The 288,358-nt window shown below is 37.3% G+C and overlaps 3 protein-coding genes across 3 annotated transcripts; 2 read left to right on the top strand and 1 right to left on the bottom strand.

The window, feature by feature from the left end:
* The first annotated feature begins 54,700 nt into the window (after positions 1-54,700).
* On the top strand, positions 54,701-59,164 carry LOC128871763 (uncharacterized). Its single transcript, XM_054113815.1, has 3 exons — positions 54,701-54,835; positions 56,099-56,281; positions 58,860-59,164. Exons 1-3 carry the CDS (start codon positions 54,718-54,720, stop codon positions 58,916-58,918), a joined length of 360 nt encoding a protein of 119 aa, XP_053969790.1. The 5' UTR covers positions 54,701-54,717; the 3' UTR covers positions 58,919-59,164.
* An 18,523-nt stretch (positions 59,165-77,687) lies between these two features.
* Positions 77,688-258,518, bottom strand: LOC128871765 (uncharacterized). Its single transcript, XM_054113817.1, is given in 5 exon segments — positions 77,688-77,754; positions 77,921-78,006; positions 78,009-79,084; positions 159,918-160,037; positions 258,010-258,518. Coding segments are annotated over 3 exon segments (243 nt in total). The 5' UTR covers positions 78,099-79,084; positions 159,918-160,037; positions 258,010-258,518.
* Positions 206,239-207,009, top strand: LOC128865629 (uncharacterized). Its single transcript, XM_054105897.1, has one exon. The coding sequence runs from the start codon at positions 206,239-206,241 to the stop codon at positions 207,007-207,009; it is 771 nt and encodes a 256-aa protein (XP_053961872.1).
* Positions 258,519-288,358: the final 29,840 nt, after the last annotated feature.

Raw genomic sequence — 288,358 nt, 5'->3', positions numbered from 1 at the left:
CACTACACTGCTGATACTCAGCTGTTATATTGCTGTAATGTTGCAGGTATCAATTTGAGAAAAAGTTTTGATTTCAGATCGCAGTAGAAATGGAAATTAATTTAATAATAGATGAGATTGAGAAAAGTGCTGATAGTTTTTTAATAAATTTTGAAAAAAGAAGGAGGCACGCAAACAAAAAAAAGAGTTTTCTTTTTGAAGAAACTCTTAAGAAAAGACGTATCGTAAAGGTCCAACATTTTTTTATCACGATTGAACTATACGACGCTGACGTATTCCTTTCCCACTTTCGTATGACTCGTGATACACTGCATGTAAGTATTAAATTTGAGAAGTTATGGCTTTATTTATAATTTAATTTTAATAATGTGTTTAGAAACTCATAACTGCCTTGCACCCTTTCTGGCCAATGCTGGGTACAAGATATTCATTGAAACAGGCAATGTACCTGACTCTATGGAAGCTAAGTAACAGCCGAATTACATTTCGTCAGCTCTCTGACCGATTCAATGTGGGGAAGGGTACAGCTCATAAACTCTTTTACAAGACCATTAAAGCAATATGCTGCCTTAAAAAGGAAATTTGTTGGCCTACTGTCGCAGAGCAACAGAATGTGATGGAAAAGTTCCAGGAAAAACGACCCAATTCGTTTCCCTATGTTGTAGGATGTATGGATGGAATCCACTTTAAAATAAATACTCCAAAACAAGATGCAGTGAGCTATTACGACCGCAAGGGGCATTTTTCCATAATAATGCAGGTAAACAATGTATATGTACATATAATGTATATAAGGGACACGTGACTAAATTTTTTCAATCTTCTTAGGCTATTTGTGATAGCAGTCTTCGATTTCGAAACGTTTTTATTGGTTATCCTGGAAGTTGTCATGATGCTAACGTATGGAAGAATAGCCCAATTTACCAAAAGATCACGTCGGGAGAAGTTCAGCTCGCTAATGGGGCAATAATTTTAGCAGACTCAGCTTATCCCATAGCAAAATATTTAATGGTCCCATTTAGGGACAATGGGCATCTTTCTACCGAAGAAAGAAGATTCAACTACTACCTCAGTTCAACGCGTGTATTAATAGAACAGTCCTTCGGCGTTTTTCGAAAAAAATTTAAAATACTAAATCACATTGATGCATCAACTATAAAGAAAGCTTCTAAAATTATAATGGCCTGCTCTATATTACACAATTTTATCATAACCCACGATGGCGATTCAAGTTCAGCGGATATTTTGAGCAGCATTAACTTAGATCAAAGCATAAATGCTGCTCATGTTCAAACCTTAGAAGCTGTCGAAAATATTACTGAAAGCAGTGAAGGAGTCATAAAAAGAAACGATTTAAAAATGTTATTTATGTCTTAAATTTGTAGTTTATTAAAAGAAATAAAAATCAACAAAAGAAAGGTACAATTTAATTCATATCACCACATATGTGTTTTTGTACTGCGTTTACAAAACATTGCAAAATTAGCTTCAAAAATTAATTGCATATCAAAATTTTTTTAAGCATTTACGTCCTCTTAGCTAAAATGTCGCGCAAAGAGTTTAGCACTCGAATTTTCTCCTTTTCAATCTCAAGCTTTTCCCTCTCTAACCGTAGTACATCCTCATGACGTTTTTGTTCCTTGCTAGCTTCTTCCTTAAAAAATTATATCGCCTCATTTGCCGTTTTCTTGGAACGTTTCCTTGCGCTGCCAACCTGCTCTTCCAAATCGCACTCGCTTTCATCACCCGATGGGCTTGCCAAGGAAGACTGCAAATTTTCCTCTGGCGGCTCAACTGAATGCCGACAACCGTACATGGCATCAAACTCGTCGAAGTACTCCCAGGTGGTTGCGTCCCGACCTGATTCTGGATTTACTGCCTTCATGGAATCTAGGACTTTACCCCAGAGAACAGATCTTTTCTTTTTGCCGGCAGCGAATTCGGCCTCCATGTCCAGCCGGCATCTAATTAATAGCTTGCTCATGGCAGTATTCAGTCTTTCGCTGCAAATAAAGTAAAAATATATTAAATTAATCGGTATTATAATTATTAAAGTGCATAACACATTAAATACATAACAATTACGCTTACCTTTCTTTTTCCATTATTTAACACAAATGCAAGCTTGCACACAAAAATTTTGTGTTGCCGGTTATTCAGGTTATTTGCGCGCGTGATGAGTAAATAGAACGTTTGACTTTTGCAAGTGTTGCCACAGATTCAAGAAGAACGTGATACTTTGCAAAATTTGCAACACTGCTGTTCTGATTGCCATCGCGAACGTACCCTTGTTCTTAAAGATTGACTATTTTCGTTTCGTATTTAAGTTTCAACATAGTCCCCTTTTAGAAAGATACACTTTTCCCAACGCTTCGACCATTTTTTAACTCCTCCAAAAAATAGGATTTGTTGAACTCTTCAAAATACGCTTCTGTCTTGGCGATGACTTCCTCTTTTGAACTAAATTTTTTTCCCGTGAGCCATTTCTTCATTTAGGGAACGAGAAAAAGTCACAGTGAGTCAGATCGGGGGAATGCAGGAGGTGCGGCAGCAGTTCATAACGCAATTCATGCAGTTTGGCGGCGACAACTCCAGATTAATGTGCTGATGCGTTATCGTGGTGAAACAGCCTTCTTTTTCGCCAAATGCGGCCGTGTCTTCTTAAATTTTTTGTAAAAGCGGGCCAATATCTCAATGTAGTATTGTCGAGTGATCGCCGTTCGCATCCCAAAAAATTGTCGCCATGACCTATCCGGCCGATGGGATTATCTTCGCCTTCTTTGGAGCAGATTCACAGGAAGAAATCTATTGTTTTGATTGTTGCCTAGCTTCCGCTATGTAATGGTGAATCCAGGTTTCATCAACAACTCGACCCAAAAATTCCTTCGAATCTCATTTAAATTGCTCCAAACACTGCTTCGTCGTTACCAGCCGCATCCCATTGTTGTTGCTTGTTAGTAATCGCGGCATCCATCGGGTCGACAATTTTTTCATCGCCAACTTATCATATAAAATATTAATTGCCGTTCCGGTTGAAGTACCTATGGCTTCTGTTACTTTGTGCACTTTCGTTCGTCCATTAGTGATAATCATGTCGTGGACTTTTGAATGATTTGCTTTTATTTCCTCGCATTTTTCTCATCCAAAAATAAAAAGCGAACGATGTTGCACTATTTCCATCCATAGCGAAAATCACGAAACACTTCTAACTCGAATATCTGCCAAATCCAAACTAACCTATCAATCAGTTTAGAATTTGTTTTGCAGTCGTGTGATAGATGGCAGCACACGATACTAATACCAACTTCCCTCAGGAACGCCCTCTGTTACCAAGCAAGGGTACTTATTGAACCACCCTCGTATGTCTGGAAATATTCTTTCTCATGCTATTGGGTTGTTGTTTTGGTTGTTGCCTTTGTTGTTCCGATATTTTCTTTTAGTTTAGTGTTTGTGTTTATTTATTGGCTTTCCTCATACTGTGAGCATACATTCCATTGCAGCTGTCGCTTTTGTTCACTTATCGCTACATCTTCAAAATGATTGCGTCCTTGCGCCGTTTATGTTGTTCCACTTTTTTCTGATGGCTGTAGAAAAGTTTCCAAAAATGTAACAATATTGGAAAAAGCATATTTTCTTATGTACTTAAAACATTTAAAGTAAAAGTCTCGCCAATGCGGCGCACTTCAATGTGAAGTTGTGCTAGTTGTTAGTTTTCTAAGTGTGCACACTGCTTTATTTTGTTACTTTTATTGGTCTTGTTCATGTTGTGCCTCAACTTTGCCTCCATAGGCTTTCCACTTTTTGCTGCGCCAACGGTAATTGATGTCTTTTTGCTTGCTGCTATTGATTTTTGCCGACTATTCCAGTGTTTTTGGTTCTCGTTAGAACACAAAAACATACATTTTATATATGTATGTTTGTATGTAAGTTGCACATTACTTCCATTTTCTTTGCCTTATCTCGTTTTAAACTATTATAGCATTTGGCCTATTTTTTTTTTTTTTTTATATTTATTTTACTGTATATGTAATTGCGATTTTTATTAATGGATATTCAATGAATCAACAATACTGTGTGCAATAACCAAAACAGGGCTAACATAGATGTTCAAATTCTTTTGTGAATTTCAATAATATTAATGCGACCTCAAGTTGGTCTGTGAGTAAGAATGTTATGTCCGTTACTTACTACTTTTAAACCTGCATTCATTTGGTTGGTAAGCAATATGCATTTATTAAATAGATAATCTACAATTCAACACTTCTTAGTCTTAAAATAAATAGTAAAGGGTGTGTTTTTAGAGGTTAGGTTTTCAAGATGAAATAAAACGTATATAATTTAATGTTATGGCCAAGAATTTAGCTTTATTATAAAGATAAGGGTTTGCCATTATGTTTTAAAAATGATTTCGGGCAAGTGGCCGCCGCGGCTGGCTCGAATAAATTCCAGCCGAGAGGCCCAATTTTCGACCACTTTTTGCAGCAATTGGGGCCGTATGTCAGCAATAACGCGCCGAATATTCTCTTCCAAGACGTCAATCGTCTCGGGCTTATCTGCGTAGACAAGCGACTTCACATAGCCCCACAAGAAATAGTCCAGCGGTGTTATATCGCACGATCTTGGAGGCCACGCCACAGGTCCACGGCGCGAGATAATGCGCTCACCAAAAGTTTCCTTCAATAAATCGATTGTTGCGTTGGCTGTATGGCATGTAGCGCCGTCTTGTTGGAACCAAAGGTCGTCCACATCAACATCGTCCAATTCAGGCACGAAAAAGTCATTAATCATGGCTCTATAGCGCTCTCCATTGACTGTAACATTATGGCCGGCTTCATTTTTAAAGAAATATGGACCAATGATTCCCTCTGCCCATAGAGCACAAAAAACAGTGACTTTTTGAGGATGTAACGGCGTCTCAGCAATGGCTTGTGGATTATGTTCACTCCAAATGCGACAATTTTGCTTATTGACATACCCATTCAACCAAAAGTGAGCTTCATCGCTGAACAAAATTTTCTTGTGAAAATCGGGATCGGTGGCCATCTCGTTTTAGACCCATTCACCGAACGTGCGACGCGCTTGATGGTCGTTCGGCTTCAATTCTTGCACGAGTTGGATTTTGTAAGCCCGCAAACCAAGATCCTTCCGCAAAATCTTCCATAAAGTGGATGGGCACATCTCCAATTGCTGCGCCCGATGGCGCATGGACTCATTCGGGTCTTCTTCGATACTCTGCTCCACAGCAGCAATAGCGTCTTTGGTGCGCACTGTACGACGTCTCTGATAATGCGTATTATCCACTAGAGCAAAAGGGGTGCGAAACCGATCCATGGTTAATCGAATTAGTGACTCTGATGGACGATTATGTCGACCGAATATTGGACGCAGCGCGCGATGCGTCGCGCGAACCGAACCATTATTTTCGTAATAAATGTGCACGATTTGCAAACGTTGTTCAGGTATAAGTCTATTCATTATGAAATGGCAAACCAAACTGAGCATAAATCAAGTGACAGTTGTCAAAAAGACCATCTACGAAAAAAGTAGTGCCAACTTGAAAACCTAACCTCTAAAAAAAACACCCTTTAACTACTTACAAACTAATTAATCGAAACATTTAATAGCATATAAACACTTGGAAGCTGTAATTCGGAGCAGCAAAATCAAAAGCTGTAAGATTTGGAAGCGAAATAAGTTCTTTGAAGGTTCGAGAAATTAGGGTTAGTTAGAAGTGTAGTTAGTTCTAACTGTGTCCCACCAAACAGTATCATAATTCCGTTAACTTCTTTGTGGAATTATTAAAATTATTGCTTATTAAAATTAACTCTTTGAAGAGGAAATGGGGAGGCAATTGATCCTCGTATTACATAAATGAAAAAAGAAAATGATAGGAGGAATTGGCCACCTACTATGTAATAATTTAAGGCTAATGGGCATGCACCAGAAGAATCAGAAAAGTCAGAACTGAATCTTCGAATGAAAGCAAGAATGGAATAAGACTTAGATATAGCGTAATTTAAATGGTTTTGAAATGGGAACCGAGGGTCGAATACCACACCGAGATAAGTTGTTTTACTAAGATATGATAGCCGCGAACCGCGTGAAAAGGGGAACGATTTGTGGAGTAAAATACAAAAATTCATTTCTATATATTCAAGTTTATCAAAATCGTGCTGAAGGTTTTCAGAGTCTAAAGGACCCGCAATTGTCAAATAGCTCTGTAGATCATCGCCACACATAATTCAATGAGAGAAGTAAAAGCAGCTGGGTATGTCAATAAATATTGTGAAGAGAAGAGCAGTCAAAATATATACTTCTCTGGGGAACAACGGAAGACGCCCGCAGTGAGAAATAAGAAACAGTATGGAAAAAAACAAAACTTTTTCGAAAGGAGAGATATTATTTAATCCATTATGGAAAGATCGAGTGGAATACTAGGGACCAAAATAATGAAATTAAATTGAATGGGAGAAAATGTAAACAGTGCCGACTTGACTTGACGAACTATTGAGAAAAGCAGACACACAGCATTCTCAGAATACAGCAAGATTTGAGACCGTTGATCTGCCTTTCTTGAACCTATGGGGGATAACGGAAATTAGTTCGAATAATTTTGAAACAATGCCGAAAAAGAAAACTGAGTGGGGTAAACTCAGAAGAATTTTTAATGAGGTACGATGATGGACTATCTAAGCAGCAGCAGCAAATGCATGAATGCCTCGGAATTTTTAGTGGGATGGGTAATACATAGATGCAGCACAGATGTGGAAATGGTTTTATATGTAGAATGGGCGAAATGAATGATAACACCGCGTTAAACACGTTCTGTCGAACCAAATATACAATACTTTTTCGGAAAGGGGATAAAAATAAAAATAACGTGTATCGGCGATTTTCATGTACACGTCACAATTTTTTTTTTGTGTATTTTATAACTTTAAACGAGCAATTCTTGTATGCATATCTGTATAGCCACACGATCTCAGGATTAGCTTAACGGATTTGAATGAAATTGGGCACATAGATAGTGTATCACATTTCTAGACTTTTCACCTAGGTGTTGCCACTGACAATGTTTCACAGGGTTGCCACCTGTTCGAATTAAAAAAAAAAAATTTGCAGGAGATATGCCGATGTGGGTATCAAAAGAAAGGTATTTCACTCCGCATTACAGTAGAGATATAAAACCCCGATTTTTTTTATTATTTTACATTTTTTAAATTTTTACTTGGTGCGAATAAGCCACAAACGTAAAAATGGTTATTTCGAGTAGGGCACTGCATTTTTCGTAAGATGAAATATCCAGAAAGACGTTTTCGCGCAACAGAACTTAAAACAATTGTCAAAGTATACGTCTTCTAGTAGCGCAACTGTCAGATGATCGGAACTTCCGGAACTGGAACAAACACACAAACGGCGCAGAGTGTGTTGTATGAAACAATAAATTAAAGGTTAATAAGTTATTTAAAAATTTGGAGTCCATTCAAGTTATGCCGAAAATTTAGTTCATAATACATCAACGCAATACAGAGTATAACCTTGGCATATAGTGGTTAGGATCACAGATGATCAAGTTGCTTGGTGGTCTATGGTGCTTAACTATTCGTTCTTTACTTAAACAAATGCATTTAACTAATTATTTCCTCAGGCTTTTTTATGACCCCCCGTCAGTCCCACTTAAAGTGAGACACTATATAAAAATACCTTACGAAGGGAATAACAATTTCGAATTTTCTCTCACTGGATATGCATTAGGATTACTTTTGTTTTTGCGCTATACCGAAACTAGTTGAATATTTTTTGTACTACTTCTAAAGATATTACCCCAAATTAGTAAACTATCCGTAAGATAATATTTGGATAATATCTCAACCGCGGCGTCAATAAGCCGTTCGATTATCTGCAAGGATATATTTTTGTTCACTTTTAGTTTAGGGAGAGTGGGGCAGACGAGGATTGAGGGGATGCTACCCGAGCTTCAGGGTACAGGACCTTGTTTACAGGTTTGTTTATTTGAGTTTGAGAGCTTACAAAATATTTTGGTTTGATAAATTTACTGAGCCGAGTGGCTCCAGGGACTCTTGAAATAAGTCGATCTTATGAATAGCTTTGATGGTGAATACTTTAAATTTACTATTTCATAAACCTTTTAGTAACTTTGCAGTTACAGGCGGGAAAGAAATTAAGCAAGTCGCTTAAACCATGCCATGCCACCCAGCAGGCCCATTTTTCCGAAATCATTTATATTGAGGCAGTTAAAATATATTTAAAGTATGAGCTAAATTAAGATATAAATCACATTTTTCAAATATATCGATTCCAGCGGTACCTTTGAGGACTTTTTTTGCATCATTACCTTACCACCATCAATAATGTTTCTAATGTCCTGAGTGACAATTAAATTATTTCAGTGAATTAAATTCATGGCAAGTACCATCAAATACCACGCGACATTGTCGACATGAGTCGAAAGATAGGGCGAAAGGCAGATTCCCTGGAATCTATCTTGTCAGTTGACAGAATCACGAGGGTAATAAATAGTTTTTCTCCTTTTAAATCTCCTGGTTCTGACGATATTTTGCCTGTGATGCTTCAGAAAACAAGTACCTCGGTGATTCCTCTCCTGCAAGAAATCTACTTGGCGCGTATCGCTCTTAATCACGTCCCGCCAACTGGAAGAAAACCAGGGTTGTTTTCATACACAAGGCAGGGAGGAGGGGTCACGACTCAGCCAAGGACTTGATGCCTATAAGTCTTACCTCATTTATCCTAAAAGTGTTTGAAAGATTGATTGATTATAATATCCGAGAGCACATCGAATCCAAATTATCTCCAGCGCAACACGCTTACCTGAAAGGGAAATCCACGGAATCAGCCTTACACGAGGTCGTAAGGACTGTGGAAAAATATCTGGAAGGCAAACAGGTCACTTTCACGGCCTTCATAGATATAGAAGATGCTTTTAATAACATCAGGGCGGAGTCAATTATCATTGCGTTAGATAGAATAGAGGTGGAAAGACCTATATGTCTCTGGATCTCGTCCTTGCTTGGCTGTAGGAAAGTTAATGCGGTCGCAAGAGGGGCTAAAGTCACAAGATTCGTTTACAGGGGGACGTCGCAGGGTATTGACGAAGGCAGGTGCTATTGACGAAGTTCGGATAATCCTAAATAAGCGTGGGGTTAAGGTAGTAGCATACGCCGATGACTTGGTCCTGATGGTATCGGGACCGGCATGGCTGAGATTTTTGAAAGGTCACTGGCTGTACTCAGTCGCTGGGCTGCCACTTGCGGCCTCCGAGTCAACTCTGATAAAACGGAGCTGGTGCTATTTACCATTTTTGCTATTTACCTATTTATAAAATATAAACCTGCACCCTTTCGACTTACCAAATTAAACAATCACGTTCTCCCGTTCTGATCGGAAGTTAGGTATCTTGGAGGGATACTTGACTCCAAACACCATTGGAAGCTACACATGGAAAATCGGGTAAAAAAGGCCAGTATAGCCTTCTTCACCTGCAAATCTATGTTCGGTAAAAAATGGGGACTCAAGCCACATGTCGTGCTGTGGATGTACAACCCAGAGCTTTTACCAATTTTTATGTATGGATGCCTGGTGTGGTGGGAAGCTCTTCGGAAAGGCTATAATATCACTTAAATGGGGAGGGTGCAAAGGAATGTTTGCATTGGTATCACCGGAGCGTGTAAAACTTGCCCTAGTGCTGCCCCGAATATCCTTTTGCACTTATTTCCCTTCTACTTTTTCGTTATTCGCAGCTCAAATTGCAATCAGGTAAAAGGACGTTGGCCTCTGGAGACAATATCTCAAGGGACATGGTAGCAACTGATCTCTCGATCCGCAAACTCTTGCCAGTTCGTCAGCTTTTCCGTTTGGGTAACGTAATGGGTTTAGCTCAAGGTAGTAAGACTATTTCTGCTTTGTTCCACCAGTTTAGAGGTGGAGTTTAGGTTGTTGGAGCCAAATCCAGGGGCTGAATTGCCTTTGAAAGAGGGCCCTGCGACTAGTAGAGTGGTGTAGGTTGGTGGAAAGTTGATCCAAATTATTTGAAAAATGGAAATCGTGTAAAACAACATTTACCACCAATATTGTCTATAAGAGCCAACAATAAAGTTTAATGACTTGACCCGTGTATGTCATTGTGACCCTTATTTTTGTAAAGCTTTAAAATACGTCGTTTGTAGGATCCATGGAGGGTTCAAAAGTTCCCTAAAGAATTTCAATAGCAATTTTTTCAAACAAAAACGGTCAAAAGTAATTTGAGGATCTTCAAACGGTTTTAAACAAGATATGAAATTAGAAAAAAGCTTTTATTATATGTTAAAGTGCTAAGTTATTGAAAATATTCGGTTGGCTCTAAATAGTAGTAACGGAATGATTAATTACCGAATAGGTTAAAAAGTTCCCACTGCCATATTTTACTAGTTCTAAATACATACACATTTGTATAAATATATTGATGTATGTGGAAAAAAGTTATTTTATTGCGTGGCTCAATTGGCTTGCGGATAACTGAGCCCATTCAGTTGAGCGGAAGAATATACGTACGTGCATTTGGTCGTAAAATTTGATATTGAGCTTTAAACTCCTTGAAAGCAATAAATTTTCCCCAACACCATCCAAATAAATTTCCAAAAAACAATAACAAATTGCAAAGCAAAATACACTAAGCGACGCTGGGGATTATGTATAAATGGATAAGTTGTGAGGAATGAAAGTGCTGAGCTATGTGGTGCATAAATTACGTAGAATTAAAATCAAATAACTTGATGGCCCACTGAATTCAGTGCAATATTTTTGTTACATGCATACATAGGTATAATAAGTATATATATATATACATATGTACGATTATAAAATCTGCAAATTTGCCAAAACAAACTCGATGCCTGGCCTACTTTTAAAACAAATATAAATTACAATTGAATGCAAAGTGTATATATGTACGAATGTATGCACATAAACACGATAAACCGCCATAGGCAGCAACACATAAACACCATCACTAATAACCCCAACAGAATCATTGCTACCACGAACAGCAGACCTGTACACCAAATTAAGGTATCCTTCGGGGTAAATTATGATTATTAAAATAATATCGTCGTAGCAGGACTAAGTAAACCAAAACACCAGCACGCTTAGCTATTGACGTCGGTGCAAAGCAGAGTTGCAATTACCGTTTAATAGTTCGTGAGATGAGAGAGGCAGCGAACTGAGCAGGAAATTGTAACAGCTGGACTAATATTAAAATATACGACTCTCGATGGATGAACGTAAATATGTACGCGAACGTGCGTATCGGCTGCCACGAATTCTTAGCACCAAGGCTGTAAAAATGGTCTGAAGACTGTTGGGTGCCTAGCTGTGGGCAGAAATAAGTGTTAACATTTGTTTGCTGCAATTCGCCGTAGATTTGAGCCTATGCGGGTTGGCGGGGCGTATAAGTAACATTAATTCACTTTGCGTATTTGTTTGAGACTTTCTAAATTGATGTAGGTGATAGGGTCGTAAATGAGTAGGCATACCAGCAAATCAGCATACAATATGTGAACGAAAATTAACATATAACATTTAGCATACATGCGGTAAGCTTTCGCCAGGCCTGGTATGGGAGAGTGGCAGTAAACATTTCACGCCAAAATAATTTTAAGATAAATCTAACTGGTGCCTGTGATACTTTAACTGCGAGATTTACAACATTGTGTATATTTTTAATTTACATATTTCAGAAGGGAAATATTCAAGTACCAAAATATCTATGAAGTAATAGAGCAGGGACATGAAAAATATTGCGGCAGGAGGCCACATAAATCCTATAGTTTTTAAAACTATTTAAAGTCCCAGTCAGCAAAAATGCGATGCAAGCGATGGTCATTTGGCATCAGCTCTTGCACGAGCTGTACTTTATAGACCCGTAAGCCTTACGTAAAAATTTACACTACCCGAACAGTTTTAGTTTTTTAAGTAAATTTCTACAATTTGATTTAGGATGACTTGCCAAACCTCACTGAACAGGAATATACACAGTTTACCATTTTCGGCTGTCAAAAAATAGTTATCGATATCGATAGTTCTCTTGCAGCTAAAGAAACTAAAAAATATGAATTACACAAAAAAAGTAACCTTAAGTACTACCGTTATAAAATATGGCAGTTTTAATTTATTTATTTTTAATTTTTTTTTTGGGAAATCGATTTTCAAATTACCTCGAAAAATAGAGTTTTTTATAATATAACTAAATATAAGTTTTAGAAATATATATTACAGAAAATTGTGATGGAAGAGGTTAGGCTTAAAGTGTAAATATTTTATCCAGGGAATCAAATGAATGAAATTTTTAGAGGTACTCTGAAGTCTATCCAGTTACCAGAAGAATTGATTTTTACATTTTAATTTATTTTTATGGAGAGGGATGTACCTTAATATATATATAAAATTGGCGCGTACACCCTTTTTGGGTGTTTGGCCGAGTTCCTCCTCCTATTTGTGGTGTGCGTCTTGATGTTGTTCCACAAATGGAGGGACCTACAGTTTCAAGCCGACTCCGAACGGCAGATATTTTATGAGGAGTTTTTTCATGGCAGAAATACACTCGGAGGTTTGCCATTGCCTGCCGAGGGGCGACCGCTATTCGAAAAATGTTTTTCTTAATTATGGTGTTTCACCGAGATTCGAACTAATGTTTTCTCAGTGAATTCCAAATGGTAATCACGCACCAACCCATTCGGCTACGGCGGCCGGCGATGCACCTTAATACACACACATATATATTATACAATATCATTCACTTAATCCGGATTTTACCATTTTCCATAATTCCATAATAAAATTGCCATGCTTAAATTGAATATCACTATTTGAAAATTGAATATCCTTCACGGAGTGTGCTCAGTGCTAGTAAGTAGTTTATTGCCATACCCATATCGATTTTTATGCTGCTTGGAGTTCATCGAATTTAATGCAATTTTCAATAAAAGTTTGAAGATACAGTGGGACGTACATACCGTCGCAAAAAGTAATTGCAAAAGAGGCGTAAAAAATATTAAAACTGGAAAAATTATACAAGCAAAACGACAGCGCCGCGCACTCTCTGGGAAATGCAATATCAATAAAGTGATAACTTATTCATGCGATACTATTAATGGGAGTGGCTTGGCCACATAACCAGGAGACGGTGAACAGACAACTGCCATCTGTTTGGGATTGTAGTATTTTAACTGCCACGACAGTCACTATAGCTGGGCACAGATGCAAATATTGCAGCTTCAGCTCACTTTGTTCGTCTTAGGTAAGCATTTCCATTTACTTATTTGCCATTGCAACTCTTAAAACTTACCTTTTATTTATGTGTTTAAAGTAGCTTTGCTCACCTGGGGTGGAACGTCGAGTACCATCAGCTCGCGTATGCAAGTGTCGCATACCAGACAGCTTTTGTAGATCTTTTTGCGTGTGGTTGTCTCATGGGTCTTTGGGAAGTCATGATAGAAAAATTGCTGCAAAGAAAAATTAATAGTCTTGTTGTGAATGCAGACTAGGTTTTTAAATACTTTACTTTACATTACTTTACATATTAAAGTAATGCCACATGTTGCTCATTCGACGTGAACCATGCGTTTTTCTTTTACTTCATTTTGTATGCCAGAGGCTGCGTGTATGAAGAAGTTATAATCTCTACATCTTAAATCTAAGTTATAATCTCTGAAGTCCCAAAATATGTATGCACGTTAAAAACTATGTACAGAATGGTCCGGTTTGAACAAAGTTTCTTGTATTTTGAAGCTAATTTGTCTTGAAAGCTTTTTCGACATAAGTTGCAAAAACTTACAAGCCGATTATTTACTAAAATTATCTGCACATATTGGAGAAATAGAGGAATCGTAAGCAATACGAGATTTATTGGTGTTAATTCATTACTTTGAAGTTTTCAAATTTGCGATCAATAGTAATAATTATTTCCAAATTCTGCCAATTTCATCGTACGGATTCCTGGTTTGGTGGGAAGCTCTTCGAAAGAGCTATAATATCAATAAACTGGGGAGGACGCAAAGGACTGCTTGTATTGGCATCACCGGAGCACGTAGAACTTGCCCCAGTGCTGTCTCTAATGCCTTTTTGCACTTACTTCTCATCGACTTTTACGCCATTTCTATCGCTGCTCGAAGTGCAATCAGGTTAAAGGAGGTTGGCCTCTGGAGGCAATCTCTCAAGGACATGTTAGCATAATATAATATATTTAGGCAGTTATTTATTTTATTTATTCGTCTACAGAGTTCCTTACTACTAGCTTAGTTAAGCGTTTTAAATAAATTCAACTTAAGGTTCAATACGTTTAAATTCAGATTTATAACTCCGGAATAAGTGTTGCATAGTCGGATGCATCTTGATATCGGCTCATTATATGAATAATTAAAAATTATAAAATAATTATTAAAATAATTACATTTATGTACAGGGACCGTAAAATTTCTAACCTTCTTTAATTCACCCTTAGGATACGGTTTAGCAAAGCGTAAATTCCACTACAGTGTACTAAATCAATAAATACATTTTATATAAAAAACTATTGAAAAGGAACTTCTTCTATCAGATAAGCTTTGTAAGTCTTACGGTTTACGCCTACATTCTCAACAAATTAAACGCGGTTCTTTTGGTAAATTTTTTATGTGTACCAATATAGATAACAATATGGTAAAATATTAAAAATTGTGTATTCATTGACTTTCCCAGAAAAATATCTAAGAAAAGCAATAAAAATCAGTCTTCATGCGGAAAGATCCCCTAAAAAAATAGTTATCAAAATACGGGAGTTTGATGTGGAGTGTTGTGAGGAAAAAGAAAAAAATATATATTTTTCGAGTAGTGGAGCTGTGTGTAACATTTAATAGCTCATAAAACATAGAATACTATCATCCACATTTGACTAAAATTGGTTATTTAATGCTTCTTTATTGCTTTAGAAATCTATGCCTTCATAGCTTCTATTCATCTTCTCGGTTTTCAATTTCCTGACATCAACACAATAAAGCTATTTCTGATGCATATGTATGCGTGTATGTAGTAACTTGTATTATATTTCCTTTTGGTTGTTACACAGACTCGTATTATTGCGCATTTCCAACGCTTAACGATACATTTATAGAATGCTCATTTAATGCCATTCAGCCAAGTTATTGACCGACTAAACGCAAATGACAAATATTTATGTGATTTTTACGCATATGAAATTAAGCACATACAAAATGTTAGCAAGAAAATAGCGCAATAGAAAAGTAGAAGCAGTAAAAAAGGAAAAGGAAAGCAAAACAATAAGCTGTGAAGGCAAACGCTTTGGTGAAGATTACTAATTCAATAGGATGGTATAAAAATCTGTATGATGCATAAAAACGTTTAAATGTAATTGTATACGTGCATGCGAGTTGATTCGACTATAAATAGACACACACACACACACGCACATATCTTAATACCAACACACATCCCTAAACGTACCCATACACCTAAGAAAACAGCAGCGCGCGCGAAATTACTTCGAATGACGGCAGTGCGTGTTGCTGCATCTGTTGTGGTATGCGAGCAGCAAGAAATATGGGCAACTAGCGGAGCTCAGAGAGATTGCGTTAGGCAGTCAAACATGCCTAAATGACAGATATGCAGTTCATATAAAAAAAAATATGAAAAAAGCTACATGCGCGCAGATTTTTCGGGAGACGGGCCTTGCAGGATTCTTGCAGTTAGGGCTGGGAAAAGCGACCATGGGACTTTACTGAGAAATCAAATAGGCCTACACCCGAGTACGCAACACATCAATACATATATGTAACTTCGCACCCTATAGGGAAACCTATTGGTTACGAACTGGTGTTTTTTCTGCATCTCATTTCCAAATTTATTGTAGAATCAATCGCATTTTTGGAGCTCTCGAATTAATTTCGAGCTCCTCCTCCTATTTGTAGTGTTCGTTGTTGTTCTTCCACAAATGAAGGGATCTACAGTTTCAAGCCGACTCCGAACGGGAGATATTTTATGAGGAGCTTTTTCATGGCAGAAATACACTCGGAGGTTTGCCATTGCCTGCCGAGGGGTGACTGCTATTAGAAAAATGTTTTTCTTAATTTTGGTGTTTCACCGAGATTCGAACCAACGTTCTCTCTGTGAACTCCGAATGGTAATCACGCACCAACCCATCCTGCTACGGTGGTCGCCATAAATTAGACAAAACAAAAAGTACTGACCCTTGTTTCTTTCCTGTATGCCTTTAGTGAGTCATATCTCGCGATGAAATTTTCGTCAAGGTTTCTAGGTTGAAAAGGCAGACTTCGGCGTGAAATTTTATTAGTTTGAAACCACTTGAAAACCTAGATGAAGTTAAATGTACGCGTATTTACGGATATTAACCACTCTGAAAATAGAATTAAAGACTGCTCTATTTGACAAAAAATGATTAATTTTTCAACAAAGCCACCTTTTACTTAGTTCGATAGATTTCATTCTCCAAAGAATGCAATTTTTTAAAATCCCTAAAGTAGTATTTTGTTTCATTTATGACTGCTTCCCGATGTGCCATTTTTTTTGTGCGTTGCCTTACTGCAAGATGACAATTTCCTCGCAAAATACAACCATTTTTGCATCAAATGGACGTCGAGATTACCACAAGCGGTAATTATGACCTAAGGCTCTCACAAAGATTTGAACAAAACTACGAGTCCGATGAGCTGGTGAAGCAGTGCACTTTGATCTGCAGGGCCTTTTGGTTACATGCTGATTGGACGCTTTCACTCAGCTGGGGCTAACAAAACTGCACATTTCGTGATTGGTGTGCCTCTTATCCAAACACCATAAGTTCCCATCAGTTGTGTAAAGGCAGTATAAAGTATGAAGATGTGTGCTCAACTCAGTATTTAATCCGTAAATATAACTTTTTTGCAATACTTAGTTTAAGGCATTTTGACTATCACTCTTTAACTAAATCCAAGTAGCTCTGGAGTTTGGGTATCAGTTAAGTGCTTGTAGCCATGTAACTCAAGTTTAAGTGGATACAATTGGTAAGTAGACGATACATCTTTCCACATAATTTTATTCTTTAAATTTGCATAAGATAATAATCAAACGTCCCAAAACTGGCACTTAGTTTTCTGAATGAAGTTCGTCATCAACGTGGAAGGTGGCTCAATTTGTTTTCAAACCCGTAGCGTCCGTAGTAATTATTGTAAGTAAGAATGACGGCAGCGTCAGGCCTGCATATCGCTCTCAATATTATGTTAAGGCCAAGTAAGTTTGGTTCGACTGCATCTTTACACCCAATGTCATTTTTAATCTGTTTCCCTCAAATTGTGTCTATTAATTCAGGGCTATTAATTAGGGCAGAGTTTCAAACCTCACTTGAGTTCATCAAGCAACTTCTTCTCTTGGGTCAATGGCAATCTCGCTTCCGGGGCTGCTACAATGACCAGGATGTCAAGTTAAGCCTATCAAAAGTTGAGTGCAGATGTCATCCAAAAGAGGTCTGCATTACTCTGATTCGATTTGGTTGTGCAAGATGTCAAAGCCAAAATCCAAGCTTGATTATCTGAAAGAAGGTAATGTGTTCATTGGAAATATCATAAGTACATTTGTTCGTGCTAAAACTAAGGAGATGGAAGAATTGTCTTATTTCCACGATCATACTTCCTACGATCCCTCCATAAGTTCAGATTTGTAGTCTCAAACGAGACACTGTTGTGGTGCACATTATACACAAATTAACAGCCTTCGTAGTTTGATTTGATTATTAATATGGGATGTTGGAGCCAGTATATGCTTAGGATTAGACAAACTGAAGTGCTGTGTATTCTCGTCTTTTCAAAACGCCGCTTGCTGGAACAATTTAGAGTATTTAAGGTTTTCTATATTAATATTTCCACCAAAAATATCATCTTAACTTCTTTACTTGTCTTTTCAAATAAAAAAAAAATATTATTTGACTGATGACCTTGTAGAATTTCTCAGCAGGAATGCATACATGGAGGCGTGTATTTTTCTAGGCTCACACTGGTAGTAAAAGGTGTTGCAACTAAGTTTCGAGAATTAATCAATAAAACGTAAGCAAATAAAGTAAAGTGCTATCTTCGACTTTTCACACAGGTCCCATCTAACTCTATGCAATTATTCCTCAGTTGCTACCATGATTGGTATGATCCCTGTTAATCCTTACAGTTAAGCTACAGTTTTCTTTATCCCCCATACGCCGATATGATAAGTTCCCTTGAAGTGCGACTCCTGCTCGGCGGATGAAAAAAGGTAGCAGATGATTATAGAGTAGGCGCGTAAACGTTGGGCTGCCATGTTGTTCCAAAAAACTCTTACTCAGTGAACACGAAATGGGGCGGCCATTCTCGACGAGTTGGGGGGAGTCACTCATTTCAATGGCATCACTTAAAACTATAAACTTCAAACTTCCACTGTAATTCAAGGAAGACCTCCACGGGCCATTCAGTTTTTGAAACATAACTTAATTTCCGAAACTTAACTGCTACACCTCGTATACGCTCATTTACTTTCTTGTATTGTACACACTTAAACTTTAAATGACTCTATGGAGCAATTTTGCCTTCTCATTTTACTTTCTTCTTCATTTTCATTGTCCTGCCTTCATAGCACATGTTTTAAATTGCGATTTAAGTGAGTTAAAGTAATAGCGACACTTGTAATTCCACACACACCCACACAGTCACATGTTCACTTATAAATAGGCTTTTGCCCCCCGACATGTCATTTGGCTGCAATCCAAAAGCGTCCGAAAATAGCTTGACATGCGTTTTCTTGTACTTCGAATGGATATCGTTTTGGGTTTCCCCTATACTTTACATGCTTCTACTTCTACATACATGAAACATACTTGACTCTACTTGTATAAATGTGACACTGCTGCCCTCCACTTATTAACATCTGTTGTATTACTGTCGCATTTCTATGCTTCCACTTTTCAATTTGCATTCGTCTGCATTTTATGGGTAAACCCATCGTACTATGCTTTATCGCGCATTTTAGACTTCGAATCAGGAGTCGTTATACAAGCCTGCGTTATGTAATACAAACTTTTTTGTTAGGATGTAAAGGGTGTTTTGAAGGTAAGCTTCTTAGCCAGGGTAGTGGAAAAAATCGTACCAGATTATGTTACACTTTTGATTTAACGGAGATGCTTATCCCTTTCTCTTCTCCCTGCCTACCATTTTTTTGATATTGAGAATTCAAACGCGTGATACTCAGACAAATATTTCCTTATGTACCTAGGGGAAAGCTATATGGGAGGATTTATATCTTTAGGGTGTCTATAGTTTCGAGGCCTTTACTTTGAACAAAATTTAATTAAACTTTGCGAATTTTTTCGGTGTTATGTGATAATGGAAATTTTCAGCCATCCAATCTTGTGTCGCCAACATTTTGTGTGGAGGAGCAGAGTCTTGCTGTAGGATGTATGTACATGCTATCATCGCGTACATCGTCAATAAAGGGTTTGACTATTGCCTCTAGAACGTCGATATATGCAGCAGAGTTCACTCGAAATGACCTTTGTTGCTCACAACACTTAAAACCATAGCAGTGGCTGGAAACATCATGTGCATAAGAACAGAAACCTTTGTAGGATTGGAACATAACTAAAGGGGTTTCCAATAAGAGGTGTTATTTTGATATTCAAAGAAAAATTCAATTTTTTAATATAAATTTTATTTCATTCCGCTAATAGTGGAAAATAACATAAGGCAAATGGCCACCACGACCACGCTTACAGGACAATATCCTTTTCATGAAATTTTCTATAACCGAATTTCAAAGTGGCTGCCCTAGCCCTCGATAGCCTCACGAATTCCATCTTTGAGGTCTTGAATCGACCCAGGGCTGTTGGCGTAGACCTTTTCTTTCACGTCACCCCAAAGAAAAAAAGTCACAAGGTGTTAAGTCACAAGACCTCGGTGGCCAATTGTGATCATCTCTTCGAGAGATAACACAGTCCGGAAACTTCTCCCGTAAAATATCAATGGTTTCGTTGCTTGTGTGTCACGTAGGGCCGTCTTGTTGAAATTAAAAGTTGTCCAGATCAATACCTTCCAATTCTGGCCGTAAAAATCGTCATCATCTCTCGATAGCGCAATCAAATTCAAAATAACACCTGATATTGGAAAACCCTTTATCTGCCATTTCTGTGGTTGGACTTTTGGCATTGGTTAAAATTGTTTTCTTTACAAAACACCATAATATCGCAGGTATCGGTAACGAGCTTCAGGGTCATTAATTTTATTTATTTAGAAGAAGAAAAAAATATTTATAACTGAAAATGGTTTTACTGGTTTTCAAAATATTGTCCGTGAAGATTAATACTCTTGTTCTTATTCGAGCGTTAGAATACATTTTCATTCCCTTTGAGGTAACTCCCAAATATGTGATTTGAATGCATCAACCGTTTTTTCTAGGGTTTAAAAAAATTTCGCTTCGCATTTTATTAGATCTGCGATAAGAAGAGGAAATTATTGGGTGCCAAATCAGGAGCAGAAACGAGAGACCGAAATACGTGAGTGCGAAGAGCTTGAGATGCTGGCCAACAGGAACAACGCCCGAAAATTCTACCAGAAAGTTCGGCGGCTTACAGAAGGTTTTAAGACCGGGGCGTTTTCCTGTAAGAACAAAGACGGCGAACTGGTGACTGACGTACAGAGCAATCTTAAATTATGGAGGGAACACTTCTCGAACTTATTAAACAGTGACAGCTGCGCATGTCACCGAGAAAGTGAAGATCCCGATACCCCAATCGTTGACGACGGAATTGTTGTTCCGCTACCCGATCATGACGAGGTGAGAAAAGCGATAACGCGGCTAAAGAACAACAAAGCCGCGGGCGCCGACGGACTGCCGGGTGAGCTATTCAAACATGGCGGCGAGGAGCTGGTAAGGTGCATGTATCAGCTTCTATGCAAAATATGGTCGGATGAAAGCATGCCTGCCGATTGGAATTTAAGTGTGCTCTGCCCAATCCATAAGAAGGGCGATCCTGCAATTTGTGCCAATTACCGCGGGATTAGTCTTCTAAATGTCGCCTATAAGGTTCTAGCGAGCGTATTGTGTGAAAGGCTGAAGCCCACCGTCAACCAACTGATTGGACCTTATCAGTGTGGCTTCAGACCTGGAAAGTCTACCATCGACCAAATATTCTCAATACGCCAAATCATGGAAAAGACCCATGAAAGGAGAATCGACACACACCATCTTTTCGTCGACTTCAAAGCTGCATTCGACAGTACGAAAAGGAGTTATCTTTATGCCGCGATGTCTGAATTTGGTATCCCCGCAAAACTAATACGGCTATGTAAGATGACGTTGCTCAACACCAGCAGCGCCGTCAGAATTGGGAAGGACCTCTCCGAGCCGTTTGATACCAAACGAGGTTTCAGACAGGGTGACTCACTGTCGTTTGACTTCTTTAACCTGATGTTGGAGAGCATCGTACGAGCCGCAGAACTTAATCGCTCAGGCACAATTTTTTATAAGAGCGTACAATTCGATGAAGCGACGCTTGGAGTGTTCGAGAGAAAGATTCTGCGTAAGATTTTTGGACCTTTGCACGTTGGCAATGGCGAATATCGCAGACGATGGAACGATGAGCTGTATGAGCTTTACGACGACATAGACATAGCGTAGCGAATAAAGATCCAGCGGCTACGTTGGCTGGGTCATGTCGTCCGAATGGATACAAACGCTCCGGCTTTGAAAGTATTCGATACGGTACCAGCTGGTGGTAGCAGAGGAAGAGGGCGGCCTCCTCTGCGTTGGAAAGATCAGGTGGAGAAGGACTTGGCTTCACTTTGAGTGTCCAACTGGCGCCGGTTAGCACGAGAAAGAAACGACTGGCGCGCTTTGCTAAACTCGGCCAAAATCGCGTAAGCGGGTATAGCGCCAAATAAGAAGAAGAAGAAATCAGGAGTGTACGGTAGGTGATCTATCAAATCAATCTTTCGAATTCTCAAAATTTCTATAGTTTGAGCTGATGTATGCGAGCTTTGTTGGATTTGCTACATCTTGAAAGACCCAAAGAGCAAGTGCTTTGATTAGTTTCGGATTCAGATGCATAGATCTTTGAAGAAAGAAAACACACTGTACTTTCCATAGATTTGTTAATACCTTTTGAAAGTTTTCCTTATATTGTTCAACTTAATCTTATTCCAGAACTTTGAAGAATATTTTTTAATCATTCTAAAGCTAATAGAAAATAAAATCTGATGAGCGACTGCGAAAAGATGAATAAAGATTCAGCCTGGCAATTAGTAAGCCATGTTACCTTAAATAAGTCGCTCCGCTCTAGGCTTTTTTAAGGCTTCTATTTTTATTATTTTGTGAAACCCTTACGAATACAGCAATATTTCATATATGAGGAGTTGTCATCTGTGAAGTTTTTTCACCAGCACACATACTTGCACACTTTAAAGTCGATATCACAAATGCAATTTGACTGCCAACAAGAGCTTCCGGCATCATGTGTTGAAACGAAGCGTTGCTTGGCATAAAAACTGGATTAGACAAACAGTCTGACACTCTCATGCGAGGAAACGTTTATTGGGTTAGTATGTGTGAGTATAAGTATATGTATAAGTATGATGTGAATATGCTATGTGTATGTGTGTGTGCACGTGGCTTTGAGTGGGTCTGGTAGTGACTGTGAAAGTCAGGCACGAGAAAGCGCTTTATCAAAGCAGCAAACCTTATCGGTTGTCGTCTGACGTTCGTCGACATGCCGCTATTGACAGTCGGTGTCGCTGTTGATTTGATTTGCCGTAGCTCGTAAATATTTCAATTTATTATAATTTCAATTACATTTGCGTACAGACGTAAACAACCACACACATGCAGGGTGAAACATAACAGAGCGCTCTGGTTTCTGTAGACGTGTGGAGTCATGTGAGCTTACAGGGTGTACGAGTATATTGAGTATCTTTCTGGTATGCATGATAAGATCTCGCTTCTTCAAAACTCACTTTCTTTGGAGTCAAGTTGAAGTTAAGGCTTTTGAGTCGGTAACGAGCCAGTAATGTAAGTGAGTTGTACGAAGCAGCGCGGGAAACCGGAGGCGACTTCATTTCATTGACCGTAACAATATATTTGCCACAGATGTTAATAAAACTTTGGACCTGAACGATTTTTTCATTGTAAAAACTGTCAACGGAGTGACCACGAAGAATTAATTAGAAAAAGTAGCTCAAAGGTTTTTTAAGAAATTCACAAAGCTGCTTGGATGAGCACACTCAATTTCAAAAGGAAAAACAACTGGAGTAACAATTCATCTTCACTACGGCCCAAGCTTGTGCAAAAATGTAATGATTCTAAAACCGGGAAAATATCTACATCTACGCCAACCAATCTCGTTGCTGCCTCAAATTGTAAGCTGTTTGAAAAGTTCATCCTCACGGTTGACGCCTGTTATCTTCCCATTAATTTGGCTTTCGCTGTAATTACTCAGGTGCGCAGAATCACAGCTGAAATAGAAAACTCTTTTGAACAGAATAACGTGTGTTTAGCAGTATTATTGGACGTCGCACAAGCTTTCGACGGTTTAAATAACAAACTAACAAAACTAATGATTTTTGCGCCCTCCCAAAGTCATATCTGACCGAACGCTACCGAATAGCTTGCCATTTTCCCCGACGACACAATGTTATAAACAGATCTCAATAATAACACAAAAAGCAAAACAGACATGTTTTTTATCAAAACAAATTAAATCCAAATCACAATGGAACAAAGAAAGACATTAAGTCTAACGAAATAAAAAAACTATAATTTGATATCAAATCGTCGCTTTTTTTCAACATATTTTTCTAAAACTCTTTCCACCGTGAGAATTTGATTCTTTATAGATACATATATATCAGGATATCGCTGGGGACATAACTGTTCATCTGCTATGGGGAAAGTTACTGAGAATATGCGACCACTTTTTGACAAAGGGAACCCTGCGGATACGTTTTGTCACAGAATTCTTCTCAAAAAGCTTGACATAGATTTTGGACTCAGTAATGATGATGAGTATATGAAAAATAGACGACAAAATGTTATATCTGGGGACTACCATTCCAGCTTAATGCCGTGTACCGCAAGGCTCTATTTTCGGTCCGATTTAATTAAGTTTGTATATCAATGACTTAGAAAAATTCTGCATGTATCATATGTATGTTTGTAATGTATCTATTCATCTCTAGACCTAGCGGAGGATTTGGTTGATCTAATCCAAAGGACTTGAAATATATTCCCTTGTGGTCAAAACATGTTAAGCGTAATCTTAATGCGTCCATATCACGTTTTCCTTCTATCCCAGTTGATTTACCTTCAATTGTATCGAGAAAGCCAAGCTGCAATGTAGGCACTGGATTCAGCTACGACAATCTCTAAACTGCAGGATATCCTTTCCACCTTGAGTGAAAACCATAAAGTTACCTTAATCTGGGTCCCTGGACATCGGAACATTTAAGAAAACGAAAAAGCTGATGAACTGCCAAGAGGGGGATCTGTCATGGGTAACATTAACAAAATATCTAAGAATCGCGGATTGTAAATGGAGGGACCAGACGACATTCAAAGTCAGCAGAACATTATGGCCCACCTATAACCACAAACAAGCGTCAACATTGACAGATATGATACGAAGAGACGCCTCTAGAATCACGGCAGTGATAACTGGTTTTCAGCCCTATGAAAGACAAGGATGTTAACCCTTAGCACACTGCTTTTTAAAAATCTCGAAGAGCTGGTCGCACTTTCACCAACCAAACCCCAACGCATGTAGACCATACGAAGAAATTTGTTAGTCAAATATATTTTGCAATGAGACAGCTTAAAAAATTCCTTCTTCCGTCGGTAAACGTTTGCACGCGATGCGAATGGTCTAGAAAGCAGATAACTGGAGGCCACATCAATTGAATTAGAGGGATATCGAGAGACGTTTGATGACGTGTGAGATGCTTCTTGAACGGCTGAAAAAAAATATTCATGCTTCAAAGGTTATGTTGTGCATCTGGTGGGATCAGAAGGGTGTCATCTAAATATTATGAACTCCTTTAATCATCTGAAATCTTCACTGGGGATCGTTACCGACTGCAGCTAATGTGTTTGCATGGAGCTCTCAAAGAAAAGCGGCCGGAATGGCACTGTATACATGACAAACTGATTTTGCTGCATGACAACGCCCGGCCACACGTTGCTAATTTAAGTTGAATTCTGAGGTTTGGTGTTTTAAGAGACTTATAGTAGAATTTAACGGCAAATATTTTTGTAGCACATTTTAAGCCGATATATCCCTCTGTTATGAGTATTTTTTGCTTTTGCTCCGAAAAGCGACAAAAAGACTCATCTATTTTATTCAAATGAAATATGTATATGTATACCGGTCGTTCAATAATGTGTGTGACTAATTAATTAAAACACATTTTTTTGCCAAAATTCGTTTTTATTCATCAACATAGTCCCCTTTTAGGGAGATACAATCATTCCAACGCTTTTCCAATCTTTCGATACCGGCTTTGTAAAACGATTTTTCTTTGCCTTCAAAATAGGTCTCAGTTTCGGCGATTACTTCATCATTTGAGCCAAATCTCTTACCACGGAGCATCTTTTTGAGGTCTGCGAAGAGCCAGTAGTCGCTGGGGGCCAAATCTGGAGAATACGGTGGATGGGGAAGCAATTCGAAGCCGGTGCATTGTCTTGGTGGAACAACACTTTTTTCTTCGCCATATGAGGCCGTTTCTTTGCGATTTCGTCTTTCAAACGCTCCAATAACGCTGTATAATAGTCGCTGTTGATGGTCTGCCCCTTCTGGAGATAGTCGATGAATATTATTCCATGCGCATCCCAAAACACAGACTCCATAATCTTGCCAGCCGACTGCTGCGTCTTTGGTCGCATTAGGCGGCTTTCACCGGCTGTATGCCACTCAGCAGATTTGACTCTGGAGTGAAATGGGGGATCCATGTTTCATCTATTGTTATGTACCGACGCAAAAGCTCCGACTTATTGCGCGTAAACATGTCCAAACAGCTCTTTGAATCATCGATTCGTTGTTGTTTTTGCTCCGGTGTGAGCAAACGCGGCACCCATTTGGAAAACACCTTTTTCATACCCAAATGTTCGTGTATTATGGTGTGTACACTGCCTGCTAATATCTTTAGAATGTCAGCAATCTCCCTCACTTTCACTTTACGGTCGGACATAATGATTTTCAGTGTTTTTTCAACGTTTTTCGGAATAACAGTGTCATTTGGCCTTCCAGTAGATGGAATGTCATCGGTGTCTATACGATCACGTTTGAATTCGGCATACCAATAACAAATGCTTCTTTTTGATGGAGCAGAGTCCGAATAATGTTTTTCAAGCCATTCCTGGCATTGAACAAAATTTTTTTTCATTAAAAAACAATGATAAATCAGCACACGGAATTGCTTTGAATAAATTTTTTTTAAAACTCAAAAGTAGCGTCACTTGAAGCACTTGTAACTTGTAAACAAATGGTCGGATTAACATATGATTTTCACAGTAAGTCTAAAAAGGTTGCCAAATTTCGAAAAAAAAATTGATTTAGTACTAGTGCCGCCATCTATGTGTCAGTCACACACATTATTGAACTGTTATATACATGTATGACTAAATCGGATGTGAATGTGATGGAAATGATTGAACGGAGGGAGCCTGAAAGCACGGGTCTCCAGTATTCGGTTCTTCATAGCTGTGTTACATTTTAGATCTCTTAAAAGGAATTTAGATAAAAACTTTCAAATTGCATATATGCGCTTATTTTGTTTTTGTCCTCTTTTATTTGTGACTCCATTATTGAAATCTTGTTTGTTTTTGTATTGTTCAGTGGGTTTTATAAATCATTAACCGTTTTTTATAGGGTATTCCGAGGCCATAGCAACTATTCGGAAGTGCACAGAAGTGCGCGAAACACCAATTGATAGACAATCTTTTTCTTTTAATGGCGGTCTCTCCTCGGCAGAAAATCGCAAGTCTCCGAGTGTATTTCTTCCATGAAAAAGCTTCTCTTAAAATACCATCTGCCCTACACACGCGCCATAAAATAAACTGTAGGTCCTTCCATTTGCTTAAAACATCAGGATGCACATTACAAATAGGAGGAGCAGCGCGGCTAAAACCTCAAAAAGGCTGTAAACGAAGCCAATTATATAAATATCGTTTATATGTATATATATTTTAGTATACATTCTGAAAGATTGATGGATTTTCGGCCTATGTGAAAATGATTTAGGTCATACAAGTATTTGAGCCACCTTGTATGCACGAATGCTTACGTGTGTGTTAGGTTGACAACCTTCTGACTAGCTCCATCTGGTTGCTTGGCTGTGGCCGCAAATTTCTCACTCTCCTTTCATTCCCTCTCCGTTCCTTTGCCTCAATACTTTTAATTGAATTATGCATGCGAATTTAACACAGCATTCACTCCACCTTTAACCGCATTTAATTAAATATTATTTTAAAATTGCTTCTTCTGCATTTTCTTGCGGTTGTATGCGATTTTCTTTGCATTTAAATAAAGTTACGTTGTGGCTGCTGCATCCTGCCGCATTCACAAGTATCCTGTCGTTATTAGCCTACTGGCCATCGACTACCCAATACAGACTCTGTTCTCTGCACTTAACGGTAATTTACTTTTGCATTTCCCGCGCTACATTAAGTGGATTGAAAGAAAGGTAAGCAGTGTTGAATGTGCTTGACTTTCTACCTCTCCGCCATTCCATGATTACACATACTAGTAGAGAGGTCAACTGGGACTATGCGTGCGTTCCAGTTGATTGTTGCTTATTGTTGTGGCCTGCCCTGTGAACATTTGCATATAAATTAAATTTAAAATGAAATTCTTTCGAGATAAGCAAAAATGAACGAAAGCGAGTGGAAAAATTGCCAGCAGTGAAGTTTAAGTTAAAAGTAGTAAAGCTGTGTATGGCAAAAAAAAAAGTTCCAAGCTGCTGCAAGCTACATACATAAATACATACTTATATGCGTAAGTTGTCTCAGGATACCTGATTATGATACCCACATGTACACATTTTATACAAGTTCACTGCGTCTGTCTGACTGCCCTTACTTGTATTATGTTTGTAGCCGCCTATATGTGCTTCTTAATTTATGCGTTCTGCCCTATCTATAAATATGCATCTCATTTTGCTGCCCTCAAGTAAAGCACTTTGCCCTTTTTGTCACGCAACCATGCATACTACCAGCTCCATTGCATGCCCGCATTTATCTGAGTGTGTTCGTGTGTATGCGTGAGTGTGTCTATGTACCTTTGCGTGCGTTGACAATCTGTTGGCTTATCATGTCGTTTAAACAATATCCAACCTACCCAACTCCACTATATTTTTGCTCTTTTTTTGTACTTCGGCTCCCTTCGCTTGCTATTCCTTTGCAATATCCAATATGCCTTGGCATGAAGCAACCTTGTGTGTCGTTCCGTCTGAGCAGTTCAATACAATAGCATAGAAAATCACTTGAAAACGCAGTGAATTGTAAAAGATGCCCTAAGTCAATGTTCGCTCAGTCGCTGACATACTCCCACACACACACGCGCCCACACAATTGCATATGCCCGTGCCATTCTGCAATACTCATTGGTGTGCACACGCACTGGTATCGTTGACAGTTTGGCTTTTATTTACAGTTTGTCTTTACAAAAGTTCCAAGTATTTTCTAATATCGTTTGCGGAACATTTTGAAAAGGTTGACGTTAATTTAATGGCTTTACAGACACATTGAGTCATCGACACTACTTGAATTTTGCGTAATTGTCAATAAGTGATATGAATTGAAAAGTAGTATGTTTTGAAATAAAACAATCAACTTATTGTTCATGTGATATTATTTTTTTATTAAAAAAAGTAAAAGATATGAGTTTATTAATACGACTCGATTCAATACTCTACGCCTCCGCTACCTGTATGCCTCCAATGCAATCGTAAGTTTTAATTCACAGTAAATTCTACGGACTGTCTCTAACAAGCCTAAAAATAATTTTTTAAATGTCAACATGTGTTTAGCAGGTGAAGAGTTGTATCATGTGTTACAACAATAATAAAAAAATACATTTAAAATATTTTTGAGAATATTTCATAACCTCAACCGTATTTTTTTTACTTTTGATTTCTCGAAAACGCAATGTGCTGGGGTTATTCTGAGTTTAGTTTCGTATTTAGCACGTCGAAATTTTATGGAAAAGTATAATCTGGTTTTTGGCTTAAAATTTGTGCCGGCATGAGTTATTTTTTATTCAGGCGTAAAGAATATTTCCTTGTGAACAGAAACGCTTGTTAAGAGGTGTTTATGCTCATATATATATAATTTTGAATATTTATTATAGAAATGGTAGGTAGGTGGATTGATTGAAGTACCAGTCTGGCACTCCTAAAGTAGCTATAAAGTGCCGTTTTGATACTATTATGAGACCTCCAACAGGCATATATCTACAGCCAGCCACAGTTGTTGATATAATGGAGAAAATTGATGGTATTTAGTAATCAACTGACACATTTTCGAAAAGGTCCTACAGCTTCTGCAATGGGGATGAAATGGTAAAACTAGCTTTTCTGCGTGTGTTCTGATCGCCCAATGACCGGTTAGAATAGCGACGAGTTTGGAAATGAAATGGTATGTAGTCCCCAATACTTTCTGCGTCCCACGTCTTTTGTACCTGGGTACACAAAGAAATGGAGCTCTATCTTTCCTGAGAAATAAGTAGTACAATTCGCCTTTAACAACAGTCAAACGGATGCCGATGGCCACATAGAAAACATCTGAGATCAATTGAGTCGGCGCTTCCTGGCATGCTCATCAGCAATTTCACATCCTCTATGTTCCTATGTTCTGGAACCCAGTTCAGAGAAATGTGACCTGCACACCCTAAATATTGTGTCTCCTCTTTACAGAGGTTGACCTGTTTGAATCTGCACCATGGCATCGTCAGAACCTGGAGCGCGGCTTGACTATCAGAAAAAATGTTGATATCTCCCTCGCGCCCACGTTCCGTAAACATTCTGCATACTCGCAAAGACTTCTCCCGGAAAAACACTAGCAGTATTTGGTAGATCTACTTTCTACTTTCTATGATTTAGAGAAAATCTCTGCCCCGACTCCCGATTTCATCTTGAAGCTGTTAGTGAAGTGAGAAGTACCAGATTCGGTGCATATTTATAAATTTTAAATATACTGAAACTTTATATTATACAGGGTCCGCCATCTATCGTTACGGATTTGAACTAGGTATTATTTGAAGAATGGTAACACTTAGCTGTCATCTGATTTGACAGAAAATTAGTTTTATTCTTCCGCTGAACGAAAATGGTTGTGTATACGCTCAAAGAACGCTGGGAAATATTGCGACATTACTTTGAAAATCACATTACATGGAATGTGTACGAAAATTACGTAAGGCAATGGGAAGAAGAAAAGCACCGAATGAAGTGTATGTGTGTTACTTTGCGAAAAAAGTAAGAGAATCTGGGTTGCTTATTGACAAACCAACGCGTGACCGACCAAAAACCGTGCGTACACCCAAAAATATTGCTGCTGTGGCCGAGAGTGTTCGTGAATCACCAGGAACATCAGTTCACCGTCGTTCTCAACAATTGGACATTTCGGAGACATCATTCAGACGAATTTTGCGTAAAGACCTTGGTATGACGCCGTACAAAGTCCAATTGGAATGAAGTTGTGTTACATCATTAACCGGAAGGATTGTACTTCAAAATAAAAAAAACAGTTTGGAAAAATATTGAGTACTTTATTTTTTATAGCATTTTTAATTCCGTAAAGTTATATGGCGGACCCTTTATTTCAAGACTTTCATCCTTAGTAATGTACACGGCGAATACCATCAGCGTTTTCTTCTTACATCAATTTTGCATCGCATTTGTGTTATGGCTAGCTTTCATAGAGCTCCAGTACGTATCTCTGAGCATTTAGTTTGGTATATTTCCGGCAATGGCTGTGATGGAATTCCACTCCAAAGAGAGGGACTGATTCTGGCTAAAGGTTGCAGAACTTGACCAATTTTTGCATTTTCATATGGCCTTTAGTTTAACTTAAAGATGACAACTAAGCGCCGTTTTGATGCCAGAATGATTATGCTAAAACCGAACAGCTCGATTAGTAAAGTTGAGACCGTCGTAGAGTCTGTGGCTCAACAAATCATGCGCAGAAAAACTGAATATCTACGATTTTCTTTTAATTCTGTTTCATTAATCTACGGAAATAAGTTTAAGCAATCCCAGCCTTCTAGCGTGGAGACTAATATATTTCGGCTCAGTAAAAGAGGCGATAATACCCGCAACGATAAGCCTGATTTTCCATATATGTAGATTTGATAATGTCTTAAAGTCATTTTCAGGTCATATAAGCTTGATGATTCTGCATCCGGACGCTTTACGACCATTGTGGTGGTAAATTATATATAAATGATTTTTGTTTATTTGGAGAAATGTCGAGACCTGATGAAGAAGCTCATGCTAAATCCGTTGACATTTTTTTTTTTCGTGTTTCTTGAATTGTTTGATCTCTCAGCTGTCCAATTAGCTCCTGGTGAAAATTCTCACCACCATTATCAAGAGCTGTGATTTGATAAGCCTGAAAAGTACATTCCTGAAGAAAATAGAAGTTAGACATTCTCTGCCCCTAATTGTGTACTCGGAGTTCGCCACCTTTTAAGGTTTGCCTGAAGCTGTGGTTGCAAGCGATTGTTTGCCTTGGAGGAAGCAATTGGCTATATAAATCCGATCCTAATGAAAAATGCATTGTTGAGCTAGGCACATAAGAAACCCACCGCCAATGACTCATACGATCACCTTCTGAAAGTTTAATTATTTGCGCAAACGTAAAAAGGATCTAGATTTGCAGATATGCCCATGGAAATTTCCCCAATCCAAAGGGAAGGTTCCTCTATCTCATTACCTTAATAATATGAGTTTGACAGGCGATTGAGGGAAATAACTTGAATAAAAGCGACGATTATCTACAGCTGCTATCAGATTGCGCTAACCTGCATGGGAAGTTTAGTAGTTGGAAAGAAAAGTAGTTGGCCGCATATCTTCTATCAGGCCATTTGCCATAATCCACATAAGAGCTGGCCAACACTCAATAAGCGGAGAACACGCACGGTAATACTAAAGATACATTCGATCATCGCCAAATTACCATCAGGTTCAGAGCTGCCCAAAAATATCTGTACAGATAGATGAAAAAAGAGGTAGAGCCTATTTAGCTCTTCCCAGAAGAAATCCCTCCCTTTGAGGAAAGCTTTTCAGATTTCTAAGAATTCATCCCTTCAATAGTTTTATCATAGAGCCAAGGTTAGCCCAAAATAACCTAACCATTTAAAATGAAATCTCCCGGACCTGTACGCGAGAGCTATGGAAGAACCTGTCCTGAATGATTGTTTTAATCTCCCAAATGAGAATGCAATAAGTGGTGAAGTTCGTTGGCCGAGGCGCAATTTCAATATAATTTAAACAAGTTTCCCGTTACAATATTTAATTGAAAGTGATTTTAAAATATTGTGTATGTAAGTACAGTAGTGTATTATATACCAGCAAAAGCCGACGAAGAATGCGAAACATGAAATCCTGTCTTCCCCAAAATTAATAACTCATTAACCCAGCAGAGATAGTGAGGTTTAGTTGTTATTGTGGTGGGTTGTGTGGTTAATTCGAAAAAACAAAGCGGGCATAACAATAAGAAGGTTGCGAGTACAATGGCATGGCGGAAGCAAAGTGCAGCCGGATGTTTGCGAGCTGTGAGGAGCAGGCAGAAAGTGAAAGCGAGGGCAAAAAAGTTCTTGGAAGCAAGTATTTATTTATATAGGGGGTTTAAATTAGTAGTCATTGATGATAGCACTATTTCGGGATATTTTTATTGTTATAGCGGCATCTTGTTATTCGTTTCGGGACATATTTTTTTGAAATTCAGTAAAATAAATTAAAAATTGTGTAATCCAGATTTTTGTAGAAGAACTAGTAGCATTTTTAATTAGCTGGAAACTAAAAACAAATCAGTTTTGTATACGCAAAAACATCAGTTTTGTATTACGCAGGCAAACTATTCTTAGGACAGGAACCGTTCAGAAATTAAAACATTTTGGAAATCGTTTTTTTAAGCTTAAAGTTATATTTTTAAGGTTATATTGATATTTTGCTTGCTAAAGAAAAATAACCCTTTATATCGGGATACCGAAATTTCGAGAGTGACGTCCGCAGTACAGCAAATATGCATACATTGAAATGAAAATGAAAACAAAGGTTGTAAGCAATCCAAAAACAAGTGCAAATGCATACGGAAGCGCTTAAAAATAAACACATTCAAAAAGTAATTCAACTAAAGCTAAACAAAAACATTCACGCAATTTTCTCCTGCCACTAACTTACAAACAAACAACAACTCTTATCCATACACGCTTACGAGGACCGTTTGGAAAGTCCATGCAAAGTCACAGAGATGACACTACTGGCGGGCATCGGGGTTCTGTTTAGTTAGTAGTATCTCTGGGAAGAACACACACCAAGTTTAAGCCAGATCGGTCTATTTCTTTGTGTTTGGCATTCGTTCGAATCGGGGAAGTAGAGCCATTTTCTTTTTCCATCTCGACAACACACCAGGGTGTCAATTCTCGTTCCGTGTAAACGTGAAATCAAAAGTTTTTTCCCGTTTTCATTACACTTTTGATTCACGATCCATGGAAAAAATGAAAAGAACCGTCAAAATATTTTCATATGTAAATTCTCTTTTCACTGACAATTTGTGTGTGAAAAAATGGGGCCCGTGGCAAGCGTGCAAGTGCGAGTATAGTTGAGATTTAATACGCGATTAGACCTCCACCTACATACTATAGGTATGCCCATACGAGTATATCTACTCAATTATGTTTACAATCTGCAAATATACATACATACATATGCACTCTACTCAATGTGAGTAACTAGCCGCAGTGTGTGGATAATGATATAGTGAAGAAATTTAATACGCCAACATTGGTACGAGGGGTGCCTTGTATATGTCGGGATTTGGCAACTCTGGTGTGGCAATCTGGCAACTGACAGTTGTATCGCAAAGTTTGACATTTTTTGGCTTTTACGTACTCAGAACGTTTTGTGTGTTTACAGTAACTTAAAAGATTCATCTCGGTCCAAAAATGGAATTAAATCGTGAACATTTTCGTGCGATTATTTTTTACAACTTTCGACGTGGATTAACTCTGCAACATTGCATGGATGAACTTCATTCATTTTTTGGCGATGAAGCCCCATCAAGGACCAGTGTTTATCGATGGTATGGTGAATTCAATCGTGGTCGTAGTTCACTCCAACACGAATTTCGCGAAGGTCGTCCAAAATCAGTTGTTGTTCCGAAATCCATTGATGCTGTGCGCGAACTGATATTGCAAGATCGTCATGTGACCTATCGTGAGGTTGAGACAATCTTAGGCATTAGTGGGACCAGCATACATTTTATATTGCATAAACATTTGACTGTCAAAAAAATTTGTTCGCGTTGGATCCCACACAATTTGTCAATCGCTCAAAAAAAGGCTCGTGTCGATTGGTCGAAGGAAATGCTCAAAAAATACGATCGCGGGGCTTCGAAACACGTCTATGACATCGTGACAGGTGATGAATTATGGATTTACGCATATAAACCCGAAAGTAAACGCAGTCGACTGTATGGGGGTTTCAAGATGAGCCAAATCCAACAGAAGTTGTTCGCGCACGAAGCACTTCCAAGCAAATGGTCGCCTGTTTTTTCGGAAAAACTGGACATGTCGCAACCGTACCACTAGAACAACGCAGAACAGTAAATTCTGAGTGGTACACAACCATTTGTTTGCCAGTTGTCTTCCAAGAAATTAGGAAAACCAATCGCCAAAGACGGATAACTCTTCACCAGGACAATGCGAACTCTCACACATCGGCTCAAACAACTGCATTTTTGAGCACCCAAAACATCGAATTAATGGGTCATCCGCCGTATAGTCCTGACTTGGCACCGACTGACTTCTTTTTATTCCCGTACGTAAAAAACAAACAGAAAGGTCAACGTTTTTCGTCACCTGAAGAAGCGGTTGCGGCATTCAGAATGCATGTTTTGGAGGTACCTCATTCAGAGTGGCAAAAGTGCTTCGACAATTGGTTCAAACGCATGCAAAAGTGTATAGATCTTCATGGAGAATATTTTGAAAAACAATAAAGTGATTTTCGATAATTAAAATTTGTTTTTGTTCTCTAATCCCCACATATAAAAGGCACCCCTCGTATTCATCTAATGAAACTAATTAATCAAGTTAATGAAACATAAACTAGAGAATTAAGAGTTGAATAAACACAGAAAATGCTTCCATTAAAAACAATGCATCTGTAGTGTTTGTCGAGTTTTTAGTAACGGCAAGCTATTTATACTTATATACGTATGTGAATTTGCTTGTGGGTGCTTTTGCCAGTTTTTATTTACTTTTTTATATGTAGTGTAGAGTGACTAGAATGACATTTTACTGTAATGCCCTTCGGCTTGTCACGCGCATAGCGCAGTGTGCTTGTGCGCGGTATAACGGCATCTAGTCTGAAACACGTTCGACTTCAGAGCATTTATTGAGCACTGAAATATCATGTAGAAACAGTTGTACTATTAGTGACCACTTTTCAACAGACCAATGACACTCAGCTGCGAAAACGCTAGAGTGAAAATTTACCAAATTAATTTAAACTAATTTTATGTATTCGTACGTAATTTTTTGCCTTGCATTGAATGACTCTTCGGATAGGGGAATCTTCACATAGATATTTGAGGTACCCGGAATTTTTACTGAGATCATGGGGCTGGAGGAAAGACTGCCGAATGAGTTCTCTCGTATAATAATTGACGCACTCGATTATAGTGATCCTGGGTGAAATGTATTAGGCTCGGCCTTCGACCCTTATAGAGAGCACGAGCTCTCTCGTAGAATTTTGGACTCATATTACCGTTGTGGACTTGAACGAAACGTATAAGACTTTGACTAGTTGATCAAGATGAGGCGGCACATCGATAGGCGCATCCCCAACGGGAGTCTGCTTGTGATCAGTATAAGATAGCGGAACATCTTACCCATGTTTGTGAAATTCGTTTATAGAAAATTTACAATAATATTGGGTATATCACTTTTATTAAAACGCTCAAAAAGTTTGCAATTTTCCATTTTAATTGTGTTTTTTTTTAATTGACGTTTGTAGGTAAAGTGGAGAGAAACCTAAAAACACTGTTAACGTTTAATCAAACACATTTAGCTTCATTAAAAAATTAAATAAATAATTCAAACGTGTCAAAAATTTATTTCGGCATGCATTTTTGAGAAGACAGCAGCCAAAATTGTGTACTGTGAATCTAAAAATCTAAATCTTATCGCCATTTAAAATGATATCAGATTCCTAGGTACATCTATCGGTTCATGGGGACTTGAAATCTTGATCGAATATGGCCAATAGTCCAATCAATAAAACTACACAACCGTGTGGACGTATGCCCTTGCTCTCTGGTATTGCTGTATACATATGTATATTGATACATAAAACACATAACTTTTAATCAAGAGTAATTTCATTAAGCTTTTAGCATAAATATTTAAAGGCAAGCAAATACGAGAATGCGTAGCTGCTCAAAAATGGAATTTGAGTTAATACTTAACAGCTGATACACTAAAAGCTAATAAACTACGCATACGCACATGCACACTCACACACGATTGAGAGGAGACAACGACCGGACGGAGATTATTAGACTCATTAACAAGACGCACGATGCACTTAAGTAAAGACTTTGGTTGCATGCTGCAGCAGCAGCTGTTGATAGTCTGTTTGGTCAGGCATCTTCCCTCCTCTTCCATTAGTAGCTTTAATAGGTTCGGTGCAAGGATATGTCGTATGCGTCAAGAGTGTGGTGCAATTAAGTTTGTTGCTTTTAAGGATGAATGCCTGTGTGCTTTTAATTGGATTTTAGTAGCTACGCGGGCATGTGCTTGTGGCTTGGAGTTATTGGGTTTATACAAATCTTCTCAAATGTGAAACGGCTTGGTGAATAGTGAGGACTAAGATTTTTCTTTCAGCTGTGGCATTATATGTAGTATAAAAATATGAGCCGCTGCAGCTGATTGGGTTGGTGCTGCCATCTGCCGTTCGGAGGCCGCATAAACTGCACGTCCCTTCATTTGTGGAAAACATCAAGACGCACACCATAAACAGGAGGAGGAGCCCTCATACAGAAAAGAAGAATTTGGAGAAGAAGAAAAAAGCGAAGGATAATAAAAATGAGCGAGAAAGAAGACGAATCAGAAGAAAGAGAAGGAGAATGATAATGATAATGAGAAAGAAAAGGAAAGGAAGAAGAAAAATAAAAAAATATGGTGATGAAGAGAAGAAAATGAACCATTAGCCATGAGGCCTTATACATCATCAGCCACACCCCATGAATAGATAAAGCTGGAAAAATAAAGCAAATAAAACGCGTCAAACCTAAAAAGACCTCTATGCGGAACCTGAAACAATTCAATATATATTTTGTGTGCTGTCTGCATCTTAAAGAAATATTTCTTCATAATTATTTTTTTACAAAGTTGCTACTTAAGTATTGAGACACGTTCTAAAAATATTTACTCCTAATCGAAAAAATATTTTATTGCTTTTCCAAATACTGCTCATGATGATCAATCTAATTTTTCAAGGGGTGAAATAATTTTTTAAAATAATTTTTCCACTTCAAATGAGGTAACACCTTTAGGAAAATGAGATTAGGAATTTCGAATTTAGGAAATTAAAAGTTGAGACGTGTTGATCGGCACACTGTTGTTGCTGTAATCATAGAAAATCGGACAAAAATTTTCACGATTTTAGTTCATTTGATCAAGATGAATATTTCTGGTAGCTGTAAGCATGACAATTCCAAATTTTATATTAGTTTGGGAAAAAATAAATCCATTATTTTCTCGGTAGATGGCTGTTATTGATATCTCATAAAGTATCGATCAAACAATTTAAAGTTTATGCCCGTTGCCGAGGTGACATTTCCAACTAAAATAAATCTTTTGCTGTTTTTGTTTGTTCCATTCAGTTGTGAGCTACAGGGTGTTAAGAATGAAAGTCAACAAAGAGAAAATCGGGTACATTTTACAGTTTTTCTTTGATAAAGTCAAAAATGCAAGTCAGACCGCGAAAATTGTTAATGGTGTTTATGGTGCCGGTACTGTAGCAGCTAATTTCACGCAATTTTGTGAAAAGTGTTCATCGCGCGCTCAGCCCAGTGTTATCACATCCAAAAGCGGTGCTGACGAAGAAGTAGATACAAGGGTTAATAAGCAAATTCTGTTTTTGGCGTGCTGCGGGACATATGGAAATCGGGCCAGATCTCACGCAAAACAAAGCTGTGTGTCTTTGAGTCCAATGTTCAACATTGCTATTCGATCCGAAACGTGGAACGGCTCCTCTCGAATTGAATCGAAAATTCAGACATTTATTAACAAATGGGCGCTTACACCCTTTTTGGGAAGTGTTTTGGTAAGTGAATTGAAATGATATCGAAAGGACGTATGTAGTTTCACTCTGATTTTACTCGACCCAGAATCAAAGCTTTCACAGCGAATAATCATAAACAGTGCGATATCACACCCCTAAAAGTATCATCATCTGCCGATCATAGACTAAACGTTAGCGTTTTCGGCACTCGCGAGTGTAAAACTTTCATGCTTCTTTCTTGGGCTATTTAGAGCGCTCAAGCGAGCTACTGTGCAAATAACAATAATTCAAAACAAACAGTAAATTTTAGCACAGAGAGTGAAAAAGTGAGAGAGAAGTGGAATAACAGCAAATTCCAACAAAGTTCACAATCCAGGTTAACTGGCTGCGTTAGTGAGAAATAGTGTTGAGTACAGACAACAACTATAAAAAATAAAAAATAAAAAATAATTGGCGCGTACACTTCCGTTAGGTGTTTGGCCGAGCTCCTCCTCCTATTTGTGGTGTGCGTCTTGATGTTGTTCCACAAATGGAGGGACCTACAGTTTCAAGCCGACTCCGAACGGCAGATATTTTTATGAGGAGCTTTTTCATGGCAGAAATACACTCGGAGGTTTGCCATTGCCTGTCGAGGGGCGACCGCTATTAGAAAAATGTTTTTATTAATTTTGCCTTCACCGAGATTCGAACTAACGACCTCTCGGTGAATTCCGAATGGTAATCACGCACCAACCCATTCGGCTACGGCGGCCGCCTGCAACTATAGTGGCAGTTTTTTTCTTTTTAGTTCCTAAAACGATCGCAGAACCAATAAGAAAACGTTCTCGAATTTTTCCCCTCCGCACCAAATCAATTTTGAGGGATAACTTGCTATTGGCTTGGCTGTTATTTTGTAAGAAGAGCTTTAGCTTTTTCATGGTAGGAATCGGATGTTTGCCATTGCCTGCCTGGGGACAACCGGTATTAGAAACAACCTTTTCTATCATTTAATGTTTCATGCACGGAGATTGGAATCTACGTACTTCCAAGTGGTGTTTACGCATCAACCCATTCTGCTACTGTGGGCGCTCCATCTCATTTAGTTTCTATATAAATATTTTTGAGTTCGGATCAAAATCACGGCCAATTTTATATGATACGACTAAGTTTCCGTTCGTCCCTTCAGATGTCTATGAGTTTGTTTGATTTCAAAACGAATTTAGCTAACTTAACTTACATTTTAAAGTGGCTTCACCCAATGTACCAATATACATCACCAAAGTTTAAGTATACCTATTCAAAAACCATTTATTTGTTCGCGAGCGATTGAAATGCTTTAGAAAATTTGACAAATTGAATTGAGCGAAAGTTGCCTGAGAATAACACTGTTCTGCTTAAAAATGCTGTAGATTTTAAGTCTTTTGGCGAAAAGTTGGTAATAATATTCGTTTATGTTTATTCTTTAGAAATTTAAATTTTAAGAGAATCGTAAATAAGTATCATGAATAAATAAATATTTTAGCTTTGTGAGAGAGATTTGCACCTCAAAACCATAGTCTTAAATATTTAATTTCTTCTGTGTTTGGCAAAACAGGTAGAAGTGTGGGTGGTCCACTACTTAGCAGCTTAGCCAAGAAAACACAAACAATATCTTAAGATAAGTTTTGTTTCGACATCTCTTCCATTGATAGCCTTAGCAAACTTTAGTTCACTCACGCCAATATCTGCATAAACATTTCAAGGATGAGCAAATGTGATTTATTTGCTAGAAAGTAGGTCATCATAAGTATGAATATACAAGCATATACACTCGAATGGATGCTTTGTACGTATTGATCACAACCTACAACCTGCGCTTTGCTATTTATAGACATACATATATACACATGTATCTACCCACGCATAAATGGAACAAAGTGCGGCGTGTGTAGCGAGTCGATGACTGAGTGTGCCGTCAACTCGAAATCTCAGAGTGTAATTAATTACACAGAATAGGAAAAGGCAAAAGGATAGGAGATATGTTTAGAAAGGAAGTGCATAAAAATAAAAAATAGAAATTACAACAACAAAAATTAGCGTTAAAACGTTGCCGTGGCAAAGCCTCAAATTAATTTGTTTATTGTGGACATTGCGTTTTGGATACGCAGGCATTCCGAATGAAAGGGGCGAGCAGCATCCAGAGGCGTTACGTTCGTATGCAGTGTTGTACATATTTACATATGTACATGTGTACTCTTTCGATTTTCTCTTATTGCTAGTATATCAAAGGTCTCACAGATAGAGTTGCTGTGCTGTGACTTGCGTCTCGGGTAACCATGGAGTAATTAATTAAAAAATTTCTAAATTTCTAAACAATAAAATTTTGTGGGTTTACACATATTTGTGGTTACAAGCAGGGCACAGTACAGTATGAAAATAAATACAATGAATTAACCTAAATATGCACAGCATGAAGAGCAGCGTGATTCAACCGCGTAGTACAACTACTAATGGAGAACTTCTATTTGGTTGAAATTAATTGTTTAAGCAGAAATGTTCTATTTTTTTCTTCTGAATAGTTTTACGTGTGAGGCACTGCATGAAGGAAATTTCGCGGCTAATTCTGCTTTGGTTTCGTCTAATGAAACCAACGCTTTATTTGACAAGTTTATTAAACTGTTACTGCCTGTGGCCACAGCAGGGTCTGTACAATATATTTGACACTCTCTTACAAAAGGTTACATTTAAAAAGGATGAACAAAGTGAAAAAATTGAATCTCTTTTGTTGGAAGTTGTAGCAAAAAGGGTTTCCTTATTTAAATGTAAACATATATTGGCTTGGGGTGAAAGTAAATACATTGCTTTCTAGGTAGATGGTCGATATGTGGTAAATTGTCGATCAAGCAATTTCAGGTTTATGCTCGTTGTCAAGGTGACATTTCACACTAAAAAATTCGTTTGCTAGTTTTTCTTTGTTCCATTTAGTTGTGAGCTACCTAAAGGGTGTTAACAATGGAAGTCAACAGAGAGCAATTTCGGTACGTTTTACAGTTTTCCTTTGATAAAGTCAAAAATGGAAGCCAGACCGCTGAAATTGTGAATGGGGTTAATGGTGTAACAGCTAATTACGTGCAATTTTAGTGGCGTCGCTTCCGTTCAGGCATTTTTGATGTTGAAGAAAATCTCAAAAATGTCGATAAAATCACAGAATTGAATGAAATTGACCGGCAAGTTAGTAGTTGTAGCAACGCCCAGGAGTTAGAGATCGACCATAAAACAGTTTTAAGCCATTTACGTAAAAAAAGTTAAGCAAAAATAATGGATTTCTTTTTCCGCAAACTAATATGCACCCGTACAGATGTATGTGAATAAATAAATATAAGGTGCCAATAGAAGTTCTTAGCAGAAATTGCCCGGTGTGCTATTGAAACAAAAAATTATTTAACTTATGCCAAAAACCATATTTTATAGATAAATTTTTAAGTTTAAAACCGATCCAAAGCAAAAAATTTATTCTTACTAAAAACAAACCGTGAACATACGAAGGGGGTTCCATAAGTAACCGTGTTAGAAATGAAGACACCAGTTTTTCAAAATTTAGTTTTTTATTGTATTTTTCTACATAGTTCCCTTTTAGAAAGATACATTTCTCCCAATGCTCCGGCCATTTTTTTAACCCCTCCAAAAAATAGGATTTGTCGAACTCTCCAAAATACGCCTCTATCTCGGCAATGACTTCCTCGATTAAGATAAATTATTTTCCCGTGAGCCATTTTTTCATGTTAAGGGTGAATTCGTGAGGCTCCTATAAAAGGTTTCCTTAGTTTTAGTACTGGCAATGTTCGTTGGCGCGTAACACTGTCATTTTTCTTGATTTCGTACGTAGTCTTATTGAGATTATTCTATTGGAGTGTGCTTTCCATTCTAACAGAGCTGCGGAAGCAGACTTAGTGATGAGAAAGCCAACGCCGTGCTCCCTACGCTGGTTAGGAGAATTTTACGAAAAAAGAAACTTCTGGCCAGTTGTTGTGGTGACTTCGCCCGAATCGGGCCATCTTATCTCAGCAAGACCAAGTACCAGAAGGTAGTAGCGTTGGAACTCTTTACAAGAAAGCCTAAAAATCAGAATTTTTGTTAGCCATTTAAAGCACGTAAATTACTCTATCTTTCTCCTATGGACAATAAAGAAAACTAAATCTGTATCTCTTATCATTTCCGAGTCAACGTTTTGCGCAAATATTGCTACAATGTCCCAATGCCAATTCTTCTAAAAATTGGTTTAAGCTTACGTAATAATAAGAGCAATAAATAAGTTAAATATAATAGGAAGGAAACAGTAAAATTTTTTAAAACATTTTGTTATATACCATACACCATAGTACATATAATTGGCGCGTACACCCTTTTTGGGTATTTGACCGAGCTCCTCCTGCTATTTGTGTTCTTTAAAGTGAAATATTCTCAAATTTATAATATTTTTTTTTTGTTTTTTAATTTAAAAAACTTTTCTTGAGAAAAAATTTAATTTACTTTTTTGATTGTTTGGTGGATAGAAGAAAACACCCTCCCTCAGATTAAACAGTGTTTGTTTAATAGTTGAGATTATACTAAGCAATTTCTGCAAGTTTTGTGAATGGATGCTTATAACTTTTCGGGTTATATTCAAACACGTACAGTTCAAAACAGAAAAAAGCTTTTCAATTCATATTCGTCCTTAAAAGATAAAATAAATATAAAAATGTGAATAAGAACCGAAGATATTTCGCATTAAAAAACTCTAACAAAATTTTTAACATTGAATAAATCTAAAAATTATAAGTTTTTTTCCAGTTTCCTTTTCATGACAAACAAATAAATACTTAGCTGAATTGACCACAATGTCTAAAATGTTTGGATTACTTTACATGGAATAGCGGAATACAAGTAAATATTTAAATATTATACTGAATTTTTGTTCAAAGGTAGTTGGACCCGAAAAAAAGTTCCAAAGTTTAAAAAAAATATCCGAAGATGGTTTATAAAAAGTTTCTGGCATAGCGAATGTGAAAGTAATTGTGAATGTATGATTGAAATTACCAGTCAATCGGTAGAGATTTGTTCGAGCTATGAGTTCAACCGGCTAAATAATTTAGTTCCGAAAAAAATGTCTAGATTTTTTGGTACGGTAGGAATTGGTAATACTCTTAAATATGAGTTTGTATGTATGTCTAAATCAGCTTACCTACTGGTAGCAACTATCTTGGTAGTTAACATTTCGGTATCAGGTGGTACTATTTTGTAAATTCTCTTTGAATGAATATAGTCAGAACTTTATTCGAATTTAAGTACCAAATTGGAGCAAATTCCGATCACTTCTCTAATTCTGTCAAAAAATGTTATAGAGAAGGTGCGCCTAGGCGAATCTCACTTAATAATACAGAGTTGTTGCTGCATTGCTGCGCTTCGTTTAGTGGAATATCAAACATCATTTCATGAAAATTTGCTATTTTTAAAACTTCCACTAAATATGCTGTTGTTGCCACCATTTGTTGCCCAGTGAAAGATGAGTGTTACGCGTTGATTTTGTAGTGCTGCGGTCTATTGCACTTTTGCATAAAAGCTTCAGCATAGCATACATATGTAGCTCATATTTAACTTACATATACATACACGCTATTGCAAATTAAGTCATATTTCAAGGCTTTGTGCTGAAACGTGGCAAAAGGAATTTACTATATGTTAATTTATCATGGCCATTACAGGTGCCACAGCAGGTGCAGACAACTCGTCCACCACAGGTGGGAGTGCTTTTGTGGCTACGTACATAGCGACTTTTAAGTGCACCGAGTACGTACGTATGTATGTATGCTCATAAATAGGTACTCTGTATAAAAACCTCGCAGAGAAGAGTAACAACAAGTGTTGTGTATTATATCTGAGGCCCCAAGTAATAACCGCCTAAGTCGATTAAAGAAAGTATTGACAAAATGTATATGCTACTCTACTACAGTAACAAAATAATAAATTTATTTATTTATTGTCTTTGAATGGATACATTCTTACAGACTATATTAAGCTAATGTACAATAGTTTAGTAGTTACTAAGAAAATATCGATTTAAGATGATTGACAAAGATGCCATACGGCCATGTAAAATCAGCACCAATACTTTGTCAAACGCTTTAGAGAAGTCTGTGTAAATTGTGTCAACTTGAGATCTGTTTTGGAAGGCTGAAATGCAGTAATCCTTGAAAATAGACAAATTAGTGACAGTGGAGCGACTTGCAACGAAACCATGCTGGTTGGTAGATATTAGGCCTTTGACAGCAAAATATAACTTATCATTCACTGTTATCTCAAAAAGTTTTGAGACAGACGAAAGCTTCGAAATCGGTCTATAATTGGTAACATCATTTTTGTTTCCACTCTTAAATATAGGCGTAACGGAAGTAAATTTCCAGTCGTCAACAAAGATACCGGAGGACAAGGATTTATTAAATATAATTGTAAGAGGCTCAGCGAGACACAAGCAGTTCTACAGCAAAAGGCCATCCGAGTCAGTTTTCGTTGAAGGCTTGAGCTTCATAATACCCTTGACGACATCAGTAATAGATAGGCACAAAGCCCCAAAATTAAGAGGTGAAAAACTATTAGAGGGCAAACTAGAATCGAAGTCTAAGTCGGGTTCAAAATTAGAGCAAAAAGATCGGCAAATAAATTGGCAGATTCTAAGGAAGAATTTACATATTCACCATTATAAAAAACATTGTTTGGCACCATTGAGCAAGACTTTTTTGATTTGATGAATTGCCAAAAGGCCTTCGAATCCGAAATAATATTGTTTTCGAAATTTAAGATGTAATTTCAATATAAGAACTTGTTCAAACAGTTAAATTCTTTTAAATGACATTGAAATTTTGAGTAGTGCATTGGGTCTCCAGACCTTTTATACAGTTTAGAAAATTTATTTTTTAGATTCTTTAGATGCCTAAGCCGTTTGGTATGCCAAGATGTCTTATATACTTTCTTATGATAAATAGGAATGTGCTTCAAGCACAGCTCAGAAATCTTAGTCTTAAAAAAATGAAAACAAGAGGTAACATCATTTACGTGGCCGGTCTACTATCCAATGCTTATTGATAAATTAGAAATTGTAGAAAATTTATGTACTTCTGATAAAACAATTTTTGAATTAGTTCAATAAATTCAAATGTTTCGTAGAAAAATTGAATTTGATTAAAAAAGTCCTAATGCAAAAACTGTAATTGATTTAATTTAATGACTCATGGGTAGAAAGTAGCAAATCGATTTAGTCTGGTTTTTGAAAAATTAATAAAAGTGAAATAGAATGTAGTCAAAGAATTAAATTGTGATCTAGTGAACTGATGTTTTTAATAATTTTGTTAACTTCATACATATTATTAACAATTTTATTCAACTATCCCTATTAAGATTTTATTATGATTTTCTATTGTGCAACAACGAACGTTTTGCCTGAGAACACCTTACTAGACGTAAAAAAAAGTAATTGTCACAAAAAGTTTAATTTCATTCCAAATTTGTTTTGTGAAATTTTTTAGAAAGTAAGGGTCAAAACGACCCTTTTAGGTAATTTACGGAAATATTTTTCGTGCAATTTTACTGTATACGAGTATGTCTTCACCGTTATTTCGCTCGGACAGTTATTTTAGCAATTTTTTCACTTTTTTGAAAGCAACTTAGGCTGGGACATGAAAACTTAAAAAAAAAAAAAAATCGAGCTAACTTTTACAATCCATCAGTGGTAGGAAAAGTTTGGTAGGTAGGTAGAAGAGATTGCAAGTGTACCACGGGTACCATAATGTAGACCACTAAGTGCGAAAGATTACAAAACTTAAAGGAAGAAAAACCGCTAACAGCCACCCAGTTCTGTTGATGTAGTGGTAGAGAGAAGAAGGATCTAGACTGGAGAACTGCCACTGGCTATCCCCAAAAGGTGCTCATGAATCCCTAGCCGTCAAACCCGCACATTTGCAAAGAAAGAGTTCAACAGTCTATTTCTATGCAGGATTCCCACATCTTCTGCAATAGCAGCTGTACGGAAGTCTAAGATTCGCCGCATGCGTTCCAATCACCCAGTGGCTGGTGACCACCGCTACTAGTTTGGAAATTGGAGGACTCTTAGCACTTTAAGCATGATTTTTCTGTCGTACTGAGGCCAAAGTGTTTTTGAGATAGCACACGATAAAACAGAACTCCATCTGTTTTGCGTTGTTTTAAGAAAGATATTATGCAGTTTCCTTTTAACAACGGTTAAGGGGACACCGCTGTCTGAGATGGGGACAACAGAAACTGTTGCCGACGACCTCTTACTGGCAAGCTCATCAGCCACTTCATTTCTCTCTATGTTCTTATGCTGTGGAACTCAAATAAGATAAATGTTTCCTACACCTTCGAGACGTTTGATCCCTTCTTTACAGGAGTTGGCCAGAAGAGTGTTGCAACATAGCGTCGATAGGGCCTTGATCGCAGCTTGAATATCAGAAAAGATATTTATGTTTCCCTCCCAACAGCCACCCCTAAGCATTTTTCATGCTTACAGGAGCGCGAAGACCTCTGCTTGAAAAGCTCTAGCAGTTTTCGGCAGTTAACAGGAGATTGAAATATTGGCTGATTTAGAGAAAACCCTCGTTCTAACTTCAGATTCCATTTTGGTGAAAACAGACAGAGCACGACATGTGGCTTGATACACTATTTTTTGCCGAACATAGATTTACAGGAAGCTTCCAATGGAAATTGGGGTCAAGTATTACACCAAGAAACTGGTTGCTTAATATATAATATGTGGGTAGATATACTTTCAGAAAATATTAACAAAGTCCGGGTTGGACTTGCACGATTGTGTTGTGACCTACCATGAGATTAAGGCATGCTTGGGAATTAGTCCCACTCGTATATTTTGTATGTACCTTCCGTATTGCGTTGGATACTGCATAATCTGACAACCGCTCAAACAAAGCTCAGGTCGGCATCAAAAGACGGTTATAGGATCGTGTGAGGTAGCATCACTAATCTATGCATATGGACCCCAAACTAAGAAAAAATAATTCCCATTGGCGTTTCAAAAGACTACACATTGGTTTAAGCAAATGCATTTTTTTAATTATAAAGATCGATTTGATAGGTCATTCGCCGTACAATCAGATTTGGCATTATTGTCGCAGATCAAAAATTAATTGCGATGTCTGAAAAAGTGGCTGATACATGACATAATTAAATGTTTTGAAGTTAACTTACTCGGAGTTGAGAAAGTGCTTCGAAAATTGGTTGAAATGCATGCAAAGGTAAACTGGACTTTAACATTTTTATATTCGTATTTTTGCTTATAAATACTTCCTATTACTTGCCCACCTCAAAACTTAAATTTCAGCCCTGGCAATGGTCAGGAGTGTGTTATGCATAATCCGCAAAGTGAGAGAGGTTATCACTGGCAGCCAAGAGTTTTTGGGTCAACTTGCGATCCATCCAATTTCCTGCAGCCCGAAAAAAATTAAAGATGCATTTGCAAACTAATACTATTGTACAAACTTTGATTATAAATTTAATGGTGTATGTTATTATATATTTTTACCTACGAAGAATCTTTTGAAGACACGTTTGGTGTTATGTCTCAAAAATTTTCAGCTAAAGAAGCGGTACGAATAAAAAATAAATGAGTGGAAGTTGATTCAATTTCTTAAAATTTTTGGACCCATGTCTCGATAAACTGGGGCTTCTATACTATATTAGTAGAAGCTGTCAAAAGCAGTATTAAAATCAATAAGGCGTGCATTGGATTCTCGCTTCGTTTTCATTATCTAGCATCTGATTGTTGATAGTTTGGCCACGCGAACCATTTATGTCTGCGCATTTATTGAAAAGTTACCCATTTGTATGTTTGTATGTTGTTTGTATGTCGTATCCGTAAAATCTTCATTGTTTTGTGGCATTGAATGCTAAGGGCTGCCGCATATTTGTTATAACTTTTTAATGTATAGTTGAGTAACGTTGAATGATTTAATGCCCTCGCTGAATGGCTTATTGTTCTTGACACGGTAAAAGAACAACAGTTGTAGAGAGATTAAGCGATAGTTGATTCAAATAGCTAGAAAAAGTTAGTAGATGTGCGATACTAAATTTAATAAAAAAAAAAATTAATCTCAGATTTTGCCTTAAATATTAGATGTAGAAATCTGGTGATTTAATATACCATTTGATCCGAAGAAGACGTAAATTTAAAAGTTCCAATTTAGCCAGACCGAGTTGTTGCTTGCAAAACTGGTGTTTCTACATCCGCAATTCACTCAATTATTTAAAATATTGTTTTTGAATTAATCGATTGTCGGTCGTGTTCATCAGTATTCATCTTCTTATTTAACTTTGCACTTTTTTCCAATAGATTTTGTATTGTTCACATTCCCTGAGAACCAAACATGTGGAAAAAGAAAGAAGGGGCTTTGGGTTAAAGGATGTCGATCAACACCGGCTTATTACGTTTGTATTAACCACTTCAAGAAACTGATGAAATTCATCAGGTGTGTGATAGTTAAGCCTACAATAGCAAAAAAGTGAGAGCCCAGATGTCTAAATCTGTGCCCGACGAGAGCAGGGCAGTTGAGATGATTCCACCTCATTCTCCAAGTCTCGCCGCATGCACTCTTAACACACAGGCTCCGGTAAGGATACCTGCCAAATTCGAAGCTGTGACTTTGTTAGCCTTAGAAGTTCCCTCGATCGCCCCCGCTCGTTGCACGTTTGCGCATAAGTCCATCTTTCCAGGAGTAGATCACAGGTTCTCTCGTTTTGCAATCAAACTGTATCCAGGATCACCTGTCTAGCCAGCTCATCAGCCCAGGAGTTTATCTCTATGTCCAGATGAGTTTAATATCGGTAGTAAAATATACAGCGCCATGTATAAATATAGCAAAAATATTGTAGAGTGCATCTAGAAGATGTTTATAAGATTTACATTACTGTATGATTTTTACCTCGATACCCTTTTTATCAAGCCTTTGCCAAATCCCTATGTTTACTCTGACGATTAGGATCACTTCAGAATAGAAGAAAATATCTCACTTGTTTATCTATGCCAAAAGTCCTAACTAGAGCTGGGAGCTTACACCACCCTGACTTATTCCACTTATTCATAGCTCAATCAACTTAAAATTATTAAGCTGCCAGAGAATTACTCTCCCTCTCATTTGTCTTTGGCTCTATTAATGATAACTTATAATTGTGAAGTGATGTACAATGTACATATATTCAATCTCGATTTTGAACTTCAGTTTTAAATAAAGATACAAGAAGTCAGGATATTCGACTCTGTAATATATACTTTTAGAACAGTTAAAAAAAGATGAAATGAATTTTCAAAATTCTCAGTCACAGTGCTACGATAATGCTGCTGTAATGGCTGGGCACAAAAATGGCGTGAATGAAAAACTGACAGAAATAAATAGATGTGCATTGTTTGTAAACTGTGACAATTAATCACTCAACTTAGTTGGTCTACATGCAGCAAAACAAAATGTAGCAATGGTCACTTTTTTGGAACGATCGCAAGTCTGTATGCATTTTTTTCTCGTTCAACACAACTTTGGGAAAAACTTATGAAAGCCATACCAGTTATCATGAAATCCAAATCTGAAAGCAGATGGAGTGCAAACGTAGAAGCAATAAAGCCAGTTAACAACCATTTGGTTCAAATTCTGGAAGTTCTTGAAGAAATGACCGAAGACAAGAAGCAAACAAGTGAAATAAGAAGTGATGCCCAGCAACTAAGCAACCGAATGTTGAAGTATGATTTCTTGATTTTGCTGGGATTTTGGAATAAAGTACTAATCCGCATTGACTGCGTTCAAAAGAGGCTGCAATATCCTACGATGAATTTTCACGATGCTGCCGAGGATTTAAAGGCTCTTCAAAATTATTTCGAAAATGAAAGAGAGGCCATCGTTGATAGTTCACTCGAGGAAGATATAGTTTTATGTAAAAAATGGGACGCTGCAACTGAAAGACGCCGAAGAAGAATAAAAAATGTTGATGGTGAGATTTCGATTGATGCGGGCTTTAGTGTCACCGAAGAAATGAAAAGGGTCTTGAAAGAAACAGTTGATCGACTATTTAAGAAATGAACGAAAGATTCGTACGGTTGAATGAAATCGATGACAAATTTGGATTCCTTCTCGATATCAAAGGTCTTATTTATCAGGAAAAAAATACGATCTCAAAAAAAGTGCAACGAGTTAGGTGAATTCTTCGTGAGTTATATTGATGGAAATGAACTTTGCGAAAAAATTCTTGACTGCACTCTTTTTTCGCTGCCATGGGCGCTACGTCCTCCAGGTACGCCTCTGTCCACTGATGATAAATTAATAAATAAGTATGTCAGCAAATTTATAAAATGAAATGTACTTCTGCATTAAATCAAATCGTCAGCATAATGCAACTCTACGCTGCAATAATTTGATATTTTTGAGTTTGTGCATTAAATTTTTTAATGTATTTCATAAATTTTGTTCAATTAAGTTTAAGTTTGCTTTAAAACCTTGTACAGAAGATTTCTTTTCCTTTTTAATATTTTGTCCAGAAAGTAAATAGATGTTTTTAATTTATTAACTTTTCTGAACGAAATAATAATAAATAATAGAAATAATATATTTATATATTTTTGAAAATGACTTCGATGGTAAATTATTAGAAGAAATATTAACGGTTTTTTTCTTTTGTAAACTTTTCGGCAAATCTTTAATAGCTGGTCCTCACAACATTTCGATTCTGGCTCATAGACAAGGCCATATGCGGTGGCCGTAAATTTATATCGCTACAGGAAATTAATAAAGTGGTACTATTTTTAGACAAATTGGACGGTATAAATCAATCCTTTGCAAGGGGCTCATCGGACCTCAACATGCCTCTTTGCCTTGAATGAGGAGAGTGGCCGTTACCATGACCCACATTTCCAGCACGTATACGTATGCCACTTTTAATACCTTGAAAATAATTCCTCGTTTTGTTAATAGCTGCAAGGCTAAATAAACTGCTGCAGGCGATATTAACTTTGTCCAGTTATGTTATATCGCTTTATTTTTAAATTTTTAAATGAATCTCCCTGCCACATCAAATTCAATATCATTATTGCAACAACTGCATCCGAGTATTACTTAATTTCAATTAATTACCATACAAACTGTCTTTATGAACTCAACAACGCACAGATGTCAATTTAAAAATTATTTAACTTTCTTAATTTGCGCGAACGTGAATGGAGATTAAAATCGGAGATAAATTGCAATCTGACGTAGTTATGGTATTACAGTAATAAAGGCAACCACGATTAACGCATTATTGCAAGGGTAGACCAGCAAAGACATCCATTCCTGCGTACAAATATATGTACATCCATAAAAATTACTGAGCAAGGACATCCTCTCGCATTGGATACTGACTTCTTTTTCACATGTATCACAGTTCAATTATTTTTATACAGGGTTTTTGAAGCAACTTTGCTTGCTGAGTATGTACCCGAGTCCAAAAACTTTCGATTAAATGGATTGAAATAAAAAAACTGGCGTTTTTGGCAATTAAAAAATTTAAGTTTAAAAGCTGAACCTTGACGAGGTACTGAAGATTGTTTCTTGCTAGTTCGCATGAATCTAAAATTGATCAGCAGTTTTGTCTCTCTTTACGGCCTCCACTGCGTATACGCAATTAAACGGCTTGCTGCAATTGCATTGAAACGAAAATGTGGAAAGAGGTGATCTGAACTAAAACTCCTGAATTCAAATTTGAACTTTAACGTTGTTTTTGTGGTTCGAAATGCTGCTGAAATGGCAGTCCTTGTCCGGATATAAATTTGTAATTCTTTAATATAGTATTTTCTGTTGGGCGAACAGAGCTGGGTTAAATGCGCGATAAAAGAAAATTTACGAGCTTTAAAAATTCAAAATAATAATAATAGCAAGCAATACAAATGGTATGTTTGAGTGAAATTAGGCTTAAGCTGCAGGTATGGCTCGTATGTTATGCTCATCACCGAGTTTTTCTTGTTGAAGTTTGGATAATTTTTCATGATAATGCCGCATGAAAGATTTTACATTCCCCACTGACATCCTTGGCAGTATCAATTGTCGCTAGTTGCATCCATTTTGCGAAAGCCTTACAGTTGTAGTAAATAAGGTGATAAGGTATAGACGAGTTGAAGTATTTGCATATTTTTTGATAATGGGTTTTTAAATGAATTTTTCTTTGTACATTTAAGTAGATACCGGAATTAGGTGATGATGTGCAAAATTTGATAAAAAAATATTTATTCATTAATACGAGTTAGTGATGAATATGCATGGCAATACTGCAAATACGTTCGAGCTACAAGCGCGATAAAAAAGTGCGTATTTGTATTTTGGATGCAGCTATCCAAATGTAGTGAGTTTACCACAAAATAGGAACCAAGAAGAGCGTTTGAAGGCTCCACCAAGGAAAACCAGAAGAGAGACTACTGCTGGAGCTGGCAGCGATATCCACGGTATGCGCCTCAAAAATCGATTTCAATCAGTAGCTTTCTCTCAAATTATGTAGATTTTTCTAATAAATTTATATTATATTTCAAAAATCAATTAGATAAACCAAACTAAAACAATTGGAAAAATTTGAAAAACAAGCTGAGCCTTTTTTCAATAGTTCGAAATTAATTTTAGAATGAACACAATTAAAATCTATGGAAAATATAACTGTGTTCTAGTTCAGACCGCTGCTGTTATTACAATAGTCGCAAAAGTATCATAGTTCCTTGACGTATCATTCAGAAGGTCTTAAGGCCGATTGATAGAAGACAAAAAAATACTTTTTCTTAAGAGATTGCATCTCTAATTGTAACAATTAGATCAGGAAATTCGTGAAAAAGTGCGTGCTGTGAATACTGAGTGTCTAAAGGATTACTGTAATTATATAGAAAGGCTGCAAGCTGCGGAAGATGATTTAAACTTCACCAAATGCTCAAAAAAACTTGCTGAGTATACCCTAAAGACAAAACACCTCTGCTACTTAATGAAAATAATATGGTCTTAACAGACACAAATGAGAAGAAAGTTCTAGGGGATGGCATGCCAATAATCTATTCAGTAACAATCGATTATTTTTTACCATTCAAATTACGTCACTGTTTACAGCTTAACGTTAAACGAAATAGAAAAAGCTGTACATTACTCAAAGGATAACAAAGGATTCTAAATAAAGTTGCTCTACACAGCGAGAATTACGATCTTAAAATTAACATCAATAAAACGAAATTCTTGCATGTCAGTAGGAGTCACGCAGGCGCAGCCGCTAATCATACACTGATTGTTCACAATGTACAGATAGAAAAAGTGTAAATTTTAAATACCTTGCATGCTGGCTTAAGGAAAATTGGGATACATCAGCGGAAATAAAAACTTGAATAGAAAAAAAAACAATTTTATTGATTAATCTTGACTATCAAACAAAAGAAATATTCTTTCAAATTATTTTTTATAGATAATTTCTTTCAAATGTTGGCCGGAACGAGGGCTAATTTTTGATGACGTGTTCGAACGTATTTTGCCATTAACTCGAGTACTGTTGGTCTCCAACTCCTCAATCCGGCTTAAGCTGTAAACTTGGGAATACACGCGGCCCCGAAGGAACAAGTCAACAGGGTGATGTCACATGATCACATTTTCCCCGAATCATTTTCGCAGTAAATTCATGAATTTTTGAAATAGTACAGTTGACGCAACGCATGCCTAATCTGCCATTCAATTCCCACCAAAAAGAGCATCTCTTCAATGAATCATCCAACAGTTTCCCGGTTGATAAATCTGTGTAGTTCTGAACCGGAAATTTTGATTCACTATGAGTACTTCAGGTTTTTGACGTGATAACGTCTTATAATTCGATTTAGCCGGCTGCACCCACCAAAAAATGCGTCGTTATCTTGCTTATGCGTCGTTACCTTGCTTGAACTGCAAGCGAGAGCGCGGAACGAACGACAAAGAGCACAATCGGCCCCCGCGTTCGGCAACGTTCGACATCTGGCTCTCTCCTACTTGAGTGAGCATATATATGTATGTATATGTATGTATATGCGCATTTGTATATAAATTCACATATTTGTATTTGCATATGCCTTCTTCCTGTGTGCGTGGTACAGAGAACGTTAATGAATAGAGAAGTCTTAATGACTGGAAAGTGTTCATTTTCGAGGGGTACTCGTCTCGCGAAGACAATTTCACCACTGACAGATTTTTCAACAAAAATTAACAGGAAGGGGCTGAATTATGTAAATTTAGCAGCAAGTGAGTATTATTAACAGCAATTAGCAATGTAAGATATTATTAGAAAAGTTTGTGTGAGGGGCGTAATGTATTTGACATTACAGGTGCTTTTTTTTTTGTGATTTATTTCGCCCTTTGGAATTTGGACAATTGCGCCAGAATAATAAATGTCAATCGCAAAAAGGTAACGGGATTCAAGTTTTGCGAAATTGCAAAGGCGACTTGCAAATTCCAACGGGCGAACTTTAATTCGGGCGTTAAAATCGGTTTTGAAGTGTTAAAGTGCGTTAAAAATTTAGCGTTTTTTTCAAAGCGCCGTGCGTGTATTCGAGTGATTAAAGTGCGGTAGAAATTTAGCGTTTTTTTCAAAGCGCCGTGCGTAACATCAAAAAATTTAAAACTAAAAAAAAATGAGTGATAGATTGTGTCGCGTACGCGGTTGTTCGCGGGACGAAAAACGCCTTTTTTCGTTCCCAAAAAATCCTGAGGAAGTGGCAAAATGGAGGGACAACTTAAAAATCCCGACGGCGGTGCATCTTCCACCCCACAACTCATATGTGTGCGTTAAGCATTTTGAGCCATATGTTGTGGGTGGAAAATGTTTAAGAAAGGGTGCCATCCCCACCCTTCGTTTAGGTAAGTTTTTGTGCAATACATAAGTAGGTATGTGTGTTTTTATATTTCGCTGAAGCGAACCTACAAGAATAGCAAACACACATACCTGCATATGTATTGCATACATTTCATACAATATTAGGGTGGATAGGTTTTATTGAGGGTGAGGCTTGCTAACTGGTAACATTAGAGTTTTGAGGGAGGAAAGTAGAGTAAGTTAAGAAATTGAAATTAATTTTTGAATGTAAATGATGTTACATATACATATTTATGTGCATATATTATGCTAATTCATTTGATATATGTATGTGCATATATAAATATATATATAATATATGTATATATAAATAAATATAAATGGGAATTACCAAGTGTGATAAAATTACCGAGCGAGTAGTTTTGAGGGATTTAGGATATGTATATAATTTCATAGAAAATCATTTTTTATTAATAACCATAATATTACAATACACGGCATCCGTTGCTATGCCTCGTTGAATAAAATCAAAACAACCAATCGGAAAATTTTTACGTCATTTCGTGTAGTCGTTTCGTAGTGATGCGTTATATGTAGTTTGATGAATTATTATATGTTTATGAATTATTATATGTTTTTAAATTATTGAATGTTTATAAATTATTATATTATAAAATACATTTTTTTAATAGGGCATGACGATGACCCTACGTACAGCTGTACAATGCCGAAGAAGCAACGAAGCTGTTGCGTTGTAGGATGCGTAGTGGAAAAGGGTCATGCGTTATACGCCTTTCCTCGACGCGGAGAGGCTAGAAATAGTTGGGCCCTGGCTTGCAACGTGCAACCAGCCGATACTGACAGGCTATATGTTTGTAAGCGTCACTTTAGTCCAGAGCAAGTAACTCGTTATAAAGTTTTAGATGGGGCTGTTCCATCTTTAAGATTAGAGCCAGTTACTAGAAGTCGCTCACCTAGTACTGGCTCTGATTGGGTTTGCCCGCCCGTTACTAAAGTGTACGTAAATCGTACAGTAGGTGTAGGAAACGATCTTACGTTAGAAGAATTCGCAAAATATTCCATGCTAGAGGAAACAAGGCAGGCACCCAAAAACAAAAACATCTGTGAGGACTTAGAAATCACAAGCAGTAGCGAACGATTTGCTCAGGCTGCTCGTTATTATCGGAGCAATGAAATAAAATTAAAAAAAAGAATTCAAGAGTTAGAAGCAGAGAATGAGAAGCTACTGCAAAAATATAAATATTTGTGTAGTCGTGCAGTTCTTGCGGAAGAAACTTCAAGCAGTGATGCTGTAACTTTCGCAAGAATGATCGTCAGTGGCCAAAAAAATCGTTATAGCGAGGAGGAAAAGACATTGGCCCAAAACATTAATTATATGTCCTCCAAAGCATATACGTTTATGCGTGACGATCTAGGTTTTGCTTTGCCCCATAAATCATCCCTTTCGCGTTGGCGCCCCATCAAATATGTTGTTCCGGGGTTCGATGCCAATGTCTGCAATAATTTAGAAAAAATTGTTTCAAATATGTCCGACACCGAACGCATAAGCGTTCTATTATTCGATGAAATTATCATCAGGTCGGACTTGAGCTATAATAAAGCTAGAGATGTTATCGATGGGTTTGTAGACCATGGGGAAGGTCAACGCGAGAACAAAATTGGGAATAGATGTTTATTTTTTATGGTTAAGGGATTATGCTCCAAATGGAAATACGTGTTTTCGTATTATATCTCCAGTGGGGGTATACCTACGGGGACATTGATGTCCATTTTGAAAAAAAATATCGCACAACTGAAAAAAATGGGGTTAAATTTGAAAGGTATAGTTTGCGATCAAGGGCCCACCAACATTGCTATTTTTAACACTTTAGGGATTTCTGAGAATCGCCCCTTTCTCCTGCACGAAGACACAAAAATTTTTTGCATGTTCGATTACTGTCACTTGATAAAGTCCGTCCGAAATACGTTAATGAAATATGACATCTTAACACCAGATGGAGTGACAAGCTTCAAGGTGATCAAAAAATTGTTTGATATAGATCAAATGAATCCCCATTTTAAAATTTGTCCGAAACTAACGGAGGCCCATATATATCCCAGTTTTATGGAAAAAATGAGCGTTTCACGCGCGACTCAGGTCCTGAGCAATTCGGTAGCCTCTGGTATCGACATGGCCTTGGCCCAAAATTTATTAGGCAGTGACGACTATGTGATTAAATGCGCTAAGCCCACACAGATGTTCGTTAAAAAAATGAATGATCTCTTTGATGAATTGGATGCAAAAAGATTCCAGTCGAAAAATCCTTCAAAATGTCCGATTAGGCGTGGTGACACCAAAAAAATTCATAGATTAAATAAACATCTAGATTTTTTGCGGTCATTAAAGTTGCCGGGAAACGCACGCGTTAAGTGCATCGAAGGTTTCCGCATAACGATTTTAGCGATTCAAAAGTTATGCGAGGAACTTTTCATTGAGCACAGCTCCCTCAAATTTATTTTCACCGGGAAAATGAATCAAGATGCGTTGGAAAACTTTTTCTATCGCATACGGGCTAGTCAGGGTATGAATACCCATCCATCAGCTCACGAAATTCAATACATAGTTGCGCGACTGATCTCAATGAAAATTTTACGCCAGAAATTTGAGAATAAAGGTTCTAATTGTACAGATGATGACGATATGAATTTAGATTGGTATATAGGCCCCGAGGATCGTCATCTTGAGGCAGAAGTAGGAGACCAGCGAAATGAAGATCTCATTTTAGAAGAGATTGATGTGGAAGATTTAAATTTTGCTGAAGAAAGTCATGAAGCTGAGGTACAAGTGCAGCGTTACTTCACTGGCTATGGTATTTACCAGAAAGTGCTGTGCAAGTTACAATGTGAAAAGTGCACCCACGCCATGACGAAAACAAAAGGGGAGCTGAAGTTGCATTCAGAAGCCCTGATAAGGTCAAAAAACTTCACGGATGACAGCGATTTAAGGCTTGCCAATCCTGAAGACAGGGTTTTCGAAGTGTGTCGACTCCAAATGGTGTGGTACCGTAAGCTCTTCGCAAAATATGCCCACATTGCAGGTCTTAGGTGTTCAATGTTGTCCGCTCTAAAAGAAAAAACACAAAAAGAGTTTCCCGACTGGTTTATAGTATCTGGCGAATGTAGAGATCATCGCGTGAAGCTATTAGATTTTCTCTTAACTGTCCTTTTATTCAAGAATGCAAAGTGGCTCTTGCGAAATGAGGCCAATAATGCCAAAGTCAGAAAAATTCAAAATAAATTAAAAAAGCTGTAGGTTGTAAGTAGGTTGTAAGCCAGGGCCCAACGAAAAGAGATTCACCGCTCACCCAGGTAATAAATAATCTATTAGCTATCCTTTGCATATAATGATACCTATTATTTTATTTCAGGGTTTTCCTCTTTTCTATATTTCAGGTTTTTTTATTTATATATTTTACAGGTATTTTCCGTTTCAGGTTTTTTCTATTTTTTAGTCTATTTTACAGGTTTCTTTTTTATTTTTTCTTCTCTTTCAGCTAGCACCCGAGCCTAGATTTTTAAAGCACTACAATTTTTTCTTAATCATGATGGATTGAGAGTAGTGTTTTAAAAATCAGGTAAATCGCAATGACTTAATCGATGTCAATATCGAAGTCGTGTGAGAAATTGTTATAGTGTGAGAACAATTTCGTAATTCGTGCTTTCAAAATTTTATATTTTTTTTTTTTTCATTTCAGGAAATGTAATTACCTATTATTTATAGCATTGTAAAATATATACATATACATATAAGAATACTTAAATTACTTGTGAATAAAAATAATTATATTTTTTTTTTCATTTCAGGAAATGTAATTACCTATTATTTACAGCATTGTAAAATATATACATATACATAAATTTCTGTGAATAAAAATAAAAAATTAAAATTAAAAAAACTAGTATTTCATTTTCTTAAGGATAATAATATTTATTTGGTAAGAGGATCTTAAAGAAACATATACCAATAATACAATTCGACAGGATTTCATTAGAATATCAATACACATATTCGTTCAGCTCAATAAAATAAATATCTTCATATGAAAAATTGTTCCTATGGACGTGCAAAAGCAAAACACGCATATATAGTACATAAATACATGCATACAAACTGCCATAGCCATACATACATATGAGGCTGCGAGCACTTGCGACAGAAAAAATATTTCGATTTGCTATCGCTGTCGAGAATTTAGAACACATATTTACATACATATATTGATGCATACATATGTACGGAGCCGCGGCCACTCGATTTGACAAAAATTGAAGATTTACCAAATATTGGCAAATAATTCAACGCGAAATATTACAATATTTACTATTTTCAAATTGACGAGAAAATTGTCATATGGGCATACATATGAGCAGATGAGCTCGAACTTAGTGTTATAGAATAGTTTGGATTTTTCAGCGCCGTTGCGACTAAAAAAATCATGACCGCTGCGACTGCGCGCATGAATGTATTTTGTTCTTGCAGTCGCCAGGCTTATAATTTTAGCTGTTGTATGTATATACATATGTGTATACTAATAAGCATAGTTTTGCTGGGAGTCGAGAATGTATGTATATGTATGTACGGACATACATATAATAGGGCACACTTGCGCAATATACCAATACGTGAGGTAGGTCATGGTTGCTCCAGTACATTGACCTTTGGCTTAATTGTTTCTTACATATGTATGTATATATGTACATACATATGTATGTAATAAGAAACAGTTTAAACAGATTTTGTTACTGATATACTTACGGTAACATATGAATATGCTTTTTTATCCTATAAAATATGTAAATATGGAGTATATCTTGGGTTTGTTAAAATTATTCTTTTATTTATTTTGAATATCAAAACTTTTTTGTTCTTGTAGTCGCTAGGCATAGAATTTTAGCTTTGAACGACATTCGGAATTAAAGGAATAACGTGAGTGCCCTGCGTGTGCGGTTGTATGCACATGCATATGTGTATATTAATACCTAAGCATTGTTTTGCTTGAATTCAATTCACATATTTATATTTGCATATATATATAGATAGGTATAGTTAGGGATCAAGTGTGCATATACGCACATGCACATACGTCGATGCATATGCAGAAGAAGTTGTTTTAGCATTTGCAGGAATTCGATCATTCGAATATTTACACCCTAATTATTGCATGAAATATAAGGCGATGCTCGTGAGGTAGGTCATGTTGCTTCAGTGCATACATATGCGTGCAACACTATATTTATTAAAGATGCAATAGAACTTAGTTGTCCCATATACATATGTATGCAAATACGTTTCTTTCACGTTTTCTTTTATTTATTTTAAATTTCAAAGTTTTATACTATCTATAAAATGTTTTATACTATCTATAAAATGCATACATAATATATATTATTCCATGTAATAAATCTAAATTGAAAAAAATTTCGTTTGCAAAGGAACAAATGAATGCATATTCAAATGTATATATGATAAGGTGGTGCGTCAAGAGATAGGCCATTATTGCTCCAGTGCGTGTGCACGTATGTATCAAAATCTATAAGAATTGAAGATGCAATTGATCTTTTGCACAAACATAACTAACATATATTGATTTACATACATACACATCAATATACCATACACTTGTATGCTCTATGAATTCTTGTCTAAAATTAATTTAGACTCGAAAAATTATTAAAAATTTTCATCAAATTTTTATGAAGTTTTCATTTTACTAAAATTTTTGTTTGAATCTTATTTTTAGATTAAATCAACAAACAAAAAGTGATGAATGTTGGCGCATAATTCAAGGGAACATAGAAGTGCACAAGCAAATTCTTTGCAAAGTGCCGTCGGCATTCGTCAGTTTGATTTCATACAGAAACCAAAGAGTGAGCGGAGCCAATGTACTTCTACATAATTCACTGTAATCAGCTCTGTTAAAAACTTCCCCGCCTTCGAGTTGAGCGAGGTGAAACAGTGTTCGCCGTTTCACTTCATTTTTGACAGCTCGCACCATTCGTAGCTCGTGAGAATTCTCTATATTTAACGTTCTCTGCGTGGTAATGAACCATTTCTCTGTTGAGAATAGGACGATGATAGGAAAAGTAGGAAATGAAAGGGAGTATTTCGAGTGTAATGTGTCTTGAAAAAGTCAAATCTATGATGGTGTCTCTTAGTGTTGTTGACTTATTTATGTCTGATGCACAATCGAAATTGAACACATCTTTCATAAATTTGATAAATGTTTCGTAATTTGTCACGTTTGTGTAAATGTAACTTGATCAATTCCATTGTGATTCCATTTACCTCCTTCTCTATATCCATACAAAATATCTATCAAACAAATAAAATTAAAATTTTCTTTTGAAAAATGCAACCATTAAATCAGTATTTTCTTATGACGTTGTCACGTTAAACTATCGTCAGTAAACCGACTTTACAGACAACCTCTTTCTTTCTGCAGAAATTGTGCTTGACTGCATGAGCGTGAAGCTACTAATAGATTTATGCGGTTCATCATAAATATGAACCCGTAAAAATTCCAAACAATACTTTATATAATGATGGGCCAACTATAGTAGTAACAATAACTCCAGTGAAAGCACATCACAACTATATGGGTAACAGCAGTTGAGAAACTGGTGCAACTTTTGCATGAATTAAGTTAAGGGAAAATTGGTACTCAAAATAGTTTTCATTGCACTGCAACAACAAAGTGCACAATATTCTACTATCTGCGTATAATATGCAAATTAATGAAAGTATGCACGCGTATGCTTATGTGTACTTATATGTAGATATGTACATAAATTCACATTCATATGCCGCTATACATTTATGCGATGGTATGCGTTAGCGGACTGTCAACCGCGCACAAACAAAACTTAATAAAGCACGATGAAACTGTACTGTTTCAAGTATTCAAATATGAAGGCGCACACAAACACCTATACATATCCATATGTACTCAGTCTTTTAACATTTTCATCTGTACGTATAAACTCATAAAAGCGCAATTGTATACAAATTTTCTGGCTACCATCACGCAGTGAATGCATAAAAAACGTAGAAGTTACCAGAATTGAGATAAAAATGGTGGAGACGAGTATGTACATATCCACATACATACATTTGGGTTAAAGCGCTTATGCAGTGGTCATTATTACAAAAACATCGACATGAGAAATACAAAGCAGAACAAAGAGGTTTGGTGAATGTGCTGTAAAAACTGTGCGAAAAATAAATATTTATGGCTTGACTCGCAGATATGTCACACATGGCGATGTGAATTGAAACATCCGAAGATTTATTTTTATATTACTAAGTGAAATACCCGAAAAACTACTCATTTATAGTTTACTAGCAGTGACGGGAAAGAGACGTCGCGCCGGTTGGGCTAAGCATATAAAAACTTCAAGCCAATAGTGAAAATCCTCTGTTTAACTCAAACTAATGGATTTCTAAACTATTTAAAACTGTGATACATTTTATTTTTTATACAATGTATGGTAATTGTGACTGGCGTGAATTGCTACGTTGGACATTTTTTGGTGAGCCACTTCAAATTGCTTTTTTAATGTAAAAAATGTAAATGTGAAAAATTTCATTTTTCCGTGATATTTTTAAAAAGTCTGTGAAAATATCAAAGTTTCATATTTTATGATACTGTTTCTTATATGCTAACGCAGATCATTTATAAAAATCATTGAAGTTAAAAGTTTAGAATATTTAATATAATTCCAGTAGCAAGCACCAGTCTAGACTGGGTCCGAGTTGAAACTCAAATTAGTTCTTCAGTTCTCAGGGTCACCCACATATGACGAGAGTTTACAAAAATTGTATATTTTCTATCGTAATCGGCGCAGACCTACGTCCACCTGCCATGAAGCGTTCAAATTAAAAAAAAAAACAAAAACCTGGTATCATTGTTATAAATGAAGTGAAATGAACCGAAGAAAGAAATATGAAGCGAGTTACAATTTGTAAAATTATATTTTGGGTAAATGCGTGTATCTGTAACAACTTAACAAAACTCGCTTACGCATAAAATTGTATCAACCTCATTTTTTATAATATTTGCCGTCGCTCTTACCAATTACAAGAAATAATTAAGAAAATCCAGGCGTGCATCTAGCAGGATGTCGAAGCTTCGACGGGTGCTAGACTTCACAAGCCTTATGCACAGAACACACAAATGTTGTTGCTACTTTAAGAGAACTAGAGGGAATACACAAAAAGCTGGAAGGCCACTGCAGAATACTTGCTTCAGGTACACTTTCTGGGTTCATTAAATGGATTGGTAACAGATGACTGGGCTCAATACGACAAAAGGTCTGTGTTGAATTAAACAATTTCGAGGTTACCCGGAGTCATTTTTGCTCCCGGTTAGCTGGGCCATTAGGTCCTCTTAGCATTTTAAGGCACCAGGCGATATTTTGTTAAAGTAATGTGTACTTTTTGGACTCGAGTTATTCCCGCCGGTACTCAGAGTTTTTTAAAACCAATGCTATAGCTACAACTTTGGGCCCTAGATTCAAACTTATTCACTTTACCGTTACCTCGTTGCTTATTCAAAGCAGTATAGAAGATTAAAGGGTTTGTTACAGCATTAAGACAAAAAAGACAAAAGAAAATTTTCAAGAATTTTCAATATTTATAGCGCACTTAAAGAGCAATCCGCCAAAGACATGGAACGATTTGAAATGCACATTTTCACCTCGTTATGAAATGGCAAAGAGGGTTCTCTATATGAATTTCACAATCAATTCAATACCAGTAAGTATCGATACTTTTAACGAGTGCAGGTATCGACTACATAGCGGTACTGGTACAACACTTCGTACAGCTCTTATTTCACCTGTATAATTCTGTCATGTGTCAGAAACATACTTGACATGCCTTGTATATTTTGGATATAATTTGAGAAATTGATTGTTTAGGTTGGGGACAGTGGGGTAGCCAAGGAGTGAGGAGAATTATCGGAGTTCGTTTACTTATTGGAGCTTGATAGCTCATAAGTTTTGTTAGCGCACAACAGTGCGATGCGGCTAAACACCTCTTGATAAATTTATTGAGCCTTATAGGTCGGAACACTCCTGTGATGAATCGTTTCTGTGCGCACCGCTGATGCTGGGGCGAGGTGTAATGTATACTACATCATAGGCCTTTAGAGAGCTGCGGCGATCAGCTCGGCAAATGAAATGTTATACGTAAGTGCAACTTACTGCGGGACAAAAATAAAGCCGAAGTTTGTGAAGCACACGATTTGCTATGCGCGAGGGTGATTTACAATGAAGTGAAAATGTTATTTCCAAATTATGGTGGCAAATACATATATTTTGCTGATGTGTTGCCATGCTAATTTGCAAATGCCATGATGTCAGGCTATCTCGATTTTCTGGTTCTACATCCATCTACCTCGATTGCGCTGGACTCAGTGCACATAGATACAAATATCGGATTATACAAAGCATCTTGTATAAATATTCACGTAAAAAGAAGGAGATACAAATAAAAAAATGGGGAAAAATGAAAAATTGATGTCGATATTGTAAAAGTTCTGCTACAACTCATTTGTGTGCACTGTGCAAAGAGACGATGTGCATATGTGAATGGTGGCGGTAGCTGAGGTGGCAACAAGGATGACAACTCATGCTTTGAATAACACTTTTAGCAAAGTTTACTTTAAAAGTAGTTACACAACTGTTTCCCATTTTTAATTTTTTGTGTTCACTTTGCTATAATATTACTTATATATATGTACGTTGCCTACTTGAGAGGGTGTGTGTGTAGAGGGCTCGAGTGTAGCGCAAACTGAAACAATAGTAAAAATATTTGATGACTGAATCATAGTGGCATTTTACCTGTGAAACCCCTTTCAGCTATTTTTTTAGAAGGATTTATTAAAGAATATTACCATTTCGAAAGCTCTCCTTTTTATTCCGAAAAAATCGTTGTATGCGAAAAGATGCATTTTTATACCTGCGCGCACATATCCCACACATATTTTCCTGAAAGTCATATCTTAGCGCATTGCGTATGCACGTTTTAACCACAAGTCTTAGTTTTGATTAAAAAAGTTTTTTCTTTGTAACTGGTATTTTGATTTGTCCTCCCTCGCTTATGATACAAGCGACATCTACTGTTAGAAATTCCATCCTTTTGGTAGTATTTTGCAAGTCTCAGAGAGTGTTGATTCAAAAGCTGGAAAGCTGGATTCAAGTGCTGGAAATTGAAAAATATATTGTATAAAAAAGTAGGTGCAAAAATAAAACTTGCACGGAATAACTTAAAAATGTTGGCACTGAGACCTCCAATAAAAAATAAAGTAAATACTGGTATTGTGGTAAATTTATTGGTGGTATTATTGAAGTGGCAGTCGGTCTTTAAACCCATGACAACACAGTAGCAGTTACCTACTACTCCTAACCCTAAGGCTATCAGCATCATTCAAGAACAATGAGTCAAACTATCTAACATAGTAACATGCCACGTTGGACGTTGACAGGAAAGCTGTCTGACAGACTCTTCCTCCTCCTTATTCTTGTAGCTTCTGCAAGAGTCGATATGTGGTACCTTCAATCTTTGCGCATACCGACCTGGGAGATAATAGCCTGTGATCATAGCAACTGACATAGAGAGGTTTTTTCTTGACCCATTAAGTGGCGTCTTTGAGCGTTTGGCTACTCATTTTAGCAAAGTGCTTTTTGTAGCGTTAAATGTCAAACTATCATCCAATGGCTGAGGTGACTATGCTACTTGCACCACGCAGTTTTAGGTTGAGAGGGAGGTGAGTGGTAGTGCCCTCTCTAGGAGTGGAGCTCCAGAAATCCCAAGTCGCTATTCTCGAGGAGTTGTGTGTTGATTTTTGAGCTTCTGAAAATCATCCGTTCTTTGTTCGTTGAATATTGAGTAAAATGAGCGAATTACTCTGCAGCCGTGTAGATTTGGCAACTTGTTATTTGCAGTTCGAACTTTTACCTCGGCTTATGAATACAGAAAACTCAAAGAGACGTGAGGAATGATACTGAATTCCCCCACTCATGTTTAAGACGCTTTTGACGCATACACATGGGGTTTCTAGTTACACAGCATATCTCTGTTTTTGGAACCCAGTAGAGTTTTTGCTATATTATCGATTAGACGTCAAGGTTCAAGTATTTTTATCTAGAAGAAGGTGAAGGACTTTTCTGTGTCATTTGTAGCTTATTAAAGATCCTAATTATTAGGATGCTCTTAGTCGCTGAGAAATTCAAAAACTCATACTAGGGGTATGGCTTGAATATTCAGATGAGTTTCAGCTACTCCTGAGGCATAGAGCGGACTGCTCCCATTGCAACATAAAACATAGGTATTCTGTAGTTGGTATTTTGACCACTTCCTTGCAGTCCAACGTATTTTAGTGCAATTTTGCCGTTTTACTATTCTTGTTGTTGTAGCCCATTGGAAACCCTTCAAAACTTTTTAATAAGCACATGTGCATTCCCTTTATGCAAAAATAAGGTGGCCTCCCACAGCATTGAGTCAAAATTGGAAGAAATTCTTGCAGCACAAATGCGTGTGAGCTTAGAAGTACTTGCTCAACTTTAAGTGCATGTTTCTCAAATTTTGTTAATAATAATCCAAAATATAAAATGGAAATTACACCAACTTACAAGAAAAACCAAAGTAAGGTTCGCCTTTTTACATTTTCCTTCATATCTTAGACATTTACAGGCGGATCTTAAATTATGATATATCGATGTTTTTATGTCAAGGAGAAAGTTTTTGTGTTCCAAAGATTACACAGGCCGACAAAATCTAACCAACATTCAGACCCAGAAACCAGACTATATATTTCCGAAGGTTTATGATGCGCTGAACCCAAATCGGGCCTCAGAATTGCTCTATCGGCTCTGGTTTTCGAGATATCATAACCCAAAAGTGCAAAAAACACCGTTTTTGCCCATATTTGAGGTTATGTAGCCTTGCAGATGTTTTCTTTCACCAAAATTAAAGGATGGTATCTTTAAATATAAGCCTCCTTCGCATTTTGAAATTTTCATGTTTCTAAATTTTTCTACACCTGAAAATCGATTGAGATAACATAGACATGATATAGTCGATTACTAATTTTCTTGAATTGAGTCTTATTTTTCTTAAAATTTTGTCTCACACCATAAGTGTGCTGACTCACCACACCCCTACACTATCTAACCTTTGGATACCGAGTCACACACAGCCCTAACCCCTAGAAACCACCCCTATCATACCGCAAGCAGGCTAACCCACTTAACCCTGGGGACAGCGTTTACTCGCATATTTTTTTTTAAATACGTCTTATTTATCTAGATATCTCACAATACAAGTGGGCTAACCAACTTAACTGTTAACCCATCAACTCCCGTATCCCCTAACCCCTAGAAACGACCCCTACCACACCACAACATGAAACATGAAAATTTCAAAATGCGATATCTCTGCGAAAAAAAATGATATTTGAGCAAACAAAAAGCCATTTGAAAGAAGAAGACTTGTACTTAAAGATGCCAGCCTATTTTTTTGGTGAAAGAAAACATCTGCCAGGCTATATAACCTCAAATATGGGCAAAAACGGTGTTTTTTGCACTTTTAGGTTAGGATATATCGAAAACCAGAGCTGATAGAGCAATTTTGAGGCCAGATTTCGATTCATCGCATCAAAATCCTTCGAAAACATATAGTCCGGTTTCTGCGTCTGAGACGCTGTCGGCCTGTGTTATTGACCTGGATTATCCTGTTCTAGTACTTACCCACCATATCTCAGCTCCATCAGCAATTGGCTCTGCTTTATTGTTGTTGTCACAACTAGAATAACTCTTTTGTTAGAATTCAATGTTTTTGCCATTCTCCTGCCTACTGGAAACCTCGCCCTCGCCAATTAGTCAGCCTATTGCTTAGTTTTTGCCTTCTCTCTTTTTAATTTATGATTTGGTAGTTTGAGCGTTTTCGACATGCTATTACGTTTTGTTAAGGCTTAGCAATGCATCTGGCAGTTTGGTGAGATTCGTGAACAAAAGTGAATATGACAAATGGTTGTTTGTGGCAGCTTAATGAAATAGAGATAATAAATTACTCCAGAGAATCAATATAGCTATGGCTGTATGAGATATCTCGTCGAATTGTAGTACTTTATTTGTTCCTTGGTAGCTTTTATTGGACAGATATATATTTATCGATCAGTATTATTGAAATTCTGGGAATTAAAAAGTTTTTCTTCAATACCCCAGCGTAACAAAATTTCAGACTCAAGCAAATGCGTTCTAACTGCCTTCCTCAGTAGCCTAGATGGGTAGGTGAAATGGTTCAAGTACCAGTCGGGCACTCACCAAGTAGCACTAAAGAGCCGGTTTGATACCATTATATCTACAGCAAGCCAATCGTCTAGCTGCCAAACCCGGAAAATTACAGAGAAAGTGCAACAGTTTCATTCTCTGAAAGCTAGCCGCAACTTCTGCAATGGGGATTAAATAGTAAACTTAGCTTCTCTCCTCGGTAGCCTACTTCCATCACACAATGTTGGCGGAGTTAGATTACGTAGTAGTATTACCGGAGCTCTTAATTTAATAATTAGTTCAGGTGACTGTATTTCCGGAGGGTTGAGAGAGTTTATAAATTATATTGATTGTTTTCGATAATTTCTCAAATCGGGACAAAGATTTTGAAATAGTTACTTGCAATGGCTGCTGGGGTCAATTAAAATAGCTTTCTGAAACAAGCGTTTCCATGTCAAGTGATTCGAGTATTACAGATTTAGTTGTCGATTTTTATAAAAACTGGTTTATTAGCAGATTTGATTATAATAAGAAGTAGTCTGAAACAAGAGTTAAACAAAAAATTAAAAATTGTGTCACCGTTCAACCGATTGTCATAAAAATTAGAATGACCATGCATTTTTACACAGAGGCAACGAGAAACACATTATGATTTTGACGAACTGGGGACATTCGTTAGAACAAATCTTCCGCAGTTGATTCTAGAACAACGCATTGCGTTTGACAGAATTATGCGTGCAATCACAGAACAAACTGGCTATTGCATTATCTGGAATTGCGGCAACTCTTTCGGATGGTGGCCAAACAGCGCATTCAGCATTGAAACTGCCGTTGAATTTGCAAAACACTGAGGCACCAGCATGCAACATCAGCAAAAACTCTGGAATGGGAAAAGTACTCCAAACGTGTCAAATTATCATATAGGACGAATGTACAATGTCTCACAAGAAAGCATTGAAAGCGCTTGATTGTACACTGCGAGATTTGAGAGGAAACATACGGATCTTCGGTGGCGCACTCATTTTATTGTCTGGTGTTTTTCGACAAATACTGCCCATTTTACCACGTTCAACACCCGCTGATGAACTTAATGCATGTCTAAACTCATCAGTTCTATGGCGTCATTTACAGAAATTGACTTTGAAAACTAACATGCGAGTACAACTCAAGAAAATGATGAACAATGTTGTCGCGGCAACAATTTTGACTGGAAAATTCAAAAGTAAAGACGTACTGTTGCCACGTATCCCAATGATCCCGACAGATATGCCATTCGAATTCAAACGTTTACAGTTCCCGGGGCGACTCGCTCTCGCAAAGATTATGAACAAAGCACAAGGACAATCGTTACAAAATTGTGGATTAAATTTGAAGAATCCATGCTTCTCACATGGACAGCTCTATGTGGCTTGCTCACGTGTCGAAACACCTTCTGATTTATTCGTCTACGCACCAGATGGAAAAACAAGAAATATTGTGTATCCCACAGCACTTCAATAAACATCGAATTGAAACTAAGCTTTGTAATGTCACAATTTTTTCGAAATAAACAAAATCAATAAAATGATTTAGAATGAATTGAATATTTGTGCACTGATTTTTCTTTAAAGTTATTTTTCTTAAATTTATTTTAGTTGTTGACGTAGCAATGCGCGCCGGGTACAGCTGGTATATAGGTATATATACATATAATATATAATTGGTGCTTACATCCTTTTTGGGTATTTGGTCGAGCTCCTCGTCTTTTTGGTGGCGTGCGTTGATGTTGTTCCACAAATTATTCCACAAATCAATTCTCTATCTGTTACATCATCTAATTCGCTAATATAATCGTATTCTTTTTAATTAAGTTTATTTTAGTTTTAGATTGTCTTATTTGTTATTCTATTAATATATTGTTTATATTAGCATTAAGGCAATAGTCAGTAAGAACATTTGTGTTTTTCCACTAAAACTAACAACTAACAAATAAATAAATGTGACTTAGACTTCTAAGCCGACTCTGAAAGGCGGATATTTCTATGAGGAACGTTTTCTTGGCGGAAATACACTCGGAGGTTTGGCATTGCCTGCTGAGAGGCGACCGCTATTAGAAAAAAACTTTTTCTTGATTTTGGTATTTCACCGAGATTTGAACCTACGTACACCGCATGATAGCAATGCGCTAATCCTTTTGGCTAAGGTAGCTTGTTAGCGTTGACTATGCTTAATAATCTCTGGAAGTTTCATACTAGAATTTCCAACACTTTTCAAGTTCCATTCAAATGCGCGCAGCGATCAGTGAAAATATCTATTACTCTAGCGATGTGCTGGCAAACGCTCACGGTTGCAAATCGATCGAATCGTCGCTATGTGCTGAACCAACATAGTTTTCGTAAGCTGTAGCTGTCAAATGCCAAATGGGAAAAATCGAAAAATTCACAAAAGTTCTTCAAAGTAAAATTAATCTAAACTAACCCCAATCAATTTGTGAAGTTAAATTTTAAATATAATAATATAAAAATTTTGATTGCGATATTCTTTTATATAGGGGGAACTAGATGGATGACCAAAATAACATTGAATACCGAAAGTCGAATAATCAGCCGTAAGGATGATGACAATTGGTCGCCTTGTAGCTACGATTTGATACCATTAGATTATTATTTGTGTGACAACGAATACAATATTGAAATATGGAAGCGAATGAATTATTCTGTTTGAATACTTAACTTTTATAAAAAAAAAAAAATCAATAAAATATATTTATGCGTCCTTATATTATAGCCAAATTATATCAAATTGCTAGATGACCTACCCTGTAATTCCGCATTGCATACATATTGGCGCCACTTCCATTTTCCTTTGTAATATTATATTATTATAATAACCACTCTTGCCATATTACTTGCCTTCATTGCCTTTCCTCTGCTTAATTCCTTATAATAATAAGTTTTTTTTTGCAATTACACGCTTCACAAGCAATTTAGATTTTCTCATTTTTTGAGTATTGGTTTTTTTCTTCAAATCACTTGCCTTTCCTTTGTCAAAAGCAGAAACCTTTCATGCCCTTGTCAAATTTGTTGGTTTTTTGTTTGCCAGCGCGACCATTTATTACCCAACACTCTAGGCAGTCGAAATTAAAGTAATTTATTGACTTTTCTTTACCTTTCTAGTTTCTAATTCCTTTTCTATTGTCACTCCGTTTTCCTCAGAAACAGAAAGTTGCCATTAACTTTTTTTCCGGAAAGGGCAGCACTAATTTAACTTATTTTGAAGCCCTGCCATTCTCGGGGCTTCTGTAGATACCAAGCAAAGCTGGGTATGGAGGGTAATGGACATAGCAGCCTTAGCAATCGCAGTCATATATTTAATTCAATATTTTAAAGTAAGTTGACAATTTTGTACATTTACCGGCATAATTTTTGTCGTAGAAGTGGGCATTTCCATCTTTCATGATTGTCATATGTTCGCCATTCGCTCCATACATAATTTATGCCTAATACAATCTTTTTACTTTGCTCTCTCATTTTGTTCTCATTTACACAGCTTGGCAGAGTCGACAACTTCCGACACCTGCGTGGGGCGTGGATAATTTGAAAAAGTTTTATATTTCTAATTGGGTTTTGTTAATGTTTGCGTTACCCAGTAGCTGAAATAAGAATGTATAGGGTTGGTGGGTTTCGTCTACCAGGTCTATTCTTTAAAATATTAGATGTTTTTTTGATATGGGTGCTGGGCGTATGAGTAACATTTTAGGGAAACATTTTTAGTACATTTTAGTGATGCGTGGTAGTTATATAAAGATCATTACACTGAACAACACTGAAAAAATAATGATTTGTGGCCAACATTTATCATAGATTATTTCTAAGGTTGAAATCCTCATTTTTTTAGGTGGGCTGAAGTTTACCCAATGTTAGAAGAAAACGGCAAACGAAATCAGAAAATTCTTGCAACGGAGGTATACAAAATGTTGGGAATATTTCGCTAAAACATATAAACTCTCAACCACACTCACATATGGGTTCTTTCTTTTCTTCAGAAATAGTATTTAACAGTATAAATCGCGTTTAGGAAACCACCCCATAGCACCGCCACCATGACCCTAGATTGCAATTCTCAGGGAAGCAGAGGCCGCGGCCAGCCAAAGAACACTGAAAAGATCTATCCTGCATAACTTATCTTCCGTAAACACAAGCAGGGACAGTGCTATGCCAATAGCATCTTATTGCGTACGTCGGAGAAGTCTTGTAGAGGCCCTATGCTCTTTAAAGGAGTAATCGGGAGAAAAAAATATATAACAGGTGTATGAGAGCTTAAAAATTAATCATAATAAATTAATTAATTTTTGCAAATGGCATTGTAAGTCAATCATATTTGAGGCTTGTAAACTAGACAGCTGTTGTTATTGCGAACCTCATAGAAGCACGGGGTCGCAACGAAGTGATAGAAAGTCTAACAAAGTTAAAAAATAATAAAAGCAGCGGAAGTGACCAAATAAATGCAGAACTTTTAAAATACGGTGGTGAAACGCTCAATAATATGGTAACAGAATTGATAAGAAAAATTTGGGAAACTGAACAGCTACCACTTAGCATTTACTGAGGTATATCTATCCTCAACAGATCCACAACAGACTAAAGTTTTACACTAATGCAAATATCAGGGAAGCACCAGAGTTTGAACTGAATTTGCATTGTCTGTTCATTGATTTTAAGTAAGCAATACTGTCGAAAGCATTAGTAGAAACCGTCTGAACGATATGTCTAAACAAGGTATATCGCTAAAAATTATAAAACTAGTCCAGATGACGCTATTAAACACCAAAGCGAGGGTTATGATTTATCGATTTATCACTGCAGCTCACAAGGGTTAGCTTATGCCGATGACATTGTCGTGAGTAAAATGAACAAGAGCTTAAGAAAATATATAAACAACTGAAAAATTCAACTTTAGAAGTATAAACAGAGAGAAAACGAAATATATGCATTTCGCAAAGAAACCGAGTGATGCCCACATTGAAATCAATGGTGAATGCATTCAGCGGGTTGACAAATTTAAGTACTCAGGTCTCTTCATCAGCAGCAATTCTGACACTTCCGTGGCAATAAATGACCGAGTTAGCGCGGCAAATAAAACGTTCTTTGCACACATAAAATTACACTGTGTGACAGTGATATTATACTTTTATGGAGACCTAGCACAACTTGTGGGTATAGAAAAACTAAAAAAAATGGTATAGGAGAAATTTCCCCCAAAATCTCATTTTATGGCCAGTAGGTTGATGTGAACACTCATAACTTCGCCAATTTCCATCCGATTTCTAATTTCTAACAAAAACAAACCTTTTTGACAGTGTGTTGACAATTTTTCTTAAATGACAACTGACGAGACTGTAGACGGAAGTATTAGGAATTTTTTTATTTTTTCTCTATTTTTTCAACTTTGACATAATTTTTACGATATTATCCGATAATAAGGATTTTCTTTAGTACACTACTGTTATAGTAAATTAAATTTTGCGTCGAATGAGCTATATTTGACTGTAATTGAATTAAAATTAATGAAGTTGTGTGAGTTTTAAGATTTTATTTTTTTTTTTACTAATTTGGTATGTAGGTATAACTTACGCTAAATGGGAATAAGGACGTGTTTTGATGCGTTATTATAGATACGTAATATTTATTGTAGTATACATGTATACATAAGAGTACACTGTACTGCAGAACTGGTTAGAACTTACGAAAATATCTGGAAAATAAGGGATCGCAAACTAGAAAGGCGTAGCAGAAGATCAATCAGAGGGGAGAACCGTGGTTGAGGAAGCAATGGTCTGCACAGACTAATTTTTTTTTCATTACAAAAAGTTTATTAAAAAGCAAAATTAGATGGTTAATTGATTCCTTTTCCGCCATATTTCTATAGACTTGTCGAGAACGAAAGGGATAATTTCGTAGTTGTTTTGAGTATTGCTAAAATTTTTCAAAATGCATTTTTTTATCATGTGACTTTTTTCTTTGGGGTGTCGTGAAAGAGAAGGTCTACACGAAGGTCTACAAAAGCTCAAGGATGGAATTCGTGAGGCTATCGAGGACAAAGGGCAGCCACTTTGCATTCCGGTTATGAAAAATTTCATGAAAAGGATATTGGGCTTGGCTTCCATTTCTACTACGATAAAGTAGTTTATAATGTCTAAGTGCGTAGATCGAAGTAAAACTTATAACACGCAAATCTAGTCACCATATCAGCCTTTTGATTTATAGTACTTTTTATAAATTACAATTAAGAATTAATAGCAATATTTAGCGTTAAAAATACGTCTTTTTTGCATAAGCTTGAAAAATGCCCTTTTACAGACGCTTATTTCACTTAAATGTAGATACGATTTAAAGCTATTTTTACAAAATAATACTCCAAATTGTATTAAAATTCTTTTATTACAAATGTTCTTCTAATCGTTTGTAATACCGTGCAGAATAAATGTGAGGAGCGAACTGTCAAACGAACGATGAGAGAGAGAAGAACAAAGCGAAATAAGAAAAACCCAGTCAACCAAAAGGGAGGAATTCGTTTATTATTATTTTTATTATTTATAGGGACGCTTTCTTGATTTTCAATATACATACATATAACAAAAAAAAATATATATTTTTACAAATTTGCGCGATTTTTATTCCAAATTTTGGCCCGCGGCGCGTTCTTGTTTTCAAATATACATGTTACAAAAATTGATATTGATAGAATGCTTTGCTTTAGCAAAATTAGAATGTTAATGTTAATGATATCAATTGAATTTAAATGTTTAGATGAAAATACAAAGTTTAATATAACTAATTTGATTAAAGAATTTCACAGATCACTTTGTTTGCGTCTTTCTCGTTCGCCGGCAAAAATACAACTCAACTCCCTCGCTTCTTGTTCGTCTCTCTTCTCTTCGCTGTTGCCACTTATTTCCGCGTTTGCTGTTGACTAACAGAGATGCCAGACCCCTTCCCACACATATACCCATATTTTCTGATATTCTTTATGAACAACAAAAAATTTAAAAAGGCAAACTCTAAAACAGATCTCGGTAAGGCAAACACATCTGCTCGTCACTTAACCCGAATGTTCTGCCCCCACGAAATCGAACACTCTCCAAGCCCTGCTCAAACAAATACCCTAGAAGCCATATACCAGATGGACGCACCCATAAAAAAATTGTCGAAAAATGAAGTTGAAGAAGTGATATAAAAAAAATTAAAAAAAGAAGGCCCCTGGATATGACCTCATAACAGCAGAAGTACTGAAACAATTCCCAGAAGAAGGACTCACTTTCCTTACTTACATATATATATATAGTTCTATTATATTATCTGGTTATATTCTTCCCCAACAGAAAGTAGCTCAAGTAAAACTGATCCTCTAACCAGTAAAAAGCGCTGAACAAGTCGGATCATATTGGCTCATCAGCCTATTGCCTCAAAAGTAATGGAATCCCTTTCCGTCGAAAGAATGATGCCTATAAGTGCAGACCGAAATATAGTCCCGAATCAGCAATTTGGTTTCACGAAAAAATACGGTACGATCGAACAAGTCCATTGACTTATAAAAAAATTGCACAGCGGCTTTTCTCGATATATCTCAAACCTTTGACATGCATGCGGGTTAGTCTATAAAACATTATAAAAGGCTAGCGCTCTAAGTCAAATGAGATAAAATCTTCTCAAGTTACTTTTACAGTAAATGGAAAAACTGGCCCACACGTTAAACTCAAAAATGTCTCGGGATGCATCTTGATAACAAACTTACATAGAAAACTCATATTTTCACCAAACGGTGAACGGTATAAAACTCACTAGCCTATATTGGTTACTACATCGAAATGCTCATGTTTCTCTTGAAAGTCAGCTCTCACTTTACTCAGCTATCTGGAAACCGATATGGACATATGACTTTCAACTATGGGGCTACTGCTAACTCCAACATTGAAATGCTTCAAAGATTCCAATCGGAAACCTTCAGAATGATCTGAAACGCCCCTTATTATATCACAAATGCACAAAGACTTCGTTATCTCAAAGCACCCACAATAATTGAAGAAATAATATATCACACAACACTCGACTCCAATTGCACTCAGACCTTTCGTCACAGAAATAATTGCAAATCCCATAACATTCACTAGACTTAAGAGAAAGTCTACAAAATACCTCATATGATAATAAATTAGTCTAAATTATTATTTATCAAAAAATTGGTAAATGGGGGCACCTCTGGGTGTATTCAAGTGATCATTATTTTTGATAAAAAAGAAAAAACTAAAAACAAAAGGATTATTTTTGATAAAAAATAACTATTCACAAAATAATCATTAGCTCAGAGCGAAAAAAGAAAAATCTGAAAACTAATTTTATGTTTGATCTTAATATGATTATATTTTCTGAATATTAAAAACTTATTGAACGCGAAATTTTCAAGACTGATTAATTAGATAAATCTCATAGTAATTACGGTCCTTGGCTATTTCTCTATTTTCTCTGAAAAGCTCAAAAAATACCCATATATTCAGGCGGAGGTAGAGGGTTAGTAGGTTCCAAAAAAGTATCTTCAACGTATTCCACAGAAAATTAAAGAATTATTTTATGTCCTAGATGATAGGATACTGTGATTTTGCAAGTTGTTGCGAGTTTTCTATGAGTAAAGACGAAGAAACTGTAAGCAATTAATTTTTATCCAACACTTTTTTTTACTTATACAGATACTTCACTACCTCGAATGCACGTCACGGCGTATGAGCAACATTTATTTTTGTGTATAAATTCAGCTTAGTGTAATCTCCAAAGAGTACAACTTCCGTATCCCCTCGCCCACTCACTCACTCACCTGTAATATGCTGGTTTTACCGACGCCTGAGGCCCCCAAAAATGCCGCTTTAAGGGGGCCCTGCAGCCATGGGGGCTCCGCACCACCCTCCAGAGTGATGCGCTATGCTGAGATGCACTTATTTTGTATGTGAATTTCCATTGCGATTGAGATTTTGGTCGATTGCGTTTTATTAGTCGTGGTTGTGGTTGCTGTTGTTGCTGTCGCTGTTCTTTTCGGTGTAATGGCTGTTGTGACTGTGGCTGTGATTGTTTGCGCTGGCGTTTTACCTGTTTCAATTGTTGTTGTTGCTGTTGCCTTCGATGCGTTATGTATTTGCGGTTGTTTCTTCTGTTGTTGCTGTTGCTTTTGTTGGTGCTCCTTTTGCTGTTGATGATGCTGGTGATGATGCTGTTGTAGTTGCTGTTGCTGCTGATGGTGATTGTTTCCGACATAGTCGACGCTTCGGGTCCTGTCAATCAGTAGTTTCTTGGAATTTGTCGGCGATATTGTACTCCACATTATACTTGGCATACGGATAGGGAATTGTTTGAGTGGTGACTTTCGACAAATAAGATTTCCCAATAATCTATTTGCTTAGCCTCAATATAATTCTACTATTTTCAGTTATGCAATTGGAATGACGAAGCTTTTCAAAAGGCGAATAATTGCTACAATCCGAAATCAAATCACTCTTGCATCGCTTTTCGGTTTTGCTTTGCTTTGCTTTGCTTTTATAGCCTGCAGCTTTTCAGTTTAGTATAATTGCGTATTTGCTTATGAAATCTGTATCTGAAATGTAAATCTCAAAATCTTAATTCAGAGCTCTGTTGTTGACGTTGGAAAATCAAAAATTTGCTTTTTATTCCCCTGCATCCTTGATTTCTTTCCTGATTGATTCAATTACTTAGTGCTGTGAAGTTTGCATTTATGTTGGGATGTATGTATGTATGTATGTGTATAAACATTAAGCTGTTGTGGCTTATATGTTGTTATTGTTGGCCTTCGCTCTTTTTACCGTTACCGATGCCGTTGCTGTTACCTTAAATATTTACATTTGTTTAAGATTATTATTGCTTTTCGTTTTGATTGTTGCTGGTTATTGAACTCTGTTACTGCTGATTTGGTGTTATCGTTGTTGTTGTTTTTTCTTGTTGTTCTTATTATTCCATTTTTCTCCACTCAGCTGCTGGATTTATTCGTTTTCGTTTAAATTTGTGTGTATGTGTGTGTGTGTGCATGCGCGTGTGTGCTGAACGTCGAGAGGTTTATAAGCGATTTATGCAAAGTGACCTGCACGTTCTGCGTCTTCCCCTTCTTCTCTCCCACAGTATTCTTCACTTTTTTGCTTTCTTGAGTACTAGAAAGTTTGCCACAATAATTCTCTGGTTGCTGTCAGGAGTTGTCGAGTTTTGTGAATGCTTTTTTGTTCTTTTTCCTTGTTGTTCTTATTGCTTTTGCTGCTGATTTTAGAGTTTATGCTTTGTGTGATTTTTCTCTGGTTAGTATTTCATTTATTGCTGCAACGAAAAATAAAAATTTAAATGGAAATCAGTTGGAGGACATATCCTTTCACATTTTAATATACAGTTTGCGAAACTGTTTCTGACATCACCAGATTTGTTGTTGTAAATGTAATTTCATGGTAGAACAAAAGCGCACTAGAGATATGAGAAAATATTTTTTTTTACCTTCGATTAAAGTAATACCTATTGTTAACCCATGTATTGCATTATATGTTTTATACGAGGGTGGGTCAATAAATGCCTGCCATTTGAAATAAAAAACATTTATTTGACAAAAAAAGTTTCGCTTTTCAATATAGTTTACCTTCCGTTGGCTAAGTATTAACCCATCCTTATTTAATTTGATATTCTCTAATTGAGCGACTTATCGATACCCTTCAAATAAGTACTTCGATGAGCGAACTCTTACCGGCGATACAAGCAGTTAATAGTCTGCAAGTCTGCAAACAATGCTGTATTAGGAGAATTGGTCTCTTTCGGGCTTTCAGCCAACAACCAGATAGGGATTGGTGCGAAGTGATGAAAATATAGCCAACTTAGCGGCCAGTATCGAAGTAGAAAAAGTCGATTCCGCGCTAATCAGTTAAATTAAGCGGCGCCAGAGAGTTAGCTCGGCTTATCTTATTTGTATAAGATAAGGCGATCTAAGTTCCTAGTGAATTCGCCAACATTAATAATCAGGCTTTGAGACAGTGACTCTTTTTTGGAAAAAGCTGAAATCATACCTGTGAAATAGAATCTCATTGGTTCAAATTGGGAATCCTAAATCCGATATATTTGTGTCAACTTCTGGAGTACCAGAAGGTAGCATTCTTGGTCCTATCATGTTGATACCCTTCATTAATGACGGTGGCCTGTGTTTCAAGTAATCGAAATATATACTCTATGCTGATGACTTGAAATTTTTTCTCAGAATCTTCTCTCTATCGGATACATTGTTATTGCAGGACGATTTTATATATCTTAATACCAGTAAGTGTTATCGCTTGACGTTTTCCAAGTCCATGAATACCCTTTTCTCATCAGTCAATGACATTTGTGATCTTGGTGTTATTTTTTTGTGATTTTAAAGATCCATACATTAGAAAAATCATACATAATGCTTTAGTCCGTTTGAAATTGGAGTATGCCTCTGACATCTGGAATCCGATGTATTCCTCACATGCTCTTAGTATTGAAAGAGTTCAACGCATGTATGTACGCTTTGCTCTTCCACCTTTACACTTTGAAACCCCCTTGCCATCCTACAGCGCTAGGCGCATGCTTATCAATGTTTTATCATTTGAGATCCGATGACTTGTTCAAAGCTTAATGTTTGCTTATGATATATTGTAATATCCGGCACAATTGACTGTTTAGATCTACTCGGCCAAATAAACTTCCACGTTCCTAATAGAGTACTTCGCTCTTATAATCTGTTTTATATTGACGTCCTCAGATCTAATTACGATAATTTCGCCCCTCTTAGAAGAGGACTTGAAGAATTTAATCGGCTTCCTAAAAGTCTTGATTTTGATTTTGAGAAGCCAAGTCCTCTACTTAAGTCACTAATTGAGTCTTATTATTTGTCAAACAAACTATCTATTTTAATTCTATTTAATTTAATTCTTAAGTTTTTTTATTTTACCCTGTAAATCTAGTCAGTCTATTGACTTAAATAAATAAGTAAATAAAAGATTATGCTGACGTAAGAGTTGTACCCAGATGCCTAAACAAAACGCCAGCGTTCGATGACATCAGCATATCTGAGCTGCAGCTCTAATAATATAATACACGAGCGGCGCAACACTCGAAGTCGTGAAGTAGAAATGTCACATCAAGCGATCATCAATTATCCGCCGCGATTATGCACCTTTAGACTAAATGATTATTTCTTCTTAAGTTATGCCCAGTTGCAAGTTAGTCTATGTTAATAAGCCAATCAATTTGAACCAGCTCGGGGTCAACATTCCAGACTCTATTGCCGAATTAATGCCGCCAAGTCATAAAAAAAAATGGATCGCCCGCTTGATGCACTGCCAGCAAAGCCTAAGCGACCGTGTTAGTGATGTGGTACTCATGCAAATTGGCATGAAAACAACTTCAAAATAACAACGGACTAAATTCGATACCCGCACCGTTACTTTTTGCACAACTTTATTTTCCCCCATCATTCATTAGTGTGGGCGAGAATGGGGGAAAAATATTGCTCTGCTCGTATCGAATATATTTCCACTGATTTTAAGAAATAAAATTAAAATGAAGTCATTAACATACCGTTACATAAGCACTGATTTTTTTTTAATTCTTCGCCTACTAAGCGCAATAAATTCTGCTGATGATGTGGAACAGAGATAATTCTTCACTCGAAATAGCTGTCCGATTGACCGACACGCATTAAAACGAAATGTGTACAAGTACAGCTCATAAAAGTGCGACCCTTTGTACTCGTAAATGTGACTGACGGTCTGTCATACTGACTTTTAATTTGTCTGCAGTTGATCATTAATTTCACGAGTGTGCTGGCACACTTCAGGGACATAAAGCATAGAGCAGGAGCAAGAGCAGACAAGCGGAAGCAACCAATAGATGAAATGCTGTACAACGGAGAGGTGGGGCGAACAATAACGATAATAGCTGATGTGGTAGTTTGTGTTGCGAAACTTACCAAAGGGACTGTAGCGGTTATGCTCTAGAGACTGGAGTTGAGGTATTCAGGATGACTGACAAGGCACTGTGGGCTGCAATGTTCGTGCGCGAGGATATGTGAAGGACTTGTCGCGACTTAAAGTTGTTTTGTCAATTAAAAACCACAATGACTAAAAGTTTTATTTTACGGCAGCAAAAACAACACAAAAAACTTACACGGCATAGAGACATGGCCGCAAAAAAGCGCACGCATTAAAAATCCAGCTGGGAAGGAGGAGCTTGGAGCTATTAAATGAGGATTTCTGTTGGGTGCACCCAGCAGGTAGCTAATGCGTGCTGCTGTGAGCGAATTAAATGCATTGCTGAATTAAAGTGGAAGGTTCAGAGTGAGCGTTGCTGGCGATGAAGTGGGGGACATGCAGTGTAAAGGTATTCTGTATAGTAGACAGGGGATATAAATAATAAAACGAAAACAATTTGCTAACTGGCGTGACATACAAAATATAGAAATAAGTCGAGCAAAGTAGTGGAATTACTTAACCAACTAAAGCGGAAGATGCCGCCGTTCAACCGCCAACCGAACAGGAAGTGTAGGGTTGGAGAAAAATACTAAAGTGGAACAAATCTTAGGAAAAAATAAAAAAATCGTGGAAACAAAAGTCTAGAAAACTGCAGACGGAAGCAAAATTGTGTCAAACGAACAATTCAAAACCCTTCCTACAAAACCGCACTGACAGCCGACGGTGGAAGTGGGTGGTTGCAAACGGATTGTGTCTGAGTGGTTTGGCGGGGATAGCGAGCGACTGTGGTTACAACTATTCGCGCACAACATTTATGCAGCTATTGGCGTTTAGGCTTGGTAAGGGTGTTCAAAGTACGAGTTTAGTTTTTGAAAATGAAATAAGAAATGATAAGTTGTTTTATGCTACAAGTTTAGTCTAAGCTACATGCTCTACAGAAGTTTTAGAAACTTAAACTTTATTCCAGGTGGAACTGACTTCTTTATTGCTACGTATGATCCAGACGGACGCTGTTGTGCTCACGTACTCTTAAAAAGTCTTTGGCCACGTGAAACACTTGGAACGATGAATCACTTCACGAATGGCTCGAAGATCAAAATATAGATAAACAAGTAAGTGGATGAATTTCTTCAGGAATTTCATTAATCATAAATTCCATCTGCCTGGTCGCTGCAAAGTTTCAAATTCGGAGGTAGTCGTTAGTAAAGTGGAAGTCAATTGCATGCTGTCTGCTGTACTATTCTTTAAGGAGACAGTTAATTATTCTCAAAGTGAAGTTGCTATTAAAGCTCAACGTACGCGAATTTCGAGATCTAAATTAGTCGGATAGTACCTGGCTTACATTTCGGTCGAATATGAATATTGCAGCAACCCAGAAACGTCACCCTTATTTTTGGTACACTAATGCCATCTTCTGACTTCTTCGACGATTTATTTCATATCCATAATAAAAAGATCCGATACATCAATAATGTCCATGTTGGATTTTATTTCTATTTCTAGTTTATTTTTAAATAAAATTAAAAGAAAAATATACCATTTTATAACTTTCATAATATAAAAGTTAGAGCAAAATAAACGATGAAAACATGGGTAAATCGGAAAACAAACGTGCCGTCGTTTAGACGAATACCTATAACCATATGCGGCATGCTCATCAGGTGGTCATCAATTCAGTGAGCGCGGGTGAGAATTTTGAATTACAGAATTGTAAAGGCCTTTTGGCTTAAGTAGTTAAGGAAGTTTCTGGGAATAACAAAGCCGCACATCTTGTTAATAATGGCTGTCATAAGCAAACACTTAGAAACATTTAGAGTTCTTAGGGCGAGACTCATTATAAATTTTTGTTATATATAATACTTTCCGTAACAGCTGCATGGAAGATGGGGACGAGGAATCATCTAATTATCCATTCCTCATTTGACACGCATTCGTGTGGCTGCATATTGGCCATTGTGACTCTTACTGCTTGCATGCATATCCCATCCATAAGTTAGGTTAGGTTTAAGCGATTGTCTACTGTCGGACGGCTCATAGCAAATTGTGATGCCGCATGGGGAGCTTGCCTTACCTCTCCCAAAACCAGTGTGTACTTTACTCAGGAATTTCAGAACCACGCTTTTCCGATATTATAATTCAAACGCTCACACTTTGTCAAACAAGATGGAACTCTCAACAGTACGGTTGATGGATAACGAGACTATTACCCGATTCAAAAAAGTGGGTAAAAAGAAAGAACGTGTAAGTTAACAATTACTTCACACAGTTTTTGTCCGGATACGGGTCCTTTCGCAAGTATTTGTGGCGAATGGGAAAGGTTAATCTACCAAATTGGATTTATGGAGATACTGGTGGAGAGAATAGCTCTGCAACGAGCTATTGGTGTATGTACACTGAAGAAATAATCGAGGAAATGATGATTGGTGAAGAAAAATGGAATGCCGTCGCAAATTTCGTTGAGGATATTATTCGATAAAAGAAGCGTGAAATGGAAACTTATGCTGAGGAGCATTAAGCATATGTTTCTTAAAACAGGCGACGCAGGGTTAATATGTAATATGCCCTTCTTAGGACGCCGTCTTGGACCTCAACCTCAAACTAATATAGTCCCGGGGTTGAGGGGAAAATCCGAGAGAATAGGATCAATGTTTTAGTAGAATAACCATAATAACGTAGTAACGATGGATCCTATATGGTGCGAAGAGATTTATAACCTAACCTTACCGCCAGAAAAAAAAGTGTGTACTTTCCAAAAATTTTAGGAGATCCATAATTTCTGAGAGTACTGAGATCGGTAAATAATTGCATACCTAAAATGGTAAATCCACATATATCCAGGGCAATGGTACAATAGGTGTGAGATCATATCATTTTTATCTATACGAGTACAGCTTCTATGCTTATTTTGGCTTGACAAAGATTCTGTGCATTTAGCATTGAGAGTCCGTCACAATTGTCGGGCGATGTTGCAGGTCGTTTCGTTACGCCATCCATAATTATTAGTAGTATTATAGTACTACTGAAACATATTCTTTTACTTCAATGAACGATTTCTTTTCTTAGCTCTCTAAGTGTGCCAGTTTGAGGCAGCCATTTAGCTTAACCTAAACTGTGTTAAATTAAGGCGCTTTTAGAGTTATCCCTATTAAAGGGTAGGGCCCGAGAATGTTGCGCACTAGCAAGCAAGTTCAGCCTTTTGAATAAACCTACATTCGGCATGCGCGTTGGTATCTCACGTCGCCTCATATAAGTAAACGCAGCACTCGCTTTGGAAAAAGGTTTTTGAAGCGTAAATCCATCTTAGCATGAAATTCACTGACTGATACTTTCGTTCGGGGAAAAGCCGACAGTGCCAAAACAGTCTGTGAAGTATGTGATTGAACCACCCTGTATGTTAATTTAAAAAACATATACATATATGTGTGAGTGAAGCTGTGGATGTAATTGTATGCCACGCAAAAATTTCCTCCTGATTGCGATCATTTATCAAAATCAGTTAAAGTGGAGTTTTGTAACAGTGGCATGTACAAGTGTTTCCCCTAGAAAAAAGGGCACACCAAGGATCCAGTGTAATTAGCTAGGTCGTTGATTGTAGATACACATATTTATAAGTATATATGAGCCACTGCAACCGCCGACCACAAATACGCACAGCTCTACTTATAAAATATGCAAATTAATGGATCAGCCGATATATATACAATATATACAAATAAATATATATGTTTGTGTGTATGTATTAAGAGCACCTTTAACTCTTTATGTGCCTGTGCAGAATATTGGCATAAAATATCACTCACATCCGTTTAGGTTATTGAATCCCGGCACTTCAGAACTTTTGCGCGCCTCGAAAGCACGCACTTGCACTTCAGGACCACCAAATTCGTACAAAATTTATTTTCCTTTCTTAAGTGCTTATTAAGTATTTAAATTTTTGAAGTTCACAATACACATATATATTTTTATTTTTTTTTATGCCAATCATCGCCATAGTCGAGAATTGTTATGCTTGACTGCCATTCGGTTAAGCCGAATTCGAAGCGGAATTGAATTATCAAATTTGAAAGAGGTTTTTACTAGAAAAATTCTTGTCATGAAAGTCATCTTTGTAGATACCTACCTACATGGGAGGTGAAATGGTTGAAGTACCACTTTGGCACTTCCCATGTAGCACCGTTTTGATACTGATAGGCAGATATCTACAGCGTATAAAATGGTCATGCAAAAGGTGAAAGGCCCTAGAGCACCGCAGCCCACATGTTCACAATTGCTGCAACAAATAATAGTGGCGCTCTTTCCTCCACAGGGGGAAACAAGCGACGAGGAATACAGCATAGATGCAATTCCAAACCTGCAACCGGTGACACCGAAAGAAGTGCTAAACACACTAAAACGTGTAAAAGACTGTAAGGCGCCTGGCCCAGATGGGGTTCCTAATATTGCACTCAAAACCGCGATACGGGCTAAACCCCAGATGTTCGCAAGCCTTTACAGTGCTTCCCTACCCGAAGGAACCTTCCCGAAGCGATGGAAATTGCAACGATTGGTGCTGCTACTTTAACCAGGCAAGCAACCTGACCAACCATCCGCATACAGACCTCTTTGTATGTTGGACACAGTTGGGAAAATTTTTGAGCATATCATATGTGATCGCCTGCAGGAGAGCTTAGAAAGCCCCAGCGGACTCTCTGATAAACAGTTTGGCTTCCGACGAGCAAGGTCAACCGTGGGTTCTATCTGAATAGTCACAGACATAGCTCGGGAGGCTATCAGCTAGGGGAAGCTCCTCCATGAAATATTGCGCAGTCATCACATTGGATGTAAAGCATGATTTCAATTCGGCAAAATGGTCTAACATACTGGTAGCCCAAAAACTTTTGAAAGTGCCATGTTATCTCTTGCGCATTATCAGAAGCTATTTCAGCAACCGCATTCTACAGTACGATACTGATAATGGGCCAAAAAAATTCGAAGTTACTGGTGGGGTCCCTCAGGGATCGGTACTGGGGCCAACACTCTGGAACGTTATGTACGACGGGGTCTTAAAACTGAAACTTCCCGATAAGGTGGAGATCATAGGATATGTTGATGATATTGCGCTGGTAGCAGTAGACAAGCGGTTAGATCAGCTGGAAGCAAAATGTAACGATGCAGCAGCGAGAGTACAGCGATGGCTTGGTAATGCGGGATTGGAGCTGGCAGCCCAGAAAACAGAAGCCGTGCCTATAAGCGCGCGGAAGCAAAAAAAGATTATGAGAATCACGGTGGGCGGACACGAAATATTCTCACAGGAGGCGATTAAGTATCTCGGAGTCATGCTCGACACGAGGCTAAGCTTCAAGCATCATCTGGCAGCAAGTAATTGTAAAGCAGCGGCTGTCAATGACGCACTAGCGAGAATTCTGCCTAACATAGGTGGCCCGCAAGGAGAGAGGAGACGACTCATATAGACTGTGACGGACTCTATCGTATTATATGCGGCGCCCACATGAGCTGAGGCTAAACATAGCCATATGCGCGAGGTACTTCGCACCCACAGACGCGGCGCACTACGTACTACATGCGCTTATAGAACGGTATTAGACGTCGCAATATGTGTTATTGCTATTGAGTCAACCAAAGGCCGGTGGACTTACAAACTCGTACCGAACCTTGAAGGGTGGATGAATAGGAAGCACGGCGATATTGACTACTACCTAACTCAGATACTCACCGGACACGGCTGCTTCCTTGAATATCTACACCGTTTCCAGCTGACCGACAGCCCTTTTTGCCCGAGTTGCGCGAATACAGTCGATAGCGCAGAACATATGGCCTTTCATTGCAGACGTTTCAAAGAAGAACGAGCAATACTGGCGAAGGCATTCGAACACCCGCAATCTCACGCAAGATTCGTCCAGGATATGTGCTCGACCATCACTAAATGGGACGCCGCAAACACGTTCCCGGCTACAGTTGTGACGAGGCTCAACCACAGTGACTGGGAAAGGAAAGCCCAGAAACGACAGCAACAGTTGCTACTGCAGCAACAACAGCGGCAGCAGCAGTAGACGCAGAAAGATAGCCTAAGTATTCAATACTATTAAGATACTAAATTAATTAGGTAGCAAGACCAGCTAGATTATTTTTTATGCAATGTGCTTAATCCAGCCAAGCCATAACTCGACACTTCTCAGGAGAAAAGGAAGGGCAGATGGACAGTGGAGATGAACTGTTTTAGACAAACCGCCGACAGACACTGGCGCTTGAGCTAAACACTCACAACAGTACCGAACTGAAGACAAGACAATAGTTTGTAAGTATCGGACTATTGCATTTTGTCAGATGTTTAACTCCCCCCACAACCGCTTTCGAAGCCAGTGGGAGAAGTGAATACTATCGATGGCGTAAAATCTCCATATTCCCAGAGGAGCGGAACCTGTTGTGTCAATAGACATAAACGCGGCTCCACCTTGAAGAAATGCTATGAGAAATGGTATGACGACACCTTTGATGATGTTTCAGACATTTTGATTTACACCTCCTGACTACAAAAAAAAAAAAAAAAAAAAACAAATATATCTACAGCCAGCCAGAGCTGTTGATGTAATGGAGAAGATTGAAGAAAGAAGTACCCACTGATTTTAATGGTCTAGCTGCCGAACCCGGACATTTAGAGAGAAAGTGCTCAACAGTTTCCTTCTCTGAAAGGTCCAAACAGCTTCTGAAATGGGGGTTAAATGGTAACCCTATCTTTTCTCTTTGTGTGCCGATCATCCAATTACCGATAAAAATAGCTACGGGTTTGGATATTGAATAGCGTGGAGTCCAGAGGACTTTCTAAGCCCTCCGTCTGTTGTACTGATGATCGGACTGGAGATCTCTGAGACTAACTATGTCGACCTTGTCTGGTAAGCTCATCAGCAATTTCATTTCCCAGTATCTTCCTATGCCCTGGAACCCAGATCAGAGAAATGTTAGCTGCACACCCAAGAGATTTGATCTCCTACTTATAGGAGTTTACTAGTTTGGATCTGCACTATGGTGTCTTCAGAACTTTGATCGCGGCTTGCCAACCTACCTGGGGAGATTGCGCTGATACGACCCTCAAACTCCAGTTTGCGGATAGAGAGATTTGTCTGAAGTTCAGAGAAATACTCTGATAATAGCTTAAAAATAATAACATGTCCCTTGAGAGATTGCCTCCAGAGACCAATCTCCTTAAACCTGATTGAGCTTCCCACCAAACCAGGCATCCATTTGTTAAAATTGGCAGAACCTCTACGTTATACATCCAAAACCCGACCTGTGGCTTGAGTAGCATCTTGGAGTAAATTACAAAAAAAAAAAAAAAAATTTTTTAATTTAGCAAACTATATTTAATAAACAATGTACTAAAATAAACTAAGAACCAATTTTGCGAATAATTAAGTTTCACGGCTGTCTCACAGCTTTCTACTTTATTTTTTAAACAATACTGAGCTGAAATAGAAACGACAGGAGCTGTGTTCGAGTTTATTTATTCAAAATAGTTCCCTCTGGCCTCGATACACTGTTTTGCGCGATCTAAAAGCTTTTCGAAAGAGTGTTTCAGGTCATTGACGGGAATGCCCTTCGGTTTGTCGATACAAGCCTTTTGAATGGCTTCTACGGACGCAAAACGTTTTCCTTTTATGGCCAAATGCAATTTTCCGAATAGGTAGAAGTTACCGGAAGCCATATCAGGGGAATATGGTGAGTGATTGGTGATTAAAATGCGATTTCTAGTCAAAAAATCAGTCACACGAGTGGATCGATGAGATGGTGCATTATCATGCAATAAGCGCCAGCTTCCTCCTTCGCGGTATTCAGGGCGAATTCGACGAATGCGATGCAACGAACGCTTCAAAACGCCAAGATAGAAAATTGCATTGACGGTTTGGCCCATTGGCACGAACTCCTTGAGGGCAATTCCCTTGGAATCGTAAAACCAAACGAGCATCGACTTGATTTTTCTCTTCTCTAAACGCGTTTTTTTGGGTGGTGACTCGTCTGGGCCTTTCATTCGGCACTTTGGCGCTTAATTTTAGGTTCATGTTGGAAACACCACGTTCCATCACCAGTTACAACGTTGTAAAGGAAGTTCTCGTTTTTTCTCGCCTATTTAATGAGGTCTTTCGAATGTTGAATTCTGAGCAATTTTTGATCCTCAGTTAACTTGTGCGGAATGAAACGTGCACCGGTTCAGGCGGGCCCTGCATAATGTCAAGCTTCTCTCTTTTTTTTTTGTATGAGGGCCGAACCGGCTTAATAGCCATTATTATTTTAACAAAATAAAGGCTAAGCAGATTAAATAAGAGTTTTATCTACGAAATTTGACTTCCAAAGAGTACTTGTATTTAGACTAGAATTAGATTTAGATGTTGAGGTGGATAGTATTTTTACATAACCAGAATGGTTTTTTGCGTGGAAACAGCTCTCGAAATCCTTCAAGGATAGCTTAAAAGGAAACAAATAAACTCATATTTTTCATATATTGTTTTTAGCCTCATGCTTGTGGAAATTCTGGTTCTTTGCCTTTTAAACAGCTTAAAAAATGTGGTGAAATTACCTTTTTTACTTATGAGACTACCTGGAGGCATATTTTTAAAAATCCGAAAGCTGCCTATTCAGGGCAATCCGCCAAAAAACCACTATAGGGAACGCGTTTTAACAGCCGAAAGGATGTAATAGAAAAAACGGAGACGGCTCTGATGGCTATACCGAAAATAGGGTTTCAGAAACGTTTCGAGAGCAAACTGCGGTTGGAAACAGTGCGGTGGCAAAGTGCAGTGGTTGCAGTACTTTGAAGGCGATAATATCACTTTTGAGGAATTCATTTGTGTCTTGAATTTTCTGAGTATATTCCGGGAACTTTTTTATCAAAGTGGGGTCACTAAAAATTCGTTTTCTTTGTTTAGGATGCCTGCAGGCGAGGGAAATTAAAAGAACAATTTGCTTAAATTTTTTCTCTAAAACAGTTATTTTGAATTATTTACTATTAATTAAATTATTAAATATTTTGAAACAGCGCCAATTTTGTCGAGAACTACTTTTAAGCCTTTTTAACCTTATTGAACCGAAATCTATGAGTTGAAAATATAAAAATTATTCGGAGGCTTATTATTAAGGTTTAAAGTCTTAAAGTTTGTTTCACTTTTATTGGTTTGACAAGTACTTAGTTTTTAAATTTTCTCCGGCAAACATTGCAAAGTTTAGAATTCATACGAATATTCCAACAACTTTAAACTAATATCTTTTTCTTGTATCTTTATGCCTGCTTTCTACACCATTGTTTTCGAATAAAAAACTTTTCTAGCTTAAGCGTATTTACTCTTCTAAGCACTTTAATGTTAATACTTTCCGTGAGTGCTAAGCCGTTGAAAGGCCCAAGGTAGACCAAGCAACTTCTACAGCCGATGGATTGCCACCAGCTGTGTCATGAACGCAAAATAGGCGCGTCCGACGAACGTGACTTGATTGTCGAATTTGTTTGCAACAGCTTGCCATTTATGAAACACGAAATATGAGGAGAACAGAAGAGTAATGACGTGAGTGGAAATTTGCTTAGACTGCTAAGAAGTAAAAGAAAAATTGTGATGTAATTTATTTTATTTTTGAGCACTCTACTGTGAGAAATATTCATCTTATCCACTCCACTGCACTTTGGCAAATTTATTGCTTTGGTTTAACCGTTATTTTAATTTCACTTATTTTATAATTTATTTGAGTGATGGGTTAGCGGAAATTATTACAAGTGTGTGAGACGTTGGTTTTTTTTTTTTCATTTGATGAATACAAATTTATGACGCTTTGAGAGATTTTCTATTAATATTGAATAATTTTACAGAGTTTTTGTATCTCGAGTGCGACTTAGAACATTTTGGCAAATAATAAACTAAAGAGTGAAATTAGCATGGTTGTTCTTTTTGTTGAGGTATTGGTTTATATATAATTGGCGCATATACCCTTTTTGGGTGTTTGGCCGAGCTCCTCCTCCTATTTGTGGTGTGCGTCTTGATGTTGTTCCACAAATGGAGGGACCTACAGTTTCAAGCCGACTCCAAACGGCAGATATTTTTATGAGGAGCTTTTTCATGGCAGAAATACACTCGGAGGTTTGCCTTTGCCTGCCGAGGGGCGACCACTATTAGAAAAATGTTTTTCTTAATTTTGGCGTTTTCACCGAGATTCGAACCGACGTTCTCTCTGTGAATTCAGAATGGTAGTCATGCACCAACTCATTCGGCTACGGCGGCCGCGAGGTATTGGTTTAGCTACCGCAAAAACGCAGGCACTTTCGTCAGAGTACTTTGGCGAAAAATGTCCTTCTTTTGGCCAGCGATAGTTTATAATCTGCCGTTCGGAGGCGGCATAAAACTGAATGTCCCTCCGTTAGTGGAACAATATCTAGACGCACGAAATAAGCGCTAATTATACATACATATATATACAAGATTCATTGAAGGTTGTCAGAGACTTCGTTTATCTATGAACCAGCATTAACACCAATAATAATGCCACCGTTGAAATCCACCGCAGAATCTCTCTTGCCAACAGGTGCTATTTTGAACTCAGAAGGCAATTGAGTAGTAAAGTCCTCTCTTGAAGAACGAAACTAACACCTGATATGGCTGTCATCTTGATCGTCTTGAATGATGCTAGTATCCCATGAGGGGTCTCTTGTAGTGGTTGAGAGAAAGATTCTGCGGAAGATTTTCAGACCATTGCATGTTGGGAACGGCGAGTATCATAGGCGATGGAACATTGAGCTGCATGAGCCTTACGATGGCATAGCCATAGTGTAGCGAATAAAAATCCATCGACTTCGTTGGCTGGGTCATGTCGTCCGAATTGGTACAAAATTCCTGTTCTGAAAGTATTCTCTGCGGTACCAGCTAGTGGTGACAGAGGAAAAGGAAGGCCTCTTCTGTGTTGGAAAGATCAGTTGGAGAAGGACTTAGCTTCACTTGGTATGTCCAACTGACGCGTTTTGTTAAACTCGTCATCGATATTCACATAAAAGTAAAGGACTGCATTTTCTTCCATCTCCAGGTCAATGTCATATACAGTCTCTAACCTTGATAACCGTGATAATCTCATTTATAATAATGAATTGCGAATTTCAACCGCATTCCACAGTCAGCAGAGGATTAGTGAAATTTGTCGGCTTGTTCCTCCTTGTGCATGAGTCTTTTCGTAGCTTTCGGCATCAATGAGGCTGAGAGACCTATGTGCGTAAGTGTCATAGCAAGGTGTGCCCTTTCTAGGCTTTTCGAACAGCCTTCGCCCTCGGTAGGAAATGACAAACCTGCGAGTGTATTTTTGCCATTCTTCCATCCAGCTTCTCATTCTGGAATATCTCATTCTTTTAATATCCGTACTGGTACTCAAATATAGGTTTCTTCAGTTCTTGTACCAAAAGGATCTAATGAGCTTCTATTTGCACATTATCGTCCTCCATCCGGAACAGTTTCACGTTCATTATTGGAATAATGAATGGCATACGTTATGCAAGCCCTTAGTCCATAACCTACAATGATGCCCCGGAGTTGTAAGCTTCCATTTGTCACAATGGGATTATACAAGGTCACTTGTCTCGCATCAGGTTATATAAAAACTTTGATGTCATATTCTGATGCCTGATACTTATTTTACCTGAAGCTTGACAGAGGCGATTCGGAATTTTCTAATAGCGTTTGAAAAGAACGCTTGCCAAAGCTACTCTACTTTCGCTTGATAAAACGGTGTGCTCTTTGTATGAGCCAAAAGGCAATCAGGATCCAGTTCTTTGAGACCTCGCCCATCTAGGAGATTTATTGTAGAGTATAGTTGAAGTTTGTTTTAGACATAAAGTGCGTTTTTCCCCTGGCCAGTCTCCACTTCTTCAGGAGCCACTTATAGTATTGTACCACTTATAGTATTATAAGATACCAAGGTTTGCGTTCTGTATTTACCCTCTTCGTCCTTTGGATCAGTGTGCTTAATGCAAACTACTTAAATTTGCTTGATCACCAAATCCGAATGTTGCGAAAAATGTACTCATAAACACCATCGGCCGTGTGCTAATGTCAGGTCCCACTATAACACGCCTAGACCCGAGACGGTTTGAAGTTTTCAGCCCAGCTAACCGGTAATTGTACATGTGAAGGACTTGGGTTAAAACGAACGAAGCGTTCCAGTTAAATTGTCCAACTCAACTCCTCTTTTTTAAGCAACCAATACTCTTCAATTTCTAAATGCTGCTCTCGTCTTCTGTAAATTAATGTGATCCAAACATGCTTTGCTGTAAAATAAAACTTTTGTAACGCTATCTAAACTTTAATACGCAATACATGCAAATCTATAAAGACGAAGCGGCCCCCGCCTCTGCTTCAACCGATGCATAGCACTTTGTAAAGATTTATCTGCTGAAATGCTCTTAGTTTCCACAAAAATGCCTGCGATTCTATATATATACGCACATTAGCTGGCCAACAGTCAATAGTTATGTCAGAGGTATTGGATCAGGAGAGATAGGCAGACGAAGTCTACTATTTCCGATAGTCCAAGTGTGTAAGTGAACATTTGTACGAGTACATGCATGCATACTTACATACTACTCACTACTCACCCAGTTCTCAATTCTACATTTATTTGAAAACCAAGTCAATTGAATGAATGCCGTCTTATTTATTTCACTTTCTTCAACTTTCGCAACTATACAGCGAGTACTCTCATAGCACTGGGCATATATCCATCCTCGTGTATGTCAATATGTCAGTTATTTGGTCATTCATTCATTTCGACAGTCAATGGCAACATTTCGCCAATGCGCACGAATGCCTTCGGAAAGTGAGCAGCCCAGGCACGCAAATGGACATAGAATATGAACAGAAAGTGGAGGCGTGTTGTCTGTCAATTGCTGAATGACTAAATGACTAAGAACTGTGAGCATGGAAGGGACTTGAGTTGAGTATGTGTATGTGTGATGTGTGGGTAGTGTCGGTGGCGGATTGAGTGGAACTATTATCTAGGGATTCTGCAAAATTGAGTGCATGGCTGGGCGACGCGTAAGTACATATTTTGGGTGGCACGTGCTTCTGGTATCTGGCGCATTTGATAAGCACGATTAGATCTGGCAGAAATACATCTCCTTTGCCAAGCTGCTTGCCAAGCTGCTTCGCATGAAAGTATGTCTACATCCGTGTATACATACATACACCCTCATCCACATTGCGTACATACATACATATTATATTTGTGCCGGTCTAAATACAAAAGTGTACTTCCTGGGGAGCAACAAATCCTCAAAATACATACACACGTACATACTTACATTCATACAAAGAAATGTACTTGAGCGTGAAGTGAAAATGGAAAATGAATTAATAAAATCAAGTTTCTGAGCCAAATTTGCTTGAATGCATTCATCATCAGATTGTTTGTCCGCTGAAGTGTGCGAGTATATAAAAAGTTTCTTAATATTAAATTGATTTGAGCTTTTAGAGTGGCACAGTTGAAGTCAAGACATGCATGTGGAATTCGAATGATTTAATTTAATAAAGATAATAAATTCTATTGATTTAAAGTGCTTGGTGGCCGCTGTAGTAGAATGGCTTTGTGCGTCACTACTATTTGGTAGGGCCTGGGTTCGAAAACCACTGTGGGTGTCAAATATCAAATGCTGGAAATGGTTTATCCTAATAGCGGCAAACCTTCGAGTGTATTTCTGCCATGAAAATGCCTCTAATAAAAAATTGTCAGCTAGATTACAAATTGGAAGAGGACCTCCGCCAAACATAAACCGGGATTAGTCCTGCAATGGCGAAGGAAGCTCCATCAGAAATTGCACGGCAGCCGCGAATAGTCCACAAATCACCGATGGCTAGATATTAATTTTCTTGAATAGCTGTTTATGTTCAATGCATCACCCCAGACTGGTGCCGCGCATAAAAGACCGAGCTGACAACCCCTCTACACAGTATTCTTTTGCTATGGCTCGGCCCACCGTTGTTTGGCCTGCACGCCTGGAAGCCTTCTTCACCGCATATTTAAGTTTTAATGCTTAAACGACTATCAATCATCACCCCTAGGTATTGAAGAGGGGCTTTGAAGCTTTGAATTAATAGTTACAGTACCAACTTTTATCCTCAAAAATTCTGCTGCCTTCCTTCTACTTATTAAAACGGCATCAGTTTTGTGCTCAGCTGACTCCAGGTTCAGAAACGTCAACTAAATCTTGATCCTTTGTTATTGCGGGCAAACTACCAGCCCCCATTCAGGCAAAGGAATTGAGCCGTCTCTATGGCAGGCGACGGGCTAACCCGTCATTAGAAGAAAAAGTTGAAGAGAGACTGCATTCGATAGAAGAATGGCAAATCAGATGGGATTCGTCAACTAACGGACATTGGACTCATAGGCTTATTTCAAATATTAGCCAATGGGTGACCAGGAAACACGGAGACGTTGACTCCTATCTCACTCAAATACTGAGTGGCCACGGTTGTTTTTTGGAGTACCTCCATCGATTTAATCTGGAGGACACCCCGTTCTGCCCAAACTGCAACAACGCGAAAGAAAGTGCGGAACACGTATTCTTCTACTGCGATCGTTTCAGAGAGGAGCGCCTAACACTTGAAGCAACTCTGGTGGTCAGCTATGCCCGGAAAATCTAATCACCAAGATGATCGCATCAAATATTTGCTGGTATGCAGCAACAAATTTTGAAACAATGATAGGGCTATATCTTCAACGCGCAGAGTGGCAACGCAATGCGCAGCGCAGAATTCAGCAGCAGCTTTTGACTGGACGAACTGATGATAAATCATAGACGCCTGAGCTTAGTGCTCAAGACGGTATCAGACTACGACATGTCAGTAATACTTACGACACCTTTTCCGATGTTCCATTTGCTGCTGAACCACTTATGAAGTGGAAGCAATGGATACTATCGATAGCGTATAACCTCCAATAAGAGGAGGTCGACCAAACATTCAAAAAGGGTGTACGCGCCAATTGTATATATATTTATATCTTTACATATATATGTATATAGGAGGATTGTTGAGTTCTATTAAGTCATTGCCAGGCACTAAGTGCAGCCTAGAGATACCCTAGAAGGTCGAAGATGAGTATTTCCATTGCGTCCGTCTGGTAGTCTAAACCTGACACCAAGCTATTCTCACATGCCATATTTAACAGTGTGCAAAATATTCTAGACCTCAAGGTAGATTTGCCACAATGACCGTTTTTGCCAATACAGACGAGAACTTGTCAATGAGCTGGTAATTAGTAGGCTACTACCACAAACAACGTCAACAATATGGTCCTCTTGAATTGTAAAATTACGAAATTTAACTTAAAATGGGCAGAAGTTATCGTACAAAAAGGCGTCCATTTGGTAAAAATTTGATTATCTGATCAAGTTAATTTCTGCATCGAAGTAAAGCGAGAAAATGCTAAGAACTTTTTACTTCACCTAATAGTTTCAACGGGCCTCGTGGCTGAATGGGTTGGTGCGTTATTACAATTCCGAAGTGCACAGGTTCAAACCACTGGGCATGAATGATTGAAACAGTTTTTCTAATAGCGGTCGCACCTCGGCGTGCAATAATAAATCTTTGAGTGTATTTCTGCCATGAAAAAGCTCCTAAAAAAAACCATCTGCCATTGGGAGGCGGCGTAAAATTGTAAAGCGTTTTTCAGTAAGAGCGCTTCAACTTTCTTTTTTAATAAAACACAAACGGTTTGACTTTTTTAATTATTTTTTTTTTATTATCGAATTTGAACATGTACATTTAAGTATGAAATTCGATTTCTTTTGCATGACCACCGCGTGCACGTTTTACGAAGTCCAATCGTTGAACCCAATTTTCGACCACTCTTTTGCATAAATCGGCCGAAATTCGAGCAATTTCGCGTTCAATATTGGCTCTGAGCTCACAAATCGTCGCCGGCTTGTTACTGTAGACCAATGACTTCACATAACCCCAAAGAAAATAGTCTAGAGGCGTCAAATCACACGAGCGCGGCGGCCATTCGACCGGTCCATTTCTGGAAACAATGCGCTCATCGAACTTACTCTTCAAAAAATCAATTGTAGCGTGTGCTGTGTGGCTTGTGGCCCCGTCCTGTTGAAACCACATGTCGTCTAAGTCCATACCATTCAATTGCGCCCAAAAATAATTGTTTATCATGTCGCGGTATCGATTTCCATTCACAGTAAAGTGGCGATCGTTCTCGTCAACGAAAAAATATGGGCCAATTACGCCGCCGGCATGTAAACCGCACCAAACAGTGATTTTTTCGGGATGCAACGGTGCCTCATGAATCACGTGTGGATTGCTTTCTGCCCAGTAACGCATATTTTGCTTGTTGACAAAGCCATTGAGCCAAAAGTGAGCTTTATCACTGAAGATGATTTTTTGGAAAAAATCTGGATCATTTTCGAGTTGATCTTCAGCCCAATTTACGAATCGACGTCGCTTTAAATGGTCAAACGGCTTCAGTTTTTGTGTCAGCTTTATCTTGTACGGATGTAGGCCAAGATCTTTTCGCAAAATTCGCCACAATGACGACACAGAAAGGCCCAATTGTTGAGAACGTCGTGTAAGCGACACATTTGCGTCTTCTTGAACTGAAGCCCTGGCGGCAGCAATATTTTCAACACTTCGTACACTTCTTGCTCTCACTGGCACCGGAACATTATGTAGCGAAAACGTAGATACAAATTTTTTCACTTGACGGTCGATTGTCGAACGGGATGGTTTGTTAAATGGACCGTAAAATGGCCGTAATGCTCTTAAAGTAGCAGCAACAGAACGATTATTTTCATAAAAAATTTGCACGATTTGCAATCGTTGCTCAAGTGTGTAGCGTTCCATGATGAAATGTATACTAATGAAGTTTACAAATGATAAGCGAAAAAAAAAAACGCCTTAGATCCTTCTACATGTAGAACAACATCAAGTCGCACACCACAAATTGAAGGATAATATGTTTAATATTTATTTATCTCTATATATGCAGATTCAGACAGCAGTCGGCAGGCACTTTAGCGATTAACGACCGCTGGTAATGCCTGAATTCCGACACTGGGCGGTTAAAACGTAACTTGAGAAGAGGAAGACACACGTATATGAGTATTTCTACATAGATTTCGATTGAGCTGATGACTTAACTTTGACCACATGCATCCCTCCGATTATCTGCAAATGAGAAATAATTAAAGCGATCCGTAAGCAAAAGTATCGAATGATGAAAAGGGCGAGAATTTTCTGTATTTAATTAGGAAATTAGAAGGAAGCGAACGAGCAACATTGCACAAGCACATTGACAAAATTTATGAAAATTAACTAACAACAGTAACAAAAACACAGACAATTGCAAACCTCTGCTATTCAAGAGCTGCCTGCTCAAGGTGTGCGAAATCGTAGTAATTGGAACAATATTGCCAAATAACCAAAATCGAGGGGGAGTGTCACTAAAGGGACTCTGCTCCTGGAGTAGTCTTTGTTAGTGAAAAGTCGTAGACAGTAGCAGACTTGAAGTAAACGGTTGATACAAAGACGCCACTCAGTCTGATGCCTGTTGCCCAGAGACTCGGCACACAGCGGCAAGACAGACGAGCTTCGCATTCTACTTCGTTAAATAAATAAAATCTCAAATGGCGTAAAGTGATACAATAAATTGTATGGTAATGTAATTGGGCTGTGCCAAAGATAAGGGAGAACAAATTAAAAGGAGTGCAAATGAAATGAAATGTTGTAGCAAAATCACGCTAAGATATTAAAAGTTAGCGGATGTGTGGGAGAATATTTAATTACAGGAGATGGCAAGAGGTGGTAGTAAATCTACGAGAGCATAGACAATCAGGACAGAAGAGAGTTAGATGCGCGCGATGTTACGTGCTGCGAAAGTTTTGGCTTGTAGACAATTTTATTTGCAAAGCAGCAGGTTGTCGAATGCCAATAGCGATGCTATTTCACTTTCGCAACACAAATGAGATAGCTGTGTAAAAACTGTGCATTGAAGAAATTGTCTATAGAAGAACTCATCGTAGAAAAGTGTTAGTGGGAAGGTGGAATGAGTGAGGGCGAGCAGCTAGATAATAGTGGGGAAAGAAGAGGACGTGAAATACTTGGAGGCGGCGTTTGGTATTCTAAAGGGGATAACTGCAGGTGTAATTGTTAATGGAGTTTTATAAATGAAGGATAAGTGAAAGGGTGTCAACCAATTGAGCTGAGAGAGCTGGGTAAGCAAACGGAAGTGGAAGTATAGGAACAGTTTATTTATCTATTTAATTAAGTAAATTGTGGTAACAAAACAAAAAAACCGGGTTTAAGTCCAGGGAGAGGCTGCCATTAAATTCCTCGAACATATCTCTGTTGACAGCTAATGCGAAACAATATATTTTGACTACTCTTTGTGTTCAAAATTTTGTATAAAAATATAGTTTGGTTAAATTAGGTTAGCCAGCTTGCTTGTCTAAGACAAAACCCTCGGTGACTCTAAGGCCTATTGTAATACGTGCATTTAATTTCTGGTAAAAATATCGCGTTTCGAATTATACGTCAAAATTAAAACAATTCCAAGACGTTCCAACCACATTCGAGTCTGCACTAGCAACTCGACCTGGTTTTATACTTTATTTCAAAATAAAATCATATTAACTGCCAGTATTGTATATGTACTTATAGTATAATATTTCGAGGGGTAATAGAAAAAGTGGACGTCCCTCCAAGTGAAGTTCTGTAGCTCATGTTTGTAAGAAATCGACAATATTGTCGATTATAATGACGTCATATCGATTCGATCTAAATTGCTCGATTGGTAGAGAAAACGAGCATTAATCTACAAATTAGTGAGAGTGGAACAGTGGGAGAAATGGTATGCCAATCGACAAGAAATATATGAAATTGAATGAAGAGCTGGTTGAGGCAACATTGAGAAAAGTAAGTGGGGAGAATCAAAATGTGTATACAGAAATTTTAAAATTTATAAATGACTAGCGTACCCTCGCCCGCTTCGCTAGGCGATAAATTCAATGATTTGCTGAAAGAAAATAAAATTAATACGAAACAAAGCAAATTCGTTGATATAATTTCATTCGAACTTTATTGTAACACTTTTTGGTAGACAACGTTTTTGGTTTTTCCATCTTTCGCGTAAATGAATAATGACGATGGTTTGCCTACTCGTGAGCAAGCTACATACATACAATCGTCCATGAGAAAAAATTGGGTATTCTAAATTAATACCGCACATTTGTAGAGACTGTCCTTGCGCCTTATTATTTGTCATAGCGAAGGCAAGGCGAATAGGGAACTGCAAACGTTTGAAATCGAATGGTAAATCCGTCGGAATCAGTGGAATTCTGGGTATCAAAACGTCTTCTCCTTTGTACTTCCCTTTCAAAATTGTTGCTTCGATAACGTTACCCATTAGCTTCTTCACAGCGAGTCTGGTACCGTTGCAAAGTCGTGGCACATTAATGTTGCGCAGCATAATAATCGGTGCTCCAATTTTTAATCGTAAATTATGAGGTGGTAGGCCTGGCAAATCGAGTGAGTTTAAGAATTCAGTTGGATAATTTACGACATCATCTTGATCAGTAATAGTGTCCTTTGACTTACTTATATGCAACTATGTCACCAGGTATTTGATCCAAAATAGCTACATTTATATCATTGACGTCCTTATTTTCCCCAGCTAAAATTACTCTTTCGCTGAGCCAATCATGGTAATGTTGAACTATGTTTGGAAATACACTCTGTATCAATGCCTCTTTAGACTGTGCAAAAGTGTAGACATTGTTAGGCAATGTAATCATTCCTGTTGGATCGACAGACATTTGGCCATTACCGATTTTCAGTAATTGGTGTCAAAATTCAACTGCTGACGGATCGTTCTGTAGTTGAACACGTACGTTTGTAGCAAGTGTAAGCGTGTTTACATGTCTCCATAAATACGATGATTTTCAACATGCATTGATTTCATCTGCAGCCGTAGATTTTGGGATCACAGGTAAGGTTTACCTGAAATCTCCAGCCAATAAAATCATGGCACCTCCAAAGACTGTTTGGCTTCCTCGTACATCTTTCAAAGTTCTATCAAGTGCTTCCAATGGTTTCTTGTGTGCCATAGTACACTCGTCCTATACGATAAGCTTACATACTTTAAGAACTTTTGTCATTCCAGATGTTTTCGAAATATTACATGTTGGTGTTTCATTTACTTGCATATTCAAAGGCAACTTTAATGCAGAATGTGCTGTGCGACCGCCTTACAGTAATGTACCCGCAATTCGTAAACAAACCGTTTGAACATTTCCTTTGTTCTTACAAAATGTATATCTCGTTTGACGTAAACCCAAAAACAACTTTTGTCAAATTCTCTGAGAGGCGAATAACTGTTTTCTTGTCTGGCAAACCTTGGTAAATCTATCATCCTTGCCTCGTTTGATGTAAGCCCAAAAACAACTTCTGTCAAATTCTCTGAGAGCCGAATAACTGTTTCTTGTCTTGGTAAATCTATTATCCTTGGTCAACACACTTGTTTCTCTCACAAATGAACTGCACACAAAACACAAATCAGTAGTTCGGCGTTCGTGTATGTGTACTAAAGCATTTCTCTTCATAAAGAGCGTACAAACCTCTGTGTTTTGTTTACTCTCCGTCGAAAAAAATTTGTAACTTAGCAACACGACACAAATCGTTTCACAATAACGAAAATTCGTATATTTATTCAAAAAAAGTTGTACCCATAAAATTTCACTAAAAACACAATTTGTACAATATTTTGATTTTTTCTTTTTTTTATATGAAGAAAATATTAAAAAAAAATTTTTTTTTGCTATAAACCTTCCCCTAGTGGATCCCTATAATATGAAAAAAGAACGAATAAAATTGGCCTCGTATCGGCCCAAAAAAATGCGTACAAACGAACATCATTTCATTTTTATATATATAGATTATACTTCTCTAAAAATATAGTGTGCATTTCGCAGCGTGCTTAATACTGTGGAAGTACTCTTGACGTTTGCATTTAGGAAAGCAGCATACTGAAGTCCCAACTGCTAAATGGATTTATGAGGAGATCTTTCATGGCAGTAATGCACTCAGAAATTTGCCATTACCTGCCGAGGAGCGACAGCTATTGGAAAAAACGCACCAATGCATTTGGCTATGAGACCGTAAAACTCGTCGTTTGTCGATCGGAGTCGGCTTAAAACTGTAGGTCTCCCCATTTGTGGAAAAATAGCAAGGCACACAGTGGGAGGAGGAGCTCGGCTAAATACTCAATGTATATATATACTGCTAAATGAATAAAATGCTAGTGGCTCTATAGCACAGTTGTTTGCTAATGACTTCCTTCAGAAATATCAGTTAAAAACCACATCTGTAATTAATTATTGTACATTCTTTCAACATATATTTAAAATTTAAATAAACAATACCTTTACGTAGCATATTGCAGTAAATTGTACAGGGTTGCCCATATTCGACGGACCCATCTGGCAACCCTGTATCTTTTGGCAGAGACGTCAGATCGCTTAATGACATACCGCATTGGAAGCGTCAGGCCAAGCAGATTTTTACCGTGGAACATACACGCCATGCAAGCGCTCCCAAATTGTTGAAATTTACACTCAACAAAAGAAGTCAAAAGAAGAAGAAGAAGATCAAAATCATCATGTCCGATGAGGCTCATTTCTTATTGAATGGGACGGTAAACAAACAAAATTGCCGTATTTACGCCACTGAAAATCCTCACGAAATTCAAGAAATACCTCTTTACGACGAAAAAGTCACTGTTTGGTGCGGCGTTAGTGCGAAAACGATTATTGTGCCGTTTTTCTTTGAAAATGAAGATGGTCAAGCTGTTACCGTCAATCAGGAGCGTTATCGCGATATGATAACCACTTTTGTGATGCCAATTATTCGTCGAAAGCGTATGAGGCAGTTTTGGTTTCAACAAGACGGCGCTCCACCACACACAGCTTGCAAGAAATTGTTTCCTCGTCGTTTGATGTCGAAAAATGGCGATTTTGACTGGCCACCGCGTTTGCCCGATTTAACGCCACCTGACTTCTTCTTGTGGGGATATTTAAAATCAAAGGTTTATATTAATAAGCACAAGACCATAGAAGAGCTCAAGAACAACATCAGTGAGAAAATAGCCGCTATTCCAGCCGAAATGGTAGCCAAAACTATGGAAAATGCTGCAAAACGGGCACAAATCGCCGTACAAAAAGTTATGCCAACAAATCTACTTGAGCCAAATAAAATGATTATTATCATCAACATTAAAAAAATTGTGTTTTTCTTTGATTTAAAAAAACACATTGGTCCATCGTATATGGGCAACCCTGTATATCCATTATGTATCCATTTAAATATGTATATAAGTACAATGTATTTAGATTTAGATTTATTTGAGGTTTGTACTCCGACCTTATGGCCTTTTGTGCCTTCTACTCATCACAGCACCTCATACAGGCTCAGTTCCTTTATTAAACTTAAAACAGAGCTGTGTTCCGATTATGTGCAGATGACTGCGCAGTCTGCAAAGGCCGGTGAGAATACGCGTGAGCATTTTCAGTCCATCCTTGGGGAGAGGTATGAGGTTTTAAGCCTCAATGTAAAATGTAAATTCGCCCATTCTGGAAGTTCCTTCATCTTCGGTATTGCTTATTTGTTTATGAATGTATAGCGAACATACAATATTTCACATATTTTCGTTTCTTAACTACATTACTGAAAACATATTAATTTATTCAATTCCTTTCTCTATTTTTATTATGTGTCTAACATACGCATTTCTAAGGAACCTATCTACCATGTAAAACAGAATTGAGTGTACTTACATTTCGCCTTTACGGCAGAGCATTGCATGTTGGGCATTTGCTAATAAAAATGAAAAATCTCAGTCTTCACTAAGATCTAATTTGTACTTACAATAATATTAAATTACTAAAATGAAAATATTTTTTGTCTAGATTTCGTATGTTTTCCCCTGTGTGGTGAACAGTAATCACTCATCATGTTGGTTTCCTATCGTCCTTCGTATTGCTTCTCCATCTATTTCATGCCCTAATGAAACCATTGCCCTTGCTTTTTCAGGAAAACCGTCAAGGTGGTTGTGTGAGAAGTATACGCTAAGGCTCATCAGACAGCCATGCTTTTTTATTTCGTCCTTTTTATTAGCTACGATAAGCTCATACTTAGGGGCTTTCAAAATGTTCCGAAACTTAGTCACAACTTCTTAAAATTATTTCTCAGCCTCCTTTGCCTTTGTATTCAGCTATACTTCAAATTGAAATTGACCATTAATTTGCGAATAACAAGGGCTTTGATGCTATTCTCTTTCCATTTTTTAAATTTCTGCTAAATAATCAAATTTTATACGTAAAAAATTACACTACCATCCATTGGTAGCGGTGGTAATGACGGAGAGCCTTCTTAAAGCCAACTAATACAAGGTGAACGATGAACGCAGAATGTGGGACGATGAGAACATCCGATAAGTCGTCTCTTGGGGTGTTGGAGAGAAAGATTCTGGGGAAGATTTTTGGACCCTTGTACGTTGGCGATGGCGAGTATCGCAGGCAATGGAACAATGAGCTGCATGAGCTTTGCAGTGACTTAAATATAGTGCAGCGATTAAATATTCATCTACTTCGTTGGCTAAGTCATGTCGTCCGAATGGATGCAAAACTCCGGCTCTGAAAGATTTCGATGCAGTACCAGCTGGTGCTACTCTGAAGGAGGATTTGGCCTCACTTGGTTGTCCAACTGGCTCCGGTTAGCACGAGAACGAAACTATTGGCGATTTGTTAAACTCGGCCAAAATCGCGTAAGCCGTTATCGCGCAATTCAGGACAAAGAATACAAAGTGGGGCAAAAGTAAAAGTTACAACTTTTGTATATGGAGTCTTAGTCAATCAATGTGAACTTGGCACCTGCAGGATATAAACAGGCAAGCAATGGATGGCGCAAAAGTTAAAATAAAGATTTTCATCACTCAAAATCCTTTTTCTTCTATTTAGTATAAAATTTATTCAAAATTCGATTATTAATTTTGCACCATATTTCTATTAGAGTTATTTCAACGGGCTATTGTTTTTTGAACTAATGCAGATCTTTTGTTCTGCTGCCTTGCTCATACATGAAACTAAGAAGCTTTTTAAACTTTTTCTTTGACCCTGGAGCATGGAAGTCACTTCTAAATTTCCAGACAGCATATAATCAAGAGCTGTATATGTATAGTTAATTTTCTGTAAAATTATAATCAGGAATGAATGAGTAATAGTAAGTAATAGTTCACCTTCTAAACTAGTTGAATAGCTTTGGGGTAGTGGGGGGACCATAAAGCAAAGGCAGGCCCAAGAAATGCTCACAAATTCTAAAACAACGAACAAATTCGATTAAAATTCGTTACTGATTTTCATCGGATTTATAAAGAAAACAAAAAAAAAAAAAACTGCACAGAAATTGGCAGTATGCACTCGTATATCTAAGGAAGCACATAAATCAAAAGAGCAACTCTTGAATTTGAAATAAAGAAAGTCGAATTCTGAACAAAAATGAAATTGTCAAATCAACAAAGCATAGCAGAAACCTTATTTGTGGCTGGTTAAAAGCTTTAGAAAATATTGTACTATGTATTAACGAAAATAAATATTGTATCTTTGTATGGGTGCACATACATATATATGTTTGTGTGTGCTTTAAAAATGTTATTTCACAAAGCAGAATGCAACCGAGTTTATTGAATTGGAAGCAAGCATATTTTCCAAATATATACAAAAGAAATATTCACCTCAATGGAGCAGTTAGTGGCAAACTGCCAAATCAATTTTTCGCCCACTGCACAAAACACATGTAAGTGAAATAAACAGATAAATAAAATACCGTATATTTATTGAAAAAATATTATATTTGTGCTATGGCATAAGTCTCATACATACGTGCACACACCCACACACACACTCATGATTATTTCTTTTGTTGGTTATCTTGAACGAAACTCTGAGCAGCGTAATATTTCTTGGTTATTTCCGCTATCTCGCGCAACGCATCATTGCTTAGAATTGACGCTGAGGTTGACAGCTAAGTAGACGATGAGGGTGATGTTGGCGATGATGATGACATTGGCGATGCCTGTCAGATAGACATTACAGATTACGCCACCATAGCCGATATTGGCTCAGTTTTTGTTATTAATGATGTGCCAGAGGCTCAGGTGTTGCTGGAGCTGTTGCTGCTGCTACTGGCATTTCTTGCTTTTTCCACGACGATGGTAGATCTCAACAAAATACAGACTTTTGATTTTTCACTTTCACATGGCAATATATATCATTCATTAATTATATTATATGTATATAAGTATATTATACTAAATATATATGCGTTTATGTGCATGTAGAGTTGTCTGTAGGATCTTCGGCATCAATCTTTTGCCTTTGTCATAAAATTGATGGCCCATAATGATTTACGAATTGAGGTATTTCCTATAATTATTCGATGCTATTGAAGGTGTTGGTGTTTGTGAAGTAGAAAATGGCGGCAATTACTTTTCATACTAGTTTATAGGTTAAAAACACCAATACTAGCATGCGATTTAAAATCTTCAATTGGTTGCTTTGCTGGTGACACTCAGAAAGGAGTCAGGTGTATTAGAGGTGGATATAAATTTGAGGCACTAACTATAACTTGTTTGAGATGTAAATCAGTTAATGATAGCCTCCGATGTGGCATTTGCTGATGAGAGCAACAAGAGAGATATGCCTACTCTGCGGTGTTCGAAAGACAAAGTGGAGGAGAATTGTCGTCATTTAGTGTTTCTAACTTTAAGACCTCCTCGATTCGCGAAGCGTTAATAAGTGGCGAATAGATGAGTCAATTTTGTCATAAATAAACATATGTTGGCAACACTGCTCCTGCTGTCTCAACACTCTTTGTATTCCGATTATTCTCAGTGTTTCCCTTGAGAACACTGCGGGGAGCACCAAAAGAGAATTATCAAAGTTAAAGCAACGAAATTCTCTCTGTATTAAAAACATTTTTCTAATAGCGGTCGCCCCTCGGCAGGCAATGGCAAACCTCCGAGTGTATTTCTGCCATGAAAAAGCTCCTCATAAAAATATCTGCCGTTCGGAGTCGGCTTGAAACTGTAGGTCCCTCCATTTGTGGAACAACATCAAGACGCACACCACAAATAGGAGGAGGAGCTCGGCCAAACACCTAACAGAAGTGTACGCGCCAATTATTTATTTATTTTATTAACGCGGTTTAACGAAACTTGGCAGCATTGAAAATATATCATACCAAACATAGCGAGCAGAGAAGTGACGAATCAAATACGCCTTTAGTTAGATACCAAGAGATGGAAACACGTGAACTCGACCAATATCGTATATGCGATTACTGCATTAATCATGAAGAAGAGTACGAATAAGACGAATAAGGGAAGGGAAAATAAAAAATGTCTACAAACTTCAGTAGTTTTTGACGTGATAACGTCTTATAATTGGATGTAGTCGGCTGCACGTACCAAAAAATGTGTCGTTATCTTGCACATGCGTCGTTACCTTGCTTGAACTGCAAGCGAGAGCGCGGAACGAACGACAAAGAGGCACAATCGGCCCCCGTGTTCGACATCTGGCTCTCTCCTACTTGAGTGAGCATATATACATATGTGTATATGCGCATATGTTTATAAATTCACATATTTGTATTTGCATATGCCTTCTTCCTGTGTGCATGGTAATGAACCATTTCTCTGTTGAGAATATGACGATGGTAGGAAAAGTAGGAAATGAAAGGGGGTGTTTCGATTGTAATGTATCTTGAAAAAGTCAATTCGATGATGGTGCCTCTTAGTGTTGCACAATCGAAATTGAACATATCTTCCATGAATTTGATAAATGTTTCGTAATTTTTCACGTTTGTGTAAATGTAACTTGATCAATTCCATTGTGATTCCATTTACCTCCTTCTCTATATCCATACAAAATATTTATCAAACAAATAAAATTAAAATTTTCTTTTGAAATATGCTTTCATTCCATCAGTATTTTCTTATGACGTTGTCACGTTAAACTATCTTCAGTAAACCGACTTTACAGACAACCTCTTTTTATTATTTTTTAATGATACCGGTGTCCGATGTATTTTTATGAGAGGAACGCGATTCTGCTGTTCTAAAGTACCCGTAATACAAACCAGGCTTCAGTATCATGGTGTTTTTAACGGACTCAATCCAAATAAGAATAGCTCAGATGTGCTGGTATAAAAGCTATGATTTTTGACTATATTCTTGGTTAACAAACATCATAAGATATTTTCAAAAATTAGCGAGTTCAAAGTCAAGTATACTCTTATTCCGAGAAAACCAACAGACTTATTCCGAGAAAACCAACTAGTGCTTGTATTTTGCTTATTTTTTGACGGAGTCTTACCCTTATATTAAAAAAATCCATCTATGCTTCCATCCAGAATATAAGAGTAAATATACGGTTGCAGTTTGAAGTCACTTGGCTTCTAATGTTTGCGGAAGGCTACGTCAATGCTCAATCTTAATTTTCTAAGTATATCATCTTCAATACATATGTATATTAAAAAATTTCCTAAGCAAAAAATGAATAATATGCTCTTACCTTAGTTGTATACCAAGAGACATCGATTTTCTCGGGAAGATAGTAAGAATCAAATGTAAGCAGTACAACTCCGCTGGGAAATGCTTTGCCCTCATTGTATTTCTGGAATTTATAAACACTTACTACTCCATGATCTTTAAAGTTTTCCACTATTTCGCTCTTTGGTATTTCATTAAAGTACGGAGCGTAAAAGGATCCCTTGGAATAATTAAGGGTATTGTGAAGGTCAATATTAACTTTACAAATTCCGTTTAAATTTTTGGTTGCCAGAAATTTCTTAGCAATACTGGAGTTTTTCACCATTAATAAAAGATTTCCATCTTTTAAGTCCGTGATTTTCATGAGTTCTGAGCTTATATTTTGCAGCTCCTTATGCACCCGTAGTTACTGATTTTGCTTTTTTTCTCTTTGGGACTAGGGTATAACAAGAAAACCTGTTATTCCCTAGTGGAGGTCCCTCTAGGGGCTTACACTCCAAAAAAACAATTAATCAGTAGAAGCAAAATCACATGAATTAGTAAGTAAATGAGAAATGGGAAAGTAAAGAAAAGAATAATTGCACTGAGGAGAAAAAACACAACTACGCCTTGGAAAGCGGCCGTATGGTTCAGAAGGCAGTCGATGACTGTTGTATGTGTGAAATGATTGTGCAAATTTCGGCTGGTGATAAGATTGTGTTAGTGATACACGAAAAAAAATATTAACACAGTTCTCGCTCATGTTGCTTCGTTGCTATCAGAACAACGACTGCTTGGACGAGTGTGTGAATACATGTGACATGATTGTGCAGAATTCGGATGCAAGGCGTCACCCTCGTTCAGTTCTGATACTTTTTTTGTTGGGACAGACTAGCAAGTACAGCACTCAGACAAAATTAAATCCAAAACAACGCAGCGAAAGTGGTCCGCCATCTCATCCTCCTCTCCACATGTTGGGCAGAGTGCACTGTCTGAGATGCCCATCTTTTCCATGTGCTTTGCCCATAGAAAGTGTCCCGTCATCAGTTCAACCAGCCTCCTCCAGTCCCATCTGCTTAGTGACAGGATAATGACAGGAACTGCGACAGTCGGTCGGGCATGACAGGTAAGACCAGCTTGGTTCATCTGCAGCCTCTCTCAGCCTGCCAAGCTCGCTTGTGGGTTAGAGTAACCCGTTTACTAACCGTGGCTTTGATGGCTGCAGAAGGGAGTGGTAGAATGGGCTCCGAGCTAAAAAAGTTGATCCCCCTCTCCATCTGTTTTCCACAACAAAGTTCATTGCTTCTTGAACAGCACACATGCTATGTCCTGGAGCCATCCGTGAAAATGCGAAAACAGTGTTTGTCGGGCTCATTTTCTGAGTTTAACCACAGTTGAGCCTCTGGCAGCACCACACTGTATCTCTTGTCAAGCACAACTCTGGGGGCATGGAAAGGATCGTTGGATCGAAGTCCATGACTACTCTGTTGTCCAATGTCGTACAGGGGCCGCACCAATTCCCATTGTGTTTCATCCTGCAGATGACCTTCAAGGCCTCTCCTTGGATGCAAACATCAAGTGGTGGTAGACTAATCAGAGCATCTAATGCCGAGCCTGAAGTAGTCGAAAAAGCTCTGACGCAACAGATGGCCACAGCGCGTTGAAGTCTCGATAAGGTTCTCCTGACTTCCACGAGAGGGAGTCTACTCATCCAGACCACTGATGCATAGGTGATAATAGGTCTTATCATAGTCGTGTATATCCATAGTATCTTGCTAGGAGAAAGGCCCACGTTTTTCCAAAAACACCTGTTCTGATACTTACTGAAAGCTAATTTGCAAATATTTACAGTTATGGGCCTGAGAAGGATCGATTTGTATAGATAACATTGACAGGTTGACGTGAGTGAAATGAAAACAAAGCCAAAGATGACTAAAAAAGAAGAACCAAAGAACTTCTTAAGCCGTGATTATTTTAGATAGTAACAGTTGTTCAGAAAGCGTCAACTATTTTTTCAGAATTCATCAAATTTACTTCAGATTAGTAAACTGTATTTCAGAAACTATAAAATACACTTGAGAAATTGTGATATGTTCTTACCTTGAGAATATTGATATTACCATATATTACGCAATATTGATATTATACGAGTCTATTGTCTTGAATATCTGATTGTAATATCTTCTTCGAGCAAATTTTGTCTGGAAAATGTTTGCCTTTCTCTTCATACTGATCTGATGAATTACGCAATTAACCTGGCCCTCCTTTTCTTTCCTATACTTTATTATTATTTTTATTAATTAAAGGGAAGCATATCGAATAAAGGTAAAGATATTTAAGGTTAAGCGCATTTTTTGGTGAAAATTTATGGGTGCTTTATTGCTTTCTCTCTTTCTTGTAGAATTGGGAGGTTAAAATTTGTGTGGGAGGATTGTCTAATTGTAATTTGTAATGCACTTTCATAATACTTGTTTGAGAAAAGGTTAATACCTAGGTAGAGGGTAGAGTATTGAAATCTATCACAAAACAATTTCTCATTAAATTCTACTATATTTGAAAACGTTTTTTCGATAAACTATCTCGCCTTTCGCCCATAAATTTAAAAGCTTTAGTGTCTTCAGTGTTGTTACGTATATTATAAATTTTGTAATACAATGCCTCCCTGGTTCAGAAATCGCTCTCTGAAATTAATGTAGAAACATTTTTTTATCATCGATTGTCTATGACTTCTTAGCTTCATTTCATTCCATATTGGCGTGCCTGACCGCCATTGCTAACCGCAAATATTCACAATAAAATAAACTTAATTATCCTATTTATAATGAAATTGCCCACTTTTTTGTTTGCTATGCGTACCTATGTACATACAACGACTACAGTAATACAAAACAAGGAGCAAAAATAAGAAGGCAGCAAAAGGGAAAATAACCAGCCAGCCGTAACCTAAATTGCTTTTCAGCTCACCCTGCCTGGTAATGAGAGCAGCCGACGCACACTGGGGATTTTTGTACTGAGATGCGGAAAAAAGTATACATACCAAAAAATATTTACATTTTTACTACTAACGAAGTTGTATATATTTGTGTATGAAAAGAACATGTTTAAAAACATTATTTTTTAAAACTATTTTTTAAAAAAATTTTAAAAAATTATGTTTTTTAAAATTCATAAATTTTATTTTTAAAAATATATGGAAAGAACATGATTTAAAACAATGTTTAAAAACTGTTTTAAAAAAATGTTGAAAATCAATGTTTTTTCCATATAGAAATATATACTACTGCGTTATTTGTAAAAATATGAAAATTTTTATATGGACTGCCGACAAGTGAATAAATAATGAACAAATATTTATTTTTAATGATGTCATACATACACAAATTATACACATTACATATTCATATAAAACATATTTTTTTGTAAATTTTATTCTTGTAAAAGCGCAATTACTTCCTTGCTTAAATCGCTGTGCTTTTTCTTATTGAAAGAAGGTGTCAAATGTGATATTTCTGATGTCACCATCATTCGGTGCATGATGTCTTGATTCGTGGCAATTCTGCTGCATTTTCTGGAGTGTCTGAGTCTATACTTTTTGTAGTCTTTGTTTCGACATTCCTGAGCCTCTTCAGACAATATACCCACAGGGAAAATACAATTTTCCATTATATCCTTACCGTGTATGAGAATTTTATGGAGAGTAGTTGGCATATTGTACCATTCATACAAAGTAACAAACTTTTTTGCTGTCTCCATACAAAAATCTCCAAATTTTGTTGGGTTCACTGGCTCACGTATGGTTATGGCTTCAAGAATAACAGCAAATCTTTTTATTAAATCTTCGTCCAAACCTGTTATTTCAGAAACTAAGGTTGGATTGGCAAAGAATCTTCGTGACGTGTTTCCAGAATTTGTTGTGCCGGATCCTTGCTTGACAGTATCAACCTGTATCCCAATTTTTTCTTTTAGCTCTCGTTTTATCAATTGTTTTCTGGCTTCTTTTATTGGGCGAGTATGTGAGTCGACTCGTCCTCGTTTAAATTCCATATTATAGGCTACATGCAGAAGACACTCCATCAGCTTGATACGAGCATGGAGAGGTGACATGTCGAATTTCAGTGCTTCTTCATTTACGGGCCTGGATTGAACTTCTTCAATTTTATTCATTTTTGAGGTTGTTGCTCCACAAATAAAACAAGAAGATGCTGTTAATGTTTCTGTCACAAACTGCGCTGTTTTACCGTCGATCATCGAAAAATATAATTGATGTTTTACTTTAAATTCACGATTATTTACTGTGACTTCGGTTTCTCTGAGCTTCGATATTTCCTCATCTACTTTTCGTTTCGTATAACTTCAGAAGTCTCTTTAACATATGAAAACTGTAATGTTCTACAATACTGTGTGGAGGAAGCTTTATCATTAATCCACACTGATTGATTTATGTTGTCACTTCGTGATAATTTTAGTGGTACTACAGATGTCATATATAAATGAGAGTCAGACACTTCTTCCGTTGAAAAACTTTGGAGATACTCACTTTGTCCCGAGGCTCCATCAGAACCCCATTTAGAGTATAACGTGAGATTTTCGCTTGTAATTTGGCTTATCTCGTTTATTGATTTAGTCTCTAAAATTCTTTTAGTAGTGTGATCCAAAAGCTTTTGTAAGGGTACACTTGCTGAACTTTCAGTAATAAATATGCCTTCTGGATAACTTTTAGTCTTTTCTTCCGAGAGTGCTTTGTAAGATACAAGTATGTTATATCCTTCACGTTGTAACCAGTGCATAAGATACTCATATTTTTCTTTTGTGAGTTCTAGCTTTGTAAACAAACCAACTGTTTTTTTGGGGCAAATTTTCTAGTCAGCTTTCGAAATATTAGATGTAGAAGCAAAATCAATCACTTTTTGGGGAAACATAGCACGTACTTCATCCCTTTTATATCGCTTAGCACGATCACAACACTCGTCAAAGGATTTTTGTGGACGACCAGTTTTAGAGCTGGTAGAAGGTTCACACTCATCATTACTTAAGTCAATTTTAAAAGTTCCTTCAAGCCAACTTGCGTTCTTACTTTCAAATCGCGATTTTGAGCGCTTAGAATCCAACCACCTTCGTTTGAATTGAGAGTAAAAACGTTTGTACACTGCATCCACAATACGGTCACTTTTATGTTCACTTATGACAATGTATGATTGTTCCAAAAATAATTTTAATGTTCTCCTATCGTTGTCACATTCCAAAAGCTTCGTGCATAAATCCGCGTATGAAATGGTGAAACTTTCCATTATATATTTGTTTACATTGACAAACTCAGTAAACAGTATAATTATTACGATTCACAGATTATTATTAATATAAACCAGCAAATATTTACGCACAGGATACATGATTTAAATTTGTTTGGGTTTTAGCAAACAAGTGTAGAAATGCATTTGAAGCATTTTAGGGAGGGCACTTTAAATTTGTTTAGTAATTTTTAATTTTGCGTTTATCTCAAGAACCAGAGTCAATTCAAAAAACGTAATTTCATACTCAATATATATAATGATGCTAATAGTGCTAATGAAAACCATTAACAAAATTATTGCCGCAGATTTTTTTTTTTTTTTTGTTGCCCTGCGTTATCATTGCCAAAAAATAATCAGTGGCGCCTGGTGGCACCTGCAATTGGTTAAAACTGAAAGAGACGCTATTAAGGAACACGTTGATACTAGTTTCTGACCATAGGTAAATGTAGCTCAACTTGCAGATCCAAGAATATGAAGGAATATGATTTTTTTTTTTTTTTTTTTTGTAAAATTAATTATAAATAGATAATCAAATGCTTCACAGCCTTTGTTCTTCCAGCTAAAATATATAAAAATATCGTACCCTAAATGAAAAATAAAAAATTCGAAGTCAGCTCAAGCAAAAGGAAAAAAAACCACCTTGGGCTTTGAAGTTTTATCTTAGTCAGTTCGATACTATAAAACAATTATACTTTTGACATATCTATAAAAAAAAAACTGTAAGTCGGAATTTAGTAATTCTTTTTGATTTTATTGTTGGTTTTATTCTGGAATTTAGAAATACCATTAAACATTGCGTAGGTGGTATGTTGCAAATTTGGCTTTTTTCCGCAAAATCCCCAGTGTGCGACGTGCTGTTGTGTACCCCCATATTGTTGTTGTAGACTTCTTGCAATTGCCAAAGTTTTATGACCAGAAATCATGAATTGCTTAAATATTATTTATAAATTAAAAATCAACTTGGCGCATACTTCATTTACTTGTATAACCACAACTTGCGGTTGTTCGCTGCGCGGCGTTTGAATCTCCAAAGGCAGCATCTTTCGTGCTCTCCACTGGCAGGACTTTCAACTATGCCGCAAGCATTCTACATTCTTATAATCAGTTTCCACACGATTTGTTATTGGCTTTGTGGCGCTTAGCTGCGTGTGGCGTACAAATAGTGTGTGTGTGTGGCTGCATTTGCCGTATCAGTTTAGCAGCAAAATCAACTTGCAAACTTTTTGAATGCCATTTTTCGCGTCCATTCGTCCGTCAGAGAAAACAAATGGTACCAATGAAACTATGAAAAACACAAGTAACTAACCATCAACTATGCAACGTGAAGACAATGTTTGCGTCACCAACGTACACAAGTAATAAAAAGCAAATTCATTCAACTGCCTTTAGGGGAACTATTAAAGTTTCTTCTGAATTCACCAGTCACTATTTCTTACCGAAACTTAAATACTAAAGGACATACCCCCAGTACATATGTACAAAGGTTTGCTAGGGTGTCTCATAGAAAAGACTGAACTGAGTTTTGTTCTTAGTGAATTTCAGCTACCATCGGAAAAGACATTGATAATATGTAGCCGGCAAAAGAATACCACAGACACTTAGGGACCCTTCTCGGATCGATCTAAAGCAGAGAATTTGGAACATAACCTGAATGCCAAAGTGGGCAGTCATGATGAGTTCAGGCGAGGATTGGATCAAAGCCCATAAAATGCCAAAACACGACTATTTGAGTCTATCATAGTCAGAAACTGGGATAAGTGTAGAGGATATACGGTGCTGGGCTACAAAGCTGAAGTTACCTGTGCCAAATTTGGCAGCAAAGACCATCTAATACCATTACAGATACCAGGCTTGACTTTGTTTTTGGCTTAGTCAAGCCCAATGGCTGAGTGTCGTTAATTATGTATAATTACCGTAAAATCTGTAAAAGAGATTAAATAAGTTCTTACATAGCGATTCGGGGCACGGCTATCCCACTCACAAAAATAGCAAGGGTACTTGGTGTATCCACTTTGCATACCGAACAAAATTGTCAATACTTTTAGGCTTACTATTTGCCATTTATATTCACTGTAATTGATAAGGGGAAGCATTTTTTCCAAATTTTCATATGTTTCGATCATATCAATTGCGTATGCTAATGGAACTGATGGTAATATATTTTCGTTGTGTAATAACACAGCTTTCAAACCTAGAATAATAATAATATCATCCAAATTTTAATTTCAAGTTGCAAGTGAGGAATATTGGGAAAGCACTTACTCATGCATGATCCATCAATGAAAAGTCGCCACTCGTTTGATAATAGTCCAAGAGGTAGAATAATTCGTTTACATTTGAGCAATAAACTAGTTTGTCATTCAATACGTAATTCTGAAGTCGTCATCAACTAAATTCCATTGTTTAAATCGAGAAGCGAGCGTTTTAGATTGTCTTCCCGATAGAAGTAAATCACGAGAAAGATCCAGAAAATCTGAATTTGATACAATGTGTCGTTATGAAGACTTAAAACCAGATGGAAAGTACTCTTCATCATCACGTTCATTGTTATCAGTTTGATCATCATCAGCAATGGGTTGAACTTCCTTCAATTCGTCCAAGACTACGGGTTTCTTAACAATTGCAACATCAGCATACTTTATCTGCTTTCGAGTTTTATAATGATGACCATTTAGGTCCGTTTTACAAAAATAACAGTCATCTGGTTTATGACAAGGCTGATGATGCCATATTATCGGAGAATATAAGGAAATTCGACTTTTCTGGCAATGTTTTGATTTATATCTCTTGAATTTCAATGAACACTCAGTACAAGCAAATTCCGGCTCATACCAGCGATCAGAAATAGTATATGTAAGCTTAAAGAAATCGTTGTAGCGATCAATCAGAGCTTTATTATTCCTTAACTTCAAACGATGCTTTTGATCCACCAACAAACCACATATGAAACAAAACTTATTGCGATTATCACACATTTCTTTTTCACAAATTGAAGCAAAACAATAAACTTTGACGTTTTAGTAAGGTTAAATTGTAATAACAAACTTCAATGTGCAGTGTGAACTTATACTTGGGAGCTTTTTCATATTGCTATTGAAAAAGAAATGCGTGATAAAATGTCAGATATTTTCGAAAGGACTAACCAGTTCTGTTGTATGCAGTACAGTGTACTCTTATGTATACATATATATTGTACTTCAATAAATATTATGTATCTATAATAACGCATTATTCCCATTTAGCGTCAGTTATACCTACATACCAAATTAGTAAAAAAACAAAATCTTAAAACTCACACAACTCTATGAATTGTGATTCCATTACAGTCAAATATAGCTCATTCGACACAAAATTAAATTTACTATAACAGTGGTGTACTAAAGAAAATCCTTATTATCGGATAATATCGTAAAAATGATGTCAAAGTTGAAAAAATAGAGAAAAAATTAAATAATTCCAAATACTTCCATCTACAGCCTCGTCAGTTATCATTTCAGAAAAATTATCAACACTCAGTCAAAAAGGCTTGTTTTTGTTCTTTCGAACTAGAAAGAAATCGGATGGAAATTCACGAAGTTATGAGTGATTGTTCACATCAACCTACTGAAAAACGATTTTTTTTGCCATAAAATGAGATTTTGGGGGTGTTTTGGAAATTTCTCCTATACCATTTTTTTAGTTTTTCTATACCTACAAGTTGTGCTAGGTCTCCATAAAAGTATATTTAGTTTTGTTGTTTTTGTTACACAGTGTTATATATACATATAATTGGCGCGTACACCCTTTTTGGGTGTTTGGCCGAGCTCCTGCTCTTATTTGTAGCGTGCGTCTGTTGTCTGGCCAGGGGCGACCGCTATTAGAAAAATGTTTTTCTTAATTTTGGTGTTTCACCGACATTCGAACCTACGCTCTCTCTGTGAATTCCGAATGGTAGTCACGCACCAACCATTCGGCTACGGTGGCCGCCAAATTTAACACATTATAATCATTTATTATGGCTATTATTTCTTCTTTCCCACAAAATATGCACAAATCTATTGCGAGATGAGGTTATCAAAATGTTCCTCGGAAATATTACTTTTACATCTAACTAATATTTGGTTTACAACTGCGAACTAACTTAAAACACATACATAAATAACACCACATAGTTGTGCGTGCTCTTGTGCTAGAAAAACATCGAAAATATTCTAAATAAATTTTATATATGCTTTAAAAAAAAACAAAAATTTTTTTGTTGCTTTGTTTTAATGTAGATTAAATAACCAATATACTTAGTTTTTCTCTTATTACAGGACTAATTAGCTACTTTATGTACTTTTTTACTACCTTTAGGCAAGAAGGGAAACACATGCTTCCCTCTTTCTCCATCCTTCGTAAATGCTGCCCTAAAATAAGGGAGTGTCAAAGCGCCCTTGTCATTACTTACCTAACCTTCTATAATTGAATCATGGTATACTCGTAGTCATCTACTTTCTTTGAATATCAGCTTTTGGAGTATTTTTCATTTACCTCGATGTGCCTAGTTTGTGCAAATATCAAAAGCATTTGCAATCATTCCACTTTTTTCTTTTTATATGCTGCCATTCGGTTCTTTTTTCTCATGCTACTTTTCCATTAACTCACTCGAACTCCCGACGAACGCTGAGTGTTCGACCTTTTCACTGTTCACCTCGATGGATAATAACAGAAAATGGCGATTCCAATGGCGGGCGGTACATATGTACAGATCTATTTAAAAGGGCGCAAAAAGAGGCGAATGTGGCAAAGCAAATGCAAAGGAATAACAACGGGTTCGACATAAAAAAGAATGACGTACTAAGTACATACTAGTCAATCGATTCTTATGGTTGTAGTTGTATTTAAACAAGGTAAAACGTTTAACAGCAATCTGCAGATAAACCTCAAATTTACACTGCATTGTGTTGGCCTATGAAAGGCGGTGGTTGTGGGCGTATTGTGAAAACGAATCTATTTGTACAGGGGTTTTCAAGTTGAATTCCTCTTTTAAATTCAAGTCAAGCACGTCTTTAAATAAGGAATACTGCAGCCTTCGCAACCCTTCCCTTAAGTGAAGACAAGTAGTAAGACAGCCCGTTAGTTTTTGCTCTCCGAATTTTGCAGTTTTTTCAGGCTGAACTGATTGTAATAATTATGTCAATAACACTGGTAGAGGGTGATCCGAGAGATGATATCTACGTTTTCACTGGCAGTATAGCGGCGGTGAAATCTCTCAAAAAGCAGTCGACAACTTCCAAGATAGTTATAGAATGCTGCACATGTCTTCGCGAGAAGGCTGCGTCTTTTGGCGTAAAAGTAATATGAGTTCCTGGCTATTGCGATATCGAGGGGGATGCAGTAGCGACACTCGGCAACAAATTTCCTAATGAGAATAAAGACACTGACTTAGGTACACACTGAGAAATAGCGAACAAAAGATGAAATAACGAACCCAATTGCAGAATTTTTATTATAACGGGACAGCGCCTAATTAGCAGACATACCCAGAGGATGAGCGCAGACACATGATTTCTGCAGAAGCTATTTAGATTATGAAGAGAAAGAGAATATTTTGTACCTTCTGTGCCATATCCTCGTTCTATCCAGGCGATGATTCATCACTTTAGATAAACAATTTTTTAGCGAAGAGACAGATCTCAGCATTAAGGAAATAAGGCATCTTCTGAAGTTTTTGAACAGTTCTCATTCCTTTTAGGAAGATCAGAACAAATTCCGCATGAGACATCACAATGGGCAGCGTATGAATGATAAATGATAGTATTTCCCAAATATCCGTTGCATGCATGAATACAGTTTTTTTATCCTTTAAGTAAAACTTTCGTTGGCGTTTAGGGAGACTTGGGTGTTGGAACTTTATTTTGGTAATTTCGCATTCAATCTTGTCTTTAAAATCGTGAGTTGGTTCCGCCTTTACATTTGCCTTTGAGATAGTCTCTCAGAAAATATTTTAAAAGCTTCAAATTAGACGATTTTACCGTCCAAATTGCTACAGAATATCGAGAAATTATGCTTAGCGGGAATTTCCTTTGCAATAAAGTGATTGTTTTGTTGGCTATGTGGTATGTTGCACCCGAATGGTAGTCACGCACCATGCCACTAGGCTACGGCGGCCTAATGACATAACATGACAATATAAAGGCATATTGATTGATTTTTGTAAGGGTGAAGAGGCCTAAACTGGTTCGTTTAATTACGTCTGTACTCAAATTTGTAGTCCGCCCTTCCTTGGGAAATTTTGCAAAATTGCGAATCATCACACATTTGTATGGAATTTTAATTTTTTAATGTAATTTTAATTTAATTTTTATGCAGTTTTCAAGTTCTCGATTGACATCAAACTCATTTTAGTACATTTCAGACTCTTTACCTTAGTAATGAACATCGAACAGTGCATCGAACAAAACAAAACACTTTAATGAAACTATAATTTGAAAGACCCATTAGATTCTTTACAGCTTTAAAAGTAAGCCTCCTAATGGGAATTTAATTGCTTTGCGTTCGCTGAAGCATTTTGGGTTTGCATTTTTTTTCAGTTTCTTATACCGATTGCGTTAATCGAAAATTTCCAACTAAAATCAAGAAATTAATTATTGAAGCACGTAACTGTTTTATGCCACTCCATTTAAATTAATTTTCTCAACAATTATTGATAGGTCGATTAATAAATAATCTACTTTAATTGAAATTTTAATTAATTTAGGAAGACTGAAGGAACGTAAAATTTTCTCCGTTGTTTGTTTCACTTATACTATGAGACATTTAAGCGTTTTCGTGACCACCGAATGTAGCGCGGAAGATTGTTATATTGTTGATGGTACAACTGTTGCATTGACTTAATTTTTTGTCTAGTGTCTGCTGTGAAATACTTTGTTGTGGTTGTTGTATGATGACGTTTTGCTCAGTGCGTGCCAAGTGTTTTTTGTACCACACTGTAGGACGCCTACGGCAGGCAAACGTAACGGTAGGGTACAGTCTCAAAAGGTTTAAAAACCTTATAAAAGTAAATAAAATGTATACAGGCGCATGGGTCACTGAAGTCTGCGAAGTTATCTGCCTTGATTAGAGATATAATCAAATGACTCTTGTCGTTTTTGTGATTTGTTTCCAGAGACATCAACGCACCCGCCCCTTTCGAATAAGAGAATACGAGGAATAAATATACATCTGGATAATATTTTCAAAAAACAAAAAAAAAAAAAAAAACGAATACATTCAGTAGAGCGTAATACTCCTAAGAATTTCCTATGAAAGTTGGGTCTGTATAAACAAATTATGTAGGGAGCGGCCCTACTTATAAATTCTGCATTGCAATATTCTTTTCGTTAAAAGTGCTGGCTGGATTCTAAACAATCTAAATTCTTGCGGGTTCGGGTCACAATTCTATATTTTCATAACTACAATGGGAATTCTCGGAAATTATAATGATTAAAATGATGTAGCCTCTTATCGCCCAATCTCGTTACTTCCGTTTTTTGGGAAAACTTTTTGAGTGGCAACGTTTAAAAGAAATTATCGCGCAAAGAAGCCATATCTACTGACCAATTTCGGGTTTATCGTTCTACGATAGTCCAAGTGCATAGACTAGGCGTAGACTAGTCCATACAATAAAAGAAGCTCTGGAGGAAAATTTCGTCTGCTGCGCCATTTTTCTCGGTGTGGCACTGGCATTCGGGAAAGTCTGGCGCGAGGGACTAATCTACAAATATTACACAATACTTCCGATGCAGTTTACGGATCTACTAGAAGCCTATATCCATTATTGGTATTTTAGAATAAAGCAAACGTCCATCAAGACAGCATACTCGGAACTATTTTGTACTTGTTAAACACTTCAGATATTCCCTTCCCTGAATCCAGCAAAATCGCAACATTTGCGATAATACATGCCAACGAAGAGTATTGGTGAAAACGAGGGTGTATCAACTGATAAAACTATAATACAAACATCGATTGATAAAATTATGCAATGGACTAGAATGTGGAAAATAAAACTGAATGAAAAAAAAATCAGTACAACTAAACTTTACAAATAAAAAAATTATCATCAGTCCATATATCCATATATTATATTATAGTTTAAGTAAACGTTCCACATGCTTGCAGCGCAAAGTACTTGTGCATGACGCTAGATGCCGAGCTGGAAGGACCATTTTAAAATTAAAACAGCTGAGTTGAACATCAAATACAATAAACTTAATGGGCTTATCGACAGAAACTCAAAACAAACTTTTAATTTACAATAAGATTCTTAACCCAGTACGGATCTGTGGCGTCTAGATACCGAAAATAGTGTCGGGATGATACAACGCCTTCAAAATAAGATGCCCCGAAATATCGTTAAAGCATCTTGGTTTGTTCGGATCGACGACATACGCAGAGATCTGCAGGTGAACACAGTTAACGATTCAATAAACTATTTCGCTGCTGAAAACATACTGAAAGAATACAACAGCACATCAATGTTGAAGCTTCCACTCTTTGCAACGAAGCAATATACATAAGAAGGTTGAAAAGAGAAAAAAACAAGCCACCACAAGTCACTGGAATTTGTGGTTAACCCATTGTTTTTTGTAACCATGTTTTGTCCATATTTTGAAAAAAAAAATATTACTTGCTAGTTTTCTTAACTCGGGTGTAATAGTATGAAATGTAAATAAATTTTTAATGTTAAAAAAAAAAAAAAAAAAATTAATAAAATACATAAATAAATAATAATAAGATTCATAAAAATTCTGTAAAGGCAAAATAATGAAGAATTATTTAATATTTTGTGTATTAAAAACATATTTGTTTTAAATAACTTAAAAATATGTTAAAACAATTATCAATTCAACATTAATATATCGATGTTATAACATACGTTTATATGTACTTACTCCTGTAAGTGTCCTCATTATTGTATGTTAAAACATTGCTGGTAGTCAAAATATTTTACATGTCAATTACACGTCTGAGACCTTAGCAATTAAGGCAGAAACGAGGTGTCAATTTACAAGAGAAATTAATATACAGTAGGTTCTGTTTTTATGCGGTATATACGTTCCGCAAGAAACAGCATAAAAAAAACAGCATAAAAAAAGCTACTAGTTCTATAGTAAAACTATAGATACGTTTCAAAAGTGCTAAAACCGCATAAATCTGAAATAATCTAATAAAATCGCATGAAAAAGGGCACTAGTCCCATATTATAACTATAGATACGTTCCATAGACCGCATGAATCTGAAATAATTACAATAAATAAAATCGCATAAACAAAATATTGTATTTTTGAAAATTATATCTTTATTTAAGAAACGTCAGAATCGAAAAATAAATTTAAGTCAGAAATAGAATCAGACAATACCCACATGTTGCGCGTTCGTTTAGGATTTGGCGTAAAATCACTTTCGTCACTTGAGGAAATGTACACGTCTGATCTAGATAGTTATGCAGGCGGTTCCATACTTGTAGGGTTAACATTTCTGATGTAATCTGTGATGAGTTTTTGCTTAGCTGGTTTAGAATCTTGTTTATATGTACAATTCCCGATAGGTCGACATGCATTTTGTAATTGAAAAAAAAACCGCACTATTTCAAAACCGCATAAAAAAAAGCCGCATAAAAACAGAACCTACTGTATATTACAATTATTTAAAGGCCTGGATCAGACATACTTCTAGAAAACCAGCGCAAGAAATACCAGCGATGGCCTTGGAGTGGAACCTTCAAGGCTACAAGCTTAGAGGACGAAGGATAATGGAGACCCAGCCTTCAACAGGAATTTTTCCGCAACAATCTTACCTGGACGCAGGGTAAACAAACACCCAAAGATAGAAAAAAGTGGAAATCATAGAATTTGGCACTATGCGCCTCTTAATCGGCGCTCAAGCAAGCAATAATAATAATAATAAAAGTTCTGAGAACCGTGCGGATAATGAGTACGTAATTTCCGGTACTCAGAATTTTTATTACAGAATTTTGCAGCGCTGAATTTTGAAATACATTATTTCACAATAAAGAATTTGTACCAAGTAAAATTTTACTATACATAATCCTAACACCCTTTATAATATTGAACACTTTACAAATTTCGTACACAAAACTATCGCGAAACATTGAGGACATAACCGATCCACAAGAAGATAGTCCGAAGTGCATACCTATATTTCTATATCTGCCTATCTATGAGCTGCAGAACTAACATGTGGGTTAGGACCTCATTTAATATATCCTTTTCCCCTGGAGGGCTCCTTTAACCCTGTCGTAAGATCTCGTTATCATCACTGGTGTCGGTATATTGCTCACTTCTGCCAGTGTAATGGTCTTCTAGATGTGACGAAGATGCAATTGCGCCGTTCATACATTACTTTGATTACTCGACGAGCGTTCGTGATCTTCTCCGCTGTATGGTATGACACAATTGATTTACTGCATAGGAAAGCAGTACTGCATTAACTGGGCTTGGGAAATGATATCAGAATGAAACATGTGGATGTAAATGTGCTTTTACCTGGATATATGTATGTATACATATGTATGAAAGCATCCGCCATAACCGCATCTAGCATAAATAATATACATACATTTATTTAAGTAAAATAAAAAATAAGAAAACAATATTCTTGTAGTTTGGGGGAAGAGAAATACATTATTTTCTGGGTAGATGTCTGTAGTGATCGATATCTTGTAAAACATAGATCAAACAATTTAAAGTTTAGTTGTTGTCAAGGTGAACTTTTATAATAAAAAAATTATTTCGCTGTTTTTTGTTTGTTTCCATCAGTTGTGAGTTACAGGGTGTTAACAATGCAAGTCAACAATGAAAATATTCGGTACGTTTTACAGTTTTTCCTTAATGAGGGCGAAAATGCAAATCAGGCCGCTGAAATTGTGAATGGTGTCAGTGGGGCCGATTATGTGCAATTTAGGTATAGTCGCTAATCAATATTTTTTCAAATTTTTTTTTTATTTTGAAGATTGAACATTGTCATTTATGAATAAAAAATAAAATCGTTCAAATGACTCCCACGACTGGCTTTACAGTAGGCCATTCGATCAATCCAATTTTTAAGCACATTTGGGATTGTTTGGGCTCCAATTTCATGAATGGCAACTTCGATTTCGTGTTTTAAAGCATCAATCGTCTCTGAATGGTTCGCATAGCATTTGTCCTTAACGGCTCCCCACAAAAAATAGTCAAACGGGCTTAAATCACAGCTCCGAGGCGGCCAATTGAAATCGGAATTTCGGCTGATTATTCGGTTTTCAAAAACGGTAGCCAAAAGTTCGAGTGTAACTTTAGCAGTGTGACAAGTTGCACCGTCCTGTTGAAACCAAATGTCGCCCTTGTCATCCTCTTCAATTTTTGGAAATAACTCGTTGAGCATGTCACGGTAACGCTCGCCATTTACTGTAACTTCGGCTCCTCGCTCATTTTCGAAAAAAAATGGCCCGATGATGCCGCCAGACCAAAAACGGCACCAAACAGTGACTCGTTGTGCATGCATTTGCTTGTCTATAGTAACGAGTGGATTTTCTAAGCCCAAAATCCAACAATTTTGCTTATTGACGTAGCCACCGATGTGAAAATGAGCTTCATCAGAAAAGAAGAAGAAGACTCACCACTTTGGAAAAAGGTTTTCAATATTTCCCAACTCTGTTCAAGCGTATAGCGTCCCATTTCGTAAATGTCAAACCTTTAAGTAAATTATAAACACATTTCAATGTCATTTGTGTTACCATTCTCACAAAAATAGGTGGTTCAAAAAGTAAACGCTATATGGCCCATTAGAAGTTTAAGCAGTTGTCAAAATATTTGCACCTCCACAGTTTGATAAATTTTGATAATTTTTGTTTGGTTGTTTAAATTCTTTAATTTGTTTTATAAAAGTAAAGCCATTAAAAATAAACGTCTGTCTCCCATTCACCAATTTGGTTTCAGAAAACAACAATCAACGCTCGATCAAATATAAGGAATCGTAATCAGCATAGATAGCGTTATGGAAAAGATGATGTATCGGAAAATTTCGATGTATCATTTGGGCGAAAAAATTGAAATTCGGAGCTAAATCACACAGTTCCTCATTCAAATTCACAATTCCAAACTGATGCATTACAACGCGTTCAAATAAAGTTATCTAAGGCGTTCCTTATTTCTTCAAAAAAAACAAACTTATATTTATGGTATATCATAATTGGTACTTACAACCATTTTGGGTGTTTGAACGAGTTCTTTCTCCTAATTGCGCGCCTTGACGTTTTTCCACAAATGGAAGGACCTGCTATTTTATGCCTACTCCGAATGCTTTTTTATGAGAAGCTTTTCCATGGCAGGAATACACTCGGAGGCTTGCCATTGCCTGCCGAGGGGCGACTGCTTTCAGAAAAAACTATTCCTACCTGTTGGTGTGTCATGTACAGAGAGAGAAGTTTACCATTTATTTAAGGTAGTAGTCTGGCAACTTATTTTGAAAATTTCGAATTTCGGTTTTTTACATATTTTGAAAGTGCGATATATTGGTAATATACTGTACAAATTTTAGACCGAAATTCGAAATATTGACGAAATTATAGCACATACGTGAGAGCTGCTCATACTTGCGCGCGCTAAGCCGCTAAAACTTTAAACGCGTTTTTCTCAAAACAAAGTTTTTCCAGATGGCCGTCGAGAAAACAAATTTTCTATCTAACGGATTGAGCTGAAATTTAGATATGTTTTTATACACATCAATAGTTCTGGCGGGTAGTAGATTTAATTTATTTCGTCCCTAACTTTCCATTTTTTAGTCCGATTTCCACTTTAAAAAAAGGCAATTTTCTTACGAAGTTCGCCATTTTGTTATTTTTTGTCAAAATCATTTGATCTTACTACCCGCCAGAACGACAAGCACACTGATTAATAAGCAATTTGTTTTTTCTGTTTCAGATGACCACAAGTGACGAAATCACGCCGGCCAGTGTACAAAAATAGTATCAAAACATTAAACAAAAAAAAATTTTTTTGTACACCTTCTGATACCTTTAATAACATATCAGAAAATCAAACCGATTGAATTTTATTTTCCCTTCCAAAAAATGTCCCAAACATGGCCTCAAAAAACATGTAAGTTACCAGACTACTACCTTAATTTTCACATTCTACAATTTGCCCAACAATAGGTTTGATTATCTACAAATAGTTATCCAAGTTTCTGCTAGGTGAGTGACTCATTTCAAATTATGAATTTGGGTTCAATGTAAACGTAATAGAGACGCTAGATGGCACACTCGTTCAAAATTAAAAGTTTTATTTTTCTCCATAATGCTTGTGTAGAATTTTTTTATTGTACCTATTGAAAAAAGTTCCATTTTTAGTGACAAAAAATATGAAATTTATTTTAGAATATTCTGCCACTTAAACCGCGCCTCTACTCAAGCTCAAGCAATAGAAATGGAAATTGTCAGTAAACAAGTCAAACAATTTGAAAACATGCCGAGGGAAATTCATATGTGAATTGCATTATCTAGGTGAGTGTGTTTGCGTATGTGTGTCACGTGTGGGTAAGTGTTTCTGCTTTTAGTTTAAACTGATTGCCATATTTCGCAAGTCTTAAATAGTTATGTTCTACAAATGTATAACTAACTATGAGAAGAAATGTTAGTCTTGTATTATGAATTTGTTGTAGCACAAATTTAATATCATGTAAAATGCTTTCAAATCACTTAGTCGCTGTGAGTCACTGTAGTTATTCTGCCATTCTAATTTCTTTGGCATTTTCCCAACAAAGGGTAAAAAAAGATGTGATGTAACAAATAAAATTAAAAGAGCGAAGAGAAAGAAGGAAGTAACGGCAATCAACTTGAAGGGCGTATAGGCAAATTATACCTATTCTATTTCTGCTATTTTTACGCTTCGCTTTTTATTCTTTTAAAGAGAAAATCTTGTATTTCTTATTTACAGAAAAGTTTACCGTGAGAGTGGAAATATACAAATTGAAATTGCTATAATATTTGTAAAATGAGATCTACTATAAGTTTGGCTTCAACTGAATTTCTATTTTTTATTCATTTACAGCCTCTTTCATTTGGCATACTTCTCCATACGTCTGTCGTTTCAAAGCAATATTAATAGAAACATTCATTTACGACTACATCCTTGGCTTTTTGATGCTACATACATTTGGTTGTACCATTTTATTGAAATATTTTCTGTAAGGTGATGTATACATGGACATGGGTACGTACATACCCTGCAAGAAGAAGCAAAACTAGTGCGAAAATATTCTAATCCAGATACTGGTATTTAATAGAAGAAATCGTACTAGTTCGACATTGATTCGAATAGTACCAGTGGGAAAACTATTAATTTATCTGCACCAATGCATCGGCATTTTCAAAATGTGTAGAATTTGAATGTTAGAACGCGTGGTGTAGAAATGGGCCGTTTGAACATAGAATGTATGGCTAAATATACTTATAATTGTTATATGTTTAGATTTTATATTATTTTTATGTAATATTCTACAGTTTGGATAGCTAGACGCGTCAGAAAATTGTAAAATCTCTATAGCAGTATTATAAGATTATTTAGTATAGAAACCCATACTGGGAAATCTGCATGCGCCTTATCGGCCGCTTAGTGTGCCAAAAAAAATATAGAGAAAGATAAAAAGCAATTAATAACAATACAGGGGAAAAATCATCAAATTCCGAGCGATGTAAAAAATATCGTGAAACTGTAAAAAAGCATATAAACTCTTGTAGCCATTAAAAAATAACATGGACATTTACTTTTCACCGTACGTTTGGCACATAGCAAGAACGCAATGGCTGAGAGAGACAGCAGAGATACATATGTAGTTTTTAAAAAGCCGTCAATAGTTCTTCGGAAAGTGAAGATGGAGAGCCCAGGGAAGTTAGTAACAATAACAAATACGTGATGAAGCTGGAAAGTGAGGATTTTGAATTTGATATTGTAAATGGTTTTCTGGCAGGTGTGAAAAAGAATTATCCAAGTCTTGTAATTGATAAAACGGATTTTGTACAAGACAATAAAATCAAGAAATTCATCAAGAATGTAATCAAGAGATTAAATTTTATTCAATATAATTACAAAAAACAATTAAATTTACAGGCATTGCAAACATGTTCGGTAATTGTGTGAGTGATTCGAAAGACTTTACCGCAAAAACAATTATGCATAATATCAACGCTTTGAAGGGCAAGCATCGGGTCTCCATATTGTTGCCGACTGTGCAATATAATTGGCGCGCGGAAAGTGTTGAGTTTTCTAAGATTATATTCGATGGTTTTATAGATGACTTGCGCAAATTGTCTACAAAATCCCAGGATCAAGAATCAAGAAAAACTTGGCATTCCAAAGTACCTACTAAAATGGATAAAGTTAAGGGTATTTTGGGAAAACTGTGTGCTAAGCACATCACAGGCTCGAGTATTTAGATGAGGAATGCAAAACCAAATGTATTCGGTTTAAAACTTTTCACGACTCAAGTCTCGCCGGTCAAGATTGCGCCAACTGTTTAGAGCTCAAAGGGAAAAATTGGTTGAAAGAAAATGAAAAACTTGCGCAACCATCTTACGTTCACGCGTTGAGTGTATTAAAGTTTACTGACTTCAAAATAACAAAGCATGGCATTTCTTTGGATTTATCTTGATTTCGTATGTTGCGTTCCGCTGAAAACCATTGACTTTGAGAAACCTAAATCTATATATGTGACATCTCAGTATGTTCAACCATCCAATTAAATTTAAAACTTGTAATGATGCTGAAAGCGATAACGAAAACACCGATTATCAATTTAAAAACATTCAAAAATATTGTAACGTCTTTCGAATTTTAAAATAAAACAAGTTAAATTGTTTTTGTCTTTTAAATTTTACAGACTAATACTCGTAGCATGCAAAATAATTTTCACTGATGACGTGGTTTGCGTGCTCGCAAAGATTGGAGATTTTTATCAAACCTCCAAGCAATTTTATACTCTTTTTATTCGCAAAGACATACAGGGTGGGCCATATAGCGTTTGCTTTTTGAACCACCTATTTTTTTGAGAATGGTAACACAAATGACATGTCAAATGTGTTCATAATTTACTTAAAGGTTTGACATTTACGAAATGGGACGCTATACGCTTGAACAGAGTTGGGAAATATTGAAAACCTATTTCCAAAATGGGTGAGTCTTCTTCTTCTTCCGCGGTTACAGTAAATGGCGAGCGTTACCGTGACATGCTCAACGAGTTTTTGTTTCCAAAAATTGAAGAGGATGACATGGCGACATTTGGTTTCAACAGGACGGGGCAACTTGTCACACTGACAAAGTTACACTCGAACTTTTGGCTACCGTTTTTGAAAACCGAATAATCAGCCAAAATTCCGATATGAATTGGCCGCCTCGGAGCTGTGATTTAAGCCCGTTTGACTATTTTTTGTGGGGAACTGTTAAGGACAAATGCTATGCGAACCATCCAGAGACGATTGATGCTTTAAATCGCGAAATCGAAGTTGCCATTCATGAAATTGGAGCCCAAACAATCGCAAATGTGCTTAAAAATTGGGTTGATCGAATGGCCTACTGTAAAGCCAGTCGTGGGAGTCATTTGAACGATTTTATTTTTCATTCATAAATGACAATGTTCAATCTTCAAAATAAAAAAAAAATTTTGAAAAAATAGTGATTAGTTTTTTTTGATAGCCGATTCAAAAAGCAAATTTTACATGGCCCACCCTATACTTGCGGCAACCAGACACATATGATAGAATTTTAACCCTAAATTTAAACAACATTTATTTCTGCTCTTGCAGTGAATATCCTAAAATTTATTTCTCTACTCATTTTTTTAAGCAAATTGTTCTATTTTTTTGAAGAATTTGCTGAGAGTGTAAGTTTGAATCAACGTTTTAATATTTTTAATGTGTATCTGAAAGAAGCTTCACTTAATTTAAAGAAAACTCAAATTCTGTATAGACTTTCAATATGAAATATAATATTTTAAAATGTTCTAATGGAGTGGAATGGATGTATTTTTTATATTTGAACTGGCTTAAACCTGGTTATTTTGACAACATGTTGGATTCGATTTTTTTTTGCTAGCATAAACTGGTATTGTGCTGATGCGTGACTTGGCAATGAACATTTCGTAGGACATCGCCGTGTTAAAAATTTAATTAAGAAGTTTATTTTCTAAAGTAAAACACGAACTGGTTGAGCTGAAAAGTGAACTGGTAGTATTTTAGTGCACAACAAGCATTTTTCCTGCAGGGTTCATACAAACATATGTATGGATGTGTGTTACGTATGGTTTAATTTTAATATTCACTTGCGGTTATAAAGTCCTTGAAATTTATTTTTAATATTTTCTCCTTGCATACAGTTCAAAAGAACCAAAAAAAAAAAACACTTTCAGTCTGAAACCGCAGACGAATTCTATGGCCGCATTTGGCAAAGCTCAGAACTCTATAGATTCGTTAACAAGCACACATATACATATATACACTTTCAAGTGGAAAAGTACGTGTATTTATGATGCAAGTTCTTTTTTTTTCAAATTATAGAGTGCTATAGAAATTTGTATTAAAAATATAAATTTAAAAAATTCTTTGCCCCTACTTTCCAGTTCGCTAGAGTAGGGAATTATAACTTTGTCCGTATATCGGTTGTTTGTAGTAGCGTAACGAAATTGAAGTAGGTTTACATATCTCGTGCATATACATACTAGGATGCAAATTTTTTCGGTTTTTACGATATCGGGTTTTTCGGATTGTCGTTATTGTCGGGATTAGCCTCGGGATTGCAACGCAAAATGCTTTTAATATACTTTTTGCTATAAAAGGGAATTTTTTGCCGGAATTTCAAATAATACTTCATAAGAAACTAGAAATCCCGAAAAATCATTGTCAACAATCCCGTGATTTTTGGGACTTAAAAAAAATATACAATACGTAGAAATACTGAATGGTGAAGGGATCCGATGTTGCAACGTCCGCCTGTTTGACACTCTACCTGTCAGAGCAATGGACAACTCGAGCTTAAGCTAATACATTTCACTATTAGTCTACTAAGCACGATTTGGAAAAATATTAGTTGCAGTGATTATATACAAAGTTTTAAACCAAAAAGTCATCATGAAAAAGCGGTCGCAGACATATGCAGTGGCGGTCACAATAATAGTAACGCGTTGCAAAGTTTTGCCTCTTCATGTACGCCAAAAGATCTTTTGCGCTATGTATTTATTTTTATTAAGTTTTACTTATAAAAAACAGTCCATATTACAAAAACAAAAAACTTGTATGAGCCGAATAATTCTAAAAATATTGCTTCCGGTTATTACATTACTTGTGTATTTTTTTTAACATTAAATTGATTTAAATTTAGAATATAAATATTTTTTTTAATATGATTAACAAAAATTTATACTTTCAATGACTTCAAAAGGACATGCACTTCTTTCAAAGTCAGCAAAAAGTAAAATTCTTATATTTATATACATATAAAAAATTATATATATTGAAATAAATCAGTTGTTTTTTATGCATTTTTTTAAATACTTTAAACAATAACCAAAAAAGGCTTTATTTCACCATTTACTATTCATTCATTATGATCAGTTTTCTAAAATAGTCCTGATTTATTGAAGGTATATAGGTATGGTCTTCCCTGTAAGAGCAATAAATATAATGATTTAAAATAATGATTCTCCCTAAAATAAATTATATAGAACAATGAATATGGTTTGCTTTTCAAAAGCTGCATATCTTCGCCTTCTTAGAATCAAATTTTCTAAGCGTTTTGTAGAAACAAAATCAGCATGTTTCATCTTGAGAGTGTGCGAATTTGACTGCAACACGGTAATGATCCGCGTCAATGTTGGTTCCTCGGGTCGCACGTACATCTATGACACTAGAAGTGTCTCTTCCTTCTATCACAACATGATCGATCTGGTTTTGCGTTTTCCGATCACGAGACAGCCACGTAGCTTGGTGTATCTTCTTAAGCTGGAATCTCGTGGAACAGACTACCATTTTCCGGACAAGGCAAAGTCAATCATCATCTGTATAGGAAGTTCTCTTCCGGGGCTTTGTTCGAATTTTCATTGGGGGGATTTTTACGAGGCGGGTCCCAAACCCAGCGCACAACTAACTATCTGGGAATGCTTCGCCTTTCCACATTAGCTCGTTCTCGAACGGGTGTTCGGAAGCCACCCAGAGGATACTTGGGCGAAGTCCAGAAGTTTTGAGCTGCTTGGAGCATATGTAGAAGAATCGTCATGGTCACTCCCAAGTGAATGGCAATCAGTGACGTTCCCCATTTGCGTGGATTTCTCCTCCTCCATTCCGATGGCATTGCTTTAAGGGCATACAATACATTTTTTTCTTATATAGTATTACTCTCGATACTTCCGAAACCAGTTTCATTTGGTAGGTAAGAGTACCAGAATACAAAAATTTATGATCGGCAATTCCTTCGCCATACTTGTGAGATTGAACAAAGTTAAGCCACATTAAAACCAATTTAGAATTTCTATTTTGTCCAGGGCACATATTACACTAGGCTATTACATGTTGTTGTTGTTAGAAAAGGTAATTTGAAATATTAGTGGAGTTAGTGATTGCCGGGTAAATCTTAGCGTAATCTGCATAAAGGAGGAATCTTGCTAATAAATCGGACAAAAAAAGCCCAGAATGCTACATTGTGGAACCCCAGAGCAAGCAACATAATGAAGAGACTTAACATTTTGAACGACAACTAAGCAATTGAGCAAGTAAGATGAGATCCAACTCAAGAAGGATAAGTGGAAGACAATGCAGGCTAGTTTTTTAATTAATATTGCATGGGAAACTCGATCAAAAGCCTTAAAGAAGTCTGTATAAACGATGTCAACCTGGTACCTTCATTGGAAGGCAGCGCTACAATCAACCGAAAGGTATACCTTTTCATTCAGTTGATGGATTTTTTTCTGTTTTAGACTGTGACCCTTCAATATTATTTCAAACTGTTTATTTCGAGAAAGTGTTAAATATATATAAGAATTACGAAGGTTCAAAAAATTTCAATTTGATCTATGGGCAAAATATGTAATGACAGATGTAATTTTTATGTTTTTGTTTTCTTATTTAATTATGAAAATCGTCATTGAATTCGTGTGAGACAAATGTGCGTCTCCATAAATTTGGTATTAATGTGTATTAATTTGGTATTAATGTGTCTCCATAAAAATGGTACCAAAAATAAGGAAATGAATGAATGGACATTTTTTGTTTTTAAAGGTTTTTAAACTTTGGCGGATTTTTCAGGGTTCAAATAAATCATATAGCATCATTTCTCGGGCGTTTGTAGAGGTAAATGAAAATAGGAAATTAAACTGTAAGCATTTAATAGCCGATTTACAGAAGAGTGCGATTTTACTATTGGAATTCAACAGTAATTTTCAAAGTTGTGGTGGTACGGGAAAATATTGAAAAAAAAATTATAATCAAAAAATAGGTGTTTGATATTTTTGGTCACAGAAAAAATCATGGAAAATGAACAAAAATTTTTTGGCCCATCCTAATATATGTTCATGTATGTAACATCACCATAAATACACGCTTTGTGAAGAAATGTTCAAGGAAACGAATATTTTTCCGCATTTTCATTTCGTGCGCTCCAGCAAGAACAGAAATAACATATTACATACATACATATTGTAAGTCTATGCAAAAGAGACATTATGGCGCCTAAAAGTGTGCTACGAGTATGCTACATTTTCCTTGACGTTCGTCATTCGCGGAAAGCATCATGCGGCTGGTAGAGAAATTTGAACTAATAAATGAAATCTAGAAGTACTTAGCCAAATATAATACAAACTGGTTTGGAAGTGATCATAGCTACATAGGCAAAAATGGGCTCACGTCAACCAACTTTTGGTATGCAAGAACGGGGAAAAAACCAAATCAAATATGAAATCCTAGCGTGTGAAATTTTATCTACCTAATACATATTTACTTAAGAACAAGTTTTGCTCTGTTGATTTTTCTTGATTTTTTAAACAAGTTTCGCCAAAATCTGCATCCAACACCGGCGTGTTGTTTTCCGATTGTCTGCAGTAGTTAGCCACTTGTCACGAAATATGTAGGGCGTAGATTGTTGAGGGGAGCCGGTGATCAGTTGGGTAGTATTTTTCACCATAATCTAAAGACTTCAAAGTAACGCATTTAAAATCTCGAAATCTCGCATTTACAAAAAGTCAAAAATTATTTTGAATGATTGCAATCTACAATTCCTACAATTTTTTCTGTTAAGCGGAAAAGATGATATCCGTGATGAAGTGGCTGCCGCCAATGTTTATACACATTTATTCCCATTTATCGTATTTTTCATGACTTTCCGCAAGATTTTCGTTGGAGGCTATTCGCATCCTCCTTAAGGGGGGGGGGGGGGGGGGGAGGGGGGTTAACGTTTTTAAATTTTTTTTTTTTGCATTTTTTTTTATTTGAGTTTTATTATGAGTTTTTAAATGAAGAACCTTTCAAGAATATTCTCTGAAAATTTTAGATGAATCGGAGCAAAACTTACAAAGATACAGCCATGTAAGTGTTGCTAGCTACTCTGATTTTTTTTTGTATTTAAAACTTTAAAGCGTTTTTCCCACAACTTACGTTTTCAAAGTCGGTGTCCCTCATAACTTTGAAACTACTGCACCGATCCTTTTGAAATTTCGAACACTTTTTCTGTAGATGTTTTACAAGGTAACGCCGAAGAGTTTTTTTCGAATTTGTTGATACTTTTGTTTTTATGGTAACTAATTCACCGATTTTTTACGCGAAAATCGTGTTTTTGACTTTAACGTGTTTTTTGATTTCAGATGATTTAACACCGAATTATGAGGGGCACCGCAAAACTACTTTTTTTTGAGATGCGTCCGAATAATTTCTGCCATTGCCGTATGTTTAAATATTTTTGGATGAAAATTTCACAAAATATACTTAAAATGCTATAGTTTTATGTAGTAAAAGATTTGACTAATAAATTTTAACTGTGTCATCAAAACAAAATCAAACCCTTAAGGGCTGAAATAGTTTGAAGCTTGTTGGCATAAACCTCGGCTTCAAGTATCGTCATAAAAAGAAGTTTAAGATGGCCAGTTAAAATCGCCGAAACGGGGGATTACGCGTCCAGAAAACACTTCCTTCGCAATATCTATTTTGGCCGTGTGTGCGGTTGTACCGTTCTGGTGAAACCACATGTCCCCTAAGCCCCGCTCATTCAATTGCGGTAGTAAGAACTCATTTATCATAGCCCTTTAGCGTTCATCAGTGATGGTTTTTTGTGCACCACACGCGGATTGTAAGTGTCCTAAAAATGAGTATTTTGCTTATTGACGTAGCTGCTTAAGTGGAAATGCGCCTCGTCCCCCGTGATGGTTTTCGGCACAAGCTCGTCGGATTCGTTGTTGAGATTGAGGATGGCTTCACAGTAATTTACACGGGACTGATGGCCAACTGGCTTTAACTGATGCGCTGTCTAGTGATTCCCAATTACGTGTCCCGTTGCCCGGAGGATGTTTCTTCGTTCTCAGCAACATCGGCAGTCACAGCCGCGCTATTCTCGTTCAAATGACCAGTCCGGTAACGGCCACGTCCTGGAAGGTTTCATGTGGTTCCAGCCTGTTCGAGTTAAGTAGCTAAGCGCCCAGTTGGTGCGATACAATTACTCCTCGCTTTTGCGAAATGGAGCGCTCCATTGCTATCTATTTGTATACTGCAGTGATCTAGTTCACAAGTGTCAAAAATGATTGATGAATGGCGTCATTAGCAAAAATTTGATAATAACATCTTCCGATAGGGTGATTAATTTTGTGCCACCTTGTTATTAAGAAATTTTATTAATTTGCTTAAATATTTTCATTAATCTATGAATGATGAATCGGTAAACGTTTTATATGTTGTAATTTGTCCAAATTTTTTCGATGAATTTCTTTAATAAAATTTTTCGCTTCACTTATACCGGGTGTTTTTTAAGAACCTGAGAACTTAAAATGGTAATAATATATAAAACCGAAATATTGTTGAACTGATTTTTTTATTATAGTCTGGTAGATAATTCAAGGGATTTTTTTTAATATAATATCCGTTGTATGTCCACCGAAGCCACGAGTTACACTGTCCATTCCATTAGTCTAATAAATCGATTGTTGAGTGTGTTGTGTGCCCCGTTGCGCCATGTTTTTTGAACCAAATATCGTCGATATTTAGTTGACTAATTTTTGGAAATCAACATTCAGCCCGCATGGCTCGATAGTGCTAGTCATTCATGATTTTGAAAGAAATAAGAACATATAATATTTTTTTTTAATAAATATACACAATTTGTGGTGACTTGCAAAGCCTTACTGAACAGAACAGGTTGATGCCAACATGGTTTGCCATTCTCACCTGTCAAACCAAAATTATTTTCGATATCGATAGGTCTCAAGCAGCTAAAAACCACCAGATAAATTCGAAAGTCATCTTCATAGGTATTAATCATAGTCCTTAAACGTTTGCTATGATCTACAGCAAAAAAAGAATACCTCGTCCGAAGCTTTGGCCTACATTTAATTCGAAGTTATTTTCTCGTGGTGGCACCCAATTCTAATGGCAATCTAGATCCTGGAAGTACTGCTCTAAGCTGACTTTAAGAAATATTGCTGCAACAAACCAGAAATATATCTAAATCTCCGTTTTCGAATAGCTTCAGCTCTAGTTGGCAATAGCTTTCGTTGAAAGCTCCAACCGAAGCTACATCAAACCTGTGCTGGAGTTCGAAATTGTAGGACGTAGCTTACGATCTCCATTTATGTCGAATCTTTTTAAGCGGATTGCGCTGAACGCTTTTTTTGTCTTCTTTTTTAGCAGAAGACAACTCGAAGGTTTACTATTGTCCGCCGAGGGGTGACTGCTGTAGAAGTCCTATCATTTGCTGTTATAGACCACAGTGGATTTCGAACCCGGGATCTGCCGAATGGTAGATGTCATTTATTACAGACATAGGAAAAAGTAAGAATACTCGAAGTCGGAATTACTCAGAAATCGTTAGCAGAACGTTAGCCCACTTCAAGAGCGGTGTTTCCTGCAGGTTTCTATAAGCCAGTTTATTTTTGTGTGTGTAATTGAAATATACGAGTATGTGAGTGTGCTATTGAAGCGCGAAAGGAACACAGCTGTGTTTAATTTACATAATCCTTTGACGTGACAGATTTCTAATGCTCGTGAAATTTTACAAATGGTAAACAAAAAACAAAAAATTCACAAAAAAATTAAAATAAATTGCATAGCTATTTTTTGACGATTCAAGAGCTCTAATGGACTTTTAAACAATGCGAAAAAAGAAAAAGACTTAAAAATGAAAGAGACTTAAAAACTGGAAAAATTCAAAACTAGACTATGAAATGTAGCGGAAAGCAAAGCAGTTGAAAATGGACTACGAAATAGAATTTGTTCACCACCACCAAAGCTTATAATAACACAGAATTGCTACAGCGAGAAAGCATATGCTGGCGAAAATTGGAAAGCAGACACGGAAGCAATAGCCAAAACACAGGCAATGTGTGTGTGTGTAGGATAATATGGAGCTTAGATACGAGTATGGGCTGCAATGAAGACATAAATATTTGGATCGAAAATGATGGCGTCAGGAAGGTGACGTAGGCGCAGTGGCCACAATAGCCATAACGCTACTTAAGCGAGTCAAGGTGCGAGGACGTGGCTTGGTGAAGTAAAAATTCGACCGAAATTCAACGGAAAGTCAGCAACAAATACATGTGCGCTTAAATGAGGTTATATGTATTTGAGTAAAGCTCTACAGAGGTATCTGTTGTATATGCAAATTAAAATTTACTAACAACAATGAATTTTATTTTCTCAATGTGAACTAACTTTATTATATGATATATTTGACATAATTTTTGTACATATGGCAATGCTGAATTATATCTCTCAGAAATAAAGTGTGAGTAGGTTCAGAGCAATCAATGCGTGCATATCTCAACGGCAGCCGAATTGCGTGAGTATACTCATACAGCAAACCTAACAGTATCTGTTATATGCAAGATATCTTTTCTATTCTAAGATATCTTTGTTTGTTTTGTGTTGTAGTGCTGATCCCATAAATCCCTTTACCTCGGCTCTTTGTCGCCTTTTCGAAGTAGAGGATTCATCAAAAGGAATGTTCGAAATTTCTATGGGTAGTAAGGCAATTTGCAAGAGTACTTAAGTAATGTTTAGTTTTCCCAATAGATCAGCTCTGGTCGCAGTGCGTAATGGCCTTCTAATAATAATGTTTAGTGCTCGGTGGAACATTTTCGCGGGTAGTTATAGCATTGGAAAGCCTACGTAAAATATCAAACTTTTTTTTAAAGAAGCAACGCTTAGTTCCAGAAACGTTTCGGGCATTATGTGATTCCCATCATCATCGTTATCATTCCACTCGTCCTCTTCCGGCCAAATGAACCTTTAATGGCCGTTAAACCCTTATAGTCTACCTATTTGCAACATTGTACACACTCAAGCCGAAAAAATTTTCTTTTTATAAAAAAATTGCTTAGACAAAAGCTGCTTTATTTGAGCTTACTTTTCCAGCGTTTTAGAAATCTGCATCGATGGCCTTCATTTACATGCGAATGTCACGGTAACACGTATCGAAAGTAAATTTTTATAAATTGTATATTAATATAAAAAAATGTATGCACAAACGTGTGCCTGTTTTCAAATACAAAAATAAAATGGTTTCCTACTTTATCACACAGTAAACAACACACAGCGGCCGCCGTAGCCGAATGGGTTGGTGCGTGATTACCATTCGGAGTTCACTGAGAGGTCGTTGGTTCGAATCTCGGTGAAAGCAAAAATTATAAAAGATTTTTCTAATAGCGGTCGCCCCTCGGCAGGCAATGGCAAACCTCCGAGTGTACTTCTGCCATGAAAAAAGCTCCTCATAAAAATATCTGCCGTTCGGAGTCTGCTTGAAACTGTAGGTCCCTCCATTTGTGGAACAACATCAAGAGGCACACCACAAATAGGAGGAGGAGCTCGGCCAAACACCTAACAGAAGTGTACGCGCCAATTATTATTATTTTTTTTTTTAAACAACTTAATAAACACTTTTTTCAAAACCTTATTTGTTTTTGGCCTAATTTTACCCCGAAGGATACGTTTTGGAATAGTCAGACTAAGTACTTCGCAAATTGTCAAAGATCACATTTAGGCCATGTCTAACATTTAAGTGTCCTTGGGAAATGATTAGGCATCCGTCAAATCCGAGCTTCAAAGGGGCTAATATTTTTTCCGAACAAAAGTATGTATATTAAATTATAAAGTGTGATCAGATTGGAGGTACTTTTTCCAATAGCGGCTTTTCGACGGATCACGCGTGACTACTCTCAAACTAAATTCACAATTTTTTCCAGTATTCATTGATATGCCATCATGGGAAGACTTATACAGCAACAACGTTTGCAAAAGCAATTGTGTTACGAAAACCGCCGCTCCGTGAAAAGAGTTCAACTTGTGGTATTCAGCAATGAGCCCCTTTTTTGGCTTAATAGCGTCAATATGCAAACATGCCAAGATCGTGTAATATCACACCTTTGCACTTTTATTTATGGGGGTATGTAAAGTCTAAATGCTTTGTGGATAAACCAACTTCGATTGAGGCATTGGAAGCCAACTTTATTAAAGTTATTCACGAGATACCGACCGAAGCCTTCCAGCGAGTCATTCAAAATTGGTGGTTACGAATGGCTGAATTACGGCGCAGTTGCGGCCAACATTTAAAAGGGATTATCTTTAAAAAATAAATGTCCTGAATGGTTCTACATAAAAATAGTAAAGATTGCCCAATAAATTTGTATTTTCGTTGTTTCATTTCCATTTAAAATCCGATACCTCGAAATTGATCACCCTATAGAAGTAGGAAGGAATATGTTTGTGGGTGTGATTCTGACACCATCTCCAAATGAGTATAAAATCATCTCCCAAATTCTTTCTCAACATTTTTATTAAATTTATTTATTTTAAATTATTTTATTACGCACTTTTTTGATTTAAAATATTAACCGTTATATACCTGTTTAATGTACAATAGTTTATTTTAATTTTTCTGAAGATATTAAAAAATACATTTATGAGAAGGAGGGTGTGTTGTAATGTAATTTAAACCATATTCCTTTGACGAATCCCTGTTAAATTATTATGAAAAAAAGTCGCATTTTGTTGCAAAATGTAGCCAGCAAACGTCACTCTTAATCATGAATTACCACACTAGCTATGCATGAGGTAGAGCCAGAAGCTGCGAAAAATATTGTGAAAAATTGGTATAACTGCGTTCGGTAAATGAGAAGTGAACCGAAGCCTAGTGGGGGAATTTCATAAATCTAGCCGGAATCACGTGTGAGATATTTAAACTTGCTATATCCGCAAGTTTAGAAACAAGTGAGAAATGTCTGAATTTTAGCTCAACGAGAGCAGGGTAGCTTGAAAAATGGAGCTAAGTTGCTGAGATCATTTCACTTCATTCTTCTGCAGAAAGAATTTGAAGTAAACCCGGTAAATATACCCTCCAAGTTCCCTCGACCGCCCTCGAGTGTCCTCAATCTACCCGTACCCGGAAAGATCTCGAGACTTTGCGCGTTTGCACATTAACCTAGCATCACCTTTGCAGGTAGGGTAGACCACAGGGAACCCAAATACTGTCATTTGCAGTCAAACTGTATCCAGGGACCCCTGTCTAGCCAGCTCATCCGCTCAGCAATTTCCCTCTATGCCACCGCGACCGGGAGCCCAAATGAGCTTAATTACGAAGTATTCGGAGAGTAGTCAGGCATTGTGCACAGTGCTTCGGGAGCCGAAATTTGAGCTTGATGGAAAGCTCCTCGCAGAATACTCCTTCACCAAACTTTTTATCCTGCTTCAAGCGATCCGTAAACATATTTGCCATGCCCTATCTCTAGATGTTGCCCCACGCACTCCTCCTTTGAGGAAATGCGCCATGAATCAAAACATTTTGAACTGAACTCGGCATGTAGAATCAGCGATACAAATGAAAAAACACTTGGGAATCTGTAATGCTTAGAAGTTTGAATATTTAATTTGTATCCTCATGATAATAAAGATAATAAATTAATAAATAAATCCACTAATAAGCCTTTAGTTACTCTCATAAACTCGCCAAGCTGTATAAATAGATCATCTGTCACTATCAGAAAGATTCAACGAAACATGTGTGATCAAAATTAAGTTGGCACAGGTGGTAGGAAAAATTTCTATATTAATGAAATTTACACAAGCTTATATTTTTTCATTTTAAGGGATATCTAATGCCAATTCTATAACATCAAACCTGTTTGGATTGAGCAGGTACATTAAAAATTAAAACAACTGCTTTACTTCTTGATTGATTTTTTTTGTTTACTGATAAGCAGATCCTTAATATCCTGAGACAAGAATATCTTAAGTTTGAGGTTAACAGCCAAGAGCAATGTGATCGGAAAACAAATTTTAGTTCACCGATACGACAACTTTCAAAATGAGCTATTTCCATCTATATCTACTAAATCTTCACTGACATGAATTAAATCCTTTTTTGCACTCTATTTAATAAAGTTTTAAATATTTTAATAACCCTGTGGATGGTTATTAATATTTACCATTCAGAAAAAAACGAAGTGTATGACTGCTGCATACGTCCTACGAGCTACACGTCACTTGAAATCCCTGGAAATATAAAAAATCTACGAATTTGTACCGAACCCTCAACCTGCGAGCCAACAACCGATATACCACGCACAAGCACACTCGATTACGTTTGTTAGCACCGAATAGTAATGCCATATTTCTAGTGCTGTAAAAGCAACGCTTTTCAGCAGACTACTGCATACATAAATGCACATGCAAGCAAAGTTAGCACCGCTAAGCCGCTAAGCAGTATGAAAGCGATTGTGCGCAAATTATAAATTGCTAGTATGCTCTATCACTTAGTAGCTTCAATAGCAATACGAAAAACAAATAAAATAGAGCAAGTGGCAGCAAGTATCGCTTCGTAGAAGTGGCAACGTTCATGACAATATCAATAGCGTGTGGCAGTTACTAAGCATCATCAGACAACCATTTGGATTCAGCTTACTATCCTTGTGTGCCCGCATATTTGGATGTTTATATGTGTGTATGTTAGGGTACCCCACCAAAAAAAAGTTTGCTACTTTTCCACCGGAAGGTTCGCCAAAATATTTTGAATAACGTTTAAGATTTACCTGAGCTTGGTCGATCAGAAAGTGGCTTCAATAATCAAGTATTTTGGTAAACGAAATTAGTTTTAAAAAATCATTTTAAATGATGCGTAAAAGGTGTATAAAAGTGCTTAAATAATTTATCACAGAAATCCAAATAATGAACTACTCTGAAATATTGCGATACTTTGAAATCGGTCGAGCTTAGTTAAATCTCTTTTTCTGAGATATTTTGACGGAAGTCTTAAAATATAATAGGTTTTATAGCACGGATGGGAAAATTGTACACATTTTTTTTGTAAGGGGAGTGCTGCACCCTAATGGAAACATATTTCTGTCCTCACTGAAATATTCTAGCAAAGTTGTGGCTGTTGCCCAGACTACGCAAGCATTTCACTGCACTCAGTTTGCCGACATCTCACACTTGCAACACCACATTTGCTGGGCAGCTATTTTTGCCCACAATTGTTCTGCTGACTTACTGTACGAGTACTGTTACTTTTGGAAGCATTTACACATGCATGCAAACTAAGTTCACAGAATTCTGATAGTCGTTGCCAAGCTGCCTGCATAGCGGATGATTATAAGCGAGGTTGTGTTAATGCAGCTGGTGGTATGGTTCGCGCTTCGGTTGCAGCAAATGCTCCTTCTTACTTGTGATGTTGTTTTTATGTTCTGAAATATCATATTTTACTGGGGTGGGTATTTGGCCCTACATTTACTCGCTATTGTGAAGGAGTTGCTGATTTCAGCTATTTTAATTATATTAATCCATCAGAAACAAAAATTATGTTTATCTTCATTTGTGTTATTCCAGTACTACCAGCAGGTAAGCAAGTGAGAGTGAATTTTCATTACTTGCTTGAGTTTTTTTTTCAGTTGCATGTACAATTCTGAAGAATAGGGATGGCCGATTTAAAAATCGCTCATTGCTCTGTGAAAATCGTATTCTAGGGATCAAAATAAGAAACTTTGCCGAAGGAACCATACCTCTGAAACGAATTCTGATGTCCCCCAATTTGGGTCGAACGAAAAATACCACTTTGACCCATTTACAGTGCTCCAATCGAGTCCAAATGTATGACCGACCCGCGCTAACTTTGGGCGGCCGATCCACCCATGCCAGTGGCACACCCCCTGGAACTCCCCTGGGGGGTTCCCCATACAATCATTTCAAAATACATATCACCATATTTGGCCTTTACATGAGAGAAGAAACTAAAAAGTTCGACCCAAATTGGGGGCCATCAGAATTCGTTTTAGACGTATGGTTCCTTCGGCAAAGTTTCTTATTTTGATCTCTAGAATATGGTTTTTACAGAGCAATGGGCGATTTTTTTGCCTCCCCACAAATCGACTCGGCCTACTGAACAACTAAGCATACTTGAAACCTGAAGAGAAGAGACTAGCTCACCTCTCTTGGCTTAAACGTTAGAGATCAGAATGTATAAGTATGTATAAATAGTACTCCAGTATTAAGAAATTTAGAGAGCTGTTGACTTGGGATTCTTAATTAACGTAAATTACACAAATTGAGAGCGGAGAGAAAATCAAACTACCACATAAATAATTCAATAGGCTTTCACCAATTTGTATGTGATATTAATTCCTTGAACAAATTTATTTATTGGTCTCATAAAGGGCAAGGGCAGTAGTTTCATTGAGGACAGTAATGTGCAACTTGAATAAAAATTGCTTTGTGTACTTTGTTGGTCGGTGGAAGAACGAATGTTTAAATTTTATTTGTACATATATAACCTTATAAATTCTAGCATTAACTGTTGACAAATCTCAGATGTAGTTGAGTTACAAGTCCTACGCATTAAGAAGAAATCGTTTGTTCGTTGAAAAGCTACGCGCAACGAATTATGAATTTAATCAGCCAGTCACAAGAAACATTCGCATATGCGTTAATTATGATAAAGATCTAAACTTTAGCTGAAAAATAGGTAGCTTTATTAGATTTAAAAAAAATATTAATTTATGTTTAGCCTGTAATAGTAATCAGTAGACAATTAAGAAATAACGAATACCGATCTTGAGTTGTGATGTATGTCATCTCTTACTGTCAATCTAACTATAAAACTGTTATCCCCAACCACAGACTGAGTACCTCACAAAGTGCGGAATCCCAGTGGAAAGAAAAGGAATAAAAGAAGTGGGCGGTATGGCTCTTCTAAAGGGGACTGGTTCTAAGGGTTCTTATACCATTATTCATTGTCACGAATCCGCAAGTGAAAGCAATAGTCTACACAAGACTGTAGTGCTAATGATGATTATACATTTATTTGAAGTGGTATCTTGAAGAACTACATAGACAGCATGTTGTAAAGCTATTAGACTGAAGCTAATTACGAACGATATATTTACCAGAAAGGAGTATATAATATTTTAAAAGTGTTCTTTAGCTGAAGTAGAGCATAAGAGTAGGTTTAGAGTTAGGAACGAGTTATAGGAGGTAGGGACTATTTTTTGTTAGGAGTATTTATCGAGCTCTATGAAACTGAGATTAAAAACAACAGAAAAATTTGCGTTCTCTTATTTATTTGACATGAAGCTGTATATTAAGCTTATTTAACAGCTTAACAAACATCTGTAAGTTTTTAGGTGACTGAAGTTACGTCTAGATGAATTACGACAATAGTTAAAACTAACCTTAACTTAAGATGAATTACGACAATAGTTAAAACTAACCTTAACTTAAGAACCTGTAGGTTTTAGCTTTTAAGGTTTCAGCTTTATCTAAATTGAGCGCGAAAACAAAATAAAGACGTGTTGAGTTAGTTCAAAATTGCTGCCCAAAAATTTTCCGCAGAATCTTTCTCTCGAACACTGCAAGGAACGCCTCATCGGATATTGCCATCGTCAAAGCTTCTGCGCCATACGTTAAGACGGGCATGATGAGAGCCCTTGAACGAAGTAATCGTTGGGAACTTAACTTAATATAACTCAACTTAAGAAATTGTGGAGTAATCGTTGCCAAGTAGAGTCCAAATTAAGTAAAGTTAAGTTGAGTTAAATTAAGTTGCATTCTGTTAATTGGCTTAAGTTTTTTATCAAAGGTACACAGATTTGTTTTGCATACACATTCAAATGGTCATTTCGTATCTGGTATAATACAATTCTAGTTACTCTCGAACTATCATACTATGAGTTCTTTCATCATGAAGTGGTATGACATATAATATTTGCTGAGTAGCTGGAATTTTTACTGCAGAAATATCCACACAGGTAAACTTAGTTACCTGTGAATAAATTTTATTTTGGTTAGAGGGAATGCGGGATTGTGGAGCAACGAGATGAGATGAGTTTTATTACCACAAAAATAAAAAAGAATTGATTTTTAGATGCTTGAAATGAGAAAGTATGCATAGTGTACATATGTACAAATATACATAAGAAAGACAAGTGGTGTGCCATGCCTTAAAATTAACCAGGTTATGGAGAAACGTGCCTGTATTGCTACGTAAGTGCTTTCAAGGTTAAAAATATACACGTATAACTTACGTCGGTGCATATGCATGTGTGATGTCGTAATTCTGTGCACGTTTTTCTTGTTTCCCCAACTAGATAACGGTGTAGACAGCTCACATACGCCACTTGCTAAGCAGACATCTGTTTGTGTGTACATATGTTAGTCGTTTGCGCCTTGTAAGTATTAGTAAACCATTGCAAGTTAGACGGTGAGTCTTCAATAACCAATGAAACGGTCTATACATTATGTAATACAGGGTGAACCAAACACAAGTATATTTAAAAAAATGTAATAAAGTGAAGAAAATTCAATATCTTTTGGTATATTAAAGTTTTCACAGATAGAGCAAAGATTCTCATTAATTCTAAAACACGTTTTTTCTCTTGGTAGGCTATCTTATTTTCCAAGGTCAACCAGGCAATTCTGCTAGACTTAAGTGCCGTTAAGTGTTCGTATCCTCGATTTCTGCCAACAAAAATTTAGTAGTGATGACTTCAATATGGAGGAGTATTTCGCTTCTCTGCGCTTGTATCAGGTTAGTCCACAAGTTGCTTTTTTTTTAAAGGTGGTTCGGCCGCCGTAGCCGAATCGGTTGGTGCGTGATTACCATTCGGAATTCACAGATAGGTCGTTGGTTCGAATCTCGGTGAAAGCAAAATTAATAAAAACATTTTTCTAATAGCGGTCGCCCCTCGGCAGGCAATGGCAAACCTCCGAGTGTATTTCTGCCATGAAAAAGCTCCTCATAAAAATATCTGCCGTTCGGAGTCGGCTTGAAACTGTAGGTCCCTCCATTTGTGGAACAACATCAAGACGCACACCACAAATAGGAGGAGGAGCTCGGCCAAACACCTAACAGAAGTGTACGCGCCAATTATTTATTATTTTTTTTTTATTTTTAAAATTAATAAAAAAGATGTTTAAAGTATTTATTATATACTGTGGGCAAAAAGTAAGGTGAATTTCTTTGTCAAACTTCGCGGGATTAAAATTTCGCTCTAGTTATTTTTTTCATGAGTTGGCAGCACTGTTAATAACATCTGGGCCAACTTTCATGTGAATGTCATTATCAGTAATATATGTACAATATTTACGCTTGTGTTTACCAAACGACCAAGAGTGCATTTTTCGATATTTACAATGCCTGATTTGATTGATTGGAATGAAATTTCGGCTGCGGAAACGTTTAACATGTTGCAGAAGGCATTTGGTGATTCGACCATGTTTATAAGTGGTACAAAGACTTCAAAGAGGGTCGAGAACGTGTTGATGACTTGGAGCGCTCCGGACGACCATCGACGTCAACAGATGACCAACACGTCAATAAAGTGAAGGAGTTAGTGCTCAAAAATCGTCGGTTGACTGTTAAAGACCTTACTGATATGATCGGAATATCAGAAGGATCGGTGAAAACCATTTTGATAGACCATTTGGGCCTACGAAAAGTCAAATCTCGTTTGGTACCGAAAACTCTCAATTTCTTGGGAAAAAGTCGTCGCGTTGATGTGTGTGAAGCAATGCTTTCAGACTATCAGGACGCGCTTAAATGCGGGAGATGAGACTTGGAATTATGCTTACGACCCTGAAACAACCGACCAATCAAGCGAATATCGTGCTAAAGGCGAGGCCAGTCCGGAAAGGAGCACGTCAAAGTCGTTCAAAAATAAAGGTCATGGTGACAGTTTTTTTCGATTTTCGGGGTGTGGTGCACTATGAATTCCTTCCACCTGGCCAAACTGTTAATAAGGAATATTATTTGAGCGTTATGCTTCGTTCACGTGCAGCAATTCGTCTAAAAAGACCAGAATTATGGGCCAACAACTCTTGGTTTTTGCATCACAATAATGCACCGTCTCACACTGCACTCGTTCTTCGTGACCATTTTGCCAAAAATTCCACGCACATCGCGTTTCGAGTCGATTGAGGAGATAAAAGCTGAATCGAAGAAGGTGCTGATGGCTATACCGGAAATGGACTATTTGGCATGTTTCGGGGATTGGAAAATCGTTGGCATAAGTGTATTTCATCGAGAGGGGATTATTTTGAAGGGATGAAATTGATTTACAAGAATAAATAAAGATTTTTCATTTTACACCCAAATTCACCTTAGTTTTTGCCCACAGTAGTATATCTCCTGTCACCAAAGAAATAGTCAACGCACTTGCGTCTCGACTCTAACGTTACTGTTGACAGTTATAATATTCGGGTCGCAAAGAACTTCGTTCCCTTATAAAGAATTTCTTATATAGACAAATGGTACTTTGGACATAATAAGCCACGGAGAAGTGAAGTCCTTTATTAAATTTATATGTAAGCTAAATTGTTTAGTAAACTTTTGTAACATAAAATAAAATAAGCAAAATATTATATTTGAGTTCAAAGCTACCGAAAATAAATAAAAAAATTATACTGACATATATTTGTGCAATAGCTAAAAATATGTGAAATATCAATTCAAATCCATTGTTATATATGGTTTAATGTATTTATCAGCAATACATACCTACTTAAGTATGGGATTGTTTCCAATGCTGCCGCTTGCATTATACTATTCGGGGTTAATAAAGTGCATTTTATGTAGATATGTATGTACACGTGCATGTTTGTACGTATGCGTATATTTTTATTTGGCTTTTCTCTTAAGCCATGAAAATTCATAAATTTTAACAACTATGCGACAACTTCGTTCGAGTCTATTAAACGCGCAGCTTAGTTGTATATCACAGAGTTAATAACTGTAAAAAAATGGTATTGCTTCAGAATTGTTATGGCTCAAATATTTCCACTTTAATTCATGAAATCAAGCGTGCATGATTTTCGGAAAACCATTTGGTGCGCGTGGTATTCGCATAACTAATTTATTTGGGCACCAAGACAAAACAAATAAATAATAATGAAGTTAAAGAAAAAAATGATGCATTAATATTCGACCAACAAAAACTTTTTATGAGGAATTTAAGTTTTGAAAAACTTTTAATATTCTTATTATATTAATTTTTATATACGAGCGCAATTGTGTTCAATGCTGTTGTGAACTGGGTCATTTAAGGGTTATTGGTAACAGCCTAATGGAATCGAGGCACATACGGCTTACATACAAAAATGTAAATAATGAGATTTTATTTACTTCAGCAGATCCCTCGAGAGTCTCCGATTCACTCGTCGCCAGAAAGATTTAACGACCTTACAAGTTCGTGTACTTTCCTAGCGATCGCTGAGTTGACGCGAAGCCCATAGAGTTGACCGATTTTTTTAAATTTAATAAATACTAAAGCCGGGAATACCGCTTTCCATAAATATGTGATACGTCTCGACTAGTTCACAGACGGTTCGACAAAAGATACCGGAGTCAGTGCGGAGATCTATGGTCCAAACGCGGAAATCTCCGAACCAATGGGCAAATGGTCTAGAGTCTTTCGGGCTGAAATTCGAGTGATTTCATACATGAAAAGCACCAGCATCACATAAGAACTCCGCCAAGCCAAAAGGCTTATAAGACCTTTCACCCACAACAGGGAATTGCATAAAATGCATAAAGTAGACATCAAGAAAATAGTAAGTTTTTTGACAATTTACTATAACTTAAATTAACATTTCTCAAAAATTTACATTGGGAATAAGAGACAGAGTGTATACTCTGTCGGGAGGATGGTGAAACCACAGAACATATCTTATGCAACTGTATTGCCTTGCTAAAAACAAGAGTGCACATCTTTCATTGAGTTCAAATGGTTCCGAATGAAATCAAGAATGCCCCTGTTGCACATATTTTGATATCAGTTCGCAAAGCGGCAAACTTACTGAAAGAATTTGGCTTTCAAGGTATTCGCACCCTGAGGCAGGGAATATCTAGGTTAAATAGAACCTGATGTAGTTTATTCAACGAAAGTAGTGCCAGCCAATAGGACTAGCATTAACTACTCTTAAAACTTGTAGTTCGGCTCAACAGATCTTTCAGGCCAAAGTGTAGGCCATTGGGCAAACTACAGATACTAAATTATTGCTATTATTATGAATGGGCTAGAATTTCTTTGCTATTTCAGAGCAAAAATTCATTTATTGATTTTTTTGTTTGTTTTTGGAAACCCAAACTTTAAGGCTCATTCGATAAGCAGGCAGATTCTTTCAGAGTTTTTAATGGTAACTGATGGCCATTAGTTATTTTAATTCTTTTTACATCAATATTTGAAGAAAAATATTTGCAATTGTATTTTCAGACCCTTCAAATTATCATTGTATAAGTAATATTAAGGGTATTTTTTCCAATTAACTTTAACTAACCACTTTATTCTAGCACTCAAAGTTTTGTATTATATTCTCTCCTAAATATAAATGTGTAGATATTTAGAGACTATCTTACAATACTTTTTTGTATATTATAAAGCGAGAAAATCTTAAAAATAGACATATGTGCATGCCCAGGAACATATGTACATGTTTAGAAATAAAAATAAATAAAATCATATTCAATTATTAAAAAAACAAAACATTTTTATAATGAAAATAAATTAAACCAAAACCGCAATGGAAATAATAAAAAAGGTAAGAAAGGTTACTTTAGCAACTCATTTCGCATTTTCCCATCACTCTATTTTTCTCTCATTTGCCAATCAGTCTCTGTCCAGTAGCAGCAAATTTAGTTCTTTTCTATTTAGCCGTTGACGAACGCCGAAAAAACCAAGTGTAAGACAAATACCTCAAAGAAATAAGTATAGGTATGTGCAAGGGTATTTTCACATGAAAAACTATAAAGAAGCAGGAGAAAAGTTCAACCAATAATTTTAATATATATTTAGGAAAAATTGGAACAAAAAATTATGCAACAAAAGTTCAGCTTGACTAAACTTATTAAATTAAAAAAGATATTAAAATAACTTCATATGAAATAAGTATGTGCATCGGCCTTTCTTTACACTTTTTTAAAACGTTTCTGTAACTTTCGATTTTCTAATACGAGTAATGAATATGTTTTCCATTTTGAGAAAGGACATCATTCATACGTTTAGGCATAAAGTCTGCCAAGTTTTGAAGAGTGGAATCACCTATCTTATCCCACTCTTCCACTAAAGTACCTTTAAGGTCTTTGATTGTCTTAAACTGCAGACCATTTTTATAAATACGGGCCGACAATATTCCCCAGAGGTCCTCAATTGGGTTTAAATCGGGATTTAGTGCTGGCCAATCCAGAACTGAAACTTTTCTTGACGATAGGAAGGCCTTAGTTAAACGAGCCGTATGAATTGGGGCGTGGTCTTTTTTTTTATTTATTTTATTTATTGTCTTTGAATGGATACATTCTTACAGACTATATTAAGCTAATGTACAATAGTTTATTAGTTACTAAGAAAAGAACGATTTAAGATGATTGACTAAGATGCCATACGGCCATGTAAAATCAGCACCAGAAGAATTGAAAAACATATTTAAATCTGAACATGCCCTAGGAATCGGAGCATTCATCCCATAGTTGGTTCTCGAGAAGCCAATTTTAAAGGTTTCGTACTGTCGGAGCCTCATATTGGGTATATTAAATTGAATTTTACTTAAGAGGGAAGGACAATCAATAGATCCAGAAATAATACGAATAATAAATGAGCACGATAGAATAGACCGTCTGCTATCAAGTGGTTTTAAGTCAATTAGTAAACATCGAGAGCGGTACGATGGTACAGGTTCAGAAAAGTTTAAAGATCGGAGCGCAAAACGAAGAAAGACTTTCTGCACTCTCTCAATCCGATTAGACAGACCTATTTGGTACGGTCTCCAAATAATAGCGGCATACTCTAATCTTGATCTAACAAAAGCACAATACAATGTTTTGAGAGTGTGTGGGTTGGTAAATGCAGAACAATTTCGGCGAACGAATGCTAGCATCGCATATGATCGTCTTATGACGTGGTTAACATGGCTGGTGAAATTCAGCTTAGAGTCGAAAATAACGCCTAAGTCTTTAATTTCCTCAACGGATTGCAAAGGTAAGCCAGCAATACTATATGAAGTATGCAAAGTATTGTTTGTTTAGCATATTTTACGTGAAAGCATTTGCTAATATTTAGTGACAGATGGTTTAAATAGCACCAGTTCCGGACATTGTGCAAGTCGGTTTGCAACTTTTCAGAGTCCCTAACACTGTTAATCACCGCAAATATTTTAAGATCATCAGCATACAACAAGTGTTCTGCAAATGAAAAGCAAGAACCAATATCGTTAATAAAGAGTATAAAGAGGAGGGGTCCTAGAATACTTCCCTGTGGGACACCGGAGGATGCAATAAATGCACGGGATGTCGTATTATCGACGGCTACAACGCAGTGTCTGTTGGACAAATATGATTTGATCCAAGACAAAAAAGTGGAGTGTATACCCAATGATGCAAGCTTCGACAAGAGTATTCGGTGCGATACTTTGTCAAACGCTTTAGAGAAGTCTGTATAAATTGCATCAACTTGAGATCTGTTCTGGAAGGCTGAAATGCAGTAATCATTGAAAATAGACAAGTTAGTGACAGTGGAGCGACTTGCAACGAAACCATGTTGGTTGGTAGATATTAGGCCTTTGACAGCAAAATATAACTTATCATTCACTGTTATCTCAAAAAGTTTTGAGACAGACGAAAGCTTCGAAATCGGTCTATAATTGGTAACATCGTTTTTATTTCCACTCTTAAATATAGGCGTAACGGAAGTAAATTTCCAGTCGTCAACAAAGATACCAGAGGACAACGATTTATTGAATATAATTGTGAGAGGCTCAGCAAGACACAAGCAATTCTTCAGCAAAATGCCCGAAAGGCCATCCGAGTCAGTTTTCGTTGTAGACTTAAGCTTCATAATACCCTTGACGACATCAGTAACAGATAGGTACAAAGTCCCAAAATTTAGAGGTGAAAAACTATTAGAGGGCAAACTAGAATCGGAGTCTAGGTCGGGTTCAAAATTAGAGCAAAAAAAGTCAGCAAATAAATTGGCAGATTCTATGGCAGAATTTGCATATTTACCATTATAAAAAACATTGTTTGGCACCATTGAGCAAGACTTTTTTGATTTGATGAATTGCCAAAAGGCCTTCGAATCCGAAATAATATTGTTTTCGAAATTCAAGATGTAATTTCTATATAAGAACTTGTTCAAACAGTTAAACTCTTTTAAATGGCATTGAAATTTTGAGAAGTGCATTGGGTCTCCAGACCTTTTATACAGTTTAGAGAATTTGTTTTTTAGATTCTTTAGGTGCCTAAGCCGTTTGGTATGCCAAGGTGACTTATATACTTTCTTATGATAAATAGGAATGTGCTTCAAACAGAGCTCAGAAACCTTAGTCTTAAAAAAATGAAAACAAGAGGTAACATCATTGTCGTGGAAGGCATTACCCCAGTCAATACTTAATAAAATTTCGTTAAAAATTGAGAAGTCGCATAAGTTGTAGTTAAATTTGATGTTAGGCTCATCGGATACCTCAGAAAACTCATAAAATTCCAACTCAAGAGAAAGAGGAACATGATGTTTATCAGTTAAAGATATGGGAGCAATGCCTTCAGACAATGTGTAGTTGATGTTATTTGAAATGAACACTAGATCTAGGATTCTATTAAGGCTATTATAAAAACCATTGATTTGTGATAAATCAATGCTTAAAAAGCTATCAATGACATGAATTTCGGCTGAAGAATTTACATTAGAAGCCATAAAAGCAGCCGAGTTTCTAAGTGGGGACCAATTCAGGCGACATAAATTAAAATCACCGAGGACACAAAGATGACTGTCACCAGCTATGCTTGATGCTAATGACACAACATTGTCAGAATGTGCAAAGTATAAATGATCCGGACTATTCGGCGGAATGTAGGATGCACACACATAAACTGTTCCAGATGAGCCATAAACACGTACACAAAGCTGATCGATGAGTGTGTCAGAATTGGTAAGTGTAACCAATGATGCCCGAAATTTTCTCCGAACAGCAATGAGAACACCACCTCCTCTGGAACATCCAGATTTGACAGGGTCACGGTCTTTACGGAAAACATCGTACAAATTGAGGTCAAAAATTTCACAGTCGAAGAAATTTTCATTCAGCCAAGATTCAACGAATACAAAAATATCAAAATCTAAGAAAGAACTTTTCATATATACCGTGGAGCATTTAGTCCGAAGTCCAGATATATTTTGAAAATACAATTTTAATAACTTATTACTAGCGATGGAGTTAGCTGCAGAAGTTACGGAATTAGAGGTGGAGTGACGTCTTTTTGAAAAAAGTGAATGGCCGAATTTTTACGTTCGTAGGCCATATATCCGCATTTAAAAGCTTATCATAGGAAAATTCAGATACGCCTAGCTTAAAGTTGATTTTCTTGAAATCCTTTACGAGGGTATCCTTTTTGATAAGCATATAGCAGGAAAGAAATTTGCGGTCAATTTCTGCATGTTTCGCAACATAATCAACAATATCGGCAGCTGTCACAGTGTTTGAGAAGGACGATATGTGCAGCCACTTCATGTTAGGAACTACACTTAATTCACTATTTTGGTTTGAACCAATAACTAAAGGTTGCTTAAGCTTATTCCTATTAGCTCTAGTTACGGTTTTCCATTCACGTGTACGATTTGATGTAGGTGCAAGAGAAGTCGGCAATGCCGACGCTTTTCTGCAAGTTGATGTTGATGGGAGAACGGACGTAGTAGCAGCAGCAGCAGCAATTGGCGTCAGCTTCACTTTAGCTGTATTAGTAACAGCAGCGCTATAAGAGAGCGGCGCATCACCAGCAGCAGCATGAGAGTGCGAAGCAGAGGAAAACGAATTAGTCTCACCATGCGGAGCAGCAACAATAGGCACGTTTACAGGCGACGTAGCAGCAGTCACTGATAGTGATTCCTGTCTCTTCGATTTGCTTTTCGCATTTTTTGTGTTCCTTGCATGACACTCACATGCAAGAACACAAGCATTAAGGTCTTTCACCTCAGCGGTTAGCTGTACCAGAGCAGAGGAGACATCAACCGTTTGATGTTTTCGTAACTCCTTCACTTCTGCACACAAATCACTTATTTGCGAAATCAGCAACTGCTTATCCACTTTGAGAGAGCTAATTGCAGCCATCGCACGAGCATTTTCCGATCTCAGTGCAGCAATTTCTCTGATAATTGTATTCAGACTGATATCTAAATTGTTTACGTCATCAGCTGATGTTGATTTCGGCAGTTGTTGATGTGGTGATAATTGTGTACTTAGATTAGCTGGATTCACAGGTACATTATCAGCAGTGGCAATTTCGTCATCCAGGTTAATGGGAGTTGATGGTGCTCGAAGGGATTGTCGTCGAGCAGCGGCACACTTATCACATATGAATTGCTTACCCGATTTAAGCAAGAATTCAAGGTCAACAGGTTGTAGGTTTACACAATTTAAATGAAACAGGTCATTGCACTTGTCGCACTGCACTTTGTCTTGTGTACGCTCAACTTTGTTGGCACATAGACACGGCATTTTTAGATCAGTATATTATGCAATAGCCAAGAAGAATAATTTTATTAAAATAGAGTCACTGTCTCGCAAATAAAATTACACAATTTCGTATTTATGATGGTTTAGGATCATATTTAAAACTTCGATAGCGGAGCAATCAAAAAACACGACCGTTCACGTTCGCATACACGTCGAAGTACGTGGAACACCCAGTCGTCTCCGTATATGCTTCTCGCAAACTCAATGAGAACATCCTCTAATATTTCAACATAGAACTCTGTGTTGGTTCTTGTCGGAATAAAACAAATTGGAGACTTTCCACCATGACCGAAAGCGGCCCAAATCATCAAAGACCCGCCACCGTGGTTCCGAATATGACGCGTTTGCCGTGGTTGACTAAGGTCCCGCCAATATTTCTGGCAACCATCTGGACCATCTAAGTTGAACTTTTTTTCGTCCGAAATTACAACGTTTCGGAATTCGTTAGTACAAAATTTATATTTTTCGGCAAATGCTAAACGAGCCTTAATGTGGCGTGCTAATAGTCGCAAACAATATTTAAGTGTTCAGTCTCCGACCAAAATTTGATGTATTCGTCTATCGGTGACCTTACGACTTAAAAGGTGTTTAATTTCCTTGCAAGACATTTCTTTTTGAGCAGCCAGACGACGAATTTCTCGTTTGCATCTGCTGTCGATGTTAGTTGGCCTGCCGCCTCGTTTGAGTTGACCATATGTTTTTGGATTTTTAAGAAAGTTGCTAATGGTATTCCTATGCCGATTTACTCTAGCAGTCCTTTAATCAGACTACGCTCTTCGTCGGATTAATGTCTTCGTCGTGGCATTCTACAGATTAACCCATCAATAATTGAATTATTCTTTGTTTAAAAGAAGTAATCTATTTTATTACATTTTTCTTTTGATATCAATGCAAATAACACACAATTTTTTGATAACTTGTTCTATATGCTTGCCAAATCAATACTGATCTCGTATTGCACATATAATTATTTCATATGAAAACCAAACCTCGCAACACAAATTTCTAATAACGGTACTAAGAATAATGACTAAAGAAGAATTTTGCAAGCGAATAGTTAAGTTGGATTGCAAATACAGACTTTGGTAAACCAAACAAAAATGTACCGTTACTATCAAGAAAGATATCGGTATAAAAAACTTTGCACATATACTTATTTCTGTGAGGTATATGAATTTTGATATTGTATTGTAAAACTTAATGATCCCAATAGAGCTTTCAGCTTCTGATTTCTAAAAACGTTACATGACAGCTTTACTTATTGGCTATGAAATCGAGCTTAGGAAAAAGATTTTAACTGTGTGTCATACTGACGTCGTCAGCAATGTATTCCAAAATCCTGGGAACCGTGCGGCTAACGAAAAGAAGTGCGCACTTCTTAAGACACTATTTTTAAAAGCGATTCTAAGTATCGACGCTGTGTAAAATGGAAATAGCAAAATAGGATTGAAATTGTGGATTTGCCTCCACAGTCGCCTGATGCCGACTTTAAGGAAAATGTTTGGGCAATAGTTATGCAGAACCCAAACGAAAACTAATATGGAGGGATAAACAGTTATCAAGGCAATTTGTGTAGAAATTAACAGCAAGTATGACTCGGAGATGTTGAATATATTGCGTATAATAAATATTAAAAGCCTCTACAATGCAGTTTTCTAGAATCAAATTCGGTTGGATTCTAAGTTATGTCGGTCACGCTTTTATTAGACAGACTGTACTTAAAAAAATAGTTGCAGATCTATACATCTATCTAGATTTTTTTTTCCTTGTTCACTCCACTCGGGAGCATAGGGCCTCGACAAGACTTAGTCTGGCGTTGGTTTAGTTAATCTATTTTGCTTTCTGGCAGGGTAGGTGATTAGCCTGCCTTTACCAGTCCTAAATAGTGGGAATGCCCACCTGTCGTTGCTTAGGAACAACGCCTTCTAACTGTTTAGAGCGCCATCTGTGCTTCACATTTTTCTGTCAGAAGGATCACGCAGATGGTTGAGGACTGCGCTAAATATTGGTGTGTCTGCTATTACCGCGATTGCCCGCTTCCTCTTGCTGGCGCCACTGATGCAATGTGGTAACTGTGGTTTTTTTCTTAGTTGGAAGGATAAGGTTTTTGGGGCTGGGAAATGAAAATTATTTGTTTTAGAAACCAGGAAAGTAGGTAAGTTTGGATTAGTGCGAGAACCGTGCTTTACGTGGGATTCGAACCCACAACCGCTGGGATGGTAGACTAGTGCACATACGCTAGACTACCGAGACCGCTAGATATACAGCCTTATTTCCAGCCATATTCAGGATCTTCCATTCTTTTTCTAGCAGACGGGTCTTATCTTTACATCGGTATCGGTATGGGAAAGCCAGATAACGATGAAGAATTTTAAGCAGGATCGAAGGGAAATACGCTTATAGGTAGCAGTAATATTGTCGCATAGGTTTCAAATACTAATATATCCAGTAACGAAACATAAGCATCGACTTTAAGATTATATCAGTAGCATCGAAACATCCCTAGCCACAAAAGCGTTGAGAATGATCATAGAATTTTCATAGGGAAATGCCCTTTTCCATAAATTTGGTATAAAATGTTCACAGATCGATATTATTTAATCTCCTGTTTTAATTTCCCTTCATAAATGTTCAAAAAATGATGCCTGCTTTATTTAAATATATGTTTCATTAAAAAAAAAGAAAAAATGTGAACTATTTTTTTAAGAGACCCATAAACTGTCTCAACGCACGAAAAGACCCGAACATCGACTAAATTCCTTTATCAATTTCTAGCAAACTTGAAAAACACATTGTATTTGACCTTACCTAACCTAGCAACAAGAATCTTGATATCCCTTTGCTCAGCTTGCGCTTTGACTTATTTTATAATTCTTTTATATAGAAATGTGCAGTGGGCAAGTGGTTAAGTTTTAGCTCGACTTGACAGTGGTCAAGTTATATGTTTAAAGACAATTCAAACTTTTTGATTTTGGTTGCAGTAAAAGGTTTTTCAATTGAGACGTTTTTAACACTTCAAGGCCCGCACACTCTTGACATGGATACTCTTGAATATAAAGTATCTCTTTTTTACCTTATTTTTGCCCGCATATTCAATTGTCGGTCCACTAGTGTTGATGCTGCTGTGTAAACAATAGGCGAACCGGATCCCATGCAGCAATTTTTTCGGCCGCTCAACGCCTACAACAACCACCTGCAATTAAACGCACATAGAAAGGAGACATACTTCTTTATTATGTAATAAACTCGTATTTACATAAAATATTAAAATATATTAGAGAAAATATTAATAATAAAATAAAATCTTTTAACTAAACCAATTTAGAAATGGGAGTGGCAGGATCTTTCATGTTCTAGCTTCTTGTTTAAAGTAAAATTGTATGTAAATATATTTTGATTGAGAATTCAGCACCCATTTATTGACATATGTCAAAGGGTACCATCAAACAATAACTGTTTAGAAAGAGAACATTGCAAAAAATAAACTTAAGCTGGAAAGATCTGCTATGTACCTTCTGTCAAAAAAGTACCGGTAATTGTTCAATAAAACGCAAAATAATTATTTAATCATCAAAATATGTTTTGTTGCCTTCGAAATAGGCTCCATTCGAAACATAAACTTATGCCAACGATTAGTCCAGTCATCAAAGCACCTTATAAATGCGTCTTGGTCAAAAAGTGTTCACAATATGAGCCTTGTGATACGGTGCGTTATCATAGTGCAAGGTCCATGAGTTTTTTTTCTACAAATTGGGTCGTTTCTTACGCACATACCCTCTCAAACGTCACATAACTTTGATATGATGATGCCCAATTGATGATATAAAATGTTGCGAATTGATTCGTAAAACACTCTTAGGTCGTGAAATACCTTCCTCAAACTTAAATGATGGTTTTCCAACACCATTTCCTTGACTTTGTCGACGTTTAAGACGTTGTTGGGCGACCAGATCGCGGCAAATCTTACACGACTTTTCGGCCCTCTGATAAAACACACTCGCCATATTCTTTCTGTAACATTTGCAACGATTCGGGACACGAAATCCCGTTCAAAACACAAAATTTAAGACAAATTCTTTGTTCGATATTTTTATCCATAGTGAAAATCGCAGAGCACACCTGCCGTTGACTGATATAATTAAATGTCAAAAACAAGCTAATTGACAGATCACGGTCAAACTCTGTGACACTATAAAGGACAATTGTACCGACATTCCAGCAAAAAAAAAAAATTTTGACATAGAATGTGAAGTCCAAAATAAATAAGACTATTTTTGATGGTGTCAACTTTTTAATGAGTTAGTGCGTTGGAAGCTGCATCCTTAGTAGACTTCCAGTGAAAGCTTGGAGAAAATTCGGTTCAGTAGAAGCGAAGTTATTGCGTCTAAAGTGTCAATATGTTTGTGTGATCGGTATAAAAAAGAGTTTCAAAGAAAGAGCTAATATTAAATTTTGTTTTAAAATCAGTAAAACGTTTACCGAAACATTTGAATTGATGAAAAAAGTTTATGGCGATGATAGTCTATCTCATGCCAGAGTTCATGAGTGGTTTAAACGTTTCAGAGATGGTTGTGGGGATATACCTACATGATAATGAACATATGCGCCGCCCAAAATTAGTAATTACCGAAAACTTTATCGAAATTCTTCGGTAATTTACCAGAAACGAACCGAAATCATTATTGAAACTCACAGAATCGGAGTTCAATATCTCCAAAACATCGATTTATCGCATTTTAAGTGATCATTTGGGCTTACGAAAGGTTTGTGCACGTTTCATTTCGCATAAGTTAGCTGAGGATCAAAAATTGCTCAGAATTCAACATTCGAAAGACCTCATTAAATAGGCGAGAAAAAACGAGAACTTCCTTTACAACATTGTAACTGGGGATGAAACGTGGTATTTGAGAGCCTGAATTAAGCGCCAAAGTGCCGAATGAAAGGCTCAGACGAGCCACCACCCAAAACAACGCGTTTGGAGAAGTGAAAAATCAAGTCGATGCTTTGATGATTTGATTTTACGATTCCAAGGGAATTGTCCATAAGGAGTTCGTGCCAATGGGCTAAACCGTCAATGCAATTTTCTATCTTGGCGTTTTGAAGCGTTTGTTGCATCGCATTCGTCGAATTCGCCCTGAATACCGCGAAGGAGGAAGCTGGCGCTTATTGCATGATAATGCACCATCGATCCACTCTTGTGACTGATTTTTTGACTAGAAATTGCATTTTGCTCCTCAGTCACTCACCGTATTCCCCTGATATGGTTCCCGGTGACTTTTACCTACTCGGAAAATTGGCCAGTAAAGAAAGACGTTTTGCGTACGTAGAAAACAAAACGGCTTGTCTCGACATCCTGAAGGGTGTTCCGGTCAATGACCTGAAACACCCTCTCCAGAATCCTTTAGATCGCGCAAAACAGTGCATCGATGTCAGAGGGGACTATTTTGAATAAATAAACTCGAAGTTTTCGTTTCTATTTTAGCTCAGTCTTGTTTATTTTGGACTTCATCTTGTATGTGTAACGCGCGCTTTTTAAATGAACAATTCCCGATATTTCTTTTGACAGAATGTACCTATATAAGTACATGTACGTGTGTATGTACATACATACAAAAAATCGGTATTAACATTTATTTTGAATTGTTTTAGCGGAAATTAGTAAGAAAATTATTTCTTTGTAAAACATAAAGATCACTAAGAGTAAGTCCATTTTTTATAGCTAATTCACATTACCCAAGGTAGGTAGGTGCCAGTCCGGCATTTCCCAAGTAGCAGGAAGATATATATCGCCAGCTAGAGCTGTTGATATAATAGAGAATATTGATGGGATTTAGGTTGGCGCACTGCTCCAACCTGTCGAAGAAAGGAGCATCCAGTGACCTTAATCGTCTAGCAAGCTTCTGCAATGGGGGTTAAATGGTAACCCTAACTTCTCCGCGTGTGGGCCGATCGTCCAGTAGCCGGTAAACATAGCCACGAGTTTGGAAATTGAATGGCGAGGAGTCCAAAGGACTTTCTGAGTTCTCCATATTTTGTTCTTGGGCCAAAGGGTTTTCGAAATAGCTCATGAAGAAATGGAGCTCCATCTTTTCTGCGCTCTCCTGAGAAATAATTTGTGCAGTTCCCCTTTAATAACTGTCAGGGGAATGCTGATGACCAATTCAGTCCCCTTCCTGGCAAGCTCATCAGCAATTTCATTTCCCTCTATGTTCCTATGTCCTGGAACCCAGATCAGAGAAATGTTACCTGCACACCCAAGAGATTTGATCTCCTCCTTACAGGAGTTTACTAGTTTCGTTCTGCATCATGGCGTCGTCAGAGCCTTGATCGCGGCTTGACTGTCTGAAAAAATGTTAATATCTCCCTCGTTCTCACGTTCCCTAAGCATTTCGCATGTCTGCCGGATCGCAAAGACTTCTGTCTGAAAAACACTATCATATTACCCAAAATGTTTAGAGGAAGAGTGCTGCGAAAAGAAAAATAACAAAAACAACCAAAGAAAATCAACCACTTCTTGAAATCGTTTTGCAATGTTGAGTATTTTCAACCACTATTTTTATATTTCTATGAATTTGTTTTGCAGTCTAATTCTAATACTCTCAATAAACTCACCTGGCTGAACATTCCACTACTGCAATATTTCCAAATAGGAATCATAATTCAATGCCACAGCATCAATATGTTTGTCCATGGTCATGCGGAGGATATGGGTATATGTGTATACGTGTATATTTGCTTATTTGCTTTATGAAATATTACGGCTGACACAAAAGCGCCACCACAAAGCCAGCTAAAAGTCAAGGAATGTCAAATAACAAAAAAAAAAAATCTAATCTATTGAAAGATACGTATACGCCGACAAAAAAGTGTCATCACAGCAAGAAACCATAAAAAGATTCACACAAATATTTGGATGTTTTGTAAATATTGTGATATGTACCTACATATATTTTATGACCGCAAAAAATAATGGCCATATGTTGTTGTACACACGCGCATAGAAACAAATAGGTAAACAATTGCAATGGCACGTGCACAAACTCAAGCACAAACGTGTCAAATAATGACAGTGATTTTCTGTGTGCTTAGTGGTTTAGAAGGGTATTTAATCCTGAGCGAATTTCGGGAGAAAATTTGGTATTTTCGATTTTTAGGCACTTAATTTCGTCATTTAAAAAATGTATGCTCGGGATTTTCCGGTTCTTTTTGGGGTGTCTTCTATTCATATATTTCTGAATTTCGGTAACTTACTGAATTGGTGTATAAAAAAGGGATTAAATTTGCATATTTTATATTAGAAAATGAACCTTCCATATATAGAATAAGTGCAAATTTCTGTATTTTATGTAGGTTAATATGTTTTATTCGCGGTCACCTCACCGAACGCGTGACTACCAACTGATAGAAAGGGTTTTTTCTTTCAGCGGTCGTTCTTCAGCAGGCATGACAAATCTCTGAGTGTATTTCTGCCACGAAAATGCTCTTCATAAAAAGCTATCTACCATTCGAAGATGGCATAAAACTGTAAGTCCCTCCATTCGTTTTTGGTGCACAGGAAAATGCCGGAAAGCCCCGGGATTTGGGATGTAGGTTCTAAGGTTTTGGAATGTATTTGGTAAAAGAGCTCCAAATCTCAAAAATATTTTACCCGAATACTGGGTTAGATACAATTTGCGGTCCTCAATTGAATTCAATTTTAAAGAATTAAGGTACTTGTGCAGTGACCACAGAAAAACGTATCAAAACTTCGCAGAAAAACTTTCTTAGCTAATGCCAGTCTTTTTCCAGTATTCCAGTATTTTTTAATCAACTTTAATATTTCTGGTAAGTTCGGCTTCAAAAAAATTATAGTAGCAGAAAAAATTAAGTTACGTTAAAAAAATTCTTCCCAAAATTATATATTTTAGTATTCTATTGAAACGTTTGGCTTAGTTTTGCCTTTTTTGTATTCTTTTCTAACTCAAATGTAGAAGTTGAGCTCGTTTTCAACGCAATGAAAACTTTTAAAAGCAAGGTGGTACTTTTTCATCAGCTGATTAGTGCCTGATTGTCAAAGTGAGAATATTTGTATCTACACTCTTCACTTTTCCTTTTTTTCTTCAGGTTCAATTTGACAATAGCACACCAATTTGTTGCATTTGTAGGGTCGATATAACCCTGTAGAGATTCGCCTTATCCATGAGTTGAAAATGATGAATTTGGCTTTGCCCAAAGTGGCTCACCTACTCCATAACATGGACTTTTACCTTCCCTGCACTTAACTAATTTGTGGCATTGGAATAAAACATATAAATAAATAGATAAACAAATAAATATTTAAAATGAAAAAACAATTCTCAGGAATGTTGAGGTCTTTTATGCTGCATAAACTCTGACCTTAGGAAAGTATGTATCCAATTTTTCACCTTTAGCAACGAAATTTTTTTTGGCGAAACAACATAAGAAAGCAAGTTCCTGTTGCTATCTTCTTAGGCTCCGTATTAGGTCAGTAACGAGTCTTTCAAATGTTCGGAGGGGATACTAGATATTATGTGCGGGGCCCTTAAGCAAGCTTTTAAATAGCGAAGCTGCCGCTACTACTAAACTATAAGATGTAGTTATGGTCGTCGCTCAAATTAAAAAGTTTTTTTTTGTTTCGCTTGAAAAATGTGAAGTCAGGCAATGTAATCATTTAGAAATTTCATATGGAACTTGAGAGAATCCGTTACTGAAACAGGGTTTCTGAATGTGAAACAATTAGTCATTATTAATACTCTCACGTTCCTGACCAGCTCTGTGAAAGATAAAAAAAAAAATTACCTGAACCTCTCTACCTCCTGCGCATTATCATTCAAGGGGCTTGAATCCAAATATAGCAACTCAATGCTAGTTGATCCTCCTTATTCGTGATATCATATGCCATGAGATTTCTATCTATTTCTTAAGCTGAGTGTTACATGTAAAAAGGGGAACAATATTTGTGAGACCACTGAAGCTGTGAAAGAGAAAGCGGCATGCGTTCTGCGGACAGATTAATACTTTCAGCACTGATTCGAGCGATAGAAGATATATTAAAAACGCCTTATAGGATTAGAACAGGCGTGTTTACATAAATTTAGAAGTTGATAGTGAGTAAACACATATTTATGTTATTAGGAGGCAGAGTAAGTTCCGATGATAAAGGCAGGGTTCGCTCAAAGTCGGTTTATTTATTTAGTTTTATCGTAAAGTTACCCCAAAGTGTATTAATTGAGCTTTGTGGCTTGGGAGACTCTCAGAGAGAGTCACTAGTAGGGGAAAAAGCTTCATGTAATGCGTAGTTGGAGTCGCATATATTGCCTACTTTCAATTCAACATTTCATAAGCCAAATAATACCTGAGAGGTACAGGTATTTTCTAGGCGAATAAAATGATAAGCAGTATGAAACTTACAAATACAGTCTCAGTTTCGTTGCTTAATAGACACCCCTCGTATAACGGCTATTTGTTATGGAACTTTTTAGACTACCCAGTGTAAAATACAATATATGGAAATCAATATATACGAAAGATAGTAAGGGCAAATGTTTGCTTTTTTTTTGTCTAAAATGTTCCTAGATGCTGCTACTGGAGGCGATTGTGGCCGGAGTATCTCCTCTTAAACTATTTGTGAATTTTATTGTGCAACCTTTGGTTTTATTTGCTTTTTCGTTTTGGTGCTGGTTATTTTACTGCTGGATTTATTTTTTTTTTGCCCATATGTATGTATATATTTATCCTTGCCCTCGCACTATTTCCATTTAAACTTAGCCTCCTTCTTTATATTCCAATAATATTTATTATAGTTGCATCAACATGTTGACTACCAGCAAAAACAACATACCAACGAGCATGTTAGCAAATCTACTTAAGCACGAGAAGTCGTAAAGGCAAACATAACTACATAAATACATATTTAACTACTACTACGCAGGAGTAATATAATATAACAAAAATGGTGCCTTTGTTTTTCGGTTGTGGCAACATTTTCGATGGGGATAAAAACAAGGAATATTTTCAAAAAGACATGGAACATTTCATGTCATTTTGTACTTTGGGAAAAAAGTGTTAAACAACAACAAAAACAATAACAACAGATAAAAGCATTAATGTATCCTAGTAATATTTTCTGTGATTTGAGTACAAGAAATATGATGGAAATTTTTAATGAAAATTTTATACACCAGTGAGAAAAAGTTAACAAGTTAGGTTACAGGGCAGTTACAGGACAGAAAATGAAGGTGAACATGTAAAAAATGATCTTTTTATTATTTTTTAGTTCATTATCAAGACACGAAGAGAAAGTCGCATGTGGGCATATATATTTGCATATATATTTATATATAAGTATATACATGTATGTATTGCAGATATCAAATAAAAGAGGAATAAGAGTAAAATTTAAAATGAAAAAACTTTTATATGAAAACAAGTCATTGTTGGCTGGACAACTCTGGTTGGTTCTTCGTCTGCTGCAGTATATGCCTCCAATTGTCCCGGTTTCGTGTTTGCGTCCTCCATGCCCAAAATTTAAAAAAACCACGTCTCCATCTACATCGTTAATCCATCTGAGCGGTGGGTGGCCTCTTCTTCAATGTCTGTGGCCCGTTCCAATAATTATTAGCTGGGATGGGTAATCGGTATTAGCTTGTAATAGCTAATATGACCTGCCTATATCAGTCTACTGATCACTATTCTGGTTATTACAGACGGTCATTCGCCTTTATCACGCATCGCGCCAAATACTTTTAACAGAACTCTCCATTCAAAGATCAGCAACTTCTGTTCCTCCGCTTCTCTGAGTGACCAGGTTTGACTACCGTGTATTCAGGTGGGAATAATGATTTAATTCGTTTTTCTCTCTAGAAGGCGGCTTTTTAGGTGATTGAACTAAGGATTGTTTTCTTTTCTGAGGAGCTTTTTTATGGCAGAATACATTCGGAGGTTTGCCATTGCCTGCTGAGGGGCGACCGCTGTTAGAAACACTTTCTCTATCAATTTGCTGTTCCATGCGCGGAGGTTCGATTTGACGGACTCTCGAATGGTTGTTACGCACCAATCCAATCGGCTACGCTGGTAAGAAAGGCTAAATTCGGTCCGGACAGATCTTCATGTAACCGCGCACATTTATTTTGGGATGGCTGATCATTTTTGGCCAGGACGATTCTTCTGCATATGGTTCAAGCAGCTCACAACGGCCGGGATTAGCCCACGTATCCTCTGGGTAGCTTCCGAACACCCGTTCGGGAGTGAGCTAACGTGAGAAGGCGAAACATTCCAGGATAGCTGGTTGTGCGTTGGGTTTGGGACCCGCCACATAAAAATCCCCCCCCCCCCCCCCCAATGAAAAGTTTGAAAAAGCCTCGGATGAGACCTCCCTATGCTGATGACGACCCCTGCAAACGAAATAAGGAATATGATTTGAGGGCATGCACCTGGAATGTCCGGTCCCTTAATGGGGAAGGTGCCTCTGCCCGGCTGGTTGATGTCCTCGTGAGAGTAAAGGCTGACATCACTGCCATCCAAGAGATGCGATGGACGGGGCAAGGTAAGAAAACCATAGGACCTTGCGACGTCTACTACAGCTGCCATGTAAAGGAGCGCAAATTCGGTGTCGGATTTGTTGTGGGAGAGAGACTTCGTCGCCAAGTACTGTCGTTCACTCCGGTGGACGAGCGTCTCGCAACAATCCGCATCAAAGCCCGTTTTTTTAACATATCGCTAATTTGCGCCCACGCCCCGACGGAAGAGAAGGACGATGCGACCAAAGATTCTTTCTATGAGCGCCTGGAACGCTCCTATGAGCGCTGCCCCCGCCACGACATAAAAATCGTGCTTGGCGACTTCAACGCCAGGGTGGGCAAGGAGGGAATTTTTGGTCCCACAGTCGGAAAATTCAGCCTGCACAACGAAACATCCGGTAACGGACAGAGGCTGATCGACTTCGCCGGGGCCCGAAACATGGTAGTCTGCAGCACCAGATTCCAGCATAAGAAGATTCACCAAGCCACCTGGCTGTCGCCTGATCGAAAAACACGAAACCAGATCGATCATGTTGTGATAGATGGAAGACACGCTTCTAGTGTATTAGATGTACGTACGATCCGAGGACCCAACATCGACTCGGATCACTACCTTGTTGCAGCCAAACTGCGCACACGCCTCTGTGCAGCAAAAAACGTGCATCTACCTACGCAAAGAATGTTCGACATCGAAAAGCTGCAATCACAACAGACAGCCAGAAGATTCGCCACTCGACTCTCACTCCTGCTCTCAGAGAGTACTGCCCAACAAACCGGCATCCACGAACAATGGAGCAACATTTCTCGTTCTCTACGTACCGCCGCTGAAGAAGAAATCGGATTCCGGCGAGCCCGAAAAAACAATTGGTACGACGAGGAATGTCATGCTGCCGCAGAAAGAAAGGATGCCGCCTATAGAGCCACGCTGCGATCGGGCGCAACGCGAGCCATGTGGGATCGCTACAGAGAGCTGAAAAAGGAAGAGAGACGTATTATCCGAAAGAAGAAACGAGAGGCCGAAATACGTGAGTGCGAAGAGCTTGAGATGCTGGCCAACAGGAACAACGCCCGAAAATTCTACCAGAAAGTTCGGCGGCTTACAGAAGGTTTTAAGACCGGGGCGTTTTCCTGTAAGAACAAAGATGGCGAACTGGTGACTGACGTACAGAGCAATCTTAAATTATGGAGGGAACACTTCTCGAACTTATTAAACAGTGACAGCTGCGCATGTCACCGAGAAAGTGAAGATCCCGATACCCCAATCGTTGACGACGGAATTGTGGCTTCAGACCTGGAAGGTCTACCATCGATCAAATATTCTCAATACGCCAAATCTTGGAAAAGACCCATGAAAGGAGAATCGACACACACCATCTTTTCGTCGACTTCAAAGCTGCATTCGACAGTACGGAAAGGAGTTACCTGTATGCCGCGATGTCTGAATTTGGTATCGCCGCAAAACTAATACGGCTATGTAAGATGACGTTGCTCAACACCAGCAGCGCCGTCAGAATTGGGAAGGACCTCTCCGAGCCGTTTGATACCAAACGAGGTTTCAGACAGGGTGACTCGCTGTCGTGTGACTTCTTTAACCTGATGTTGGAGAGCATCGTACGAGCCGCAGAACTTAATCGCTCAGGCACAATTTTTTATAAGAGCGTACAATTGTTGGCGTATACCGATGATATTGACATCATCGGCCTTAACAACCGCGCTGTTAGTTCTGCCTTCTCCAAACTGGACAAAGAGGCAAAGCGAATGGGTCTGGTGGTGAACGAGGACAAAACGAAGTACCTCCTGTCTTCAAACAAACAGTCGGCGCACTCGCGTATCGGCACCCACGTCACTGTAGACAGTTATAATTTCGAGGTTGTAAAAGACTTCGTCTATTTAGGAACCAGCATTAACACCGATAACAATGTCAGCCTTGAAATCCAACGTAGAATCTCTCTTGCCAACAAGTGCTACTTTGGACTAAGTAGGCAACTGAACAGTAAAGTCCTCTCTCGACGAACAAAACTAACACTCTACAAGACTCTCATCATGCCCGTCCTAACGTATGGCGCAGAAGCGTGGACGATGACAACATCCGATGAAGCGACGCTTGGAGTGTTCGAGAGAAAGATTCTGCGTAAGATTTTTGGACCTTTGCACGTTGGCAATGGCGAATATCGCAGGCGATGGAACGATGAGCTGTATGAGCTTTACGACGACATAGACATAGCGCAGCGAATAAAGATCCAGCGGCTACGTTGGCTGGGTCATGTCGTCCGAATGGATACAAACGCTCCGGCTTTGAAAGTATTCGATGCGGTACCAGCTGGTGGTAGCAGAGGAAGAGGAAGGCCTCCTCTGCGTTGGAAAGATCAGGTGGAGAAGGACTTGGCTTCACTTGGTGTGTTCAACTGGCGCCGGTTAGCACGAGAAAGAAACGACTGGCGCGCTTTGTTAAACTCGGCCAAAATCGCGTAAGCGGTTATAGCGCCAATTAAGAAGAAGAAGATCATTTTTGGAATAAAGCAAACTCAGAGCTACGGACGGAGGCTTAGACTTAACATAAACAAATAGGCTTGGTTCTTATCCGATCTCAATAATATTTAAGTCGGATCTCACTGAGGTGTGGACCAATACTTGAGGAAAGTTTGGGCAAGCTTTAGTAAATCGTCATCCAGATGCGCGCGTTTATCCGAAAGTGGATTTGAGGCAGCTCAATTTCAAGTATTCTGCGATTATCGTTTAGTTTTTGGGGGTTTTAACATTTTCACAAAATTGTAGTAATTTTGCGTAATTTCCAACACTGTGTTTTCCTTTTTGCTTCTTTTATTAATTACCCCCGTCTTATGACACTTAGTTATTCTTTTTACAGCTGGATTTTGCAATACATGTACATAACTTGACATTTTTCTAGTTATCAGCTGAGTTGGTGTAGGTCATTTGAGCCAACTGTAGTTTGTGCTTTCTGTTGGTAGTTGTCGCATGCCACTATTCGTATGATTCGTTAAACGGGTAATGGGATTTGTGCTGCGTTTGCCAATGATTTCTGCTACTGTAGCGATATTGAGGTCGCGATGGATATCTTCATTTGGGATGTTCTGGAATGTCCGGTCCCTTAATGGGGAAGGTGCCTCTGCCCGCTGCACGCGCCGCATATACACTAGTGTTCAGGCCATAAGCTAGACTTAAGCTACGGATACTCTAGCATTCTTAAAAATTTTGAGTTCATCCCCATGGTGCTGGATCATTTTACACCCCCACTAGGTCCGAGCGGACCTTTTTCTACTCATTTTCCCTAATGGGATGAGTGGGCGGGGTGTGGCATTTGGAGGCAAGGCATGGCAAACATGTTCACGGATGACTCGAAGTTGGACGGAAGGGTTGGTGGGGGAGGTGTTTTGTGAGGAGCTGCCCATCAACGCTCAAATTCAGGCTTTCGGACCACTGTAGTATTTTCCAAGCGGAGGTAGCCGCAATTAAGGAAGCAGTGGATTGGTTGCTCACTGCGGCAATTACCGTTAAGAAAGTAAATATTTACTCTGACAGCCAAGTAGCAATTAGGGCCTTGAGCTAGTTGTTTGTGCGTTCGAAATTGATCGGGGAATGTCTGGCTCATTTGGGTTCCCGTTCACAGCGGCATAGAGAGAAACTGCTGGGCTGATGAGCTTTAGAGACGGTCTCGTCGCAAAATGTGAGGATTGGGGTTCCCTTAAGAACCTGGGGTCTGCTTCTGGAAAGATGGGCCTCGAAACGTGCAAGGTCACGAGATTTTTCTGGCCACGGGTAGATCGGGGACGCTCGAGAGAACTCTTAAGGCTTCTTAAGGTTGATCCTTACTGGAAATTGTCCGTTAGGTATCCAAGCGGTAAAACTTTGGGTTGCCTCAAGTCCGTTCTGCAGAAGCTGTCTTGAGGACGAGGTGGAATCCTCTCAACACCTTCTAAGCGCCCTGCTCTCGTGTGGCAAAGATTTAGACATCTGAGCTCTGACTTCTTCGCTACACCTGCGGATATAGCGGGTTTAAATATCATACATCTGGTGAAGCTCATCAGTAGCTTGATGCGGCTAATTACGAACTTAAATCAGCCATCGTCGGCGTCGTCGTAAGCGCATGGTCATCATCCTCTAATCCCAAGGCTCCTTCTTCCCTCCCTTCTCCTTTCTCCTTTCCCTTATATGGTATCACAACCGACGAATTTTGAATATTTGTCCAAGTGGGTCCCAAGCAAGGGCAGCCATTTAACCTAACCTAACCCAATTTTAAAGTTATATGGCATTTGCGTGAAGCAATACGAAAAAATCGCCCGGAATTTGGAAAAATTTCATGGCGTTTGAATCATGAAAATACACCATCTTTGCTTGTGAGAGATTATTTGGCCAAAAACAACATCGTGTTCACCCAGCCACCGTATTCCCCATGTTTGACCCCTGCGACTTTTTCCTGTTCCCAAGCTTCAAGAGACGATTGTGACGATTGAGAAGATAAAAACCGAATCGCTGAGAGAGCTCAAGGACATACAAAGTGCATATCAGAAAAAAAAACTCTGGCACAAGTGTACACATGTATTTATTTATTAATATATTTATACGTAGACAATTTTTTCGAAAGAGCATCATTTAAAACCCACTGCCTCGATTTTAAAATGACGCTTGGATTGCTTCAAAGAAAGATTCTGCGGAAGGGTTTTGGTCCTTTGTACGTTGTCAACGGCGAGTATCATAGGGGGTGCAACAATGAGCTATATGAGCTTTTTAGAGTATAGAACTAGCGCAGCGAATAAAGATCCAGCGGCTCGTCCGAATGGATGCAAGCGCTGTTGCTCTGAAAGTATTCGATGCGGTACCAGCTGGTTGTAGCAGAGGAAGAGAAGGGCCTCATATTTTTAAATGTTAGCAAGCACATTAACATTGAGTTCCAAGTCGTAATGAAACGTACAATAGATATTCTTCCATATTCGACTTTCAAGTAGGGTTTCGCGATACCACAGTACATTGATTTAGCTCGTGTTTTCAGAGCAGGCTGATATTTGCGCGGTGCTGTGATTGCCTTTTTCGATTTTATCAAGAGCCAGTCATATGAAAATATTTATAAAATCCAAAATAAGTAACAAAAGAGATTTGGGGTGGCACATAAAACATAAAAAATTGTATATTTTCAATTATAAGTATTTCCAAGAAAAATCCTGTTTGGTCTGTTAACGCGATTTTCGTTAAACCGCTTGGCACGCAATGTGCTAAAAAAATCTGGTTTTTTGTTAGTATTCGTCATTTCTTTTTTACTCTGCTTCATACACGTGTGCGTTTGTGTGTTCGCCTTGTTTGGTTTGCGTTGATAAAGTGCACCACTCGACCGGCTAACAGTTACGCTTATACGCAGAGGACATGCATTATGTTTGTAATCATTTCGTATGCAGAATCGGCTGTAAGATGCTCGAAATTGACATATTGTATGCGAAGCTTGGCGTGAAATTGGAAAGTGTCTACATATGGGAGGAGGTGTTGTGGTGCTACTACATAAAGAAAACCGTTGCCTATGAATTTATGCCCTGTAGTGAATTCAGAACGTTTGGTCGAACGTTTCCCTTATATTTTTCTTATAAGAAGCTGAGGCATTTTTAAATGAAACTTTAACGTCAGACTCTAACCAGTAAAGCATGTTAGGTTTAACCTGTTTTTTTATATTTCATGTACCGAAAATTAAAAATTAGTGCAAAAATATAAATTTGACTTTACCCTCAATGTAATTAATATCGTATTCCACTTGGGACCAAAAACAACACATCACAATTAGTATCTGTCTAAAAATGGCTAATTCACAGCGCGTTGCAAGTCAGGAATATTTTCATCATTGTAAAACCTTTAGTAGTGGAGTTTTGTAATTTATGGGTGATTTGCCTACGTCTATTTTTAGGCTTTCTAAAACAGCAATTCCTTCATTCTATTCCAACTACAGAATTATTGACTCAAAGTGCATTAAAGGCATTACCAAGTCTTCTTAAAGGGGAATGTATGGCAGGACGAGGCATACCAGACATAGCAAGTGAATTTTTGGGGAAAAATATAATTAATCACGAATGCTGAAACTAGGCAATACGGTTTTAGGCCGTGAAGGTCTACAATTGGAGCAATCGAGGATGTTGTGAGGAGTAATAGGAAAGTACCGAGCATGAGTCTCCTTTCCCGACCAATCGTACTACTAGCCATAATCGACGTAAGAAACGCGTTCAACAGCGCGAAGTAGGTAAATATGATAGAAGCACTGGAGAAGCGGTTGAAAACACCTCAACATTTGAAGATGACCCACGGCTAACTATGGCACAAGAAGAAGATAAACAACAAAAGTGTAAACCTGTGGTGCTGGTCAAGGGTCAATCCTAGGTCCTGAACTCAGGAACGTCAGTTATGACGGTATCCTCACCATCGACATGCCCGACGCTTGTTATCTCGTAGGATACGCGGATGATATTGTAATAGTTATTACTGCATGTGATGTAGATGCGGCAAGGCGGAAACTTTTACAGGCACAAATCCTAATACGCTGCTGAAAACTCTCTCAAAACAATTCCAGCGGTTTCAAGATTAATAGCTATTATCGGAATCTCCATCGAAAGTAAGCGAAAGCTGCTCATGGATACGACGATATCTATCTTACTATACCGATGTGAAGTATGGACGGACACACTTAAAGCTGAATGTCTTGCCAAAGCTCAAAGAACTGCTGCTCTATGTGTTGTTTCAGCGTATCCCACGGTATCAGAAGTAGTAGTACTCACCATAAGCTTCACGATACTTATCGATCTTCCAGCGAGAGAACGGAGAGATCTGTGGGTTCTTGAAAAGAGCACAATAAACGCCATAGATGGTCCATGCGCCCGTACTAATAGCTCAAAACAACAAATTAAAGCACTCACACTACAAATATGGCTAAAGCGCTGTGAGTCAGAGACGAAAGGCAGATGGACGGCGAGTCTTATGCCAAACATAGATGAATGATATGACAGACAGTTCGGAGAGGTGAAGTTCTATGTTATTCAGATGCTATATGGATATGGGTATTTTCGCAAATATCTAACCAAAATAGGGAAAGCTCAAACCACTGAATGCGGAGATGCATTCATTGACTATACAGGTCACATATTCTTCAAATGTGAGAGATGAAAATTAGATCACAAAGCTGTTGAAGGCAGACTTGGTCCCTTAAGAGCAGACAACATTATCGAAAAATGGTAGAAAGCGCAGAAAGTTTGCAACTTATTGGCAGTAGCGTCATGCGCGCCAAATAACTTGACATGAGCAGGCTAACCTACCTACCTAATTAGAAGATGGGTCTATGGTATTTTGCTGGCTTCAAAACTGGCGACCCTGGACGCAGGAAGAGTAAAAGAGCCAGTCTTTATCAGAACGCCTACTTGGATCTTCTCTATCTTCGATGAAATACTACCGGAGTTTCGGGACAGAGGAAACATCCAGCGGAAGAAGGTGTCGGATAGTTTTAGTGGCACACCACTCACGTTGAGACGATGGTCACTATAGGAGTTTTAAACCCTACTTCACCGCCACAAAAAAAATAGATTTTAGTTGGCTTTCAAAAAGGGCGTTCTTCCAATTTTGAGAGAAAATTATTCTTTCACGTTTTTAGTTTTTCTCGCAGGGTCCCAACATATTAATTTACATCTACACATGTTCTTGCTCACAATCGAGTAGGCGGAAAATGCTTTTGTTCCAGTAGACCGCAGTGTTTGGCATCCTTTATCTGTACCAGCAGGCAACCGCATTATGCTGTTCACACATCTTCACCCTGCTTTACGCTGACAGAGTTTCAGCTATTCATTCATGGCGTTATTCAGTCAGGCGTGTCATGTGCTCTTTACATCTATTCCGGTGTCTCTCCTACAACTTGCCGTTGTAAAACTTTGTTTTCTTCCTTCCTAATTAATATTAATTACTATTGTTGTTGTTGTTGCAACGTCGAAAGTCCTACTTTTCATTATCGCACATATATGCAGGCAAAGTGAATAGAGTGCTCGTACACACGCACACAAGCGCATTGAGCTTTAACTCAAAGCCGTTTTGTAACAGTTAGGCGAACCTTCTATTATTTTAGTTGCCTATCTTTACATAGAACACTACTACATACACGCACGAGTTTAATACACAAGCCTATCCGTTTTACTTTGAGGCATTTTAATGAGCATTTCCGTTGTAATCACTGTTATATATATATATATATGTGTGTGTGGGTAGGTGTGGAAATTTGCTTACAATTTCATGCGACGATCTAGGAGCTTGAAATGTATTTTCATTGTGTTGAACTACACTTATACAAGCATTTACATACATGCATCTCTCAAGAATTCACCTACACAAATGTGTGCCTTACATAACTGTACTAAAGAAAGTCAAGAAATTTACCTAAATTACCAACTAAACACCAGAGTTAATGTTAATTTAGTTGTAAATAATATTTAAGAAGTAATTAATTTCGATTTTGGTTGGGCTTGTCAGCCACTTTGCGTCGAATTAGTGTAGGCACATACTCTGTGCTTGTATGCGTGAGAAGTTTAAAAGTTAAAGATGTATTTAATATATTAAAGTTATTAGAAGAACTGCAAGAAGGATAAGTATGAAAAGTATTGTTAGTACGCATGTTAGTGAAGTAGAGTAAGTTCTCAAAGGAAGGAAAACTGAGTGAGTATGACTGTTGATAACTCTCATCTTCTTTATTTCCGGTACTACTACCGTTTTATGCTGGTGATTGATTGACTTTAGTTGATTGTTTGAACGAATTGGATTACTTATTGTAATATTTTAGTATGTTTGTAAAGGACAGTTTTCCTAACTAAAGTTACTCAATGTATAGTTAGGTTCTTTATCCTAAGATCTACCTTCTCAGTACCTTAGTATGAAAGGTGAAGTGTGAAAAATTTCTCTCGATGTGGTCCAATAACTCCTGCCAATTCTGCAACCTGCCCTCAGAAACATCACCCTACTTTCCTTTCGCCTCTCGCGTTTGCTCAGCAAAGCCTTTAGGCTTATTGATGAAAATAGAGAGAGTATATTTATTGCCGGATCTAAGCTTGATGAACAGGTAGGAGAATGAGTTTATTCTGACAAGCTAAGCATCAGTATATTCTTTCGCTTGCCTAAAGACTGTTGTGTCATTCAGGTAGAAGTTATCGCCATAGGAGATTGCTTATTGCTCTTAAAGGAGAGACACCTACATAACTATGAGGGAAGTATATATCTACTCGGAGAGTCAGGCAGCTCAGAAAGCGTTAGTTAGTAAAACACTCGTCAAAACGGCAGTTGAATGCCTCAAATTATTATGCTAAGTATCGCAATATTTTGAAATAAATCTGATTTGGGTGCCAGGGCACAGAAATATAGAAGGTTATTGCATAGAAGATGAGCTTGCAAGGAGAGGTACAACATTAAATATTCACCCAGATAATGACTAATACCGATTTCCTTTGCTACGTGCAAGTCATTAATAGAGATACACTCTATCAATGCTGCTAATTCATGTTGAAGGCAACCACTTTTTTCCAAATAACCGTGCAAATAGTCTTTAAGTACAACATAATACCTTTTATTGAAGCTGTGAAGATATTGAAATATTGAAACGGTGAAACACCTCCTATGTGATGCATTGATCTATACAGAAAAAGGCTTTAAACGCTCGGATTCGCCTTTCTTGAGAGCACTGAAGAGGTCACACAAATTAACAAAATGTTTTAAATACACAGTTTAGTTCAAGGAAGACTCAGAAGAGTGCGAAGGATGAGCGGCAATGGTATCACAATGGGATTATTCAGGCCTAAGTGTGTCAGATGACAGCCAGTCAATCTAACGTAACCAAATGAAGGTTTATTGAAAGAACAGGAATCGGATGAGGTATTGAGTAGAGAGCATTATAGGTCTTAACTTCTATATATTCATTTCATTTTGTGCCAAATTGCATCGAATCCATTATTTATTAGATATCCAAATACCATCAAAGCCGCCAGGGTTAAGCAGATATACGAAAATTTCGCTAAAGTAAAATTAAAACAAAAGGCTCAGCTCCCACTATGTATGTATGTATGTATGTATAGACGTGTCCATCTATTTAGATATTAGAAGGTGGAACAAGCTTTCAAACGGAAAATTTACTCCCAATTTTTTTATTACATGCGATCGATATTATGTATTATCGATCAGAAACACTGCTATTGAAAATTAGTTACGTACACCGTGGAAATAAAATTTTCAATGAAATCCAAAAAATATATTTTAGTATTTTTTTTTCGAAATTATTTTCTTTTGGTCTTAACACTTTTACCAAATTTGAGTAATTTTTCTTCATTGATCGTTTTCTTCTTTTCTAAAAAAACATTTAATTGGGAGGGGGCCCAATTATTGACCTATTACGCTCATTTTAAACACCAAAATACCTTGGACAAGGAGTAGTATGTGATGCAAATTTTATTCAAATATTTTATTTTTGCTCGAGCTCACGTGCGCACCATTGAACGGACAGACATGGCGTCGATTTAGCCAGTTACATACAATAGTTAGTTGAACAAAATTATAATACCCTTCTCCACAAGTGCGTGGGTATAAAAATGGTTTAGCTATTTAAGCGTGCTTTGAAATAATATTGATAGCTGGACCTGCACACTTCCGAATGGTAATCATTGCCCAACACATTCGGCTACGACGGCCCGTTCACATTCAAGCGTTTTTTACCCTCTCTCAAAAATTTGTAAATCGTAAAATTTGCATAAAGAGAATAAAAAAATATGCACGTATGAGAAACTGTTCAACAAGCTTTTGATTTATTTCAATGGAAATTTGAAAGCAATGACAATTTGCGGTCTCTGAATATAACAGTTTGTGGGTGCAAAGGGTTGACGTTTGGCAACAAAGAACACAACATTTTTCTCCTTACATTTTTCTGGATTTCAAAAGTCAAAAGGTGAGCTATGTATGTGCTGTTTAAAACAATACCTAGAACTTTCCTCAATCGACCGAACATTAAAAATTCTACATGAATAACGATAATTTTATTATGCACGTTCACTCTGCTTCAAATTCACACCTACGCGTCTTTTGGTTGGCTCATAATTTTCATGTTTTACTTTGTTTGCTGCTCTTCATCTGCTTGCAAAATCCTTAACCTTTTCAGTTGAATAGTAAAGCTAACTGCTTGTTGACATTTCGTATAATAATGCAAAGCCCCAGAGTTGACCTCAGTGAGTGTATTGCGGGTAACCAAGCGTGTGAGCAAATAAAATGCAAGTACGTGCTCTTAAGTTGATGAATGTAATAGGAGATTCCGTACACAGTGGAGCTTCAATATAATGAAATTAAAGGTAAGCAATAAATATTTCGTTATATCGATAGGTTTGAAAAATTCGTATATCGTAAAAAATGCCAAGAAATTTTAAGAAAATAGTAACCAAGTTGTTTTTTAATATACTTAACTGCACAACTGAATCCTGTTAGCTATTGGAATTGCAACCTTTCAAATTTTTTTGCTTCTCTGCCGTGGCCAATTATTATGTTTTATTGCTGAAAGTCGGATGACTTTACAAAGCTTTAGCTGTTTAATATATCGGAAAATGATAATTGGCACAATGATTTTTATTTGCAGTACGGGTGGTGGCTTTCTGATAGATCGAGGGAATTCGGAAATTCTGTTACTCGTGCAATTGGTTGGAGTATCGTGAAACAGTTTCTACTAAATCCTTTATTTGGCATCACTAACATAAATGCCAAAAATTTTGAGGTACCGAAATTCGTGCGCAGATGACATCAATCGGTTACTTTCTTTTCATACGTAAAATGGTAAAACTGTTAAGATCAGAAAACTCATTAACTTTCTTGGCTTGAAACATGCGAACTTCCTGCTTTATAGTTTAGTTGTAATTTACAATTTACAAAATTAAAATAGTACATTTATACTTTTCAATACTTATATTAGAAAACTTTGGCAACCTGGTGTAGTTAAATTTTCTTTATAAGTGCATGTTTCTCTAGAAATTTTTTAATTAGGTTTTTTAAAATTCAACTAAAAAAGAAAGTTTATACAAATTTATATGAAAAAAAGGTTGCATCGCAACTCAAATTTTTTCTGAGCTCAGGTATTATAAATATTTACCTCTTGATTAAATTATATATTTTATTTATTTAATTATGTTCTTTAAAAGAGTGGCAGCTCTATGCAAACATATGTCTACATTAAAGGTTTCACAAAATTTTTTGTATAATTCTTATTAGTAGACACTGTTTTTAATAAATTGTATATTTTTTGTAATTGGTGACAAGACCAATTTAAATATATCTGAATTAAATTCGTTAATATGATATCAATATTGCATTTGTAAGTAATATTTCACTGAACTAACAAATTTGCATAATTTAAAACTTTAATAGGCGGCAACTCTATTCAAAAACATTTTTCCAAATTCAAGAAAGTTTGCCACCAACTTTCCTATTCAGCAAACACAAGAAAAGTAGTGCGTGCGCTGAACTTCTATATACATATATTTATACAGATATTTTTTATGTCTAAATGACAATTGAAAGCTGCTAAATTGATTAATAATTCACTTCGAAGAAACCCCGAGAGATTTTTAATAATGGGACTCGATTAATCTGTCCCAAAGTTTTTAAAAAGGCTTATGTTGAGATTATACAACTATTTTTGACTTTAATGATGTAATCCATGCTCAAAATTTCTCCGTTTTATCCATATAGGTTTGGAAAATCTTCTCAAAATTGAGTGTTTCTCAAAGGACACATCAGTACTTTGTAAAGAGTTTGGCATTCCACCAAGGTTCATTTTACCGCGACTTCCCTGTGTGCTACTTGTACTCAAATAAGCACATTGATGTATTCTACATTGCACTATTTTAGCTTCAACATGTGTGCTTTCAAATCGAGCGGATATGCTCAATATCATTTGAAAGATTGTTGCGGAAAATAGTAGATGTACTGTAGAAAAACACAGGAAACATATATACACCCCTCATGACAAATCAGGCAAAAAGGAAAATGCGAATCGAATTGGGTCACAGAAACTTTTCATAGACAAAGACGAATTCACATAAATAAGAAATCATCTTCGAAGACAAAATAATTTGTTATGCATTAGGTGGTGTGAAGTGGCAAAGAGAAAAACGTGCAAATGTGAATTGTTCAATGTAAGGTGCTCTAATACGTACATACATATTTGTTGCATGTCACGCTTCATACTGTTCATCAGCAAATACTCAAGCATGAATAGCACACAAAACAATTCGTTATTTTCACGTAGAAATCATGCAGGATGCTGGTTAAGAGCACGCGTTTGACATTTCCGTTTCCAATGTACACTTCGATGCGAAGAAGCATTGACGAGTAAGGGAGGACGTGACATGAGACTGGCAAACGGAATGTGTCCTGCGATTCGATATTTAGATTCAGACAATTGTGCTGGTATATCAACTTTATCAATAAAACAACAATGCACATGCTTCCGAACATTTTTGACTTGCCATCGAACTATTGGCCGGATGGGAAACTATATAGGTCCGGTGTATATAGGCTATGCATTGCACTACACTTACGAAATATTGCTTGTTTAGTGATAATGGCGATGACAGTAATAACAGTAATGCTAATCGTAGTACTCACGGTAGTAGTAGTGATGATAATGATATTGTTTTAATGGTAATAATAATGGATATCGTGATGGTTATGGTTATGGTAAATTATAATTATACTAGTAATGGCACTGGTATTATGTAATGATAGTAATAGTGATAATGATGATCGCAATAGTAATCGAAATTTGTATAATTAGAATTTAGTATAACATCCCGAAGGAAACGGGAAATAATGATGGCTACAACGCTCTACATTCTCTTATACGGAGCTGTATTGTTGGCAAATGTGTCAGAGGAAAATTAACGGTGTATGCTCCTTGTATCGGTACAACGAACGGCAGCTCTGAGAGTTGCGTCTGCCTACCACACAGTATAAGGGCCAGTTGTTCAAGTGATAAGTGGTTCAATACCGACTGACGTACTTGCCTTCGAGAGGAAAAAGTTGTGTAATACAAGATGTCAACATTTTTCAGCAGTTCTATGTAAATAATTACTGGAAACATCTTTGTGAAACACTTTAAGCCGCTAACTCCTCAATAGATTTATCTTTTTCTCTCTTTTGTGGAAAAGAGCAAACAATTTCGTACGCAATTTGTTGGAAGCTTTAATATCGTCACTCAACACGATTCACTGCCGGACTTGTTACGCGCTTGCTAATGTTATTCGAATAGCTCTTGGTTACAACATTTAGGAAGCTATTCAATTGCCTAACGGGTGAGAAGTTTGGGAGATAGTGAAGCAGACTTTCCGAATGTTGTGCGATGGACCCATCTAGTCGCATGTGGACCAAAGGAGGCTAATGTCAGGAAATCGCGCCTGTTACTCAGAAAATATCTTGGATAAAACTCAGAATTTTACAGGTACGTTTCCTACTTCATTTTGGTTAAGTCATTTGAGCGTATCAAGTGTAGTTCACTCTCGAATGGGTTCGTGGGTGACTACCATTCGCAATTCACAGAGAGAACGTCGGTTCGAATCTCGGTGAAACACCAAAATTAAGAAAAACATTTTTCTAATAGCGGTCGCCCCTCGGCAGGCAATGGCAACCCTCCCTTTCTGCCATGAAAAAGTTCCTCATAAAAATATCTGCCGTTCAGAGTTGGCTTAAAACTGTAGGTCCCTCCATTTGTGGAACAACAACAAGACGCACACCACAAATAGGAAGAGGAGCTCGGCCAAACACCCAAAAAGGGTGTACGCGCCAATTATATATTATATATAGGTATATAATTTAATTTTATGAAAAACGATATTATAAAGGCAGCGACTACTATTCGACTCTCTTGATACGATGAATGCACAAATCGTCCTTTATTATTGATCTCATTTTTAAGATGTCTTCATTTATATATATAATTGGCGCATAGACCCTTTTTGGGTGTTTGTCCGTGTTCCTCCTCCTATTTGTAGTGTGCGTCTTAATGTTGTTCAACAACTGGTTGTCTTTACTCAGATTAATAAAAGGACCTTTTGACAATTTATTACTTCTTATATTAAATCGCTATCGCAACTGCTTCGCTTGAAGGTGAGAATAGTTTTAATTCTTATAGACTACTTAATACTATTTATAAGCTAAACTGCTGCTGGTCGCCACCGTTGGCGCTGCTATTTGTAAGTGTTGTTGTTGTTGTTGCCGTTTCCACCGCTGTCTGCTTGAGCTTGAGCTTGTTGCTCTTGCTGCCTGTTACGGTGTTACTGCTGATTTCGTTGCTATTAACAGCGAATTTCTTTTAATAGTGAATCTACTGGCTCAGCAATTCATGGTGGTAGCTAAGGCATAGTGATCAACACATAAAATATTCTATTGATCACCTCTTGAGGTAACTTACGTACTTAAGGTTGGGTTAACTACGTATTAGATAAGTATGAAAAAATGAGCTCAAGGGGTAAAAAAGCCATGGCGATATTTATTAAGTGCATCTCATTAGATGAAAATATGTATTTACTTTTACGTAAGGAGACATACAAAATTTTCGATATTTTGGTTTTTTTAGTTATGACACTGTTGAAGTAAATGAGCGCACGAATTTTTCGTTATTAATTTAATCATTTCTGTTGGCCTTTTGCGTCAAATGAAAAATAAGTGCTGATCATGATTCAATAATAAAAGATTTGCTCAGTAAGCCTTGGCAAGAACTGGGTTGTTAGCTTTTGAAATTTTTAGTAAAATTGGAGGAAAAGTAAAATTTGCTTACGAGCAACAATTCGCTCAAGAGTTCGTATCGGTATACCCAGGACTATCATGGCATGGAATATATCTTGACATACCGCTTTAGTCAGGACATGATAGAGTAATTGAGGCAATCCGCGATCGATACATTAATGGAAAATTGAAAAAGTTTTATTTCTTATGATGTGGTGATTTTGAAAGAAATCACGATTTGCAAATAACTAGAATTTCCCAAAGAGTTATAACAGGGAGAATAATTGAATAGTCCGGACGCGATCGATAACAGTGCAGGTTTCATTATAAAAAAGTGGAGTTTGACAAAACTTGTTTACCAGAAGACATTTTGGTTTGCGTAAAGTATATTATATTTATCTTTCATAGACTAGGTCACATCTATATAGTATGTATGTCTATAGCCTGTGAAACCAAAAAACAAAAAAATTGATTAATATATTCGCATTGTCACTATGGTTCCTGCTGATTTCTCTGTGTGCTTTCTTATTTATTTGCGGTCTTTTATTCTTTGTTGTTGACGCAGTTTTTGCATTGCAAATCTATAGGAATTTTTATGGGAAAAGCAACATAGAAGACCAAAACTCACTAGCATGAATACGTGTGTATGTGTACCAAACATACACATATACATATACGTACATATTTATTCGTAAGGATTAAAATAATATATGGCTGTCATTTATTGCAGGCATTTGGAATAGAATCTGGCACGCGCATCAATGGAATCTTTTCCCCGCTCTATAGGAATGTTCACTGGCAATGCAGGAGTGTGAAAATTTGGTTTTTGTTTTAGAGGTAAATTTAGGCGCTTCACAAGGCAGCAGAATATAAATGGTACACAATTAAAAAAAAAAAAAATATATATATATATAAATTAATAAGATATACGAGTATTTGAAGATACCAACCAACCAACCAACGCTTGTAAATGCTCACTTACATGTTTTTATTTAAAAATTTTCGAAAATATCAACTCTTGATAATTACACCACTGTCTTTTTCTTACAAGTTTTGACAATTTTTATTTGCTTCTTTTTTTTCTTATTTTCTTATTTTAATAGTTTTTTTTTTTTGAAAATGCATGATTCAATTATAGAAGGGGAAGTAAGTAATGACAAGGGCACTTTGACACTTCCTTATTTTAGGGCTGATATGAAGGATCTAGAAAGAGGGAAAAATGCTCTCCCCTTCTTGCCTAAAGGTAGTAAAAAAGTACGTAAGGTAGCTAATTAGTCTTATAATTAGAGAAAAACTAAGTATATTGGTTACTTAAACCACATTAAAACGAAACAACAACAGTATTGTTTTCTTTTAAAGTAAATATAATATTTATTTAGAATATTTTCGATGTTTATCTAACAACACAAGAGCACGCAGAACTATGTTTTGTTACTTAAGTATGTGTTTTAAGTTAGTTCGTAGTTGTAAAAAAAATATTAGTTAGATGAAAAACGAGGACTTGGTCGTAGATCTACGTAGAGCGTACTGTTCTAGACCATGTAAGGTATCGGCGGAGACAGCCAGTTCGGAAGCCAAGTCGATTTCAGTGGTACCAGCACCAGACACATAACGACCGTCACGTGGCAAACACTTGAAGTTATTTACACCATCACCACAGCACGCTCAATGTCATCCATGAAATTGTCCGAAGAACCATAACCACAAGGTTAAAGGTGGCACTATACGGTTGTGAGACGTGGAACCTGAACACGTGCGACTTGCAAACGTTGCGAACCTTTTTCAATCGCTGTCTAAGCAAACTTATGCGGATTTTCTGGCCTAAAACAATAAATAGCACTGACCTATGGGCTATTACTAAGCAAATACCCATCCTCCTCGAAGTATGGCGTCGCAAATGGAAACGGATCGGCCATAGACTGCGTAATCTCCGACTGCGTTGGATTGAACCTCCAGGTAGTCGCAGATGCGGAAGACCAGCAGAAGCGCAGAAAGCAGACTTTTTGTGGAGACAAATACAGTTTCTACTTTTAAATAAATTAAACTATAATGTGTTTGTTACGGCCCTATGTTCTACCTAGGAACCAAGGGAAAATATATAATTTATATATAGGATATTCACCCACAAAAATTAGAAAACTCTAGGGACCTGGATTTTTGCAAATTAAAAGAATCATTAAAATTTCATCCTTTTCCATTAGGATTTTGACAATTTCCTTTCACAATGGTGTTGACCATATATTAAACATGTTGATCATTCTTTATATATGTAGAGAAAATGTACAAAACAAAAGAAAAAAATTTCAAAAATCAGCCTGATTTTCTGAGTTACCTTAATCTTGTACTTTGTAATACAAACAATTAATAGGATATAGCACAGCTTATTAAATTTTTTTTCGAAAAATTCAGATTGAAATTCAGATGAAAATTTTATGAAAATCTAGTTTTTTCATTTGCCCAAAGTTTGGAACATTTATGGATTACTAGCAAACCCGGCGAACTCCGTTTCGCCACCAGATTTTTGATTGAATGGTGAGACTCAGTGCGTGTACATCATTATTCTTTGCGGCGAGAATTGCTCGTTGACTTAACCAAGCATAATTCTGATAATTCTCACTAATGTTTGGGAAAACATTTTCAATAAGAGCTAATTGAGAGTCTACAAATCGGCAAAAGTCGTTGATAAGAGTAATTAATCCAGCTGTCGCATTAACTGGGACTTTTCCATTTCCAACAGCTAACAATTGTTTGTAAAATTGTGCAGTACTTTGATCATTTTGAAGTTGAACTCTCATATTAGAGGTTAGCGATAATGGTTTTACGTTATTTCACAAAGGTGATCCTTCAGGCAAGCATTAAATTCATCTGCAGGCGATCCACGGAGAATTACTGGCAACGTCTGCCCGAAATCGCTTGCCAATAATATCATCAAGCCGCCAAAGAGGTTGTTATTTCGCCGAAGACCCTTCAATGTGAAGTTAAGTGCTTCAAGTGATTTCTTATGTGCCATTGTGCACTCATCCCAAACAATGACCTTGCATTGCATCAACAATTTTCCCATTGCACTGGATGGGGAAATATTGCATGTTGCGCAGAGGATGCAGAATAAATTGCCGGCTAAAGTGGCACGCGCATCTCTTCGGAACCGACGAAGCACGATCGTTGAAGGTCAACCTTGTCATTGTCTTTTTCGGGTTCGACAGGGACCTTACAGTGGACCAGAGCTTGCTCACACCTGAAGTGAAGCTGCAGGACGGCAGCTGTGATCGCCTTGCGGAATGCACGTTCGCCTGCGCGCACATCGGTGGGAATGGGGAGATCGGCGAAGATGTCTTCAGTAAATTCCGCGAATCTAGTCCAATCAGCTTTGCTGAAGTTGATGTATGACGGGTGATTCGCGGAAACAAAGTCGGCAGGTCTCTCAATCGAGATGATAATGGGCAAGTGGTCTGTGTCAAGCGATAGAATAAGTCGCCAGGTTATGCGATTTATCAGACCTGCGCTAGCAATCGTGATATCAGGCGAGCTGCAGCAATTGCCCACTACCCTGGTGGGGGCGTCGTCGTTTACAGTGCTGAATGTCGAGTCGTCTATCTGCTCTGCCAATAGCTGTCCCCTACGATCATTTGGCAGGCTTGAATGCCAAAGATCGTGATGCGCATTAAAGTCACCTACTACCAATCGGTTTTCACCCCTGATATGCGCACCAATATCAGGGTGATATCCTGCCGGGCAGCAGGTGACAGGGCGTATGTAAATATTATATATTCGAGCTCGGCCTCGCCTGACCGGCCAGCTATCCCTTGACATTCTAAGGTGGTGTCCGTGCGGTCGATGCCTTCATCGATAAAACGATACTGCACTGTATGGTGGACTATGAACGCTACGCTGCCACCGTGGTCTTGCTCGCGATCCTTTCTGTGCACATTGTAGCCGTCCCTGGTGATAGGAGGGGAGCTAGCGTGCAGTTTTGTCTTTTGGAGCGCAGCTATCTTGATACCATGTCGGCTCATAAAGTCGACTATCTCGTCAATCTTACTCGGAAGTCCGTTGCAGTTTAGTTGTAGGAGTTTAAAACTCCTCGGGAGCGTGGTCGTAACTCGGGGGGTGAGGGACGCGTGATTGATTTGCGGTATCAACGTATGGTGTTCAAGCCTTTAGCGGAAAAATATTTCATTCAAAATATATACGATTTCAAAATATCGTTGTAGAGAATTATCCTGTATATGATGGATTATATTAGCTATGCTATTTTGAGTGAACTTGACATATACGCATACATAAAAAAATATCTCCGCTTTGTTCTGGCAATGGCAGTTTACCGCCTATCGATTTGTTCCTGTCTTCATAACTCACATCAAAAGTCAATAAATCAGCTACCGAACAATTCACCAAACTTTTAAATAACTGTCAACAGCAAAAAAATCTGCTTAACGGCACAACAGGCGGAATAAAATTGTATTAAAAAACTTAAAATTTTGAGTGGGAATGCCGGCTAGCATCTACAAGTACTTACTAAGCTTTCCATGTCTCTCAATATAAAGAGCGACTCTTTTATAAGCGCGTTTTTTTTAATAATTTTCTTGTTTAAACTTCCTCAGCTCTGAATTTTATCTTATATGGAGGGTTTTTTTAGCTGCATGAGAAATATTGATATCGATAATTTTGGTTTGACAGCTGAGAATGGCAAACTGTGTTGACAATTCTGTTCAGTAAGGCTTGGCAAGTAAACATTAACCGCTTAACAGTAGAACAACGTTTCCAATTAGTGGAAGCTTACTTTGGAAAAAATAAATCTGTTTGCAATTTTCTTAGAGCACTGTTGGCATCATCGGTCCTTATTTCTTTCGAAATGAGGAAGGAGCACCCGTTATAGTGAATGCCTAGCACTGAATTGTAGTTTCCAAAAATAATCAGCTAAACATCGACGACATTTGGTTCCAACAAAACTTGACATCCAGCGCGTAAGCAACCAATTTTTTGCAATATTCTATTATTGGCAAAAGTAGTCAAAAATTGAGCTGATCGAATCGTAGTCGTGGGGGACATATGCCGGATATCGTATTCAGAAAATAAATGCCATGAAATTATCTATCAGATTATAAAAAAAATTCCTTAAATATTTTTGGTTTGCATTGTAATGTTGAGTTATCAAGCTCTAAAAAACACCCGATACTTAGTATAAAAGGTGAATTAAAAAGTTCTGAATGTTGTCCGCTAATGTTTTTAGTTGAGATGTACAGACCTCGACAATTTCCGAGAGCTTGGAAGGAAAGTTCTATCACCGCAACATTTTCTTAATACTAAAAAACTGACCTCATTGGCTTAATTAATAAAATAAATTAGTCAAGTTTTTTAATTATAAAGATGAATATTTCTTTAATCTCGGATTATGAAATTGCTTCCAAAATGGGTACAATTAAGATATTTAACAAAACCGCTCATATTTGATCTAAATCATTTGATTTGGTCATCGAAATAAGAGGAACATTTTTTAAAACTTTTTATTTTATCTTTATTTATTATGTTTACTTTAATTCAATAGCTGGGTTTACATTTTGGTTGCGTTTTAGTACTGATCAAAGTGATAATATTTAAGACTGCTGTGCCGAGCCATACTGGCCAGGCGTTCAGTGATGAGAGTTGCGTTGAGGGGCGTTTACTTAGTATACACAGTCATAGCCATAGATATAATATAGACATTTAGTATAACATTAACACAGCGCAAGCATAACAATGGTTTCAAAATGTTTAAGAGTTTACATCAAAAAACCTAAAAAGTATTATAAATTTATGGTTACACTTTCCACCCACACATTAAAACGAATTATTTCTTGAATTTGCGGTTTAACATCAAATTGTCCGCATAAGAACGAAGTTGTTAAAAATTCAATATTTCAACCACCACGTCCACTACTGTGAAGCTATTTTAATATTAAAATGTAGCCTTTAGAAGTGTCCACGATTAGAATGGTTGATGACTTTTAAATTCATTGCACACGCCGAAATGAAAAATAAACAACAAAAATAAAAATGCTCAAAAGATTTTGTCGCTGAATTGATGCGCATTGTAAACACATTTTAAATTAATTTCCAATTTCCTTTCTTTTATTTCATTCCGCTTCAAGTATCTGTCCATAATTTCGTATTGTCTTCTTAGAGAAGAGAGAAAAAGTTCGGGACAAGGAATAGTCATTTCTATTTTCAGTGACACTGAGCTGCTGTCGGTCAAAAATGATCAACTTTACTGTTGCCGCCATTTTGCAATTTTTGTATGCCTTCTTACTCTTTTCTTTGAAATTTTTTAAAGCAATGACGTTGATTGTAAGGGGTGTTAACTTTTGGACTTATAAAATTTTCGATAGAGATATCAGTCAAACCCAAGTTATATTCAATGAGGTTTGATTGACAACTCCCAAAAAATATAAGCAAATTAACATTTTTTTTTATTTGCACAATAGTGTGTTTTCTATGAAAGCACTCTCAATCTCACCCAAAATTTGTTAAATACATTCTGATCAAATCCACACGTTTACTGACTACTTTTATGTTTTCTGTGTACTTATTTTTTCAGTATACTCTGGGAAGTTACCGCTCTAAGACTTACGGGTACACTTTGTTCTTTTTTTATTTTAATGTTTTTAGAGGGAAGGATAAAAATGTCAGAAGCATTTCAATTGGTACCTTCGCACCAATGATATGTGGGACATACTTCGACTAGAATAAACCTCCCCTCTTCGGCTGACTACCACCCGTGACTCCATATTTGTATTACATCGAGGTAGAGTCGTGATTGAGTCTATTGACCACAATAGGAACCTGCGTCCAGGCTCTTTGCTTGAGACGTTTGAAGGTAATATCTCGAACATAGTCTCCAATTGCTTCGATTGTAGGTGGGATCAAAAGGAACATCGAAAATGCGGTAACGTCATTATCAATACCGTTTTGTCACTATATGATTTAGTCGCTTTTCATCCCATCTCGCTCTTCAGTGATAATGTTACGGTGTAGTTTTCTTTGCCGCTAGAGTCAGTGTTAGCATTGATACTGAAACTTTTTCGGCTCTCCAAGTCAATACCAGCCCCAGCGATATCCCAAAGTAATATTTTTGGTATCTGTCCTTTTTAAAACTTAAATGATCAATAAGTTATTTAAACCAAAAAGCGTTGCTCTTACGTTTTTAAAGAGTTTATACTTAATATTTGAGGGAAAAGGTTAAAATGGGTTGGGATTTGAGACCTCCTCGTATTACTTTATGATCACTCTACGCTGCACAGGTACTGTTTGGGTTTTTAAGTACTAAAATAAAATCAAAAATAAAAGAAAGTGAGTACTAAAAAGTATATAATTTTTGAATGTTTGCCTTTTATTTCTAGTTTCTTTTTTAACAAATATAATTGCTAAATCAAATAGATATTAATAAATATAAGCTAGAAAGCATTATGTTTGAATAATTTTTAATAATGATGGAGTGAGGATATTTCGCATTTAAAACTTTATCATCCAACTGCGCTATTCATAACTTTCAAGTTCACAAATTCTGAGTTGCAGTGGTTTTTTATAGCAGCATCTCCTGTTCCTGTCTCCAGATCTTTATGTTGGTCTGAGTTTCTTATGCGATACCATGATACCTTTACGCAATGCCTTAGTGATTTATTCGGAAGACGTTGGATGCCATCGACATTTTACTTATGAGTTTAACCCTAGAGTTGAATCCCGCCCGTCCACACTGGTTGCAGTACTTGTTTCTATAATGGCATCTAATATTGAAGTAGGTGATGGAATTAGCGAATTCAACACAAATTTAAAGACGCGCAAGGAGTTACTGGAGCCTGGATGGGCAGCTCTATCGCACCAAGCAATTGCTGCTTATTCGGAATCAGGAAACTATCATAAAAATTGACAAAAGTTATCAAAGAAATCGGCATACATTCGATCCGACTATGTTACGGACGGCGGCCACCTAGCTCAATGGAGTAGTGCGTGAGTACCCTTCGGTAGTGCTCGGGTTTGAAAGCTCTGACATAAAACACCATATAATGGAAAAAGTTTTTTCTAAGAGCGGATGCCCTTCGGCCATTAATGGTTTACCTTCGTGGTCACTGCAAAGAAAACAGGCAATAGCAAATTTCTGAGGGTATTTCTGTAATGAAAAAGCTTCTCATGAAAACCCAGTTGCTTTGGGAAGGCTGCATAAATCTATGGAAGAGCTCAATCATACACATAAAGAAGGATTTAAGCGCCAATTGCATATACATATAATATATATAAATATATTTTTTTTCTTTTTCCAGATCAATCCGAATAAAAAAATTGTATGTCGTTTGATTATTCAAAATTTTCAACTGACGCAAACCAACCCTTATTTTACGTTCAAGTCTGTGCTTTTAAGGCTCGAAATTGACTGGCTTTAACTGAATCCCAAAAAAAAGTTCTTAAGGAAAAACTTTTAAAATTATGTATAGAAACTAAAAGGACTTGCATTTTTTCCGTAAAACATAATGGAAGAAGAAGAAAATAAGTGAAAAGAATAAGTCAAATTTAAGATACTGTTATCATTGAAAAAAATATTGGACCATAATTAGAAATGTCTTTATTAAAATTTAATTGGCCATTTACATATGTGTGGACGTACACCTAAGTTCAAGATAGCGAATGTTCGAAATTTTTCTGCAGAAAAAAAATTAGTTCAAACATGCACTTTGTGTAGGAAATTTAGTGAAAAAAAATTGTTTTTATAATTGTTTTTATAATTTTACACAAAGTTTGAATTTTTGGTTTATATGTTTTTCGCTGTACGAGGAATTGCATTTGAATACAAGAAGTAGTTAAATTAAATAAAAAATATTTGTTGCCAAAACCGGCCAATATATGAGTATCCTATCTCTATTATTCTGAATAAATATATATATAATAGATACCAAAAAATGCAGCAATGCCGCTACTACATATTTGAAAACAATACACGATTCCCTATTGATAATGTTTTTGGTGCTGATGTTAAATGGCGTTGGATTGACAGATACAAACCAGATTTTTCTTCTAAAAGCGAATAAAGTAAAACAAAAGTAGGCAAAAGTGGATGAAAGCTAGTGACGCAAATATTGTAATAGCTCCCCTGGACGCTAGGCTGTTCAAACAAACTTTAAACTACTAAATGCTCTCATCCCTCGGAATTGTTGGCACTCATCGAAAAAGTTGTTACTCGTTCAAAACTTAAACAAATTAAGCACCAAGGCGAGATATGCAAGCAGTGGGGAGAGTATTAAGTGTATAAGTGCAATGTAAAAAGGGATGCTTGTTTAGCGTTAAGAACTGCGTTGCAAAACACTACGAAATAAGTAAATATGCAGGCTGTTTTGTTTTTATCCTTTTGAATCGTGATTCCAGGATTGATATGGAGTATGCACAAAAGTTTGTTGGAGAACTTTGCCACTTGGTACTTGCAACTTTGTAGCTGCAGACGTGCAACATAATAGCGCTAGTTGGCGCCTAAAGGAAAACTTGCCGCCAACACGGCGACCGGCTTAGTTGACAACAGTTTTTTTTGCTTCTACTTATGTGCTTCATATTCTCGCTTTCAGTAAAGGTATTGTTGCCGCTAATACTTTCAATGCTGCTCGTTGGCAGCTGTCAACCTGCGAGTAAATGCCGGCGCTCATATTCGTGCTTACTCGGCAGACATTGTTTCTAGATTACTTCTTTTTGATTTTTGTCTCACATTTACTGTAGACTAAAATTCCGTTGTATTACATACATATACCCTCGTACATACTTGTTTGTCTAGTTGCTTTTGTTGTTAAACACATCACAAGTCACTTGGTTCCTTTCGACCCTGTCCCCCTTACTCCAATACTCTTTGCTTGCTTAATGCGCGTCTGCACCAATGGAACAATGCTGCCATTCTAATGCCAACAGCGCACTCGCTTAGGGCAGATGAGTTGAAAACACTTACCTCACTTGAGGTGAGGAGCGTAATAGGAATGATAAAACTTGACAGTTTTTAACGAAAACTTTTGCATGAAAAATGAATTAGTTAGTTGGGATTTTGTGTTGTTGCCATTGGCGCAGCAACAACAAACAATTGAATTTCATTTTCACATCTCAATGGTAGATGCGAGAGCTGCTTTTGTCATTTTTCTCTTACTTATTTGCATTGAAATCGTCGTAAACTATTGTTGGTTGCACCATGAAAATGCAAAAAGTGAATGTAAAATTTTTGTGATGGAATATGGAGAGATGGTAGAGCGATTAGAGTGTTCTACCAAAACCAACAACGGTTGGAGCTCGGTTTGATCACAAAAAAAAAAAAAACATTTACTATGTCTCTTTACTTTCTAAAGACTGTATATGCCATAACAGTGGCTGGAAATTTCATGTGCATGACAACAGGAACCTCTGTAGCATTGGAACATTGCCATCTGCCATTCTGATCATTTCTGCAGTTAGTCTTGTACAATTTTTTTTCGTAATCTCAGGCGCTTCAGAGTATTTAATTTTGTCTAGTCTCGTATTATATTTCCTCCGACATGAACTGTCTTTTGCGTACAACGTAGGATTTTACCGGATACTTTTACGATCACCTCGACGGATAAGACCATCAGAAACATTAAGCTCTCGCGCAAGGGCTCTCATTGATTTGCAACAGATTCTACATCACCGTCTGATGCTTCCAATTCACGGTGAACCTTATGAACGAATCAACAAACGCCCGAAAGGTAGTGTTTTCTAAACTAATGTGATTTGCGCATATAACAACGATAATTGCATGCCTCTTAATATTTTAAGTCGAGTTGTACTTCTCCGTGCCTTATGGGAGAAATAATTATAATGGTTTCGGGAAGTTATAGTCTCGGAAGGAAGTTATGTTTCGTAAAATCAAAACAAGGAAATAGTTTAAGACAAACATTTAATTCAACACTTTTAGCAAATTTTAGGTGGTTTTGGGGACGTTGAGGGGAAAACAGAGGGTAGTCCAATATTCTACAGTTAATCATTTTTCATAACTTCTGCTTTGCATTTTTATTTTATTTAGTTGCCGCAGAGTGGAAATAGGATAGAAAAAGAACTAACAGACCAAAAACTGGACGTTTAATTGAAAATATTGCTGCTCTAGCGCAACATCGATATCTCGATGCCCTCACCCATTAGGTACTCATGAATCGACCATTTAGCGAATTTTACTTGTGGAGGTGCATAGGTAGACATTTAAATGATGCCATTTTTCACATATCATTATTAGGAATAAAATTAGTGAAATATGAAAGCATCAACATTTTTAAGTGCTTTATTTTCAAGCAATTTCTGGCGCGTATTTTGAAATACCCTTTATGTTTTGCACCAGCTTGCGTGTGGTCGAATTCATTTATTGCGAGTCGGAATCTTACCATTGAATCAGCGCCACCTACTATAGCGAAAATATATTCATACTATAGGTTTGTGCGTGATCATTTTTGTTAAAGCCCAGGTACGTGTCGCACTATTTGCATGTAGCACCAAACGTTGCAAAATTTGTTTTTTATACACTCAACAAAGGTTGAATGTGTCAACTATATGTATAGTGTACATATAAATATACTATCACGAGCCGAAATAAAGCCCACATTTTTCTTAAAACTGCTTTTTGGCAATTTGGTACTTATAATGTTAAGCTTCAGTGCTGCTACCTCATAAAATATTAAATTCGAATGATTTATTTCTATTTTCATAGTGTGATGGGTTACTATTTTCCGCTTTTGAGATTTTTTTGTTTTGGACAGACCTTACGGTAATGTAAGACCAGATTTTATTTCTGTTAACTGGGGGCGAGTTTGTATGTGACAGACCACAAACTCAGCACAAAATCAGAGCTTGCGATTTTTTTTTAAATATATGTACCTACTTTTTTATTGCGAATTGCTTGGAAAAAAAATACCTGTTACTGGTGAACAAGGGCTGCCTACCCTGGCGAGACCTTAAATACAAATATTTGCATTGTAAGGGCAGCACCAGGGTTCGTTTGTTCTTCTAGCTGAAACCAAACACGTACTTGTTTACCATTAAGAGACTACGCGACCCAAGTTGGAAGTTTTAGCTGTTTAAAAAGAATTCTTTTCGGTCACTACCAAGTGAAGAACAGTCGACTTCTACACACGGGGCTATCTTTAAAAGAGCAATTTCGTGTCAACTTATCTATAAATTCACCGAACGAGCCACAGAAGACTAGTTGCAAGAGAGATATGTTTTTACAACAAGTAAACGACTGCTTTCGTGCCAGAAAAACAAAATCCCTCATCTGGTTTAGATCACCGACTAAGGCGAATGCAAAATCATTCATCACTGCTCTTATTCGTTTACTAGCAAAATAAGTATCCAGTTATGTTGGCTTCAACCGAGCTGAACTCAATCTTAGCATTTTCCTTAACGTGCGTGCACAACACATCTCTGTAGCTGACGTAACTAAATGAGACTATTCGATCTACTAAAACCAGCTGTCCATTTAATCCAATGACTTTTAAATAAGCTACTGAGTTCTTGTGGCTGCTGCAACTGCCACGCTTTTCACTACTGAGCGCATTCCAAGAGCTTGTTGGTTTAGGTTAACATTGAAATAAATTGTAGCAATGAAAATGCATTTACGTCCTTTGGCTGCTTGATGGTTTTGTAGCAGCTATATAGATTAAAAGGCTACATTTTAGCTTTGTCCGCTGACCAATGTAATTTTGCTGCTTGCCCGTTGCAGCCAGCAATTAACGTTGGTTGATGAATGCGATTAAGCAAATGAAAAAGGAAAGTTGAAGTATTTGCCGAGAGGTTTTGTATGCCACTAAAAATAGGAATCTCATATAAAATAAAGTAAAGAAGTAACTTAGTTCGGGTGGAACCGGATTTTACATAATTTAATGATATAGTAAGTGTTTAATCAGTTTTAAGTTTGTCTGTGATATGATGCCATATAGTCAGATGCATTTATTTTGATTAGGTGAAAGCTCAGCTACAAATGGATGCAATGAAAGTATGAGTACGTATTTTGGTTGAGTTTGAGAGAATAATTTTTAGGTTACATCTAACATCTGAAACTTGAGCTATCGTTTTATTGACATTAGCAACTTAAAGAACTTGCGTGATGTGTTCGAAATTTAGTGTATGGTTATATTCAATATTTAAAATTGGGTGCCTTTCCTGGATAGAAATGGAAAAAAAGGGAATATAAAAAATCGAATGAAAAGTTGATATCGACTACCGACTAAAAACTACGATTTCTCTACATTGGACTATCATTTTGGTAATGATAGATTTTACGCTGGCCACTCAGATATGATTGCAGAGATAAAACATTAAATTAAACTTTGCATTTGTGTGTTAAGTGACGAAACTCACGAAAATGTATTGGAAGATTGTGTTGATAGCGTGGGCCACTCTAAGACCAGCCGTAGAATTAAACTTAATTGGTTTTTCAGTTAACTTCGGGCAACACTTTGACGTGAGCCAAGCTCTAAACTCTAGGAGAAAAAGTACAACTGAAAAAAAGTAAATGCGCAAATATACACAATTATCTTAATGATATTTAATACCACTGAAAGTGCTGAGCTACAAAGTAAAGTAAAAGTAAAAGTTATATATATAACTACAGTTTCAAGCCGACTCCGAACGGCAGATATTTTTATGAGGATAATTAATTATTACATATGGATAATTAATTTAGTATTTCGTGGCCCCTCCTGCTTGTTTTATGACTTCTTCACTTATTCGATGTATTGAATTTACTAAATTTGCACATTTATCTGGGGAAAGAGAGTGTCAGAACTTTTGAATTCAACTTTCTCCCTTATTTTTGGCTTTCAAAAAACCGATTATTTTCCTCAGTTCTGTACAAAGATGCTCAATTGAGTTCAAGTCAGGAGAATGAAAAGACTTTCTAAAACATTCAACTTTTCTTTTTTAAGCCACCCCTTTTTTAATTTGGTACGCACTTTACCTTCTATCCAAAATATTTGACTACTCCTCAACCAAAGGGCATCTCCACACCGTTATTGACCGTGCTTTACTGTTTTTATTTTAGTATATCTGGTATGAAATGTTGTAGATACTTTTGGGTCGTCAAACATATTATTTTCCGTTAGATCAAAATATATTTTTTCTGTTCAGTCAAGTTGTCGGAAGAGGTGCTTTTTTATAAATTGAAGCCTTTTGGTTTTTTCCTGTAACCCCAACAACGGCACTCTTCTGGTTGTTCTGGCTATTAATACGGCTTCTACCAACCTGTATAGAACTGTCCGACTTGCAACTTGCAAATTTAGCTAAGTTTTAAATTAACTGGTTTCTTGACAAAACAGTTTGAATTTTGCTATAGCTTATGAGTTTTCTTCGCAGAATTTTACATTTTCTACCTCGAGTTTCAGCTTTTGGTATGAAAATATATCAATTAAGGCCAGAATGTTTATCCCTTCAGCCTGAGATATAACCAGATCCATATATATGTCTGTCTTCGCTCCATAATTAATTTGGATCACTCTGTAAAGAAGTAACCATATAGGGAATCAATGTGAGGGATCTTGTCGGAAAAGAGAATATTAACTATTAACGTTCTTCGGGGGAAAGATTTTTGTTATAACCAACATTTTCAGTATGATCAGAAATCGATGTAACCATGTCTGACTGTATCTACGCACTTAGGCAAGAAATGTTATTACATGGCATCGCTTTTAATTTCCATATTCTAATATCAGTGTTTTAATATTCGTATGATTTATTGAACTATGGTCGCCACCCGCTCAACCACGTCATGTAAATTTGTTATGAAGCTATGCAGTACTTTCCCACTTAAAAGAGTCCCAACTCCCATCAGTATACACTTATACATAGATATGCAGCTGCGAATTCGCATCAATTTTAATTAAATTTGTCTATCGATTGTTGACAGTTTACAAATGTACTCGTATTTATATATGCACCTCACCAAATAAGAAGAAACAGAGTGCCATAATTATGTTGCGCCCTGCCCCCCTTTATGTGTACTACTAGTAAAATTTCTCGCAGCTATGTGCAGTTAGTTATTCACACCCGTTTCCACCCTTTGCTTTGGCTTTCCTCACTTGTTGTGTGACTGTTTATTTTTAAGCTGCATTTCACCTGAGTTTTCCACAAATGTTGTATATTTCATGAAACATTACTCGTCGGTTTTTGTGGTGGTATTTGTGCGAAATTGATATTTTGATTGAAAATTTGCATAATTTGTGTTTGTCGCGTGTGCACTGCATTAAATTAAAATGCTGCTCACCACTAAATCACATCACTCCTCATTCGCTCAATGGCAATTTATATAAAATATGTAGATATGCTTATATTGCATTGCGATTATTTATAGGCAATTCTTTCTTTCTTAATTATGTGGCTAATTTAATTGCCGAACTATTCATTTTTGGCTTGGAGTAATTTGCGCACATGAAAAATAAATTATGCTTGCATATATTAATGAATGAAATGGGTGGATTATCGGCGGGTGTTTTTAAATCGCATGTTATTTGGCCAGTGACATATTTTTCAAAATATACGTAGTGCCGGTCAGATGCATTTTCCCTTTATGTCAATTTTTATTTAAATTTTTAAAAATTGGTCATTAACGAATTTCGACGAGAGGGAGATAAATGGGTAACGAAATGTGTATTAGCGACAAAAATTGTTTAAGGATTAGCTTGGTCTGGTTTTTGGGAAAGAAATATATTATCGGTCTGATTTCAGTAAAATGTCCCATATGACAAATCACAGGAAAATCGATCTTTTGGGACTACGTTCAGTCGTATTTGAGTGGTTAGTTGGTCACATTAGAGGTACAATTAGACCCCATTGGGCCTTTTTTAAGGGTTATCTTTCCTAATTGATTTTATGAAACTAGTTCAGAGACGAGACGGACTTTTAAGGTGGATTGGGGACTCATTATAAGTGCTCGATTCAAAAAATTCCACTTTGCGCCAGGGTAAAAGAAAATTGTGGAAGGCAGTGCATTCAATAGCAGGAGGCAGATTGAGAACAAGATGGGCGGACGAACTAGAAAAGAACTTCAATAAACTTGTGTTAAGCAATATGAAAAAAATTGCAAGCGATCGAGATGTATGGAGGCTCCATGTGCAGCAGGCAAAAGCTCACAAAGAGCTGTAGGGCCAAAGATGATGATGATGAGGCTTGGTACACTCTTCGTTTCTTTATCCAAAGTAGTCGGGTATTGAAATGAACGAATAGTCAGTCAATAACTACTCTCACCTGACGCATAACGGTAACTATCAAAAAAGCAAAAAGGTTATACCCAACTCCGTTATAGACGAAGTAAAATTACTCTACATTACTTCAAAAGATGAAGCCAAAAAAAGTAAAATTTTGAAAAAATGTGCGGTGCACTATAGAGTTTAACTTAAAAGCTACTAAATAGCAAACTCCAATCCCTATGTGCTATCTTGCCCCTGTGGTATGCTTTAAATATGTTATAGAAGTTGAGGACTTGGGTGCTTACTTGGACATGAAACTCAGCTTCTCCCCAAATATTAATTATGTTGCTCCAAAATCATATCGAATATTGGACTTTCTCCAGTATAACAGTTCGGCGTTTTCGGACGCTTTATACCCTGAAGATGTTATGCACTACGTTTGTAAAGTCTTGAGTTGGCCACGTTTCCAGGCCTAGACTCTGCTGACCATATATCATCATCATTGTTGGCTCAATTCGAATTATCCCTCGCTTGAGTTTTGCAACAACGTATACCAAATAACCCAGCGTCCCGATCTACGCCATCCAGCCACCGGAGTTTTGGGTTTCCTTTGACTATATGCACGTACTCAGTAAGAGTTTCTCCGGTGTGTATGTTTCATCTGCCCTTATAACGTGACCAGCTCATCGTAGATGGTTAGGCTTTATTGTTGTGGCAATATTCCCGTGTTGATACAGTCTTTAAAGCTCGTGGTTGAATAAGTAAGTAAGTTATAATATTGTTCTTCAGTTTTTATAGAGGCGTCATTAAGGTCATCAATGATATCGAATACACAATAGTTCCCTCTTTGGTTACGCCAGCTTCACCAGTTACTTTTGGAAGGGCGAGATTAAGCAGCAGGCATGAAAGACCATCACCTTGTCTGAGGCCATTTCTTGATATGAATTCCGATGATAGCGAATTACCATATATTTCCTCGGATACAAGCCGTATGGAACGAATTTAAAAAGTGTTTATTAAATTTGCTCTTCCTTCACTAAACTTTAGAGAACTTTACAGTTTAACAAAGTTAGCTTTCGGCTTTTAAATCTATATATTACAAGTTTGCTTTTCTCGCTTGCTAGCGATGCCGATTGTATGTACACTTCAGCTTCCATTCCAGAAACGCCACCATATTTAGTTGTTCTTTGTGGGTGTCTCCAGAGGCGCAAATGAAGTTCCTAATCTTGATTTTGATATACCCTAAGCAATAATCCGTAGCTGCTTTTTTATGTAATTTAACTGGACTCTAAGCATATCTTTTCAATAGTCAATGAGGATCTCTTGTACATCTGACTAAATAAATACATGCATTAAAAACACTTTTAAGGATACCCCTAATGCAGTTACATATTTATTAATTGTTTAGATACCGTTAGCAAATCGGTAAAAAGGTTACATTTCACTGGCTGCCGTACTGGTTTAAGGTTTAAAATAATTTTATGAACACGCCATGCACGTACGTTCTTACTTCCTTTCAAACCGCCATACATACACATTTGTAAAGGTATTTGCAAGTTTACTTTTAGCGGCGACGTGGTGCACAAAGAGGTTGCAAGTACACAGAGCTTTAATATGCACGAAGCAATTTGCTTAACTCGCATGTGAACCATTGCAGCAATAAGAAAATGCAATCATCTCATTCAGCGCATTTGTGCACACGTTGGCAAATTATCAAAAATAAATATCCAGAACTCAGCAACCTGCACACAGCCATATACATATTTTTATTCGCACAAAAAGGCAAGGGTATTAAAAATAGTCCGGCAGCTTGATATGGTTGAGCATAGCGGGGTGCGACGGTGGATAGGAAGGGGATTTGTAAAGAGTGGAGGATATTTATGGCGGGCAATGGTTGTGTAGTTTGCAAAGGATATTATTACAATTTTATTGACAAGTAAATCTAAGTTTTTTTTGGCTCAGGCAAACGTTTTCATAGTAAGGGGTAACGAAAATATTCTCATTTAATAAAATAATTTGCAATATGAATATTGAAAACTGATGCTACGAACTTTGTGCTTAGGTAATTGAATTAGAGCTTTTGTAAAAATATAAATAGAAAGAAATTTACTCTACGGAATTTCGTAATATTATATTTATGAAAAAAACTGCTATAAATAATTTCGCCGTAGTTAATGGAAACATTTCACTTGAATTTACTGACTACAAAAGCAATTTTAAGCCAAAAGTTGCAAAATATTTTCAGCTTAGTGCACATAATGTGGCCATGGAAACTTGCTTCTATTTCGCTCGTAAAAATATGCACTAGTCTGGTTTACGAGGAATTAAAAAAAATCACTTTAGAGTATCAGTAAAAAAGTACATACTTATATTTACAGCTGCAGCATATTTTGGGAAAATTTACAAATATGTTGAACACTTCGTCCTCTTAATCATGGAAGGGCCTACAGTTTTAAGCCCACCCCGAATGATATTTTTTTATGAGAATCTTTTTCATGCCAGAAATATAAGGCGGGGGAGACCGCTATTAGGTAAAACTTTTTCTATCAGTGTTTCATGCACGAATATGCGAGCCTGTGAACTTCCGAATGTTACACACTCATCAACCCATTTGGCTTTTTGCTAAGAACGAAGGAACTATACTTCCATGGTAAAAACTGCAAAGCCTTTTGCTTGCCAATTGCTGAAGATGCATAGTATGTGCACAGATAAGAGTTCATCCCGGAAAAAAGATTAGAGGAGAATAAGCATTGGAGGGATATCCAGGTACGGTGATAGTATTTATTTATTTGTTCTAAAGTTATATATATTTTTTATTTTTTAATTAAGACTTCGAATATAGTGATAAACGTGATAATATCTGCCAAGTCGTCCCATTTCCTATTGAAAAGATATGAACTGTTTTCGATTTTCCAATAAACTTTCACAAGTCAAGCATATATGTATGTACATATTTAACATCTGAAATCTGCCAGATTTCAATCTTATTATGAGGGCAATCTCCGAAACCAATTAAACATAGGGCATGTGGATCACCCTTCTTAATTTTTTCTCCCTATAGCCTTTCTAACTATGTGCCTTGGATAGGAGAAAGTCATCAAACGGCAACCACTAAAATAGATTTTAAGATTTAAAAAGATTCTTAAGTCTGATTCTGACGTAAAATTATACATTTTTTTAATGGAAAATCCTCAGGTTTTTAGCATGCTTAGAATTTTCCATATGTAGGCATTAAATCATGAATACCCCAACCATTCTTTATATGGTATTTTGCTGTCATTAAAAATCTCCCCATAAAATATCTGTCGTTCGGAGTCGGCTTGAAACTGTAGGTGCCTCCATTTGTAGAATCAAGATGCGTGCCACAAATAGGAGGAGGGCCTCGGCTAAACACCCAATATATCATATATATATGTATGTTGCTATACAAGCATAAAATAACGCGGCTGAACCATATATTTTTATACAGGAAATTTTCGTTCCTGCACGCGACTAAAAAAAAAAAAAAATAGTTCTTATGTATTGTATCATATTTATTATATTTTAGAACTACCCAAGTTCCACATTATTTTCTTACTCATGATTCTAACAGGAAAAAACTGTATAATCAACTTAAAAAAAACAGACTTTGTAGAATCGTAAAAACCAACACAAGGCGTTAGTAATCAACGAAACTTTTCATTTGAATTAAGCTCGGTAGATGGGCTGGACATTTCTGACATGCCTACTGTTGAGAGTACTTTTTATCCAGTACTAAAAAACAAGCATGCTTGCATTCAGTGAATAGTTGTGAAATAGATTTTTAATCCAGACTTAAATTTTAATTTTTATATTTATATACATAGATTAGATTTCAACTAGACACAAATTTAAAACTATTTTTGTAATAAAATTAAGAGTGTTTGTTGCGTAAATAGGTGACTTGGATGTGATCATTATTTGTTTTCATGGATCTTCGAGAAAGTATGTGAAGTTATTTCATCTCACAGGATATTTTAAAATTGTGGAACATATCCTCTAATATATCTTAGGTATTTTTTTAACACGATTATATCATGATTTTCCAAGGAATGTATCTGTGTCAAAAATGATTGGGCGCATATCTATTTCCCTTGAAAATGTACATAGAATGGCCGCGGGCTTGAGGCCTGAGCATACTTAAATTAGACTCAAAACTAATTTCAAGGTCACTGATAATGACAAACCAGTTTAACAAAACTCAAAATGGAGAATTCAGTATGGCGGTTCTGGGCAATAAAGGGCCTTTCAAAATACGAAGTTGCTTGAAAATAAAACATTTACAAATTTTGATTCTTTTAGTTTTCACTATTTTTATTCAAAATGTGGCTTTGAATAATTACATGCAAAAAATTGCATCATTTAAATGCCCATCATGAGCACCTCTACAAGTAGAATTCGCCAAACAGTCGATGCATGAATGCCTAATTGTTGAGAATATTGTATCTCTACTGGAAGATCGTTCAGCAGCACTTTGCGCTGCAGCAGTAACAGAACGTCCAGTTCTTTGACTGGCAGCTTCTTGAATTTTTTTCACCAATCTTTCAATCCTCAACTAATTTGGATGATTTTCGCCGTCCTTTTTTTCAAGCTTATTTTTCAACTCTCCAAAGTAAGTATGAAAATAAAAAACAAGGAAACTCTTTGCCACACAGTGTTATTTTTGACAAAGTATTTATTAACAAAAATATCAACTAGAGCAAGGAAAGAGAAGAACAACACCTAGATAAGTTCAGCCCAGTTTTTTTTTTTAAATGGTTGGATACTGGTATTAAGGTCCGAATTTTCTACAGAAAAAACCTGTTCGAGATATTTATCTGCTCCACCGATGAGCTTCGCTACTGGTTATTCAATGATGCTGAAAATGCTGTAGAAAACAGTCTAGTATAAAAAAAACAAAAATGCATTTGATAAATTGCTCAACATCTGGTCGGCAATATGTTGCAATGAAGGAGGGACGAATAATAAATAAAACTCCGACCAGATCTACAAAATGCTGGACAGTGAACTCTCCGTTGTAGTCAGTAGCATTAGTTAAGCTCTACATGGGGGTGAAGTGTACGTTGCTTCTTGGGGCAATGCACACAGAGGCGTATGGCAGTTGTGCCAGTAGCCTAAAGACCGACCATTGTGGTAGAATGCCACTCCTTTTACCTAAAAATGGCGGATCTAGAGAGGCAAAACTCGAAAAAAACTCGTACACCTAGGTGTAATTCGAACCGTGCCTATAGGATGAATGGCACTACGTAAGAGTGCCTTATAACGGTGACCTCCAGATATCGGGCGCCCTCTGGTTGTAATTAGCCTTATCGCGACACCGGGGCACTATCGTGGCTCGACCTTCCCTTTTCCTTTACTTGTGGGACCACATGGCAGAGTCAAACATTAATTTATTAAAAAGGGCAGGAGTGCTTAATCTAAACCAGGTCGATAACGACCTTTTGGTAAATAGTGCCGAACTGGCAACATCATCGCAGACAGCTAAGGGCAAGCAACGCCCTCCAACTGCCAACGAAATCAAGGATATGGAAGTTGACGACATGGCCCTGGGGCCAGATGGCAAAGCTTCTGCAATATCACCAGAGGAAGAGGATAAACTACTAGCTTCTCCCACTCGTGACTCAGGAAGAAATCATGAAAACAAGGTGCGGCTGTGCGGTGCCGCCAGAAAGCGTCTAAAGTACTTCCTGAGAAAGGGTCACAGCATTGACGAGGCAAGAGACCGGCTCAAAAACCAGCTGATCTGAAGCGACAACGCTCCAGCAGCACCACGCCAAAGCAAAGCTCCCCTAAGCGTGCCAATTAACAGGGGAACTCTAGCGTTGGAAGAAAGGCAGACAAGACTACCGAAACGGAAGGACCAAAGGCAGCAGTGCCTAATCCAGAAGTCAAGGTAGACTTAACAAAAATGTCTTACAAAGACGCGGCGTGTAGCACCAAGTTGGGAATAATACCTCCTAACTATCCTACTACAATATGGTCGACGGAAAAACTAACGGCCATACAACATGCTATCCTGGAGGCTATAAGGAAAAAGCAGACTGGTCCTGCAAAGCCCAAATTTAATAGCTGCAGCTTTCGCCCAGGATACATAGTTATCTCATGCGTCTGCGATGATACGGCTAATTGGCTAAAGGAAGCAGTTCCTAAGCTGAAGCCGTGGAAATATGCACAGCTGAAGATTGTACAGGAGGCAGATATACCGCGCTCACAAATCTTCGTTGGTCACTTTCCAGAATTGGACAGCACCTCAACTGAGGATATTATTAGCCTCCTTGATGGCCAAAATGAGGGCCTCAACACGAACGACTGGCGGGTGCTCAACAGAGTGCGCAAAGGTACTGTGGTAGAAATCACTGTTGCTATCGACCCGATCTCCACAGAGGTCATAAAAACTCTCAATAATTGCCTGAACTACGGGTTCGGTAAAACCCAACTTCGGCCAAAATCTAAAGGCCCGATCGATCCGCCCAAGGTTACCGAAAAGGATTCTGAACCTTCGGTGAAACAAATCTCGGAGGAAGCAGGAGCTTTGACTCCAACGGCTTCAATAGCCCTGGACGATAAAGCCAGTTGCTTCAGACACGAGGCAGAAAAGCCAACAACAACCGGCACATGGCGCTATAACGTGGCCGAGGGCATTCGCATGCGACCCCCGCTGCAGGCCGATGCCCGCTGAGGAAGCAGTCCTGCTGAAAAGCAACCGAGGTAAGAAAAAGGCAGCCATTGCCAAACGAAGGATCACTAGGTGACCTGGCCAAAACAAAAACCTCGTAACAGCAGAAGGAAACTCGGATGCCTTTAAATAAATCTCCATCACGCAAAAGCCACCTCGGACGTGCTTACGAGGAGATTTAACCAAGAACTCTTAGATGTAGCTTTCATTCAAGAACCATGGGTACGTAAAGGAGTCGTTCTGGGACTCCAGAGCGTAAACGGTAAGTTGATATATGCTGCTAACAAAGACCGTCCCAGAGCGGCGTTGATAATAAATAATCGACTAACCTTTATCCCAATTTGACAATTTATTACAGAAGACCTGGTGGCGATTTGGGTAAAAGCGCCAACGAGCAAAGGTGAGCATGAGGTGGTACTTGCCTCCGCTTACCTTCCAGGAGATGAGGTTACTGCCCCAACAAGGGAGGTTATAGCCCTGGTGGAATACTGTCAACAAAAATGTCTCCGGTGGATCCTCTGTTGCCCACACAGCGTGGGGGAGCACAAACATAAATCCAAGAGGAATTCTTGAATTTCAACTTAGGTATAATATATCTATCCTAAATCGAAGCAACGAACCGACTTTCATTAATGCAATCAGGGGAGATGTCCTTGATACTACTCGCTCTAGTCATAATGCTTTGTCCGATGTCTCGAATTGGCATGTGTCAGAGGAAACATCTATGTCGGATCACAGACATACTAGATTTGATATAGGTGCGACCAAACCACAAATGACAATTTACAGAAACCCCAGAAAAACTAATTGGGACTACTTTCACTTTTGTTTAGAACAAAGTGTTAACTGCTCTAGGCGTCATATTCAGCTAATATCTAAGGTTGAGTTCGAATCGAATGAACTACACTCAAACATAACATCTGCGTTTCACGAAAGTTTTCCAGTAAGAGTGAAAAAGCCACAAAGAAATGTTCTTTTGTGGAATAGTACACTTTCCGACCTGCGTAAAGAAACAACAACTTTATGGAATAGAGCTAAATCAACGGGGGACTGGTCCTCCTACTCAACAGCCCTAACCAACTACAACAAAGAATTGAGGAAATCTAAAAGGGCTACTTGGAGGAACCATTGTGAAAAGATTTGCAGTCCTCCGAATGCTATTCGTATCCAAAAAGCCCTACTAAAAGATCACTCAAACGGCATTAGTATCCTAAAAAAGCCAGATAGAAGCTACACAAAGAATCCAGAGTAAACCAGTCAACTTCTGCTGGACACTCACTTCCCTGGATCACTTGTGCTAGACGAGTTCTCTGTGCCGGCAGAAACTATTACATCTGCGAGTGCTGAGAACTTAAAACTAGCAAACAAGCTATTCCATGAAAAGCGGGTACAATGGGCGATATCAACATTCAGCCCATACAAATCTCCTGGTCCTGATGGGATATTCCCCTGTGTTTTACAGCAGGGTGCACACCATATTATCCCTAATTTGACCAGACTATACAAAGCAAGCTTACTGCTAGGGTATTTACCTACAAAATAGGGCTGAAGTTAAGGTTGTATTTATTCCAAAGGTAGGGGAAAACCCGAACAATTGCCTAAATCACACAGACCAATTAGTCTCAGCTCATTTTGTCTTAAAACAATGGAAAAGATAGTTGATCAGTATATTAGGGAAAACAATTGAGCTAACTTCCCACTGCACCGACTTCAATTTGCCTATCAACAGGAAAAACCCAATGAGACTGCAATACACAGCCTGGTAACAGTTATTAAAAAGGCTATTGAGTCCAAACAGATAGCTTTATGTGCATTTATTAACATACCAGGGGCTTTTGATAACACTTCCTATGAGGTAATCTATAATGCCCTATATCTAAAGGATGTACCTGAACCCATCACTAGATGGATAATATTCATGCTGAAATCTAGGACGATCAGCACCAAACTAGGAGGAACAATCAAATCAATCAAAGCCACAAGAGGTTGCCCTCAAGGAGGCGTACTCTCTCCTCTTTTGTGGACTCTAGTCATAGATGAACTTCTCCACAAACTGAACAACCTAGGTTTTCACACTCAGGGGTATGCTGATGACGTAGTAGTTTATGTATTAGGCTGGCATGAGGATCGCATGCAGCAAGCCCTTACAATAATAAGCAAATGGTGCACGGAAAAAGGGCTTTTCATTAACCCATCCAAAACAGCACTTGTACCGTTTACTAGGAGAAGAAACATAAATCTCAAACGTCCGCCCCTTACTGGAACACACTTCAACTCTCGACAGAAGCGAACTATCTTGGCGTCAGTCTTTACAAAACGCTTACGTGGAATTCCCATATTGAGAGAGTTACTTCAAAAGCCACAAGGGCATTCTTTGCCTGCACAAGGCTTTTTGGTAAGACATGGGGACTAAACCCTAGAATGACCTTCTGGACATTCACCACAGTTATGCATCCTTAGTGTGGTGGCCCAAGGTAAAGCAAAGAAAAGCAGTAAACGAATTAAACAAACTGCATCGCCTAATCTGTGTTGGTATTACAGGGGCTATGAGAACATGTCCCACGGATTCACTGGGTGTGCTCCTGAACATACCACCGCTTCCAATCTTGATTGAAAGGGAAGCTCGCTCGAGTGCCTTAAGATTAAAAGATATATCTGAACTTAAAAGAGGGGATATGAAAGGACATTTAAAGACCTTAGAAGACTTCCTACATAGTCCCATTCTTCATAGGGAAGATATATTATCACCAAACCAATACTCTTCAGGAATTTCCAAGTTATAATTAATGAACGCACAGACTGGAGAACTAATTCTATCACTTTCAAACCTGGCTCTCAGCTATGGTTTACTGATGGGCCCAAATTGGAAAATGGTAGAACAGGGGCAGGAATCAATGGGCCTTAATTCAAAAAATCGATTCCGATGGCACTCTACCCAACAATATTCCGAGCAGAAATACATGCCATTGAAATATGTGTGAGAGAATGCCTTAGCAGGAAAATGAAGGTACTCACATCTACATACTTTCAGGTAGCGAACCGGCTCTTAAATCCCTTCTATCAACAACTATCACCTCTAAATTGGTAAATGATTGCCTAAACCTTCTCAACACGTTAGGAAACCTCAACATAGTAACACTAGGCTGGATTCCGGGACATGAAGGATATGAAGGAAATGAAATGGCTGATGACCTTTCAAAACAAGGAGCAGATATGCAACTTACTGGTCCTGAGCCTTTCTGTGGACTCAAAAAAGGCCACATTAATGAATTCCTTAGGAAATGGGAAGAAAGAAAATTTGCTGCACACTGGCTAAACTGCGCCGGTCAGCGTCAAGCCAAACTATTCCTAGGTCCCAACAAAGGAATATCTGACAAGCTTCTCTCACTAAGCAGAGTAGATCTGCGTCTTTTAGCAGGACATCTTACAGGTCACTGCAGCCTGAGGTATCATCTAAATAATATTGGTCTATCTGAGACCAATGTCTGCTGCTTTTGCGAAATGGACATAGAAAGCCCAGAACATGTGCTTTGTGAATGTCCTGCGTTGGGCAGACAGAGACTTCATCACCTTGGTGGTATCGTAGTATCTCCATGCATTCTTTGATACAACAAATCCCAAAGTGTGCTAAAAAATTTTAAAAAGCCTAAAACTCTAGGGTCACAAAAATAGGCCTTTCACAATAGATCAGCTCTGGCCGCAGTGCGTAATGGCCTTCTAATAATAATAATAAGCTCTACATGCTTCCCATTGCAATTGTTCTGGTTTGCCGCCCGAGATGGTGAAAGGCGGCAAGTGTCACGTTAGTAGACTAGGTACTGGTGAGTTTCATAAGATAATTTCTATTTAGCTCAGTTTTAAAATACCTGAGAAAGGAATAGATTATGGGGGCATCAACACCGTGCGACGCAACCATTAATTTTTTATTCTATTGACAATAATGGAGTTGCGAAACTGGCAAAGCCCGACGGGAAACAACCAATCAAGTGAAGTGATCTCCTTGGTCCTAAGACTTGGTCTTGAGGCGGAATGCAATAAAGAACATTTTGTGTTTATCTGAAGTTTGATAGACAAGGGTGACGAATTTTTAGGATAGATGTATTGAGGATGTAAATGCTATATAGAAATTAGTATTGGACAGAATCAGCAGTACCCGATGCTGAGTACTTAAAATACTCAAAAGTTGTCAGTAATAGACTTTAAATTGAAAATTGTACTCAGTATGATTTCACTACACTCAGTGTCACGTTCCGAGTAAGCCTTATACTTGTCCTTAGAGCAGACTTACCGCTCTCAAGATTAATCAGTACAAATTAGTATTATAGAGAGATGATTACTTTTTGACTTGCTTTTTCCCCAAATTTAAGGCTTTGGAGTCTCAGCCTTTTCTAAAAATCAGCTCTTTTTTTTCTCGGAAGCGCTAAATTCTTCCAATCACTAATAAATATTATTGTTGAATATTGAAAGACGTAAAAATGTTTAAATATTTTGATTAAATAAATCCCTAACTCCCTACGCCACTGCGTATGAGTGCTATACGGAACGACGGCAAAACAAACTCATGTTACGGATCCGCCATGCAGTTTGTACCCAACAAATTTTTCAAAGAAACTATAATTCTCTCTGTTTTCTTCCTTCTTACCACGCATTTCTACAATACAAGTGGGATGCATTTTCCATAATCACATTTTAACGCATTTTGCATGTTTGCTCATTCGCTCAAAAAAATAAGTCTCTGCAAATGGTGCAATCAGTCCAAAATGCATTTTAGAGTACGAGTATTAAGTAAAACGTTGATTTTTGCATTTGTACATTTAAGTGAAAAATTCATTTGCTAAATTAATATGCAAGTATGAAATGTTGTATAGAATCCATTATGGGCACGTGCCATGAATAAATTTCGAACAATACCAACACAATGCAGTCATTCATTTGCACGCGCACTCATTTAGTTTGCGGCTGCATTCCCATTCAGTGGGAAAATAGAAAGCAAAAAAAAATTCAAAACAAACCCGGAAAAAAATCTTACTTTCTCGCATCGCATTTGTCTTTCTCTGGAGAGTCTATTTCTATGGTGCTGAACGGTATTTATGGACTGGTGTTTGTGTATTGTATTGCTGGAGAAGTTTTTGGCCTTTTGCAGTGCACAAGTAATGGGTGTTTTTGTTTTGGAGGTATGTAAATTTTTTCTGTCGTAGCAAAACTTCGTGATGTGCATCTAAATTCTCGGAAGTATACCTTTTTTAATATATGTCTACTTTCCTTTTCCTAGATATGTTTGATTTTGTTTGTTTTTTTTAAATCACGATTGGTAACATCGATTTCTCTCATTCATCTGGCAGTTAGAAGTGGCGATGCTCTTTGTCTTTTTTTAAATATTATAAAACCTCTTATTTAAGGAAATTACAAATTCTTACTGAAATACTAATAACTTCTTTTATATATTATTAGCTGCGCAACTAAGTTCTCGCTGTTTTTTTTTATGAAAATACAACTTTATTTTGAACAAAGGTTACAAGTGAATCATTGAAAGTATTGCCCACCACTGGCTACTACTTTTTCCCATCTTTCTGGTAGATCTCGTATACCGTCGCGGTAAAACTGTTCATCTCTTGAGGCTATCCACGGATCAAGCCATTTTTTGATGTCTTCATATGAATGGAACTGCTGGTCAGCTAGACCTTGTGCCATCGATCGGAACAGGTGATAATCGGACGGCACAATATCTGGAGAACATCGCGGGTGGGGTAGGTTTTCCCATTTCAGTGTTTCCTGGTAGGTTTTAACGAGTTTGGCAAGGTGAGGCCGAGCGTTGTCATACTGTAGAATCACTTTTTCATGCATATCCACCTATTGCGGCCACTTCTGGCGCAGTGCTCGGCTCAATCGCATCAATGGCAGTCGTTACCGATCCCCAGTGATGGTTTCGCTTGGTTTTAACAGTTCCTAATAAATAACACCCACTTGATCCCACCAAATTCATAGCATAAGCTTCGCAGCGTGAATATTCGGCCGAGGCGACGACGTAGAAGCATGACCGACGTAAAAGCAGTCCCCATGACTTTCTTTTCTTTTGATTGCTGTAATTAATCCATTTTTCATCACCCGTCACGATGCGATGAAGAAAACCTTTCCTTTTTTGCCGCTGGAGCAGTTGTTCACAGGCGAAAAAACGACGTTCAACATCCCTTGGTTTTAACTCATAAGGAACCCAAGTCCCCTGTTTTTATTAAAATCACCGCCTTTGAAACGACGGAACCAAACTCGGCACGTTGGTTCACTTAAATCAGCATCTCCATAAACTTTTTGTAGCTCTCGATGCGCTTCAGCCGTGGTTTTTTCGAATGAAAGAGGAACATCAACACTGCCCGCTAATGACGATTATTCGGCACAAAATCAGACATTTTCACAAAACCAAAGGTATATGATACCAAAACAAAATCACTAATGTGTCGAAGCAGTTTGTTTGCCATATGCCTAAGCTTGGTTATGACGTTTAGTTATGTTAGAATCGACTAGCACACACTGCTGGCGGCATCTATTGACAAACAGCGGGAACTTAGTTACGCACCTAATACAATAAAACAAATTTCTTAGTACCTATGTATCTTGTCAGTCCATAAGTTCGTGCCTGTTTTAGAGGTGGTTTTAAAATTAATAAAAAAGATTTTTAAAGTATTTATTAATCAATAATACATTTTCCTTCATTATTTACAATGTCTTCCCAACGCTTAGGCAAATTTTTAATTCCCTGCTCAAAAAATTGTTTGCCCTTGGAGCCAAAATACACTTCGATATCCCTTTTTATAGCTTCTTTTGAGGAGTAGTTCTTGTTACTCATATGGGATTGAACTCCACGCAAAAGGAGTGCATGCGGCATTAGCTCTCATCCGGGCTCGTTCAGCTTGCCTGAAAGTGAAATTATGGGTAAAATACGCACGAACTTATGGACTAACCTGATATATATAAATAATTAAGTAAACCATACTCAAAAAAGGTTCAGCTATGCATTTGAAAGATTGGGGCAAGGTGGAAAGTGTGTTCGAAATCAATTCTAAACCAAGTGGTTTTCAAATATCCTTCATGTCAAATTTATAATGTATTATTTTTATTTTAATTTCGATTCAAACTAATGTCGTCGTTTCATCTGGAACTCTTATGTTGAACTGAGATGTCAAATATGCTCCAAAATATTGTGGAACTAACCTTTTCAATACCTTTCATTTGCTACGCATATTTTACTGTATCAGCTGCATTATAATGAAAAACATCGATTTAAGGCTTCCCAATAGTGCGATTCACCCACTTTAAACGATATGGCAGGATTGGACCGAGGGGAAAATCTGCTCCGAAGTGTGCACCTCTGTCTTCACTGACGGTTCCAAGATGGAATCGTGAGTTGGAGCAGGAGTTTTCTCTAAAGCAGTCAATTTATCTATCTCCTTTAAACTGCTGAATTCTGCTAATGTTTTTCATGCAGAAGTCTTTGCGATCCTGCAGCCATGCAAAATGCTTAGGGAGCGAAGGAGATATTAACATTTTCTCCTGTAGGTAAATCGCGATCAAGCCTCTGACGACTCCATGGTGCAGAACGCAATTAGTAAGCTCCTGTAAGGAGGAGATCAAATCTCTTGGGTGTGCAGGTAACATTTCTCTGAACTGGGTTCCAGGGAATAGGAAGATGGAGGGAAATGAAATTGCTGATGAGCTTACCAGGAAGGGGACTGAATTGGCCTCAGAGAACTCCTACCTGGTCATCGACATCTCCCTGACAGTGGTTAAAGGGAACTGTGGATATTATTTCTCAGGAAAGCGCAGAAAAGATGAGGCTCCATTTATTCATGTGCTATTTCGAAAACCCTTTGGCCCCAGTACAATATACGAAGGACTCAGATAGTCTTTTGTACTCCTCGCCATTCATTTTCCAAACTCGTAGCTGTGTTTACCGTGCACTGGACGATCGGCACACACGCGGAAAAGCTAGGGTTACCATTTAACCCCCTTTGCAGAAGCTGTGGGGACCTTTCACAGAAGGAGACTGTTGATCACTTTCTCTGTAAATGTCCGGGTTTGGCAGCTAGACGACTAAAGTCACTGGGTGTGCCTTTCTTCGACAGCTTGAAGCAGTGCGCCAAGCTAAGTCCCATCAATCTTCTCCATTTGATTGGAGTACCAGTTAATCGAAGCAGATTTAGCTTTTCGGAGTGATTTGTCCCTTAGTGACTTAAAGCAAATTTATGGATATTAGAAATAGTTGAGTTAGTTAAGTTAGGATTTGATAGTGTTAGCTTTCTACTGATTTCAACTAGTGATCCCGGAAATCTTTCCTTTCCTCTCGTGTCGGCATCAACCGCAAGGGTTAAAATTGTAGTTAAAGATATATGGCAAAGCGAATATCGTTAAAACATGTTAATGGATGCCACTACAGTTCTTCTCTTTCATTTATGAGAAATATGTAGCTACGGTGTCCATAAATGCGCATCGAAAATCCGGGACACCTCTAATATTAATTATAGGAATATCATACTCCTGTTTACGTAATACAAAAATAATTCAGGCTGTCCACGTACATTTCAAAATACCGAATGAAATTCGAGGCAAAGACTGGACACTTGGGAGAAAACAGCACTAAGAAATAGTGTAGCTTTCGTGGAACCATGTTTAAAACGCATCAGTAGCTTCAGAAATTACCAGCAACATACGCAAATGGAAAAGAAACAACTTTCCTCTTTTCTTTATCTATTTATACGAAGTATGATTAAAAGTAATTCCATTACAGGAGTAAGGCAATTAGCAGCTGGGGCTATCGGCTGCGACTTGCCTTTTTATATATATTATATATTAAAACAACATGGATTTTAGCTCATAAATCCTCATAAGAACCATATCACCAATACGTAGTATGCTATTTTTACCGTAGTCAGTTGTAGCTGGTATATCAGCGTTCACCAACGGCTTTAAGTTTACCCATTTTGGTAGAAACCTGAATTTTATCGCACCAAGGCTTCTTCTTCTCTCTTAATGATATACTTCAAAGAAGTGCATGAAATAATTTACGCAATTACAACGAAAACAATAACAACCGGACAAAGGGTTTTGTCAGAATTTTTTGCTGAGCGCTGATTTTGAAAAATTATTTCCACTATTTGTAATCTTTACTCGGCTAAAAGTCCTCGCATGCTACAAAAGTTTGGAAGGGTGTACTGTACAAAAATATAAAAAATATGTAGAACAAAACAAAAAACACCCCTTACGTGCCAAATACCTAAATGCAGCGTTAGCTGTAGTTTGCATTTTGGTTAATAGCAGAAAGTCAGTTGTTGACTGAATTATCTCGAGGGACAATACTCGAAATTCCACAATAGTTTTTGACTAAAAATTTGTTTTGGAAGTTTCATTTTTACCACTATTTTATTTACCATTGTTTTCCTAAATGTTAGCATAGACTCTTTTTGACTTTATTTTTATTTTATTTTTCCATTGGTATAGAAATTTAGTTTGAATATTCACTTTACTTTGCCATTCTCGTTAATTTTCTTTTGCCTCATTGTTGTTTTGTCTCTTTTTGGTTTTGTTTCTGAGAATTATTTATTTTGTTCTTGGCAACCAACTTCATTAGTTCTCATTTATAATTGAGTATAAACGAAAATATTTGTTTTATGCTAAATTTGTTAACAAGGACCAGTGGGAGTGAGCGCGAAAAGAGGTATGAAATTTCACTAGTTAACCTATGGGTACGAAACGAATGGTCTGTGCTGGACATCAACAACCCAAACGCGGAACATTATTTTGCATGGTAGTGTAATTTTTAATTGTCCTCCACTTCGATATGGGAAATATTTATTTTTATTTTTTTATTTTATTTTATAAAGGTTTACATAACAATAAAATTATTATACAAACTGAAAGTAGTGCAGCGCTAGCATCGGAGGCTTTCGGCTGGCAGGTTGATTATGGGTCGATTAGATCCGACGAAGTAGATCAGTATCTTTGAGATAGTTATAATAGGACTATGAATAAGTTCGTGCGGTTTTACAACAGATGGCGTAACTTGATTATTATTCCATCGATCCACATTTCCAAACATTCATTGGAGAGCTACTGTCGTAAGGCACAAACGTCAGTATAAGTTTTTTATTTGAAGCGTAAACAACAATATTTTTACCACACTTGAAAATGTCGAATTTCGTGCCAAATAATGTGTTTTTGCGGGGAATTCTTCTTCATTATTTTAATATGAAGAAAAAAGCAGCCGAAAGTCATCGTATCTTGGTGGAAGTTTATGGTGAGCATGCTCTATCTGAGCGAACGTGCCAGAAGTGGTTTGCACGCTTTAAAAGTGGTGATTTTGGCTTGGAAGACGAAGAACGCGAGGGTGCGCCGGCAAAGTTCATGGATACCGAATTGGAGGAATTGCTCGATCAAGATCCGGCTCAAACGCAAGAAGAGGTTGCAAAAACTTTGGGAGTTGATCAATCAACCATTTCCAAACGTTTAAAAGCCATGGGAATGATCCGAAAGGTAGGCCATTGGGTGCCGTATGAATTGAAGCCAAGAGACGTTGAACGCCGTTTTATGGCATGCGAACAACTGCTTCAACGGCACAAAAGAAAGGGTTTTTTGCATCGAATTGTGACTGGCGATGAAAAGTGGGTCCATTACGACAATCCAAAACGTCGGGCAACGTATGGATACCCTGGCCATGCTTCAACATCGACGTCGGCGCAGAATATTCATGGCCTGAAGGTTATGCTGTGTATCTGGTGGGACCAGCTGGGTATTGTGTATTATGAGCTACTGAAACCGAATGAAACGATTACGGGGGATGTCTACCGACGACAATTGATGCGTTTGAGCCGAGCACTGCGAGAAAAACGGCCGCAATACGCCGATAGACACGACAAAGTTATTTTGCAACATGACAATGCTCGGCCACATGTTGCACAAGTGGTCAAAACATACTTAGAAACGCTCAAATGGGATGTCCTACCCCACCCGCCGTATAGTCCAGACCTTGCGCCATCCGATTACTATCTCTTCCGATCGATGCAACATGGCCTGGCTGACCAGCACTTCCGTAATTACGATGAAGTCAAAAAATGGATCGATTCGTGGATTGCGGCAAAACCGACCGAATTTTTCACAAAGGGAATCCGTGAATTGCCAGAAAGATGGGAAAAAGTAGTAGTAAGCGATGGACAATATTTTGAATATTAAATTTGTAACCATTTTACGTCAATAAAGTTTCAAATTTCAAAAAAAAACCGCACGAACTTATGCATAGTCCTATTATAATATAGATATGTTGACTTCGGTTGGATTTTTTAATATTTCAAGAGGGTCAATGTTGCGAAGGTAATGATGTTTAGTCGATGCAAGGTTAGGGCATGAAGACAGAATGTGATTTATATTCTGGGTTTAGTTTGCAAAACGGGCATAGATTGGGTCGAATGCCTTGAAGTATATGGGCGTGCGTAAGTATTGTGTGGCCTAGTCGAAGGCATATGTATGGTGTGACCATATTCGTTGGGATTGACTCACTAAAACCTGGTTTTACACGCTTAGGATTAACTAAGGAGTAGGGATGGTTATAAATACTCCACTCGCGTAGGAGGTCACTTTGCCTTTGGTGTTTTATGAGACTGTAGATGTCTTGTTTAAAGATGATATTGGTTGTAATGGTAGGGGTGATTCTCATTTGTTTCGCAATTTGGTCAGCATGTGTATTACCATTAATATCTGCGTGGCCAGGAATCCACATAAATTTGATTTTTATGAGAAATATTAATCTACCGAGATAGTAAGGACCTGACGCTGAATTTTCATTCAGAATTTTTATTATTTGACATAATACTTTTAAAAGTCAATTAAAAAATTCTCACTTTGTCCTCACTCGATCAGCATTTATTTTGCTCGACTTTATTTGACAGGTCATTTTAACTCAAGCCGTGACGAACACTTTCCCTTACTTCCACCAAAGCCCTCTAAGGACTACGCTTTCGGCAATCTAACATTGTTTAAATAGGGAAACCTCGTTTTGTGTTTCCTATCATAGAAACAATATCTTACTTAAGTAGTGCGAAGCTATTTAAAAAGACACAAACAACAATATTTTCAAAAACTTTTCCAATATTTCTATGAAGCAAAATTCAAAAATTATAATTATTTCTGGTATACGAGGGTGGATTGATAAGTCTTTAGAATTGCGACATCTATCGCTCATTAATTTACTTAATTATTGTGATCGTTAAAAGTGAACTGTCGAAAGCGAGCTGTCAAAATTTCATAACATATGGTCAAACGGTACTTTTTTGAGAATTATTTTTGCAAAGCACTATTGTATTTCTATTAAAAATGGAAAAAAGTGAACTTCGTGCTGTTATAAAGTACTTTCATTTGAAAGGTTTAAACCAGAAACAAATTATTGAGGAGTTGCAGACAGTATTAGGGGAACATGCACCCTCAAATGCAACAGTTTACAATTGGGTAAACGAGTTTAAACGTGGTCGGATAAGCACCAAAGATGAGCCACGCTCTGGGAGGCCAAAAGAGGTAAAGACTCCAGAAACGGTGGAAAAAGTGTACAAAATTGTCACACAAGATCGAAGAACTAAATTGAGAGAGATTGCTGACATTGTGAACATTAGTTATGAACGTGTGCATAACATAATACATGATGAATTGGGTATGAAAAAGCTTTCAGCAAGATGGGTGCCACGTTTGCTAACTCCTCTGCAAAAAATGAACCGAATATCGACTTCAAAAGTTGGTTTAACAGAAATCGTGTTTAACAGAAATCCATCGGAATTTTAGCGTCGTTTCATAACGATGGATGAAACGTGGATCCACCACTATACACCAGAGTCTAAAGAACAGTCCAAACAATGGGTAGAACGTGGCTCAAGTGCTCCAAAGAAGGCAAAGGTCGTTGCATCAGCTGGTAAGGTTATGGCATCTATTTTTTTGGATGCACAAGGTATAATTTTCATAGATTATCTTGAAAAGGGTAAAACCATCACAGCTGAATATTATTCATCTTTGTTGGATACATTGGACCAAAATATTAAGCAAAAACGGCCACATTTGAAGAAGAAGAAAATCCTCTTTCATCATGATAATGCTCCTTCACATTCATCTTGGAAAACGTAGGAAAAAATAAATGGGTTAGGCTATGAATTGCTCCTCATCCACCATATTCGCCAGATTTAGCTCCCAGTGACTTTTTCCTTTTTGCAAATATGAAAAAATGGCTCGGCGGAAAAAGATTTGTGTCAAATAGTGAAGTTATAGCTGAAACAAATGCTTATTTTGAAGGTTTTGAAAAAACTTATTTTAGAGAAGGACTAAATATGTTAGAAAAGCGTTGGAAAAAATGTATTGACCTAAAAGGAGATTACGTTGAAAAATAAATAAATTTTTTGTTAAAAAACCAATGTCTAGTTTTTCATTCTAAAGACTTATCAATCCACCCTCGTAGAACTAGAGTCGGAAAACATGGTCTTTCCTGGTGCACTGTTTATTTCTGAAGACATTGGAGCAGGGGTTGAAGTAGAAGGGGAAGGATTAGCAAAGAATGTTTAAATTTAAGGAAGTCTCTTAACTTCCTTGTTATTTTCCCGCAGTTATCAGAAAGAGCGAGAATTAAGGTCTTAAAATAAATATCATAGTAGAGAATTCTTAAACGAAGCCCAGGAATTAGCAAATTAAATATGTTTTTTAATAACTTATTTTTTATTTCAATTTAATTTTATTCAGTTCATGAAGTACATCTTACAACATTTAATTCATTTATTGCTCAATCGAATAAAAAATAGGACCAGAACCAGAAATATAAATCTTGGCGAGCAAAAATCAATATAAAGGGTTGACTAACGATTTTTTATGGCCGGAATTGGATGGTATTGATCAGTACAACGTTTATTTTCAGCAAGACGGCGCTACTGCCACACAAGCTACGAAACCATTGATCTTTTACGGGAAAAGTTTCCGGACCGTGTTATCTCTCGAGGAGGTGATCACAATTGGCCACCGAGATCTTGTGATTTAATACCTTGTGACTTTTTTCTTTGGGGCCATGTGAAAGAGAAGGTCTACGCCAACAGCTCAGGGTCGAATCAATACCTCAAAGACGGAATTCGTGAGGCTATCGAGGACATAGGGCAGCTACTTTGCGATTCGGGTAAGGAAAATTTCATGAAAAGGATATTGTCCTGTAAGCGTGGTCGTGGTGGTCATTTGCCTGATGTTATTTTTCACTATTATATATATAATATAATTGGCGCGTACACCCTTTTTGGGTGTTTGGCCGAGCTCCTCCTCATATTTATGGTGTGCGTCATGATGTTGTTCCACAAATGGAGGGACCTATAGTTTGAGGGACCTACAGTTTCAAGCCGACTCTGTAGGGCAATATTTTTATGAGGAGCTTTTTCATGTTGTTCAAATGTTTTTCTTAATTTTTGGTGTTTCACCGAGATTCGAACCAACGTTCTCTATGTGAATTCCGAATGGTAGTCACGCACCAACCCATTCGGCTACGGCGGCCGCCACTATTAATGAAAATAAACATCCGATCATTTATATTAAAAAATAGCATTTTTCTTTGAATATCAAAATAGCCCGTCTGTTTGGAAAACTAATTATACATAATATTTGAAGCATTATAAAATTCCCACAAAGGGCTAGAGATTTGAGCGAAGTAAAAGTAATTCGCTTCTACATGAACTGGAGAATGGAAGCGCAAACTCTGTGAGGAACATACTCAGGAATATCAGGCCAGCAAATGCTAGCAATGATTAGATTAAAGACAAATATTAAACATCGGCCAGTTCTTCTATTTTGCAGCGATGTCAGACCAATAGGCCAGCAGCTCGCATTCAGAAAAATTAAGAGGTCGAAAGGCAAACGAACGAGTTTTCTCTAAACTTCTTCGATTCTATTGACATGACAGCTATAAATTGCTTTCCAAATAACCCACGCCGTATTCTAATTTTGAGCAATTTAACATGTTTTTATTTATTTACTTAAGTCTACAGAAAATGTTCTTATAGACTAATTCAGTTAATTAAATATGGTAAACAGATCAAGCTTCAATTTTATAATATTATCATTAAAGTTAATGATGTTACAATAATTGTTACACAATCGCGCAGATCGCACAAGAGATTCATTAAAGGCATAATTAGTGGTATTACTAGAAAATTTGGATAAACGATTAATTCTTAGACTAAAAAAAAATATACGGCTTTGAAATTGGCTTAATAACTCCTTACAATCGATATTATCATTAATGATATTATAGAAAAAGATTATTCAGAAGTATATTCGCCTATCATGTAATGACTGTAAGCCAAGTAATTTGCGGCGACTTACATAAAGGGCAGAATAATCTTGCGCCCATTTTAAACAACGCTATTTTTGTGAAAATCTTTCGTACAATTTTGATTTTCTTCGAATGAAGCTCATAGTATGGGTTCCATATTAATGAACAGTACTCGATGCGAGATCGTACAAAGACAATATAGAGGGTTTCAACGTTCGAGGGCTTTTAAAATAGGTGGAGTTTCTTCTGATGAAACCAACTATTGCAAATGCTTTAGATATCACATAATCAATATGTTTAGTGAAGCAAAGTCTAGTATCAAAAATAATACCAAGGTCTCTCATTTCCTACTTAAGATACAGTTATTTAATTTGTAGTTAGCACAAAAGTAATTTGGCTTCCTGGTATATGTTAAAATAAAAAATTTATTGACATTCAGAAATAATTTTGAAAGGCATCGAGATCCGACTGTAAGTTTTGACTACCTTTTAAGTTATATACCTCTTTGAGGAGTTTTATATCGTTCGCAAACATTACACAGTATGCAAACTTGAAATGTTTAGGTAAGTCATTTACGAAGATAGTAAACAGCAATGGTCTGCTATGAGTCCCTTGCGGTATACCAGACCATGCACTGCCTATGACTTTAGACACAATTGGCCCAATTTTCACTAATAGTCTCCTACCTTTTAAGAAACTGGCGAAAAACTTCAAGAGATTTCCTCCAATCGCATTGTATTCCAACTTATACAAAAGTATTGAGTGGTCCACCTTGTCAAAGGCTTTCGAAAAGTCTGTATAAATTACGTTTACTTGGGAACAGTTTTTAAATATATTTATTATTTTAATTAAAAACTAATGGAATAAGAAATACTTTCCTAATCCAAATAGTGGTCACTAAAATCCTGTGCATATCTCCACAGGAATGCTAAGTTACAATAAACCTTGGGAAGCTAATAACCCTCATGATTTACAAAAGTAAAGCGATTATCAAAAACAATGCCTACTTCGATAACGTTTTTAAAAGAGTTTAAGATCATCGGCATGCAATTTTTCTATGCCTTAGATGTTGATATCATTTAGGCCTCCAAGCAACGAGCTTCTTCTTGAAACCAGCTTATGAAAATGATTCCAGTTGGTCATTTGGCTAGCCTTTAGTTCTTTGGCACTTCAATAACTGCTCATATGTGGGCCTGACTACACGATTTTCATGATTTTGTACACATTTCCGACGATTAGCCGAGAGTGCTTTGCTTTCGACTTCCATATTGCCAGTACAGAGTCATTCGAACCAAAACAAATTTTGAAGAAAACAAAGTGAATTTAAATGAAATAATATTGAACCTGTGAAAAGTAAATATGACTGCCCAAATATTTATGAGGGCAATACTATAATATCATACTCAAAAAGATTTCTCAAGAAAAATACTTATGAGTACTAATTTTTATTTCTTCAAAATATGGAAAAATAAATAATTGGGTACGACACTTCTGTTAGGTGTTTGGCTGAGCTCCTCTTCCTATTTATGGTGTGCGTCTTGACGTTGTTCCACAAATGGAGGGGCCTACAGTTTTAAGCCGACTCCGAATTTAAAGAGACTTAAGGGGTTAGATACGTCCAGAATTAAAAACAAATAAGATTTTTTTTTTCAATATTTCGAAACTATAGTATCTTAAGAATATACTGTGAAATTTTCGTGCGGAAATTCCCAATGTTAAAGCTTCTACAGCTGAATACCTTGGTAGAGAGCGGTCCGCGCGCTCCTGTACCTCAAACTTTAAACTCGTTTTCCTCGAAACTACTTTTTCCGGTACGGTCTGCATGACAACTCATACAGTTTTTAATATTTTTTGATGCGGTTTTTTTTTTAATATTTCAAAGTGTACTTTGGATCACGTGATTTTTTATATACTAATTTTTGTAAAGAAAAATTATAATTTTATAAAGTTTAAGTACGAATAAACAATGTATACATTTTTTTATACTTATTTTTATTGATATCGCTTCTAAAACCGGTCGGTCTTTGGAATAATTTACCACTAAAAATTAAATCTATAAAAGAGAACTTACACATCAGAAATGAATTGCTTCACTACTATGCCGAATATTGCTGAATGTACGCAAATAATTTCTTATTATTTAATTCCAATTAATCCCTATGCCACTACCATTACTATTTTTTCTTTTATTTAATACCTTCTACAACTTCAACTTTTTCTTTTACTGCTTTTTTATTACTACTGTAATTTTAATTTGATTGTTAATTTTTGTAATCTAGATTTAAATATGTAATCTATTGTTATGGTCAATCATGGTAAATACAATCTGGGGTTGTATGTTTAACTCAAGTTAAATAAATAAATAAATAAAATAAAAATGATTAAAAATTCGATCAATGAAAATAAAATAATGAAATTTTCGGAGGTATTATTAAATCCATTCAGCCCACGTAAATCTTAATATATTTCCGAAATAATTGGAAGGAGGTCTTAGATTATGGAAAATTGTATAATTTCGATGGAGAGACAGAATAGATTTTTTTCTATGGAGAGTGCTGTAGAGTATTGGATAATATTAATTTAAAATTCAATATTAGGAAAAATTCCTATGAACGTTTCCAAATTAAATTCTGAACAATTTACTCCAATAGGCATTACTATTATTACGTTATGCAAGCCAAAATTGGTCAAAAACAATGTCAAAGAATCTGGAAAATTCTCACAGGGCTAACTATCTCTATCTCTGTCTCTATTCTTTCCTATCTCTTTCTCTGATACTTTTCTCCCTCCCTGCTTGACTATCTACCCCCTTTCCAGAGCTTTAAATACAATGGGCTTTTTAGCCTGAGTGTTTTAGGAGCCACCAAATCTCCTGGGGCTCCTTGGCTCGACCTTTTCAAATTCAAATTCAAATTCAAATGTCGAAGAAAGCTTATTTAACTCAAAGCAAATGATATCGTATCTACAGTTACTTTTTGGTTACAGTTACTTCTTGAATGTAGCGTACTGGCTAATTGAAAAAAAATGGCAAGTATTGGAATTTGTAGTGACAGTCAAATTGCACTAAGAGCCCGGCTTATCTTAATTGGGCGTCTGAACATTGTGTTATTACAAGGAACGAGTTGGCTGATACACTGGCTAATGAAGGATTCTGCATCGAAACAGGAAATTAGCGACCTTTCTCGTGAAACTTAGTAGGAGCGACCTAAAGGACAGTTGGGTGTAATAACTGGGCACAACGCCTTTGGTCAGCATATAGCTACCATGGGAATCATTGGCGACCCAATATGCCCATTCTGTCCCGAGAATGACTATTTGCTCTGTCTGCCGTTGTCTAGAATCAGGCTTAGGCGGATGGGTTGCGATGTACTGAGTACGGATAAAGTTCATATTCTTCCTCTGCCGCATCTCTTAAGATTCATTAATGAATCCAAACGATTTGCGGAAGAGTGACTTCAAACCAATCCATATAATATCTATGCTGTTCCTTTGTGCTTTCCACTGTAATCTATCCGGGTGTAGTACAATGGTCTCCCTGACTGAGTGCTTGGACTTGTCCAACCCCCTCCAAGCTAATCTAATCTATCCATAGTTACTTCATTGTATAACTAAATAAAGAGTCCCTTTTTCCCAAAGTCTAATAGATTTAAAATTTGCAAAGGCTAGCATTAAAGTCTAAAAATACTGGTTGCTACATTTCTAAAACTAACAATAATCGCCTTTATTGTTTCTGATTAACTCAAATTTAAAGTTCAGAGTCAATTTTCTTAAAATTTTGCTTTTTAGCTTCGTTTCCTGCCAAGCAACTAACCCTGTAATACACAGAACGAGTGTCACCCAATCGGGGGATTTTTTCCTTTTAATTTTAAAGATATTTTTACAGCTGCTGAAGATTCATAATAAGCTATTTCCTGTGATTAGCAATTTACGTGAGCTTTGAATAAATTATTTTATAATCCTTAGAATACTTTTAAAATGTTGCATACTAATCAAATTTAGTCTTTAAGTAGATACCAAGTTTGATTCGAAGGTCAGAGGAAATAGAAGCACCGACTGAAAATTCTCGCTCTCATTTAAGCTTGCATTTCTAACATGCACCAGTAACTCTAGAAACACAAAGTGGGGCAAAGGGCACATAAAAATGGATTTATGGTTGATGAAATTTCATAAGGACCACATGCCAGTGAATAGTTTGGCTAATATCAGTTGCCCAAAAATAGTAAAATTATTAGATTATTAAAAAGATGAAATGGCATACAAAGCAACCAAGCAACTGCATAGCTTTTTGATGAGCTGCCACGCTTGGCATTGACATAGCAGCTTTTAAATTATAAAATCGTGATTTAGCTGCGAAGAGGCGGTCTGTTAATGAAACTGAACTAATATGGTAAAATATATACGGAACACAACTACAATAACTGCAGAGATAAAGGAAGGAAATGTACTGTCACACGACGCTAATGATGCTCATAAAAAGGGGATATTTATATATATGAGTATATGGATGTATACAATGTGTATGAGCGCTAGTGAGCAAATGAGATATTGTGCACATTACGCTTGAGGCAGCCATGAGCCGAGGTAAAGAATTGCTCACATGTGGCCTGCATCATGCTGGCTGAGTGATCCAGCTGTGTGGTAAGCGGACTTCACAGCGAGTGAACGATTTGAGCGAATACATACATACACATATGTGAGTGCATATATAGCATACACTAAAGTACGGACTACGAGAGGTATGGCCAACCATTTTTTGACTGCACTGAGAGCGTGTGGGTGCCAGCTAAGTTTGTGGTGCGCTTTGCACGTACAAACCATCACGACAATGATGGTTGCCGCATAAATCAGAAATATAAACAAAATCGGGAAAAAGCACGCTGCCCAGGGAGCTTGGCCAGTCAAAAGTAAAAACTCGTGTTGGTTGCCGCAAAGGGTTGGCATTGCGGAGATACTGCACCACCATCGGGTCACGATATGCTTTTTGTTGCAGTTTGCAGATATATTCGCTTTTCAGCGCACAATGGCCGATAAAAGCTTTTGTTGGTGCAATCGCCACTAATGCATTTAAATACAAAAAATCCATTTTCGCATTTTATAATGAAGACATTATACGCGTTGCTTCCTTTTTTGGATGCGCCATCGGTCGTGAATAGTTTTCTGGTGTACAATGAAAGCTGGAAGAATAGATATTGTAATGAGTGGTTGATTGCGGTTTTAACAAAGAAATGAAATAGTTGAAAACAACTTTTTAATATTCATTTAGGGATATGCTTTAAAGTCAAATTTAATATACATGTAAAGGGTGTGCATACAAGCCCATTAAAACTTAGCGCTATTACTCAAAGCGACGTACCGCATAGAATTTCTGCAGATCCAAGAACTAAATGTGAATAGGGTGAAAAATTTGTGCAATTTGAAGTGATTTTTGTGGGTATTTCTGAAAGAAAAGGGATATGTCCATAACTGTATGAACAATCTCTGACAGAAATTAGGTCATCATCATGTCCAAAAACCGTCGAACTTTTTGGCCTTGGTATATATACATGTAAAATATTTGGTAAATAAAAAAATAGTAATTGGCGCTTACACTTCTGTTAGGTGTTTGGCCGGGCTCCTATTTGTGGTGTGTCTTGATGTTGATCCACAACGGGGCAACTCGCCGACTCCGCATATTTTACAGATTTTATTATAAGCCCATACTATGCCGTTTGCTATGCAAGTTATGGCGGTTACGCTTCTATTAGAGAGACTATAATTTAACGTTATAGCTATAGCTAGGGTGATTTTTTAAGAGCTATAGGAAAGTTTTCCTTAAATCGATAGTACAGTCCATATAATTTAATGTTTGAAGATTATTTCATGCAAATGTTGACCGCGACTGCGCTTCAAATAGTCCATCCGATTAGTCCAGTTTTGGCAAACTCTTTCCAATGTTTCGACCGGTATCTCATATATGTATAAATGCTTTAATGTTGTCATCCAATGCGTTAATTGAAGCAGGCTTGTCTGAATAGACATGAGCTTTAACATAGCCACACAAAAAATAATCTAAATCAATTGACAGGTGCCGAACGTGAAACAAAATGTTCACCGAACTCACCTCTCAATTGTCCATTGTTACGCGTGCTGTGTGACATGTGGCACCGTCTTGCTGAAACTACATGTCATGCAAGTTAAGCTCTTGCATTTTGGGCAAAAAAAGTTGGACATCATTTCACGGTAGCGCTCACCATTCACAGTTACGTTACGACTCGCAGTATCTTTGAAGAAGTACGGCCCAATGATACCTCCAGTCCATAAACATCACCAAACTGTGACCTTTTCTGGATACATTGGTAGCTCTTGCAATTCTTCTGTCTGATCTTCACTCCAAAATCGACAATTCTGCTTATTTACGTACCCATTGATCCAAAAATGAGCTTCGTCGCTGCACACAATGTTTCGATAAAAAAGTGGATCTTCGGCCAACTTAAACTTTCTTAACAGAACACTCATTTTTATAATAAAATTCAATGATTTGCAAGCGTTGTTCGTTTGTAAGACGATTCATGGTTAAATTATAAACCAAACTGAAAATGTTTGACAGTGAAACAAAACACGAAACGTGCGTCGTTTCCACGACAGTCGGTTCTACGTTACCGAAACGACCCGGATTTATATCCGGCCGAGGACTGTCACTCCAGCAGCATTCCCCGTATGTAAGTATGGGGAATGTTTATGCTTCTACAAAAACAACAACGAAACGTCCGTCAGATGTTTAAACCAACTGTTTAAAAATATAATAGCTAAAAAATCATTCGTAGTACACTTTGTCTGTTTTTTATTATTTTTTTTCCTTTAACTCCTGAACACCACAGTTCGTTCAATATAACACCAAGTTAGTTCATTTCATCTTGCGTGGTACGTCGCCTACCCACTCTTCGACGAGATTTTTGGAAGGGGTTTCAATGCAGCGCCTGCCAGGAGGCATTGTCTTTTTCAAATTTCAGTCCGTGTTGGATATTGTACGGGCCCAAGAAATTCGCAAAATACGGCACAGGCAGCGGTTGACAAGCGCTTTCAGGAGCCTTTCATGTGGTGCAACCATATAAGAGGATAGATTCGATATTAGTCTAAAATATGCGCGATTTGATAGAAGGATTATTATGGATATGGATGTTATTCTTTTGCACAAAAGCACGAGAATACCAAAAGATGAAATATCTTTGCTCATCCTACACTCAACATTAACATCAGGGTCGCCTCCGGTGTTGATCATGCAGCCAAGGTACCAAAATTTCTCTATACTTTAATGCTGTTGGGCACCCACTGCAACCGGCTCTGATATGACTTTATTGACTTTCGTTTTTCCAGCGTTTATACTTTTGTGTGCCCACAACAAATCATTCACCATTTTCCGAGTGCCTAGCGGAGGTCGCTTACCCATAACACGTTTCAAGGAGGTCTTATCGATGCCGACTTTTGCGTTCTATTACTTTATGTTACAGGGTTTGATTGAAAAGTAATGAGCCTTCCCGCGCGGAGCGTCTGCCAAGCGATCAACCGAATCGGCTGGTGTAGGAAAATGATCGTTGGACCTTCCCCTTCCACTAGAAACCGGTCCCAGTTGGCTGGCAACAGCGGCGCAGTCAAAGTCGCTCCGCGCGTGAAAGCTGGTTTAAAGTTGTGTTAGGATTTGTCAGTGGCGAAAATGCAGCGATCGTTGGAGCAACGTTACTCAATCAAATTTTGCGTAAAGCTAAACAAAACTAGTACCGAAACCATTGGGCTAATCAAGGACTATCCAGCACTAGTTTATGCAGATACAGCTGTGATGAAGAAGAGTCCATGGAACACTTAATCACCAACTGTGAAGCATTATGTTAAAGGGGATACTAAATTCCGCGTTCGTATCTAGTAGAGGATGAATACTTACAAATGCTTCCTCCTAAGGAGCTGGTTCGATTCCACGCAATACTAAACAATTGAAATTAAGCACTTCGTCGTGCACAATAGAGCTGGTCACAGCGCCGTTTAAACCTTACTCAAAAAACTTTTACAAATAATGGCGGCCGTCGTGTCTGTGAGCTAGATTCGATACATAACGTAATTTATCAACATAGCAATGACAGCTCAGGGAGAGCCAGTGCTTCCTTCACAATCGTGCTTCATACGACTCGGTTCAATACGACGCTTTTCCTAGCATTTATAAGACGTAAACCTGCATCAACATCATCTGCTCTCCTTTTGGCGGTCTTCCAATCTTTTTGCGGCCAGAGAGTTGAAGATCTTTTTCGTAACTATGTTGCCGCCCATCCTGAGTAGTTGTCCAACCATCTCAGCTGCAGAGCTTTAGCGAAACGCACAATGTTTTGACCTGATATCAGCTGTTCGATCTCATCATTGGATCTGAGTCTGTAAGATCCATCAGCTTCCCTTATCGGTCCAAATATTCTTCTTAGGATTTTACGCTCAAAGCGGAGAAGGTAGTTCTTTATGTGAGATGTCAGTACCTATGCTTCCTAGCCATATGTTGCTACTGGTCTTTTTAGCGTTTTGCAGCTTACGATCTCGGTAGTAATTTATTTATGAGAAGTTTCAGTTGAGCAAAGTAGCTTCTATCATACTAGCAGCTTATAGTCTATCGCTCACGCCGATTAAGCGATCTGCAGCGCTGCTAAGGTCTACATCCAGGTGCTTAAAACTCTCCCCTTGTGAAAAATATATCGGCCGACCTCCAGATTGCTATAGCGTGAAGCCTAACGACGTATTTTATTTTATAGACATTAAATTCAAGGCTGACTTGCTTTGCTTTAGTTATCAGCTCCAGCGTACATGCTGACTGTGCGCGCTGCTTTCTCGCAAACGATAGCTAGATTGTCAGCATAGCCGCAGATCTGGACGCTTATTGTGAAGATGATAGCTCGAGGGTCGATATCGCTGATTACAAAATTTAAAACTAGGTGGGTAATGTCTTCTTGTTTCACACCTTTGGCGACATCAAACGAGTCTGAAGTTTTTCTTGTAGCACCTATCCAATTAACCTTAGATATTTTTTCTGTCAATGGATTTGATGTATTTCATAGCACCATGACATATTAAAAAGTTCTTTCACTCCTCAATAATTCGAGTGTAATTAAGCCAGGAAAATACTTTTAATCAAAAGCATACGAAATTTATTTTTGAACGAGGTTTTTCAAGATCTGCTAAATTCGTAAATAGTAAAAAGTGAAATCCACGATGCCTAAATCTCAGCCATGCGAGATCATCTTCCAGACAGCGGCTTCTGAAGGATTGGAAGTAATACCAAGTCTCACATGCGATGGGGAATATCTGGAAAATACGTCAAACTCCGCATATATGAAACGTAGTTGTTAGCGCAGACTAGCCTTAAGGCAAAGATTCATTCATATCCGGAAATATCATCGTATAAGAGCAATTTTTTTGGAATTTGTGATCGATTGCTGGCCTCAAGTAGAGCCAAAAAATTATTTTTCGGATATAAATTATATACCCTTGGAGGACTGAATAAATTGTTAGTCGTTAATATTGCGACGACTTCAAATATACCCGAGTGCATCTTCATTGTGGTTGATCCTACAGAGTGTAACATGAGATCTTTTTGTCCATCCAATGCTATTCTAGACATCTAATCTCTGTAAACAACTTGGGCATGGCGGTGCAGTGAGATGCATGGACTGATGTGAGGAGGGACTAGTTTGTTGTCATTGAGACAAGTTCTGCATGCCTCCTTCAGAATGTCAACTTTATTTATTTTCGTACGCTTCCAATTCATGTCTGCCGCATTAAAATACTCTATTTAGTGTTTGGAATCCCTCATTATTTATATAGTCTTCGCAAGGAAAATGCCCTCAGCTATAATTAAATTCGCCTTTCTAAAGTTTTATATTTGTATGTGTGTTACATGATTATTTTAAAAGTTCTTTGGAAAGAAATTTTTGATACGTTAAGACAGTCGAACCCAGCCAATATTTCACACACTGACAAAACGGTCGCCATTTTTATTTAATAAAGTTGTAAAAAAGTGTTGCATTACGAATACTACTACATTTCGAATTTCACTTTTACCCCCAGCACTTGGAAAATTGCGATTACAAGTACAATATTTGCAGTTGATATTGGAAATCGTGCATTCGCATATACCACAAACACACATGGCGTGCAAATTACAACTGTCGCAAATCAAACACTTGCCTGAAATTGCGCTGAAAATAGACACACATACAACTTTTTACACAAACACCGATGTGGAAGCAAATACACGGAATAGTGGCCCTTAAATATATTTATGTGCGGGCGAACTGAATATAAATACTACATGAGGGCATTGAAATGACGGTATTTTTAAACGTACAAAGCTTTCGACAAGGATGTCGGCCAATGCAGCTTTCCAAGTGAAAACGTGATTTTAACAATTCTGTGCAGTTCGAGTATACCCTGAAAATTCGTTTGCAAAACCTTAGATGTGCAACCGGAATAAACTTTATAAAGAAGTTTGAAAGAATCAAGAGAGTATTAAGTCAAGTCCAAGCCTTTTGGCGATTTGTTAAATTTAAATGTACTTTTGCCAGTTTTTAATTATATCTACGATACTGGGCAGTTCCCACGAGATTGGCTAAACGCCATTTATATAACATTGCCAAAGAAACCTCAAGCTAAAAAATGTAAAGAGTTCCGGCTGATCAGCTAAATGAACCATTCCTTTAAAATATTCCTCAAAATTATTCATAATCGCATTCTATATATGCTAAATGCAAGAGCGACATGAGAGACTGCCAATTCGGTTTTACAAACGGAGATCAAAATCATTAATGGAACCAAACCGCAGAGAGGTAAAGTAAACTATGAAAATGCAAATGAAATCGAAATACAAGTAGTAAAAGGGGTTAAATAAGGATGCATTCTATTACCCCTTCTTTCAAATATTTATAAGTATTCAGATACGATTTTTGTATTGCAAGGCATAAAAGTGAATGGTGTAATTATTAATAACATCAGATATGCTGATGGCACGACACTTTTTGCAGACAATATCGAAGATTTACAAATCCTATTATAAAAAATTTAACTTTGTCAATTCAAGGTGAAGCCAAAGAAAGAGTTTCCAAATGCAGACCCTTGGATATTGGATTAATGAGCATTGGGACTGCACCGCAGAAATTAAAACAAGTTTAAAAATGGCAAAGTTATTACCTTGCAACTGGAATATGGCAAGATACGGAGAAGCTAAAACCAATATTTTTTAAAAACATAAATACGTTCGATAATGAACATGCGAATAAAGAAGAAAAAGCAGTTACATCTCAAAAGTCGAGCCTCTTCTGCCATTCGCTGTAATGATAAATCTGCTTTTACATCTATAAAAGTCGCCATTTTGTTTGCCATTGTTGCTGCAAATCTGGTTTCACTCACGATGAGGTTGGCTCGTTTTCTTCTTGCCATGTTAATCAACTTTCATCACAGAATTTTGATTATTAAAACCTCGTTTCTCTGGACATTGAGTATAATATCATGGGGTTAAAAACTTATACGCCGGCAGAGAAATCTTTAACAAATTTTTATCTTCCCGGAGATTTTATCAATGATTGGAAAATTACTGTATCCAACTACTATATATATATATATATATAGGAAGGTAAAAGAAAATATCTGTAAAAGGAAAGATGTATGTACTTTGCGACAACAATCAATTTACATGGACTTTTCCTAAGCATTTGATAGAGTTTCTCACACAATTAAAAAAAAAAAAAAATAATAATTGGCGCGTACACTTCTGTTAGGTGCTTGGGCGAGCTCCTCCTCCTATTTGTGGCGTGCGTCTTGATGTTGTTCCACAAATGGAGGGACCTACAGTTTCAAGCCGACTCCGAACGGCAGATATTTTTATGAGGAGCTTTTTCATGGTAGAAATACACTCGGAGGTTTGTCATTGCCTGCCGAGGGGCGACCGCTTTTAGAAAAATGTTTTTCTTAATTTTTGGTGTTTCACCGAGATTCGAACCAACGATCTCTCTGTGAATTTCGAATGGTAATCACGCACCAACCCGTTCGGCTACGGCGGCCGCTCACACAATTATATTACGTAAATTAGACCCGCCGGATTTCATTCTGTTTTCTTTTAATCGTTGAAATCTTATTTATCCAATAAAGCCTGCGTGGTAATATTTGATGGTGAATGCACGCAACCTGAATGGCTAAAAATTGGGAAGACATTGATATGAATTTCCTCCTCCAGATTGTCCTTATCTTAAGTGACTAACTTACTTTATTAGTAGTTGAAGTCTTGATTGGCGGTGTGCCACTCAATGTTATATTCTGACAATTTTAAACAGGCTTCAAACGGCAGTTAATATTTTATGAGCTTTTTTCACATCAAAAATTCACTCTGATATTTGTTATTGTAATAAAAAATATTTTTTCTCTCATTTCAGGTTTAATTTCCACAATGAATATCAAAACCAGAACCAAATGAGTGGGTGCATCGTGCAAAATCTCACACCTCCAGCAAGCATTCAGAACGTTGTTACTTCCCAGAGCATATCTTGGCGTGACAGGAACGTCGGATTTACCATTATAAATTAATATAATTGGAACTCAAATTTTTTAGTTAATACAAGTGGACGCTTTACTTGAAGCATGCCGTTGCTTTGGAACTAGTAAGTTAAGCTGAGAGCCAGAGCGGCTCTGAATGTATTCGATGCGGCTTCAGCTGGTGGTAGAAGAAAAGGAAGGCCTCTTCTGCGTTGGAAAGATCCGGTGGAGAAGAGCTTGGCTTCCCTTGGGGTGTCCAACTGGCGCAGATTAGTACGAGAAAGAAACGAATGGCGTGCTTTGTTAAACTCGATCAAAATCGCTTAAGCGTTCATCTCGCCAATCAAGAAGAAGATGAAGTTAAGCTGAGAAAATAAAAACAGCTAAACGGCACAAGTGAGCAGGATCTGACATCGTATCCCAACATATTTCGCAAAGACACGATCTGAAAGTATATATTATATACAACCCCGTCGTGTAGTTGAGGAGAAAGCTAAAACATCTGCTAATGGAAGGTGCACTAATCTGAATACCTGCATAATATAAGTAATGCGTTCACTTTGACCAAAATTCAATAAGTTTTTCTCATCACGGAATTTACTGATGCTCTCGAGAATGGGCAAGCACAGTTTAGAGGAGCTGGTTGTATTTGCCGAAAGATAGGTATAATAGGTATGTTTTAAAGACATGTACGCACACGTCTGGTGCAATCTTCTCTTGGGCACCATAGTGGATTTCTATGAAACTTTAGAGTTGGAAATAGTCTATCGAGCCACTGTTGCGAGAAAACGCACCAAATTTCCATGATAATAAAGCGAAAGTACTGGTAATTTTTCAGAAATTCTACCTTTCTAAAAAAAAAAACACCCATTACATTTGAATGCATGTTATGAATGTTAACACAAACAAATGAAAATGCTCGTTAATGTTCTTCACTTCACTCGACCCATTTGCCCCTGACTGGCCATCGTCAATGGTTAGCGCCTTTGACTCGCTACTCGTTGCATCTCCATTACATTTTTTTATATTTGGTTTTTTGTTCATATCAGTGGATTTTCACTGCACAGAATAAATTGCATTCGCAGGTATGTATCATACATGTTGAGTATATATATATATATATATATATATATGTATTTGTGTTTGCAGACATGAGCGTGAATGTGATTTATGGTTAAGCATGTGTGTGCTTACTTATTTCAGACACTCGCGCATACATACTCATATGTACATATATTTATACCAACAATTATAATATGTGCAAAAGGACTGGTTTAAAAATGGGTAAGAAGTTATTACAATGCGTTTGAGTTTGTTCAAAGCGTAATTCAACAGTTTAAATGTATGTACCTGGGTTACGTAAGGTTACAGGAGTTGCCTGTGGTAGAACCACTTCGTCTTTCTGATAAACGATGAAAACATTTTGATGGTTGCACATACGAGGTCTGCCAGACATCCAGAGAAGTAACCATCTTTTGCCGATAGTTATTTTACATTCATATATGGCAGTGACTGCTTTTCTGAACCTTTCTTCAATGTTTCAATTCCAGTTAAGTTTACGGTCTAGAATAATTCCGAGATACTTTACCCCGCTGGCAAATACTAGTACCATCCGATTTAGTGAGGAGGCATAGGAAGCGAGTATTTCATATTTGTTTGTGAATATCATCAGTTCATCAAAAAATAAAAACAAAAAATACTAAATATGAAATTTTAGGCTGGTCGAAGAAGGCCTAGAGGCTCCAATTGGAGTCAAGTTTCAAAAATGCTTCCGAGGAAACAAATCTTGTGTGGCCATTTCTGAAAAGCACTAAACATAACTTCTTCAGCAAATAAATGAAAAATATCTCTCTAGTAGAGCTCTATCGAAATCCTTTAAGCACCAACTGGAAGAGGTTCAAAAATGCAGTAAACAAGAGAATAGGAGGGACTCCTATCCCTCAAATCACTCTTACGGAAAGCCTTGAGAGTAGGGTCATATAACTGGAAAAGGCATTTAGTAGGGCCTACAAAACGTCCTGCCCCATAAAATTTAGCAAAAAAACTCACCCTCCTTGGTGGAGCAGTGAGCTCTTAAAACTAAGGGAAAAATCTAGATCAACGTTTAACCTCAGCTACTCGACGGGAAATTGGGAATTGTATAGAGAAAGTCGGAGACAGTACAAGAAGGCAATCAGGGCCGCCAAAAAAGAGAGCTGGAGGGAATTTTGTTCGTCAATCGAATCCACTAGGGATTCTGCTAGGCTTAACCGGGTTCTTTCCAAAGACCACTCTATGGCTTCTTGGGTCAAGAAACCTGATGGAACTTGGACTGCTACAGCAGAAGAATCGCTAGAGCTTCTGCTAAACACGCATTTTCCCGGATGCAGCGCTTTCGGAAGCAGAAGGAGAAATATTAGGCGGAGCCAATATAATCCACAGCACCTTGCAAATGAAATAATTACCAAGGAGAAAGTTACATGGGCAATCAAATCTTTTTCACCTTTTAAATCTCCGGGGGCAGATGGGATCATCCCAAAGATGTTACAGGAAACCTTGGACTGTATCCTACCATGGCTAGAGGAAATTTTTAAAGCGTGTTTAAACTTAGGCCATATTCCAGACAGCTGGAAACTAGTCAAGGTCGTCTTCATACCAAAAGTAGGTAGAAGAGGACATGAATCAGCGAAGGACTTCAGGCCAATCAGTCTCTCGTCTTTCCTGTTAAAAACTTTTGAAAGACTTTTGGATACGCACCTCAGAAGCTCTTTGGAGAGCTCTGGTATATCAACTGCACAACACGCATACCTTAAAGGCAAATCTACGGAGACGGCGCTTCACGAGGTTATCGGAACAATAGAGGGCTCTCTAGAGAGCAAACATTATACCATGGCGGCATTCTTGGATATTGAAGGCGCCTTTAACAATGTTAGCACAGATGCCATCCAACGGGCGTTGATAGACCTGGAGGTGGACAGTTGCATTAGTAACTGGGTCATCTCACTCCACTCTTTCCATCTAAAAAAGAATGGAATAAGGGATTCTCTCTAAACAACTTCGATACCACAGTCTATACAGATGGCAGTAAAATGGATTGTGGTGTTGGAGCTGGTATATATTCTCATAGACTTGGAATTGAAAAATCTGTGCGCCTCCCTAATACCAGCAGCGTCTTCCAAGCGGAAGTACTAGCAATTGGGGAAGCCTGTAGGTTACTAATCGCAGATTTCTCTTTTAAGGGCAATATCGCTATTCTTTCGGATAGCCAAGCCGCAATCCAGGCGCTGGACGCGACTATAACAATCTCTAAAGTGGTGGAGCAAAGTAGGAATAGCCTCACCAACTTGAGTGAAAACCATAGAGTAACCTTGATTTGGGTCCCGGGACACCGGAACATAGAAGGTAACGAAAAAGCTGATGAACTGGCAAGAGGGGGATCTGCCATGAATAGCGCTCTTGCAGTACCAGTATTCACTCCACTAGGTGCGGTCAAGAATGCAATTTCCCTAAAATACCTTCGAATTGCAGATTGTAGATGGAGAGACCAGACGAAATCCAAAATCAGCAGAACGTTATGGCCCACCTACAACCTCAAGCAATCGTTGACATTAATAAACATGAAACGACGGAACACCTGCAGACTTGCGGCAGTCATAACTGGCTTCTGGTATATCGGAGAACAAGCCGCCAAAATGGGCATCCCTCACAACACATACTGTCATAGTTGTAAACAACCGGGGAAAAAGAAACAATCTTCCATTTCCTCTGTGAATGCCCTGCCCTATGGAAGGACAGAATGTTAACCCTGGGCAAACCGGTGTTCGAGAGTCTCGAGCAACTGTCTGGCGTAGACGTCAACAACCTAATAAGGTTCCTAAACCGCACAGACTGGATATAGTCCTGCTGCAAATAACTGTTAAACAATTTGGTAACGGGGATGTGACAACAAAATGGTGCGGAAGCGCTAGTTGGATTCCGGATGAATCACCACTCTAACCAACCAACCAACCAGAGCTCTATCTTCCAACTGTCGATTTCATTGATTTCCTGAAACGCTTTGACTTTTAAAATGCTTTAGCAATGTACAAACTTTTCGAACTTCAGATCGAAATCCAAACTTCTAAATATTAACCGATTGACTTAATATCTATTTCATATTTGATAGTTTTTGGGTAACCTCATATCTCCAGAGCAGTGATGGCTTAAACATACCACATATCTCAAAAATCACAAATTTCAATTTTGTCCACATTGAGCGAATGGAAATAAGCGAATTTTTGTGTTTTGTAAATAATAGGAAGTGTTGAGGTTATATTGAATAAGTAACGTTTTAGTAACTTAATAGTTGAATTCACTTTCATTCTCCTTTAGATTTCTAATCTGAAGTTTTAGTAGGATTAAAACAAAAAGTGAGAATTTTATTCTTCTAATTTTGAATGAAATGAAAGTTGACCTTAAGTATGGGAATATAAAGCTTGAAGTTATATTAAAATACTCATTTTAAAGGTAATTAAATTAATTTGCTTTATTTATGCACGTAGATATTTTATCAGTGCAATAATTGTAACAAAATTAGATAATGCAAAAGGAATGTATTAATTTTCTAATTATTAATCAAATTTTAAATATTTAGTTCATGGTTTTATCCATTAACATGCCGTTCGGTGTTGGTTTATGGACTTGTGAAACAACATCAAGACCCGCTCTACAAATAGGAGGAGGATCACGGCCAAACACCTAATAACACCAATTATTATAATTTTTTATTTTTTTTTCTATCTAGTAATTGTTGAGAGATCTTAAAAGTTTATGTCCGTCAGACCGTAGCTACGACTTGATTGCTTGAAAGTGGCGTATCGATTGAGTGCAATCACAGCAAGACAATAATCGTTGCTGCGTCACTGCTTCATAGATAGCTCTACATTTTAGCCACGTACATGTGAAAGTAGAAGATAAAGTTTTCCAAGCATGCCAATAAATGGCTGCCTCTGCTCTAGAGGAATGCCGCAAATAATATTAACAATTTCATAATTAGCAGCCACCTTAATGCACATGCACAAACATGTACATATATTGACACACATACGAATGTATCTGCTAGTGAATGCATTGCGAAATCTACGCTTTGAGTATTTGATTGTATACTCATATGCAGCATCACTTTTTATTTTCTCACCTCTGCAGCTGATGGCGCCCTGTGCACACAGAAGTAGACATATTTCGAAGTATATACACAGCTATACCTGCTACGTCAACAAATTCATGTGTGCAAATATTTATGTTTATTCCATTCAAATATATTTCGTTTCTTGTTTGTGCCGCACACACTCTACTTATTCATATGCAATGCCTTTGCTGGATGTTCACAGCAGCAAGAAACGTCATTGTCCTACACGGCGTATGTGCATTGCTAAGTGCACAAGTCAAGGTAAAACGCCTAAAAACCTGCTTGGCACGAATATTAACACTCCCTCACGCATCCTCACGCTCTATGTAAATAGCTAATTGTTGTGTTTTGAGAATGAGTGCGACCACTTATGCGGTATTTTCTTCAGTCGCGACGATAATAAATAATTCATTCATTTGTGACAGGGAGAGGTGCGTTACTCATACGCCGTGTATGCTGTTGAATTGAAAATGATAGCGAAAGGTACGACGTAGGCGACTTGGTCTGTGGATTCCGTTGTAATATAGCCATTGAAGAGCTCATTTATGGTCATATGAATATTTTAGCATGTCTACATCGGATAAACTGAACTGGATGGTAATAATTTCACGGTATATTAAAGTATTTTTGTATTCTTGCCTATTTGTTAGCATTTTTCTTAGTAGTATGACTTTTGATTTGCAGCGTAACAATTTTTTTTTTGAGCAAAATTCTTTGTGGAGTTTTAAAAGCTATGTAATATATTAAAAATTGCCTTCAACTATAAAAACTAAAAATTTTCGATTATTAGGAGATTCGACTCATTGGCAGAGTCCTACAACAGTTTGACGAATAATATCTTTCGAAATAAATGGCGCGGAAATCTACCCAAAGCAGGTATTACCTTTTGTGTTTAAGCGGAGGAATATAGCCATTTGTTTGACATCCAGAGTATAAATACGAGGCTGCAATTCAGTGATTGAACACAGAGGAACTATTAGGAGACATTTTACTTGGCTAAGAGCGTAACAATTCATAGCGAAATGTTAGAAACCGCTTGTGCGAGTTTCATTGTCGGCTTATTAGATAACTTTTTTAAAAATTTCATAACTTTCATTAAAAAATGTTACATTTTTTGAAGTGAAACTTCTTAGGCGTCGATGGACGAGCGAGAATGGAGAGTAAAATTTCAAGGCCATGCAACGTTTTGGGCATTTTCGCTCCGCGAGAGAGAAAAAAGATGTAACGTAGAGGAAAAGGAGAGAGAGAGCTATACCTTATATATATCTTAGATACATTTTAGGCTATTTTTTCTGAGTTTTTCTTTGTGGTTGCTAATTTCTAGTGAGAAATAGCACTGCCTACTTTTTGGCGCTTATTTCTGTTTCCTGGCTAGTGCTTGTTCGTACCATTAAGTGCTATCCATTCCGGCGTCGGATTTATTGGTATTGCCTTGCGGTAATTTGTGCCGTTGCTGCGGTCCTGGAATCGCTGCGTTTGTGCGGGTGATAAACGCTCGGAGTAGTGCGCGTTGTTGCCACGGTTTGTGTTCAGCGTTTACCTACCCCGGTCGACCCTTCTCCGTTTTTTGTAAATTGCGTCTATTTGTATTCTCTGCAAATATTGTGAATTTATTTAGATATATATTCTTTCTCTCTCTCATTCGCTCTCAGGTCTCGCCCTCTTTCTTTGTCTGCCTTGAAAGTTTCATTTCTGTTGTATGTACTACGCTACACGCACTTTTTTTAAATTTTTACTTGCATTCCTTAAAATTTTACCCTTCACTCAAAAGCAACTAAAAAATTAATGGACTTTTTAATAGTGCATTAGGTATTTAGTTTTTCGTTAAGGAGTGCAGCAGCTGTAGCTCTGTTGAACCCTTTCTGCCTCACAAGCTCATTGAAAAAAACAAAGAAAGTCGCCTCCAAATTGCTTCTCAGCATCTCGCCCGCCATCGAACAACACGCGCTCAGAAACAGCGCTTTTTGTATCGAATCGTCACGGGAGATGAGAAATGGTGCCTATACATTAATATGAAGCAAAGAAAGAAGTGGGTGGCTCCAGAAGATACGCCAGAGTCGATAGTCAGCCCGGATCTTCATCCAAAGAAGGGACTGGGAGGGCACGGTGCACTGGGAAATGCTCGAAAAGAATTCCGGTCAACAAGGAGCCCTACATTGCCCAGCTATACCTCGTGAATGAGGATGTTCGACTGAAAAGACTTGATCAACATTATCAAACCATACTCCTTCACGACAATTTCGGGCCCCATGTTGCATAAGCCGCACTCCAAGAGCTCGAATGGGAGGTTCTTCAGCATCCGCCGTATTCTCCGGCCCTTGCATTGATCGATTACTATCTTTTACGCTCCCTGTCAAACCATAAGGGTGTTACCTTCGATAACAGAGACGTCCTTAAAAATTGGCTCAGCATCTTCTTTGACACCAGATTAGGCGATTTTTGGCGGAACGGCATCACTCATTGCTCAAAGAGGTTGTAAACCGCAACAGCCAACATGTAATTGATTAACTTATTGATATAATTATTATTTTTCATTTAAACAAAAGTTTTCGATAAAAACGCCATTTCATTAATGATGCTGATCGTTGTTTCAAGTATTCTAAATATTTACTCTATGCAGACGATTTGATACTTTTTCGCATGTCTTAATACTGGTAAGAGTTATCACATGACGTGTTCCACCTTTCTCAGCTTATTATGTTTCAAATGTAACTCTTGTCACATTAAATGAAACTCGTGACCTTGGTGTTTTGCTTGTGATTCGTCTTTTACATTCGGTATTCTTATTAACTATATTATTTCGAAAGCATATGCCAACGTGGTTGTTTTGCGAGCCTATGCTAGTGATTTTAAAGATCCATACACTAGAAAAATCGTATATAGTTCTTTAGTTCGTTCCAAGTTCGAGTACGCCTCCGTGATCTGTAACCCGATGTATTCCTTACTCTCCTCCTAGAATTGAAATAGTTCAAAGCCAGTTTGTACGGTTCGCTCTTTAACCTCTACACTTTCATAGTCCCTTGCCATCCTACATCACTAGGTTCATGCTTATCAATGTTTTGTCACTGACTACTTGTTCAAAGCTTAAAGTTTTTATACGATATAATATCCATCACCATTGACTGTTCAGGTCTACTCGGCCAAATAAATTTTCATGTGTCTAATAGAGCATCTCGCTCTAATAACCAATTTTATGTTGAAATTCCTTAATTTCGCTCCTCTTACAAGAAGACTTGAAGAGTTTAATCGGCTTCCTCAAAGTCTTCATCTTGACTTTGCGATGCCAACTCCTCTATTTAAGTGACTTATTGTGTCTTATTATTTGTGAAATAAACTATCTATTTCATTTTAGTTCCTAAGTATTTGTTATGTAATCCTGTAAATCTAAGCAGTGTGTTTGTTAGTATTAACTTAAATAAGTGAAGAAATAAATGGTATTTCAATATTTCTCAATAGATAGCGCGAACCGGTGCATATGAGAAGGCTGGTAACTGCGGCCGGCTTGGTAACTAAATTACGACTATATGACCTTGCTTTGCAAGGGTAACAAAATAACGAAAAATGCTATGAGAAAAAGTAAATTTCATTAAACCCTCAACAACTGAGCTTGAGTAAATCTTTTACGAACTGCTATTTCTCATACCCATTACTGGGTTATTAGGAAATTATTCCCTTCGACCACAAAGTCCGGATTTCTATACGGCCAAGGGCTGCCACTTCAGCAGCATTTCCCGTATATGTATGGGGAGTGTTTATGCTGCCTACAACAAAAACAACCATAAAGTCCATTGTGTTGCAGAGTGGAGGTTTTTAACGCTCAAGTAAATATATCTGTTATTTCTTTTTTGTGGCCCAGGCTAACTCATTTATTATCATTATTAATTTCTACATACCATACAATTAAACGGCCTAGGAAATTTCATTGAAATCGCATGACGTCACATGGGCTTACAAATCATTAACAATTTCAAATTCAATAACAAATTTCCTTTTATCTCTCTAACAAAGACATATTTTAAAAATAATCCTACAGCTATTTGATTTCATTGATACTCATTTCCTATTAAACTGGTCACAATTTCCGGAAAATAGTTTAGAGCCATTTAATTCTGCTATCATTTTTGATTTAATGCTCCAATTACTTAAGTAATTCGCATTAAAATGTACGATGCGTAAACACTATTAGTAATGTCACAAATACATATATACATACGCAATAATGTATTTGTGTACTTATTGAAATATCGGAATAAAAGTTCGAATTCGTTTGCCGCCACTAATTAAGGCTATAATTTCACAATTTGATGTTTCAGTGTGTCACAGGCGTGCATGGCTATGCATTGACACCTACAGTCCTGTGCAAAAAAAACCGGACAGCTAATTTACCCTATTTAAATTTCTAAAGCTTGAGTATAAAGCTTCTTGGCGGTAAGTAGCTTTTTTTGTGTATAAATAGAACAGTTTTGAATTAATTTGTATCATAATTTAACTAATAAGTGAAATAGTTGATACGTGGCAAGTGTTAAAATCAAAAATATGCCAAGATCGAAGCAAGTGGGAGCTGTCGTTAAGGGGCAAATTATTGCACTATCATAGCAAAAATTGTCCGTACCGTCAAATTGCTGCTAAAGTAGGCTTCAGCAAATCATCTGTTGCCGATTTTTTAAAGAAATTTGCAGAAACGGCTTCAACGGAGCGAAAGAAAGGAACTGGACGACGAAAAAAGACGTCGCCTGCTGAAGACCGGATGATTAAGCGGATGTGTATCCAGGACCGTTTCAAATCTTCGGCAGACATCAGGAAGGAGTTCGTGGATGCAACTGGCGTCGAAATAGACTCGTCTACTGTGCGTAGGAGAATGATAAATGCCGGTTTTGTAGGAAGACATCCCGCAAAAAAGCCGTTTTTGAATGAAAAAATGCGTCAAAAACGATACCGATGGGCCAAAACTCATGAAAACTGGACTGTCGAGCACTGGAAGAATGTGATTTTTTCGGGTGAATCCAAGTTTAACCTCTTTGGATCGGATGGTATCCACCATGTGAGGCGCAGATCTGGCGAAGGATATAAAACTGGATGCATACTGCCTACTGTATGACAGTCAGTTGGTAGAATGGTATGGGGCTGCTTCAGCTATGACGGAACGAAAGCACTGACTCTTATTGATGGTCGGGTGAACGGAGATGCTTAAATTTCAATTTTAAATAGGCATTTAATACCTGTCATTGAGGAGCAGTATTCTCTAAGAACGGACGTTATATTTCAGGATGATTCTGAGCCATGCCACCGATCTCACAAAGTAAGTTATGATTTTTGTTAAATCTCCCGAGTGTTTTGTTTAAATGTCGAATCAAAAAACCAATGATTTATTCCTTATTTGTTGCAGGTAAAAGAATTTATGGGAAAAAACGGAATTGTCCAATTGGAATGGCCGGGTAACAGTCCCGACCTAAACCCAATTGAGAACCTCTGGGCCATTGTAAAGAAGCAGGCAGCTGAAAAAAAGCCGAAGAACAAAACTGACCTGGATAACATTATAATGGACACTTGGCACAACGATATTTCGGAGGACGAGACGTATTAAAGCGGTAATTAAGGCGAAAGGCGGTGCGACCAAGTATTAAAACTTCAAATTATAACATTTATAATGAAATATTTAATTTTGTTTTGAATTAATTAGCTGTAAGATTATATAATAAGGATAAACTAATAATAAAACATTCGCTATTGACTATGCTAAAACAAATAAAGTATGAAAATATTAAAAACTTCATACGTTTATACATTTATACATTTATTGATTTTATTTCATACTTTTGTATTAAAAACACAATGGAATATAACCACATTCAAACATATTTGATAAAATCCATACTACTTCAAAAAATGGAGTTTTCAGACTGTCCGGTTTTTTTTTGCACAGGACTGTACATGCGTGTGTAGAAATGTACATATATATATGCATTAGTATAATTTTTATTTACGTGGAACTCTTTTTTTTATTTTGTTTTGTTTTGAGGTCAATTGAAATACATTTTAGACAGCAACTTTAACTTTTGTCTGAGAATTTTTAATAAATAAATAATTGTAATATCGCACATTCTAACGAGATTATTTTCTGGATAGCGGAGATTTATTTACTTGAGCTTTATAAATAAAATGTATATCTTCTGAAGCCATCGACAATATATAAATGGAATTATTTCGCTTATGAATTTTTTATTGAAAGATCAAGATTTCTTTATCTAAAATCAAAGTATTTAGAGTCAAATTTGTCGGTTTGTAAAAAGCCTAAAAGTTTAGATGGGAAGCGCTGAGTTACGGGGGCAGAATCGAAATTCGAATTGTTTCCTTCTACTTATACATTTCTGTAATGAGTCACGCCTTAATACGTACCATGTGCATCGGATCAGGACTATTCGACAGGTCAAAGGTGGCACTATGCTTCAAATAAATTTTCTTGGACAGCTCAGTGATTGATGAAACCAGTTGTTTATTGTAGTGCTCCACAATAGAAGCTGATAAAGAGACAATTTGATAAACTCTTCAGTACAATTCAAGTGAAATGTCAGAGTTGGCGGCTATTTATGAACTTGTTGGACAGTATTGAATGCGATAGCAAACCGGTGGTTCCAACTATTTCGAAGGAATCGAAGATGAGGCACGCTCTGTTGGCCCAATTATACTAAATGTCTATAAAATCATAAAAAACGAGGAATCGAATAGGCAAGTAAGCATTTATTCTACTGCCCAAGAACCGAATATTATCCTATTTGGAACCAAGAAAAACATCGAATGCGGGGCTTAATGAAACGTAACAAAGTCGTAGCGAAAGTCAAATTCATTTCTAAGCCAGTGGCCAGAATTGCCAAAGGGTATTACACTTCGACGAAAAACTCTTTCCACGCATGAATTTTTGTAGGTCTGAAAACAGATGGAAGTCACTAGGGGCCAAATCTGGTGAATATGGTGAATGCTCTAACAATTTGAACTTTAATTCATAGATTTCAGTCTTTGTCAAAATGCTCTTGTGAGTCAGTGCATTTTACTGGGAAAAATATTTTTTTCTTTTGCAAACGAATTTGTTCCTTCAGCTGGTCTAAAAAGTTACAATAATATTCAGAATTTATTGCTCACCAGTTTTCAAAACTCCTTTCGCATATCAAATAACTGGTGCCGATTTCTGGATATGACCTCGTATTGGAGTCGAAGCACCCGGTTCACGCCATTCTTTAGTCTCTTATTTTGATTTAGGACCATTAAGATTGATCCAAGTCTGATCCATAGTGATGAATCGGCGCACTAAATCCACCTTATTCTCTCGAAAATGCTGCATATGTTGCTGAGAAAGTCACATTCGAATGTGTTCTTCTACGATTGTTAGCGAAAGCGGTACCCATTTTACACTCAGTTTTATGAAACCCAATACTTCTGCCAAAATATTTGCTGCACTACCCAGTGAGAAGCCTAGGGCTTCTACTAAATCTCTCTCAGGCGTGATGATGATTTTCCAATGCGATATTCTGTATTTTTTCTGCGATTTCTGGTGTTGTTGCTGTTTTTGGACGTCCTTGACGGGGTTTGTCTTCAAGACTTGTATGACTACGTTTAAGTCCAGCAACCCATCTTTGCTTTGATTTTAAACCTTCCAAAAATAAAAATGTAATCACTAAATGTACGATAATTGATTTTTTCTATTGTAGAAAATACTGTAACACGTCGATACTACATGGCTTTTAAACAATGAATGAATTGACAGATTGAAAAAATCTTCACATACGTCCATATGACCACAACATCCGTACCAACATCACAATTTAGACGCCCTCTCTTATCGAACCGCAAAACCTATTGAACAACCTAGAAGACTTAGTTTATTTAGAAAAATAAGTAAATATCGGCACCCACGTCACTGTTGACAGTTATAATTTCGAGGTTGTAAAAGACTATGTTTATTTAGGAACCAGCATTAACACCGATAACAATGTCAGCCTTGAAATCCAATATAGAATCTCTCTTGCCAACAAGTGCTACTTTGGACTAAGCAGGCAATTGAGCAGTAAAGTCCTCTCTCGATGAACAAAACTAACACTCTACAAGACTCTCATCATGCCCGTCCTAACGTATGGCGCAGAAGCTTGGACGATGATAACATCCGATGAAGCGACGCTTGGAGTGTTGAGAGAAAGACTTGGCTTCACTTGGTGTGTCCAATTGGTGCCGGTTAGCACGAGAAAGAAACGACTGGCGCGCTTTGTTAAACTCGGCCAAAATCGCGTAAGCGGTTATCGTGCCAATTAAGAAGAAGAAGTAAGCAATTTTTTGTTCCTGGCCACGATTTCGATTAGAAAAAAGTTATCATTGCCAAATAGGGATGAGTTGAGGAAAGGTGTTCAAATAAATGAACGCCGTAATATCTATACTAATATTATAAAGAGGAAAACTTTGTTTGTTTGTTTGTTTGTTTGTAACGAATAGGCTCAAAAACTACTTGACCGATTTTAAAAATTCTTTCCCCATTCGAAAACTACATTATCCAAGAGTAACATGGATTACATTTTATTTTGGAAAAAAATAGGGTTCCGTAAGATATTTGGATTTTTCCGACACAAACTGAAAAAAATCTTAAATATAAAATAAAGTCAACTTTTTGTGTGTGTTCGCTAACCGGCCGTGTCTGCACCGAATTAAACCAAACTTACACACATTGTTAAGAAGGTATTGAAGATGGTTTCCGTATAGTTTGGATACCTATTGGTGGATAGGGCTCGAGATATAGGTCAAAACGAGGACCCGGGTAACCTTCGGATGTGTATGTACAATATGGGTATCAAATGGAAGCTGTTGGTGAATGCTTTAGTTCAGAGTATTTTTCATGCCGCTCCGTGACTAGGGTCTCGAGATAGAGACCAAAACGTGGACCCTAGAATGTGTTTGTACAATATGGATATCAAATTGAAGCTGTTGGTGAATGCTTTAGTACAGAGTATTTTTCATGCTGCTCCGTGACTGGGGTCTCGAGATATAGGTCAAAACGTGGACCCGGGTAACCTTTGGTTGTGTATGTACAATATGGGTATCAAATGAAAGCTGTTGATAAGTGCTTTAATACGGGGTAATTTTCATACCTATTGATGACTAGGGTCTCGAAATATATGCCAAAATGTGGACCCGCCGTGTCTTTGCACCGAATTAAACCAAACTTATGCACATTGTTAAGTAAGTATTGAAAATGGGTTTCGTAAAGTTTGGTTGTAATTCGGAGCAGTGGCAACGGGTACAGCGTTCTTTTGAGCCAGCCATAACGTCGCTTACTTTTTTAACACTTGGGGCGGAACTGAACTGTCAAATTGACAGTGTGAGTTACAATGTGTCAATATTACTTTCTGATTTGGATGCCATAAGGAAAAAACGTAAGTGCAACATGTAAAAATTGTTTGTGAGTTTTTTTGGAGTGGATTTTGGAACAGTGAATAATTTCTTACAAAATTTGAGAATTTAATGTGAAATCCGAATGAAATTATGCGTTCGTGGAAAAAACAATTTTGTTTTTTTTTTTTTTTTGAAAAATATAAATGGATAATGGTTAAAAAAGCTCCAATGCTTAATAAAACATATAAATTGAAACGAAAAATTCATGGATGATCATAGAAAAACAAAAAATATTGTTTATGCCAAAGCGCTTGAATAAAGAATAAAGAAATAAATAATATGAAAACCATATATTTTCTGTTCTAAACCATATCTATTCTATTTTAGTGTGCCCAGCGAAGGGGGCCGGGTTTGCTAGTATTTTATATACTTATAGCAAATAAACAATTATTAAGTTTTGGCATACTCCCTTTAAAATTAGGAAATAGAGTCCTATATCGCTAGCTTAGAGTGAAGAGTTGCTAGGTCTACTTCTTCTGAAAACTCCCAGTCTTTTGCAAGAAGCAAGAAAAACAAAAAGTTCATTGTTTCCAAAAATATCAAAAAAGCCTGTTTCCATTCAGTAATGTGCAAGTCAAACATATTCAACGCAAATGTGATGAGTCCCAAAGACACTTTCGTTCAACGTTGTAGAAATTGGTTCGCTTGAAGTTGTTTTAGATTCTCAAATACACAAAATTTCGTATAAGAAATGACAACACAGAAGGTACTTGAAGAAAATAATTTTGAAAGATTTTTATTCTCTTCTGTAAAATTTCAAAAACTGGACTTAGCTCTTTCCACTTCATGCTAGAGATATTTCAGTCTTATGCGTAGTTTTACTTTACATCATAAACGGGGTTCATATTTATGTAGGTATATCTATTTTTCACGTAACAAAAGTAAAAATATATGGCTTTTGAAGAATGATGTCACTACGATTCTATTATTTTTTTTAAATGAAACTATTAATATGTACATATAGGGGGTTTCAGTAAGAGCGCTTCAACTTTTGAACTTTTTTGAATAAAATACAAACGGTTTGACTTTTTTAACTAATTTTTTTTTTTTATTATCGAGTTTGAACATATACATTTAAGTATGAAATTCGATTTCTTTTGCATGACCACCGCGTGCACGTTTTACGAAGTCCAATCGTTGAACCCAATTTTCGACCACTCTTTTGCATAAATCGGCCGAAATTCCAGCAATTTCGCGTTCAATATTGGCTCTGAGCTCACAAATCGTCGCCGGCTTGTTACTGTAGACCAATGACTTCACATAACCCCAAAACGGAACGGCTTGTTAAATGGACCGTAAAATGGCCGTAATGCTCTTAAAGTAGCAGCAAGAGAACGATTATTTTCATAAAAAATTTGCACGATTTGCAATCGTTGCTCAAGTGTGTAGCGTTCCATGATGAAATGTATACTAATGAAGTTTACAAATGACAAGCGAAAAATAAAAAATTTTGCGTCGTTCGCCCTCCCTATCGGAAAAAAGTTGAAGTGCACCTATTAAAAACCCTACTACTACGGTACTTAAATGCGTGTATGAAAATCAGTACCACAAATATACTATATATCAGATTTTTTCAAAAAAATTTTAATCGACATATGGTGTGATTAGAACGATTTATCATAACTTTGAGCTATTGTTCTACTCTTTAACTGATCATATATTTAAATCAATTCTATAACGAAAAGTAAAAAATTGTACAACGAAAAATAGAAATTCATTCTGCCCAATGTATCGCCAAAGTTTGCAGATACAAAGTTAAAACTAATATTTAGTTGAATTTCCCAATTTTCTTATTACGGTAGCACAACGACGGGGAATTGAATCCACCAATTGCTCGCATCGTTGCTTCGGAATCTGCAGCCACGCATCTCTTGCAATTTCTCATACTTGTTGTTGCAACTCGATTAGGCATTGTGTTAGTCTCCCCACAGGTTTTCTATAGGATCGAGGTCGGGGGACTGTGTTGGAGACTCAATAAACTCAATTTTATTTGCGCGAAACCAAACCTTGACCTTCCGATTTGTGTGTTTAGGTTCATTAACTTCTTGGTATACCCATTTTAGTGGCATTTTCTCTCAGCAATACGGCAACATAGCATTCTCCATTACTTCCAAACAAATATTGCTGTCCATTATGCCATCCTGAACAATATTCCCATACCATTATTTTTAGACGTCGTGTTTAATAGTTTTTAGAGTATATTGTGGATGATTTTCGGTGCCAAGTGGACATCTAACATATTGTAACACACAAATTTATTTTAGACTCATCAATCCATAAAGTATAACGCCACTGCCCAGCTAGAATGCCTTCTTGCAAATTTCAAACGTTTTGGTATCAGGAGTGACTTTCTTCGTGGTCTGCGGGCTGATTACCTACCTTCTTGTAGTCTTCTACGTACAGTCATATCAGAAACATTTAAGTTCACATCTTTTGTTGATTTTCGTTTCTCTCCTCCTTTCTTAGGCTTTTCCACAAACTTGATTGCATTTGAAATAATTTTTGCTGAACATAATTTTGATGAGTGTCATGGAAATATTTCTAATTTCTTTCTTTCTTTCTTACACAGAAAAAGAGTATTTCTGTGTAAGATTTTCCATCTGCTCTCAAGTTCAGAATCTGCTTTCGTTGTTCTGTGGTGCAGTTAGCTCGACCCACTATAGTCAAAAAATTAGAAATATTTCCATGACACTCATCAAAATTAAATAAAAATATAAATAAAAAATAAAAAACTTTCTTCGCTTAAATCTGCGCCATATTTTATTAATATTTCTAGTATAAAATAAAAACAAACTAAAAGTACTGCTATTTCAATGTCTTCACGTAGATGTCTTCAAAATAATTTTTTAAGAGTACTGCCATTTCAATGTATATAAGCTATACATACACCAATTGCGTTCAATTACGCAATTCTTAATGGGTTTAAAATATCATTAATTTCATAATCGTTTTTTGTTTTTTTAAATGTCATCATATGCACTCCCGTCACGTAATCTATTTTGGTTTTGTTTGTTTTTGGAATCAGATTTCAATGAGACAACATTTTCCAGCTAAGTGCGTACATATTTGCGCGATAATTTGATTTGTTTGTACAATAAAAATCAAGTTGGATTGAAAGCGTCAATTTTTATCATTTCCATTATCAGATAGTACATAAAAACCAATACATATATGTACATATTCCGTGATATATTCGTGAGCTGTGGAGTTTATATTAAAGTGTTGATGGAATGGATGAAGTTGACCTGTTTCAGTCAACATTATACAGTATATACTGTATAATACATATTACATAATTGGCGCGTACCCCCTTTTTTGGTTGTTTAGCCGAGCTCCTCCTCGTATTTGTGGTATGCATCTTGATATTGTTCCACAAATAGAGGGACATACAGTTTCAAGCCGACTCCGAACAGCAGATAATTTTATGAGAAGCTTTTACATTCAGAGGTTTGCCATTGTCTGCCGAGGGGCAACCGCTATTAAAAAAAAGTTTTTCTTAATTTTGGTGTTTCACCGAGATTCGAACTTACGTTCTCTCCGAATTCCGAATGATAGTCACGCACCAACCCATTCGGCTATGGCGGCCGCCGCATTACCTGCATTCAACATTACCTCCGGATTAATGCGCGACATACGTTTCTGCATTAATATATATGTATGAGTCGACTAACATTGCAAATAAACACGCCCGTTTTCATACGTACATATATATTACATACATAAATCTATATTCATATGTACAATGCACAATGCGCCAATAAATTTTTTAGAGATCAACTATCCCCGAATGAGGCCATATTCGTATTTATAAATTCATTTCAGGGACAATATGTAAGTTTGCTTAGAGGGCGACAAATCGAAAACCTAAGAATTTGAAATTTTATTAAACTATTTCAGTGTTTTATGTATCGGAGCATAAGAGGCGTAAAGAGTGCTAACCCGCTCCAGAAAGAATAAATCATTACTGCCCATTTATTTACATTTGTATTTACATGGCTTTTTCCACAGCTTTTGACAGAGTCTCTCATAAAATTTTATTATATAAATTAACTTCGCTAGCGTTTCTGTTTTCCTGCAATGGTTTAAATCTCATTTATGCGGAAGAAGTTGTATGGTCACAATTGATGGCACACATTCCTCTGAAACATTCATTCCCTGCTCTCGAGTGCCTCAAAGAAGTGTTTCGGGTTCGCTGCTCTTTGTGTTATACATCAACAAAATTAGCCATTGCTTCTCAATTGCTAATTAAAAATAGTTTCAATTATAAATAACACAACTGATGTATATAGGCTTGAAGGTATAGATAATTTCTTGTATGGTGTCAAAAATTACAACTTTCTTTAAATATTAGAAAATGCTATCATGTCACTTTCTCCGAAATTTCTACTTTTTACATACTTCTTATAGCATATCTATTGTTGCACTTGAATTTGTTAAGGAGTCTAATAATTTAGTTGTAATTTTTCATTTAATAGTCACATTAACTTTATCTTATCAAAATCATATTCTGTTTAGGCTTTGTACGACGGAATAGCTCAAACGAACACTTTTACCCTGCTCTTTACTCTTGCTCTTTACTGAATTCGTTCGTTCTAGAATGAAATACGAGGCGTTTATTCGGAGCCCATGCTATACATTTTTAATCGATAGGCTCAAGCGTGTTCAACAGATGTCTCTGATATTTGGACTAAGATCTGATCCTATCGCATTTCACACATCACATTTGCTATTGATCAACTTGAAGCCCTTAAAAAGTAGAAGATCGATTCTTGCTCTCTCGTTAGTTTTCACCGTTATAATATTATTTAAAATATAAATTTTCGCACACCTCCAAGAATTCTTCGTAACGCTCTTTCTGTCTAACTATTCTTTCTTACAAACTATGCTCCTAATGCTCCTATTGAATGTGCCCTTCGAGATTTTATTGAGATCTCCGATTCTTCCAAGATTTCTCAGTTTCAAAGGAAGAATTTTCTGTACTATTGAACTCTATTAGAAGTAAGTGTCACCAAGGACAGATTCAGGATAACCAGCTTTATTCAAATCACTTTAACGACTGTTTTTACATTAACGTAAACAGATTTCGTATTCAGCTAAAGAATGAGCTGCGTGAAAATACCATGAACAATGAATAGTAAGCAAATAATAAAAATGAATATACAGGGATGCCAAATAATATAGAATTAGCGATGACAGCTCGTCCTCTCCTGACAGAAACTCGCCCCGAGTTCACCCTCATCATCATTTTCAGGGAATAAAACACACCATGTATCCTTCTTGTCTGCTGTTGCAATTATACTGTACTTTCTTTGCAAACGTTGTATACCTTGAATATCTTCTTAGGGCTTCCTTGACAATGTATGGGCTCTTGAACTTTGGCTGGAGTTTTCGCGATTCGTCTGATTGTGGAGCTTCTATGAGGACCGAAGATCCTTTCTCATAGGGCACTGGTTTCCTATGTCTAGCACCTTCCATATAACTCTAGCTGTATCGATATTACGAATTGCTTCACTACGTCACCCGTTCATATGTAATTGCTCATCGTCCGTTCGCAGTGCTGCCAATATCTTATTTTCGCTCAGTTCGCAAAGCGGAAAATCGTAAACTAGGCTGATCGGTGCAAATTTCGTTTTTGCATTCACATTTGTATTTAGTAACCATTGCAACATACGAATATGTGTACCCAGTCTTTTGCATCGTTAGTCGCTGTTGTTAAGTATGCCAACACCGCTTGATTTACGCGCTCTGCTAAGCCTTTCGATAGCGGCGTTTGTACTGTTACCTTAATGGGTTTGATGTTAATCGTTTGGCATAAGCCAAAATACACTATTAGTTGGGTTAATGCATCCATTACAGGCTAGGTTTTTATAGAGCGCGCTGGAACGATACGCTATGCAGGATTTTACAAAACTCTTGACAAAATTTCTTTAGCGTAATAACCAAAAATGTTGTACAATTTTCTTTATATTTCCGGCTACACCAGGATGCACAACGTCATGCCGCCTCATACCCTTTGGAACAACTAGCAATTGACGCCCATGCTCCAGACAGTAGTTTAACTTTATATCGCTTCGTTGGCGACCAGTGTCACTACTCTGCAAAATGTCTATAATTTCGTTCAGCTTACTATCTTACCTTTGCATGGTACAAATCCAATCTTTGCTTGTCAATGATAACACTTGTTGTCGCCCCTGAATTGGTGAACGAGTCATAGCGTCGACATGACCCATCGACGACTCCGGCCGATGTAGTATGTTGCAATCATACTCTAATAGTCTTAAAAGCCAACGCGCTACCCTTGGCATCATCGGTTTGGAAGTCTTAGCTGTTGTGATTGCTAGCTAATCGGTAACAATATTTCTTCAACTTAACTTAATGCCCATCTTAAATTTTCTCGACTTTCCCAATTTAGGTAACTTTTCCCCAAAACAGTTCGCATATGCATTCACTCAACCAAATAAATTTTGCTCTAAACCACTTCTTCAGCAGTAGGTTGGAAATGTCTCCTTAAATTCGCAATACAAACAGGCATCATGCGGGTGGACTATTTCAGAACAGAAAACTAATTAACTGCATCTCGTATCGCTATATACCTAACCGGTTTATGTGTGACTGCACGTCATCCAGTTTAACCTTACCTAACCTTTGTGTGTATGTAACGGGTGATTTTTTAGCTATTATCTTTTTAAACTGTTGGTTTAAACAGCTGACGTTTCGTGTTTTGTTTCACTGTCAAACATCTTCAGTTTGGTCTATAATTTAACCATGAATCGTCTTAAAAACGAACAACGCTTGCAAGTCATTGAATTTTATTATAAAGTGCGTGTTCTGTTAAGAAAGTTTAAGATCCACTTTTTTATCGAAAAATTGTGTGCAGCGACGAAGCTCATTTTTGGATCAATAGGTACGTAAATAAGCAGAATTGTCGATTTTGGAGTCAAGATCAGCCAGAAGAATTGCAAGAGCTACCAATGTATCCAGAAAACGTCACAGTTTGGTGTGGTTTATGGGCTGGAGGTATCATTGGACCATACTTCTGCAAAGATGCTGCGAATCGTAACGTTACTGTGAATGGTGAGCGCTACCGTGAAATGATATCAAACTTTTTTTTGCCCGAAATGCAAGAGCTTGACTTGCATGACAGTGCCACATGCCACACAGCACGCGTAACAATGGACTTGTTGAGAGGCGAGTTCGGTGAACATTTTATTTCACATTCGGGACCTGTCAATCGGCCACCCAGATCGTGCGATATAACGCCTTTAGATTATTTTTTGTGGGGTTATGTTAAAGCTCATGTCTATTCAGGCAAGTCTGCTTCAATAACGCATTGGATGACAACATTAAAGCATTCATACATATGTGAGATACCGGCCGAAACATTGGAAAGAGTATGCCAAAATTGGACTAAGCGGATGGACCATTTGAAGCGCAGTCGCGGTCAAGATTTGCATGAAATAATCTTCAAATATATAATTATATGGACTGTACTATCGATTTAAAAAAAATTCCATGCATTTTTCTGAATATTACGTGTGTGTTTTTGAAAAACTTTCCTATAGCTCTTAAAAATCACCCTTTATTTATTAAAAACAAATTTAATTCGCTAAACTTTTTTTACGGATTTTCGGGGTAGAAATTTTCTTCTTGACCTTGTCGCCTAGTGGATAGCCAGAATTTTTTTCCAATCCCTCAAGCAATATTTGCAATTGCACTTAAGGCTAAGAGGTAGGATTTAAAACAATTCCGTATCGTACCCCATGAGTGGGGTGGGGGTTCTTTACTTCTCAGTTAACTTCAAAGTTTTTTTTATGAACCTCAGCAGTTTGCTAAAGGAAAGAGAATGAAGCTCAATACAACCGACCCAAAACACCACCATATAAGTAAGTTTAGAGAAAGTCAAACAGCGCCAGAAAAAGTGTCGGTGTATAATTAGGAAGACCTTACCGAGCTTCAGAAGAGAGTGTCTGAATCTTTTCGGTGCTGTCTTATATAAAAACCGACGACAAAATCTTTTCAAAGAGAGATTCGGCGTAATAATTTGTTAGGTGCCAAAAAAATGGGCACTGCTCTGACAACTTAAAACAAACTCCCTGTGTCCGGAACTCCGATCATCGGGCCACATTTTTTGTTTCGCAAAGTCCAAAAGTTGCAAATCCCACATAGCATTAAGAACCTATCCTGACATTATACTCATGCCGCCCGTAATATCTAGATACACTTTTCTAAGTAGTCGGCTTAATACAGAAACCATGGTTTTAACCATGGCTCTGCGCCGCCATGCTTCAGCGGAATACGTGAAGATTGGTCTAACTAAAGCCCAAAATATAATACCCGGTTTCAGAACCCATTTCTTACTAAAGGTGATATCTGCTTCATATCTAGAGTTACCCCTAGATATGTCAATTCCATGGAAATACTTGGTTTCCGCCTGGTGTTATTAGAAAAAAGGGAGTGTAGGGTGAAATTAGAAAAATAAGAAGATATATTACTAAGGCCTTTGTAATTTTACAATATTTATTATCTGCAAAAATTTAGATGAATGTAAGGAAAAAAGCAAAAGTGTACTAACCTTCATGTAGCGTGCTTTGTTTCGTTTGAAATCCTTTTTCTTTGGTGCTTCCTTGCCTTTGATACTTTTTATTTTATTTCAAGATTGTTCTCGTACGTCCGCACCGCCTACATAGTTTTCTATGCATTTTCTGTGCTTTTGTTTCACTTGAGTTTGTCTTATTTATTTATGACTTTTTTCAGAGTTTTTGTAATGAATCCACTGACTCATTAATCTTTTCAAGGTTAACAACTCGCGAGTGTATGACCGAGCGTTGTGGAGGATTAGGTAATTATGCGGAATAACGGAAAACCACAGTTAAGGGAAAACGCAAAGTGCAAGTGAAAATCAAAGATAGTTAGAAAACAAAACCGAGACCGGGACCGACAGAGACACCGAAACCGAAACCGAAAACGTGGCCGGAGCTGGCATCGGCACTTGGAGTGAGAATATGCCCTAGTGAGAATATACGTAGACGCCTAGTTGTAGTTCTTGTAATTAAATACTTAATCGCCTGCAGGCGGAGAACCATATATGTACATATTTCTTTAATGCAAAAGTAAAAGATTTCTTTTTAATCACTTTACGGCATATACGCACACATGCAAAGTATATAAATAAAAGTACTTGCAACTAATGGAGCGCAAGAAGGGCATTTTTCCAAGTGAAAATATTTTTTGTGGGTATTCGGTTGTTATTCCATTTAAAATTCCAGGTTGTTTTTACATAATTAATTGATTCGCCAGCCGATATGCACGTCAGCTGTGGCAGTTACACGGTTACCGTCGCACGTAACTCACTTTTATCCTTTGGTATTATTGTTGTTGGAGAAGCGCTTCCGGCCACAAAAGCGGTATGAGGCCTGCTGCAAGCAACGTGATGCCAACTGTTTCCAGTCAACCGCCTCAGCGAAAAATTGATGTGAATGAAACAGTGGCGTCGTTGTTGCCACCCGGGGCAGAAATTTTTTTGTTGATATATTTTAGACTAGACTGTTTTTTATTAAAATAGTCGGTTTTTGGTGATTAGTAGACGATTTATTGAGCTGATTTTTAACTTTTTCTATTTAAATTTATTGGAAATTCCTTTAAATCGCTTTCACAGTTACATTTTGACATAAAAAAATTTAAATTTATTACATTTTTACGTACATGCAGATTATGTCTTCATTTCATCACTACGCTTTTGTTAGCACACCGTTATAGTAGTTTACTAAAGAGGTTAAGCGTAATTAAAAGATTTGCGGAAATCTCAGTCCTGAAAATTATCGATCCTGCGAATCCTTGGGGATTTTAAGGCTGCACAAAAGTAATAAATTTGGTTCTAAAAAATTATGTTCAGTAAGTTTTACATAAACAGGATGAATAGATTTTAAAAATATAATTTTAGTTGAAGATAGTGCAGCTTTGAATTAGCTGAATTTATTTTAAAGTAAATCACAGATTGAATGAAACTTCATAAACGTTCATATGAAGACTCTACCAACATAACAAAAACAACGCCCTCTCTTACCTAACCGCAAAACTTATTGAACAACCTAGTATTCGTCTAATACTGGATCGTTTTTGCTCTGAACATTGTTTTGTTGCGAGCTTTGAAGGCTTATTCAGAAAACATCCTCCTTGAATAATGTCTTCTCCATGAATTAAATCTTTGTGAACTGAACCCAGTATATAGAACCTCATATACAACAAATTTCTCTGAGTGTAGAGTCTGTACTTTTTATAAGGTTCAATATTTAATTTGTATTCTCGCGATAAGGATAATAAGGATGATAATGGTAATAAATAAATAAATAAGCCTTCAGTTACTCCTGTAAACCCACCAGACCTTATAAATGCATCTGGCTCTGTCCCAAAGATTCAACGAAACATGTTCGACTATGATGAAATTTAGAGGCTCAGATGGCAGAAAAAATGTCTATATGAATGTTTTTTTTACTTTAAAGCACTATCTTTTTATAAATAAGTTTTAATAGGACCAAGTAAGTTAGGATTGAACAGGTTAATAAATAACGTATGTACATATTTGCCTTATTACTTTAAGTATAGCGTTTTTCAAAAGGTGCGCTTTAACTTTTTTCCGATAGGGAGGGCGAACGACGCAATACTTGTTATTTTTGCTTGTCATTTGTAAACTTCATTAGTATACTTTTCATCATGGAACGCTACACACTTGAGCAACGATTGCAAATCGTGCAAAAAATTTTTATGAAAATAATCGTTCTGTTGCTGCTACTTTAAGAGCATTACGGCCATTTTACGGTCCATTTAACAAGCCGTCCCGTTTTGGGGTTATGTGAAGTCATTGGTCTACAGTAACAAGCCGGCGACGATTTGTGAGCTCAGAGCCAATATTGAACGCGAAATTGCTGGAATTTCGGCCGATTTATGCAAAAGAGTGGTCGAAAATTGGGTTCAACGATTGGACTTCGTAAAACGTGCACGCGGTGGTCATGCAAAAGAAATCGAATTTCATACTTAAATGTAATAAATAAAAAAAAAATTAGTTAAAAAAGTCAAACCGTTTGTGTTTTATTCAAAAAAAAAAAACGTTGAAGCGCTCTTACTGAAAAACGCTTTATATATTAAATTGCTTTACTGATTGTTCTTCTTGATTGGCGCCATAACTGCTTAAGCGATTTTGGCCAAGTTAAGTTTTATTTTAATTTTTTGGTTACTTATTATCAGAGCCTTATTATCCTGAGACTAGAATATCTTAGGCTGAAGGCTACATAGTCAAGAATAAAGTGGTCAAAAAGCAAATTTTTGATTACCGTTAGAATCACTGATGTATAATCTACAATTTCTACAAAAATAGTTATCGTTATCACTACTCCCAAATTGCGGTTGACTACAACCAGACCTATCGAATCTCCTTTTGGGCGATGTACGCAAAAAATTTTGTCCGGTGAATTTGAAAATAAAATCAGTTTGCATTGATTTAAGTATTAATGATTATCAATGCTTAAGTATTGTACTTGAAATTGCATATATTTAATTTTTTTTTTATAACTAACAATAAATACAAAATTTACAAGTGGAACAATTTTCATATCAAACACAAATGGAATAAATCGCTAACCACTCCAACTAATTTTAATTTATTTAGCAATTCTCGGTACTTTTTGGACAAAATGCGTAAATTTCCGCTGTTACCATGAATATACACACCAACTGATACATTCTTGCGTGGCTCTTAAGCTTATTTCCGTTATTATTCTTGTATTTCAAGTATCATCCCACATTTCTTAAATTAAGCCCCTTTGTTTTGAGTATCGCACGGCTTGAAAGGCTTTGCGAATGATAAGCTTCCTAAAGTGCTCAAGTGTGTTTTAACGCGAAGTTGATATTAAAATAAAATTATAAAAATACTTGCTTTCGAATATAACTCCGTGCTACAAAAATCAATTTTTTTTTTATCCATGCAAAATTTCATATACATGGGAAACTATACATTTTCATCATCCATTTTTAAAGGACCATAAGTTTGGAAGAATTTAATTTTCACAAAATAGTCTCAGTTTTTTTATGGATATAAAAAAAAACGATAAATACAGCTATTAAACAAATTTTTGTTTCTAAAATCCTTTAAAAATTTAATTCATAAGGAAATTGAAAACCGAGTATGCAACATTACTATACAAAATCTGTGCTTTCACATGAACAGAAATTTTTTCTGCATAACATTTGCTGTCGCACGGTGTTATATTCGATAAGATTAGTAGAAATGTGAGTCATAGCATTTTAGTTGGAGATGTGCCTACTCTAATGGCTGATTAAAAAGTGTATATAATATTCTCAAGAGCTAAGTATCCGGGGAAAGTACCGTAATACGCAAGTGATTTCAATCAATTTTTATTGCCGTTATTCTGGGAAAAATGATTCATGCATACTGAGTTTTTTGTTTCCCTAATATTGCTCGAAATTTACTGAACTTTCTCTGCACATGCCGCAGCGTCTAATGATGTGATCGGGGTTGAACATACATACATACATATGTGATAAGCATTGGTTGTTGTTTATTTATTTACATTTTATGTGTTCGATTGTGAAGTTGTGTTTGCTTTTAGTGAATACTCTTCCCACAGGAAATGAAACTAACACGAAAGTGTTTTTGAAGATAATCAGGGAGTCTTTTGCTATTTTTTGTCAAGCCAGCAAATGCTATCAAGGTTACACGCGTTCTTGTAAATATGGACGTGTTGATGTTAGTGTAGTGTAGACTATGAGAAAAATTTCTCATATTACACAAAACTGTGCACGGAAATAATTCAATATCAGATGAATAAGCGCCTGGTGACAGATGGCGCATTTCAGCAATTCGCCTTATAGAATTTTCCTGAGTTTTAGGTATATACATTTTCTTTTAAACCAAAATTTTTTTGCTATGCAATTTCATTGTTGTAACTGTCTTCCATATTGATTTGATCAGAGGAAGTTATCTATCGTCCCATGCTAGCGTACATACATCGTTGACGATTATTGCAGTGCTAGACACATTCTCGAAGAATAACGATACAATGACTCTACCAGCCCAAAATGGATACAAGAAATGTTGAAGAGTGCCGCTTGCTTACTCAGCTCCGCAAAGGCGGCAATTTGTTAGGTGATTAGAAATACGGTTGAAATGCAGTTCAAAATACGCCTAGTCAGAGTAAATCATTTCCTTTGCACAACGCACTATGCTATGTAACTCCTTCTCAGCTGCTGAGAAGGAAAAATAATGACAATATACAGTCACTCACATCTTATTTTATACAGGTAAAATTTTTTTGTAAAGCTCTTTATATTTCACAATATTTTGCGAAAGTGAGAGAACAGGCATCTTATTTATTTTGCTGTATTTCATTTCTCAACGTAAAATACAAACAAGTGTTCACGCAAAAAAAAAAAAAAAAGAAAAACAGAAAAAAACAAGCATATAGAGAATACACGCCGCAGCTTAAATTATTATGCAGTTAAAAGTAATTCTACTCCCGGTGAAAGTTTCAACAAATTTTATGCAAGATTGTTTTTTTATGCGACCGTGTACTTCGATAAAAAACATCAGCTGGTTTTGGAGCATTTCAAAAAAGGATGTCTCATCGTATAATAGCTAAAATTATACATTTCAGTTCATCAACAGTTCGGCACATTATTAAACGCTTTATGTATGGAAATCGGATGGTAAATAAGGAAGGGCAGGCTCCAAATAAAACTTCCACAGAGAAAGGGCGTTAGTAGTTAGCACGACAAGTGCAGAAAAGTTCAGCAGACTCTATTCGAAGAGTACTGAGGGAAGCAAATTTAAATGGCAGAATAGTCCGTAATAAACCTTTTGTAAGTGCAGAGAATATAAGTAAGAGATTGCAGTTTGCGCCCACCACCATCGAAATAAAAGCTCACCATTTGGAGGAAAGTACATTTTGCCAACGAGGTAAAAATAAACTTACTTGAACCAGATAGCAGAACTTTATATGGTGCGAGGCCAATATATGTAATTATATATATATAATTGGCGCGTACACCCTTTTTGGGTGTTTGGCCGAGCTCCTCCTCGTATTTGTGTTGTGCGCCCTGACGTTGTTCCACAAATGGAGGGGCCTACAGTTTCAAGCCGACTCCGAACGGCAGATATTTTTATGAGGAGCTTTTTCATGGCAGAAATTCACTCGGAGGTTTGCCATTGTCTGCCGAGGGGCGACCGCTATTAGAAACATGTTTTTCTTAATTTTGGTGTTTTCACCGAGATTCGAACCGACGTTCTCTCTGTGAATTCCGAATGGTAGTCGCGCACCAACCCATTCGGCTACGGCGGCCGCCAATACGGAGCTCAAATCTCGGCGACGGCACCGTTACGGCTTGGGCATGCATGTCATCAAATGGAGGTGGAAATTTGACCTTTATCGAAGAAACAATGAACAAATACGCTTGTTTAAAATTTCAGCAAGAAAATTTGGTTCAGCGCGCTAGAAAATTACAAATTGAAGATGACTTCCGCTTTCATCAAGATAACGGCTCCAAATCCAAATCATAAATAATGCAGATATGGTTAATATATTAATGTTCCCACCTTGTTGAAACTCCTGCACAATCACCGGATTTGAAAGTCATGGAAAATTTGTGGACGGTTTTGAAGACTATAAAAAATATACGACAGCTATAACAAAACTGAAATTAAAAAAACGATACTTGACGAGTGGAACCAAATTAGTCCAGAATACACAAAAAAATTGGTTGGCCTCATGCAACGTGTTCTTCAAGCTGTAGTTGATAATAAAGGATACGCAACAAAGTACTAAAAACCTTAAATTTTTTAAAATTAGAAATAAATTATTAGCATACTCTATTTCATTTTCACAAAATATTATGAAATATACAACAATTTACAAAAAAATTGCATCTGGATCAAATAAGATGTGAGCGACTGTTTGTTATGGCTTGAAATTTTGCTCAGTACTTTTTCAAATAATTCACCAGGCATCCCTCGGAGAACTTGTTTTCTGAATAATTTTTAATCTTATATTAACAAATAAGATTTTTTTTTAGCGAAAATCGTTTTGGGAGCTACGGAAAATTAAAAAAAATGTAATAAAACTCCTCATAGGGATACTTTGAGAGGTACCCAACCTCCTTTAATAAATGCATTTTTATTATTTGCTGTATCAGATGATTCTGTTGCAAATTGCGATGTATGCTGTAAAACAGTTGTTTTTTCGCAGCACACTTGGAGATCTTTACCTCTCAAATGGCGCATTTTTATGTAAAAGTTGACTGTTATAAATTATCCAGATGAAAACTTCGGAGCACGGAAAAGATTCTTTAGATAGGCCAGAGCCGGTCAAAGTTTGTTTCCTTTAGCTTAAGGCGTTTCCGATAAAGCTCACAAAATAATTATCTCCTCATTTAGTAGCCATTTAAAGCTCATCAATCTTTCCACTTGGATTTTCGCAGAAAAATTATGGGAATTTATAGCGATTTCTAGTCCATTTCATCTAGCAGAAGTTACCCATAATATTCTTTTGCATATCAAGGTATTTTAGCCCTCTGCTTTTAGAACCATGTTGAACAAATTATGGCCTCAATAAGCCATTTCGATACTCAAGCCAACATTTTAATACTCATTCCAGCACTTTTGATATATCGGGCTCCTTTCTCAACGTTAAATAAATGCTACTCTCTTCTCTCAATACATAATTGACGATAGTAGTATACCTTTAGGTTTTTATTCAGCTGATGAATTTTTTCTGCTTAATTTTAGATCTCGACGGCTAACAAACTCCAGCCCTTTTTGGCCCAGCACAAAACCAAGAATGATCGGTGTGGAGCTCATGGAATTTTCGATCCGCCTCTCCAAATTCTTACCATTTGTGCCTCCGTATAAACTAAAACCTTAACTAAATAAGAATAAAAACGTTGTAAGACGGACACGTAATATGACGCTAAGTGAAAAGCGGTAGTTAAATTACTTTCATTCGAATTTGATGTACTTTAAACATAAGTACAAAGTGCAGAGCCACCACTTGAAACGAAAGCGCCCATCATTATTTTACTTGTCACACTTAATATTTATGCTTTTGGAGATAACTTAGCTAATTACCAAAACTTTTATATTGCTTAGCTAAAAAAAAAGTGTCGTCTTACTTAGGCTACCTTAATTGATTTTCTGTAAATTTATTTTGCACACTTTCTTGCGCTTCCTAATCTAAATTTCATCATCTTGCGTTACTTGCAAACATATTTATCCATCTTCCTTTATGCGCTGTCACTGAGCTATCTCAATCCAATTTACCTGCCACGCTTTTTGATGATGTAATCAAGGTTGCCATGGCTAATGCGATTAAAATACTCAAACATAAAAGATATATCTACTAAACGCCTACTTAGCAAATAATTGTTTGTCCTTTTTCATTTATTTTACTAGCCTACCTTTAGGATGTTTGCTTAAAATACTGTTTTGCGCAAAAAACCCGATGCTTATTCAGCAGATTTCTACCAATTTTTTCTTGCTGCTTTATGTGAATAAATTCGCTTTTCATGCCAGGCAGGAAACTCCTGAACTAGCTCTGGCCCATAACGCAGACTATTTCGGCAATAACCACTTTTCTGCTCATGACGAAAATGACGATATCTGGACAGAAAATGTCAGTGTCGCGGACGAAAAGTTAATGAAAACATTGTTCTTATCGTATAAGGCTATGATGTCGTCCGACTGATTGCAATTAAGTCCGTAAGTTAATAGTTCGAGTCGGACTGAAAGGGTGGTTTGATTTTTCGTATTCATTAATGACAATTTGAATTCTGAATTGCTTCATTTTTTAAATGCTTCGTGCGGTTTTTAAGAAAAAATATCAAAAACAGAACAGAAACTGAAGATGTATTTGCCGGTCGATGGGTGCTGCTCGTACTAAACCTCTGAATTATTGGAGGTTGAATTAGTTTTAAAGGTTTTTTTCGAAGATTTGGGGCTTTATTGTGAAAAAACGGTACAAAATATTTTATTTGAAGTATTGGCCATCGCTAGCTACAACTTTCGACCATCTTTCGGGCAATTTCCGGATGTCGTTTCTCCAAAATTCTGGCCGCTGCTTGGCTATCCATGACTCAACCCATATTTTGGTAGCCTCGTACGAGGAGAACCGCTGGTCCGCCAAATCGAGACTCATATGCCGGAACAAATGATAATCGGAGGGAGCTATGTCTGGACTATACGGCGGGTGGGGTAACACTTCCCAGCCAAGCGTTCCAAGGTATTTTTTGACAGGTTGAGCAACATGCGGCCGAGCGTTGTCATGTTGCAAAATAACCTTGTCGTGCCTTTTTAACCTTTCCGGCCGTTTTTCTTTCAATGCCCGGCTTAAACGCATCAATTGCAGTCGGTAACGATCCCCCGTGATTGTTTCGTCCGGTTGGAGCAGCTCAAAATATACGACGCCGACCTGATCCCACCAAATGCAGAGCATGATTTTCTTGCCGTGAATATTCTGCTTGGCCGTCGACGTTGATGCGTGGCCGGGCAAACCCCATGATTTTTTGCGTTTTGGGTTATCGTAGTGGATCCATTTTTCGTCGCCAGTCACCACCCGATGCAAAAAACCCTTCCGATTTTGTCGCTCGATCAGCAATTCGCACGTAAAAAATCGCCGTTCGACGTCGCGCAGCTTCAACTCGTACGGAACGCAATGTCCTTGCTTTTGGATCATTCCCATCGCTTTTAGACGCTTGCAAACGGTTGATTTATCAACGCCCAATGATTCAGCAAGCTCTTCTTGGGTTTGGCACGAGTCCTCGTTTACCAATTCCCCCAATTCCGCGTCCTCGAACTTTTTGGGCTGGGCCAAGACGCTCCTTGTCTTCGGTGTGAAAATCACCACTTTTGAATCGTCGAAACCAGTACTCACATGTTGAAATCGACGGAGTATGGTCTGGGTAGGCCTCCTGCAGCAATTCACGGGCTTGGGCTGTATTTTTTTTCAAATTGAAGCAGAAAAGAAAAGCTTCCCGCAAATTGCGTTTCGACGGCACGAAAGTTGACATACTCGGAGCACGAAAACACTGCGTTGTTTATACTTCAGCGAAATGACAGATACTGATAAACAAAGCCTAGGGATGAGGCTTTGTCATGAATATATATTCAGTATTGCCAACGCGATAAAGTGATAAATAGCGCCATCTGTGTGCCACCTTTAAAACTAATTCAACCTCCAAAATGAAATGAAAAAAATATGAAAAAAAATATTCTCTGACTTAACCAAATTTACTACTTGTACAGTGGTAAACCGCTATTTTCCAAGCTTTGGTGCTTTTGGAAACTCAAAGTTGGCAATACTCCTCAAATCTCGGCTGTGGTTTTGAGAGATGGCACAAGTTCAATTTATAATGGCTTTTTTGCTTTCTTTATTATATAATGAAGGTTTAATTTTTGTAATTAATCGTATTATGCCTTTGAGCACAATGGTGAACGTAAAAAAATCGAATGGGCTCAAATCGCATGATCTTGGTATGAAATTTACTCCACCCTCCTGAGAGATAACGCTTAATGAGCCCACAAATTGTTCATGATAAAGTTTTTTTTTTTATTTCCACGCGTTGCTCAATCATGTAGCTTTCCATGCTAATTTGGCATCAGTGACTGAATATAAAACCACAGTTTTGACAGACACCATGGAAACCACATGATCGCCTTTATTCCTACTCAAAACCCTTATAGCTGTGGATTATCGAAAAAGTCAATCATGCTAAATTCACTAGGCCATAAAGAAAATGACGAAGCTCAAACCGATTCAGTGTCCGTGGATTTCCTGCTTGGCACAAATAATTCTATTTTGGTATGAGAGAGTGTGTTTAAGCACTGGATATTTATTCTCCTTTAAATGAATTTTTTGTGCATTTTAAAAAGTGTCTTCTTGTTAGCCGTTTAGCAGATACGTAAATTGAGTCAAAATGCTTCATTATAATGCGAGCTTTATGTTTTCATTTAATAATTGCCTATTTTGCATAATACGAGTATAAGCTTATCATAATAGCTCTGAGTGAATTTCTGTAACAGCATCCCAGCAATGCTAGATATTTAAATTGTAAAAACTATCATTATCATTATTTTTGACAAGCTAATAGATAATTAGCAGAAGGGAAATGATCTTGCTTCTAAAAGCCGTTTTATCGATCTCCTGAAAAATTATGATTTTGTCACTTACAACGTTTTTCGTGTCGATTCTTCAGTTTTCTCAACGATCTTTTTCAAGTTTCAATTGCAAGTAGCCTAACACTCTTTTCTACTAAGCCCACTAACATCCTATATAATAGGACTATGAATAAGTTCGTGCGGTTTTTTTCGAAATTTGAAACTTTATTGACGTAAAATGGTTACAAATTTAATATTCAAAATATTGTCCATCGCTTACTACTACTTTTTCCCATCTTTCTGGCAATTCACGGATTCCCTTTGTGAAAAATTCGGTCGGTTTTGCCGCAATCCACAAATCGATCCATTTTTTGACTTCATCGTAATTACGGAAGTGCTGGTCAGCCAGGCCATGTTGCATCGATCGGAAGAGATAGTAATCGGATGGCGCAAGGTCTGGACTATACGGCGGGTGGGGTAGGACATCCCATTTGAGCGTTTCTAAGTATGTTTTGACCACTTGTGCAACATGTGGCCGAGCATTGTCATGTTGCAAAATAACTTTGTCGTGTCTATCGGCGTATTGCGGCCGTTTTTCTCGCAGTGCTCGGCTCAAACGCATCAATTGTCGTCGGTAGACATCCCCCGTAATCGTTTCATTCGGTTTCAGTAGCTCATAATACACAACACCCAGCTGGTCCCACCAGATACACAGCATAACCTTCAGGCCATGAATATTCTGCGCCGACGTCGATGTTGAAGCATGGCCAGGGTATCCATACGTTGCCCGACGTTTTGGATTGTCGTAATGGACCCACTTTTCATCGCCAGTCACAATTCGATGCAAAAAACCCTTTCTTTTGTGCCGTTGAAGCAGTTGTTCGCATGCCATAAAACGGCGTTCAACGTCTCTTGGCTTCAATTCATACGGCACCCAATGGCCTACCTTTCGGATCATTCCCATGGCTTTTAAACGTTTGGAAATGGTTGATTGATCAACTCCCAAAGTTTTTGCAACCTCTTCTTGCGTTTGAGCCGGATCTTGATCGAGCAATTCCTCCAATTCGGTATCCATGAACTTTGGCGGCGCACCCTCGCGTTCTTCGTCTTCCAAGCCAAAATCACCACTTTTAAAGCGTGCAAACCACTTCTGGCACGTTCGCTCAGATAGAGCATGCTCACCATAAACTTCCACCAAGATACGATGACTTTCGGCTGCTTTTTTCTTCATATTAAAATAATGAAGAAGAATTCCCCGCAAAAACACATTATTTGGCACGAAATTCGACATTTTCAAGTGTGGTAAAAATATTGTTGTTTACGCTTCAAATAAAAAACTTATACTGACGTTTGTGCCTTACGACAGTAGCTCTCCAATGAATGTTTGGAAATGTGGATCGATGGAATAATAATCAAGTTACGCCATCTGTTGTAAAACCGCACGAACTTATTGATAGTCCTATTAGTTATTAAGTTTCATGGCAAATGAAGCCCAACATTTTCTGGTGGCTATTTTCTGCCTTCTATTCTCTTCACAATCGCGATTACAACTTCAGGAAAGGGCTACAAGAAATTCTCACTCGTTGAAAGCGCTTGGGTCAAAGGTTAACAAGTTGCTGGCAATATAAAAAGTACATCGCTCGGACGGGTTTGAGCTATATAGGCATAAGATAATTTACATAGTTAAGCTATGCTGCACTGCCAGCGAATTAGCGTAATGTCATACACTAAAAGTGATTCAGACAAATCTCTTCCTAATTCAGGCGAAATCCAATTTCCAACTGCTTCGTGAAATCCATATTGCATCCATGCTATAACTACATTTTAGATACATTGTGACGGGTTGATTTTTATTTCTTTTAAATTGAAATCTACGTGCGTGCATGCGTGAGAACTATTTGCCAATCAAGTTGAAATAGCACTTTTCCTGGATCAACCGTGGGATAAAAACACTTGATTGTTTCATTGAACTTAGTAAAGTTTGAATAAATCTACAGCAACAACAACATACAGAGCGTTCCTTGACACTGATATGCGCCATTATGACGTGCAAGAAGTGCTTGCAACTCTGAAACGGATGCTGATGGCCTGGCACCTGTTCTCCTCAAAAACTGTTTCACTCTTGTTCCAATGTGACCTAGCTAGAATTTATTCTTGGTGTGAGAAAAATATTTTATATTTGAATTCTGGCAAATGCTTTCAAGTAGTTCAAGAAAACCAAATACCTACCATATTCTGGGTCTAAACTGAAAACTGTAGACCAAATTAAAGATCTAAGGATTTATTTCAACTCTAAATTCACATTCAGTAACCATATGAACAAAGACGGCGATCTGGTGACTGACGTACAGAGCAATCTTAAATTATGGAGGGAACACTTCTCGAACCTGTTAAACGGGGACAGCTGCGCATGTCATAGAGAATGTGAAGATCCCGATACCCCAATCGTTGACGACGGAATTGTCGTCCCGTTACCCGACCATGACGAGGTGAGAATAGCAATATCACGGCTAAAGAACAACAAAGCCGCGGGCGCCGACGGACTGCCGGCTGAGCTATTCAAACATGGCGGCGAGGAGCTGGGAAGGTGCATGCATCAGCTCCTATGCAAAATATGGTCGGATGAAAGCATGCTTGCCGATTGGAATTTAAGTGTGCTCTGACCAATCCATAAGAAGGGCGATCCTGCAATTTGTGCCAATTACCGCGGGATTAGTCTTCTAAATATCGCCTATAAGGTCCTAGCGAGCGTATTGTGTGAAAGGCTGAAGCCCACCGTCAACCAACTGATTGGACCTTATCAGTGTGGCTTCAGACCTGGAAAGTCTACCATCGACCAAATATTCACAATACGCCAAATCTTGGAAAAGACCCATGAAAGGAGAATCGACACACACCATCTTTTCGTCGACTTCAAAGCTGCATTCGACAGTACGGAAAGGAGTTACCTGTATGCCGCGATGTCTGAATTTGGTATCCCCGCAAAACTAATACGGCTATGTAAGATGACGTTGCACAACACCAGCAGCGCCGTCAGAATTGGGAAGGACCTCTCCGAGCCGTTTGATACCAAACGAGGTTTCAGACAGGGTGACTCGCTGTCGTGTGACTTCTTTAACCTGATGTTGGAGAGCATCGTACGAGCCGCAGAACTTAATCGCTCAGGCACAATTTTTTATAAGAGCGTACAATTGCTGGCGTATGCCGATGATATTGACATCATCGGCCTTAACAACCGCGCTGTTAGTTCTGCCTTCTCCAAACTGGACAAAGAGGCAAAGCGAATGGGTTTGGTGGTGAACGAGGACAAAACGAAGTACCTCCTGTCTTCAAACAAACAGTCGGCGCACTTGCGTATCGGCACCCACGTCACTGTAGATAGTTATAATTTTGAGGTTGTAAAAGACTTCGTTTATTTAGGAACCAGCATTAACACCGATAACAATGTCAGCCTTGAAATCCAACGTAGAATCTCTCTTGCCAACAAGTGCTACTTTGGACTAAGTAGGCAACTGAGCAGTAAAGTCCTCTCTCGACGAACAAAACTAACACTCTACAAGACTCTCATCATGCCCGTCCTAACGTATGGCGCAGAAGCGTGGACGATGACAACATCCGATGAAGCGACGCTTGGAGTGTTCGAGAGAAAGATTCTGCGTAAGATTTTTGGACCTTTGCACGTTGGCAACGGCGAATATCGCAGACGATGGAACGATGAGCTGTATGAGCTTTACGACGACATAGACATAGCGCAGCGAATAAAGATCCAGCGGCTTCGTTGGCTGGGTCATGTCGTCCGAATGGATGCAAACGCTCCGGCTTTGAAAGTATTCGATGCGGTACCAGCTGGTGGTAGTAGAGGAAGAGGAAGGCCTCCTCTGCGTTGGAAAGATCAGGTGGAGAAGGACTTGGCTTCACTTGGTGTGTCCAATTGGCGCCGGTTAGCACGAGAAAGAAACGACTGGCGCGCTTTGTTAAACTCGGCCAAAATCGCGTAAGCGGTTATCGTGCCAGTTAAGAAGAAGAACCATATGAATATTTCAGAGCTATTGCCTTCATACGATTATCGAATTAAACATCACTACACAGTGGAAAAACACTTCTGCCGGGTTCCTGTGCGGGTTCTTGTGCATTAAATGCGCTAAACTGTTAAACTGATACCTTGAGCAGATTGCCTCTCAACATACCTGCTAGAAACTTATGCTATTTGGGCACATTTCATGTGTAATTAAACAAATTCAATGCACTATGACTGCACCCATTGTGCGAACGTTAAGTGAACTAAATAAAGTTTGAGATATCGATTAGTCATTCTGAAGCTTTGAAGAACTTAGTGATAATTCATATTCAAACTCATAGATCCTATTTATAAGTTCTTAGCTAATAAGAATATAATTGTATTCCTTGATTAAATAAATAAATATTAATAAGAAGGGTGGAGAAAAAGCTTTGGCGTAACGCGCTGTTTTAGTGCTACAGTGTAAAAAATGGTGGACATTTGAAAAAGATTTGGTGCACAATAATTGAAATCATTATTTCCTGTTGTAAAAGGCAATAGAAGATTGTCGCAAAACCACCTAAAATATGGTATAAGTAAAAAAAAGTTGTAAGATATGGGCACGGAGCACTACTTACGAGAGTCGTTTGCAAAGTCCATGTAAATATATAAACTACTTAATTGTTTGGGGCAACCCTCTTTTATTTTTCGACATAGTTTCTTTTTACACTTACACACTTCGTCCAACGCTGTTCTAGTTGGCTGAATCCTTCCGAATAATAGGATTTTTCCATGTCTAAAAAATAGCTATTCGTTTCTGCAATCACCTCGTATTTTGAATAAAATCCTTCACCCGCCAGCCATTTCTTCAAATTGGGGAATAAACAGTAGTCCGACGGATTCGAGAGAGCCGAGGCTGGAGAATAGGGGAGGGGGCTCATGTGTAAAACGAGTTGGAACACTATTTCCATTAATCTTGCGACCACAATTGCTGAGGCCTGAGCTGGTGCGTTGTCGTGATGGAAAAGGAAAATCACTCGACCCCCTCGATTCAAACGAATGCCAACACAAAGTAATATACCCACCTGGATGAAACTTGGTGCGTGTTCTTCCAAGGGATGTAACCAATTAAATATAACTTCGACACGCACCATATCTCTAGCTTTGCATATCTCTAGAGGTGCTAGTCTAGGCGACTGTCACTGCCTTTTAACAGCCTCTTAAGCTGACTATCTGCATCCGGGCAGCCCGAATCCCCACGAGCATTCCAGCTCAGATGAATGCCTTTTGGAAACTCAGAGTTTAATAAATGAAGACACGTATTTACTATAGAGTAATAACTCACTCGACGCCTCTAATAAGCACTACCTTCCCATTTCTTCGCTTTAAAAGTACAATCAACCACCTCTACTATGCCAACCGAAAACAAGCACCCATATCTTGATAACGCAACAGAACACAAAGCAGGCGTGATAGAGATTGAGCCATAGTTGTAGGGTTTAGCGCTTAGAAACCTCACAAAAATGTTGGTATTTTTGCACAAAAATTTAAGTTTGGCAAATCATCACAATTATTTAACGATGCACTTCATAAGTAACATAATATACAATTTACTGTTCTTTGCGCTTCTGCTATATATCTAAATATTTCTCATTATTTAAGAAAAAGTAGACAGAACTTTCGTTGACGTGGCAGTATATAGAAGACTGTGCAGCCCCGCGCCATTTTTGTTACCATTGCGCGCTTTAGACCAAGCAGATATAATTAAGAAGTCGTTTTTGCCGCTTTTAGCTTTTCCATTGTTTCCACATACACATGTGCTTCTTCTTTATACATATGTATGCATGTCAGTGTGAGTATATACTTGTATTCGGCCACGAATTACGACTCGACAGTCACAGCCAAAGCGTTTGAAAGTGGTATAAATTTAGCTGTCCTCCTAGTCTTCTTACTTCTGCGCGGTGCTGCGTGCTTGTGTGAACAAAGAAAGAGAAGAGGAGAAGTGTAAAGAGAAACAAAAATAAATGAAAAGAGATAGGGGAAAAAACCACAATTGACGAGGCGTCGACCAACCAGGCCTGCAGGCATGACGAGATGCGTTTAATGACATCGCTGCTGAGGATAATTATCATCACTATCATCGCGGCCATAATCACCACAGCAACATGTTCGTCTTCCACCGCGTCCCGTTCATTCTCCGCAGCAGTATTTTGCTGATTCGACACAGTTGTCAACGTTGTGGCGGCAGCAGCCACTGCAACTGTTGGCACACATTAAGCACACATACGGACACAACTCTTTTCTACCCACTCTTCCATGCGAGCGCTATCGCTGCCGGCTTTGAGTTGTGCGATGTGCCGCCGCATTCGCGCCTTGGTGTTGAAGAGGGCAATGAATGTTGTTGATTGCTGCTGCTTCTACAATAGTGGTGGTGTTCTTGTCCTTATTCTTGCCATTTTCACTGGTACAGCTGTGAATGACAGCAACATTTCGCCTCAGGCTGACGCGCTGAAGTGATGACAACTTTGAAAAGTGTCTATGTGCGCCAAATGTTTGCATAAATGGGCGGTGCGTGCACAAGCAAACACTCATAATAATAAAAGCACGCACATACACACATACATCCAAACACTCTTGAGTAGGTATCCTGTTTTGGTTGCTTAACTTTATACGCGACAATTTGTTGCGTTTTAATGATAAAACAAAAACAACAACAAGGGCAGCATATTAATATAAAAAGTAAGAAACCGCTGCGCCAGAAATAACTGTATTTAAGCAAATTTAAGTGGGGCGTATGAAAGATTTGCTGGGAGCAGTTGAAGCTGGAGTGAAGAGGAGAGGAGTGTAATGGATGAACAAGGCGGCTGTCTAATGTATGTCAACAACTTTAATGTATTTTATGTATTTATTAGAGTGTGGGTAATGACTTTAAAACCGCCTACAACATGATTATGCATAAAAAAATAAATGTGGGTAGTATTTAGTATAGGAGGCACCACAAAGAAGCTCGATATATGGATGCCACACGAAATGACACAGAAGAACTTCTTCAACCCAATTGAAGTCTGCGATTCTTTGCTGAGACGTAACGAAGTCAATAAATTTTTGATACAAGTGGTGGCAGGCAACGAAACATAATGGTCACATACAAGAACAACAGACGAAGTATGATAGAATGGTCAGTTTGTGGTGAACCCACCCCTGCACAGCGTAATGCCCCCCACTAATACCCAAGAAGTCCTTGCTAGGTGTTTCACGAGGTTAAAAGTAAGTCATCCCTGGTCGGAAGTATCGGATCAATCACTCAATTTGGACCTCTACTTCTAACAATTGACCAAACAGAAGCAAACGTCTGAAATGACGAATAAAGAATGGACTCGAAATATATTGTTCGGGCAACAATCGTTATAACAATCAATTTATATAAGCCATCAAACCCATTTCTATTTTATTTTCTGCTTTATTAAGCGTACTATGTTCAACAAAAAACTCATATGAATTATGAACAAAATGGGGCAATTTAATATAGATTTGGCTCCTCTCACTAGGCAATGGACATCAGTTTTTGTTACGGTATCTGCTGCTCTCTGCAAATTTATTTTAAACTGCTGTTCATTATTAATTTCTTTTTTTCATTTTTAATTTCAGTTTTAATTTTCTTTTAGCAATTGCTGAATATTTTGAATGGGTCCCAATTGTGGACAGTTTGGTGGGTTGTGGTCCTTTTGAACAATATTTACCCCATGATTTTCATACTAGTTCATAGAAAAACAGCTATAATGATATGATGCTAGTTCGGACCAGAACAGAGCTGAAACGTTTGTGTAAACACTCCTTCTTTTAAATTTCTTGATTTATAATGTCCGTGGTGATGCATGTTTTGTTTTTTATACTACACTGGCAGATGGCTTGGCCAACCATACATTTTTTAGGGAACTTTTCCAATATTTTAGCTTAAAGGCATCTGGGACTCTACTCTCTTCGTAGCAGTATACAACTCAGTGCCCTAACTCTGTTCAAAGTCTGCTTTGACGTGTGCTTCATCGTCCATAACGACCCAGTCGTATTTATGAATATCTTGAGTGCATAATTTCGCGCACGTATTTCACACTCTTATTTGGCTCGATTGGGTCCGACAATCTTCTTCGAATTAATAAAACAATTCTTTGGCTTTTGCTTTCTACACAAATCCTTTTTTTATTCACACACAGCCAGACCTTCGTTCGTGACGTGACAAATTAATAATGACAACAAACAGTATGAGTATGCATGCTAGTTTTTTAATTACAGTTAGTTTTACGCAAGGGAAGGAATTTACACTCCAACATACCAAAGCGATGGCCCCCGAGAGCCACGAACGTTATCGAAAACAGCATAGATATGATATAAATCGAATAATCTTAACTATTTTAGTTTCGCCATTGGAAAAGGGCTACCAACTCTTTGAACTTTGTACTTACTTGGCTCAATATAATATAAAACCGGGAATATCACCTATATAGGGTTATTCAATAGGTGCGCTTCAACTTTTTTCCGATAGGGAGGGCGAACGACGCAATACTTTTTATTTTTCGCTTGTCATTTGTAAACTTCATTAGTATACATTTCATCATGGAACGCTACACACTTGAGCAACGATTGCAAATCGTGCAAATTTTTTATGAAAATAATCGTTCTGTTGCTGCTACTTTAAGAGCATTACGGCCATTTTACGGTCCATTTAACAAGCCGTCCCGTTTTGGGGTTATGGGAAGTCATTGGTCTACAGTAACAGGCCGGCGACGATTTGTGAGCTCAGAGCCAATATTGAACGCGAAATTGCTGGAATTTCGGCCGATTTATGCAAAAGAGTGGTCGAAAATTGGGTTCAACGATTCGACTTCGTAAAACGTGCACGCGGTGGTCATGCAAAAGAAATCGAATTTCATACTTAAATGTATATGTATGTATATGTTCAAACTCGATAATAAAAAAAAAAATGAGTTAAAAAAGTCAAACCGTTTGTGTTTTATTCAAAAAAGTTCAAAAGTTGAAGCGCTCTTACTGAAAAATCCTATACATGCACTGCTTCATCTTTCGTATTAGGCGACCTACTTTGTCTAATTAACATTAAGAGTTTTGATGTTAATCCAAAAAAGGCAAGAATATAGGACAATCCTCTTCACAAAAGGAATTGGAAAAACTGCACCAACGATTTCTTCATTCTACATTTCACCAAAGAGGTAAGATAGCCAGGTAAAACGCTAAAGCTGTTCGAAAAGCCAGAACATCTGTTACGATCTAAAAATCGTGCTGTCAAGCCTAGCTGGCAATATACCTATGTATATGAAATCATAACCACATACATTATAGTACGAGTATCGCGAATTTTGTGTTTTTTTTTTTAATTATTTATTTATTCATTAATGTCTATTTTTTCCCCTTCAAAGTAATCCCTATGAGATATTATTCACTTGTGCCAACGTTTTTTCCATTCTTCGAAGCACTTCAAAAATCATTTTTTTTTCCTTGTTCAGCTCTTCCTTCGATGCCGTCTTTATCTCGTCAATTGTAGCGTAGCGTCGCTCTTCCATGAACCTCTTCAGTTTCGGGAACAAAAAAAAGTCACAGGGGCCTGATCTAGGCAATACGGTGGCTATGGCATCATTAGTGTGTTATTTTTGGCCAAAAAGTCACACACAAGCAACGATGTGTGAGCAGGGGCGTTGTCGTGATGCAAGAGCCAATTTTTGTTCTTCCACAAATCCGGGCGCTTCTGGCGGTTTGCTTCGCGCAAATTGCGCATAACTTGCAGGTAATATTTCTTATTGACCGTTTTACTCTGTGGCTAGAACTCATGATGCACAACACCTCTGCAATCGAAGAAAACGGTAAGCAAAACTTTTATCATTCGATCGAACTTAGCGCGCTTTTTCCGGTCTTGGTTCGTGCGGCAGCTTCCATTGAGATGATTGAGATATGGTTTCCACGTCATAACCATAAACCCACGATTTGTCACCAGTTATGACCCTTTGGAGCAAATTTGGGTCGTCGCGGACAGAGTCCAACATCTCATTAGCAATGTTCATGCGATGCTGCTTTTGGTCGAAATTGAACAGTTTTGGTTCGAATTTTGCGGTGACCCTTCTCATGCCCAAATTATTGAAAAATTCGAATGACACGAGCCAATCGATATGTCTGGGTCCTCAGCAACTTTCCTAAGGGTGATTCGACGATTGGCCAATACCATTTTCTTCACTTCATCAATTTTTTCGTCTGTTGTTGATGTGCTCGGGCGTCCGGCACGCTTATCGTCGTTCACATGTTCTCGGCCTTCTGAGAACATTTTGTACCACCGATAAACATTGCTTTGTTCCACAGTAGCTTCTCCGTATGACACAGTGAACATTCGGAATGCATCCGCGCACTTAATTTCGTTTTTCACACAAAATTTGATACAGGTTCTTTGATCCATCTTTTTGAATAGGTAAAAATGGAAGACCAGCCGAAACACGTGCAAGCGAAGCAGCTTTCAACAATTAACTGAACATTCAAAATGGTTGAACTCGTCGGCATGAGAGAGAGACATGAGTACCAACATATCGCCACAAAAAAATCGAAAGTCGAATATACGTAACCAGCGAAAATTCAAAATTTGCGGTACTTTTTTAACCACACCTAAATGCTTCACCCCCTTGAGGGAAGATGCGAAATGCACGAGGCGATACCTTTCACACATCCTTTTCTAGATATGATTAATTGTAATTTTATGAAAGTATTTGAAGGAGTTTCGTATAGCGCATTGGATTCCAAATTATTTAGTTAGACCTTCACTACGCTCTCCTTGTTTGAATCTAATCATGCACCATATCTAAGTCAAGGTAATATACTTGACTCCTTGAGCACTCGGAATCGTCTACTCAAGATTGTTGGTAAATGTCCATATTCCACTTTCACTCTGCTTCTGGGTCTTTTCTTTAAATATGTTGGCGAGATTGAGGGCTTTTGACTAGAACTATATCTTCGTCATACTGTTCCTTTTATCTCCGATTTTTATAAGAAGAATGTAGTATAGAAGTTTGCCATACCATTTTTAATAATAATAAGCAATAAAAAGAAAGAAAGAACGAGAATCCAATGTGACAAGCGAATGGAGAAAAAACTAAGCTAAAACTAAGCCTCGGCTTTTAATTTTAAAGTCTCGGTATATGTAGTAAATGCGATTTTGGGCCAGAGTTTAATAGTTGAAGTAAACCACCTGAATAGGTCAGTTGATTCGGAATGATCACAAATTAATCCCATGCATACAGTTCAAAGAACTCATAACCCCTGATTTCGGTATAGTCTCAACTGCCTTGATGAAGATTTAGCAATGAAAGGATCCCCTTGGAAACGTTGGCTTATATAATATAATTGGAATATAATATTAACTGATGTAACCAGGGTTAGTAAATGGAATGTATTTAAGCCAGCTATGTTTGTTGGTTAATTTTTTCATTCATCTAACATACAGATCTGCAATTATCAGCCGATTCCAGAATACTAAAACTCCACAAAGAATACTAAAACTCCGCAAACCAAGGAACCATTTTTGGCAAGTGCTAGTAAGCCATTTTCGTTTCAGTGTCATTAGCTAACCTGTGCACTTCTGATGAGACTTATAATACGAATACTTATGTAGGTGTGTGCTTACAATCTATAAGAACACATTTCTGAGCTCTGCCTACTACTAATACATTGGGTACATTACCATTTAGTTAAAACAAAGAGGCTTCTCTTACATAAAGTTTAACTGTAAGCCCAATGACAGGGCGCAATGCAGTGCCCAGGAAAAAATGTTCCATTCCTGTCCTTAACCCATCCCAAGCCTTTAGCGAATCTAGTAAGCCTCTCTAAAAAAACTTTGCCTAAACTACCCTAGTCCTTGAAAATATGTTCCCGCAGAAGATCGAGGCATATTTTTCGAAGTGCTGGGCATTCGCACATAAACCACTAACTGAATTCTACCTCTTTCTCACATCTACTGTTCTTACTAAGATCGTTCTTATGTATCCAAACCTGGCGACTGCACATGCAATTATCCAATTCATCTATAGTATGGCCGAAAATGATCTTATATTTTTATTTGTGGAAGTCTCAAGAAGTTCTAGACTCCTCGCTCAACTATTGTTGGCTAGCTTCGATGCGGGCTTGTAACGCTTTCTTATCTCTACAGAATCTGACGGTTCTATAGCTAAGAGTCCAACCGTCTGTCAATGTTCCCGTATGAAGTCTCGGTAAGTTTCATGTGCTTCGTTCATGCTTGCTGAAGTGAATGAGATACTCTGCAAATATTCAGCTTAATGCACTAGTTTTTAATAGCTGTTTTAGCGTTTTACCTAACGTTTGAAAACAGTGAATCCAGTGGAGCTTGAATACTTGGTCTAGCCTTCCCAAGTTCTATTTCAAAGCCTTTCCTCGCGCAGTGATCTGCCTGCACACTAAGAGGGTCGTCTGAAAAGTCCATGCAAAGTCAGAGAGATCGCACTACTGGTGCGTATCGAAGTTATGTTTAGTTAGAACCATCTGTTCGAAGTACACACACCAAGTTTCCAACAGAACGGTATATTTCTTTGCTTGGCATGCGAGGAAGGTTTTATTCAAACAAGGAGGTGATTGCAGAAACGAATGGCCATTTTTATATATATATATATAAATATATGGCGCGTACACCCTTTTTGGGTGTTTGGCCGCGCTCCTCTTCCTATTTGTGGCGTGCGTCTTCATGTTGTTCCACATATGGAGGAACTTACAGTTTCAAGCCGATGCCGAACGGCAGATATTTTTATGAGGAGCGTTATCATGGCAGATATACACTCGGAGGTAAAAATGGAAAATGTTTTTCTTAATTTTGGTGTTTCACCGAGATTCGAACCTACGTTCTCTCGGTGAATTTCGAATGGTAGTCACGCACCAACCCCTTCGGCTACGGCTAGAATACAAAATTATATAATATATGTAAATCCTATGAATCGGAAGGGATGAAGAAACTAGAACAGCGTTGGTCGAAGTATATAAGTAAAAAAGGAGACTATGTCGAAAAATAAAAAAGGTTAACCGCAAATAATTAAGTAGTTTTTATTTGTGGACGGACTTTTCAAACGACCCTAGTATCTCAACAAAGCTATGATAATTTATTCTGATGTCCCTTTCACATTAGTTCCTTACCTCTAAGTCAAACACAGCAGAATTGGTCTTTCTTGGAATCTGGCGAATAATGATTATTTCATTAGGCAGAAAAGTGTTTCGCATATGCTGCCGCGACCACTGGAAGTTTCGTAAAAGTTTAATTCAAAAATATCAATATTTTGCTTTATTTTCTATATTTTCACAAAAAAAAGTTGTTTCCCCTTTTGGCTGACAACAAAGTACTAATCCCTTTTGTACTTTCATTGCTTTTCAGCAAGTGTCCAAACTTCCGGTGACATCCTTTGCCTTGCCAAAATCACAATCACTGTTGCGAAAAGTTTGGCATTTTTGGCGTTGTTATTGCTACTACTGTTATTTCACCCAGTTTCACATAAAATGTATACAAAATTGTTGTTGTTTATATGCTTGTATATTCATAATTTTCTTTCTTCTGCTTATTAGAAAATCAAAAGCTCGATAACCTTTCTGGTTGGCTTATTCTTTGCGATCCTAGTACTGCTAGAAAAATAATCCTATGAATATGTGGTTCCGTACTGATAGTTGTTTTTGCGGTTGCTGCTGCTATTGCTTTAATAAATAGTCCTTGTCTATTGTTTGCTCTTGCGCCGCCTAATTAGAAGCCATCCAGCGCGGCCAAAATATCCGGCCGCACTTTTCCCTCCCTAGCGTATACGCATTTCGAATGTAACACAAACACAGACAGAAACACAAACAAACCACGACGAGCAACCAACCAACGAATACAATTTTTCTGCTTTTATTATTATGTAACTGCATTTTCATTTCAAAAAGGGAAAAAGTAAAAATTAAAATGTAAAATTTTCATCGCTTTGCATTTTTTAAGTTTAATTCAACTTGATTACTTCTTCCTTTTCTTTTTCTGTTATTTTAGCGTATTTTTCACTTCTTCTTCAAATTCAAAACTTTTTCGCACACTTCACTGCACTACACTGGCATTCTTTTGAGTTTTCAACAAATCTCCTCTTGTTTTGCTTCCGTTTACTATACTTCACTCTTTTCCTTATTACTTTCACTTCGCTACCACACTTCTTCGGCACAGTCCATTTAACTCCATTCAACTCGACTTGCGCTAAATTCAGTTCAACTCAACCCAATTCAATACAGCCACTACTGTGTTTAGCCAGTTGAAGTCAAACCAAAATCAAAGGCAGTTTAAGTTTCAGTTTAAATTTCAGTGCAGAGGTCCACACTTTCGGTGACAGTATCATCAGTATTCCGTTTTGCCAATTGCCCGGGATGCTGTCGCCACGATGGACCATTTTTAACTGGGCTCCATCGCTAATATCGGCCGTGTTTTTGTGTAACGGGAGCAACAGCGGTAAGGAAGCAGCGCTGCCAGTGGTAGTATTTGGCGCAGCTGCTGCTGCCGCCAGTTAACGTACTTGGGAGCTTGTAAGCAAAAACAGCTGTGCGTTCTGAATTCACAGTGTATTCTGTATTTGTTACGTTCTGCTTCCGCTGCTGCTGCTGGTGCTGGCAAAGCCAACGCTGTCGCGTCCTCTCTGCATTTTGTGTGTGTGTGCATTAGCATACCAGGACGTTTAATGAACACAGCACGGCGCTGTATGGAGCAACACCCATAATGGTACTAGACAAAACGGTGTCTTCGAGAGAGCGCACAGTAGGTAAACTGAGAGCTTTGTGAGAGAGATATTCTGGTAAGCTAGCATATGCACGTGGAATTCTGTATATTGGAGCGGAAGTTAACGTTGCCACATTAATTAAATTTTGAATGGGTTTTGTTCAATTAAACATGCCTATATACAAATATTTGTTGCATTAAATTTTTAATAAGCTTTGAATAATTTTTTTAAATTCTTTAAATTCTAAGTAAAGCTTTTACATTCTCTCAACCTGAAATCTTAATAGAGGTTAACTCTATTGACGGTAGTGTTTAAATCAAATATTGCTTAAGCTTTGCGTGCCTGTGGCACATTTTTATATCTCAAATATTTCCCTCATTTCCTTAACTAATAATTACTTACAACAGCTATGTATACGGTTCAATAGTTCATGAATGTTTCTCATCACTTTGCAATATTTAAATTTTATTGAAAATGACAAGAGAAATTTTTGTCTTAAACCAATCCAAATTTTCATAAAAAAATTAATTCAAAATAAAACTTTTGTTTTGTTTTTTTACAAAATTCCAAGAAATACTTTTTTTCTCATATGAGACTGCTAACATTGCATTTTTAGGGTCTTAAGCTATAAAGAACTGACAAAAACTAAAAATAAATTTGTTGGTCCTTGACCACCTTTTCTCAGACGCGTTCATATATACCAAAAAAACGTACTTAATGTCCAATTTGGTTCACACCCGAATATTATGAGCATGCCAGGTTCACGTTAGACCTGATAAATGGCATGAAGGGGATATTATAGTGCATTCAATGCCGTAATCATCGGAGTCCCATTTCAATCCAGACAAATCTCTTCAGTAGAGCCCAAACGAAAGTGTAATTACTTTACTTCATATGTTGTAAAAATGGCCATTTTATAAAGTTTTTGGTCGGAGAGAGACAATTGTAAACTATTTTTATCTTCATAAGTTTTACCATAAGAATACTAGAGACTGGCTTATTTTTGTGGGAGTGGCGTTAGAGATTTTATATAGACCAAGAAAGTTAAACTTTCTGTTTGTGTAATGCTAAGTGAAAAACACTTTGCAGATGGAATCGCGGGCAATACCAAGCATAGCAAATTAATTTGAAATCTGTCTGTGAGGGCTACTTTGGAAAAGCTTTAGTATAAAAATGGCATAAAAAACGCCGCATATACGAAAAAACGTCTAATACCTGTAAAAAAATCAAAAAAGAAAAGAATAGAACACAATAAAAATGAAAAATGGCTGGCAGAATGAAAAAAGTCCGAAAGCAAATTTTAGAGTGGCATTTTAAAAAATGGGAATATCTTTGAATTTTAAAATAAGGCACTTCATATTCAAGTAAAAATGGCTTGGTAACTTAGATTTTGCAAGCAATTCAATTTATTGTTATTGGAGTTGCGTGAATTGTCATAATCTGCATAGCGTATGAATCTGGCGTGCTCTAGACTACAGAGCAAATAATAACAGCTATTTTGTAATAGTAACACAGAAAACTATTAAGTTATATAAGACTCTGTAAAACCATAGACTTCAAATAAATATATATAATTAATTTAAAAAATTAATAAAATAATATATAACAGATATATTGATGTCCGTCCACCGTTGAAAGTACTAGAATAAATATTGAGATATTTAAACGAAATTTGGTTCATATATAAAGCTTTAAGGCACAATATTGGTTGAAATTATGTGCACTTTCCATACAATGATATATTTTTAAGTATTCCATGAAGTGTTTGCCCACAAAAGTAACTTAAAGGCGAATCTACGACTTACATCGGGTAATCTTTATAATACATTTAAATGTTTACCCAAATTCTTCCAATTAGTTTAAAATGAAATAATAAACCTCAAAAATCTGTTTATTTTCTAGACTAGATTCCGATATGCACAAACAAAGTGTCCCTTTAGTTTTTCTATCCCAAATGTATCAGAAAAATATAAAATACGCGGGGTGGCTGATAAGTTGGCAAACCTCACGATGTAATATTTGTTTTATTTTTTAATAGAAACATCCTCAAGTGAAATACACTTTGGCATGAAAACAATCCTTTAAGCCTCTGGAAAAATATTATGCAGATTTATTTTTAAAACACTTTTGTATATCCGCTTTAATGCCATTGTCGTCCCAAAACGTTCATCCTCTTAATTTATTTTTAAATTTGCCAAAAAGTCACTGAGAGCTTGCTCCAGATATTAGATTTTAGAACATTTTTCGCAATGCGATGCGGTGTGAGTATTCGTGGTACTTAGCGCACCCTATTTTTGTCATGCGTAAATGTGCATTTAAAATATCTGCAATTCATTCTTTGGTAATCTGCAATTATTCAGTTACGTAGTTTAATGATTCGGTCGACCAATGGTAAATTTTCGAAATTTCCACGTTTTCTTTGATCAATACTGTCACTAGGTGGCCCAAATGGAAGTCGTCTTTCTTGTTGAAATAGCCGAGCCCAATTTTCTACCTCTAAATTGTAGAGTTCGACAATACTAGAACGCAAAGGTAATTTGTGTTCTTAGTATTTCACCAGAAGTTTCTTAAAGGAACTCAAAGTGTCAGATTGGACGCAACTTTAAAAAAATTATCTAAATTCTATAAAATTATGTGACATAGATAATGAAAAGGTAATTTTAAGAGAATTCAAACATATTTTTATAACAATCCTCACATAAAATTGTTGTTTTTCATGTTCTTTCTGATTTTAATTCTTGAAATTGATACCATAAAAATTGGTTGGTTAACATTAATCTATTAGTTTACTTGAGACTTTGAAAATGGTTCATAATGGTTTTTATCACACTTTTTTTTTAAATAAGTCTCATGAAACTCTGCAAGGATATTGAATGACGAAAATTTCAAAAAGAATTGTTATGGTAAACTGTACATATTTTTTTTTGTTTTTTTTTTTGGAATCATTTTGACCGTCTTTTTCCATTTGGTACCCATATGAAAAGTGTCTTATAATTTGAGTAGTACTTTTATCGCTGGGTTCTAATTGAAACTTTAAATTCCTGGCGTGATGGTGAAAACTAAAAGCTTAGTTTTTCAACCGTTGATTAAGAATATCGCGCGTATGTATATCAATTTTCATATGTGTGGCAAGTACTGCTGCACGGTGTTATATTTGAAGGCGCAGAATTGTCAGGAACCGATGACTTTTCGCTAAAGATTTGTTTCGAAATAAGAAGAAACAAAGAAGGAGTTTAATCACTTAACCAAATCGCGATAATTTCCAGTTTTCGTTGACATGATGCTGTTGTTTGTTTCAAGTATAAATTTTAATAAACCAAATAGAAACGGGGGTTTTGTGGAATTAGTGCTGTAGACGACAAGACATGGGATAGGCGTACTTAAGTGTAAAAAGCAAGTTTTTTATATAGTATTAATTTATTCAGTAAAATTCTAATCTTAGTGCAACATTTGTATAATATTTTCTATATTTTCATTACAAGATATTGCAAATTAAACAAGGTGACAATGAGTCTCCGGAAGTGGTATCCCTCGAGGTATCCCGCGGATAATTTTTCCCCCGATTTTTATATTTTTACTTATTTGTTATTTATTTACTTATATTTACTTATTAACCCAGAGCCGATTTTCACTAAAAAATCGAATGAAAAAAAAACTCTCCCACACATGGTGAACTGTGAACTGTGCAAATTTCAGAACGATTGGTTCAGTAAATTCTGAGATATGGTGTAAAAGAATGTCATAAATAACAAGGCTCAGATAAACGCTTTAAAAATTTAAAATATATGGGAATCCGGATGCTTAAAACTCATATATTCGTTAATTTCGTTGTGATCGATAAAATTAAACAAAAATGTGGGAAGTGTTTAAATAGCTTACCATCCCTTTACAGCAAGTGCTGGCTCAAAATGGCCCCAAAATAAACTGCTTAAAAAGCCCACGCAATATTAAATAGCAAATTTTAATCTACAATTTTATTTATTATAAAAAACAAAAAAAAAATAAATAAATAATTGGCGCGTACACTTCTGTTAGGTGTTTGGCCGAGCTCCTCCTCCTATTTGTGGTGTGCGTCTTGATGTTGTTCCACAAATGGAGGGACCTACAGTTTCAAGCCGACTCCGAACGGCAGATATTTTTATGAGGAGCTTTTTTCATGGCAGAAATACACTCGGAGGTTTGCCATTGCCCGCCGAGGGGCGACCGTTATTAGAAAAATGTTTTTATTAATTTTGCTTTCACCGAGATTCAAACCAACGACCTCTCTGTGAATTCCGAATGGTAATCACGCACCAACCCATTCGGCTACGGCTGGGTTATACTTTTTAAAATAAGGAAATTTCTACAATATGGCAATACTAACAAAGCAGTTGATTTTCGCTCTGAGAGTCATAACAAGCGAGCATGCTCAAGATTTCCACTCACCGCTTGTTTTTCGAAATCAATTTTCGAAAATGCCCAGACCTGTAGCCAATTGACAGGCAAATAACAAAATCTGACTGCACCGACCAACCAACCAGCCGGACAGTTCACTCAGCCTAGCCTACGAAGTAACTGAGATAGCGATTTTAAATTGCTTCTCCTATTTATATATTCTCAATGTCGTCCATACGAATCACTAAAGCTACTGCATAGGAAGTTGAGAAAAGCGAAATCACATGAAACCAAAGCAATGGCAGCAGATATAAATCAGCGAAGCAAAACCAGCAGTTGGCTGGGTGAGGCAAGAAACGGAAGCGTAAGCTTTAAAATAGTAGACGTTAGTGAGACAAACAAAAGAAGGGAAAGATCTTTAAGGAGTAGTTACGTTAAGGCATAGAATTGCTCATACCCGTACTGCGCATCAACAATGTTATGTTATAACAACAACTACAACGTGTTTGTACTTGCTTAGTAGAAATACGCCAGAGGCAACATCTGTACAGCACTACATACTAATACATATTGGGTGTAGTGGAATCCTTCACATACACAATACAGCAAACAATGTCAAGAG

The sequence above is a fragment of the Anastrepha ludens genome, chromosome 2 (assembly GCF_028408465.1).
Source record: "Anastrepha ludens isolate Willacy chromosome 2, idAnaLude1.1, whole genome shotgun sequence".
Lineage (NCBI taxonomy): Eukaryota > Metazoa > Arthropoda > Insecta > Diptera > Tephritidae > Anastrepha > Anastrepha ludens.
The sequence above is the reverse complement of the archived record's forward strand: the minus strand, read 5'-3'. Positions and strand labels throughout refer to the sequence as shown.

What these genes read in the sequence shown, in the direction of transcription:
- LOC128871763 (XM_054113815.1), top strand. Translation starts at nt 54,718, where the DNA reads ATGACTGGAAAGTGTTCATTTTCGAGGGGTACTCGTCTCGCGAAGACA. An exon ending in TTATGTAAATTTAGCAGCAA is followed by an intron (nt 54,836 to 56,098) that starts GTGAGTATTATT and finishes TTTTTTTAATAG; the next exon opens with GGCATGACGATGACCCTACG. An exon ending in TACTGACAGGCTATATGTTT is followed by an intron (nt 56,282 to 58,859) that starts GTAAGCGTCACT and finishes TCTATATTTCAG; the next exon opens with GTTTTTTTATTTATATATTT.
- LOC128865629 (XM_054105897.1), top strand. Translation starts at nt 206,239, where the DNA reads ATGTCTTACAAAGACGCGGCGTGTAGCACCAAGTTGGGAATAATACCT.